The sequence below is a fragment of the Mesoplodon mirus genome, assembly GCF_964341445.2.
Source record: "Mesoplodon mirus genome assembly, chromosome: 5".
NCBI lineage: Eukaryota > Metazoa > Chordata > Mammalia > Artiodactyla > Ziphiidae > Mesoplodon > Mesoplodon mirus.
In genome coordinates this window covers 92221046-92464838 of record NC_138980.1, presented here as the reverse complement: position 1 = coordinate 92464838, position 243793 = coordinate 92221046, and the positions used below count along the sequence as shown (strand labels likewise).

Here is a 243793-nt window from a genome sequence, read left to right as displayed (position 1 = left end):
ATGGTCGAGCATTTCAATTTCTACATTTAAAACGTCTCAGCAGGTTTAGCAGAGCAGGGTAGGCACATCAAACCAGTCCAGCTATTTTTCAGGTGGGAGCAACAAGGCCGCCTGCCCCCTCCTTTCCACCTCCTTTCGAGTACGATTTCCGAAGGGACCTCACAAGACTCACCACCCTCTTTTTACCCAGTTAACAGAGGCAGGGGGCGGCCGCCCAGCAGGGAGCAGCGGCTGCTCGGGCCACCGCCGAGGGTGTGGCGCTCGCCGAGGACCGCGGGAGGGAGAGGGGGCGGCGCGGCTGGGTGGGGCGAGAAGGGGGGCTGCAGGGCGCGAGCGGAGGGACTCGGGAAGCGCCCGCCTCCCGCCCCGCCCGCTGCCGCCCCAGTCACCTCGCTCTGTGGCCACCCGGCACCAGGAGCAGCCACAGGCGGCGGCGCGACGGTCCCCGCCATGTCTGCAGCCATGAGGCAGAGGTTCGACCGGTTCCTTCACCAGAAGAACCGCATGACTGACGTCTTGGCCAAGCTCGAGGCCAAGACCGGCGTGAACCGGAGCTACATGGCCCTCGGTGAGTGTGGGGCTGCGGCCCGCGGGATCCTGCCGCTTGCCCGGCCCGGGAGCGGCTGACGCATCGCAGCTGGGACCACGGGCTCGGTGACAGACGGGGGGTGAGTGGCGTCGTCGGGGACAGAACTGGCCGCCTGGACAGGCCAGGGACCAGAGACCTCGCCCGGGGCGGCCCGGTGGCGGGGCACCCGGGACGTGGGGCCGGGGACCGGCCGGCGCTGACGTGTCTGCCCTGCGGCCCAGTGCCGCGTGCCTGTGGCCGAGCGCAGAGCTGGCGCCGAGTGGCGTGGCCCCTGCGGGAGGGAGCGCGGTCCCCGTGGCGGAGTACCGGGTCCTAGCCAGACCCTCCGTGGAGTTGGGCGCGGGACGGGAGGGGCTGCGGGCCGGCGCCGGAATCCCGGCCTCCCCAGACCCTCCGGGAAGGAAGCGGGGCTCCTGCAGCTGGTGCGCAGCGTGGCGTGGGGCCCCTTGCGGGAGGGACGGGAGAAGGAAGGGCACAAAGGTGCGGCCTGCCGGGTATCCCCAAACCAAAGGCAAAGCCCCGAGAAGGCGCGGGCCCAGCCTCGGTGCGGTTTCTTTTTCTCCAATGCCTAGAACGGGCCAAGCTTTGCGGTGTTGGCGGGGGCTGCCCGGCTGGAGCGCCTGTGTGCCACCCGACCCACTTCCCTCCTCGTGTCTGCAGGTGTCATCGGGCTGGTGGCTTTGTACCTGGTGTTCGGTTATGGAGCCTCGCTCCTCTGCAACCTGATAGGATTTGGTTACCCAGCCTACGTCTCGTAAGTGGCTCCCCCTGCAACCGTCCCTTCCTCCCCTTTACTCCCCTTCCCCCATCCAGAGCTGTGCTAGTTACTGTACCATCCGCATTTCCCTGGGAGAGTGGTCAGAGGACCAAAGAGTAGGAACTGACTGCTTAAGGTTACACGTTTTAGAGCCTTACCTTGACACCTGATCTCGACTAGCCGAAATGTATATTTCATCAGGTTAAACTGACGGAGTGTATGCCTTCTAACAGCTGCACAAATGAAAGGCAGAGCAAAGTCGACCTTTACTGGTGGGACGATCTCAACGGGTACAGAGAGCCGATTCTTTCTCCCTAATAATTATTTCAGTCTGTATTCCACCTTATATTTATGTACAGTAAAACCCCATCAATTAGAGCTTCTTTAGTTCAGAGTTAATGGGGAGAATTTTGTCTTCTTTATATTAAAAAGGCTGGCCACTTATTACAGGCAAACGGGAAACACTTACCCTGTATAAAAACAAAAACAAACCTTATAAAATGCATCCCTAATATATCTCCTTGGTTATATAAATGACCCATTTATATAATTAATCTAAATTTCAAGTGAATCTTAGATTACGATCTGACTTTTCTGCTAGCTGAGGCTGTTTTTACTCTACAGTGTGTTTAATTTGAAAATATTCTACAATTTCATTTTTCCATTCATTGAATAGGAATTATGCTTCCCCACAAATAAATTTTGTTTTATTCTACAGTTCTTCCCAAGAAAGCTGGTGGGTTTTTACTTCTATTGAATTGGTCTGTACAACTTTCCTCAACCACAGGGATAAAAAAAAAGGAAGAAACAATTTCAGCTGGAAGGCTAAGACACCAATAACACATTATTGCAACTGTGTCTATCATAGGCCAGGCTAGAATTTAATATATGACTAGAAAGGGGAAATGTGTTTTACAAAAAGTTCTGACTTGAAAAATTAAATAGAAATTACATAAGTAGTAATTACTGAATTAGTCTGGTACAGACACTTAGTGGCTCCAGAAAATCTAGCTACATATAGGACACTACTTGCTTTTGAATTTGGAGATCCTCTCCAGCATTATCTACTAAAGTACCATCCACACTGTTTGTATATACCAAACGATTATGAAGACAGGCCAGAAAAACTGGTTTGACTTTCAGATCAATGAAAAAGTTATAAGAATAGCAGTTCTCCATAAAATAATAGATGGTGTAGATAGAAAGTTTGTAGGCAACACTGGTTCAAAATGGCTTGCATATCACTGTGTCTGTGATAATGGACAAAATAACCAGGTAGAACATTCCTTTACTTTTCCTCTGTTTGTGTATTCTACTTGTAAGAATTCTTTTAGTAAGAAAGATTTTGAAGCATTTTTCAAGTTTGTGCTTTAGATGTTATTGATCACATTTAGTAACTGCCTAGCTGCTTGAATTGTTTTGAACTAGGGAAGACTGTGGATCTTTAAAAATACTGAAGAGCATAAAAAACATTTTTTCCACATCAGTGCTATTTGGTGAGTAATCTTGTGAGAAACATAACCTTGTCTGTTGGTGTGATTAGATGATTGATATGGGCTTTAGAAAAGTAAAAACCTGTTTCTGGGTGGGATGTGTAGATCCATGTATGTGGAAGTGGATGTGACTGAAGGCAGACAGGGCTTGGACGTGCTTTTCTTTGACCTAGTGGATTAATTCTAACAGGAGCCACTTTGTTTGTCTGTTTTTAAATTAATTTTTATTAGAGTATAGTTGCTTTACAATGTTGTGTTCGTTTCTGCTGTGCAGCAAACTGAATCAGTTATACGTATACATATACCCACTCTTCTTAGATTTCCTTCCCATTTAGGTCACCATAGAGCATTGAGTAGAGTTCCCTGTGCTATTCAGTAGGTTCTCATTATTTATCTATTTTACACATAGTAGTGTCTGTATGTCAATCCCAGTCTCCCAGTCCATCCCACCTCGCCCTTCCCCCCTTGGTAACCATAAGTTTGTTCTCTACATGTGACTCTCTTTCTAGCAGGAGCCATTTTTAAAGTCATATTTTAAAGTAATTTCAAGCAAGTCAATTTCAGTTTTTTATCGTTTGTTTGAACTCATTCTTTCATTCATTTTCTACATAGTCAATTGAATATTATTGGCTCTCTTTATTTACAAGAAACTAAGTGTTCGTGTCTATCGCTAGGAGTTCTGTGAAATGGTAGAGATGGTCATGTATCTGAGTAGTTCAGGTAAGTGGGTTTTATATATTTTAGAATTTTTTTATTCACCAAGTAGACACACTTTTTCTATCTGAGTATTCTGAGGCAAAGTGACATTTGTAGTACACTTTAATAGGAGCTGGAAGAGTATTAAAAATCTAAAAAAGGGGATGTAAATAAACATTCAGGAAACAATTTATGAGTATCTCTAGATTAGTAGTTATTCATAGGATGCTTCCTTTTGGTACAACCAGCTCTTTTACCTTTAAAATGAATACAAGATCCTATTATCATAAGGGAATTAAGTGAAGGTTGGTCTCTGTGGGTGCTTCGATTTTTCACTAAAACAGTGCTTCTCAGCCTTGGCTGCCCATTGGAATTATCTGAGGAGCCTTAAAAAGTGCTGATGCCTGGGCCCTATCCCCAGAGATTCTGATGTAATTGGTCTGGGGTGCAGCCTGGGTTTCGGAATTTTTAAAGTAGTCTCATGTGCAGCCCATGCTGAGAAGCCCTGCTGTAGAGCAGCAGCATAACCTGTGCTTGTTACACTTGAAGAGGGGGTGAAAGGGGCAGAAGAACAGCCTGCTAACCCTGGGAATAGCCCACAGGCCCTCCTGGCCTCTGCTTTGTGAAGGAGGTTCAAGGACACATGGGATTGTGTGCACAGTAAAAGCACCCAGTTAGTAAACGTTCAGGCGATCACTGTTACATTAGTCAAGTCAAGTCTGTTCATTGCTTAACTGAGGTAATTGTATAATAATTGTCAGAAAGCAAGTCCTCGTAAGTGGTACTGTTAGTAACACCACCATCAGTGTTACTTGAGATGTGATCTGCGACCACTTTAATTGTTCTCCTTGCCTCTTGGAATTCTCCCCAGCCAGAGTTATTTTTAAAAATACAGGTTCATCTATTTAGCAAACATCAAACGCCAACCATGCACCGGACACTGTGGCAGCACCTCAGATACACCAGGGACTAAGTTGGACATACTCCCCATCTTTGCACGACTAGGCTACAGGGTAGACTGCAATAAACAGTAAAGTAGTGACAGTGTGGTGAGCCCTCCACAGAGCACCCGCAGGGAGTTGTGGTAGAGATTAACAGGAGGGGCCCCCTGTAGGTATTTATCTGAGCTGCTATTTGAGTTAAGACTTGAGGGATGAGAAGCTGCCCGCTGAGAGCAGAGTCAGGCAGAGGGAGCAGCGTGTGCCAGGCCCTGGGCAGCCAGGCACTTGGGCTGTTGGAGGACCTGGTGCGTTGGAAGCTCTGAGAGGGAAGAGGGGCGAAGGAGGACCAGAGAGGTGCAGGTGCCATCAGGCACAGCTGGTGGCTGGCACACCAAGTGTGCATTTTATTCCAGGTAGCTGTGGGGAGTTTGCGTGTTTTCTGATTGCCTTGGATCGGTTCTAAGTAGGAGGTGACATGTTACAATGTACATTTTAAGGTCATTCTGTCTGCTGTGATTCCTGGAAGGAATTGGTGATCCTGCCAAACTATTGCTAATAGTCCTTCCTTTCTCAGCTTTCAGCTTTTGCTCCTGCTGCTTCCTTTCCTTAGGCCACCATAGAGCGGCCCACAGATTGTGCTTAATGGTCAGTGATAGGCTTAGAGGCTGCAGGGTGCAGAAGTAAAATAAGGAAAAGCCTATTTGGCTTCGTAGCTTTTCTTGTGACTCACTACCTGGGGAAATATGTGGGTGGGGCTCAAGTGCGCCTGGCTTCACACCAGGCCTTGTCATGTTGGAACACTAGACAGCTGGAGGCCTGGCTAGCCCTCGGGGCGGGGCACCTAGTGCCTTATCAGGTAGCCCCTTCCTACTGGTTACTCTTATTTTCTGCATATATCATTTCCCTTTGAGAGCAGGGCCATTAATCCTCTACCTCTAAGTTTCCAGACTTTTTGGCCACACTTTATAGGCAATTTGAAATATAGTTCCAGACTTCTCATTATCAAGAGCTGTTGACAGAATGACTTTAATCTCCCTACTTCCTTCTATTTCTGATAAGAGAAGGCAGACTACTGGATAATAATAGGAACCTTTATTATTACAGCAGACCTGCCCCTCCCCCCATTTCTTGCTGAGATATAATTTCCATGCAACCCTTTTAAAGTGTACAATTCAGCGGTTAGTATAAAGTTTTGCAACCATCACTGCTTTTTTTTTTTAAATAAATAAATCTATTTTAAAAAAAGATGATGCAGGAAATATAACAGAAGCAGAAGTAGGGTCTCACCCAACAATTTTTATGTAATGTTAAATATAGCATTACCATTACCATTAAAATATCTCCAAGGATTTTTAATCTTTTTTGTATAAATAACTTTCACTGCTCTTAAGTTTATGATTCCCCTCTCCCGACTATTATTCTCAGGTCAAAAAAACAATGAAAGTCGTCTAACAAATAAACCCTGAACAGCCACCAAGTGTGTCACTTTTATAAGAAAATTACTGAAATTTTGAGAAAAAATAAGGTAAAATAAGCTGGAATCTAGAAAATTCATGACACAAAAACTAAACTGTGATCCCTTGTGTTTAAAAATCTTAAAAAATTTTTTTACCTCTGGTGGAGTTCCAGATCCACCCCATTTTTCTCTCACACATTATTATGAAGAGAAACTACTCCAAAATAAAAATAATAATGTTCTGCATACTAAATACAGTCTTTAAATTATGTTCCACATAAGAGCTCTTCCAAAGAAAAGCCACAAATTTCCTTTAATATAGAAAGTAAGAGTTCCAGGCAAGTATCTCTTTTTTAACGGTAAGTCTCTTAACAGTTTTAATATCCAGGTTTTATAAAACTATTGGCTACCATTCAATCTGAAATGTCTAATCCACAAAAAACAAAGTATGAATAGGTATCTTGCTAAGTATCAGCATCTAAGGAATTTATTAAAAATACACATGGGGCTTTCCTGGTGGCGCAGTGGTTAAGAATCTGCCTACCAGTACAGGGGACACGGGTTCGAGCTCTGGTCCGGGAAGATCCCACATGCCGTGGAGCAACTAAGCCCGTGCGCCACAGCTACTGAAGCCCGTGCGCCTAGAGCCCGTGCTCCGCAACAAGAGAAGCCACCGCAATGAGAAGCCCGCGCACCGCAGCGAAGAGTAGCCCCTGCACACCACAACTAGAGGAAGCCTGCGCGCAGCAACAAAGACCAAAAGCAGCCAAAAATAAATTAATTTATAAAAAGAAAATAATAAAATAAAATAAAAATACACATTATTTCAGGCCCTACATATTTATATGTCTCCCTTGTTTGACTTAAACAGGATAAACATTCAAGTCTAAGAAATATCATTCCTAACACGGACACCAAAAAGAAGATTCCTATAATAAAATGTTCCCTACTTTTACAGGTTTCACACATTCTCCACAATAAGTGAACATTCATTCATATTGCCAATGCAATTTTTGTTCTTTATCCATTATCATAAATTATAAAACGTATATCCCATCAGTTTGCAAAAAGTATGATGGAATAGTAGAATTAAAGATTCCACAAGTTTTTATATTAAAGCCAACTACCCATCTATTCAGTTTAACTTTTTAACCTCCTTCAAAACCTGTCTAAACTCCTAAACCTAGAACTCTAGTGAGCAAAGAAGCACTTCAGGTGCCAATTAGAAAATACCTGGTCATTTGCTCTTATCATTTACACTATATCAAGAATATGATTTACTAACAATGTACTACATTAAAATGATAAAATTCTATAATAAAGGCATTGTAACAAATATATCAAAAGAATAGAATTTTTCTTGTATCCCAATATTTAGTACATTTGGCCTATGTAGGAGATCTGGCTGCATCTTTACATAAGACAGCCATGAGAGTATAATCATCACAGAGTGACCAGCGGTTTCTAAGTACCCTGACGTCTCCTTGTTCTACCCTCTGAATTTCCCCCGAAAAGAGGGCTCCCCCAGCCTAATGACTGCAACTATCTACCATTCCCATAGTCAAGTCTCATGGGTCAGATAAAGATAAAGTGGCAGGGCATGTAATATTGAAGGAATGACCCAAGATGCCTCTTACCCAGTCTCCACAATAATTTTATACTCTTATTTTCCATCTTATACCTTTATACCCAGCCCTCTGGCAACCCTGCCCGTCAGTCAACCCACAGGTACAAAAATGAAAGAAAGTTTGAGCTCCAGAGAGAAAAAGTTATTTTGATTTCTGTTGCCACATGATGAAAATCTAGAGGCATTTAACATGAAAATATTGTTATACCTAGCAGACGGGTTCCATATGAATATAGTTCAAGTACATCAGTGTTTTAAGTAAGCTGCTGTTGACTAGTATGGAAATCTAAGAATTTATAACATTAAAACCTCAAATACATTTCCTTATAGAGAAACAATCAGACTAGTGTACATTTATAATAGTTTGTAGCTGGGAAATGCCTTTACTAAGATATGTAAACCTTATTCAAGTGCATTTATAATACTCAAAAGTACACTATATAAAAAAATCACAGGACAGTCTTACTAACATCCCCCGCATTGCCTCAAAAATTTTATAATTCAATTTAAACATATTCAAGAAAAAAACCAATCAGGTCAATTAAAAAAAAAAAAGACAAACCTTTACATATAAAAATTAGTACCTTGGGCTTCCTTGGTGGCGCAGTAGTTGAGAGTCCGCCTGCCGATGCAGGGGACACGAGTTCGTGCCCCGGTCCGGGAAGATCCCACATGCCGCGGAGTGGCTAAGCCCATGAGCCATGGCCGCTGAGTCTGCGCGTCCGGAGCCTGTGCTCCGCAACGGGAGAGGCCACAACGGTGAGAGGCCTGCGTACTGCAAAAAAAAAAAAAAAAAAAAAAAAAAAATTAGTACCTGATCCATCTGTTCCTGAACCAGATCTGACAGACGCATCTGTGAAGGAAACGGATTCAGAATCAGAGTGGCTAGCCTCACTTCGGGTGTCATAAACATTTCCCTCTTCCTTCTGGTCTCTCTTATCCTGTTCATATTCTTCTTCTTCCTCCTCCTCCTCACCATCGTCATCCACCTCTTCATCTTACTCTACATCTTCTAATTCTTCATCTTCTTCCACATCTTCCACCCTTTCCTCCTCATTCTCAGTGTTGTTGCCTTACTCATCAGCGGAACCAGTGCTGCCAGTCTCATGGTCAGAGCCATATTCTTCAGAGCTCACTTCCTCCTTAGAAGACTGGCTGTATCTGCTTGCACGTCTGTCCACTTCAAGCCCAATTCTCTCAGAACCATCTGGCGTAAGGGATTTGACCCTCCTTTCAGGATCCCTTTTCCGCAGACATGTTTTTTCAGGTTGACTCTTATAAGGTTCTCTGGAGGCACTGCTTGACAAACGAATTTTCTGACCAGTTTCTAGATGTTTGTTTGTTTCAGATCTTTGATATTCCTCATTTTTATACTCTGTGACTGACTTTCCTTTTGTACTAACCATTCTTTTTTATTTTTATTTTTATTTTTTTTATTTATTTTTATTTTTTTTTGTGGTACGCAGGCCTCTCACTGTTGTGGCCTCTCCCATTGCAGAGCACAGGCTCCAGACGTGCAGGCTCAGTGACCATGGCTCACGGGCCCAGCTGTTCCGTGGCATGTGGGATCTTCCCGGACCGGGGCACGAACCCGTGTCCCCTGCATCGGCAGGTAGACTCTTAACCACTGAGCCACCAGGGAAGCCCCCTATTTTTATTTTTTGCTGTACGCGGCCTCTCACTGTTGCGGCCTCTCCCGTTGCGGAGCACGGGCTCCGGACGCGCACGCTTAGCAGCCATGGCTCATGGGCCCAGCCGCTCCGCGGCATGTGGGATCTTCCTGGACCGGGGCACAAACCCGTGTCCCCTGCATCGGCAGGCGGACTCTCAACCACTTGCACCACCAAGGAAGCCCTGTACTAATCATTCTTTTGTTATTGCTAACTGATGAGCTCAGTGACTTAGAAATCAATTGTCTTGAATGAACAGAAGGCTTTTGTCGCTTTGTGTCAGTAGATTCCATTTGGTCACTTTTTCTTTGTGAACCCTTTTTCTCATTTTTATCTTGTTCACTCTCTGGATTTTGGAGTTCATTATCCTGTTCTGGTACTTCAGTCAAAATATCATCTAGAACATTAAGTTCTCCATCTGCTAGTGTTGGAAGGGCTCCTGCAGAGGTGGGGGGCGGCTGTGGCTCACCATGGGAACAAGGCCACTGGCAGCAGAAATTCTGGGAGGTTCTCCTTGGTGTGGGCCCTCCTGGAGTCTCCATCACCGCTTTCTAATTCCAAAACATGTTCATCACCCCAAAGGAAACCCTGTACCCATTAGCAGTCATTCTCCATTTCTTCTACACCCCAGTCCTCAGAAACCACCAATCTACTTTCTGTCTCTATGGATTTGCCTGTTCTGGACATTTCATACAAATGGAATCATATAATACGTGGTTCTTTGTTTCTGGGGCGGCCCTGCTTTGAATGGCACAAAAGTGAGTCTTTCTGAGAGACCTCTCGGGGAGTGTGCTTTGCTGCACCGTCACATACACAAAGTCAGAGCCCGAGACCGAAGGTAACTGCCTCCCAGTGGTCCCAGAATGTGGAGGCTGCTCCTGTCCCTGCTTCTTTATTCAAGTGTAGTTATGACAGAAGTCTAATGACTTTGTTTTCTATTTTTATCTTTGCCCTGCAGAGAAGGGAAAGGAGGAGGGTTGGCTTTTTGTCCAACTCAGCCATCTTTTTGTTTAAAATTATATTAAAACGTCTATTACTTTTCCTCTCATATATTTCGTATGTTTCTTATGGATCAGGTGGCCACCTTCCTGGGACTATCAGAGCTGGGCCTTAGAGATGAAACATGTAGTCTGATCACTTTTCAAAAGATAGAGGGATAGAGTTAGAAGGTTTTCCAAGGTCACACAGACGCTAGACTTGTAACTGAGGGCTCCAGACCTACACAGAAATGTGAAAGCACATTTAGGCATATTTTAGTACCAAGCTTGAAAAGATTAAATATGCTTAGAGTCCAGAATTTTAATGTCTGTATTTAATGTTTGGCAACACTTCAAATCTGATACCCACTTTAGTGATGTGTCATTTTATCTTCTGTGTGTCCTCACCAGCCCATTTTAACCTTTTGCTATCAGTACAAAGAGTGTTACTGCTTTTAGGTTTTTGCACGGCTGCTGAACACCTGTGCAGCCCTTAATTTAATAAATACTTAAATATATCTGTTTAAGTGCTTTATAAATATAGCTTATTTAATCCTCATAACAACCCTATGATATAGGTATTATGATTATTCCCATTTTACAGGTGAGGAAACAGAGAAAGAAGTAACTTGATTAAGGTCTCATAACAGTAGACGGTGACACTGATATTTAAACCTAGGGAGTTTGGCCCCAAAGCCCATGTTTTTAACTTTTCGTTATATTGCTTCCCATATGGCTCTTTGAGTGTCCCACAGATACATGCCATAACCTTATATAGAGATGAAAATTAACTATTGATGTAAGTTTTTCTTTTATCAGTTTGACACTGTCAATACAAATGCATGACCTTCATGCAGTGTAGTTCTCAAATAAGGTACTACTATCCCAAATCATATATATCTGCACACATAGTCATTTGCAGTGTTTTGTGAACATGAGTTAGAATATATTACTAACAAGTTCTTTCTCTTGTTGGCTGTGGTACAGCATTGATTTACAACAGCAACAATATAGCTCATAATGTGCAGAGACCTGCTCTTTTTTTAAGCAGTGCATGCCCATCTGAAGATGACACACTGCACTGTGTCTCCTGAGGAAATGCAGCCTTGTGTTTAGTTCTTTGTCAGGAGGCAACGAATCTCAAGGGGGAGATGTTTGGGGATGGTCCCTATGAGGTCAGATCAGAAAAGGGGATCGTGAGGGAGAATATTTGAAGGAGACAGTCAAAATAACTACAAGAGTTGTAATACAGTCAACCACAAGTAAAAGCTACAACATCTTAGCAAATGATGCACAGCAGATAACATGAGGGAATATAGGTTAAAAAGGGTTGAAATCTACTTATTTACAGTTTGCAATGGCAGATTCCTGAACAGGTTCACTACCCAGAGGAGAATTTGGGGAAGTCGCCATGGTTCTGACTGATGGTTCTGAACCACTTTCTGTTTCTCAAGAGCAAGTCATCTGAAGCAGAGCTAGGCTTCCCTAATGTTGCTGGAGGATGTGTATTTGTGGTTGTCTTCATGGACTCATTAGTAAGGGGTGTGTTTGTGTTCTTGTGTTTTTTAAATAACTTGTAATTATCTTATTTTTTTTCTTTTTTTTTTTTTTTACTCATGAGCACTTGGGAGCAGATATATTTTCTACTAAGCTGCTTATGTTCCTATCACACCAGCTTTTCTCTGTAACTGTGTTCTTTGTTACTAACGCTTTAGGGCAGAGCAGCTCATGCCCACACTTTCCTTCTCTGGGTAGCGTGAAGCACATGCACATATTCTGGCCTACTGGGCACTTGGACCAAAAATATAACTGGCATTCTGTAAATGCCTTAAGCAACAGTGTAGTCATAAACATTTAAACATTTACCTTTGTCAGCTTTTTACTGGTTGTGTTTTCACTAAGTATTATGGCTAGCATTACTGAACTATTTTAAAAGGAAGAAGTTGTGGAGAAAACTTAAATGTAGATAATTAAAGCCAGCATTTTGGTTATGTTTTTGTTTTTTTCCCTTTGCCTGTGTCATAGAGAAAAGAAAGCTTTGAGGAGCAAATAAGATTTACACGATTTATTCATGATCTAGTTTCTGGGTTCTAAAGCAGTTGTGGAGGGCGATCTCATTCCTAAGACTCTGTTCTGGAGTGTTCCCTATGAACTTTAATGAACTTTTTTTGTTCTCTTTATGGAGGTCCTGGAGATAGGGTCTATTTGTCCTTCTGAGCTGCCTCCCTCTCCCCCCATTCCTAGAGCTCTCTTTTTTAGGACTTTGAATGAGAACTCTGTTTTTCAACTTAATATCCTTAGTATTTAAAACAAGTATAAATATTTATTGGCCATTTTAAGATATTTAGTGCCTATCAATAATATTACCAAGTAATTAATTTTTTGAATAAATGATTATAGCAGAAGTTTAAAAACAATTTCAAAAATTGCTAATGAAATTACTTTTGTAGCAGTTGAAATATAAGCAGGGGCTGCAGAAACCTATCCCGATTTCATTCTAACACTCCCTGATTCCTGGGAGTGGAAGAATCAGGGAGTGGAGCTATCATGCGTCCCTCTCACATGGCTACTATATATATCCTGCAGCTTCTGGTAGTTTGGCCAGGTGATCTAGTAAAGGGATCACTTACACGTCAGAGGTAACTCTGGACTGCTGTCTACATCTTGATGTGGCCCTCTTTTGTCTGGGAAAGGTCAGTTTAGGTTGTTCTTGTGCAGGTTGTGAGGGTGCTTGAGCGTAAGTTAAATTTTCCGATGCCAGACCTGACATAGATATTATATATACAGAGCCATCAATTTTATTGACAGAGGGTTGTCGTAGTAGGATTTGCATCTGCTGTTTTTTTGTTTGTTTGTTTACTGAAGTATAGTTGATTTACAAAGTTGTGTTAGTGATTGCAATGTGGTGTACAGCAAAGTGATTCAGTTTTACATGTATATTCTTTTTCATATTCTTTTCCATTATGGTTTATTACAAGATATTGAATATAGTTCCCTGTGTTATGCAGTAGGACCTTGTTTTTTGCATCTGCTGTTTTATTGCTTCAGGCGTTCATCTTTTTTAACTGTCTATTGAATAGTCTAAATGCATTCTGTTTTGAGTTATAAAATGTTAGCTAGGAGAGGTCTTAGAGATCAGGCTGCTGGGGCTATAGCCATCTTTACCAGATTTGGAAATGGAGGAGACAAAATGAAGTTTTATGACTCAGGTCACAAGTCTGTTGAGGCAAAGCCAGGCGTAGATGTAGGGGTGCCTGACTCCCCTGGCCTGCCCACTGCCAACATTCCTCATGCTTTATATTCAACTGTGACTGAAGCTTCCATTTTGCATTAAAAAACAAAATGGTGAACAATTGACAAATAAGATCAGTATAATTAAACACCAAAATATTTGTCCAGTAAATGACTGCTTTTGGTTTTTTGTAATTTAATCTCCATTAGAGATGTTTTGCAGACTCATCTTAAAATGCATTTGCTTGTGAATTTACCTTATATTATGCATTTCATTAAGTCAGTCATTTTATACTATAGGAGAACACTATATTAAAAATGAAAGGAACATGGTATATTTTTTCATTGTTCTGGTATAGTCATCTTATAGTTTCTACATATTTAAGAAGCATATTTGCTGCTAGTGATTGTATCTTTTTTGGGGTGGGGAGGAGGATTGAGCATGATATAAACAGTAAATAAGCAAATTGGTTTTATTGTATGTTTAGTTTTTTCCCTTTGTTTGTTTGATCTCTTGCTCTGTTGGTTCTCTCTCTTGCTTCGAAAGCACACCTACTCTGCAGTGAAAAACAAGTGTACTTTTCTGAGTGCCCATAGTTTCTGACCTTCTTTTTTCCATGAAGAAGAAAAATCTTTTCCTTACTGGCATGGAAATAAAACACTGTTCATGTCTCAAAATGTGTGATTTTTTTTTCCTTCTAATCTGACACACTGTATGTGTCAAATAATATTTGCAATGGCAGACTGCTAAACAGAGTAATAGGAAATAGGAAAATTATTTTGAGCTATCAGGAATTCCTGCTTCCCATTCTCTAATAAACACAGCCAAAAGCAGTCCTACACGTAGTGGGCACTGTGGATGGTCACACTGTGTGTCTGCTGTATCAGAAAGGATTATAAACATTATGGTCCGTATTCTTCATATTCATGCTTCAAAGACTCTACCTCGAACTCTGGAATATTTGTTATTAAACATAACTTACCACGTTAGAAATAAAACAAAGCAAATGGACCAGAAGTAGTTTCCTTTCTGTTCTTTACCAACAGCACATCTCAAAGCTTTTTATTGTTACAGGTTTTTTTCATGAGCTGCTTTTTTTGATGTCCTGTCTGGTAATATAATCAACTCATTAAAATCCTATTGATGAGTACAACTGGTTTCAGTAGTAAAGCCAGTGGTCTGAAGACATATAATATTACTTAATTTTATATCATTTGGCTAGTGTGAACTGTAGTGGCTAAGTTACATATGAACCATGTACAGTACAGGTAGTGTGTACCTAAGTTTCTTTGGTGTGAGTGATCAGAAACATATGTACATGGACCTGATAATTACTAGTTGAATTAACCCTTGGGGAAATAGATTAACTTTTATAATACTCAGTTTTCTCAAATGTGAAAGGAAGGGATAAGTTAAACACTAGCACAGGATCCAGATTTTAGTAAGTGCTTAATTAAGTGTGGCTACTTTTGATTAACATACAAAGAGGAAAACTGACAATCATAGTCATGGTTGTCTAACTCCATGTCATTGAACTTTAAATGATTAAGGAAAAACCCCCCAAGTAGTATTTTCTTTCACTTATTTTTTTCGCTTACTCTTTTTCTGTTCCTTATCTTACTTTTTCCTGTACTTAGATCAGCAGCTTAAGACTTCGTTATTCTAAGGCGCAATAAAGTACCATAAAGTTTTCTTCTTCCAAGTTATAAATATGGCTAGTGGTTTTCTTCTCTTTTGGTACAGTGGTATACATGTTCCTAAGCCCTGGGCATGGTTTAATGAATAATTTTTAAATATTAAACCTATTTTTTACTTGTTTTGTTTCCATTGAGATTTCCAGTCTCCCATAACTCCTTCATTGGACCCCTCCCCACGCACACGTGTGCTGCTTACTTAAGAATGGAATGATCTTTTGACTGTTTTTGAATTTATGTCCTTGAGCATCATTATTTTGGCCCCAGAGCTTCAGTACAGTGTCAGTGCATGGTCAATGCTCGGCATATGCTCGCATCCAAAAGAGTCTGTCACTGACAGTTGCGGTGGATTACCTAGACAGGGCCTCTCTGGCCATTTCACTTCATCCCCCACCACTAAGAATTGAGTGGAGAAAAGTAGAGCCAGTTAGGTTTTTGGTTTGTACTGACGGTAAACAATCTTACTTAGTTTTTGATTTCCTTTTTATCTTAAGAAAAATTTTAACAAAGAAGATTAAGCCAGACAGTCTTATTCCCTGTTAGAAGCTACCTTTGAAGTAGACCATTTGGAATATAAGACATAGGAATAAATAATTGCAAAACTTCTCAATGAGCTTTTTGTATTTGTCATCTATCTTATGCTTCTCCTTCATTGTAGACATACATGTATATAATACTAAACGTAATATACACACAGTTTATCCTTCATACTAGTGTAGGAAATTGACATTTTTCAACTTAATGACATGAATGAAGGTTTTGAAATACCCATTAACCAGGAATAACCTTTGAGTCTGAAAAAGTTAATATAGTGTTAAAAATGCTTAATTTATAACTATATCAAAGTAAGAGAATGCAACATCCATCCCAATGATAAATATAACTAAAGTTGTCATTGATGGAAGAAGAAAATCTCAGTAACAAATATCTATGACATATCTCAAAGACTTAGAAAACATGGCTTTCCTCCACATATCTGCTTTTCCTATTTGCTAGTTTTAATTTCTTAATGATATAATGATAGAATATTTATAATAGTAAATATTAGGTAAAAGTTGGGTAGCATATTGACATATTATTGTTTATATTTGTTAATTGCTTATACCTCTGAAAGCTATTTACATGTTACACATAATAAACATGGACTTTGTCCTAAAAAGACAAGAATTAGAAACAAATATAAATAGGTTGTACAATTCATATATAGAAAAGCATTTTTATCTATTTTGCTTACTAATAGCATGAATCTGAATTAAGAGGATGTGTGTAAAGGTGAATGTTTCCCTGATGGATGTGTTGTGTCTGAAATAATTCTAAAAATAGTATGGAGGGTTATCTCTTCCCTGCCCTCCTACATGAGCATTAACTGTAAACAATGATATATTTAATCAATAGATAAAACCTCAGTAAGGGAAGCAGAGCTGTTTCTGACAGTTACCTAGATATCTAATGTAAGTTTGGTTTAGAAAGCTTTTGGTGGGGCCACTCACGTTTTATATCAGGGTTCAGTCAGCTGCTTCCATCAACCGTGGCCTGAGCCACTGAATTATCTAGCATAATAAGAAGTCTGGAGGTTGATATTCCAGGGCTGGGACAGCAGAGGTTCAGGCTTTTTTTCTGGTCACCTTGGAGTGCTGGCTTTCCTGCCCATGCCCATAGCTCCAAGGTATCACAAGACTGTTGCCTCTGTTAATGATTTTTGAACTAGTTTATCTCTAAAATACCTTCCTTTTGCCTCACAAAATTATTTAAACCCCTGGACTGTCCTTAGTTTACATGATTTCATTCTAATAAAGTACTCAGGGGATTTGCAGTTTAGTGGTGCCTGTGGGTCAAAGCTAATATTTAGGTTCTCTGAATGATGACTCTTAATTTGGGAGGGAGAGGATGCTGGTAGCCCAGGACTGTATCTGCTCAAACTTTGGTTTCTTCACACATGTTTAACGCTATCCTTTGGCCATTTTTAGTTCATGATCTTGCGTTTAGAAAAAGCAGCAAAGAAAGAAATAGATGAGCCAACAAGGTAGAGACAGCCAGTACCAGTCACTGGCGCTGGGTGGTCTGGACGAGGGCTGGCCAGTGGTTACCTCCCTATCAGTACCAATCTGATACCAGCGTCAAGACTTTTGGCCAGTCCTCCCCTGTAGCATGGGCCTGAAAAATGTTTTCAGCAGCGTCCAAATTTGTTGCCATTGACCTGCAAATAGGATTTTTGGATTTCAGCTAACCCTTTACTCTCTGTAGCATTTGGGATTTGGAGAGTGAGGTACAATTAAAATTCATGAGTAATTCCCTAATCACCCTTTAGCCTTGTTAACAATGCTATTAATCCTTTACCTGTTCTACTTAGCCAGAAGGACTGGAATGTTCTTATTGCTCTTTTCTTTTTAATCTCTTGCCTCCCTATGATAATAATAATCTATCACCACCATATTATAGTTACTACCTAATAAGGTAATATTTCTGAATGTTTACCCTGTTTAAGTGCTTAACATGTATCAACTAAGTTAATCTTCACAGCAACACAATGAGGTTTATCGTCTCTACTTGACAGATGAGCACACTGAGGCCCAGAATAACTTGCCCACGGTCATGTATTGGGCTGGCCAAAAGGTTCATTCGGTTCATGAATACGTTGTTCAATAAAGTTCTTGGTGAAAATGAAAAATGTGTCTACTTAAAACCAAACGAACTTTTTGGCCAACCAATACCTAGTAAGTGGTAGAACCAGGATACAAAGCTGCAAGCCAAGAATGGTGAAATGATGTAAAGCCAGGTGAGCATTGGGAAGAAATGAAGGGAAAAGCCTGGCTCTTTCATAGTTCAGTGTAATTAATAATTTTTTGATAGTTTGCTTTGTTTAAGGAGGAAATCAGAATGAGTGAATCACATATGATGGGCCATGTGACTTTCTTTTCTCCCTCTGTGTCTTTCTGTGTGTATTGAAGCCCTTTTAAAGCCCTAAAACACAATAGATTGTGTCTAATCATTGTTAGAGAAGTTTGTTTGTTAGAAAATCATGAGCTGTTTCCTCAAGAGAGAAATTAAATGAATGTGTCTGATGTTCACTTTAGTGTTTGTTTTTAACAAAGCCCTAAAGAGAGACCTAGTCTCATAGGAGAAAGTAGTTGTATAAAGTCTGGTGCCCTGTGGTTTTTTTTCCTTCCAAACAGAAATATTTTTCCTCACTTTCATTATTAAAAGTAGTACATGCTATATATGTATAACTGATTCACTTTGCTGTACACCTGAAACTAACACAACATTGTAAATCAACTATACTCCAATAAAAAAAAATAGTACATGCTAGCAGACTCACAGAGAATAAACTAGTGGCTACCAGTGGGGACGGGGGGGGCAATATAGGGGTAGGGGATTAAGAGATACAAACTGTTAGGTATAAAATGAGCTATAAGAATATATTGTACAACACAAGGAATATAGCCAATATTTTATAATAACTATAAATGGCATATAACCTTTAAAAATTGTGAATCTCTGTACTGTACACTTGTAACTTATATAATATTGTACACTGGCTGTACATCATTTAAAAAAATAGCACATACTCATTGTAGAGATCTTAAAAAAGTAAAATTCTGCAATCCCAATACTCAGGATTAACTGTATACAACTTGAAATAAATATTTCTGAATACCATTCTTGGTCTGTAAACACATGCAAATATATATCTTTCTTTTTTCTTTTAAACACAAAGTTAGTAATCTCTTTTGACACAGCACTATATCTTGGACATCTTTTCCTGTTAATATCCTTTTCAAAGGCTTCAGAATATTTCATTGTATGGATATACCCAAATTTATTTAAACAGTCCATTCTGCCCTTAAAAAAATGTGTAAACACATGCTTCTATAATCTTTTTTTTCTATAATCTTTTAGTTTGAGTTGAAATTCATTTTAATATCACTCTTTCTTCTTTGAACTTCATTTTTTGTGTCTATAAAATGTGGAATTTGAACTAGTTCTTTAAGATATCTTCCGGCTCAACATTCTACAATTTCTGATTCGCTCAGTGAATTTTTAGAACTGCTAGCTGCTCCCATAATATTGCCAACCATCTTCCTCACCCTAGGCCCATCTCCTGCTCACCCAGGCCTTGCTTCCTTTTGCCACCTGCTTGAGGGAGGTGAAGCTTTGCCTCTAGAACATGGCACGTGGCTCAGGAGAGAATAAGGAGCCACAGCTCTGGGCTTAGGTGGCCAGGCTTTGGGCCAGTGGTGAGAATGTGGCAGTAACAGTGGGCAGAGAGCAATGTAAGACCATGGTGCCCGTCTTTTGTGAATGTGTCCTTCCCAAACCCCTGGGAGTAGTTCTGAGCCCAAGGTCACTGCTGACACCTGCCATTTGATGACAAGGTGGCACTAGAGAGATAGTGGCCCAGGACTTGGGAGAGAGTGGTGGAATTGCTGTCAGCTGCTGTTGGGACAGTTCCAGAGCTCCTCTAGGATTGAGCTTTTCTTGTCTCTTGGCTTCTCATTCATTGCTGGAAAGGGGTAGCCTCCCCTCTGGCTATAGCTGATGGGACCCAAATCAGTCATTTTGATTTTCTGTCCTAGAAATGACATGACAAAGTGGTAATGAAACTGGAACTTGGAGCTAGTGATTCTGAAACTTGGCTGTGTGTTAGGATCACCTGCATATGTTTCTAAAAGCACATACCTGTGCTGTACATGGTAGAGTTTGAGTCACTAGATCTGAAGAAGGACCTGGGCATGTATAGTTTTTAAAAGTTCCCAAGGTGGATGTGGATCATCATCTAAGCTTGAGAACGAGTGGACTAGCAGCGGTGCCCAACCTTTTTGGCACCAGGGACTGGTTTCGTGGAAGACAGTTTTTCCATGGACAGGGCGGGGGATGGTTCAAGCGGTAATGCGAGCGACAGGGAGTGATGGGGAGCGGAAGATGAAGCTTCAGTCGCTCGCCTGCTGCTCCCCTCCTACTGTGCGGTCCGGTTCCTAACAGGCCACGGACTGGTACCCACTCCACGGCCTGGGGGTTGGGGCACCAACTTAGAATACCATCCTGTTTACTTTTTAAAAATAATTAATTAATTAATTAGTTTATTTATTTTTGGCTGCGTTGGGTCTTCATTGCTGTGCGTGGGCTTCCTCTAGTTGGAGCGAGCGGGGGCTACTCTTCCTTGCGGTGCGCAGGCTTCTCATTGCAGTGGCTTCTCTTGTTGCAGAGCACAGGCTCTAGGCGCGCAGGCTTCAGGAGTTGTGGCAAGCAGGCTCAGTAATTGTGGCTCACGGGCTCTAGAGTGCAGCCTCAGTAGTTGTGGCGCACGGGCTTAGTTGCTCCACGGCATGTGGGATCTTCCCGGAGCAGGGCTCGAACCCATGTCCCCTGCATTGGCAGGCAGATTCTTAACCACTGAGCCACCAGGGAAGTCCCATCTTCTTCACTTCTAATGATCCCCCCACCTCAAGGAAGCAGGATGGAGGGTGGAATGGTCCTTTAGGAATCTGGATGTTGAGACTATGACCTTTTCTCCTGTTTGCTCTGTGCCCAAGTTAACCTTTCTAAGCCTTGATTTTCTCCAATAGAGGACTCTGGTCCCTTCCAAAAGTAAGATTATGAACTCCTTTTGTATTTATATTTATGCAATAAATATTTAGTAGCTGCCCACTTAGCACCAGACACTTTGCTAAGTGCTGTGCAGTCGGGTAGTGAGTGGTTCTCTCAATTAGGAAAACAGCTTGGGATAGAGAAACAGACACAGGCTTTGTTGGAGTTAGTCTTGGGTGTAAACCCAGTCTCTGCTGTTGCAGCTGGGTGCCCTGTCCACGTTATTTTTCTTCCCTAAGCCTCAGTTTCTTCCTCTCAAAAATGAGAATAACGTTACCTATTCCATAGGGCTATTCTGAAGGTTACATTAAATAATTATTAGGTTCCTACCCTTCCCATTCTTTAGCTTTGCCACTTCGGCTAAAGGCCAAAAACTACAAATGACCTAAGGATAGAGATTGCATCTTAGGATTTCTTGAATCCCCTGTGTTGCCTGAAAAGTTGATACATCTTCATTCTGATACGCGAGTTGAAATACCATTTAGCATAGGTACATGGCAGTAGAGCACATTGTCAAAGAATCACCCATGTGCAGAGGGCCAAATTCGAAGGCTTCTCCACACCAACAAGTAATTCTCAGAGGCCAGCAGAGAGTCTGAGAGTTCACCTCAGTTCTGTCACCTTCTACCGGAGATAGAATCAAATTCCACAGGTAAAGGGCTCAGTCCAACAAGACTGCCTTCCACTTCAGACACCAGTAACAAGCCCGGGTTGTTAACCTGTGCTTCTGACCAACTGGCTATAAATCAGAGGTCCCGACGTCCCCCTCTTCAGGTTCAATTAGAATGGCTCACAGAACTCAGGAAAACAATTTACTCACTAGATTACCAATTTATTATAAAAGGAAACAAATCGACAGCCAGATGAAGAGATACATAGGCGAGGTCCCAAATAAAGGAACTTTTGTCCTCGTGGAGTTTGGGGTCCAGCACAGTGGCACAAGGAAGCACTGTGGTTCCCCAACATGGAAGCTCTCTGAAAAGGGACAAAAAGCTGTCCTTTGGGGTTTTATGGAGGCTTCATTACATAGTCATGACTGACTAAATCATTGGCCGTTGGTGATCGATTTAACCTCCAGCCCCTTCCCCTCCCCAGAGGTCAGCGATGGGACTGAAAGTGCCAGCCCTCTAATCACATAGTTGGCTCCAGGGACACCCAGCTCCCCTCCTTACGTGCTTTATAAAAGTCACCTCATTAACATAACAACAGACACCTTTATCCCTCTCAACACTTCAGAAATTGCAAGGGTTTGGAGAGCTGTGCAGGAACCTGGATGAAGACCAAATATATAGGAGAACTATATTTTGGTCTTTCGAATGACCAAATATATATTTTGCTTATAAATCACAATTTTGCATCCACTCATTTGGACAAGACAGTATATATGCAAATAGCATTCAGGAAATCCCAGTATTAAGCTCTTTTCTTCTCTTAACCTCTTTGAGTCTTAGGTTCCTCAACTGTACACTGAGTGGGTTAGACTATCTTTTATGTTCTTTCTTGTTCTGACTAGCTTATGATGTTATGACATGTAGACACATTTTAAAAAATGAACATTGTGGTATTTTTAATTAAAACAGTAATTAAATGCTTCAATAATAGAAGTTCTATTTAAAAATTCTCTTTACCTTAATGAGACTCTGTGATCTTTCCTGTCTTTTTTCCCAGGCCTTGCTTTTCTACAAAGTTGTGTTCAATATGTGTGTTCAATTTTGAGTTCTTCCTACTTTTCAGTGTTACTGTAGAGTGTTCCAAGTGTATCAGCTTGGAAACTTTTGAATTCATATTGTTGATAGCTTAGGAAGCTTATTCCTTGAGGGACTGAACTTGAACTGTTACAGTAGTTTTTCTGTTTTTGAATCTGTGGATCTTGACTAACATCTTAAAAATAATGACATAACAGGGCTTCCCTGGTGTTGCTTGAGAATCTGCCTGCTAATGCAGGGGACACAGGTTCGAGCCCTGGTCTGGGAGGATCCCATATGCTGTGGAGCAACTAGGCCCGTGAGCCACAACTACTGAGCCTGCGCGTCTGGAGCCTGTGCTCTGCAACAAGAGAGGCCGTGTTAGTGAGAGGCCCTCGCACCGCGATGAAGAGTGGCCCCTGCTAGCCACAACTGGAGAAAGCCCTCGCACAGAAACGAAGACCCAACACAGCCAAAAAAATAAATAAATAAATAATAATAATAATGACATAACAGTTTTCCAAGGCAATAGAAATAAAAGCAAAAAAACCCAAATGGGACCTAATCAAACATATAAGCTTTTGCACAGCAAAGGAAACCATCAACAAAATGAAAAGATAGACTACAGAATGGGAGAAAATATTTGCAAACAATACAACTGACAAGGGATTAATTTCCCAAATATACAAACAGCTCATACAACTCAATAACAAAAAAACAAACAACCCAATTAAAAATGGGCAGAACCTTATATACATATTTCTCCAAAGAAGACATACAGATGGCCACTAGGCACATGAAAAGATACTCAACATTATTAATTATTAGAGAAACGCAAATCAAAATTACAATGAGGTACCATCTCATACCAGTCAGGATGGCCATCATTAAAAAGTCCACAAATAACAAATGCTAGAGAGGGTGTGGAGAAAAGGGAACCCTCCTACACTGTTGGTGGGAATGTAAATTGTGCAGTCACTATGGAAAACAGTGTGGAGATTCCTCAAAAAACTAAAAATAGAGTTGCCATATGATCCAGCCATCCCACTCTTGGGCATATATCCAGATAAAACTATAAGTGGAAAAGATACGCATATCCCAGTGTTCATAACAGCACTATTCACAATAGCCAAAGCATGGAAGCAACTGAAATATACATCAACAGATGAATGGATAAAGAAGATGTGGTGTGTGTCTGTGTGTGTGTGTGTGTGTATATATATATATATATATATACACACACACACACACACACACACACACAATGGAATATTACTCAGCCATAAAAAAGAACAAAATAATGCCATTTTCAGCAACATGGATGGACCTAGAGATTATCATACTAAGTAAAGTAAGACAGAGAAAGACAAATACCATGTGATATCACTTATATGTGGAATCTAAAATATGACACAAATGAACTTATCTACAAAACAGAAACAGACACACAGAACAGACTTGTGGTTGCCAAGGGGGAGTGGGGGTGGGGAGGGATAAATTAGGAGTTTGGGATTAGCAGATACAAACTATTATATATAAAATAGATAAACAACAAGGTCCTACTGTACAGCACAGGGAACTACATTCAATGTCTTGTAATAAATTATAATGGGAACGAATATTAAAAAGTATATATACATACGCATATATATAACTGAATCACTTTGCTATACACCAGAAACTAACACAACATTGTAAATCACCTATACTTCAATAAAAAAATAATAATGACATAGAATGGAATTGAAAATATCAGTGGTTTCATAAATGTTTGTTTCAGTTTATATTTGTGTGTGGATGTGTGTTTGCTGGTTAGTCATGGACTGCTTTGGTTCCCAAAACTAAGACCTTAAGTGAAATATAACTATGTATCCCCTCTGCCCAGGATGGATGTGTAAGAAACAAGTTTTTTTTATTGTAGTGATAATTTTAAAAATCCACTTAAATATAAATAGGTAAACCATATTCTATACCAAATAAAGCACAGAGGGGAAAAAAACCTTACGTGTAAAGGGTATACATTTGTTAGTTCTTTGGTTCACATGCTTGCCTACGCTCTTCCTTTGGCCTTCTATTACATCAGCTAGCTTCTACGTGAGGAAAGCTAAAACACAAACACAGTCCACATGTGAGAAGCCATTATTTTATAATTAGCTGCCTTCAATTCATTTTATGATTCTGTGTTTATTCTTGATGTTCAAAGCAGCATTCATTTAATCACTCCCTCCTCTCCTTTTCCTCATTAGCAGTCATCTCATTCAGCTATAACTTTTACCTGCTCCGTCATCTTCTTAAAACACTCATGCAGGCACACACACCTACGCCCACGGCTACTTCCAATTAATTCAGAGGCTTTCTTAGGGGATGACAGCATGATTCATCAGCCTGTCTCTGGTGAACCCTGTTACCAAGTAGCCAATGTATTTTTAATAGTTAACCCATCACATAGGCTAAACAAGATTCAGGTTTCTTCTAGTTTACTGTTGTAGTCCAGCTCAGTTACAATAAGTATCCAGGCGTGTATCAGGATAGGATAAAAGATTATGGAATTGAGGTTTAGAATGAAGGGATTCCCAGGACTGGAAGAAATTCCTGTGATTCAGAAGTAAAAGAAGGTTATTTTATTTTATTTTTTTTATTTTTTTTTCTTTTTGCGGTATGCGGGCCTCTCACTGTTGTGGCCTCTCCCGTTGCGGAGCACAGGCTCCGGATGCGCAGGCCCAGCGGCCATGGCTCACGGGCCCAGCCGCTCCGCGGCATATGGGATCCTCCCAGACCGGGGCACGAACCCGTATCCCCTGCATCGGCAGGCGGACTCTCAACCACTGCGCCACCAGGGAGGCCCAAGAAGGTTATTTTAAATTCAGTTCTATTCATTTACAGAGTGAATTTTGTTTAAGCAGTAGTTGATACTGAGAAAGTCACATTATTAACCGATAAGAGGAGGAAAGGTCACAGCCTGAGGATCATATAATGTCAATCGAAACCAGATGGACACCATGATGTTTGTTTTCTCCTCTTTGTAATGAAGTGTGTTGTGAACTTTGGACAGTGCCTAAACTATGTTCCAGAAGGTCTTTTATGGACTCCTCACCATGATGTACTTCAGTTATTAAAAGTGCATGAGAACTGAGTTACATGAGTGAATTATTGATATATCCCTAGTGGCAGGACCCCACTTGAGAGTGGGGATTATTCTAGTTCCCAGTCATTGGTGGTATTTCCTGGAGCCTTGGTGGAGTCTCAAGCAGAGTAGAGATCCAGGGGACAACTGGTGCTGGTTTCTCTGATAACCAGAGAACTGGTAACAGGTAGTTATAATGGCTTGTCCTGACATCTCTACATTGCTGCCTGTTTTCATGTTGTACTTTTGCATCTAGTGACATGATGCATACATTTGCCTGAGTTTCTCAGTTGGTGTTGGAGGGCAGCTGTGAAAGTGTAATGTTTGAAAATGTCTCATTGAGATCTTACTACATGATACACTTGCTTTTGTATTGCCTTTCAGAATTAAAGCGATAGAGAGTCCAAACAAAGAAGATGATACCCAGTGGCTGACCTACTGGGTAGTGTATGGTGTGTTCAGCATTGCCGAATTCTTCTCTGACCTCTTCCTGTCATGGTTCCCCTTCTACTACATGCTAAAGGTACGTTGGCTTTCCTGAGCTGCCGTTTTCTTCCATCTGTGTTTTTGCTTTGCTCCCTACCCCTGAAATAAACTCCATCTCAGGACCTGTATACGAGGAATAGGAACAGATGCTTGAATGTTGGACATCTGTGGCTCTGCCTCAGAGTAATAAACAGGAAGACAGGATTCAACATGTCTAACTTATTTTGTATATTATCTTGGAAACAGCCAAAGCAATTGTCTTTACAATGTGTTTGATAATAATAAAAGATGGAAATACTGTGAACTAGCACAAGCATTGCTCTTTGCCAAGATCCTATCTTCATGCTCTGTTGTCTGTGTTTGATGCGTCAACATTGCAAATTTTACCAAGTCATCAATTATTCACAGTGGTGTGCTGGAGTCATTATTTCTGGAAAAAAATACTTATTTCTTAATAGGTTTGGAGAAAGCAGATGTGAAACGGGCTCTCTGAGGAAGTCATTTTAATAACTCTGGCAGGTGCAGTAGTCTGGGATCAGCCCTGCCAAGCCTTGTGTTTGCCAGAGAACTCTCCTCGGCTACATCTGTGTGAGGAAAGGGAGTAGGATGTTAAACTCGTCCCTAATGGCACCTGTATCAACTCCAGCCTTGGCCTCCAAGGCACATGACGATGAAAAGTTTGCATCTTTTGATAGATAGAGTGGTTGGTTCTTTTTGTCTAAATGGGACAGACTGTCTTCAGTTGATTCCTCAGGTGTCTTCCATGGAAGAGGCTTGCTTCTGGTTAGTTGCATAGGATGTAAATAGTTCCTCAGGTTCACCGACCCAGACTTCCCAAGCTGCCGAGGGTGGTGAGTCCAGCTCTTATGAATTCTGGGTCCTCTTCTTTTCCCTCATACTCTTAAGTATTTGCTTTAGTAAGAGTTACACATGACATAGTTTAAAGACTCAAATTAGCTCTGGAAGAGTTTTGAAGATCTGTACTCCTGCCCCTTATATTGCCCTTCCTTAAAAGCAACCGCTGTCCCTTCATTTATGACACATTATTTTGTCATTTACCTCTGTTTCTAAATAATATCCTTGTTTAGTTACCTCTTAATTTTCATGTTTTACACGTTAGCTCTTTTATTTATTTATTTGGCTGCGCCAGGTCTTAGTTGCCACATATCTGCAGGATCTAGTTCCCTGACAAGGGATAGAACCTGGGCCCCCTGCATTGGGAGCACGGAGTTTTAACCACTGGACCACCAGGGAAGTCCCTACACATTAGCCCTTGATTTCCACCAGAAGATAAGGATTTGGCTTTGTTTCCTCCTTCCTCCCTGCCACACATGCAGGCTTGATAGTAATAAAAGATGTCCTCATCTTCCCCAGGGATAATTTTGGTTAGATGAGGCTTCACCGCTTTTATTATTATGACTTGTTAAGCACTGTTTAGTTGGGCCATATAGTATATATATAATGTGCATGCAGTGTTACTGCAGTTTTTTAGTTTCCCCAGAATCAATAATTGTTTCCTTATTTCTATATTTAGGCCTATTTTTGAGTGTCCTTGTTATTTTAATTTGTCCTAATGTCTACATTTCTATTTACTTGCTTTTTAAATTTTCTATCTGAAGAAATGTAGTTACAGGAAATTAGATAGCGGAAGCTCTGTCATCCTTTGGTCTCCTTCCCTGCAGCCGCCACCACGTTGATATTACCTTGATTTTTAATTCTTGGTAATTATGGATATATTTTTTCTTTTCCTCTGGCCTTACCTATTTTTCAAACGTATTTATGTGTATTTTCCTTCTTTCTGGGAGATTTTCTCAATCCGATCTTCCAATTTTCAGTTTTGTTCCATTCTGCTGTTTATGCCATACATTGTGTTATTTCAGCTGTTATATTTTTCATACCTAGTAGTTTTGCTTGGCTCTTCCCTATGTTTTCTTGTTCTTCTTTCATGTCGCTGTATTTCTTTTAGTATAGCTGTTTTTAAATTCTTGGTTGTTCACTTCTAAAATTTCTGCTGCTGATAGAATCTGTAGTTGATTGTGTTGTCTCTGTTTTGAACTGGTTGTACTTTTCAAATACCTTGTTATTTTGGCCTGTAAGTTCCTTCTCCTCCAGGAGTATCAGCTATTCCATCGGGTGTTAGAATGGAGGAGGCCACACCCTGATCCATGCTAGTCCATAAGCTCAGGGTAGGGGTGTGTGAGTCCTAGGGTGGGGACCCCCAGGCAGCAGAAGAGCCACAGTTGATTCCCTTCCCCCACTAAACAGCCCCTCAGGTGCAGGTGTCACCCTTTGCTCCCCCAGCAGCACTAGAAGCAGGTGCTCCTAAGTTGGAATTCACAGCTCTAGGGGTTGGAGCAGGAGGGCTTGAGGAGGAACTGCCCTGGCTACTTAGCCCTAGCTGTTCTCTTCAGTGCCTCACAAGGCAGGACTTCTATGCCAAAACCTCTGTTTTAGAAAAAGTATAGGAGAATGTTTTTTAACTTGGAGGTATGGAAACTAGACAGAAATTTCTATATGACAGTGGGCAGTATAAGCAAAGATAAAATCATGACAGACTAGGAGGATGTCTTTACAATACTTACACCAGATAAGGAATTAATATCCAGAATATATAAAAACATTTACAAGTAAGAAGAAAAGGAGAAAAATGAACAAAGGTTATAAATAGACATTTCACAGAAGAGAAAAAAATATGAGTAGTCAGTGATCTGGGAAATGTGAGTTAAAATAGTGAAATACCATATTTTGCTCATTACATTGGCAGGTATTTAAAAGGTTGAGAATATCTGGTATTGGTGAATATATTGGGAAATGGATGTGTGGTGGTAATGCTATAAATTGGAATAGCCTTTTTAAAGGAGGATTTGACAGTTTCTTGTCAAAATGAAAAATGATACTCTAGCAATTCTAAGTATCCATCCTAAGGAAATATTCACAAATAAGAGAGCTGCATAAAGGACATTTACTGCAGCATTTTTGTTTATAAATAAAAATAATAATAAAAAAAAAACCCTGCAGGGTCCACCAACTGGTAACTGGTTAAATGAATTAATAGTGCATCCATACAGTTAAATGAAATGATCCATTTGTAGAGATACAGAAGTTTTGCATAATTCATTAATTATAAAAAATTATAGAATATTACAGTATGAAACCACTTATGGTAAAAAAAAGCTAAATAGTTTAAAAGTTTAAATGAAAACATGGATATTCTCTTAATTTTGAATGCTGTTACCACAGAACGCCTGTAACAAAGCTGAAAATTTTTCCTTCAAAACAAATGGGAAAAAAGTTGGTCTCTGGGAAGATTTAAGATTCCAGAGATGGCTGGATTTTTCATGTGTTTTTGTTATCCAAAGATATTTAGCATTTATAAAAATAATTTTATAATCTTTAATTTGAATGTCCATATTTTAAACTTAAAGTATTTTTGAACCCCTTAATAAGATCCATCTGATGGCAGTGACATCACATTGTGGTCTCTAACAGAAGGAAACTGGGCTTTTGCCTTGGGCCCCACTGCTCGCCCTGAACAGTATCCCATCAGCAGAACCACTCACACCAGTATCTGACCTCAGACTTCCGAAACACAAGCCCAACTTCAGCCTGCTCCTGATCGCCTCTGCTAATGGAGGCCCCTTGAGGTAGAAAGTATCCAAAATAAAAGATAATCACCAAGTCATTTATATTTGATTTTGAAGTACATTACAAAAATTGCTTTGCAACGAATTTTCCTCCCTAACAGTAAAACAAATGCACATCCATTAGTAGTGAGTGTCCAGGTGTTTGATGTCATGGCATCCAGAATGAGAGAGTGAATTTACCGCATATGTTCCAAATAGATAATATACTTGAGATGATTAAAAATTGATTATGCTGTCAATAAAAATGCTTTCTTCCTGCATTAGTGGCATATTCTGAGTGGCTTCAGTGAACTGACTGAGAAAAGGTCTCTGAATTGCAGAGTGTGTAGGAGAATATCCCACTTTAAGGACTAGCATAGATCTTACCTGTGCCATTGCTACAATCACAAGGTGATTGTGTGGGAGGATGAAAAGGAGACCTGCAACTAAGGCCATGTTTACTATTTTATCTTTTGCAGAATTAGTATTGTTGGCCTTTTCCCCCCATTTTTCTAAAGCAGCCTATAAGATTGCAGGAATATAAGAGGAACCAATGATTAGGCATCAAGGGTTAGTCGAGAAGATACTGTTCAATGTATTGAGCTAGAAAAAGTGGATCCTGCCTGTTCAGAGCTTTGCTCTGAGGTCCATCTTTGAACAGGAAGGTTTAAAAATAAATGTATTTGTTTAAAAATAAATTTTTTGTCTGATTGTGAAAGTAGTGTATTTCTTTATTCAGCAGATATTTATTTAGAACCTCTATGTGCCAGAATCTGTTCTAGGTCAGGGGATTTTGGTGAATAAAACAACATCCCTGCTGTCATACTGTTTGCATTTGTGTTGTGTGTGTGTGCATGTGGGTTGGGGCATGTTTTAGATAGGGAAGAAAATAGTATTTGGAAGACTACCACTGGTATCATCTTAGGGTAGTCTTCCTTTTTTTTTTTTTAATGTGCAGATAAATTGCTTGATGTAAGACAATTGTTATTGTCTTAACCATCTATGTATGGTTGAAACCATATATATCAGGGGTCCCCAACCCCCAGGCCACGGACCAGCACCAGTCCGTGGCCTGTTGGGAACCAGGCCACAGAGCAGGAGGTGAGCAGCGGGCGAGCAAGCAACGCTTCATCTGCTGCTCCCCATCGCTTGCGTTATCACCTGAACCATACCCCCCCCGCCCCCCGCGGAAAAATTGTTGTCTTCCACGAAACCGGTCCCTGGTGCCAAAAAGGTTGGGGACCGCTGATATATATGATATATGATTCTATAACTCACTTTTTTTCAATTAACACAATATTATGAGTATTTTCTCATTCAATATTCTTTGACATAAATGTCTAATCCATTATAGGTAATAATGTATTCATTCCCCAGTTAATAGACATTTAGGACATTTATCTTGCTATTTTAACTAATGTTACAATTGACAGAGAGCATAATATTTCTCTTCTTAACTTTGTAGGAGGCAAAAAAGATAAAAAATCTTCCCCTTCACATGTTCATTTTTACCTTTCATTTGTGCATGCTGAGCAGTCTGTTTTTTATTTATTTATATCTTTATTGGAGTATAATTGCTTTACAATGGTGTGTTAGCTTCTGCTCCACAACAAAGTGAATCAGTTATACATATACACACGCCCCCATATCTCCTCCCTCCCACGTCTCCCTCCCTCCCACCCTCCCCAACCCACCCCTCCAGGCGGTCACAAAGCACAGAGCTGATCTCCCTGTGCTATGCGGCTGCTTCCCACTATCTATCTACCTTACGTTTGGTACTGTATATATGTCCATGACTCTCTCTCGCTTTGTCACAGCTTACCCTTCCCCCTCCCCATATCCTCAAGTCCATTCTCTAGTAGGTCTGTGTCTTTATTCCTGTCTTACCCCTAGGTTCTTCATGACATTTTTTTTTCTTAGATTCCATATATATGTGTTAGCATACGGTATTTGTCTTTCTCTTTCTGACTTACTTCACTCTGTATGACAGACTCTAGGTCCATCCACCTCATTACTTCAGCCCATTACTACTCTCGTGGCTATGTTGCAAAAGCTTCCCAAGGCTTCTCTTTCTGATCAAGTGATTGCAGCATACCAGGAAGTCAGTGTTGAAATACATTTTTTCTGACATTAACTCTCAGTTCTCACCAGGCTAGTCCCAAACCGTGCATATTAAATATATCCCTACCTTGGAAATACCTCTTCTAGGGGAAAATTGAATAGTGACAGCATTAGAATCATAGACGGAATTATCTGGCCTGTTGTAATTTGTAATTTAAGGATTTAGTGTGTCATTGCTAATAGTGCCGAGAGTTGAGTTGAAATGGCATGCCCGGACTCTTTGTCTGAGCTCTTTGTCTGAGTGGGCTTGTGTTTGCTGTTGGAAGTTTCGTCAGCTGGCACTATGAGGGCAGCTTGATTAAAAGGATGGCCAGATCTGTGTAGCTCAGGGTATTCCAAGGCTGTAGAGTAGTTACATAGATTAAGAAAAGGGAGTTGTAAAAGCTGGTGGCTGAATATCACCTTGAGAGTTGAATAGTAATTAACTTTATTTTTAATACAAGGAAGTTACTTCATATGAGAACTGGAAAATGCTCACGATGTAGGTAAAGAGCAGTAATTATTTTATTGTCTCAAGACGATAGCTAGAAGGTACCAGAAAGAACTAACTAAACAGCCTGGAGAATAGCCTATAAAGTTAATCACATTGCAGAAGTACAAAAATGTAGACTCTTGGCTCTGGTCCTGTCTGGTAGCCATGCTTAATTCATCCAGAAAAGGTGAATGAATCAGCTTTTCTGGGTTGCTGAAGGGCTGTTATCTGCATAGGCAGGTAATATTTCAGAGATTTTTCAACAACAGTAAGAACTGTAGGACTTGGTAATACTACTACTATCTTGTACGTTTTTTAATTTGTGACTTTCCTAAAAATCCTGCAGAAGAGAAAATCGACTCTTAGAGAGGTTGTTTGATTTACCTAAACTCATAGAATAGATACCAACTCTCCTGATTCTTAACCCAGTGAGTCATTTCTACTTCACCTTGAGGCCTATGGGCATGTGTGTCTACATCAATAATCCATTCCTGACAATTATATATTCTACGTAGGAATACCAGCCAGGAGACTATTTCTTGCAATTTTAAATAGTAAAAATTAAAATGTATTACATGTCAATTTAAAACTCCATGCCAATTTCCTAAATATTAATACAGCAAGATGCCCCTGTATAAATAACAAATATATTGGATGTTAGATGCTAAAAACTAAATCCAAATAGTTCCTGCTCTCCAAATAGTTAATATAGTTGGTCGGAAACTATTGCTTTGTTTGCAGTAAGTAGTACATGGCACATCCCCTTGGACACTGCATTCTCTTCAAAATGTCCACACAGAATTCTGATGTTCTGTCAAGAATGTAACTTTTCCTTTTCCTGTATATCATTTTGTCTAAATTGTTTTATTAAGTTTTAGGTGTGTGTGTATGTATTAGCGCTACCTATATAAGCAACCGATGGAGGGATTTCCCTGGTGGTCCAGCGGTTAAGACTCCGCGCTTCCACTGCAGGGGCGTGGGTTCCATCCCTGGTTGGGGAACTAAGATCCCGCATGCTGTGTGTGTGGCCGGAAAAAAAAACCCAAAACAACAAATGATGGAAAACATGAATGTTTGGATACTAAAAACCACAGGGAAATGTCAACTAGAGAGATGGTCTCTAGGGTCTGCCTGTTAATAACAGAGGACATCAAAGCTAAAGCCAGTGAAAACTGCAGTCACACTTAGTCACACTTAGTTCCATACTTTGGGTTAATGCAAATGTGTAGTTCAGAAAACCAGGTTTCTCTGGCACATCTTCACAAGGATGGCTGGCCAAGCCCAGCGTGTGCTGGAGCAGAGTCACTGGGAAAACTGAAAGTAAACGTGGAGCTACACACACACACTAAAGACTGAGCATATTTCAAGGAATTGGCTTCATTTAAGAGCTTGGACCTGTAACAGAAGGTCTCACTTGTCACTGTGTGTCTGTGCGGGCTCACTGGAGTTTGGGTGGTTGCACATACAGCTGTAGTGAGACTACGAGATGGCCAGTCTGAATCTTTGCCCTTCCCCTTCCTACTGCCATGCTCTCCCATCCTTTGCTTTCCTAACTCTGAACATCCCATTTTCAGGAAATGAGTTTTGGAGTCTGTTGCACGTAAGGGGTGGGAGAGGTGAAGAGAGGGCTGGCTTAAAATCATAACTTGGAGATTATGGCAATGAATTGCATGGCTGAATTCTCTGATATGGAAAGCAGGCAACCTTTTGGGAATACATGGAGAAAATTTTGTCTGTAGCTGTTAATAGTCATTGATTCTACTTATTATTTTATGTTGTTTTCTAATATAGTTTGGCTTGAATATTTACATTTTAAAATACATTGTTTTTTTATAAATTACTTTCACTTTGTTTTTTCTTTATATTCCAGTTAGAAAACTTTTTTTTTTTTGTAATTGTGTATGTAAGTATGTCATGACTTTGAATTTCATTTCAGGTAGTAAAAGGAGAGGTAAGAACAAAAACAATTGTTTAAAAAGGGTGTATGTTGGTCCTGGGATTTGATTTTACCTGGCTTAAAGCTCTAATGAGGGAGCTTGTTACTGTTTCATGGATGTTGGTAGAAGACACAGTATTCTTGGGACAGGGACAGAGCCTTACTATGCTAGATGCTCCAAGTGTTTCTTATTTTCTTACAAAATCTGTATGAGGTAGATTTTTTTAAATTTCTATTGATATATATATGTTTTATAGAGTTAAAACAGACTTAAGCAATTAAGTAACTTGCACAAGGTTTTCCCAGCTAGTAAGAAGACTGGAACCAGTTTTTCTGAGCCCAGTTCTCTTACCTCTATATACTGTAGTATACAATTCTCTTAGTCCCCAGTTTGTTGGGTGGAGAGATCTTTAGATCAAGATTTTAAATTTTGTGTAGTTTGCTTTGTATTCTTACTGATTTCTAGTTTTTTGATATATCAATTTCGGATGGAAATGTTAAAAATCGACTGTGGATTTTGTCCATTTATCTATATAATTCTGACTTTCAAGTTTATACATTTCAAAGCTATATTTGGAAGTGATATATAATTATAAACTACATAACTATAAAAATTAAAATTTATATAATTGTAAGTATAAAAACCACAAAGCTATATATATTTACATATTTCAAAGATACATAGGTTCAGGTAAGTTGTTCTCCTTGACAAACTGTTTTCCTTCTTTATCACTGTTGAAGACTTATTTGCCTTATGTTTATGTACTACTAATATTACTATAATATGTGAGCTAACTTGAGAGTTGGTATTTGTCAGACACATCTTTTTTCATCTCCTTATTTTCAGTGTTCCTAATTGGTTTTATCTCTGGTGTGTTTCTTATCAGAAGCATATAGCCATAGTTTGTTTTTTTAGAATCCCGTCTGGTAACCCCTGTCTTTTGAAAGCTCGCCCCCCGACCCTAATCTGTTTAGAACCTGCATTTTGTTTTGTATTTTGAGTGTCATAGAAGTTCAAAGTGTAATGGAACTTTCTCAGAGCCAACGTGGTACTGCTGGGGTGAGCTTTGGGCACAAATGTGTACATTTTAACTCAAGCTCTCTGTCAGTAGTAGCCCCTTAGCAGGTTTGCATCTCTGGAGCAAACTTAAAAGACCATCTTAGAAAGGAACGTAGCTTCTTGATTATTTGAATACATTCTTTGGTTTGGAATAAAAGGACTATAGAATTAAATATATATGGCATAAGAAGTTGAAAGGTTTTTACTTTAAGGAGGAGAAGTAAAAACTACAGATTTGGAATCTCAAGAAATGACTCCTGTTTTTTATAGAGTCACCTATGCTGTGTGGAATACAATATAGTTAGAAGCTTTTAAGCTGAAAGAACACAGTCTGCTGTTTATCAAACATTCTAGGGAAATGAGCATATCATTCTGAATGTTCCCTTTTTTGCTCATTCATTATATTATAGAGGAATAAATTGCTTGGACAACTTAAAGTGCTGAGTTATTTATCATTTGAATAAACAGTAAAGGTTTTTCAAAGTAAACATAGTGTGACAGTTCTTGTTGTGTAAGTTTTTAGGGTAGAACTCTTGTCAATTTTTCATCTCAGTAGCAAAGTAGAGCCATAAAGAAAGAGTTAGGAATAATATCTACATTCAAGGTGAAAGATGATGAACAGCTGACTGTAAAGATTCCTTGAAGGCTAAGATCGACCCAAAACTGAGATCCCACTAAGAATTCAAGAATGGCCAGGGTATTTTTTTTCTATAACAGGATGAATAAAGGTGACAAACTTACTGAGGTAAGCCTGTTGAGAACAAGCCTCATAGATACCTACGTGGACAGGGTTTACACATGCAGATAAATACTATTTTTTTAATTGATTAAGAGTTATAATTAATAAAAAGTCTCTTGTAACTGTCAACTAAAAATTGGTCCAAGTTAGGAAGGAAGTTAAGCTGCTGGACTTGGTGTGTTTTGCCTTTTTTTTTCAGTCTCAACTTTTCCTTACTAGGTCATTATTTGTCATGTTTTTTACATCTAAGAAAAGTGCACCTGAATCCTGCAGGAAACACTGGAAATGCTGTTGGGGCAAATAGCAGAGGCAGTGCCATCCCCAGAGTAGTGGTGGCAGCGTGTGTTGTCAGATGCTGCTGCCCTCTGTCACCATGCTGCCTCTCCTCTGTGCAGTGCGGCTTCCTGTTGTGGTGCATGGCTCCCAGCCCGGCCAACGGAGCAGACCTGCTCTACGCACGCATCATCCGTCCTTTCTTCCTGAAGCACGAGTCGCAGGTAGACAACATGGTGAATGACTTGAAGGACAAAGCCAAAGAGACTGCAGATGCCATCTCTAAAGAAGGTATGGCTCGGGGACAGCTGATTTAGCGTGTGAGAGGACATGGGATATACTGAGCCCACATAACAAGCTTCCTCACTTCGTGTCCTATAATCTTTCCTCAGCCATGTGCCAGGGCTAGTCCGGGATTTCTTTCCCAAGACTTTGCCTGTTGCCTTTACTTTTCCCGACATTCTTCTGCCATGTCACATAAAACACATCATTCGGTCAGCACATTAGGAAAAATGACTTTCCTTTGGTTGGTAGAGATTTCAGAGAGTCATCTGTATTTATACACAAGAGCAATCTCTTTAATTCATTTCAGGTTGAACTGCTTAATATGCTGTTCACACTGCTTTTGTTAGAGGCCCAAGAGAATGCCCTCTGTCTCAGCTCTCCTGATCCTTTCATTCAAATACTTATTTGTTGAGGTGCTTAATATGTGCCAAGCATGTTCATAGCACTGGGCATGATCCAGGGAACCAGACAGACCAATGGACCATAGTGAACTCATGAAGGTTACAAGCTTGTTGAGAGAGAGAGAGACAATACCATTGAAAAGCAAGTTATATGGCATACTTAGCAGATGATACAGAGAAAAATTAAGCAGATAGAAAGATAGGGAGTGCCAGGGGCTGAAGGGAAGGTTACAATTTTAAATAGAGTGATGTAGCAACTCCTCACAAAGAAGGCTCTACTGAGTCAAAGTTGAAAGTGTTAAGGGTAGGAACCATGGGGAAGAAAGCTCCAGATAGAAGAAACGGCATGTGCAAAAGCCGGGAGCGGGCAGAGTATGATTGGTAGGGGGTGACCTAGAGGGAGAGTTGAAGGAGACAAGGTCAGAGAGGCTGGGGAGTGGAGCTGGAAGAGGACAGATCAAATGATGCCCTCCAGGCTGTTGTAAGGGCTTTGGCTTGTATTCTGCGTGAGACGGGCGTGAGATGGGGTGCCACTGGAGAACTGTGAGCAAAGGAGCAACATGATTCGTCCTCTGTTGGAACAGGCTTATGTTGGCCACTGTATTAAGAATAGACTGAAGGGGGACAAGAAGGAAATCAGGAGACCAGTTACAAGGTTATTGCGGTGATCTGGCTGGAGATGGTGGTGGTGGCTTGACTTGTTTGTAGTGGTAGCAGTAGGAGGTAAGAAGTCAGATCCTTGATATGTTTTGGAGTTAGAACCAGTAGGATTTGCTTATGGATCAGGCATGGAGTATGAGAGAGGAGTCAAGGACAAGGACAAGCTTTTTTAGCCTGAACATATGGAAGGATAGAACTGCCACTGAGCTGGGGAAGACTGGGTGTTAACAGGTGTAGAGGGGAAAATAAGGAATTAAGTTCTGGACATAACTTTGTGTCTACTGGGTACATGGAGAAGTCTCAGCACAGCCAGGTGGATATGGATGTTGAGAGTTCAGGAGACAGGGCAGGGCTGGGGTGGGGGGGAAATTTGGGGGGGGTTGCCCACATATGGACAATATAATAAGCATGAGACTGGATGAGATCACAAGGGAGTGAGTGTAGTTAGAAGAGAGGAAGTCTGAGGCCTGGGCCCTGTGGCCACCAATATTTAGAGATTGAAGAAATGAGAAGCAACCAAAAAAGCAGACTGATAAGGACTGGCCAGTTGAGCAAGCAAGAAAACTCGAGACTGTGGTATCCTTGGGGCCAAGTGAAGACACTGTTTCAAAGAGGAGGGAGGGGTCCGTGGTCACACGGTGCAGACGGGTCAAGGAGGATAAGGGCTGAAAACTGACTCTTGGATTTAGCAGTGAGGAAGGCACTAGTGGTCTTGACAAAACAGAGTTTGTGGGGTGGCGAGAGCAAAATCCTGATCAGAATGGATTTTATGGGAGGAAGGGCATGAGAGAACATAGGTTAGTCTTTTGAGAAGTTCCCCGCAGAGGGGAGTAGAAGAATGGGGCTGTAACTGGAGGAAGGTACTAGGGTGCTGAGGATGTTTTTTTCTTTTTCTTAAGGTAGAAGAAACAAAGTAGGTTTGAAAATTAATAGGAATGATCCAGTAGAGAGCAAAAAAATGATAGGAGTGAGAAGGTGAATTGCTGGAGCTCTGTCCTGGAATAGACCAGAGGAGACAGGGCCTAGAGTACAAATAGAGGGATCGGTCGTAGGAGCGGGAACAATTTAGAATCATAGGGGGGGAATCAGTGTTGATGGGTGAAGATGCTGGTAGCTGAGCGTATGTGATGGTGAGAGCTTACAGAAGTGATTTTCTCATCACTTCAAATTCCTCAGTAAACTAAGAAGAAAGAAGGTCAACTGAGAGAGGGTGGGGAAGGAGGTGATAGAAAGGGGAGATGGTATGAAATAGTTACTTAGGACGGGGGTCAGCAAGCTTTTTCCGTAATGGGTCAAATAATAAATACTTCAGCTTTTGCCGGCCGTCAGGTCTCTGTGGCATCTACTCAACCCTGCCATTGTAGCTTCACGCAACACGCAGCCAGAGGTGACACAGTGACCAGTGCACGTGACTGTAATGTGCTGGCCGCTGTAAGACAGGGGAGAGTGGATGGACTGGGACAGTGTTGTGTGATCGCCAGGGGGCATTAGAGGCTCACTGGAGGTTTGTGTTCCTGGACTTATAGTGAGGCCACGTAGTCTGCTTGTGTCTTCTTTTCCAGCCACATTTCCAGCTGTGTGGGTGCAGCTGTGGGATAGATGGAGAGCTGCGTCTGGGTTGACTTGGTTAAGTAGGAGCTCTGAAGGGGGATCTAATGAGTGGTTCATGTTTGATGGCGGAGGAGGGAAGTGAGGACAAAAGCGAAGTGAGGAACAGTGAAAGGGGCGATAGAATCGATGGATTATACAACCAGGTGGTGGGGGAAGAAGAACTCGGAGTCAGGAAAATAGAGGGAGCGGGCTGCAAAGATAGGAGGTGATGGTGGAGTGGGACGCTCGGCGCTGAGACCGGAGAGGGGCAGCCATTACGGGTTGTGACAGTGAGGACGTGAGGTAGGCTGGAGCAGGTAGGGTGGAATGTCAAGGTTATTGGAGGGGAGGAACCAAGAGGCCAGGATACTGGAAGAATATCGTAATCACTGATAATTAAAGTAAGAGTAGTGCTAGAGAGTGATATTAAGCTTAGAGTTAAAATCTTAAAGAAATGAGGCAGCACAGCCCAAGGGTCAGCGGACTGGAAAAAGAAGGGTTAGTGGGAAAGATAACCTGATGACACGAGATTCTGAACATGGCCCTGAAGAACAAAGGACACTTTCTGGACCTCCAGACCCAGTAGTACCAGGGTCATGGAAGGAAAAAACAGCCGACACTTGAGAAAGCAGTGTCCTTAGGGGATAGCCAGGTTCCTGTAAAAGCAACAAGGTAAAGGAAACATTCAGAGAAATGGATGATAGAGGAGATCTCGCTAATGATGGGACTTAAATTCCAGAGGGCACAGTAAGAGTTTTAAACATAGAATTAGAGAATTAAAAAAAAAAAAGAGTTCTACAATAATGAGAAAGTGGGGGACAAGAGGTGACCTGGCCCCTGGGGAAGGAAGATCCCCCAGACGGTCCCCCGGCAGCTGTGTGTCCCCGCAGTGGTGTGCTCTCCCCTCCCCCGCTCACCGTCCGTTCTCTCCCGACGCCCGCTCCTGGGCACGTGGCTCCAGTCTCCTTCAGAACGTTTTTTACAGTTTCTTCACATCCTCCTGCTTTGGGATCGCCAGTTCCTTTTTAAGAGATTTCTTAACTGTTCCTCCTTGCTCTTAGCCTAACCAGCAACCTCTGGTGATGTCATTTCTGTCTAGTTTGCCCACATTTCTTAGTCTTTGATTCTCTCAGATCTCAGGACTCTGAAATCCGACTTTACTTTGATACATTCCTAAACAGAGGTGTGAGAATGAAAATAAGTTAAGAGGAATTTAGGTGCTGACACATTTTAGACTTTTCTCTGAGTTTCTGGATTCTCCAAAAAGGACATTTTTGCAAAAGGCTAGTTAAGAGAGAAGCTGCAGTTTCTGTGTAAACTTTGTTCAGCAATTTTAATTGAGTGAAGGGAGAGCAGCTGTCAGGCAGCTGGTGAACAAGGAGGGGCCTCCTTGGCTGGCATTCCCCTTGGGGCTCCATCAAGAACAGCTGCAGTTTGTGGAATCTCAGGAGGCCTGGAGGCTTCCAGAACACTCCCCCCTGCCCCATCACACATATCGCACTCCTTCTTACAGCACATTTCAAGCAACTTGGTAATTAGGCAGGGTAGGTGGAGCTTAATCTCCCACAGATCTAAGAATATTTTCCTGATGAATGTAGCTTCCTGCCACGAACTTGAAGACTTACAGCAAACTCTTCCCATCATACAAGGAAATGGTGGCACAACGATAGAACATAAACATGCATATAAGTATTCCATCATTTCTTGATTCGGGGAATGATGATTTTCTCTGATTTCTGTCACCAAGGCATAGACAGCCGACCCTGTTGTCATCAGATTGAGACACAGTGAAATTGTACAGGTGAGCGCTCAGACACAAAGGAGAATTTCTTGAATGTACAGGGGACACTATACACTCAAGGAATCTCTACTTGTGATACTTAAAGGAGGACAGAGGGCAACGGCTTAGGTGACAGTCACTACAAGGGGGCTAGGCCAGACGATCTTCAGTAACTCTGCTCAAGTACTCAGGATTTGCCCTTGAAGAGGTCTCTTGTCCATTTCCGGGAAACTCTCCTAGCCCTGCCCGCAAACCTCGGTATGTTCTCATCTGAGCATGAGTCATCCAAGTTGTTAATCTAGTAGCTACATTAGGCACAGAACCGCATTGCAAATAGCTCTGATGCAATTTTCTTTCCTCCTAATAGCCAAGAAAGCTGCTGTGAATTTACTGGGCGAGGAAAAGAAGAGCACCTAAATCACTGACGGGATGAAACCTTTCTGCCCTCTCTGTACCCTCCTTTTAGAGCTTGATGTTATATTAGGAACTGTGGTATAATCATTTTAATAATGTTGCCTTGGAAACATTTTTGATATATTAAAAAAAGGAATGTGTAAGTTTTTTTGCTTACTTTTACTGTCTATATACATAGGGAACATTTAAATTTAATGCAATGGACAGTGTCCAAGTTTTTGGAAAGTACATTTTGCCTCTGGGTAGGAAAAGACATATGTCACCATCCTGCAGGAAATATAAACTTAAAATTATATATCCTACAGGCTTTGTACTTCAGTGGGCTCTCTCTGCATGCATTTTCTCTGTACTTTTAGGATACTCTATAATGGTCTACTTCATGTAATGTACAATTTTGTATTAAATGTTTTTAATGTATTTGTGCATACACACGCATAGGGAAATGTTACTGTGTGTAATGCTCATGGGGAGCTCCTGCCAAAGGCTGAAGGTTCCACTGTTTTGGTGTGATCTGAGTAATACTTCGGAAAATTAATACACATGAGTAATGTTTCAAGTGAACAGTTAAGTGATAAATGAGGCTGAACTGGAGGCTGGCCTGGTGGTTTTCCTAACATTGTAGCAGCTGAATACAAAAACATCTTTGTAAAGCAGTCAGTTGAGTGATAAATGGGGAAATGTACATACACTCATCACAGCTCCCAGTTCTGTAGAACTACTACAAACTAATGATGACACCAGGCTCTAAGAGCAATTCTCGGAGAAGAAAGGAAGTATGATATAACCCATAATCCAGTTGGCAGTGGTTAAGACAAACGGCCTTCACCTTCTTTCCCTGGCCTTTAAGGTCAAACACCAGACGCTTCCCTAGTTTACAAATCAGAATCATTTGTAGTCCATTTACACACCTTCATCTTTACGCTTTATTTTGATAAACTGCACACAACCTCATAGTTTAAGTACAGAACACAAAGTTAAAATTAATGTCACTAGCTTGATTAGCCACATAGCTTATAGGGACCTTGACAACTTGTCTGTACTACAGAATCTGAGCTTTGCACCAACCACACTGCTAGGATGCTTCTGAATTAGACTAAACTGACCAAAACAAAAGCATAACAAAACTAAAATTAAATATCCAGGCCTGTAAAATATTTCTTAAAGCAAATAAAGATGATTAGTTCCCTTTCAGATAACAATTAGGTAAAATCATAATGTCGTCTCATGAAATCATTTCTAACGAAATATCAAAGATATCAAAAATAGGGGATAATATCACCCTAATATTATAATAATATGGATAATATCACACCCAGTATTATAGTAATATTTTGGGGGGGGAATGTGATGATAAGGCATCTTATTAACCATACCTTAAAAAATAAAAAACTTTTAGAAAGCAAACAGAATTAGTTGTTATTGGAAGAAAATCAAGCCTTAGGTTAAAGATTAAAAAAAGTACCTCTAAGAGTATTTAAATCCCTTTCCCCATAAATAAACTATGCTTTTCTTGGTGGCAGAAGAATGAAAATTAGCAACTTCTAGCTAATCAGAATATATAATCAGACTGTTAGTATACAAAATATGTAACTTTTAGTATACAAAGTATCAGGCAAGGTGGAGCATACAAGTTACTATTGCTCATAACTACTTACAGGCTAGTATCAGTTTTAAAACTACTATACTAAGAAAATTCTGAATGCAGTTTTTTTTTTTTTTTTATCCCTATAGCTTTATCCTGCAGTGCATTCTGTAAGAAATTTTAGTTACTGTTTTTGGCAGTCAACGTGTACATATTAATGACAGGAGAACTTATGAGTTGAGCAATTCTGTCTCAGTTTAGTTTTCCCAAATAAGATACTGCCATGGCTAGAGTATTTGAAAAACTAATCGAGCCTGTGTCTAGCTATAAGACAAGCATTTGTTTATACATGAACACTATTTCGGGGATATGTAAAGGCAAAGAATTCCTACGACAATTCTCCTACTTAAGAGCTTCTGGTTGACAATTACTGTTACTCTACCTACAGCCTGAAGAACATGAGCATAGCCTTTAAGTAAGTTACCACCTATCCTGAAGATGTGATATAGTAAATGAAAATGGATGTAAATAAAATTCCGTTATCTCATTGAGCTGTTTTAGTTCATTTTATTTGATGGGGCTTAAAAGACTTTCCCTAAAAACATACCAACCAAAAAAAGAGTTTCTACCAGTAATTAGCATTAGATGTAGAGGAAACCTAAACTACTCTTGACCTTTGAAATAACACAGGTTTGAACTGCACGCGTCCATTTACATATGGATGTTTTTCAATAAATACATACTACAGTACTACATGATCTGCGGTTGACTGAATATCCAGTTGCAGAACTGCAGCTCTGGAGAGCCGTTTGTTTGCAAAGTTATCACTGGATAGTTGACTGTGGTAGTTGTCAGCTGTACTGCTTTCTACTGGCATAATGTATTACACACAGTCACATACAACTACTAGTTGGTGTTATTATTGCATGTAATATATTTTGATGTAGTAAACACATATGTGCCTCCAAATCACTCTGTACTTTTAAGAGACCAAGAAAAGAACTTGGGATTTTATTAGAAATACCTACTTCTGGAGGGCGTACTTTGGTCAGCTTCATCTCCTACATTTGCTTATTACATGTCTGTATGTCTAGAATCATGGTGTTTAGAGTAATAGATACAATTCACATCCTTAGCCATCAAATATAACAGTTCTATATAATACAGCAGGAGAAAGTAAATATATTTGAGAATGACCTTATTTAAAAGTTTTTCTGGCTGCTTACTACAATATTAGCTTATAAAGTATCTTTGTAAACACACACCTCAGAGAATTAAGAGAAATAAAGAGGTTATTTGGTCAAATCAGTGGTTCTCAAACTTGTGTGCATCAGGATTTCTTGGCGGGGGTTGCGGGAGCGGGAATTGGTAAAACAGATTGCTGGCCTCATCCCCAAAGTTCCTGATTCAGGAAGTCTGTGGTGGGGCTGAAAAATCTGCATTTCCAACAAGATCCGAGGTGATGCTAATGATCCAGGAATCACAATTGGACACAAAGCCACTGGGTTAGATTAATGCTCTCTTTACACTTAGTATACAGAGGTTTTCAGGCCTGGGCTGTGCATTACAATCATCTGAGCAGCTTTCAAAAAATACTGCTATCTGCCTCCACTACCAGAAATTCTAACATTAACCTACTATACACCCAGGTGCTAGTATTTTAAAACTCTTCAGGTGATTCAAATATGCAGCCAGGGTTAAGAATGTGAAATAAGATTCGTATTTATGGCAACACAAGAAAAATTTAAACATAAAAATTCTTCTCTGTCCTTTGGTCTCCCCTCTCCCCGCAGTGTGCATTGTGTACCCACATTATGCATTGACCAAAGCTCCCCCATCAGCAGGAATACCTGCTCAACCATAAATAGCAACATTCTCCTAGCATCAACAAGACAACTCCTTGAAAGATAACAGGCCTTTTTGAGCTTGTAAAGGTTCACATGACCCACCACGATGGCGCTTAGATCTGGATTATGAAAACTGTCAAGTACAAACACATCATTTAACATACAGCCCTGTCTCGAAAAAAACCATATATAAACTGTGTCTTGACTTCTAACGGGCAGAACAATTCTCAGAGCTTTCTGAGATGCTCTTCCCAGGTTTGAGGATGCTCAATCCTCAAATTTGGCTTGAATAAAATTTTCCCATTCTTTCTTAGATCGACTGATTAAATTTTTCACCAACAAGAACTACTGGTAGAGACTACTAGTAAGGTCGAGAATCCCAAGATCTGGAGAGTTTGTCTTAGCTCATCAGTTACCTGGTGTGTTAGTTTCCTATTGTTGCTGTAACATATTACCACAAATTCAGTGGCTTAAAACAACACGGATGTATTAGCTTACAGTTCTGAAGGTCAGACATCCAAGAGATTGGCAGGGCTGCATTACCTCTGAAGACTGTAGGGGAGAATCCATTTCCTTGCTGCTTTCAGCTTCTACCTGCTGCCTGCATTCCTCGGTTTGTGGCTACCTGGTACTCTGACCTCTGCTTCCCTTTTATAAGCACCTTTGTGATTACATTGGGCTCACCTGGATAATCCAGGATACTCTCTCCAGCTGAAGATCCTTAATCTCATATGCAAAGCCTTTTGCCATGTAAAGTAACATACTCACAGGTGGTTTTGTTTTTTTGTTTTTTTTTTTTCCGCAGGGGTGGCCAGTGGTAGGGAGAGCGGCCCATTCTGCCTACCCCACCTAGTCTCTCTTTGGGTACAGAAATTTCATTATAGTTACCCTCAATATCAAAATAACTGCAAAGAGCATCTTAATGTTGGGAGGAAACTAAAAAAAAAAAAAAAAAAGGGTTTAGGGAAGAACTATTCATATCCAGGTAAAGACTGGAGGTTTATCCTCTGGAGATAGTAAGAGGATCTTTGGAGTAGGGGACACAGGCAGAGTTAAGGGAGGGAAGTCACATTAAAAACAGGATTGAGCGACTAAATGCTGAGACCCATTAGCCCCACCCTGCCTTCTCCCACTCGGCTCCCAGATCTTTATCCTCCTGGAAGCGTCTTAGACTTCTCTCTGGGGAAGCACATCAGCCTAAGAGAAAACACCTCTGATCTTGGAAGTTTCCCCCCAAAATGTCTCAGGCAGATATCCCTTTAGTGAAACTCACAGTCTGCAAGCCCTTCTTATATGCTCAGAACTTCCAATCAACTTTTTTGGTCTTTCCCTCTTAAAAAAAATTAAGGAAAGCCACTTAAACATGACAGGGATCTAAATAAAAACAATTAAAAAAAAAAGTGACTTGGAAGTAAAAGGATATAAACCATACCCTCTAAGAAAGAAGAAATTACATCCATGAAATAAGAATAGAATGCTAGAAAAAGGAAACATTTAGATGACAAAAGAGCTTACAGAAGTTGAAAATAACAAGAAAAATGAAAAGTTCAATAGAAGGGTTGGAAGATAAAGCTGAGAAATTCTAGGAAATAGAACATAAAGACAAAGAAATGGAAATAAGAAGGAAAAAAGATAAGAAAATTTTAGGCCTTGCCCAGCAGGTCCAATATTTAAATAAGGAATTCCAAGATCAGCTGTCCGGCTATAGGATGCCTGGATGCTCAGAGTCTGAGGCCGATGCCACCAGGACCCTGGGGGAAGAGGGGCTCTGTTCTCATCTTTCAATAAAGCTGTTGGTCTAATTTTTTTAAAAAAGCAATTCCAAGATCAGAAAGGGGAGAAAAATCATCAATGAAATTTTCAAGAAAATCTCCCAGAACTGAAGCACACAAGTCTCCATACTGAAACGGCCCATTAGGTACCCAGTACAATAGACAAAAGGAGACCCACACAAAGCACACTATTGTGATATTTAAGAATACTAAGATCTGAGTTTCAGTAAGAAAAATGTGAGTCATGATAGATCATGAACTAGAATGGCTACAACAGAAGACCATGAAGCAATGCCCTTAGACTTCTGAAATAAAATGATTTCCAATTCTAGTTCTATACCCAGCCAAACAGTGTGAGGGTAGAATGATGACACTTTCAGATATGCAAGGTCTAAGAACATTTACCTCCCTTACATTTCTCCCAGGAAGATCCTGAAGATGGGCTACACAAAACGAAGAAGTAACTCAAGAAAGAATACAAAACATGCAGAAATACAGGATATCCAGAAACAGCAAAGTGGTGAAGCGAGTCATACTCTGAATGATGGGGAAGAGAGAGCCCTGAGGAAGCCGTGCACTGGGTGGAAAGGGTAACTAGTAGAGATTAGAGCCAGGTGAAAGGCTCCAGAAGAGACTTCTTTAAAAAGATGAAATTAATGAACTACTTGGGCTTCCCTGGTGGTGCAGTGGTTAAGAATCTGCCTGCCAATGCAGGGGACATGGGTTCGAGCCCTGGTCTGGGAAGATCCCACATGCCACGGAGCAGCTAAACCCATGCGCCACCAACTACTGAGCCTGCACTCTAGAGCCTGTGAGCCACAACTACTGAGCCTGCATGCCACAATTACTGAGCCCACGCACCTAGAGCCCGTGCTCCGCCAACGAGAAGCCTCTGCAATGAGAAGCCTGCTCACCGCAACAAAGAGTAGTCCCTGCTCACAGCAACTAGAGAAAGCCCGCACACAGCAATGAAGACCCAACGCAGCCAAAAATAAAAATAAAATAAATTTAAAACAACAAAAAAAATAAACTATCTGATGTGAACAAACTATTTGTAAGGACGTTTTGACAACTGATAGTTTATCGCTGAGTTAGTGACAAATATTCAGAAAACTGAGCAAATAAAGGAAAAAAAATTAGCCCCAAAGAAATAAAAAATCATCGTAGCATACTCAAGAGTGCTTCTGGAGATGAGCTGGGGATCTTCCTAAATGCATTCGAATTCTGGGCTTGGGCCAGAGGTTCTGCATGTTTCACAAGGTCCCAGGGGAGCCCAGTGCTGCTGGATCCCTGACCGTACTTTTGAACAGCAAAGGTACTACATGGTTCAGCTATGAATGGAATATAGAATAATAATGTAAACTCTGAATAGTGATTAAAGTTATAAAATACAGTGGTAGGAGGGAAGATGGGAAAAATGCATGCATGTGTTGGGGGTAAAGGAAGGAAAATGAAATCATCCTCTTCTACAGATGGAAGTTAATGCCTAAAATTGAAACTATTAAAACTGGATGGCTCTTTATATTATGTACAATATTGATAACAATAAAGTCCTTAAAAAAAGGGCAAAGGATGTGAACATAATTCACTGAAATAAATACAAATGACATTTCAACATATGAATAAATGCTCAATTTTGCTCATTAGAGAAGAGTCTATTTTTCACTTGATTGGGAAAGAAGCAAAGTTAATTATTCACTGATTGCAGCAAGATGAAGAAACAGCAATATGTTACAGCAATAGTTGTGAAACCTTTTCTGACAATCCTATTGCCCCATAAGTAGAAGAATTTTAGATTCTAGTCATCTTTCTGTAACAAATCTTTTAAGTTGACTGCCCCAGTATCCACTCTCAACTACTCACTTCCTTGGCTGCCTCTATCAGGACCTGAAAGGCTGTATTTCACTTTGTGCCAGAGTTCTCGACAATGAAACTTAAGTGAAAGTTGGCCAGGAGGAATTTTGAGAAATCTCTGGCTCTCCTTTTAAAAGGGGACAGATGTGGAACTCTGATACAATGTCGGGTCTGGTATCAGCCCTTTTACAAGCTTGCGACAACTGTAAGGATGTTAGAAACATGCCATGGATAGTGGAGTAGAAAGGTATGAGGGCATCACTGAGCAACTGAACCAACACCAATAATAACCTTTGGGTTTCATGTTATTTGAAAAAATTTAATTCCTGCTTAAGTCCCTCATCATTTTCTGTTACACAGCCAAACACATTCCTAAGTGATACGCTTCCCCAAAGAGGGCTTCTCTCAATGTTTTGCACCCCTGTATTTATTGGTAAGTCTGGTATATAAACTGCTGTACTATTATGTTCACTATAAAACGTATTAACAACAGAAGTCATTAGAGAGAAAAAAACCTAACTAGCAATTCTAATACATCTTCCTGCATACCAATGGATCATCTCATACAGCCTGGATGGGTAACCCCTTTTAAAGCTCTGGAAGTCTGGCTTCATTTATTCTGTAATCACTTGGAATTGTTTGATCTCAAGCAATAAAAACTTGAAGAAATGGGGATTTAAAGAAGGACATAAGGGAGCTCATAAGATTCACAGAAGAGCTATACCAGGCCTCAGGATGACAGGAATCAGGATAGCTCAAATTTGTAAACAATTCCCATCACCATCTGTACTTGTGTTTCTACTCCAGATTTAATATTCGTGAGAAATAATCCATTGGCCTGGCTTGGATCATATCCTGTGGTCAGGATGCAGTCCTGTAATTAACTGCCCTTCCAGAAGCATATGGAGTCAGGAAAGGCAGTTCCCCAAGAGATGATCAGTAGACAAAAACATATGGCTGGATAAGGAGTCTCTTAAATTTTACACAAAATCACCACTTTTAGAACAGTGCTTTGGAATAAAGTCAGAATCACCAATCCAATTTAGTTTCTTGAAAAAATGTTTATGTCAAGGTGCTAAAGCACAGGTAATTTTAGAACTCCAATGAAAATAATATTCTTAAGTCTACACAATAAGCAAATCTAAAGCTTAAACTCCAGGACTTTCCACATGCCAACAAACTAGTAATTGATTAAACAATTCAATTACAATAACTGAATAGAAGAATATGATCTACAGAGTGAAGTCAGAAAAACAAATATATATTAATGCATGTATGTGGAATCTAGAAAAATGGTACAGATGATCTTATATGCAAAGCAGAAAGAGAGACACAGACACAGAGATCAAACGTAGGGATACGACGAGGGAAGCGGGGGTGGGATGAACTGGGAGATTGGGATTGACATATATACACTACTATGTGTAAAACAGATAACTAATGAGATCCTGTTGTATAGCACAGGGAACTCTACTTGGTGCTCTGTGGAGACCTAAATGGGAAAGGAATCCAAAAATGAGGGGATATATGTATATGTATGGCTGATTCACTTTGCTGTACAGCAGAAACTGACACAGTAGTGTAAAGCAACTATACTCCAAGTAAAAAGAAAAAAAAGAATATGATCTACAGACTGCCTGTTCATAGACCTCCAAAAGGATTTAACCACTTTCTTCTGGTTTTAGGCTCACACTACGCTTCCACTCCCCGTTTTATTCTCTTTATCTCCTCTGCTGGCATTAACTAGTTCGTAAGCAAAAGCTACAGAAGTCAGTTTGAAATTTATTTCATTAACTTAAAAGAGGAACAAAATGTGTACTTCAAATCTTATTAAACTCATTTATCTGAAACATGTTTACACAGAGGACAAACAGATATAGGATTTCAAGTAACTTATGGTAGAGTCCACTGTCCATTTAAAAATATGATTCTTTCTTTCACAAAAACTCTGCATTAAAAGGCAAAAAGAAAAAATTTCTTTTATACTGCCTCAGAGCTGGATGCATACTTTTGATGTAAATTTATTTCACTGTCAACTCTGATGCTGAAGCTGGGAGGCACAAATGTTCATAGTTCAGTTAAATGATGCAAACAGAAAGCTTCTGTTTCTCTCAGATACAAATGAGAAACCTCCATTCATGTCTCTTACAGTAGTACCACATCCTTGATTCTCATACCAGGTCACTTCTTCTTCTTTCCTTTCCCTTTTTTACTTCCCTCTCCTTGCTGAAGACTCTGGTCACCACCTCCTGTTTTTTGTGTCCTTGTTTTCAGTTTAGGAATCATTTCTGCAGCATACAACATTACTGACTTACCTAGGAACAAGAAGTTAGGCTTAGTGTATAATCTGAGAAATGAGACATAAAAGGTCGTTAACTTGAAGATCATAAAGTTTAAGAAATCATCACCACATCAAGAACGTAAGAAGTTAAAAAGAAAAAATCAAATGACTATGAAGACAATGATTTGCTCAAGTGGGGACCTTTCCTGGAGAAAACATATTAAGAACAATGCTGAAATATTTAAATGAACAAAATAAAAATTTAGAACACTTTATTTGAAATAAAAAATTTGATCTTGGTTCCAGGAATTGACTTGAAGATCAAAGGAAAATATATCTAAACATAACAAGCTGGAAACAGAGTCAGGATATCATTGTAACTTAAGCTAGGAAGCACAGGCCCTCTCAGTCTTACAGCAAACGCCCACATCATTAAGCTACAAAATATGTTACTCACACGCCCAAATGATTTATGCCCACGTGCCCCCTGCTCTGGGCAACAACCACCTCCTCCAGCTCCAGTGGCTGCTTTCAACACACCAGCCGCTCAGCTCTGTTTTTTACTTTCTTACTGTTTTCTTACTGGAAACAGGAAGCGACATCTTTTCAACTGTAATTTTTACTTCTATGTTATTAACTAGTCAAAGCAAAAGGCTGATGGGTTTTGTTTTTTTTTTTTTTTTTTGGTCTTTTGACTTGTAAGAAGTAGTGTAGGAAGATGCCAAAGAAAAGAAAAAATACACTGAATATACTACCTGTCATTCCTGAGTCAGACCCTTAAGTTTCTAGAAATATCTACCAATCCTGACAGGTTTTGGTAGATATTAATAAACAAATAATTATGTTAGAATAATAACCAGTTATTTTAATTCAATCAAAAACAATTCAGTTGTCACTTTGGGGTTATTGTGTCAAGAAAAAAATTAACAGCTCCATTTAAAAAACCTAGAACATATTTTTTACAAATAAAAAATTCAGAAAAGTAAAGAATTACATGTAAATAAATACTCATCTTCCCAATACACCGAGTTAATATACTGGAATACTGAAGTTTGTTTTGTTTGGTTCTCGTTTAAGAAATAAACACTAGAGCTAATGCTACAGTCTACTCTGACTATCACACCCCTGACCACACTCCTCACCCCCTACTCGCCATTAGGTTAACTACTACCTTAAGACTTGGTGTCTTCTTCTAGTCCATTTCAAAAGTGTTTATATATATGTCAATAAACAATACTGCATATACATGAATCAATAAACAGTAATATTTTGTATTTAAATGTATACCTAAATGGCACCACACTATGCATATCTCTTGCGTTTTTCACTCAATATGGCTTTTTATTTTTAATTTTAAAAATTATTTATTTATTTATTTTGGCTACCCCACCCAGCTTGTGCAATCTTAGTTCCCTGACGGGGGATTGAACCCTGGGCCCCTGGCAGTGAGAGCACAGAGTCCTAACCACTGGACCGCCAGGGAATTCCCTCAATATGGCTTTTTATTTTTTTATTTAATAAGTTTATTTATTTATTTTTTGGCAGTGTTGGGTCTTAGTTGCTGCCCGTGGGCTTTCTCTAGTTGCGGTTAGTGGGGTCTACTCTTTGTTGCAGTGCACGGGCTTCTCGTTGTGGTGGCTTCTCTTGTTGCGGAGCGCGGGCTCTAGGTGCACAGGCTTTCGTAGTTGTGGCATGTGGGCTCAGTAGTTGTAGCTCGTGGGCTCCAGAGCACAGGCTCAGTAGTTGTGGTGCACGGGCTTAGCTGCTCCACGGCATGTGGGATCTTCCCGGACCAGGGCTTGAACCCATGTCCCCTGCATTGGCAGGCGGATTCTTAACCACTGCGCCACCAGGGAAGCCCTCAATATGGCTTTTTAAATTTATTGATAGAAATGAATAACAGACCCCAAGGGTCTCCAGGATCTGAAATAGCAGTAATGTATGACCATTTAATAATTTCACATTCTTAACCTGGGAACAATGATGGGACTTCCATAGGTTTATAAAATGTTCACGCAACGATTTTTTTTTTGGAGAAATGATTAGTAGGTTTCATCACATTCTCAAAGGTCCTTAACTTAAAAGAAGTTAAAAGCACTGTTTACCTCTCTGCATCAGCAGTACTCCTTTTTCTAAATTAATCTATAGAATGCAAATTATGTTTTTGACCTGTCAAAAGGTCAGTTTTAGAACATTTTTTGGCAGTGTAGAGGAGTAACCGATCCCAAACTTAATTCATTCATTAAAAAAAGCTTACGTGATGGGAACTGTACAAGACAGAGGCTGCCATCTTCCTGTTTGAGCTGGACCCGGACTCTGCCCCTGTACTGAAGATCACGATTCCATTCTCTAGAGTACATTTTATTTTTCTAACATAAAGAAATAAATAAAAACAGGCTTTAAGAAAGTTATTATGTCAATGAGATGAATATGGAACATAGTGAACAAAGAACCATATCACACCTCAAGAAATACATTAAGTCCAACTGCTGAGCATACATCTTGAATCTCTGTAGCTGTAGGATTTTCAACAGCCTGCAAAGTTAAAAACAAAAACACTAAATAGCTCAGCTTTAAGTGGATATTGCTACATTGTTGTATAAATCATTTCAAATACTATGATCAAAACACACACCAAAATCCTAGGTTTCCTTTTTTTGTTTTTACTAGGTACAGTTGTTTCGATTGTAATTTTTAAATTCCTGGGACTCACACTGATTCACACTTGTGTATCCACCTCCCTTCCAAGAGAATAAACTTCACAGGGTTAATACTGGTTAAACAACTATTACAGATGCAACCATTTCTTCCCTCCCTCCTTTCTTTCTTTCTGTATTTACTCTTTAGTGTCCATACTCAGCAAATTATAAGGTATAACAACCTTATATTCAGAATAGACAAAGTTTAGTATGGCTAATGGAGATTCCATTGCTTAATGAGGAGCAGTGTGTGTCCTGATCACCAAGTACCCTTTCTGGCTCCTCCAGAAGCCCTCAGAATTCTGTAGTCATTAATGGTACACTTTGATGGAAACATCTGTCTATTAAATAAATATATGCTAGGAACTGTCTTTGCCACAAGGGTCTTTTTTTCAAGAAGTCTACATAATACAGATGCAATCACTTTAGAAAACTGTTTGGCAATATCTACTAAAGTTAAATATATGCATTTTTTATGGCCATGCAATTCCACTGCTATAGGTATGTATCGAGGAAAAATACAAAATAGACAATCTCACGAATGTTCCCAGTAGCACTATTTTTAATAGCCCCAAACTAGGAACAACCCAACTATCCATCAATAGTAGGCTGGATTTTAGTATATACACACAATGCAGTACTACAGAGCAGTGGCTTTCAGCAAGGTAATTTTGCCCCGACATTCAGCAATGCTAGGAGACATTTTTGATCATCACAACTACGGTGGGGTAGGGCACCGGTTTCTGGTGGGTAGAAGCCAAGGATGCCGCTAAACCCCCCACAGCATAGCACAGCACAGCACAGCCTCTGCAACCATGAATCATCTGGCTCAAAACGCTGGTGGTGCTGCTGTCGGGAAACCCTACAACAGAGCAATGAAATTCAACAAACTACACTCACAAATGCAGGGCGTAAGCACTCGTAAGCTGAAACCTCATAAGCTTCATGTTCATTGAAATCAGACAGACATAAAAGTACATAGTGTGTAATGCCACTGAAACAAAATAAGAAACAAGCAACAGTAATCTATGGTATCGGAAGTCAGGGCAGGGGTCATCCTTTGTAGTGAGTGTATGTGGAGGGAACAGAGACTGGGAAGGGACACAAAGGAATCTTCCCGAGTGCTGGTAACGTTTCTTTTTAAAATTTGGGTGCTTGGTTACCCATGCGTACTCATTTTATGAAATTTAATCAAAATAAACACTTAAGATTTATGTATGTTTCCGTATGTATGCTATAAATCAATAAAGCTAAAAACAATTCAATCATTCTCCAAATTATCTTGAGAGCTTGCTTCCAGAGGCCTCTGTCAATGTGGCTTGATGTTACGCGTTATTCTGAATCAGTGCTTTGGCGTCTTCTCTTTTACCCTGTAGCAGCAAAGTAGACTTTCCTCTACACATTTAAGCAGTAAAATGAGAGATATTAAATAACACAAAAATAATGTACTGCTTCAGGCCAAGTTCCTTAAATCCATCATCAGATTACAAAATGTAAATTAATCTTTAAAAAAGTAGAATATAACATTAATTTTGAAAATGAAAAGCTACAAAGACCCCCTTCACTTGGCACTAGGCACTTTCTAAACTTAAGCCACCAGGCCAACTAAGAACTCGGGTTTTCCTACTGAAACGGCACAAGGGAGAAATCATCTCTTTTAAAACTATAAACACCTACTTTTAAAAAGTATTAATTTTAAAGTAACTTTACTCCTCTCAAAAAGACGACGATGACGATGATGATGGACATAAAACTGTAAAACTCAACATATCTGAATTTTCTGCAAGTCTTGTTTAAAAACTCAGCTGCATTCTGTATATCATATTGTACAATGCCATAATTTTGGTTTCCTTTATTAAGGGAAAGAGTGTCATAACCTTAAGTTTAAAAAAACAAAAACGTGCAAACCCTACAATGCTCCACCCCCAACTTCTCTCAAACACAGGCTCATGAAGAACCACTTAAAAAATTCTTTCAGTTATGAATCAGTGCCCTCCTGCATCACCATTATTAACGAAAGCACCCCAATTGTTGGCTGCCGTTCTCCTCATGCCCCAAACAATGCAGTAAAGTAAAAGAAGCCTTTGTGGCCCTGACAATACAACCTCCCCAGCCCTCAAAGACAGAAGTATCAGCCCGCTTACCTTACTTATAGGGATTCGCCGACCCTCCGCTATGGTCTTCTTGTTATTTAAATAAGCAGGATAGATACAAATGAACCTGCCACAGGAAAAGCCCAGCTTGTATCACTAGAGAAATATTTCCAAAAGTTCATTCATTCTTTCTTTCATCATCAGCAGCATCATCATCAGGATTGCCGGTACACCTATACTATTATGTGCTTAACTTTTTTTTCTTTAAATTGCCTCCCCTCTACTTAAAAAGTGAACTTTAACTTACTACCTTAGATGGAAAAAAACATCACTTGCTAGAGGGAGGGAGGGAGGGAGGAAGGAAGCAACGCCGTAACTGTTCAGTTAGATACAGGTGCCTGTCAAAAGCTTCTGAGGGCGGGGCCTGCTCTCATATAGAAACTACGGAGTCAGAGGTATTAAAGGCTTGAAAGAACTCAAACGAGCCTTTCCGAACGTACCAACAACTGAAAGAACAGATTTTTCACACTGTGATTACTTAACGTCATGTCCACGTAGCACCCAAAGTCCTCTGTCTCACGTACAGGTAAAACACTGAGCTAGGTAAAGTTGGGATCTACGGACCTGCGAACAGCCCTGGCGCAGCCGGCCTCAGGGAGGAACGGAAGCCGGAGGACAGGCCCGGAGCCCGGGGCTGGGGCTGAGCTCCCCCGGCGAGCCTTCCTCAGGGCTGGGGAAGGCTGCGCAACACCCGCGGGCTCGCCGCAAGCCCCTTCGTCTCTCCGGACTCACCTGTCCTGGTCGGCCGGGGACCGCGCAGCGGCGCAAGCCATCTTCACCGAGCCCCCAGGCCAAACGTGCAAGAAAAACCGGGCCTGAATTCCGCTCGGAGATTTCCCAGACCACCCCGTTTCCGGCGGAAGTCCTGCCCACCGAAGCGCCTATGCGTCCGCCGCTTTTCACCGTCGGTTTGTTCCAGCACCTGTCGCTCGGCGTCAGGGTCTCTAGTTTCTGACGTGGCGTCGAAACCTCTCGCGAGAGGGTCCACGAACGCTACTAATTCCTTCGCTTCTCAAGATCTCGCCAAAGCTAACCTTTGGGGCGCTTGCTTTGTCACTAAAGTTGGCTTAAGCGTTCACGCGCTTTCTTCGCCAATTTCACATTGCGTTTGGATGGTGCTAACGTCTCTCGTCCTTAGAGTAGGGCTCCACACCGCGGGTGATCTGTGAGTTCTGAGCAAGTTGTTAGAGTAGGCAAGAAAATACCCTTTATGTTTAATCTTTAACCGCTCCTGGGCCCTGCAGCTTGCTTTCAACTTGGCAAAAATGGAACTAGCAAAATTACTTGGCACTGTATTTCAGTGTGCTGTATAATGTTAGAAATTTGACTATACACTTTTCAAAACCTTTACCCTAAAATTCACTGTATTTTTACATACCTTAGGTTAATTGCAAAGCACTGTTTGAGTATCCTATTCTTTAAACACAACTGTATTCCTATTTTCGTAGCGGCCGTTTATTCAGAAACCGGACAAGGTAAAATAGGTATTTTCTTCTAAAAATGAAAAAACAAAATAAAACAAAAAATCTGCCCAAAGGCTTGAGTCTCGGCGAGGCTGGGTAATTTTTGTCACTCAACGCTAGTGATGGCTGAGCATAAATACCCAGCTGGTCTGACTGGAAGCCCCTGATTTTGCTCCATCCCCTCGGTTCCCGTCTCTCAAATCTTCCTTGTACTAGTAGTGTCTTAGTTTGGTGGATTAGTTTGGTGCTGATGTATATAAATGTCTTACTTCTTTATAAAGTGCACAAGATTCCTGTAAAAAGAGCTTCATGCAATGACCAGACCAAACCAGTTTCTACAGAAGTCTGAGAATTTGCCCTAGGATAACTGTCACGGGGGGAATTCCAGAGCACAACGTGGTGTTTATGAGTAAGATTTGTCTACATTCCATCTCCAGCCTCTGTTGGATTCATATCTATTGATATATCTTGGTGTAGGAGGGTAGACTAAGTAAAATTTCTTTTAGTGAACCTGTTTCATTACAAATCCTTTATGGCATTTGAACACAAGCAGTACTGCTTTGGTACTCTTACGGGGAAGTGTTATACCAAATACCAAAGTGGAGGACAGGTGTGCTTCCACTTCTAGAGGAATAGAGTGCAACTTCTGGACACCAAGAACTCCTGACAGTATGGTCCCTACTTAGGCACCACCAAGATTCCGGCCGGTGTCTGATGGAGAGCACTGTTTTGGTAGATCTGGTTGGTTTGAAAAGACCTAACATGAGAACATTTACTGAGCTGAAGACTCAAGATTGAAAAGACTCAGTACTAAAAGATAGGGCTGTGGAAACAAACACACACATGGACTTAAGCTAGTAAAACTGCTTTATTTCAAGGATAAAAACAAAACTCTAAAAACACCAAGGTAGGAAATAAAAGTAATCTATAGGAGAAAAGAACTCTGACTGTTGAACTTCTTAGACACAGTAAACATTAGAAGTTAAGAGTTTTGAAGAAAATGAACTGTGACTGAAGTTGTGACCCAAATTATCCTTTGAGGGCAAAAGAAAAACAATTTTAAACAAGCAAGGATTTAGAAAGTATATTCCCAACTTAGCTTTTCTGGGAAAAAAACAAACAAAACAAAGCTATTTAAGGACATGCTCCAGCCAAGCCAAATTATATTAACATAAAGATTTGAAGAAAGTGTTTCCTCTATGCTATATAGGGGAAACAGTGGTGAACACTTATATCTACTATATAAGTGAATTCAAATAATTATTAATAATGTGATGGTGAAGATAACTGCAATTGTTAAAAAAAAGATTCTGAAAATTAAAAACAAGTGAATCCGTTACTACTGGAACAGAGATTTTGCAAAGAACTTAGATTTCAACTGAAATAGTGTGTCTCTGTTTCTAAAATCATTACCTGCTGCATCACCAGGGTTTTCATAGGACCTTGACTTCTTACCATTTTTTCTGCCTTCTCTTTCCTTTTATCTTCCTGTCTCTGTTCCTCAACACCCCCATTCCTGGGTACCCCAAGAACCCCAAGTTCTTGCCTCTCTTAAGCACACCTATGAGATTTTCTCTAATCCTCCTCCCACTCAAACTCCAGGCTTGGCTTTACAGATCCCAAACCCACCAAGGTCCTCAGCTAAAGAAAAGGACCTTTTGAGAATTTTACCTTAACAAGAGCCACACTTTCTGGAAGGAAGTTGTGGTTTTAAATAATAACTCTCCTTTGTTTTGTATAGACGAAGTCATCTGTCAAAGACTGACAGTGTTACTGGTTCCATGGTTTTTGTCAGTATCCCTTTGTGTTTGTAATTTTGTTTCATACACTTGATGCTCTATCATTTGATGTTTAAAAAAGTCATAACTGATGTTCACCTTCTTTTCATTATGTTTGATGTCTTTTATCCAGAATTATACTTTGACATAAATTTACCTTTACTGTTTTCTTTGCATTTGCCTGTGCAAAAGTAGTTGTGCTTTTAGTTTTATACATTCTGGAACATTTTAAAAATTAATTTATTTATTTTTTAATTTTTATTTTTTTGGCTTGTTGGGTCTTTGTTGCTGAGCACGGGCTTTCTCTAGGTGTGGCAAGTGGGGGCTACTCCTCGTTGCAGTGCTCGGGCTTCTCATTTGCAGTGGCTTCTCTTGTTGAGCACGGGCTCTAGGTGTGCAGCCTTCAGTAGTTGCAGCACAGGGCCTCAGTAGTTGTGGCACTCGGGCCCTAGAGTGCATGGGCTTCAGTAGTTGTGGCATGTGGGCTCAGTAGTCGTGGCTCGCGTGCTCTAGAGCGCAGGCTCAGTAGTTGTGGTGCATGGGCTTAGTTGCTCCATGGCATGTGGGATCTTCCCAGACCAGGGACTGAACCCATGTCCCCTGCATTGGCAGGTGGATTCTTAACCACTGTGCCACCAGGGAAGTCCCCATTCTGGATCATTTTAAATGTGTCTTTTACTAATGGCGTATAATTGGAGGATTTTTTTTTTTTTTACTTGACTCCAACCTGAGAGTGGTTGTTTTACCATATGTACTCAATCCACTCATTATTTGGTATTACTGTGTCATTTTATGCTTCTTTGTGGCTAATTCTCCCTCTCCCATTCTCTCCATTCTTTGATATCTTGTTCAACTATTCTTAGTTATCTTTGACTAATGATTTGGATGGAAATTTTTCTTTCTTTTTAACGTAGGGGTTACCAGTAAATAAAAAAATAGAATTTTTATTTTTCCAAGTTAAAAGTATAATAGTATCTTTTGACACTGCCTACTTAAGATTAGAAATTCAGCATGCTTTTATGTCTTCTCTCCCTCATTTCCCAGTTTGGGTTGGAATAATCTGGAATTTAAGATTATTAAAATTATTAAGCATTTCATCTTTTCAGTTTTGAGTTACATGGACATTCATAATGAGATTCATTATCAGATTAACCACAATTATTTACACAATTATTCAAGTTTAAAGGTTTTATTGTTCAAACCATTTCCTTAATAGTTTCCCATTTATTTTAATTGCTTGGGCAGCAAGAATACTATGGTAGAGGTATGTCATGGATTCTGGTTTCCCAGTGCTTTAGAAATGCCCCTCATAGATTTGGAGAATTCATGTCTTATGCATCCTGCTTCCTCAATGGAGAAACCAAACAACCGAGCGTTCCCAGACTCTACAGGCATGTGACAGAGCTTCTGCCAATCATGTCCACCCAAGCAAGACTTCAGTCCAGAAGTGAGCAATGTGAGGAAGCAAGTGCTGCACAGAATCTTAATTTATGGGGAGGGTGGTGTCAGAGGGTTCCAGAGGTTAGGGGCAACAACTTGTTCTTTTTGAAGCAGTCTCACAGTATGGTTTGGATATTATTTCCACTGTGGTTTCCAAGTCTGATTTTCTGGCCCTCATACAGCTCCTGTGAGCTACCTAAGATTCCTTAAATGAATGTTTTGTCTTTCAGAGAAGGTTTTGTTGTTAATAACTATAATAAGAATCCCAAATGATACAAATATTCCAGATAAATTAAATGCTAGTTTGGCTGGTTTCAGAATTCTTAGGTAATATTTCCATTTGCTTCCAAATGCTGTATATATTGTTCCATTGCTTTATTTTCCTTTTTTGGCATTTGGTATTGCAAAGAAATCTGATGCCAACCTTTTTTTTTTTTTTTTGGTAGGCAGCCTATTCCTCTCTCCCCACAGATGATTTTAGAAAGCTTTCTCTATATTAAAAAAAACCAAAAAACCTCACGAAGATGTGTCTAAAGAGTTTTCTGTTAGTTTCAAGTTATTTCAGGAACAAAGTGGGTTTAGAAGTTCATAAATGCCCCAAACACAAGGAAAAGTAGAACTAGGCCCCAGAATTGGCAGCGGCTGAGGTAACACCAGCAGCTAGTGACTCTTTTCTCTCACTTGCTTTCTATGCCTCCCTCCCATATCTGTTCCTTCTCTCCCTAGTGACCAACTTTCTCTTAGTTTTAGCTTCATGATGCCAATCATAGTGACCTCAGCCTTAACTCTATATGATCTTTCAGTTCCAGCACTCAATCACCAACCAGAAATTTCCTTAGACTCTTATTTAAAATTGGCCCAGTTTTTTTTTTTTTTTTTTTTTTTTTTTGACAAGCCTCACAAGTCTTTGGTCACTGGTCAGTTAATGATGAGTCGCCCCTGGGTCAGGCACCTGCCTCTGGTGCAAACAGCCATGGTTGGGGGGAAAGGCTGGGTACGGGTTTCAGTGACCAACAGTGAGACTAAGTGTCTGGATTCCAAAAGGTGGTGTAGGTGGGGCAGGTAATGTGTGCAACATTCTCAATAGTTCATTTTTCACTACTGTTGCTTTATATTCAGTGGTCACCTCCACTAGTGTAAAGTTGAGTATTTTTAATTAAAAAAAGGAACAGTCTCATAACTTCAAGAAAATAAGCAAATAGTCACAGATGTAGAGAGTTATCCTGAATATCAGAAGTGTATTTAGCACCAAGAACATTATACACACAAAAAAACATACAGGTTGAAAGAAGCATCAGTGGTCTAACAAAAACCAGAATATAGTTTTATAGACCAAAGAACAGAGGAGAATGGCAGGAAAACGACCAGGTGTTTATAGGAGTCAAAGTCAATAGGTTTCAACACTACAAAGTAATATTTAAAAGTCGGCATAATATGAAGGAATTAGAAAGTAAAAAAAGTTATACACTCTATTTCAAGCATCAAGACTTTTGAAAAATTATTTTTGTTTGGTAAGTGTGAACGATCTGGTTACTGAAATACTCTTCAGCTCTTGGCAATTTTCTTTTTGCATGTGTGGGACTCTGTTCTTTTGCTATCGTAGATACAAGGAACCCCCTGTGATAACATGAATTCAGATATAGTGCAACTGGCTCCCTCCTCCAGCAAGACTCATCCCTTCAGTTAATTAACCTTGTGGTAACTAGTTTATGGAAAAGTTTTTTGACTGTACTTAAGAGTGCAATTTGATGCTTTTGGGTTTATCTTTTATTTCATTATTTCCCTCTCATTAACTTTCCTGTTAGTGCAAGGTTAACTTGTAAAGCTTATTCTCAAATACCAATTTGCCATAGTTAATTGGTTGTTTGTATACTAACAAAACGAGTGCATTTTTCTTTCATCTGAAGTCAATCTGCCTTCACTTCAAAGTTCTCTTTTCCCTTTTCTTGGTGTGTGTCTCTTTTGATCTCTTATTGCAAATCCAAATTAGATATTTGCTGAAATTTTTGCCTTTTTGATAACCATTCCAAAGGGAACATTCGTCAATCCCTCAGACCCAGTCATTCTCTTTAGAATTACCTGTTCATTCATGTCTGGCAAATTTGTCTACTATTGGGAGTTGCGATGGGCTCCATCAGATTGTATAGCTCAATATTCAAGTCTTTCCTGCCTAAAGGAGAGGGAAGTTTGGTATACTTTCTCATATGTCGAGTCCAGTTGTTGAGAAGAGCAGCTGGAACTGAAGGCAATCACTCAAGGAGCTTCGCTGTGGTGACACAGGGCAGTGGTTCTTAGAGTGGTTCCCAGACTAACAGCATCAGCATCACCTGAGAACTTGTCAGAACTGCACATTCTTGGGCCCCACTCAGAATCACAAAGTGTGGGTGTGTGTCTTAACAACATTTTTGGTGATTCAAATGCACTCTACTTGTTTTTTTTTTTAACCACAAAGGACATATATTGAGCATGTTTTCATATTATAACATTACAGAATATATGGATAAATTTAAAAAATACACACAAACAATAAACAAATGCGGCTTAGATTTGCACTAAGATCAAATGCACTCTAGTTTGAAAACCACTCACTGCCTTAGGAGTGCTGTTTGCTGCAGCCCAAAGATAACAGGGCACTGCCCTACTTCTCTTAACAAGTGTTGCAACTCCACGCTGGGCTCAGCATGCTTGGTATGCCGCTTGTAACAAGCATAAACTGAGAATATTTGGCCTGCTATCACTTATGGCAGCACTCCGTGAAGTTCTAAAAGTAGAATTGAGATTTGCTCCTTTACTAATTCAGAGCCATTATCTCTAACTAGAGGGTCTCATACAGCAACTTTTTCCTCAATGGGCAAAGCAGACTGATTGCACCTTCTCCTAGTAGGCTGTCTACCGGAATTCCTGAATTTTCTGGCATATGGAAGGCACCCTTTTTTCATTTTCAGCATTGTTTTTTTCCCTTCCTTGAGAAAGGTGATTTTATTCTGACTTATATCCCATCTCTTTCCATAAAAGTATTTGAAGTGGTTTAAAAAAATTGGCACAAGTAAGTTAAAAAAATAGAAAATCAGGACTAAAGGAAAAGGAAAGAAATATGACCTACATCCACGTGTCCCTGTTGGATAAGGCAGCCTTTGAGAAAAACAGAATTATTTAGTGTTATTACTTACAAACCATTTCATTCAGATAAAATTTGACAAAAATTTAAATGTAGATATACTCCAAAGGTCAGTAAATTGAGGTGTTTGCAAAGTGGTGCAATAGAAAGAGTATCGGCTTTGGAGTCAAATGCCTTATTTCAAATCACAGCACTTCTTTACTGGCATGTTAGTAAATGACTTTAAAAAAGTCATGACCTGTAAATGATAAAACACAGGTAAGGGTAGATAATTAACTACATGATGTGATTTCAAAGACACCAGGTAGATGTGCGTACTCCTCACCCCCTTTCCCAGCATCCTGCTATATCCAAATACCTTTTCCCTTCCCCCCAACGCAGAGTGCATGAATTTTATTATTAAAAATAAATTTTCATTTATTCAACAAATATGTGAGCATTTATCATCATCCTTACCCTCTGATCATTTAGAACAAATTCTGGGAAGATAATATTAAGTTAGCTTTTTAAATACTTCTATCAGTTTATCTTCCTTCCTGAAGGATTCTCTCCCTGCTGTGTGAGGAGCGGGGAGCTGGAACACATACTCCACAAACCTACCTATCAAAAACAAAGTCTCCCTTAACAGACAGGGGTTTCTAAATAGTCTTTTGAATATCTTAATAGTGTTAAATCTACCTTTGAAGTTCAACATGATTTGCGTTTTCTGAGCATGGCAAAGTGCTGATTATAGTTGGTGCTAATCACACAGTGACATTTTTTTTTTCAGGAAAGGTTAAGTGCCAATGCATGGAATGGTTAAATGCCAACAGTCAGCTTCAATTGTTTTTATTACAGTAAGAGGAATTTTACTCTTAATGCATAGAATTTGAAGAAAAAAATTATATAAGCTTTTAAAAGAGGCCCTTTTGACAATTATTAATACAAATGTGAAATAAGACCCTTCAAACAAATACCGATTTCAGTAAGTTTATACATACAGCAATAATTTATTCTTAAATGTTCATTTAGTTTCTGTTGAGACACGATTCATGTCTCATTAATAAAAGAGCAGCCATCTCACCTCAAATACCAGAATATACAACAAGTTACAGCATAGCAAAAATTCTACCTACTTTCAGATAAAATCTAGTTCAGGTAAAATAGTTTCATTCAATGTTTTACAGCTACACAGATTTTTTGTTTGTTTTGAGCACAAAATAGTGTAAGTTGTTACACTATAGCTATCTATATGAACATCATGTGACCACAGAATTGTTAATCATTACTTCTGAAATTGAACCATCAGTTTCATTCATGCAGTAAAGCAAAGCAGGCTGGGTAAACTTGTTCATCGGGAACCATATTACTGTGAATTTCACAGCCACATGATTATGATGTCAGATGGACTCACAAGGACTAAAACAGAATGGTTTTTGCATAAATACCAATTTCTCCCTGATGTAAGTTTAGTCAGTTTATAATCTAGAAATGATTGATAATAGCAATATATCATATCTTCTATCTGTAGTGTTATTTTAAGACAAGCAATAATCAAAGGATGATGGGATGGGATGCTACTTAAATACATGAAAAACATACTGTACAAATATACTTGGCTTTACCATTTTCTTCCTAACTATCAAGAGTGCCTCCCAAAATATGACCAGTGAAGATGAAGTATACTATCAAATATGGCTTCCAGAACAAAAACCCTCTAACAAGAATCAAACCTATTTACAAAATTTTTCAGTCTTTTAGTTTCATTTGAAACAAAATTTCTTTTTTTGAATTTTATTTTTTATACAGCAGGTTATTAGTTATCTATTTTATACATATTGGTTGAAACAGAATTTCTACATAGCAGTTGTAATTAACACATAACACATTCTTAGTTTCATCATTCCAGCTCTTTTTAAACAGATGTCACAAGGTAAGACCCAGAATGGCGTTTAGGACTTTGAGTTCCACTGGATTCTGTATTGTCAGTTTTTGAATCTCGTTTCTTTGTGTTGTTATTCACTGGTGTTGGGATCTGAGATGGTCGGGCTGAAGTGCTATCTGCGCTGCTTTTCCTTGGGCTTGGGTTGTAATTAAAAGGACTCACTCTGGCAGCAACAGTCCCACTCGGTGAACTGTGCTTGCTTGAGCTGCTAGAACTAAATGGGGTACGTTCAGCTATAGAACTTTCATTAGTCTCTGATGCAGGGACAGGATTACTTTGTCCTGGTTTCGCCTCAGTTCCTTTTTGGTCTGGGGCATCTACCTGAATAAAGGAGTTCAGGCGGTTTTCCAAACCCATGGTGCGTACAGGAGCACTACCATTGCTCACATTTTGTTTTCCCTGATTATCTTTTGAATCTTTAGTGTTTGGGTTTCCCTTCTCTGAAACAGTGTCAATCACTGGGGGAGTATTTCCTGTTGGAGATCTTCCAGATCTAGGGTTGTTAATGGGGCAGTCCTCAATTCTCACCCAAACATCCTCTGTTTTAGAAACAGCAGGTGCCATTTGATAAATCAGAGTCTTTGATTCAGCACCATTTGCAGCACCTGAGGAAGTGGTCTGAGAAGTACTATTGGTGGGAGAAATTTCACTTTCTTTCATTTTTCTCCATGTTCCTTTTGTGGATACTTGGTTTTCTTTAGTTTGTTTGGTTCCTGAAGTAGAGTTCACATGTTTTTCGTCCTCACTTTTTGCTTTTTCACTAGATTCTGATGAAGCAGAAAGAATTGAGGATGAACTTCCAGTTCTCCTCCAAGTGCTTACTCGAGGAAGGGATGATGAGTGTTTGCTGTGCTCACGTTTCCAGGTTCCTGACCTATTGATGGGAAGTCTGGAAGGACTTTCAGAATGAGACCGTGCTATATCATGGCGCTTTACTGGTCTTCCATCATTATACTCTATGGTGGGACTGAGATTAGGTGGGAGTTTTCGCCATCCACCAGCCTGAACAGATGAATGTGTAGACAGAGACATATCAGGAAGGGAAGGACTTAAAATTGGAGTCTGTGCCTGGGACCTAGTGGGAGAATCTGGTCTAGAAGATGGAGAAAGAGATTCAAATGAAGCAGATTCCTCCAATTTTCTTCTTAGGGTTGGGCTTGGAGCTTCTTTGATGAAAGTTGACTGGCGTACTAATACAGGTCTCTCTGACCTATCAGATTCACTTCCACTTGATTTAGTTGAAGACATTCTAGAAAGTTCTACCTTTTTATTGGATCCATTGCTAGTACTCATTTGACTTAGTCCTTTGGAGGCAGATTCACTTCTTGGGATACTACTGACATTTTTGGATAAACCTGTTTGTTTGGTGAGGTTCTGTTGGCTCATCTGTCTGCCAGGAGATGTGTAAGACATTTTCCCAGAACCCGAGGACTTAGTTGAAGCAGTACTAGGGGATGACGTCCTTGGCAGTTGAGATAATTTGTTAGGAGGACTTATTCCATTTCTACCAGGAGAAATTGAGTTTCGCCCTGGAGACTGCATAGGTCTACTTAATGGCTGCTGGGCAGGTCTTGAAGGAGTGGAATCTCTAGATCCTGATCTAGAAGGCCCTTTATTTGACCCAGGTGTCTGGGATGCCTGCCTCGTAACGGGGCTTAATTCTGACTTCACTGATGGCTTGGCTCCTCTGGGGGAAGTGGTAGCTGCCTGACCTTCACTAGGGCTTTTGGAGGCTGGAGTCTTAAGGGGTGGGCCTTTTTTAGAAACTGGACTTGTACTTGAAGAGCTATTCCGAACTCCTGGAATATGAATCATTGTCCTACCTCGAGAGATTGAAGGCATGTTTGTCTGAAGGGGTTGTTTCATTTGGCTTGAAACTTCCGAATTAGATCGAACTTTTCCAGTAATCAAACTTTTATAAACTTTTTTCCCTCCTTTTATTCCTTTATTTTCAGATTCTAACTTCTTAGTTTCCAATGTACTTTTCTCCCCAGGTTTTAGAATTCGTGGGCCTTTATTACTTGCAAAGGGTTTTTCCTCTTGATCAGGTGTAAGATGAAATGGTGATCCCAGAGAGATTCCTGATTTCAGGGAAAGGATGGAATCTGAATCAGACGAAGCTTGTCTAGATAAACACGCGGCAGCAGCAGCTTGATGTAAACTACTTACTATGGAATTTGCACCTTCCTGAATAGCTTTCCAATCGAAATTTTCTGAATCAGGGGATAAACCATGTTCTGAATCTGGTCTCTGTATATCTTTCAAATCAAGTGTCAAATCTTCTGTTAATATGCCACTCATATTTCTGGGACTATGCTTTTCATTATCAGCCTTGAGTCGTGAAGGCTTTTTCTTTTTTGGCATTGCAGAACTTATACATTCCTGCAACAGGTCATCTTCAGAATCAATACTGAGAGAACTGAGAGAACTGTTTCTTGAGAAACAAACAGGGGTATCTTCAACGTGAAATGATTTAGGAGCATAACCTGACGCCTGAGGTTTACTTGGTTCTCCCTGTGAGTCAGGGGGCTCTGTCTCTTTGATAGGTTCATTTTCCTTATTGTTGTTGTTTTCTTGATCAATGTCACTAAGAGAACTTAGAGAGGAATTTCGGGAAAAGCAAACCGGAGTATTTTCAATAGCAAAATTCTGTAATTTCTCATCTGTTGCTGCCCCTCTGTCTGGTATATCTTTGGAGGACTGGGGAAAAGTGGATTGCTTCTGCAGCACGGGTTTAGGCTGACCTCGATTTACTGGATGTTTTGGAACAGCTTGTGTCTTATTAGCTGATTGTTGGTTTGAGGTTAGTTCTGTGTGGTTGGTAACTTTAGCTTCTGATTCCTTATTTTCCTTCCCCTTTCTTAATTCAGCCTTTTCCCTGGAAAGGTCGACATCATCATCATCAAAATCTAGAGAACTCAAAGAATCATTTCGTGAAAAACAGTATGGAGTGCCTTCAATAGGTGTATAATGATGAGGTGAATCAAAAGTAAAACTTCCTCTGGCTCGATCTTCATTATTTGGGACCTTATCATTGAAGTCCTTGGAATTATTTTTCAAGCTCTGTTTCTTTGAATCTTTGTTGTCTGAGAAATTTCTTTCAGCATTTAAATTATTTTTTGAGTCCGTATTTTTTCTTACACGTGTCCTGTATTCAGTATTTTGTGGTATAGGTTTTACTGGTGAAGTAGGTTTCTTTTTCTTACCATCTAATTGATTTTTGTTAGTTCCAGATGAAGACATAGATGCTTGTTGGACCTGGTCCATTATCTTTTTCACACGGAAAGGCTTGTGACTTTTTCCTTTGGGCATAGCAGAATTAATGCATTCTGCAAGAATATCGCCTTCTTCTGTTTTATTGTCATCCAGTTCAGGTATAGTTACAGATGAGGATTTCCCTGTTTGAGCCTCATCTGTACTTCTGCCTTCTGTAGGAATGGTGTCTCGTTTTTCAAATTCACCTGACTGTGTTCCTGCTCTAACACCTTCTCCAGCAGCTAACTCATTTGGAGGGGATTCTATCGTTAGATCACTTAGAGATGTAGCTGTGGAAAAGTTTATAGGTGTCCCTTCTACACAATACACCCGAGGCATATCATCTCCTGGTGTAAAACTAACATGCTTTTGTGCTTGTAATCTGGTTTGTGATGGTAGAAGTTTGTACACAGGCAGTTGACTTGGTTTCCTTGCCACAGGTGGAGGTAATTTGGAAGAAGTCTGGGCTGGCTTTTTGGCTTTGCGTGAAGATTTTGTTGGCATGGCAGAAATAATACACTCTTCTAGTATTTCAATATCATCATCATCTGAATCATCTAATAGATCTTTTTCAGAATCAGTGGGTTTTTCTGCCTCTTTTCCCTGGCTTTCATTTGATTCTTCAGGCTGCTCATTTTCTGTTTCATTCCCATTGTCATTTTCCTGAACTGGAGGCATTATTCTTAATTCCACATCTTTCTGAATAAATGGCTCATCGAGGCTCAGAGCACTCAGGCTAGATGAACAAGAAAATCCATCAGGAGTACTTTCTGTGGCAAAATGTAACAAAGCATCAGCATCTGGAAGAACCTGGACCCTCTGTACTGCAGCATTTACAGCAGCTTGCTTAGGGCCACTTTCTCTCTTCTCAGCACTAGGTGCTTTATTTTTAGGTACTTCCTGCTTAGTCTGAGCTGATTGAGGAGGAGGGGGAGGAGGGGTTTTACTTCTGCTTGGTGGCATGGTTTGTCCAGGGCTATCTGGAAGGTCACTGGGGCTTATAATGCCACTCACCATTCCACTGCAGGGTTCACTCTGAACGGAGCTGGCAATCGAACGACTCTCAAAACTATCAAGTGAACTGACAGAAGTACATCTGCTAAACATGAGTGGAGTCTCCTGAACGTAGTGCTCTGGTGGACTTTTAGGTGTCTGAGCACCACTCTTTGATGGAGATTTGGCCCCTGAAGAAAATTCAACAGCTTTGTGCCTGGTTGATTCTGAAGATAAACCAGAAGCCTGGAGTCTGCTGGATTTGGTTCTAATGTGTTGTGACACTGTTGGAACTTCACTCACAGAATCTTCAGTTGATCTAGTTCCACTGTTTTCTTTTATTTCTGCTATTTGTAGGGTATTAGCAGAATCTGCTTCTTGTGTTGTCTGATCACACCCTATTTCATCTTCAGCTGATGATAAAGATGATAATGAACTACATCTTGAAAAACATATTGGGGTATCTTCTACACAGTAAGTCTGTATTGTTTCTTGGTTGATAGAGGGAACTTTGCAAGAGGAAGAGGTGGCTTTTTGGGTCTGACCACTCCTGCTCTGTGCTGAACTTTGATGGAGCTGATTCTGCCTCTTGGCATTAGATGAAGGTGTGGATGTATTCTCACTGCTTGAAGAGATGTGTTCAGTTTTAGTGCTTTGTCCAGATGAATTCTTTGAGAATGAAAATGCTGGTTTCTGTGAAGAAGGAATGTCTGTGGTATATTTTAAACTATAATCAATAGGCTGATCCACATGATGTTTTTCTTCATTATATTTTATGCTATAATTGGTTGGTCTCTCTTCTTCCTCATGTTGCTCTTCCTCAGAGTAACGTTCACTGTAGTTGGTTGGCTTATCATCTTCATAGTCATCTTCCTGACACAAAGACTGATTTACATTTTGATTAATTCCATGATTAGAACCTACTCGATTTGTTTCTGAACCATTGGCTGCTCTTGACCTATATGGGGAAACACATTCTTGCTGTCCAAAATGTGGTTGGAACTTGAGGTGTTTATCATCAGTGCTCTCAGGATATACAGGATAAGTTGTGCTTTGACTCCTTGATTGTCTTTCCTCATTTTGTTTTATTTCATCTTCTATGATATGTTTGGGTCTTGCCCATCTTTCATTCTGTGAAGGACTTTGCCTTCCGGAGTTCAACTGTTCATCAGAATATTTAAGACTATAATTTATTGGTGTATCTAGTTCTCCATCATTATCATCCATATGATTTGCACTATGTATTTTATGGGCTAGATCAGCTGGATACTGACCATAGCTGCAAAATTTACTTTCCTCATCTTCAGAATAGGATTCAACTGAAGGTTTCATTTGACCTCTTTTACCATAACCATCACTACTGCTGACACTATTTAAACTATCATTTGAAGATCTCTTGTATTCTACTTTGGCATATGGCACTGGACATGTCCTGTTTGAGTTTTCTGACTTGGTGAAGTTGTAAGAGTTTGCATGTGTGTGGGCGGTAGAGCTTCTTCTTAGTGCATTCCTCTCATCTGTCCCACAATGCAGTTCTGGGGTAGACCCAGAACTTCTGTCTTCCTGGGAGGTATGAATGGCTGATACTTCTTCCATGACTTTGGCAATTTGGGCTGCAGTGGTAGAAATCTGCAAACCTCGCTTCGAAGAGGTTCCTGGATTTTCTGTTGCTGGGTGGTAGTTGACTAGGCTAATACCTCGTTCTCTCTCCAAACTTCTATCTTTCTCAGAACGAGAACTATCTAAACTTCCCCTTGATGAAGAGGAGCTGGGCAACACTGTAGTATTTAAATATGGTGACAGGACAGTCATGTTCCCAGTATTAAAATTGTCTGACCTATTATCATCATGTCGATTGGTGTCAAAAACATAGTCACTATAGAGATTTTGCTTGTGTCTCTGCTTACTACGATGAGATGCCTTGGGACTTAAATTGTCAATATTGTCAAAAGTTTCTGATAAATGCTGAGCATCTAATTCTGCTTCTAGGGCTTTTTGTTTCCTGACATGAAGAGAAGGCAAGCTTGAACCAGGAGACATGATATTGGCATCCTTATACTTTGCAGGTCTATTTGCCATGAGATTCCTTAAAGCTGCAGCACTTCCCATAGCAATCATCTTGTGCTTTGAATGAATGAGGTTCTTGAGCATGCTGACTGCTCCCATGTCCCATAATGCTTCCTGATCTTTAGGATTTCTTGCTGAGAGATTCCACAAGGTTCCGCATGCATTACTGACTATTGTCAAACTGTGAGATTTCAAGTGTTGTAATAAGGTTTGTAAGCAATTATTCTCTCTTAGGATTTGCCTGAAATAAAAATATCACAAAAGTAAGGTAAAAATCTGTTTGTAGAAACAACAAGTAAAAGGACAGAAAACAAATTTAAATCTAAAGATAACTACTAAAGCTCATTAACAACAGGCATAATAAAATTACACCAGATTATACTATAAATTTCAGGCATTGCCCATCTCCTTTTGTTCTTAGTTCATTTAATGTTTATTGTTTTAAAGTACTCATCTGTCAGACTAAAAGAAGTAAAAGCGTTAAGTTTAATCAATTCTGCATTTCCTATTCTGACCCAATAGCTTCAAACACTTTTTCTTGAGTAGATATATTTACTTTATTTACATAGTGACGGAGTTTCTCAGTTTGAGGAGTACAGATGTATTATGAAATCTTAAGCTGAACAGGGGCTGTGGTAATTTAATCTCTGGATGGGCACCACAATGTCAACAAACTGAGACATCTCAGAAGAGGTAGATAGAAGAAACTGATTGACAATAGATCTTAACAAAGTCAGGGAGCACACTGTAAGCTCCTAGGTAAGCAGAATGACTTTTAGATAATCTTTCTGCCTCTGGTTTGATTTTGTAATACTGCCATTCCCCCTTACAAGTGTTCTCGGGCAAATTGTGTGTAGTCGTTCTTTCTAAAAATAAAGTAAAAGAAAAGTTTTCAAAACATTAACTATAAAAACAAGAGTTAAGAGTCAGCATAATGAATGTTAGGATCTGAAAGAGCTATGGCTTGTTTAAGGCATGGTAAAATTAAGTTTAATGACAGCACAGTTGGCACTGGTGGGCTTTAAAACTGATAGGCGGGCTTCCCTGGTGGCGCAGTGGTTGGGAGTCCGCCTGCCGATGCAGGGGACACGGGTTCATGCCCTGGTCTGGGAAGATCCCACATGCCGCGGAGTGGCTGGGTCCGTGAGCCATGGCCGCTGGGCCTGCGCGTCTGGAGCCTGTGCTCCACAATGGGAGAGGCCACAACAGTGAGAGGCCCACGTACTGCAAACAAACAAACAAACAAACAAAAGAAACCTGATAGGCAAGGGTGCAGTAAGCTTTACCATGGTGGCTCTCTAGCAGTCCAGTAGACACCTGAGTGCTTACTGAGTCTAAGAGGTCTTCTATGAACAGAAGAAAGGGCTATAAGGCTTGTAGCTGGTGCATCAAAAACTTAAAGAAAAGATGTTTACATTTTTTCAAAGCCCTTTTACTAAAGGTACCTCATAGTCTTTTTGAAAATGAGAGAGGAACAATACAGGATAAAATAAATAAATATGCTGTGAAAGATACCCATATTTTTGTTGAGATAATACAGAGCTCAAGTTCTGAAAATATGTGCCTTATACCTGAGGTGCCTCTTAGGTTTCACAGCTCTAACAGATTGGATGAATGGTGGTTGGCTGAAAAATATTATGATTATTGATGGTATGGCACCACTACAAAAATGTGAACCATTGTACTCTCTGGATCATAACCACAAGGTTTTGTTTTTTATAAACCTCATATTCGTTTAAGCCATGATAACATATAGGAAAGGATTTTCTTCTCTGTAATATTTATGACTTTCATTTTTTCTTCTACACATGGGTTATACCTCTCAAGTATCATTTATTTCTAGACATCTTTATGATACTATGAACTTTTATTAGAATAAATATGTTAATGAATAAGTCAGGAATTAATAGTTATAATGTCATTGTAAATGTCATTATAAATATCGTCATAAATGTAATTTGGCTTAGAACTTGCATAATTACACAAAACACTGCTTACAGTTGAGTCTTTCTGAGAGTATGAATCTTACAATTTCATTTAAAAGTAATATAAACCCCTGTATTTACCTGTGGTCCTCATTCGTAGCTATCAAGCTGGACACATTCCGTAATATCCCACCTCCACTTTCAATAATAGCTAAAGTATTTGTCTGGCTCCGGTAAGTGAGAGTGCCAACCAAAAATGCAAGCGCACCATCTACGGCACATATATCAGCTTTATTCTCAGTGCAGTGTGCTGACAAATTCCATAAGGCACTCAATACGCTTTTGAGGGTTGATTCCTATCAAGAAACAGAATATGTGTCATCTAATTAGAGTTGGAATTTCCTTCTTATAATGTCTATGTTTACTTCTATTGAGGAAGCTTTTTTTTTTTCCTCTTTAGATCTTCCCTGCTGCCCATCCTTCACTGGTAAAGTATTACGAACTCCTCATTTAGAAAAAACTTTCATAAAATACCAAATCGAACTTAAGACAGTGATATCCCCATGAAACAAGCAGAACGCAATATTAAAATAATGGCCTTTATGAACTTTATTCTAAGTGTTTAGATGGTGCACGCATATCTCACAAGAGCTTATATTAGAATATGAAACAGAACTGATGTGCATTCTGAAAGATAGCATTTTCAGGACAACAGAAGCTAGAGAAAGCCCTCTACATGCCGATATGAATATATCTAGATGTATCATTAAATGAAAAGAGCAAGTTGCAGAGGAATATGTGCAATCTTGTTTGTATAAAAACACACATATATATTTATGTGTGGTTGATTCAAAAGTAACAATGTAACTTATTAAAAAGAAAGCATACTAGAAAAACTCCGATTTCTTAAAATCCCCAAAGAAACAAAGTAATTGAAAAACCAGAACTCCCTGGTATACAGTATCACAGTAAACTGACAAATTATAAATGCCACAGAAAATACACTGAGTATACAATTAAGGATATTTGGTCAAAACTTGCCATGATCCTGATGTCAGTCTTTCTTTTTACTACAAATTAATCAGGGAACAAACAAACATTCATTAGAGATCTACTCTGTGCCTATCACTATTAGAGGCACTCCAGAAAACATAGCAACTGATACTTGCTTTGAAGGTGCTAACTGTTTACTCTGGGGGAAAAAGAATGCAAAACCATACTTGAAACCAAGGGCTCTAATGGAAAGATTATTACCATCTGAATTTAATTAAATAAGTAAAATATTTCATGGAGGAGAGCAGCTCTGCAGAAGAAAAGACATGTACATTCAGAGAGAAGGCAGGGTAAGTAGGAGGAAAGGCATGGAAGTGGAAATAAGCAAGGGAGGACTAAAGAACAGAAAGAAGACACAGAGGAAGTCAAAGTCCATGCTGGGGCATTGTGGGAAGTAAGGTCAGAGAGGTAAAAGGTGGCCCTGAATGTCATGGCAAATATTTTGGGCCTAACCCAATAAGGAACTAGCCATTCTATTCTCTTCATCAAGGTATTAAATGAATAAAACAATGTAGGAGCAGGTTTAGATACTACTTATCAGGAAGCAGGGAAGAAGTGCTTTCACCACTGAAGATGTGAAAAGGCTAAGAGCTCAATTTTAATTATATTGTGAATGAGGTAAAGGTGGGACATTCAAAGTATCCTGAGAACAGAAAAAAATGGCAAGAGTTTAGAGGAGTGAGCTAAACTTACAACTGACCTAGAGGTGAGAGCTGAAGGCAGGAAAATAGAAGTTGCTCTTCAAGACTACCTGTAGAGGGCCAAGGGTCTTGTTTCAAAGAAGCTTTATAGTTAAAGGAGACAAGGAGAAATGATTAGATGTTGGAAGTACAGGTGGTAAAAACAAAGGGAAGAGATTCAGTAAGGAGTGTGATCAAAAAGTATCAAATATAGGTGTAGGTAGAAAAGAAATACCCTAGTTAATCTGTAAGTCTAGATTTTGGTAGAAGCAATATTAGAAAGGACTGAAGAAGGTATGGCCAGTTAAGAAATGAAGCAAGTGACTACGTGTTCAGGGTTTTGGTTCTTATAGGAAAAAGAGGAACACTGCAGAAGTTAGAAGAAGCAACAGAGGATTTTTGTTTTCATTTTCAAAATATTGGGCTTCTTACAGATAGCTGAAACATAAAAAAGCCGACTTCTCTACACCCAGTAGAGAAGATATAGAAGACAAGAGTAAGGGACTAACAGCTTTGAGTACATAGCCACGTTTAGGGCACAGAGTGCAGGTGAAGAAAAGATTCTGCTGTGTAGAAGAGTAAGAGCCAGTGAATGATGGTAAAATGATGCAGTACGTGGGGAACATGGAAGGTAGTTTTGGTTCTTGTGGTCATTAGTAGTAAATGAAGTTGACAAGGAAGAGATGACAAATTAAAAAAGAGAAACAGAACGTTCATAATGACGGTTGCACTGAATGTAGAAAAAGAGGGAAAAAATAAATTCTAATACTGCTAACCAGAGCAGGCCCAAACCAGAATTGGATATTATAAATTTCTGATGGGCTACTTTTTCCAAGATTGGGCCTTGCATTAAAAATTTGTAGATGAATTTAGGGAGAAATGGTCTTTAAACTACTACTCTTCCTTTACAAGAACAGGCTATGTCTTTCCATTTATTACAGTCATCTCTTAACGCTTCTCAGTAGGATGTGTCTTTTAATCTAACTTTCTTGGTTTGTAGCAATTAGTTTATATGTAGATCTTTGAGGTCCTTGAGTGACAATAAAATAATGAACTATTCAGCAGCAATACAAGTTCCCATAATACCTACAAATACATTAAATCTTTCTGAAAACACACAAGCTTGATAAGAAAGGAGTCTTAAAGTGTACATGGGGCTAATTTTTTTGTATAATTTTATTAAGGTATAATTAGAGAACAATAAACTGCACATATTTCAAGTGTGCAATTTGATCATTTTTGATGTGTGTGTATACCAAGATAACATTTATATCACCCCCTCCACTTTCCTCATGCCGCCCGTAATCCAACCCCAACCCCAGGCAACCGCTGTTCTGATTCCTGTCATTGCAGATTATTGAATGTATCAATAGGTCACTTTTTTTTAATAGCCAAATTGTATTCCACAATTTGTTTACCCATTTACCTATTGATGGACATTTGTGTTATTTTTAGTTTTTGGCTATCACGAATAATCTTTCTGTGAATATTTGTAAGTCTTTGTGTGAATTTAAGTTTTTGTTTCTCCTGGGTGGCCAGGCTGTATGGTAGGTAAATGTTTAATTTTAAAACACTGCCAAATGTTCTCTAAAGTTGGATAGGCATACCTCAGAGATATTGCGGGTTTGGTTCCAGACCATTGCAATAAAGCCAATATCGCAATAAAGCCAAGTCACATCATTTTTTTTTTTGGTGTGCATATAAAAGTTATGTTTACACTATACTGTAGTGCATATAAAAGTTATGTTTACACTATACTGTAGTCTATTAAGTGTCCAATAGCATTATATATAAAAAAATGTACATACCTTAACTGAAAAATAATGCTGTTGGAAAAATGGCACCGATAGACTTGCTTAATGCAGGGTTGCCACAAACCTTCAATTTATAAAAAATGTAATAACTGCAAAGTGCAATAAAGTGAGGTATGCCTGTACAGCATGTAACATTCCCGCTAGCAGTGTGTGAGAATTCCAGCTGCTCAACATCCTTGACAACGCTTGGCCAATATTTTAAATTTTAACCAAGATAATATCTTTAATGGTATCTCGTAGTTTTAATTTGTATTTTCCTGATGACTAACAATGTTGAGTATCTTTTCAAGTGCTTATTGGCTATTCACGTATCTTCTTTTCTGCAGTGTGAGTACAAGTGTTCTGCTGATTCGGTAGTGTTTTATGCAGTGTTTATGCAGACCCTAAGTATATTTGAGTATTACCTTTTTTCTCAGTTTTGAGATATAGTTGACATGTAACACTGTTTAAAGTATAAAGCATAATGATTTGACTTATAAACATCATGAAATGATGACCACAGTAAGTTTAGTGAACATCTATCATCTCATACATACACAAAATTAAAGAAATAGAAAAAAAATTTTGTTCCTTGTGATGAGAACTCAGGATTTACTCTCAACAATTTTCATATATAATGATACAGCAGTGTTAATAAGATTTATCATACTGTATATTACATCCCTAGTACTTATTTATCTTATAACTGGAAGTTTGTACCTTTTGACCACCTTTGAATATTAACTTTATATCTAGTTATTTAGTTGAATACTTATTTCTAACAATTTTTCAGTTGATTTTCTTGGGTTTTTCAGGTATAAAGTAATATAATTTAGAAAAAATACATAAGTAAACAAACAAAACATCCCCAGACTCTTCCTTCTCTGAAAAGGAATTTTTTTTTTTTTGAAAAGGAAATTTTGAAGAGAAAAATATGTAGGCTCTGGATCAAGGAGTTCTGGTTGGGTGAAAGGAAATTCAGATTAGCTAAAAAGACTTGCTTAGTTCCTCTCAAATTTCAATTTAAAAAAAAATTAGCTTAGTTTCTGAAGTAGATATACTATCTGGAGATTATTTCCTTTTGTAAACAAATTATTATTTGAGGGATTTCTCACCTTTGGGTCTGATTACCTCTTGACAGGGTAACTATCAGAATTTGAGGACTCAGGTAGATTGAGATTTGGGCAGCAAAGAGTTAACACTCAACACCAGTGATTGGCAACTGAGGGTGATTCTGTCCCTTTTCCTTTACAGAGGACACCTGGTAATATGTGGAGATATTTCTGATTGTTATGACTGAGGGGAAGGTGTACTGGCATCTACTGTGCAAAGGCCAGGGATGCTGCTAAACATCCTACAAGGCACAGATCAGTCCTCCAAAACAAAGACTTATCTGGTGCAAGATGTCAACAGTGCTGAGTCTGAAAAACCCTGACTTAATACCAGGCTACCTTGTACAATCTTTTCCGGCTTAATACTTTAGGAGTTTGGAGCAGTCTAAGTCTAGGGATAGGTAAGATAAGAGGGTCAGAAATTAGTGAGTCTCAGGGGTGGGAGACGGCAGCAAAAAAGTATCCAAAGATGAAATCCCTATTGTAATACTAAATGTTTTCAAAGGTACCTTTTTCACTTCCAAAGCACATTCCATCAATGCTTTCACACTTCCAACTTCACGCAAAGTCTTTTTACTATTTACATCTGCTCTCCAAGACAGATTCCTCAAAACACTTGCAATAACCTGCAAATAAATCAATTTTAGAATAATTTGTTTATAAAATTATTCATACTAGTTGCTTTCTTGTTCGTAATGTTAAGAGTAGAAATATATTAATAAATAAATTTCTTCTAAATGCTAATATAGTGCCAAAAGGAATTCCTACAATATAATTATTTTCCTCTATTGTGGTGTTAATGTAGCCACAATTTAAACATGAGATGTTAAACAGTGAGCCACAGCTTAAATTAATCTAAATCAGGGTATTAACCCACTAATAGCCAAGAAAAACATTTGAAATTCTAAGTAGTACCTGCTGTAAGTCCTCACTTTCAGATTTTAGTTGGGCCACAAGTGCTCTCATGCAGCCTTTCATAGAGCATAGTGTAGCCTGTAAAATCAAATATTGCAGAGGGTCAATAATAAGGCAACCTGGAGCCATGCTTTATTTTTGACTAGTAAACTTCAAATTCAGTTTCAGTCGTCTCATTTCAATCCTAACTAATGTTTTACTCATAAAAGAACTAGAACCAGATTACATAAATGAAAGACAAATACCCTCCTAATGCTTTGGTATTTGTTCTTTTCTTGGCAAACTGGAAAAATAAGGTGAATAAATGATAAGAAACAATAAGCAAAGAGTTTTAAAGTCTTTTATTTGGATGGAACCAACACGTGTATAACACTTGCACCAATCATCAAGATTTCCATATTTTTGCTATCATTCCCAGGAATAGTATTTTAAATGTGATCACATAGATCCACTACTGTGTTCCATCTTTTGCTTTTGTTTAGGCATAAGACAACCAAATGAATAAGGATATGCAGTGAGGTATGAAGTACAGGCTTTTGTTGGTCAGTGTTTAATGAGGAGAGTGACAAAAAGAAAGTCAGTGAAAAGTAGTTTGTATGAAAGTAAAATAACTCACACCAGAGATATCATAAGAAATGGATCTTATAAAACATACCTTGTTGGCTACATCTCCGAAAGTCAAGTTTGTCAAAGCCATTCCTGCATATCGTCTTAAGGTAATACTGTAGTGGTCATTAGTAAGTCCATACATTTCACAGTCCACTTGCAATAATTCTGCAATGGCCTGTAGTCCCCCTAATTTAAAAAGGGCAAGAGGAAAAAGATAATAATCTAAAATAAAACAAATGGGTACCAAGTTTATAAATTATTAGGAAAAAATCTCAAAGAATGAGAATATATAAATTTAATTTTGTCTTTAGAATTATAAGCTACAGAAAATATTATAAAGGACTCTTGTGTAATATACTTATAAAGTACAAGTGACAACTATTCCATTTTCTGCCAGTTTCTCCACCCTCCAGCCCCTTGCCTTACTGAGTGAAATGAACATTATACTCTATTTACTGCACATACACTGTATCTTGTCACGGATGAAGAAGGCTATTTTCTAACACTAGGTCTTCCTGAATGTAAGCAGAAAAAGGTAACTTATTTTTATTATTAGGACTTTACAAACACTCTTCATTGTCACACACTGTGGCCTAATTACTTTAACATATTTTTATCTCCCAAATAATTTTTAGTATCCTTAGGAATACTAAAACTTCTAAATGAAACTGTGCATGAAGCAAAGCTTATTTTTTTATGAAAAAGAATTACCTATTCAACTTATTACTAAGCTCTATAAAACCATTTTTACTTTTTACTTTTTTAATTCTTACTTTTCTTTGATACTCATGAAGTGTCAAATACCAATACTAGGATTTAGTATTTTCTTTCCCCTTGATTCCCACCAATGGGTATACTTAACAACGCCCACAGTGGTCAGCAGTAGGAAGGCAAGGAGGAAAATGAAGGGAAAGGAAAGGAAAAGACATAAAGGAAGGGGTGGTAAAAAGACAAAACAAAACAAAAAGACAAAAGGTGAAGCAAAATGGTGAGGGAGTAAATAAAAAGAAAAATAAAAATGCATATTGAGGTTATTCAAAATATTATTCATCATCAATATTAATCATCATGGGACTGGAGACATTCTTTTGTCAGAGAAGTGGCTTAGACAGAAAAAGAGAAGATGAATATAAACAGGCAATTCTTGGATACTGTAAGTCTAAACAATCAGGTCATTAATCTGAAAGAGGATCGGTACATTTTTGTAAATGATCTAGAAGGGTCAGTATGTAGATGAATCAGCAAGTCTGCAAAATAGACCAAGTTCTATCTTGGGTCAAGAATGCCAGGCCAGGGGATTTAACTCTTGGAACATTTGTGTAAATCTTTACAACTAGCACCAATGACAGATGAGTTTGAATGTAGGTAAGTAAAAATTAATTTGGTTAAGGAAAATCCAAACCGTATTTAGGAAGATTTTCCTCCATCCACCCATGATGATGGGAAGATAAACAGCCAACGAAAAAAACAACCAATGTCTTTATGGAGCTTACAGATTAGAGCAAAGACAGCCATTGAACAATTAATTTAAGTGTACTGGATTGTGTAGAAGCACAGGGCAAGATAACAGGTGAACTTAACCTAGACTGGGAGGATCAAGAAAATGGCTGAGGAAATAATGTTTAACTTGAGACTTAAAGGATGAATGAATATCTAAAAAGGGTGGGGCAGAAACAATAAGGAAGCATCTCAGGCAGATCAAACAGCATGTGCAAGGACTGCTGGGCCTGAAATATACAGCAACAAGGAGAGGGTCACAGGTGACAAAAATGGCTAGAGGCCAGATTATGCAAGACTTTGTGTGCCTCACCAAGGATTTAAGGCAGGGGAAGGAATAATCAGATGTATGTTCTAAACAGATTCCTATGACTGTAGCCTGCAGAATGGATTATGATTGGAAGTGGGGGGACAAGTAAGACAAACTATGGGAGAACAGGAGAGATGACAGAGCCTTGCTTGGGGTGGGGATAAAAAGAAGAGCAGTGATATGAGATGTATTTAAGAACCAGAATTAAAGCATTTATGAGATATAGGGGATAAGGAATAGACTAACGGATGTTCTCTAAGATTCTGGCTTCAGCAAGTGGGTTGACTGGAATGTCATTTTCTGAGAAAAGGAACCCTGTAAGAGACAGAGATTTGGGGATGGAGGAGACAACAAACTCAGTTTTTGTCAGCTGAGTCAGAAATGTCTGAAAAATCATCTAGGTGAAGATGTCGAATGAGCAGTTTGAAAAATGTGTGTAAATCTCAGGAGAGAGAACTTGGATTAAGCTGTAAATTTGAAAAACACTGTAAGTGAAGCCATGGAGTAGAGGACACTGCCTAGGGAGAGTAGAAGAAAGCCTAGTACAGAGCTGCAAAAAATTCCACTATTTATTACTTCGGTAAAGAAGAAGGAACCACCGGGAAAAGAACTGAGAGTTTTGACCCAGCAAACAGATCTGGGAGTCATTGTTGACCTGAAGACAGTGGCCTTGTGTACTGAGGAGATCAGCAAAACGCTGAGGATTATAAAGCAGACGATCAAAGCCAAAAGAAAACATACTATGCTTCGTGCCTACATAAAATCCTGCCTGGCACAGGAGTATCTGTGATACTGTTTTAAGAAAGGTGAAATGATCTGAAGAAAATCCCAAGAAGGCACTTGACTACTTTTGTCTGGAAAAACCAAAAATCTTAGGACTTGATTCTGAAAACAAAGATTAAAGAAGGATTTGGTCAATGCCAATAAAACCATGAAGAACGTGGCTAATGAAAAAAAGGACATTCAATAAAATTTAGTGTATCAGATAAAAGAGAGAGCCCTTTATGATTTCAGGCAGGTAAAAAGAAAACCTTCAGTGAATTTTAAGGCAAAGAATCTATACATTAAAACTATAAATGGATTCACAAAAATATGATGTGAATTCATGAGCAATACAAAAATAGGTTGCCCTAAGAAATATTAGGATGTTTCAAGGTAATGCAAAGGTCATGAACACATCCTTCCACATTTTCTTGGTGTCTATGTTAGAGAATAGTGGTCCAGATGAACCAAATATTATCTCATATGGTATCTCATAACCTTACAGATAGTAGAGGATCAATGGCTTCAGGTGACATTTAACAAAATCCTTAATTTAAACTTATCAAAAAGAGATAATAGAAAGATGATACTTAATTTTTAAAAAGTATATTACTTTCCTGTTACTTGGTTTAGATAGTCACCATTAGCATGAAACACCTCATTCTAAAATAAATATCAGGGGCTCAGCATCAATATTCTATATATTGGTGTTTCACAAAATTTCCCGATCATAAGAATCACTTGGGCCACTTATTAGATTTGATTCCTAGGTTCCCTCCTCCGGAGATTCTACTTTACTAAGCTTGCTTACCACGCACGGGCCAGAGAAATACATGGTTTGACAACTGCCTCTGGTGATCATTATGATCTAGTTTGGGAAACACTAATGCAAATTAACTATGAATTCCTTAAAAGTCAGGACCACGTCTTAATCATTTTTATACCTAGTGCCTAGCACAGTTTCTGGGACAGAGCTGGGAATTAATGAATGTATACATTACTGATACTATGGTCTAAAACTTGCAATACTAATAGGTGCAAACTTAAATGACCCTAATAGTTGTAGAATTTTCTTCTATGTACAAATGACAGTCCTAGCTGACTGGGCTTAGAAATTTCCCTTCATCCACTTGGGACTTCTTTCCTCCTTATTCCTCACTGTCAGATCCCCTGTGCTGTCTTAATCCATCTCCCCACGGTCCACACACCTTGATCCTTCTTTTGCTCCAATGCAAATTCAGAGGCTAGGAGTGAGAAGAAGGTAATCCCCTGTGGCTATATCCCCAGCAGTCACACCCCCAGAGGCCCCATCCTGCTCCTCACCTGAAAGCCCCTGCCCTAGCTCCTGTGATGAAATGCCCCGGGTAGCCTTCCTACCTGAAGAAGGAAGAGGAACAAATACTGAGTCTAGATTTTACTTGGAAATTCAGATGATTAATGTGTCAGTCCTAGTCTATAGTTCATTGGAACACAGGAACATTTATAAAAAACGTTTGTGGGAGCTTAAAATTGGATTAGTTTTCCCATTCATTATTTTCCCCATTATTACTAGCATTAAAAAAAACACCCAAACTTAAAATTTCACCAATGCTGAGACAGTACTGAGGAGGGGAGAACTCATAAGCTCATACTCAGTTTCACAGGAGGCTGGGGGCATGGGGGAAGGAAAGAGAATCAAGTGGGCCGACTGCTAGGGCCTGTGGGAAGAAGAGCATGGCTGGAGGGCAGGCGGAAATCACAAAGTACACAGCCTCCCAAAGTGATGACTCTGAAGGAGACAACACTCATTTTTGGCCGTTCAGGTTCTCTGTGTTTAAGAGTGTCATGACTTTGTCACTTCGAAGATAAGTGATGAATGATAGTGATGAGGGGTGGCAGGAATACACAGTGGGGGCTTGAATGAAATGTAACATAAATGGCACAAAAAGCAAGGGCACAGCTACACTAAGATGGAAACTCAGGGTATGGTTCTTGCTTGTGGCACGACTAGAGCGATCCAGTTCACATGAGATGGCTCAGCATGATGCAACTTATAAATACCACATGTGCAAAATGAACCTAGAAATCAAAGAAAAACCATTACATGAAAAATGGGGGGCACAAATGCAGGTTATATAAGGTTTAGAGTATGTGAGAACACATACCTAAGAGTAACCCTTCCACAATTAATGGAATGTTTCTAACATAAATCAGAGCATAATGCTTTTCCGTATTAATCAGTTGCAGAGATACCACGCTGCTTATCATGAAAGTCCAGTAAAGTACAGATAACCATGAAGATAAATGAGAATCTTAATAATAATTCCTTCTGATGTCTTTCAGAAGTGACTGAGTTCAAGAATAATTACGTAGCCCCACGTCTCAAAACAATTCAAAGTACCCTCCCCATCAACTGTCACCCAGGGGCTACCTTGACAATAGGGGCACGAATGGACCATTTAGTGTTTTTTCCAAACTTTGGCTAAGATTTTTAAAATCCAAGTTAGGTTACAAGGGTAGCAGTTTCTGCCACTTAGGACATTGTCTCCCCTGGAAACCAGAGTATAGTCATTTGCTACAAGGAGGAAGCAGATGGTAATAAAAGTTAGTGGCCTTATATCCTAATTCAACAATGATGAAAAATCTTTAGTATTCTTCTATGGCATTAAGAAACATTTTGTCTTACCAAGTTCATTCATTGCGTGTCTATGCTCCTCATCAAACGAAAGTTTCATTAGAACACACACAGCAGGACAGATTTGATGTTCAACAGGAGCTGGCACTGAAAGATAAAATTGACATAAACCATAATGCTTTGTTTTCTCAAAAGTAGTGACGTTTATTATACTTGAAAAATACTCAGGGCTCACTAATACATCCCTAATGCATAGCAGTTTAGTGAATCAACAAGTATTTGCGAAAGAGATAAATAAATACTACAAACATGGAAAGGAAAACGTAAGGGTTTTTCTTGGTTCCATAAAAATGTCTACCTCTCATCAGCCTTTGACCAAGTCTGCTGGACTAAATCCCATGCAGGTTTATGCTATAATTCAAATAATAACTTAAAAATTATATTGGTGGGCTTCCCTGGTGGCGCAGTGGTTGAGAGTCCGCCTGCCAATGCAGGGGACACGGGTTCGTGCCCCGGTCCAGGAAGATCCCACATGCCGCGGAGCGGCTGGGCCTGTGAGCCATGGCCGCTGAGCCTGCGAGTCCAGAGCCTGTGCTCCGCAACGGTAGAGGCCATAACAGTGAGAGGCCCGTGTACGGAAAAAAATATATATATATATATTGGCTACATGAAATAATAAAAACATTTTGGTATAAAACTTTTTATTTACAATCTCTATTTAAACTTAAAGGCATGCGGCTGTATACAAATGTAGTAGAGAAACCTAGTATAAACCTAGTATAGAAAGCTTACTATACAGATACCAGATAGTAAACAAAAATTTAAAGACAAGGTGTCCAAGAAAATGTACCTGCACATTTAATACTACGCACAAAGTTTCAAAACTGTTACTTGAAATAAAAATTTAAAAAGCAAGTCTATTTTTCAGAAGTAATATTTATTCTATTTAACTTTTCTGAGAATAGGTATTAAGAGCACAAAATGCGAGTCATTATATAATTGTGGACAAAGAAAACCATCCAGAAAGACAATGTTCTTCCAGTAAAGCATCTTATAGTTCTCCTCATCCCTAGGACAAATAAAGGACATTTCTGCTGTACTCTATTCTTGAAAACTTTTAAATTTTAAATAAATTCACTTTTATACCTACCTAAAAAAAATCTGCTAAATCTTTATAGATGTTTTCATCATCACTCTTTCTCCTACTCCCGAAATCAAGATACTGATACAATAGTCCTTTGTCATGTGTGTGTGCGCATGTGTGTGTTCTTATCAGGCGAAAGGAAGGTCTTACCTTATATACTTACTGCTTTTGGTTCTTGCTACAGGAATGAAGTAAGTTATGTCCCCAAAGGTCCCAACTCCCATGTTCCCTGCTCCTGAGGGAGAGGGGCTGGTGGCCAAGGGTTTCTCCCTGAGCAAAGAGCTGGGAGGCTGATCACCCCAGCAACTGGGGTCCCATGGCCTGAAGCAGGATGGTGCAGTAGGAAGAGCTCTGGGCTAAGAGTCAGGAGATCTGACCTCTGACCCTGGCTCCACCATCCACTAGCTGTGAGGCCATAGGCAAGTCTTTTAGCCTCTCTGAGCCTCAGTTTCTTCATCTGTAAAATGGAGATGATATCTTCCCTTCCTACTTCACAAGGTTGTTGTAAGGATCAAATAACATATATAGCACAGCTCTGTATCCACTGAGTAGAGTGATATGCAAATGTAAGAGATTATGGGTTGGTCACTAACAGCTGAAGGAACTTATGTAAAGTCACTTTCTTGAGCTTAATCTCAAGAGATGGAGGACATAATCGCTCAAGTTCTTTCTAGATCTGCTACGCTATGACTCTGTCTTGATTTTCTGTTCTTTTGTGGTTGCATTGTAGTACACATAACATTTTCCTTTGCTAATTTTTTTCTAGAGAAATTAAGCTTTAAACTATGTTAGTAGTGTACATGGCTAATATGAATTTCCCAGGGCTATTCATAAAGACACCATCCTAATTTAAAGTTTTCATTTCAAAAACTTTTACATTTGCTTTGTAACATGCACCATACGGAACATACTTGGATTTTTGTCCTGGTCCATGCCTTGTTCATGGGCTTCCTGCCACTCCCAACAGGTTTCACAGTAAGCTCGTATCTGTTCCAAAAGATGAAGGACTCGGATTTCACGCCTGCCTCTCTTGTCATCAGGCTGTGAGTGAATGATGTTGTGGAGTGCTGCACTGGCCCTGGCCCGAGCCTCTTTACTGCCCCGGGAATTTCCCAACAACACAGAGTCTTTGTCATTGCCATGTAAAAGCTGGATGAGGAGAGGAAGACATCCAGACTGTCGCATGGATATACAGCTGTCTTGGGAGCTAGACATAGCTAGCAAAGTTCGCGACATATCATCCTTATCATGAGTACCAAGCATTGACAACAATGAATACACCATTTCCACCTGTGGGCCAAATGAGTTTAGAAACAAAATTATGACTTTAATATCCAAAAGCCAACACCAATGAAGTGATGAATGGGATATTTATTGTAACTCATTAAAAACAAAAACAAAAACCCCTTTCCAGGATGAAGTAATGAGGGTTATTTCAAAATCCATATAATATAATCATCACCAACTTGGTTATGAGTAAATATTAGTAGTGGTAGTACATAGTGTTGAAAAAGAGAAAGTAGGTTCTTGCATAAACCTAAATTGCTGTTTGTCTGGATCAGCTGGTGATAATCCACTGATTATGATGAATGACAATCAACGGATTTCTCTGTCCCTCACATCTCCCCCCGCACCACACCCCCCCACCCCCACCAACACACACGCAGAGTCAGAGATGTGGTTTATCTAAATTCTTTACACAATTTAAACTTTTAATTTTTAAAATCTACAACCATAATCAATAAAGAGAAAATATTTTTCAGCAATTATTATTTACTAAGTACTAGCTCTCAGCAATTGCTAACCCTCACCAGATTATAATTACAGTAAGTCCCCTACATATGAACGAGTTCCATTCTGAGAGCACGTTCACAAGTCCAATTTGTTCATAAGTCCAACAAAGCTAGCCCAGGGACCCAATTAACACAATCGGTATTTAGTACTATACTGTAATAGGTTTACAATATATTTGCATCTTTGAAAGTTCGCAACTTGAAGGTTCATATGTAGGGGACTTACTGTATAATATTGTTAAAGTTATGATTTCTCCCTTATACATGTAAAAATATTTTGTTATAAAAAGAAGAATGCTCTGATCATACAGGGATACAAAGACAGGATTCTTATTCAATTTTTTTTTAAAAGCAGCTGGTAAGCATCAATTACTCCCTGACCATAAATTCTAAGAATTTACTTAGAAGCAGATTAGAAACAGGAAACAGTACCCAGTTATCCTGCACTGTGATCAACCTCATTTTAAAGTGAGAGCTATTCGGTGCTTTGTGGCCGCCTGGAGGGGTGGGATGGGGAGGGTGGGAGGGAGGGAGACGCAGGAGGGAGGGGATGTGGGAACAGATGTATATGTATGACTGATTCACTTTGTTGTAAAGCAGAGACTAATTAAAAAAAAATAAAAAAAATAAAGTGAGAGCTATTGCATAAAAGTAGAGGCTATTACATAAATGTATCATATCTGTAAATTAGTGGTTCTTAACCAGGTGCAATTTTAGCCACGCTGAGACACTTTTGGCAACATCTTGGAGACATTTTTGGCGGTCACAACTTCGGGAGGAAAAGCTTCGGGCATCTAGTAGGTAAAGACCAGGGATGCTGCTAAACATCCTACAGTGTAATGAGGAATTATCCAGCCAATAATGCTGAGGCTGAGAAACTCTACTCTAAATGTGTAAACACACACTACTATTAGATATGAAAGTTTTATTAGGAAGGCAGTACAGAACTGTGGATAAATAGTCTTTCAAATTCTGACTCCACCATTTACAAGTGAGTTGTGTGACACGACCAAGTTATTTGAATTCTCTGAGGCCCAGGTATCTCAGTTGCAAAATGGAGAAATTTACCTAATAGGGTTTTCTTTGTGAAGATTAAATAAAATAACACATGTATAGCACAGTAACTGGCATTTAAAAATGTAGTAAGGTCTTAATATTATCATGCATAAATCACTTCAAAAGGAAATGGTATTCTAGCTGCCAGTTTTCATGCAATAGTACTGTTGAATATTAAACATTTTCTTTATAGTGAAAACTACTTGTTGATGTTGGACAGGTCTGGGGTTGAATTCCAATTTATTTACACAACAGCTGTCTGAATCTTTTTTTGGCTTCAGTATTCTCATTTTAAAAAGAGGGGCAAGAATACCTCAAAGGGTTTTCGAGAAGATGAGATAATAAACATACAATTCCCAGCAGTTACTGGCATCCTAGTGGTCCCAAGTAGTAACTATTGTGAGTTATTAAAAGAATTAAGTTTCACATTAACAATACCATTGATACTCTAAAATTCATTTCTTAAATCGACATTAGTTATTTCAGTAATACTTTTCCTAAGAGCCACTATATTACTAAAGTAAAGAAAGACTATGTAGAGTATGCTGTGAAAACAACTAGTGGAATTATTTAGACTTAGCTGAAAATATACTGCTTAGTAATATTAGAATTTCATCTTTGTTCATATAATAGTAAAGCCTCTGGCTTTAACAATAATAAAATAATTATTTTCTTTTCAAACATACTATTCTCAAGTCCCCTCCCAAAATTTACTAACGTCTAAGAGACCCTAAGAAAACTCACTTATCAGCAGTGGACAGGATAACATTCAATTTCAATAATTTTTCCATCCACTAAGTATCTATTAAACACTCATTATGTGCAGATTCCGTGCTAGATGCTGCAAAGGATAAAAAACAGTCCCTATGCTCCAACTGTAGTGATTCAAAGGAGGTAGGCAGATTGCATGGGGAGGTGAGAGGACCCTGGAAATCAGAAAATGTTTTGTAAAGATAGAAAGCCCAAGAAGGTTTCTGAAGGCTGGCTAGGACTCTGACAGTCATTTTTCGGTGGGGTGGGAAGTGGAGGTGTATGGCACTGTAGGCAAGGCACAGAGGCAGAAGTCACAGGTTGTGCTCAGTGCTTATAATCTATTACCTTGGTTCCGAGATGACTTGTCAGCCTTCGAGGAGCAGAATGTGTGCTGCTAGAACTCAAAACACTGGCTGTTTCGTGATCTATTCGTGCAGTTGAACCCTAGAAAGTAAGCAAATTATAGACAGTATAATTTAGATTATAGATAAATACAGCTAACTTCATGTTAAGGTACTCCAAATGAACTGTCTTTAGGGTAAACAGCTAAATATACCATTAAAAGTGTGAACATTATAACTGCTCAAAATGATTATGTTTATCTATAAACTTAAGTAGAGTTTAGAGAAACACTGAAGGAAAAAAGATTGTTGCAAAAGACAGTTAAAGTACAATGTGAAAGTAACCGAACACTGCAGAAATTCTAAGAGCAATATTCTTTCACAAATCAAAAGGCATGAAACTACATTGAGTTAAACATAAATTGATTGGTAGAAAGCTCCACTGAGTGACAAAATGCTCTAAATTACCACAAATTTCGTACAGACCAAGTTCTCCAGGAGTCAGAGTAGAAAAAAGACTGCTTGAAACCTCTATTGGAGAAAGGCATGAAAAAATAAATAATTGCACTGAGATATCATGAGCACTTAGTAAGAAGAATGCATAAAATACTGAGGGAAAACAGAAAGAAATAACTACTTGCTTAAGAACTATTAAAGACTGAATAAGTTATACTTAAAGGTAGGCCTTGGATTTTGGAAGAATGATGGAAGAGTCTGTGTAAAGGGATAAATATGGAAAGCATGCTAGAAAAGAATATAGGCAGAACACTCTCTGACATAAATTGTAGTAATATTTTTTTGGATCTGTCTCCTAAGGCAAAGGAAATAAAAGCAAAAATAAACAAACGGAACCCAACTAAACTTAAAAGCTTTTGCATGGCAATGGAAACCACAGACAAAACAAAAGACAACCTACAGAATGGGAGAAAACATTTGCAAATGATGTGACCGACAAGGGATTAATATCCAAAGTATATAAACAGCTCATACGACTCGGTATCAAAAAAACAAACAACCCAATCAAAAAATGACCTGAAGACCTGAATAGACATTTCTCCAAAGAAGACATACAGGCACATGAAAAGATGCCCAACGTCACCAGTTATTACAGAAATACAAATCAAAACCAGATATCACTTCACAACTGTCAGAATGGCTATTATTAAAAAAAAAAGTTTTAAGAGAAAATTACATTTGTAAATGTAACTGTAGAAAAAAACTGTAAATGTGAAATTCATTTAACTGTATATCTAAAATGAGTATGTTAGTCTTTCCTCAATAAAGATGATTTTAAGAAGTTGCAACTTGAGAGGTCTTTTTTATGTCTCCCCATATAAAAGCATGAAGACCCACTTATTCACACCCACGTAGGGAAATCTAGGGTTAGATTAAGAACACTAGAACAGAGTCTCAGAGTGGCCACCCTTTCTAGTCTCTACTCCTTCTGTGGGTCTGGATGCTTTATGCTGGTTAGTCCTCTAGGGATACTTCTCAATTTGGAGCAGCAGGTTAGTACCCCTCAGGGTAGGGAGAACAGGCAGCACAGAAAGACATCCTGCAACTCCTTCCACTGCCACTAGCTACTGGGTGCTTCTATAATGGTATTTCAATTCACATGCAACCAAACAACAAACATTTACTGAGCTCTTGCTACTTTCTCAGTACAGTGCTAGTCACTAGAGATATAAGTGAATAAGATATTCCCATCCTCACCGCACACAGACTCTAGACAGGTTGCTCAACATGTAAATATACAGTAGAAAGTGCTTTGACAGAGGCCACATGCACACACGGGAATGGCATATACTCAGTCTTGGGAGTACAGAGTAAAGTGCTATCCGATTTTGAACTACGAGGAAGAGTTTAGATAATAAAAAGGAGGAGAGTTAGCAACAGGGCAGCCCAGACGAGGCAGAAGCATAAGCAAAGGTCAGAAAGAACGTGTGTGTGTGTGTGTGTGTGTGTGTGTGTGTGTGAGAGAGAGGGGGGGGAGGGGGAGAGGGGGAGAGGGGGAGAGGGAGAGACAGACAGAAGCTGATTCACTGATTGATTTGGAGATAAAGAGCTTATTCTGATTGCAATAAAGAAGATGGAGCTGAGGGACCAAGACTCAAGGTAAAGAGAATAGTCAGGGGGCTTTTTAAGGAGACTTAGGCAAGGGGCCTCTCTTGCTCTACAGTAGAAGGGGAATGACTCCTTATCCTGAAGCAAACATACTGCCTTTTTTAAAAAAAAATTAATCAATTTATTTATTTTTGGCCGTGTTGGGTCTTTGTTGCTGTGCACAGGCTTTCTCTAGTGGTGGCAAGCGGGGGCTATTCTTCGTTGTGGTGCACAGGCTTCTCATTGCAGTGGCTTGTCTTTGTTGTGGCTCACGGGCTCTAGAGCGCAGGCTCAGTAGTTGTGGTGCGTGGGCTTAGTTGCTCCGCGGCATGTGGGATCTTCGCGGACCAGGGCTCAAACCTCTGTCCCCTGCATTGGCAGGTGGATTCTTAACCACTGCACCACCAGGGAAGTTCCAAACATACTGTCTTTGAGGATATCTAAATATTTCTACTGTTTCTGGTAGTGAGGATCTAACACAACCCCTAACGATCCTTGTTTCCTGGTATTCACACCCTTATGTAATCGCCCTGCCTTTGACTGTGGGCTAGATTTAGTGAATGGCTTCTAGTGAACAGACTGCTGCAGACGTGATGAGAAGTCACTTCCAAGATAAGGTTACAAAGACTGTGGCTTCCATCCTGGGCACCCTCTCTTGTGCTCTCTGAGGGAGGCCAGATACTACGTTTTGAAACGCCCTTTGTAGAGACCCTGGTGGCAAGGACATGATATCACTGGCCAACAGCCTGAGGACATGAGGCCTGCCAACAGCCATATGAGTGAGCTTAGAAGCACATCTTCCCCGAGTCAAGTCTTGAAATGACTGCGGCCCCAGCTAACACCGTGACTGCAGCCTGTGAGAGACCCTGAACCGGAGGCACTCAGCTAAGCTGCACCAGGATTCCTGACCTACAGAAACAACAATAAATGTTTGCTGATTTTGCTAAAACTGTCAAGCAGCAATAGATAATTAACACATGGTTTGAAACAAAAGAGAAATAAGAGGTTAAACTATGAAACAAGGGAAAACCATGTCCACACTAAAACATGTTCCGGACATTCATTTCAGTGTAGATACCAAATCATCTTTAAGCTTCAGTCTCCGTACCTTCCTATACAGCTCCTTGATTTTGGGACACTCACCGCTCTGTTCTCCCAAACTCTCTAGCTAGAAATCCAGATGCATTTCTTATAAGGAGATTCCAAGAGAACATTCCCATACCCACACTACCTATAGGCCTAGAACTCGAGCCCTGAGAATCTTTCCTGGTCCCTTTTATTATGGCTAGGCCTGCACCAACATCTATCAGAGGAACCAGAGAAATGGTAACCTGCAAGAAATGGTACCTTCCTAAGAAGTATTTCCCACCTGACTCATGACTAAATTCTGAAGAAATGAGCGTCATTAACTCTCTCTCAAACTCAAGACCTATTAAATCAGCCATATTTTACATCCACTAAATCAGCCTTGCTCACTGTCCAAAAACATAATAAGTCCAAAAACATATCACTTCCAACTGTCAGTCTTAAAACGTGTGTGAGACACTGTTTCCTACTATTTTCTTTCCTATCCAAACTTCCTTGTGAAATTCAGGTTCCATGCTCCATAAATACCCACACCTCCTCAACTTTTCACATAATGCTCCTTTCATTTCATTAACTGAAACCTAGCTCTTATTGGACACCACCTCCCCCTGCAGCCCTCTCTCCAATATCCCATGTATTCTGGTGTCAGGAGGTAGCAAAAGCCTATGTTTTCCTCACTCTTCAACACCACTTTGAAACTATTATTTCTCCACCTTCCGGTAATAGCCCCAAATCTCCTTGTGTTATAATCACTTTTCCCTTTCCCCAGTGCTATCACCTACTAACCACCCAATCACTGTCTTCAATCGTTAAACAACTCTGGCACAAGGGTCACTGACCTCCTTCTACTTCAATTACTGCCACCATTCTGGGTAACTTGTGCCCCATTCAAAACCGTGGTCTCTCAGTTCTCTGCTATCTTCAGTGACGTTATTCTCCTCTACTCCATTTTAGTCACTGACATCTATGGCTGTATCCGAGACCATTTCCATCACCCTAAAATGTACCATCTCTGAACAATGCATTTAGTTATCTTGTGGTAACTCCGAAAACCTATTCTTCTGGCAATCTCCTTTAACCTTCCCCAAGAAAGTGTCTTTAAAATGACTGGAATGTCCAGCGCATGAACGTCTCTACATACTCCACCTTGAATTTTTTAGTGGTCCATCACTTCCGTAATTCTCGTCAGTTTTCAATATCTTTGCCCCATGGCTATTCCATCCCACCTGCCTGGAAACATTGCAATTGTAGATGAATCCAACTGTCTGTTTTCACTACACCCTAACATGGACTGCTGAGCAGTATTTGAGAAATTTGAGCATGTGAGAATATCACACAATTCTACAGGGTGCTGCCCATACAACATTTATGGTCACCAATACACCTGGGCCCTTAGTCCTTCATCTGTAATCCTTGTGTTTCCCTAGTCAGCTCTCCCTTCTTTGCTCACAGTGGCTATTTTGGATATGTCTCCTTTACCACAAATAATTTTACCTTTTAATTGAGAGAGAAACAGAAGCCATCAGACAAAACTTCCTCAAACTTGTTGCTGCCAAACTGACAAAATTACCTGCCTCCACACCCATCTCCATCTTCTCCTGCAACTGCTTCAGAGGCACCCCTTCTGCTACCTAAGGCCCGTCCCTTCATGTGTGCTGTGGATCCTTTCCCTCCCCATTTCTCTTTGCTCTTTTGGACCTTCAATCTTTTTCTCTACTGGCTCCTTCCCATTACTATTCAAATATGCTTATCTCTCCTATTTTATAAAAAGAAAAATAATCTCTCAATTTTCTCTCAAATCTCTACTCTGTGTCAGTTAATGGGCTTTTCTCTCTTGGGCAGTTCACACTCTGACTTTTTGAGTTAGCTAAAATTGCTCTCTTCTACTTTTTAACCTTCCAATTTAAACCTCAACTCACTCCAATATCACATGGTAGAGAAGAAAGCCAATGAAACGGCTCTTGCCAAGATCAGCACTGAAGTTCTTTTTTTGGTGAAACCTAAAGGAAAATTTTCAAGTCCTTACAGTCAATGGTGGATATTGTTAACTATTTCCTCTTTTGGAACAACAATGTTCCCTTGCTTTGGGATTTTTTTAGCCCAGGTCTTCATCTTCTCGTTCTATAATCACAGGGGATATAAAAATCTCCCATACCTTTAATTATCACATTTTTCACCCTTCCCTTGGATTCCAAACCCACTATCTAATAGCCTAGTTGACATTTCTGCTTCATTGTCTCAGACTGAACATCTTGAAACTTAACATTTTTGAAACTAGATTTTCCCTCATAAACTTGTTCCTCATCTAGTGTTAGCACTGAAATGCATCACCATCCTTGTAGCTGCCTATGACAAAAACCTGGAAGTCATTCCTGACTTCTCCTTCCTCCTCAGCCCTCGCATCCGACACTAACCCTTATGGATTATCGTTTCTAAATCCTCTCAGATACTCAGATATTTGCTGACTAAATGACTCTCTCACATCTATCAATTCTTCCCTAACCCCCAGGCCACCATCACCTTTCACCTAGATTACTGTACTTAATTTACCCAATCATTCTTAAGGTGTCAGAATAAATTAATTTGTAACTTCCTCTAGGATGAAAATCACCCTGACACTAGGTTAAGTGCTGTAGCGCTATGTACTTGCCCTTTCAAAGTACTTAACACACTTTGTGGAAAATGCTCATCTGTCTTACTTCTAGATGATAAGTTTCTTGAGGACAAGGTAGCATCTACCTAGCCCACCACCACACCCGAGGGTTGAGAACAGTCTTGGCATAATGCAGATCCTTAGTAAACAGTTCCTGAACAGTGATGAGTTTTATATTATTATCTTTCAGGTAAAAGGGCTGAGGGAGAAAGTTAACAGCAGAGTGAAAAATGGGCTAAGGAGCAGAGAGGTGGGGATAAGATGAATTGTCTAGAGGGGACCCCTCCAAGTAAATACAATTCCTTTTCACTACATATTAGAATCAAGCATCTATCTTCTGATTCCCCTTTATTCACCCTTACATATCCATTGCCATTACAGGCACTCAAATGTTTGCTGAGGGACCCTAGAAGGACTATGCCTGGCAGTTAAATTAGCACAACTGGGATACAGTCAATTTCAATTACACTTGCTGGGTTGGAACCCCTCTTCTATCCTCTGCTTGCTCACTTTACAAAGTGACTCAGAAGGGTTCACCATAAAGGTAGCAACAGTCTCCAACTCACTATGAAACTTGACATAAGAGGGGGAAGAAGCAACCACTCCCCTTGCCTTGCCTTTTTTTCATACAAACTGTATCTGGAAGTAGTCAAACAGTAGATAAGGAGAAGTTTCTCTTTATAGAAATACTATAGCTAATTTTGTAACCCCTAAGGAATTAATGGAGCTAGGCATTAAGTATCAGTGGCTGTTAATACCACAAAATAGAGACAACCAGACATTTTGTGCTTCCTGATGGAAGACCACAATGTCATCTATGAAAAAGTCTTGTCCAAAAAAAAAGGGGGAGGGGGCCTTGAAACCAAATCTGATACATCTCTAGATCTAAATACCAATTTATAGGAAATACAGAAGACAGAGGATCATGTCAAACTTCACCATGGAGATGTTATCAGCAAAATCCAGACTATGGAAAACACTAGAAAACAAATAACTTTGGTTAGTCAACAAACATATAGCAAAAAACTGAGAGACAAAGAGGAAACCTATAGATTAAAAGAGGCTTCAAAGACATATTAACCAATCTCTGTGCACGAACCTTATCTGGCCCAAGTCAAATAAACTGAAAAATTATGACATTCATGAAACAATTGCAAATTTGAATACTGACTAGATATCTGATGCTACTAAGGAATTACTGTTAGTTTCTTTGGCAGTGTAATAATGGCACTATAGTTATGTATTTTAAAAAACTATTCTTTGGGCTTCCCTGGTGGCGCAGTGGTTGAGAGTCTGCCTGCAGATGCAGGGGACACGGGTTCAAGCCCTGGTCTGGGAGGATCCCACATGCCGCGGAACAGCTAGGCCCGTAAGCCACAGCTGCTGAGCCTGCGCGTCTGGAGCCTGTGCTCCACAACGAGAGGCCGCGATGGTGAGAGGCCTGTGCACCACAATGAAGAGTGGCCCCCGCTTGCCACAACTGGGGAGAGCCCTTGCACAGAAATGAAGACCCAACACAGCAAAAATAAATAAATTAATTAATAAACTCCTACCCCCAACATCTTCTTTAAACAACAACAACAAAAAAAAAACTGTTCTTTGTCCTTTTTTCCCAGGATTGCTTTAGCAATTCTGGGTCTTTTGTGGTTCCATATAAATTTTAGTATTATTTGTTCTAGTTCTGTGAAAAATGTCATGGGCATTTTGATAGGAATTGCATTAAATCTTGTAGATTGCTTTGGGACTTCAGACAATACTACAAAGCTACAGTAATCAAAACAGTATGGTGCTTGCACAAAAACAGACATACAGACCAATGGGACAAAATAAAGAGCCCAGAAATAAACCCACACACCTACGGTCAATTAATCTTCGACAAAGGAGGCAAGAATACACAATGGAGAAGAGACAGTCTCTTCATCAAGTGGTGCTCAGAGAGCTGGACAGCTACAGGTAAATCAAAGAAGTTAGAACACTCCATCACACCATAAACTCAAATTGATTTAAAGACCTAAATATAAGACATGACACCATAAAACTCCTAGAAAAAGACATAGGCAAACATTCTCAGACATAAATTATAGCAATATTTTCTTGGATCAGTCTCCCAAGGCAAAAGAAATAAAAGCAAAAATAATCAAATGGGACCTAATCAAACTTAAAAGCTTTCACACAGCAAAGAAAAACCAAAAAACAAAAAACCCATCAACAAAACAAAGACAATCTACGGACTGGGAGAAAATATATGCACAAATGATGCGACTGACAAAGGGTTAATATCCAAAATGTACAAACAGCTCATACAACTTAATATCAAAAAAACACAACCCAATCAAAAGATGGACAGAAGACCTAAACAGATATTCCTCCAAAGAAGACATACAGATGACCACAAGCACATGAAAAGATGCTCAACATTGCTAATTATTAGAGAAATGCAAATCAAAACCACAATGAGGTATCACCTCACACCGGTCAGAATGGCCATCATTAAAAAGTCTGGAAAGAATGTGGAGAAAAGGGAGCCCTCCTACATTGTTAGTGGGAATGTTAATTGGTACAGCCACTGTGAAAAACAGTATGGAGGTTCCTTAAAAAGCTAAAAATAGATCTACCATATGATCCAGCAATCTCACTCCTGGGCATAAATCCAGAAAAGAGGAAAACTCTAATTCAAAAAGATACATGCACCTCAATGTTCATAGCAGCACTATTTACAACAGCCAAGACATGGAAACGACCCAAGTGCCCATCAACAGATGATTAGTTTAAGAAGATACCATGGAATTTTATTCAGCCACGAAAAAGAATGAAATACTGCCACCTGCAGCAACATGGATGGACCTAGAGAATATCATACTGAGGCAAGTCAGACAGAGAAAGACAAATATTAAATGATATCACTTATATGGGGGAATCTAAAAAATAATACAAATGAATCTATATACAAAACAGAAACAGACTCATAGACACAGAAAAAAACTTATGGTTATCACAGGGGAAGGAGAAAAGGACAGATTAATGGTATGTGATTAACAGATACAAATAATCTGAAAAAAAATTACTGAAACACTCTGCTGTACAGTTGAAACTAACATAATAATGTAAATCAGCTATACTTCAATTTTAAAAAAAGTAATCTTAGACATAGAAAACAAACTTATGGTTACCAAAGGGGAAAGGGAGGGAAGGATGAAACAGGCATATGGGATTAACAGATACACACCTCCATATATATAAATTAGATAAACAACAAGAATTTACTGTATAGCACAGGGAACTATATTCAATATCTTGTAATAACCTATAAGGGAAAAGAATTGGAAAAAAATATATGTATGACTGAATCACTTTGCTGTACACCTGGAACTAACAATATTGTAAATCAACCATACTTCAATTAAAAAAAAGTATTCCTTTTTTATTTTTTTTTTTTTTTTTTTTTTTTTTTTTTTTTTTTTTTTTTTTTTCTTTTTGCGGTATGCGGGCCTCTCACTGTTGTGGCCTCCCCCGTTGCGGAGCACAGGCTCCGGACGCGCAGGCCCAGCGGCCATGGCTCACGGGCCCAGCCGCTCCGCGGCATATGGGATCCTCCCAGACCGGGGCACGAACCCGTATCCCCTGCATCGGCAGGCGGACTCTCAACCACTGCGCCACCAGGGAGGCCCAGTATTCCTTTTTTAAAAAAATGTATTTGGTTGTGCCAGGTCTTCATTGTAGCACACGGGCTCCTTAGTTGTGGCATGCATGTGGGATCTAGTTCCCTGACCAGGGATTGAACCCAAACCCCTCGCACTGGGAGCATGGAGTCTTAACCACTGCACCACCAGGGAAGTCCCCCCAAAGTGTGTTCTTATCTTTTGGAAATACACATTGAAGAATTTATGCAAGAAATGATGTCTGGGATCTTTTCCAAAAATAAAATGGGAGGGCAAGTAGATAGGGTACATGTAGATTACTATATTATTCTGTCTGCCTCTGTATATATTTGAAATTTTCTATAATAAAAGGTTTAAAAACACATTACTAGCAGCAGAAAAGGTCCTCCTACCATTTTCTCTCTTTCCCACTCTTTGTTGAAGTTCATTACTACTTACTGGTTATATCACTAGAGATCTGGTTCTAAACATTAAACAGAAAAGCTGAGGATCAATTCATAAATGAATTACACACATAGTTATATACTAAGCAAATAGGGATCTGATCTGTATAATTTACTTTTAGCTTTCTCTTTTCATTTAACTTCCAGGGGAGATTAATCACAGGTCAAGAAACCTTATTTCTAGAAGGGGTGTTAGTCATTCCTTTCAACCTACATGTATTTATTGTAGTTATCTACTATTTATCAGGGATTGTGGGGATATAAAAATGGATGAAACTGGAAAGGATCTTTGCCCTTCTGGAGCTTATAGTCTACTGGGGAGAACAGAAATAATCACAGAAATAAACATAAAACTGCAAATGTGGTCTGCAAAGGAGAAGAACAAGCTAGGACAGCCTTTAATAATGGGATGTGAACAGTTCAAGCCTCTTGAGAAAGTCATGCTTAACCTCAGACATACACAAACTGATGTTAACTGAGTGAAGTGGGATGAGAAGAGCACTACATGGAACAGGAGCAGACGGTGCACAGGCTGCAGAGGAGAAAGCCCAGCGCAGCAGAAGTGCTGAGAGCAAAGTGTGACATAAAGCTAACACGTTGGGAAGGAGCCAGATTATACAGGTCATAATAAAGGGTTATCTTATTCTAAGAACCAAGGGACGCCAACAAAGGATTTTACAAAGAGGGTGATTTACTCATGTAAAGATCATTCCGGCAGAGTGGATGTGGGCAGGAAACCAGGTGAGGTAGAATGAATTTCCACAAAGTGGTAGAGATAAGGGCACCAGGATAGGAGCTTTGGTAGATCATGCTACTGTGATCCTGAGAGTCAAAAAGATTATTTTCATTTTTAATTAGTGTCAATGGTCTTTGTCTCTGGAGCAAATAATAAAACAACGCAAATGAACAAACCCCAAGTGGTTGTCATATGGGTAGATCCTATTAAGACAGGTTAAAGGAATCTTGGCATAACTGAATTACAGTCCCACAGATATATATCACTCATCTACATTCGGACCTGGGAGTAGCTGTAGCATCATTAATGTGATCTTGTAACTTTGCTATCATTTTACGGCATACTGAAGTTTTACATTTTTATATGAAACCTACTGTTCCTTTCTCTTATGGTTTCCTACCCACTTCATGATTATAAAAATTCTACCCTCATTTTCTTCTTATCTTTTAGTATTTTTAATAGTTTTCATTTTAGACATCAAATCTTATCTACTTAGAATTAATTTTGATGTAAGAAGTGTGATAGGGTTTCAATTTTTTTTAATGAATATCCAGCTTATTGGATAGGTGAGGTGTTAAAAGTATATAATAATTGGAATACGACCCAAAGCACTAATAGTGGGTCTAATCCTAAGCAAACAATTTTTTTTCTATCAAAAAGACAGAACTTTTCTTCTTTCTACGTATGTGTAGGAACACGTAATGTTCCCAAAGAATTCCCTAAACAATACACAAAGAAATAACCCAAATGTGCTATTTAAATATAATTTCCCTAATTTACCATCTATAGAGTTTTCTCCACTACAGTGTTCACCAGTAATATTAAAATGAAGTATCTTTTTGTTTTAACTCAGTAAAATAAATTTAAGTACTCAAGTATGAGACATTTTAAGCTTTAAATTTTAATGAACTAATAGAAGCAGGCTCTTTTAAAATAAATAGTATCATTAAAAGTAACCTACAGACACTAAGGGAATATTTTATATCAACAGTAAGAAAATTTCCTTAAAATTAACTTAGTGAAATTGTATTTAAAAAAATGATTCATATACAACATAAAATATTCATTGAAAAAATGTGGAGAATACAGAAAACTCCAAAGAAAAATACTGTCATAGTAGGATGCATTCCAATAAAACTCTAATAGAAGACTGATGGCAACATAACAAGATAATAGTTCTACATTAAAAAAAAACAAAATTGATGTCCATAATTTTGCTAAAGATGACAACAGTAAACATCATTAAGCTATGTTTCTACTTTGTATGAGCATTAGAATCATCTTTTTCAGTGATAGGATTTAAATTTCTAGATTTATGTAACCTTGAAGTGCAACATAAAACAAGAACTATAACTAAGTCCTTATGACCATTTTTTAAAAACATAAAAATGTCTTTGCAAAGAATGCCACAGAGAAAGAGCAAACCTATTCAAATACAAGCAATAATAACTAGGTCAAATCACATATGACCAAAATGCAGCTTAGTATTTATTTTTCAAAAAAATTCTTCTCACGCTAATCATTTTAGGCTAAAACAGAGACACACAATTTAGAACTATAAAATATACTTAGAAATTTTGAAAGCATTATTGTTAGATATAATAAAGAAAAATGACATAGCATTTTGATACTGAATTCTTCTGGAGATATCCATTCAAGACTAAGAAAGTAGATAAGATTTATAGATCTTTCTGAGAATCATCTCACTCTGTATTCCTTTTTAAATATTTAAATAGTTAATTGGAAAAAAATTAATAAAATATTTACCTGACCACTACCCGAAGTTGCCATGTTGATTTCTGCCACTCCTTGACTTTCATTCTGTCGCTCAGCTTCATGTGAGCCGGCTTCATGCTTGCTCTGAGATGACCTCTGTTAATATGGAGTTAACATCATTACATACAAAAATGGTGTATGCTTTCTTAGCCCAGAGCTTTCCTACGTTCTTGCTTTAAAGCTTTGAATGCCTCAATTATACAGGTTTACAAAAGCATGGAACTGCACTTTATACTTCATCAGCTCCAGCAGGGTTGACTGTCGACTATTTCGGTAAAAGGAAAGTGAAGTGTGTCCCTCGAGCATTAGAGCCACACAAGACAAAGGATTTTCTGAGACTCACAGAAACACCATCCTCCACCAGCTGTGCTCACATCACTATCAGGAATATAACCCAACTAGAACAAATAACTGTCTTTTCTGCAAGGTCACATGGCTCTGGCGTTTACTAGAGCTGCAAATATAACAGTTAAACTATTAACCTAAGCTTAAAAACACCTTCTGTATAACTATGTTTATATACAGAATATATATATATATACATCTTCTGCTAATAAAAGTCATATGAAACCAACAGATAAATTCGTAAGATTCTGATCTGAGAAAAACCAAAAACCTTTTCTAATGTAGCCACCATCTGCTATGTAAAATGAAAGTGACAGATTATATCCAGTAAAAGCAGTCATTTCAAGAGAGATTATATCCAGTACAAAGCAGTGACTTTGAAAAAAATATCACTGCAGAATCAAAGAAATAAAATAACTTTTCCATTATCTTTTATAGAAACAATCACAAATGTGCCTGCCCTAGGAAAATGATAATGCAAAAATAAAAATTACACTTTAAAAAATTTGACGTAATAGTGGAAAACTGTATTTATTGTACAATGGCTTCCACTAGAATTTCTTTAAACATAAAGCTTTCCTAGACCATTTAAGATGTGACTTAATAATTTACCAGTATTTCCATCAATAAACTAGTATAAGTTATATATAGGCAAAAGAGAGGTAGTCTCAATAATTCAGAAATAGAAGAAAAAATATCACCATGGGAAAATTACACTACGAAATTCAACAAAATCAACAAAAGTAGAGAATACAAAATCAATCTAGAGACAAAATGAATCAAAACCCACTAAATCCACCAAGATTTGACACTAACATAATTGAAGATGTCAATATAAGAGTACTGAGTATCTGCCATGTTGGTTACTTTCACTAGGTGCTGGGGAATACAGCATTGGCAAAACCAGACACTGCTCAAAGCACTCTTCAAGCTTCAGGCTAGTCAGGGATACTATCAAATAATGAGAGAAATGACAATAGAGTTAAAACTTTGACAAGTACTCTGAAGAAGGGTACAGGGCGCTATAAGGATATACACCAGAGGGACGCCATACGTTGTGGGGACTTGGGGGGAAGAGCTCCCTTAGGAAGCGTTATCTGAACTGAGATCTAAATACAAACAGGAGTTCTAGGAAATGGGATGGGGATAGAAGGTGAAGGTTTTAGGTAAACAGAAGACCATATGCAAAGAACCTGGGCTGGGAGGAAACATGGCTTGCTCTAGAACATCAAAGAACTATAGTGTGAAGAGTAGAACAGAAAGATGGTAAAAACAAAAACAAAAACAAAAAACTTACTGATTTTACTGAATTTAGTGTGATTCTCAGATGGCACTCTTGCCCTCACATAACTAATACCAGTAATACTAATGGGAAAAGGTGCGTGTATTTTGATTTTTTTTAAGTCAAATTTAAAATGGTCTAAGTAGGTAGGAAAGAGAAGAGACCAGTTTGGAGACTATGTATTAAAATAAGTATTAGATAATGGTACTTTACACCTAGGGAAGCAGTGATGGAGATAAAAGCAGTGGAGACAGAGGTAAATCTGAAAGACTGCATGATAGACTGGATATGGCAAGTGGAGGAAGAGGTCTGGTGTCAAGAATTACTCCTGTGTTCCTTAGCTCACACGACTGAGTAATGATGGTACCATTCACAGAGACAGGTAATACTAAAGGAGAATGAGGGTATTTTGGAGGATGTGGGGCTCATAAGGAGGACTTAGGAGGAGAAGATCATGAATTATGCTTTGGATATGTTGGATTTAAAGTGCCTTTAAGACAACTAAGTAGAGATGCAGAGTAGGTACACAGATTTAGGAGTCTGGAGCTCGGGGCTAGAAAAATGAATTTGAGAGCCAAAAGCATACAGCTGGTGAGTGAAGCCCTAAGCATAAATAAGATGGTCTCAGGGAGGGAGAGAAAATAAAGAGAAAAGAGAAATATGTCTTAAGGAATGTGTATGAACCAAAAAAGATGCCAAGAGTGTAATATTTCAAGCAACAGTGTTCAGTAATGTGGAAAATAATCAAGATGAAGACTGAAAATGTCAATTTAGTTAGCCATATGTAAGTCATCAATGATCCATTTCAGTGAAACTATGAGAGTAGAGACTAGACTGGTGTGTGTGAATGGTGGGGAGGAAATACAGACTTGGAGTCTAGAAGCACCTTTGGAGTGAAGATTAGGAAAAGACAATGAGGACGGGAAGGGAACAGATGAAGAACAGTTGCAGGGAGAGGTGGACCTGAGGAAGGTTCATTTTCTATTTTTAAAGATAAGACTTGAGCATGTTTAAATTCCAATGAAAAGATGCTACAGAAAGGAAAGAAGATAAATATGTGAGAGAAACGAGGTAAGAGTACAAAGTTCCTGAGAAGGCAGGAGCTGAAAATCCAAAGCTTAGGAAGGAAGGCAGAATGCTTCCTGGTAGGAAGGAGAGAGAGCTCTGACGATAGCTACTGTTTTCTCTGTGAAGGAGGAGGTGAAATTATTAGAAGGACGAAGATTAGTAGATATCAGAAATAGTCATTTCCAGTAGAGAGAGAATGGGGGATCCAGAGAAACATAGTAGGCCTGCAGGACTGCCAGGCCCAACTGATGATGGTGATAATGATGAAAATAATGAAGTTAAAAAAAAATCTAATGTTTGTTATGCACTAATCACTTGGCATCTATTGATTTAGTTAATCCTTACATCAACTCTACGAAGCACATACTATTATTATCCCCATTTTACAGATGAAGAAACTGAGGAGGCACAGATGATAAGTATCTGGCTTTAGGTCACATACCTGGTAAACGGCAGAGCCAGAGCTGGGATCACAACCCAAGCAGTCTGACTCTAGAGCACAAAGTAATATTTAACACTTATTATCTTTATTTTCTTTACTTATTTACTTCCCTTTATTCTTTCATTGATCCTAGGCTACAGGCCTGTCTGTGTTCTTTGATCACTATCTAAAACTACTGCTAACACTGAGAACAAAGAGATTGTTTCTGATTCCTTTGAAAGAATAATCCTATCTAGTTTCCTTATTCCCATAGTTGCTGGACACCTTGCCCAGTTTTCTATCCTAGGACTAAAAAAATTAAAAAAACAAACAAAACAATTTTGTTGAGGTATTTACATATCTCAAAATTGGCCCACTTTAAGTGTACAACTCAATGATTTTTAATAAACTTACCAAGCATCACAATACTCCAGTTTTAGAACATTTTCATCACTCTAAAAAGATCCCTTGTGCTCTAAAAGAACGCTTTATAGTTAATCCCAATTCCCACCCACAGCCTCAGGTAACTATAAATCTACTTTGTCTTTATGAATTTGTCTTTTCTGTACATTAATTATAAGCGGAATATGTGGACTTATGTGTCTAGCTACTTTTATTTAGTATAATGCTTTTGAGGTTCATCTCTGTTAGAGCATGTGTCATCAATTTGTTCCTTTTTATTGCCAAACAGTATTCCATTGTAAGGGTATACCACATTTTGTTTATTAATTCACCAATTGATACACATTTGCATTTTTCTACTTTTAGGCTATTGTGAATAATACTGCCATGAACATTCAAGTGAAAGTCTCTGTGTGGACATGTTTCCATTTCTCTTAGATAGATACCTAGAAGTGGAATTGCTGTGTCATATGATAATTGTACATTTGATACTTTAGGTGACTGCCACAGTTTTCAAGTGACCAAACCATTTTAGATTCCCATCAGCAATGTATGACGGCTTCTATTTATCCATAACTCTGCCAATGCTTACTGTTTTCTTTATGATTACAGCCACCCTAGTGAGTGTGAATTGGTATCTCACTGTGGTTTTAACTTGCATTTCCCTAGTGACTAATGATGTTGAGCATATTTTCATGTGTTTATTAGCCATTCCTATGTATTTTTCTGGTGAAATGTATATTCAAATCTTTTGCTCATTTGTAAGTGGGGTTGTCTCCTTATTAATGGGTTGTAAGAGTACTCTGCATGGGATTTTAATAAATATTTCTCACTGGCTATTTTCTAGAGATTTTTAAACCGTGCCATAATTTTCCTAACAGTTCGCACCCTTCTGAGCCACTCCCCCTGCCCCCAAATGTACGTGTTTGCCAGTAAACAACTTGTTTGAAATGATACATAAGAAAGTGGCAGCACTGGTTGCCTCACATATCCTTTTGGAACTTTTGAGATTTGAATCATGTGTAATAATTACATCATTTGAATTATGTTCCACATCTAGACCCTAAACCAGGTAGGGCAAAGACAGTGTTACAAGATGCTTCATGGTAGAGAAATTATTTAGCAGACATCTTTTCTCTTCTTGTCTACACTGTATGTGACCTAATTTATGAGTATCTGATTCCCAGTTTTCTCTATTTTCAAGCTTCTCTCTCTGATCTGTATTAGAAGAATGATAATAATGGAATAAAGAAACATCAAACAGCAAAATTAGAATTTTCTTTCTTGAATAAGACATAGCACCTTCTTTTAGTTTTCATTCACTGAATAAATGTAAACATTTTAGACTACGAATGATATGACCATTATTATAACAAAAAGAAACAAGAATTAGATTAGGTCACAGTGGTAGACAGTCAGCCCCAAATCCAATGATCTAAATAAAATTTTGAACAAATACAAAAAACACAAACAAGCGCCCAACTTGCAATAACCTTATAATAGTGCTGGAAAATGAGAATTGCTATTAACAAATGACAATTTTTTTTTTTTTTTTTTTGTGGTACGCGGGCCTCTCACTGTTGTGGCCTCTCCCATTGCGGAGCACAGGCTCCGGATGCACAAGCTCAGCGACCATGGCTCACGGGTCCAGCCGTTCCGTGGCATGTGGGATCTTCCCAGACCGGGGCACGAACCCATGTCCCCTGCATCGGCAGGTGGACTCTCAACCACTGCACCACCAGGGAAGCCCGACAAATGACAACTTTTAAATGAATTTTCAGAGGCCAGAAAGTTGGTTAAATTTGGAAATATACAGACAGGGAATATGTTACACCAAGCAAATGATGACAGAAAGAAGGCCAGTGCAGTAATACTAATAGCAAACAAAATAAAATTCAAGGTGAAGAGCATTAAATGGAATAAGGAGGGCTATTTCATATACATAAAGGAGTCAATCAAATAGAAAAAATGTGAATATTGATTTAGAAATAGAAAAAAACCCTGCTGATGCAGCCAAATAGCAATAATCAGAATATAAGAAAGATGGGGGGAATAAAAACTAACTATAACTAAATAAGCTTGAAAGCAACAAAAACTCAAAGCATAAAATATCAAAAAAGAAAATACAGGGCTTCTCTGGTGGCACAGTGGTTAAGAATCCGCCTGTCAACACAGGGGACAGGGGTTCGAGTCCTGGTCCGGGAAGATCCTACATGCCACGGAACTAAGCCCACATGCCATAACTACTGAGCCTGCTCTCTAGAGCTTGCGAGCCACAACTACTGAAGCCCGTGCACCTAGACCCCGTGCTCCACAACAAGAGAAGCCACTGCAATGAGAAGCTGATGCACCACAACAAAGAGTAGCCCCTGCTCGCCGCTGCTAGAGAAAGCCCGCGTGCAGCAACAAAGACCCAATGCAGCCAAAAATGAATAAATAAATAAATTAAAAAAAATAAACACAGTGCTGCTCAATAAAAACAAAAGCTGCCTCTTTAAAAACAATTTAAAAAATAGAGTGTAGTTTAGTTCAATCAAGGAAAAAAAAAACACAGTTGCACAAGCCTCTTAGATAGCCTCATCCACCAGAGGGCAGACAGCAGAAGCAAGAAGAACTACAATTCTGCAGCCTGTGGAACAAAAACCACATCCACAGAAAGACAGACAAGATGAAAAGGCAGAGGGCTATGTACCAGATGAAAGAACAAGATAAAACCCCAGAAAATGGGCTTCCCTGGTGGTGCAGTGGTTGAGAGTCCGCCTGCCGATGCGGGGGACGCGGGTTCGCGCCCCGGTCCGGGAAGATCCCACATGCCGCGGAGCCGCTGGGCCCGTGAGCCATGGCCGTTGAGCCTGCGCGTCCGGAGCCTGTGCTCCGCAGCGGGAGAGGCCACAGCAGTGAGAGGCCCGCGTAACGCAAAAGAAAAAAAAAAAAAAAAAAAAACCCAGAAAAACAACTAAAGAAAGTGGAGATAGGCAATCTTCCAGAAAAAGAATTCAGAATGATGATAGTGAAGATGATCCAGGACCTCAGGAAAAGAATGGAGGCAAAAATCGAGAAGATGCCAGAAATGTTTAACAAAGATCTAGAAGAATTAAAGAACAAACAAACAGAGATGAACAATACAATAACTGAAATGAAAAATACACTAGAAGGAATCAATAGCAGAATAACTAAGGCAGAAAAACAGATAAGTGATCCGGAAGACAGAATGGTGGAATTCACTGCTGCGGAACAGAATAAAGAAAAAAGAATGAAAAGAAATGAAGACAGCCTAAGAGACCTCTGGGACAACATTGAACACAACATCATTCACATTATAGGGGTCCCAGAAGAAGAGAGAGAGAAAGGACCTGAAAAATATTTGAAGAGATTATAGTCGAAAACTTCCCTAACATGGGAAAGGAAATAGCCACCCAAGTCCAGGAAGCGCAGAGAGTCCCAGGCAGGATAAACCCAAGGAGAAACACGCCGAGACACATAGTAATCAAACTGGCAAAAATTAAAGACAAAGAAAAATTACTGAAAGCAACAAGAGAAAAATGACAAATAACATACAAGGGAACTCCCATAAGGTTAACAGCTGATTTCTCAGGAGAAACTCTACAAGCCAGAAGGGAGTAGCATGATATACTTAAAGTGATGAAAGGGAAGAACCTAAAACCAAGGTTACTCTACCCAGCAAGGATCTCAGTCAGATTCGATGGAGAAATCAAAAGCTTTACGGGCAAGGAAAAGCTAAGAATTCAGCATCACCAAGTCAGCTCTACAACAAATGCTAAAGGAACTTCTCTAAGTGGGAAACACAAGAGAGGAAAAGGACCTACAAAAACAAATCCAAAACAATTAAGAAAATGGTCATAGGAACATACATATCAATAATTACCTTAAACATGAATGGATTAAATGCTCCAACCAAAAGACAGGCTCGCTGAATGGATACAAAAACAAGACCCATATATATACTGTCTACAAGAGACTCACTTCAGACCTAGGACACACACAGATTGAAAGTGAGGGGATGGAAAAAGATATTTCACGCAAATGGAAATCAAAAGAAAGCTGGAGAAGCAATACTCATATCAGATAAAATAGACTTTAAAATAAAGAATGTTACAAGCGACAAGCAAGGATACTACATAATGATCAAGGGATCAATCCAAGAAGAAGATATAACAATTATAAATACATATGCACCCAACATAGGAGCACCTCAAAATATAAGGCAACTGCTAACAGCTATAAAAGAGGAAATCGACAGTAACACAATAATAGTGGGGGACTTTTAACACCTCATCTACACCGACGGACAGATCAACCAAACAGAAAATTCATAAGGAAACACGAGCTTTAACTGACACAAAAGACCAGATAGATTTAATTGATATGTATAGGACATTCCATCCAAAAACAGCAGATTACACTTTCTTCCCAGGTGCGCATGGAACATTCTCCAGGATAGATCACATCTTGGGTCACAAATCAAGCCCAGTAAATTTAAGAAAATTAAAATCATATCAAGCATCTTTTCTGACCACAACATTATGAGATTAGAAATCAATTACAGGGAATATAATGAAGGAAACACAAACACATGGAGGCTAAACAATACGTTACTAAATAACCAAGAGATCACTGAAGAAATTAAAGAGGAAATCAAAAAATACCTAGAGACAAATGACAATGAAAACACGATGATCCAAAACCTATGGGATGCAGCAAAAGCAGTTCGAAGAAGGAAGTTTATAGCTATACAAGCCTACCTAAAGAAACAAGAAAAATCTGAAATATACAATCTAACCTTACACCTAAAGGAACTAGAGAAAGAAGAACAAACAAAACCCAAAGTTAGTAGAAGGAAAGAAATCATAAAGATCAGAGCAGAAATAAATGAAATAGAAACAAGGAAAACAATAGCAAAGATCAATAAAACTAAAAGCTGGTTCTGTGAGAAAATAAACAAAATTGATAAACCATTAGCCAGACTCTTCAAGAAAAAGAGGGAGAGGACTCAAATCAATAAAATTTGAAATGAAAAAGGAGAAGTTACAACAGACACCACAGAAATACAAAGCATCCTAAGAGACTACTGCAGGCAACTCTATGCCAATAAAATGGACAACCTGGAAGAAATGGACAAATTCTTAGAAAGGTATAACATTCCAAGACTGAACCAGGAAGAAGTAGAAAATATGAACAGACCAATCACAAGTAATGAAATTGAAACTGTGACTGAAAATCTTCCAACAAACAAAAGTCCAAGACCAGATGGCTTTACAGGTGAATTCTATCAAACATTTAGAGAAAAGCTAACACCTATCCTTCTCAAACTCTTCCAAAAGATTGCAGAGGAAGGAACACTCCGAAACTCATTCTGTGAGGCCACCATCACCCTAATACCAAACCCAGACAAAGATACTACAAAAAAAAGAAAATTACAGACCAATATCACTGATGAATATAGATGCAAAAATCCTCAACAAAATACTAGCAAACAGAATCCAACAACACATTAAAAGGATCATACACCATGATCAAGTGGGATTTATCCCAGGGATGCAAGGATTCTTCAATATATGCAAATCAATCAATGTGATACACCATGTTAACAAACTGAAGAATAAAAACCATATGATCATCTCAATAGATGCAGAAAAAGCTTCTGACAAGATTGAACACCCATTTATGATAAAAACTCTCCAGAAAGTGGGCATAGAGGGAACCTACCTGAACATAATAAAGGCCGTATAAGACAAACCCACAGCCAACATCATTCTCAATGGTGAAAAATTGAAAGCATTTCCTCTAAGATCAGGAAGAAGACAAGGATGTCCACTCTCACCACTATTATTCAACATAGTTTTGCAAGTCCTAGCCATGGCAATCAGTGAAGAAAAATAAAAGGAATACAAATTGGAAAAGAAGAATTAAAGCTGTCACTGTTTCCAGATGACATGATACTATACATAGAGAATATTAAAGATGCTGCCAGAAAACTACTAGAGCTAATCAATGAATTTGGTAAAGTTGCAGGATACAAAACTAATGCACAGAAACCTCTTGCATTCCTATACACTAATGATGAAAAATCTGAAAGAGAAATGAAGGAAACACTCCCATTTACCATTGCAACAAAAAGAAGAAAATACCTAGGAATAAACCTACCTAGGGAGACAAAAGGCCTGTATGCAGAGAACTATAAGACACTGATGAAAGGAATTAAAGATGATACCAACAGATGGAGAGATATACCATGTCCTTGGATTAGAAGAATCAATATTGTGAGAATGACTATACTACCCAAAGCAATCTACAGATTCATTGTAATCCCTATCAAATTACTGATGGCATTTTTTACAAAACTAGAACAAAAAAATCTTAAAATTTTTATGAAGACACAAAAGACCCCGAATAGCCAAAGCAGTCTTGAGGGGAAAAAATGGAGCTGGAGGAATCAGACTCCCTGACTTCAGACTATACTACAAAGCTACAGTAATCAAGACAATATGGTACTGGCACAAAAATAGAAATACAGATCAATGGAACAAGATAGAAAGCCCAGAGATAAACCCATGCACCTACGGTCAATTAATCTATGACAAAGGAGGCAAGGATATACAATGGAGAAAAGACAGTCTCTTCAACAAGTGGTGCTGGGAAAACCAGACAACTACATGTAAAAGAATAAAATTAAAACACTCCCTAACACCATACACAAAAATAAACTCAAAATGGATTAGAGACCTAAACGTAAGACCGGACACTATAAAATTCTTAGAGGAAAACAAAGGAAGAACACTCTTTGACATAAATCGCAGCAAGATCTTTTTTGATCCACCTCCTAGAGTAATAGAAATAAAAACAAAAATAAACAAAGGGGCCCTAGTGAAACTTAAAACCTTTTGCACAGCAAAGGAAACTATAAACAAGACAAAAAGACAACCCTCAGAATGGGAGAAAATATTTGCAAACGAATCAACGGACAAAGGATTAATCTCCAAAATATATAAACAGCTCATGCAGCTCAATATTAAAAAAAACAAACAACCCAATCCCAAAATGGGCAGAAGACCTAAACAGACATTTCTCCAAAGAAGACATACAAATGGCCAAGAAGTACATGAAAAGCTGCTCAACATCATTAATTATTAGAGAAATGCAAATCAAAACTACAATGAGGTATCATCTCACACTGGTTAGAATGGGCATCATCAGAAAATCTACGAACAAGTGCTGGAGAGGGTGTGGAGAAAAGGGAACCCTCTTGCACTGTTGGTGGGAATGTAAATTGATACAGCCACTATGGAGAACAATATGGAGGTTCCTTAAAAAACTAAAAAGAGAATTACCATATGACCCAGCAATCCCACTACTGGGCATATACCCAGAGAAAACCATAATTCAAAAAGACACAAGCACCCCAATGTTCACTGCAGCACTATTTACAATAGCCAGGTCATGGAAGCAACCTAAATACCCATCTACAGACGAATGGATAAAGAAGATGTGGTACATATATACAATGGAGTATTACTCAGCCATAAAAAGGAACGAAATTGGGTCATTTGTAGAGACGTGGGTGGATCTAGAGACTGTCATACAGAGTGAAGTCAGTCAGAAAGAATAAAACAAATATCGTATATTAATGCATATATGTGGAACCTAGAAAAATGGTACAGATGAACCGGTTTGCAGGGGAGAAATAGAGACAGAGATGTAGAGAACAAACGTATGAACACCAAGGGGGGAAAGCGGCAGGGGGTGGTGGTGGTGGTGTGATGAATTGGGCGATTGGGATTGACATGTATACACTGATGTGTATAAATTGATGATTAATAAGAACCTGTTGTATTAAAAAAACAAACAAAAAACACCAAAACACAGATAAACTACACTGGAAAGCCAAAAGGGGTCATAATAACCAGAATGCCACATACAGTAATGCCAATGACACTGAAAAAGAAGCAAAGAGAAACTGGATTTTTGCGGGTTTTTTTTGAAGTCCTTAAGAGTCAACATTGCAAAAAGGACACTTATTCTTTATATTACAAATATTTGGTTTATATTGACTTAGGACAGCCAGGTTAAACTACTTTTAGCAATATGACTATTACGCTGTACTTAAACTGCCTATTTAGGAAATACACGTTTCTACATATTTCATATTTAGATGTACTGAATCCAAAGATATTTAAAGACAAGCATGGATGAAAATAGTCTTAAAAAGGACTCTACACTTCCAAAAATTGTACTTTTAACATTAGAAAAAGTTGTCTTCCCTGCACTGTTTTTGGCTCAAAACAGAACTGTTCATTATTTGATCAAATTTTCCATGAGTGGAAAATATGTGCTGGCCATGACAGGACATGACAAATTTGTTTTGTATACAAAGTTTTCTCTCATTATAAAAACTGTACATAGTTAGTATAAAAAAAATTCCAAAACTGGTCAAACCAGAAAAACGAGGAGGTATTAAGAATGGTTATCTGCCTTTTCATATTATTTCTGATACACTATGTTTGTGTATATCTTTAAAAAAAATGGGATCAAAGTGCACGCACTATTTTGTATATCATAAACATTTAAAAATATCAATAAATGCTTGTGTTTTTAGGAATTATATTTAGAAAACAGCACTATGCTGATGTTTCAGTCTTTGCAGTCTCTTCTTTCCTCATGATCTGGAATGTGAGTCTGAATCTGGCTGCACATTAGAAACTTTCCATTGATGTGTCTCAAATCTGTCCCCAAATACTGAGCCAATTTTTCCTAGCAAAGATTCTGTTGTTTATTGTTCAATGTGGATTTTTATTCAGCTTTTCTTTTGCTCCTGTTGCACAGAGACAGGTCTTCCTGCAGTTGACTAAAGAAGCAAATAATTTCCTGAAAATTTATTTTCTCTGAGCCTCCCACATGCTTCTCTGAAACTTATTCAGCAATAGTTCACTTAAGCCCCATGTAGGTTTTCTTATTATTTACCTATAAACAAGGTGAGAAGTGCCCATATTCGTTGGCTATAAACAGATAGGTGAGGGGATGGTCTTTTACACCCCCATCCTTCTATATGGTGATCAAAACCAAATTTCAGCAGCAGAGCTGACCAATACGCACAAGCCTCAGTAACATTCAGTTTCTAGCATGGATAAATATACAGTATTTGTGTTCCACTGAGATAGTACCTTCCTCTTACTTCCACTGCTTGGTCTTCTTGTTACTCACTGATAGTATATTAAACATGACTTTTCCTAGGATATACTGCTACCAACGTTTTTGCTTTCTCTAAGCTTCTCTTAAGTTCTTTACTAATCATCATTATCAAGGTATAATTATTAAGCCAATCCAGATTATAGAGGAAGATAAGTATAAATATCTTCTAAATGATGGCCTTGGCTCTTTTAAATGTTTTATTTTTATCATAGTTACACGCAGTTGAAATAATCATTAGTTCTAAAGCCTTGTGACAATGAACAGTGATCTTTCACACTTGCTTGCTCTGTCCCATTTCCTGTTATCTTAAGGCAAACATTTTCATCTCCTTCAGAGGATTTTTTTTTTTTTTTGGAACTCACTTCTCTATCTCTAAATAACCTGCTTGTGTTGCTAGGTTCTGCTTTTCTTAGTTTAATGCCTCATTTATTGATTTCCTATTATGTAAGACAGGGACTGATTTCTCTTTTATAAATATTCCACCCTTAACACAGCATACTCATCCTGTTCCTCTATTTGTCCAATTTACATTTTATAGTTAGATAAATTGTTCCCTATTTGCATTATTTGACTATTAAATTATAGTCATGAGTGACAGGTGGTATACTATGATTCTTTCCTTTACAACTTCTTGTTGTCCACTGAGTAAGAGTATCTTTTTTTTGTTTTGTTTATTTGGTGTTCTGTGTACTTATGACACCCTCACAGTTTCTCTCCTACTGTGTAAATTTCTTTTCCTTTCAATAAATTCAAAAACATTAAGTAGTCTACTGATTTCATCTTCTTAGACTCATCTCTCCCAGAATATTCTCAACTGTGCCAATAGGGACTCGTTACTTTCTGTATCATTAGTCTCAGAATCTCCCTTCATCTTCATTCTGGGGAGTCTTTCATGTCTTTCTCTTGTATTGTATTCTTTATGTCTTGGATCCCAAATCTTCATTTGTCTTGCTTTACCTTCTCATTTTAACTATATCCGCTAATAGCTTCCAGAAAACAGTATAGAGAAATACATATTTTTGATTATCTGAAAATGCATTCTACTCTCAAATTTAATAGGCAGTTGACTAGAGATAAATTTATAGGCTCGTGTGGTATAATAAAAAATATATATATCTGGTCTTTGTCCCTTTGTTCTTTGCACAGAGCTTCTAAAACCCTTGGAATTTCTTGAGTTTGCCATGCAGATGAGGTGACCCATGGGGGATCCCTAGATAGCTTCAGGATGGGTGCTGGTCACCTGAAATGCCAACCATGTGACTAGAGGGTTGAACTAGTCAAGATTGACCTCCAGGGATGGGAAGGGTGCTGGAAACTGAGTTCAATCATGTAGCCACTTGTTTAATCAAGCATGCCTACATAATGAAACCCCAATAAAAACTCTGGACACTGAAGCTCAATGCAGCTTCCTGGTTGGTGAACACAAAGATGTCCTGGGAGAGTGAGAGATCATGGAAGCTCTGCATCCTCCACCCTCACCTTCTCTAGGTCCTGCCTTATGTGTCTCACTCGGCTGTTCCTGATCTGCATCCTTTATAATAAAACTGTAATCATAAGTGTAGAACTTTTACTGAGTTCTGAGTCACTGAAGTGAATTATCAAACCTAAAGGCTGTTGTAGGATACCCCAAATTTGTAGAAGTATGGGAGGCTTGGCATCGGAAGTGGGAGTAGTCTTGTGAAGGGCTCTGCCCTTAACCTGTAAGGTCTAGGCTCCCACCAAGTAGTTAATGTCAGAATTGAACTGTAGTGTAATACACGCACTTGGGTAGAATTTACAACAAGCTGGGCAGAGTGCAGATGGTTTGGGACACCCGAAACTTGCCTGGTACCTGAAGTGAAGGCAGTCTTGTGAATGACTTTACCCTTAAATGTAGGGTCCACACTAAGTCTGGGCAGTGTCAGAACTGACTTGAACTGTAGGACAGCTAGTGGTGTCAGAGAACTGGTGTGGGAACATAGCTGAAAATAATCTTTCAGAAGTTTTAAGAAATTGTTACTCTACTTCCCAGCTTCCAGTGTGCTGTTTATACACCTAAAGACATTTGTATTCCTGCTTCTTTGTGTGAAATTTGTTTTCTTCTCCTTCTCTACAAGGTTTTAAGATTTTCTCTTTATTCCCAGTGAGATGAAATTTCATCATGATGTGCCTAGTGTGGGATTTTCATCTGTGGCACTGGATGCTGGAGAGACCATTTTATTTGGAAAACTATGCCCTTCAGTTCTGGGGAATTTTAATTTATTTTTATGATTTCCTTCCTCTAGTTTCTCCATTCTCTTTCTGGAACCCCCTTTTAATTTGGATATTGAACCCTCCTAGAATGATTCTCTGACTTTCTTATCTTTTCTATTTTCCATTGCATTATTCCTTTGTGCTATTTTCTGAGAAATTTATCTTTTAACCTTTTTGTTGAGTTTTTCATTTCTACTATTACAATTTTAATTCCCAAGACCTGTTTTTTAAATTCTCTGAATGTTCCTTTTGTATACCATCATTTTCTCACTTTATGGATGCATTATCTTTTATCTTGAGAATATTAATGTTAGTTCTATTTTTCTTAAGTTTTCTTCTTCTTGCATAGTCTTTATTTCCATTAAATCTTTTTTATTAGAAACTTTCTTAAAATGTCTGGTGGTCTTTAGCTGTCTAGCCATATTTAGGAATGGACTGCCTATGAAGCTCTATGCCTAAAGGATGGAGTCTGTCAGCTGTAGCCATCCAGTAGGGTGGTCTAGCTGGGATGTTTTATTGAGAAATCCTCCAGTGTCAGTACCTTTAGGTCTCTCTTCCTGGGTTAGTCACATTTCTTAGAGAAGTTGCTTCTAGAAACTTGCCTGCATTATAAACCTGGATGCCAATGAGGGTTTCAGCATTCAGTAAGGAAATTTTCACTTACTTCAGTTTTTAGTGTGATACCTCCCTCCCAACTTCAACTATACTAGGATTACCCTTATCCAAAGACCCTTTCTTTTACCTTTTCCAGAATAAATCTCTCAGCTTTTGCTGAGCCTGGAAAGTAGCAGTCACTTAGCCATGCAGAGTTGAAGAGAGGTTCTGGAGGCTCCACCGGCTTCTTAAACTTTCAGTCATCCTCTTGCTTTTAACCTCTTTCTTAATCCCCACATCCAGAGGTAGCACATCCAGGTGTAACCAATTCTGGAACCTTGTAGGACTCCACAGTGTAAAATGGGTTGCTTCCTGACTTCCTACTGCTGACTCAGGGGTCAACTCTCTACCATAAACTAGAAGAGTAATTTGTTTATCTGCTTTCCAGCTCCCCAAATTTTATTGATGTCACCTCCCCTGGTATTTGTGATTTTTAATTTTATCCTTTTACTGTCATTTTAATGGAGTTTATAGAGTAAGCATAGATATATGTGTATGATCAATTCTTACTATGGATTACATACAAAGAGATAGCTTATTTACAAATTGTTAGTAGCCAAATTAAGTTAGTTATCTGATTATATGAAAACAGATAACTGAAGTAAGGTATCTGTATTTATGGCTCTATAAATTTTAACTGCATTAAAGTTATGAAGAAACCAAAGTAGTAAAGGTTTTTGAAATCTATTTAATTTAATGAAAAAACTTATAAACTTATTAAGTGTCTCATTTCTTTAGAAGAACACCTATTTCAATGATGCCACATTAATTATACCTATTTCCTCTTCTTAGAATAACGACCTATATTTATGTCTGCAAACAAAAGAGACAATTTACTAACCTCTGCTTCTGTTGCTTGGGACTGTAAAAGCTGTCGTATACGAAGTATGTCCTTCTCTATTTGTTGAATTCTGGTTATTCTTCGCTAAAATAAAATAAGTAACCAAATTAGATCTATTTTTATTAAAAACATTAGTTTAAATAACCATACTATGGTTACCATTTAACAGCTTAGGGTTATACCAAATCACTCTTATATAAGAATTAGATATGTATATATATTCATACACTGATGACATATTAGGATCAGTTCAAATTTTTAATAAATCTAACTTTATACAACAGATCTCTAGATCTACTTAAGAAAACTGTAGAAATACAAGTCATATATCAAATTGTATGATGTATATAGTGTGAAATTGGTATTTAAAAGCTAGTCTCAAAAACTACTTCAACAAAGAGAAAATTACATCTGAATTTAATCTTCTATATTAATCCAGTTGTCAGTACAGTGTAATGGATTTATACAAAGCATGGTATACCTGTAAAGGGAAAGAGCAGCTGATTTGTTTTAATAAACATCAGGCTTTAAACAGTAAGAATAATCTTCCCCAAAGTTATTCTTATTATAAGTCAGTGGTACCTTTCAGATTTAGCTTTTCCAAATACCTACTGCAGCTAAACATTATTTTTATTCCCAACACTAAGAACACAATGATGGTAAGAGCTACTGCTCTGCCCATATCCTGAGACCTTCAAGTGAACACAAAGCAGTAACTACAGATCAAACAATGTGGAACTGAAAAAAATGTGGGAAAAGTGTTTTCAAGTATATGTTTTAAAAACAAGTACTGCCAATGTTGTAACATCTTCTGTAATAATTCTATAGTTAACATCCTAATATTGGTATAAAAAAATTGTATTATAAGAGTAATTGTTGGGCTTCCCTGGTGGCGCAGTGGTTGAGAGTCTGCCTGCCGATGCAGGGGACACGGGTTCATGCCCCGGTCCAGGAAGATCCCACATGCCGCGGAGTGGCTAGGCCCGTGAGCCATGACGGCTGAGCCTGCGCGTCCAGAGCCTATGCTCTGCAACGGGAGAGGCCACAACAGTGAGAGGCCCGCATACCGCAAAAAAAAAAAAAAAAAGAGTAATTGTTTCAATGGGGAAAAAAGTGTTAGAAGCTAGATGGAGTCATTTCCAAATTTTTATGATTATGCACCCATCAATAAAAGATTTCTGAGCATGTATACCTCAATAGATAAATAATAAAAGTACTGTAACAAACAGCTTTAACTATATATATAGTTATAAAACTTACATACAAAACTTACCCTTTGAGCATATCTAATTTTGCTTAAATACAATGTCCTTACGATTTTATTGCCATAGTAAAAATGCTTATTGTTGCTATTTTCCAATGTTACAATAAACAAACACAGAAAAGCTCAAAAAAGTTGCGCTCACCAAAAAAGAATCCTTCCTTCCTCCCTCCCTCCCTTCTTTCCTTCCTTTGTAACACTACAACTGTGCTGATCCTATATCATAATTCTGAAAATAGTGAACCTAAGGTAAATAATATTCTTTAAGAAATTTTACCACATCCAATTTTCATCATGAAAACATGCTGAAGAAGAAATACCTGTGCTTTTGGTAGCTTTCTAAAGAGACTGCAAAGATGAGTGATCACCTCTACATCAGATGGTACATATTTCCTGACATTACATAAGCAATGAAACTACATACAATTAGTGGCTTTGTAATATTGTTGTAATTATTGTTCTCCTCTCTCTATGTAACTAGCTCCCCTTCACCAATAAAGTCCTAAGTCAAAATTTTCAATATTCAGAGGATGAAAAAAGGAAATCATATCTAATACTCCTCTCCACAGAACTACATTTCTGTATTGCTATTAGGTCACTAAATCCTGAAGTCAAGTCTGCACCTTGGTGATTTCTGACACAACAACCTTTGTGCTTCTGTTACTCAACATGAAAATGGAAGAAGCCAGCAGTATTTCTTTCCATTCTCTATATGACAATCTTGAATATTTATGAAATTATGTTTAACGAAAAATGCTTACTTGTTCTGCCATATGGAGATGGTATTACTTTTGCAAAACTGATTTAAAAAATAATATAGTAATACAGTTCAATATGAATTCAGGACAACTCTCAACAAATTAGGAATAGAAGGTAAATTCCTTAACTTGATAAATGGTATCAAAAACCTTGAGTAAACAACATACTTAATGGTGAAATTTCAGAAGGATTCCTTTTAGAGCCAAGAGAAGATGAAGAAGACCAATTATCACTGCTTTTTATTCAAAGATGTATTAGAGTTCTTATTTAATACAAAGAAAAAAATGACTGGAAAAGACAAAATTGTCATTACTTGCAAACAAAATAACAGTTTGAATGGAAAATCCAAGAAAATCCTAAACTACTGAGACAATCTACTAAAAGAGTTCAGGAAGACTGCTGGACACATAACAAATCAAATTTAGTAACGTAATTAAAGAAAATCCCATTCACAATGCAACAAAAACTGTAAGATATCTAGGAATAAATGTAAAAAAAAGATGTGTAAGAGTTTTATGAAGAATACTACAAAACTTTTTCGAAGGACATAAAATAAGACCTAAATGAACGGAGAGATAAAAAATTAATAACAATACCTAATATTTCCTGAGTGTTTTCTGTTTGCTGGATTCCAAGTGTTTTACATATATTAACTCATTTAATCCTCACATTTTACAGGGAATCATTATTTGTATTCTACCAATGGGAAAACTGAGACAGAGTTTACCCAAGATCACAGTGCTGATAAGTGACAGGTAGGGAATTAGAACCCAGGAGGACTGGCTCCAGAGTCACCCTTTCAACCAAGAACCAATCTTTATATTGTAAAGATATAAATTCTCCTCAAATTAATTATAAATTCAATGTAATTCTAATCAAAAGCCCATAAAGCTTTTCCTTGAATTAGATGAGTAACAAAACAGAATATAAACACATTTTTACAAACAAAAATAAGAAGGGCTCACCCTACTAGGTACCAAGATTAATAAAGCCATAGCAAATAAAACAAATGTGGTTATCAGCGCAGGGACAGAGAAGCTAAAACAGACTAATCGAACAGAGTCTACAAATATCCAGCAAATGCAAACTTCTCAGATGCCAGAGACAGCATTACCAATCCATGGGGAAACAGTGGCACATCCAGTAAGTGATAATGGGAAATTTAGTTAACAACATAAATATGCATCGATCTGTGTGTCTCTGTGTTATGTATATGTATGTATACATAATTAATTATATATTACATAATAATATATATTTATTAAATAATCAAAATTATATTGCATATAATATATATTAAATAATTATATATACACTGATATGAAAATCATATGTGTGTGTGTATATACATATATATATATATATAATTAGATTCCTACCTCCAAAACATATAATAGCAAATTTGAGATGAATTAAAGACCTAATTGTAAAAATAAAACATTAAAACTATTAAAAAAAAATACAAGGATATCTTTAAGGATAGGAAAAGATGTATAAATAGGTCAAAGAAAGCACAAATATGGCAATACAATTAATTTAGCTTTATAACAAAAACTAATTTTTGTTATCATGAAGCTAAAGTAGGTAACATATTTGGCAGGGAGGTGCTGTGATATACATTATGTATAACAGATTGGTATCTAGAGGATATTAAAATCTCTCTCAAATACATAAGAATAAGACATTTAACATAATAGAAAATGGGCAAAGGATATGGAAAAACGACAAAACGAAAATCTAATAAATACATGAAAAGATAATCAGCTTCAGTAGTACTCATGGAAGTACAAACTAAATGACAAGATAATGTTTCAAATGCCCATTGATTGTTAATTATAAAATGTGACTCACAATTGCTGAAAAAATCAGGTAAAAGAAACGGGAATTCTCACATACGACTAGGAGAAATGTAAACTGATAAAATCATTTTGAGTGCAATTTGGAACACACTATTCAAAACACTCATACCTTATGACCAGCAATTACGCTTTTAGGTATATACCTAAGAGCAGAGGTCAGTAAATTAGGGCTTGCTAGCCATCTGTATTTATGAATTAAGTTTTACTGAAAGACAGCCATGCCCATCTGCTTATATATTGTCATCTATGGTTGCCTTCTTGCTACAAAGGCAGAGCTGAGTAGTTACGACAGAGACCATATGGCCACAAAGTTTAAAACATTTACCATATAGCCCTTTAAGAAAAAGACTCTTGACCTAGAGAAACTGTTGCGCGTGTTTACAGGATATGAATAAATATGTTTATCAGAGTTGTTTTAACAGTGAAAAATTACACATAGAGGAGAGCAGGCATGACCATACTAGGTGCAAATATGTGTTGATCAAATAATGGAGAAAATAAATAAATAACAAAACTGTTAACAGAGATAGAGACTAACACACACGCATGGGCAAGAGTGGATTTTGTTTCAACTTTCCCTAAATTGTTCCTCAGTCATTCGTATGTTTTACTGGTCACTTACATTTTCAATAAATTGAATGATTACATCCTTTACCCATATAAAAAAAGAGTTGTCGGGCTTCCCTGGTGGTGCAGTGGTTGAGAGTCCGCCTGCTGATGCAGGGGACACGGGTTCGTGCCCCGGTCCAGGAAGATCCCACATGCCGCGGAGTGGCTAGGCCCATGAGCCATGGCTGCTGAGCCTGTGCGTCCGGAGCCTGGGCTCCGCAACGGGAGAGGCCCCAGCAGTGAGAGGCCCGCGTACCACAAAAAAAAAAAAAAAAAAAAAAAGTGTTGTCTTTTTCTTATTGTTTGTAGGAATTCTTATAGTACAGGGATATTAACCTTTTCCCCTACGTGTACAAATATTTTCCCTTAGTTTATTTTCTGCAGGATGAATGTTTTAAATTTTTATGAAATAAATCCTGTTCCCCACCCCACCTTTATTGCTTTTGAGTTTCCATTCTTAATTAAGATCTCTCTTGTTCTATATTTTCTTCTATTAATTTTATGTTTATTTTTTACATTTAGATATTTAATCCACCTATAATTGTTCATGTACAAGATGTGAGTTAGGGATCTAATTCAATTTCTCTTCTACCAAACAGGTTCCTGGTTATACCTATGCGTTTATTGAGTTATTTACCATTTCCCCCCAAATTTATAACTTTTATCATTAAAAGATTCCATATCTTCTTATATCTTTTTCTAGTCTCTATTCTGTTCTATTTGCCTACGTCTATACCTGTGCTATCATACTGTGATTACTACAACACCTTTACAGTAAGTTTTAACAAATGGTAAGGTAAATCCTCACTCATAATTTTCTTAAATACTTTTGGAAATTTTTACTTTGCAAACTTTAGAATCATTTTTCCGGGCTCCAAAAAAAATTTAAGAATTGTATTTTTTAAAGACTTTTTAAAGAAAGGCATTTTTAGGATATTAAAGTCTTCTCACCTAGGCTTCCTTATTTATTTATTTTTTTCAGCAACAGAGACATCAATGGTTTAATGGATGGGGGATCTTACACACCTGAAGCAAGGTCCTGGAGTGACACCCCACCATGTGCGGCAGACAGCGGGCAGGACATGGCAGTGGGTTTCCCTCCCGGTGGAAGGGGAGATTTGCTAGTTATAGGGAGAATTACCTCAGGCGGGCGCATTAGTTACCAGGGAAGCCAGAAGAAACTAGCAGAGGGGGACGTTCCTCACTGCCCCATTGATTAGAACAATCACCAGCTGGGGCCTGGGGCAAGCGTGCAGGAAGGTCAGTCATGTGAGTGGGGTGCAGGTGAAGCAGGCACTGGTCGAGCAGGGGATGTACAGAGAGCAAGACAACAGCCGACTTGGGTGGCCTGATCATACGCTCCACCCCTCCATACCCTGCACGACCCTTACCATCTGGGTCCGCCCCTCTTCTGCGATTCCCTGGGGTCAGCTATGTAGGGGCACTTCAACCAGATATCCCATATACAATACAGACAGCAGCATAGGCTCTATTTTTAAGGCCACATTTTGCGGCCTTTAGCAATTTTATACTTTTCTTCATGTGGGTATGTTCCAGGTATTTTAAAGTGTCCTGTTATTGTAAACAGGTCCTCCTACCCTATCTTCCATTTCCAAGTGGTAGCTATTGCTACTAGAGAAAACCTACTAATTTTTGTAATGTACCTTAACTCCAGCCACCTTACTCAATTCTCTCATTAGCTGAAATATTTTTTGACTCTCCTCTATGGCTTTTCTAGGCAAACAACCATATAATTTACAAATGACAATTATTTGGTCTCTTCCCTTCTAGTTGGAAAATAGTGTAGTATTTAAACAACTTATTTTCTTTCTAACTGAATTAGTGGACCTCCAAACACAGTTAAATAATAGTGATGACAGCAAGCACCCAACCATATTAATGAGTGCAATGGTAATAATCTTATTATTTCTCTATTCAAGTTAATATAAAGTTGGCTTCTGGTTTCTGATACATAATTATTTCTTAAAAAACTTTTACTCTATTCTTATTTTATTTGGAATTTTTATCCATCCTTTCTCCTTGCAAATGAGATCCCACATTTTTTTCTCATGGCTTCAGGTCTTCCTGGGATCCACTTCCCTATGTTCATTAGCTGGCCATTCTAGTCTTACATGTTGAGTCACTCAAGCAGAGAGTTAGGAGGGAAAGATGTACTGTGGACAATTACTAACAAATAGCTAACAGAAGCTAGCTATCAGCTACCAGAAGATCAGCATCTAATTCTTCTTCCCTCATAATTCCAAGGCATAGCAGAACAGTATCAGGGAAATTAAATATGAAGGCAGAATTATGTGAACACTGGTTATGTTGCCCAGCAGCCATGGTAAATTCTTTTTTTTTTTTTTTAACGTTTTTATTGGAGTATAATTGCTTTACAATGGTGTGTCAGTTTCTGCTTTATAACAAAGTGAATCAGCTATACATATACATATATCCCCATATCTCCTCCCTCTTGCGTCTCCCTCCCACCTTCCCTATCCCACCCCTCTAGGTGGTAACAAAGCACCGAGCTGATCTCCCTGTGCTATGCGGCTGCTTCCCACGAGCTATCTATTTTACATTTGGTAGTGTATATATGTCCATGCCACTCTCTTTGTCCCAGGTTACCCTTCCCCCTCCCCATATCCTCAAGTCCATTCTCCAGTAGGTCTGTGTCTTTATTCCCATCTTGCCCCTAGATTCTTCAGAACTTTTTTTATTCCATATATGTGTGTTAGCATATGGTATTTGTTTTTCTCTTTCTGACTTACTTCCCTCTGTAGGACAGACTCTAGGTCCATCCACCTCACTACAAATAACTCAATTTCGTTTCTTTTTATGGCTGAGTAATATTCCATTGTATGTATGTGCCACATCTTCTTTATCCATTCATCCGATGATGGACACTTAGGTTGCTTCCATGTCCTGGCTATTGTAAATAGAGCTGCAGTGAACACTGTGGTACATGACTCTTTTTGAATTATGGTTTTCTCAGGGTATATGCCCAGCAGTGGGATTGCTGGGTCATATGATAGTTCCATTTTTAGTTTTTTAAGGAACCTCCATATTGTTCTCCATAGTAGCTGTATGAATTTACATTCCCACCAACAGTGCAAGAGGGTTCCCTTTTCCCCACAGCCTCTCCAGCATTTATTGTTTGTAGATTTTTTGATAATGCCATTCTGACTGGTGTGAGATGATATCGCATTGTAGTTTTGATTTGCATTTCTCTAATGATGTTGCTCATTCTTTCATGTGTTTGTTGGCAATCTATATATCTTCTTTGGAGAAATGTCTATTTAGGTCTTCTGCCCATTTTTGGATTGGGTTGTTTTTTTGTTATTGAGCTGCATGACCTGCTTGTAAATCTTGGGAGATTAATCCTTTGTCAGTTGCTTCATTTGCAAATATTTTCTCCCACTCTGAGGGTTGTCTTTTCATCTTGTTTATGGTTCCCTTTGCTGTGCAAAAGCTTTTAAGTTTCATTAGGTCCCATTTGTTTATTTTTGTTTTTATTTCCATTTCTCTAGGACGTGGGTGGGTCAAAAAGGATCTTGCTGTGATTTATGTCATAGAGTGTTCTCCTTATGTTTTCCTCTAAGAGTTTGATAGTGTCTGGCTTCACTTTTAGGTCTTTAATCAATTTTGAGTTAATTTTTGTGTACGGTGTTAGGGAGTGTTCTAATTTCATTCTTTTACATGTAGCTGTCCAGTTTTCCCAGCACCACTTATTGAAGAGGCTGTCTTTTCTCCACTGTATATTCTTGCCTCCTTTATCAAAGATAAGGTGACCATATGTGCATGGGTTTAACTCTGGGCTTTCTATCCTGTTCCACTGATCTATATTTCTGTTTCTGTGCCAGGACCATACCATCTTAATTACTGTAGCTTTGTAGTATAGTCTGAAGTCTAGGAGCCTGATTCCTCCAGCTCTGTTTTTCTTTCTCAAAATTGCTTTGGCTATTCAGGGTCTTTTGTGTTTCCATACACATTGTGAAATTTTTTTGTTCTAGTTCTGTGAAAAATGCCAGTGGTAGTTTGATAGGGATTGCACTGAATCTGCAGATTGCTGTGGGTAGTATACTCATTTTCACAATGTTGATTACTCCAATCCAAGAACATGGTATATCTCTCCATCTGTTTGTACCATCTTTAATTTCTTTCATCAGTGTCATAATTTTCTGCATACAGGTCTTTTGTCTCCTTAGGGAGGTTTATTCCTAGGTATTTTATTCTTTTTGTTACAGTGGTAAATGGGAGTGTGTTCTTAATTTCACTTTCAGATTTTTCATCATTAGTGTATAGGAATGCAAGAGATTTCTGTGCATTAATTTTGTATCCCGCTACTTTAACAAATTCATTGATTAGCTCTAGTAGTTTTCTGGTAGCATCTTTAGGATTCTCTATGTATAGTATCATGTCATCTGCAAACAGTGACAGCTTTACTTCTTCTTTTCTGATTTGGATTCCTTTTATTTCTTTTTCTTCTCTGACTGCTGTGGCTAAAACTTCCAAAACTAGGTTGAATAATAGTGGTGAGAGTGGGCAGCCTTGTCTTGTTCCTGATCTTAGTGGAAGTGGTTTCAGTTTTTCACCATTGAGGACGATGTTGGCTGTGGGTTTGTCATATATGGCCTTTATTATGTTGAGGTAAGTTCCCTCTATGCCTACTTTCTGGAGGGTTTTTATCATAAATGGGTGTTGAATTTTGTCAAAAGCTTTTTCTGCATCTATTGAGATGATCATATGGTTTTTCTCCTTCAATTTGTTAATACGGTGTATCACGTTGATTGATTTGCGTATATTGAAGAATCCTTGCATTCCTGGGATAAACCCCACTTGACCATGGTGTATGATACTTTTAATGTGCTCTTGGATTCTGTTTGCTAGTATTTTGTTGAGGAGTTTAGCATGTATGTTCATCAGTGATATTGGTCTGTAGTTTTCTTTTTTTGTGACATCTTTGTCTGGTTTTGGTATCAGGGTCATGGTAAATTATTTATTTTGAACTAGTGTCAAAGTAAAGACAGACTTTAACTTATCTGTAATAATAAAATTTAATCAATGGTAACAAGAGCTGTAATTGATTAGATTCTTAATAGATCTCTAGCTAGTGCTGTTTCACAGTTTAATAATAAATAAGTTACCTGTGCACGTTTTTCCATATCCTGGCAAGTACCCAGTTGTTCTTCCATTGCAACTCTGATTTGCCTTGCTTCATATTCCAATTGCCTTCTGGTCATATCTGTCTGTAAGGAAAACTAAAACCACAAATAAAATGGAAATGTTAATATCTTGTGTGTTTATCAGTAAAAATAAAAAAGCATATAAGTACCAATAAAGAAAATGAATAATCAAATATGTAAGTTACTGTGTATGAGAGAATTATTTTTTACTCCAAAGAGTCCTAAAACTTGATTATCAGTGCTAGGCTCAGACTGGGTCTCTGATGTGAAATGCAGAGTTGAAACACTTTTATTGCTCCATAGTCACAAACAGCTTTAATTAAATTGTACACTTTCATTTAAAATATATAATTGGGGACTTCCCTGGTGGCACAGTGGTTAAGAATCTGCCTGCCAATGCAGGGGACATGGGTTTGAGCCTTGGTCCAGGAAGATCCCACATGCTGCAGAGCAACTAAGCCTGTGTGCCACAACTACTGAGCCTGTGTGACACAACTACTGAAGCCTGCGCGCCTAGAGCCCGTGCTCTGCAACAAGAGAAGCCACCACAACGAGAAGCCTGCGCACGAAAGAGTAGCCCCTGCTCGCCAGAACTAGAGAAAGCCTGCGTGCAGCAACGAAGACCCAATGCAGCCATAAATAAATAAGTTTTATAAATAAAATAAAATATATAATCGGTCCAGTTAGGGTAAGCCTATCTTCAGTCACCTTATAATCCTTCTGCTCTGAAGAAGTAGTACTTTGAATTATTAAAAACTAGAATAGTAATGTGGACAACATAGAATAATCAAGAATCAGGTCCATCATCCTTAAGTTTATACCTCAATTTTAGGTATGGACTGTTGTATACATGTAGACTAAACAGAGAGAACTTTCCCATTTGTAAAAAGAAGAAAATGGAATAAGAAAAAGCTTTTATATAATATAATCATTAATTGTGGGACAACGCAAACTTTTTGGTAAAAATCCAAATGTGAACCCAAGTTGAAACAAACCAAAAAAAGTACTTCACAGAGTGGGTGTTAATTCATTCAAAATTTTATTTGCCCTTTAACTAAAATTCCAGGTACTGTGGTAACTGCTAGGCATAAAAAAGGATGAAAAGGACAAGGTAAATAAACTTGCAAAGACATGCTCCAAGAGGTGATAAAGGCTAAAAATACGATTAGACAAAATGATAGGTAACAGAGTTATAATGGGCCATGACGAGAGTAAGGAAGTGCTGTAGATTTTTCATGCTCTATATGCCCAATAAAAAGCTGCATGTGTGGAATTTCCTGGTGGTCCAGAGGTTAGGACTCTGCACTTTCATTGCTGAGGGCCTGGGTTTGATCCCTGGTCAGGGAACTAAGACCCCCCCCCAAAAAAAAGCTGCATGTGCACACGTCTGACTCAGAATAGCATTCTGTAGGCCTAAGGATCCCAAATTGTGTTGTCAGATAAATCAGAGGAGCTCTCACCCATTTCCTTTGCAATATACAGATGACATAAGCAGAATGTATTCCTATAGGCATACCCACATTACGGGTTGCAACACAGATGAAATAGTCTGCATGTTATTTCTAATTCCCAGTGAGCCAGTTGTAACTACACTCATTTGTCCTCCACTTCCCCAACCCCCCTGCACAAACGTTGAACGTGACACAGTATGTTATAATAATGCAGTTTAGATCTGATGTTTTAAGCAATACCTAGTATCTTAATAAGTATTTCCATATGAGAGTGTTAACTTGGCTTCCCAATATAAAAGCAAAGTTTTGTGAAATTAAAAAATATTTATGAAATGGAAGCAATTTACATTCGCTAATGTTGCCAAATGGTCCATAACATCTTACATATCCTCTTTTCCACACATACACACTGTATTTTATTTTTACAAGAGATAAATAAACTGACACCAAGCTTTGTAAATGGAAGACCACAACAAAACCAACAATGATTGCAATTACCAAACACGAAACACACTCATACTATTACATATCCTCTTAAATAAATGTGATTGGCTATTTAGTAAATTAACATGGGAATGAATGATTTGACAATCTTTGTTTCAGATATTAACCAATCGATCTTGAATTGTCACATACACGACTGCATGCAGACAGTTGGACTCTAAATTTTGTATGCAAAACAATGCTTTACTATTTTTAAGAGTAAAAATCCCACCAAACCCTCCTGAGTTCCTAATCCTCATGTGCCAAGAACTCTCCATGAACTGTTCTTTCACTAGTGGTGTCTCCTTAACTCCTGAAAAGACGTTAAGACATCGTCAGGATGGGAGATTTGTTCCCTCTCACAATCCTGGATGACTGTTCTAGGAGGCTGAGCACTTAAGCTTCTAGTTCTAGCTCCCACCAGGCAATGCCCACTCCAGTCAGGAAACTGACTATGTGTTTTGAAAAAGGTTTTCCTTCTTTGCACTTTTGCCTTTTGTTTATTATGCTCTCTCAAAAGTGCTATTAGAAAATGAAAGGGAGTTCCCTGGCGGTCCAGTGGTTAGGGCTCCACGCTTCCACTGCAGGGGACCCAGGTTCAATCCCTGGTTGGGGAACTAAGATCCCACGAGCTGTGTGGCAGGACCAAAGAAAAGAAAAGAAAATGAAAAATTTAAGCTAAGAGCGGAAGATATATTTTAATTAGCCTATTTTTTCCCTTTTTAAAAATTATTTTAAAATTTATGGATAACAGTTAAAATATAGTCTTGTTTAAAATTATTAATGTATTTCAGAAATGTTCTTACATGTGCTATCCCATGAATGAAACAGTTGACATGGAGAGGCTGGGTGGGGAGGAAGAGGCTGACAGAATTAAATTATTTTTTACATAGTTATATTTGCAAAACAAATTTCGTATACCTGCAAAAAGCCCTAAAGTCCATACCACCAGATACTGTCGTTTGAATAGGACACAAGTTATCGCTAAGATACTTTTAATGCAAAAATTATCTGGCATGAGTCCTGTAATACAGTTCAAAAAACAGACAGATGGTAATAAACATTTCTACAGAGTATGTCTGGTAATTGAACATACAGAATAAAAAACCAGTTTCCTAGTAGAACCCTGAGTCCTTTAGTATTAAAACTTAAGAGGTTTTCTTAACAAGGGACTTAAAATAAATATGCTTGAGCGTAATGAAGTTTTATCACCTTTATAAACAAAATTCATTATTATATATTTAGGTTTATTTAAAGTTGGATAAAACATATTACTGTTTACAAATAACTATAAATGCAGTTATAAATTTATATATACTTTTATATATTAAAAATAAGTCATTTTGTCAAGTTACTTACATTTTCAGTTAAAGGAAGACTATCTATTCTTTTAGTGAGATTCTGAAGTTGAGCATAATACCAGTCTTTTTCCTTTTCTTCTTTGTCAAGGTCAGCAAGAAGCAATGATCTGTTTTTCAAAAAAAGTTAAGTTTACACAACGCTAATATAGCACACGCAACAGCAGTTCTAATAAGCTGTAACTGTACTGTCCTCTATTTAAAGTATAAGGAATAAATGAAAATAGTTTTAATTTTGGATTTTTGAAGGTGGGACTTAATACAAGAATAAAAAGTATAATGAAGGAGTAAAGAAAAGCAGTAATTATGCAAAAAACAAACCTAGAGTACAGGGAACTACTGCACTGGACACAGATGTAGCTTTCAGCTTCTCAGCAGTCAAAACAGTAAGAAATATATTGTCACTGTGTAATAAGAGGAAGTTATTCTGAGGGAGAGAAACATTTTCTTAGTTTGGAATTTGAAGATGAATTTGTTACATAATTCCTCATAACCTAATCGATGATGTCCTCAATAACAATCTATATCAAGATACTCCATACCTGATCATTATAAAGATAAATGCGGGTTTCCCTGGTGGCTCAGTGGTTGAGAGTCCGCCTGCCGATGCAGGGGACGTGGGTTCGTGCCCCGGTCTGGGAAGATCCCACATGCCGTGGAGCGGCTGGGCTCGTGAGCCATGGCCGCCAAGCCTGCGTGTCCGGAGCCTGTGCTCCGCAATGGGAGAGGCCACAAGAGTGAGAGGCCCGCGTACCAAAAAAAAAAAAAAAAAAAAAAAAAAGATAAATGCAAAATAAGAGTGTTAATGGGAAAAAAATCAGTAGGTACAAGAAGTATATGATCTATCTCCTTTCATGTGGCTCTTTCCCAAAGCGACCACTATTATCACTCTCATGTATATATTTCCAGAGACACTCTATAAAAATGCAAGGATATATGTATATAATTACATGTACTTTTTTTTTTTTTTTTTTTGCGGTACATGGGCCTCTCACTGTTGTGGCCTCTCCCGTTGCGGAGCACAGGCTCCAGACACGCAGGCTCAGCAGCCATGGCTCACGGGCCCAGCCGCTCCGCGGCATGTGGGATCTTCCCGGACCAGGGCACGAACCCGCGTCCCCTGCATCGGCAGGCGGGCTTTCAACCACTGCGCCACCAGGGAAGCCCTACGTGTACATTTTTAAACATAAATAGTAGCATATTTTTATGTGTGTTGTCGTGTAACTTCTTTTTCCCACTTAAAAATCTATCTTGGAGATCATTCTGTATCAGAACATAAAAAGGTCCTATGTGATTTTTGCTAGCTGCAAAGATATTCATGAATCCATACAGGGATAAACTATAACTGGTTCTATGTTGGAGGGCATTTAGGATCTTTCTAATCTTTTGCTATTATAAACAATGCTGCACTGAATATCCTTATACATAAGTTCATTTCACAAATGTGCAAGCATGTACAGAAGATAAATTCCTAGGGTAAGTAAATTTTAAAATTACTGCCCTTATTAGGTATTGTACCTATTTATGCTCTTGCCACCTTCACCAATGCAAACATTTTATGAAATGTTTAAAAAATTTTTACATACCTAGGATTTTAAGAAATGGTACATCACTACGGTTATAATTTGATTTGTTAGTATGAGTAAGGTTAAGTATTTTTTCAAGTTTAAAATCCATTTGTATTTCCGTTTCTGTGACTTTTTCTTACTTATTTATAGGATCTCTTCTATATTAAGAATGATAGCACTTTGTCAGTTATAAATATTTTTTCTCAGTTTACACTTGTTTTTTCACTATGTTTTTGCCATATAGAAAATTTTAATTTTCCCGTAGTCAAATCTGAGGATATTTTTTATTATGGCTTCTGGGGTTTGCTCTTACACAGAATTGTTCCCCACTCTGACACTGTTAACTTTAAAATTCTATTTGATTATATTTTCTTGAAGAATATGTATGCATGTGAGTATGTGGAAGGTTCTATTCTTGCTAAAAGTCCCTTTCCTTTACTGAGAAGCAATTTAAAAAATAAGAAATAAGCCTTCACTTTTGATGTGGCAACCTCAGTAGTGAGGGAATCCATGGGAAGGAAGCCAGGCCCTGGTTATGATGTAACAACCTGGGGTGGGGGAGATGTGCTGACCAATGAGAAGCTGTCCCCTCCCTTCCATTTTTGACAAAAGAACCAGGAGAAAGCAATGTAAAAATCTTGAATCTCTTTCACAGGCTGGATACTAAAACTGACATAAAAATGAGATCTGATTCTATTTTTCAATGTTCCCTGTTGAGTACCTGTAGGACCTACCAGGACTAAGGTGGGGAAATAAGGGATGCATGGAGATGCTATTTCCTCTGATTACTCTCCAATAAATAGGCTTATTTAAATAAGATCTGGGTGCTAAAAGTGCTTAAATGGATAGGCTAATGTTAGTGATGGTCGTGGAGTGAGGAAAATGTTAAGGAGAAGGAGGGACAAGTTGTTACTCTCAAGTTTAAGATCAAACTGTGGCAAAATGCTCTGGGGAAGCAAAAGTTACCAAGTCTTGAGCCAGCATAACAAGTGGTTGACTGAGAGTAGTTGATCTTGTAACTCACACAACAGTGCTTAAGACTCAAAACTGAAACAAGATCCAGACCCAGAAGCTGGTGGGTCTCTATGGTTTGTTTACTGTACTAAAGGCTTATTTAGTGACTGTCAAGAGTCTTCTTTAAAATGTAAATCTCATGTCTTCTTAGTCCTCTAGCTAATTCAGGATCATCTAGAAGAGCATGACACATGTATTATGCACTTAAATATTTGTTAAATGTATTAATGGCTAATGTGACAATAGCTGCCTATTGAGTGTATCAGACATAGTGCTAAGTACTTTTTTAAAAATCGAATTTTATCCTCACAACATCTTTTAAGGTAGTTATTCTTATGCTCATTTTATAGACTGGAAAACTGAAGTTCAAAAAGGTTATGGACCTGGGTTTGAGTCCTGGCTTGACTACTTTCTAACACTTATCTCAATTATCTTGGGCAATACAGAAAACAAGAAAAAAAGAGACACAGAGATAGTTGATCTATGACTTAAGGGATGTCTAGAAAGAAAGAATAGAAAAACAGAGGGAGAGAAATCATCAAAGAAATAACAGAATTTTCGAAAGCTAAAGAAAATAAATTTCCAGAGCAAAAGGGCACAGCGAGTATACAGCATGATGAATCAAAAAAACACATATACCAAGGCATTCTGAAAGTTTCAAAAGAAGAAAAATGGTTCCCTGAAAAGGAATGATACCAAATTTCTCATCAGTGACATTGATTATGAAGAAGGAAAATAAGTTTGAGCCTAAACCTATCTAAACTATCAGGTGTGAGAGCAAAAGAAAGATTTTGTCACATAAACAAGAACTAAATTTACCCCCAAACACAGTGAAAACCAAGAGGACACAAGATGTATCAGAACTACACACACATATACTCTCCCCCCTCTCTCTCTGCTAATAAAATTAGACTTTTATCTACATGAAGCAAAGTAAGTTCCTAGGAAAGTCAGTATGCTCACATTCCTCTTAACAGAGCTCAAAGGGGACAAAGAGATGGAAGATTGTAGACCCTAGTTATTAGCTTCTTATTTTTCAGGATAGTGTTTCCTAGACTCTCAGAAACAGTCACGGTTCAGGGTATGAAATAGAGACTCATGTAAACTCAGGAGAGTAAAGAAAGCTTAACAATATTTCTGGTCCAGATGATTATCCCTATTTTTAGAGATGGACAAACCTGAAACCAGAGGGAAAGTAGTAAAAGGTCTTTTGCCTCTCAGTGAGATACGCTAGGCATTTTCCATATATTAATATTCATTTTTCATAACTCCACAAGGTAGAATCATATCTCTATTTTACAGAAGGGAATGACACAAAAATTTAATAACCTGACCAAGGTTCCAGAGGTAATATGTAACATTTATACATTTGAGTATTTCTTGAAAGTCTAATAGAACTTTTAGTAATATAATATGGTATTAATCACACATAAAGGAATTTATAAGTTTTTAGAAGGTAGAAAACACTTGAAAAAGTTCCTAATAATGATATATACTCTGATACTTGTAGTGAGATGAGTTTAACTTCAAGAAGAAAAGAATTAACACGCTAGCTCTGAGAAACCAGAACTTATTCTATGTCAAGTAACATTTTTTAGACTCGGAAACTGATAAATTAAAAAATGTTTCATTTGTGGCCACTTGTAATAGGCCTTTAATAATGGAAACAGTCATCTTATACTGGATCTAGTAGTTATTTAATTCATTTCAAAAGATAACCAGAAATTCAATTAAAAATCAGTTACATATTTTAGCCAGATATAACTATTGTGACCATGTGTATTAATGTACACAGCATGTGAGTATTTAAGTGACAAAGTAGAAGTTCAGAATCCCAAGAAATTGCCTCCATTACATTTTTTCGATTTAAGGTAAGTACAATCAATAACATAGTTTTTGAGATAATAAATGCAAAATGCTCTCTAAGTCTTTGTGATCATCCACCATACACGCTTCGTAATTCCTATCTTGTATCATTAAAAATGACAAAATACTAGCAAAAATTGGAGCATAAAAGTTTACTATTTAATGAAGAAAAGTTACCTCTCTTTTTCAAGTTCTTCTAAATAACCGGTATTTTCTCTGCTTCCATTTACAAACCCTCTTCTCGGAAATGAACCCATAGGAACAGGACTGCACTCTCCTGAACGACTAGATACAGATCCTTCTCGGCTTCCGTAAGAACGGAGGGACATTTTTGACCGTAGTTTCACTCCAGGGAAATTACTGCTATCTAAGTTAAGTTCTAAATAAAATACAGACAAGTTTTTATAAAACAATTGCGTTAAGTGGTCTAAAATATTGCTAATGCAATTATATTATCTTTTTATGTTTTAACATCTTTATTGGAGTATAATTGCTTTACAATGGTATGTCGGTTTCTGCTTTATAACAAAGTGAATCAGCTATACATATACACATATCCCCGTATCTCCTCCCTCTTGCGTCTCCCTCCCACCCTCGCTATCCCACACCTCTAGGTGGTAACAAAGCACCGAGCTGATCTCCCTGTGTTATGCGGCTGCTTCCCAAGAGCTATCTATTTTACATTTGGTAGTGTATATATGTCCATGCCACTCTCTCACTTTGTCCCAGATTACCCTTCCCCCTCCCCATATCCTCAAGTCCATTCTCTAGTAGGTCTATGTCTTTATTCCTGGCTTGCCCCTAAGTTCTTCAGAACTTTTTTTTTTAATTCCATATATGTATGTTAGCATACAGTATTTTTTTAACATCTTTATTGGAGTATAATTGCTTTACAATGGTGTGTTAGTTTCTGCTTTATAACAAAGTGAATCAGTTATACATATAGTGAATCAGTTATACATACACATATGTTCCCATATATCTTCCCTCTTGCATCTCCCTCCCTCCCACCCTCCATATCCCACCCCTCTAGGTGGTCACAAACCACCTAGCTGATCTCCCTGTGCTTTGCGGTTGCTTCGCACTAGCTATCTATTTTACCTTTGGTAGTGTATATATGTGTCCATGCCATTCTCTCACTTTGTCACAGCTTACCCTTCCCCCTCCCCATATTCTCAAGTCCATTCTCTACTAGGTCTGTGTCTTTATTCCCATCTTACTCCTAGGTTTTTCATGATCTTTTTTTTTTCTTAGATTCCATATATATGTGTTAGTATACGGTATTTGTTTTTCTCTTTCTGACTTACTTCACTCTGTATGACAGACTCTAGGTCCATCCACCTCACTACAAACATCTCAATTTTGTTTCTTTTTATGGCTGAGTAATATTCCATTGTATATATGTGCCACATCTTCTTTATCCATTCATCCGATGATGGACACTTAGGTTGCTTCCATATCCTGGCTATTGTAAATAGAACTGCAGTGCACATCTTGGTACATGACTCTTTTTGAATTACGGTTTTCTCAGGGTATATGCCCAGTAGTGGGATTGCTGTGTCATATGGTAGTTCTATTTTTAGGTTTTTAAGGAACCTCCATATTGTTCTCCATAGTGGCTGTATAAATTTACATTCCCACCAACAGTACAAGAGTGTTCCCTCTTCTCCACAGCCTCTCCAGCATTTATTGTTTGTAGATTTTTTGATGATGGCCATTCTGACTGGTGTGAGATGAGATCGCATTGTAGTTTTGATTTGCATTTCTCTAATGATTAATAATGTTGAGCATTCTTTCACGTGTTTGTTGGCAATATGTATATCTTCTTTGGAGAAATGTCTATTTAGGTCTTCTGCCCATTTTTGGATTGGGTTGTTTGTTTTTTTGATACTGAGCTGCATGTGCTGCTGGTAAATCTTGGAGATTAATCCTTTGTCAGTTGCTTCATTTGCAAATATTTTCTCCCATTCTAAGGGTTGTCTTTTGGTCTTGTTTATGCTTTCCTTCGCTGTGCAAAAGCTTTGAAGTTTCATTAGGTCCCATTTGTTTATTTTTGTTTTTATTTCCATTACTCTAGGAGGTGGGTCAAAAAGGATCTTGCTGTGATTTATGTCATAGAGGGTTCTGCCTATGTTTTCCTCTAAGAGTTTGATAGTGTCTGGCCTTAATTTAGGTCTCTAATCCATTTTGAGTTTATTTTTGTGTACGGTGTTAGGGAGTGTTCTAATTTCATACTTTTACATGTAGCTGTCCAGTTTTCCCAGCACCACTTATTGAAGAGGCTGTCTTTTCTCCACTGTATATTCTTGCCTCCTTTATCAAAGATACAGTGACCATATGTGCATGGGTTTAACTCTGGGCTTTCTATCCTTTTCCATTGATCTATATTTCTGTTTTTGTGCCAGAACCATACCATCTTGATTACTGTAGCTTTGTAGTATAGTCTGAAGTCAGGGAACCAGATTCCTCCAGCTCCGTTTTTCTTTCTCAAGATTGCTTTGGCATTTTGGGGTCTTTTGTGTTTCCATAGACATTGTGAAATTTTTTGTTCTAGTTCTGTGAAAAATGCCAGTGGTAGTTTGATAGGGATTGCACTGAATCTGTAGATTGCTGTGGGTAGTATACTCATTTTCACAATGTTGATTATTCCAATCCAAGAACATGGTATATCTCTCCATCTGTTTGTATCATCTTTAATTTCTTTCATCAGTGTCTTATAATTTTCTGCATACAGGTCTTTTGTCTCCTTAGGTAGGTTTATTCCTAGATATTTTATTCTTTTTGTTGCAGTGGTAAATGGGAGTGTTTTCTTAATTTCACTTTCAGATTTTTCATCATTAGTGTATAGGAATGCAAGAGATTTCTGTGCATTAATTTTGTATCCTGCTACTTTACCAAAATTCATTGATTAGCTCTAGTAGTTTTCTGGTAGCATCTTTAGGATTCTCTATGTATAGTATCATGTCATCTGCAAACAGTGACAGCTTTACTTCTTCTTTTCTGATTTGGATTCCTTTTATTTCTTTTTCTTCTCTGACTGCTGTGGCCAAAACTTTCAAAACTATGTTGAATAATAGTGGTGAGAGTGGGCAACCTTGTCTTGTTCCTGATCTTAGTGGAAATGGTTTCAGTTTCTCACCACTGAGAACGATGTTGGCTGTGGGTTTGTCATATATGGCCTTTATTATGTTGAGGTAAGTTCCCTTTATGCCTACTTTCTGGAGGGTTTTCATCATAAATGGGTGTTAAATTTTGTTGAAAGCTTTCTCTGCATCTATTGAGATGATATGGTTTTCTCCTTCAATTTGTTAATATGGTGTATCACACTGATTGATTTGCATATATTGAAGAATCCTTTCATTCCTGAGATAAACACCACTTTATCATGGTGTATGATCCTTTTAATAGGCTGTTGGATTCTGTTTGCTAGTATTTTGTTGAGGATTTTTGTATCTATGTTCATCAGTGATACTGGCCTGTAGTTTTGCTTCTTTGTGACATCTTTGTCTGCTTTTGGTATCAGGGTGATGGTGGCCTCATAGAATGTGTTTGGGAGTGTTCCTCCATCTGCTATATTTTGGAAGAGTTTGAGAAGGATAGGTATTAGCTCTTCTCTAAATGTTTGATAGAATTTGCCTGTGAAGCCATCTGGTCCTGGGCTTTTGTTTGTTGGAAGATTTTTAATCACCGTTTGAATTTCAGTGCTTGTGATTGTTCTGTTCATATTTTCTATTTCTTCCTTGTTCAGTCTTGGAAGGTTACGCATTTCTAAGAATTTGTCCATTTCTTCCAGGATGTCCATTTTATTGGCATGTAGTTGCTTGCCGTAATCTCTCATGATCCTTTGTATTTCTGCAGGGTCAGTTGTTACTTCTCCTTTTTCATTTCTAATTCTATTGATTTGAGTCTTCTCCTTTTTCTTGATGAGTCTGGCTAATGGTTTATCAATTTTGTTTATCTTCTCAAAGAACCAGCTTTTAGTTTTATTGATCTTTGTTACCGTTTCCTTCTTTTCCTTTTCATTTATTTCTGATCTGATCTTTATGATTTCTTTCCTTCTGCTAACTTTGGGGTTTTTTTGTTCTTTTTCTAATTGCTTTAGGTGTAAGGTTAGGTTGTTTATTTGAGATGTTTCCTGTTTCTTAAGGTAGGATTGTATTGCTATAAACTTCCCTCTTAGAACTGCTTTTGCTGCATCCCATAGCTTTGGGGACATCATGTTTTCATTGTCATTTGTTTCTAGGTATTTTTTGATTTCCTTTTTGATTTCTTCAGTGATCTCTTGGTTATTCAGTAGTGTATTGTTTAGCTTCCATGTGTTTGAATTTTTTACAGAATTTTTCCTGTAATTGACATCTAGTCTCATAGCATTGTGGTCGGAAAAGATACTTGATACGAGTTCAATTTTCTTAAATTTACCAAGGCTTGATTTGTGACCCAAGGTATGATCTATCCTGGAGAATGTTCCGTGAGCACTTGAGAAGAAAGTGTATTCTGTTGTTTTTGGATGGAATGTCCTATAAGTATCAATTAAGTCCATCTTGTTTAATGTGTCATTTAAAGCTTGTGCTTCCTTATTTATTTTCATTTTGGATGATCTGTGCATTGGTGAAAGTGGGGTGTTAAAGTCCCCTACTATGATTGTGTTACTGTCGATTTCCTCTTTTATGGCTGTCAGTATTTGCCTTATGTATTGAGGTGCTCCTATGTTGGGTGCATAAATATTTACAATTGTTGTATCTTCTTCTTGGATTGACCCCTTGATCATTATGTAGTGTCCTTCTTTATCTCTTGTAATAAATAGTCTTTGTTTTAAACTCTATTTTATCTGATATGAGAATTGCTACTCCAGCTTTGTTTTGATTTCCATTTGCATGGAATATCTTTTTTCATCCCCTCACTTTCAGTCTGTATTTGTCCCTAGGTCTGAAGTGGGTCTCTTGTAGACAGCATATATATGGGTCTTGTTTTTGTATCCATTCAGCCAGTCTGTGTCTTTTGGTTGGAGCATTTAATCCATTTACATTTAAGGTAATTATCAATATGTATGTTCCTATTATCATTTTCTTAATTGTTTTGGGTTTGTTATTGTAGGTCTTTTCCTTCTCTTGTGTTTCCTGCCTAGAGAAGTTCCTTTAGCATTTGTTGTAAAGCTGCTTTGGTGGTGAATTCTCTTAGCTTTTGCTTGTCTGTAAAGGTTTTCATTTCTCTGTTGAATCTGAATGAGATCCTTGCTGGGTAGAGTAATCTTGGTTGTAGGTTTTTCCCTTTCATCACTTTAAATATGTCCTGCCACTCCCTTCTGGCTTGCAGAGTTTCTGATGAAAGATCAGCTGTTGACCTTATGGGGATTCCCTTGTATGTTATTTGTTTCTTTTCCCTTCCTGCTTTTAATATTTTTTCTTTGTCTTTAATTTCTGATAGTTTGATTAATATGTGTCTTCGTGTGTTTCTCCTTGGATTTATCCTGTATGGGACTCTCTGTGCCTCCTGGACTTGATTAACTATTTCCTTTCCCATATTAGGGAAGTTTTCAACTATAATCTCTTCAAATATTTTCTCAGTCCCTTTCTTTTTCTCTTCTTCTTCTGGGACCCCTATAATTCAAATGTTGGTGTGTTTAATGTTATCCCAGAGGTCTCTGAGACTGTCCTCAATTATTTTCTTTCTTTTTTCTTTATTCTGCTCTGCAGTAGTTATTTCCACTATTTTATCTTCCAGGTCACTTATCCGTTCTTCTGCCTCAATTACTCTGCTATTGATCCCTTCTAGAGAATTTTTAATTTCATTTTTTGTGTTGTTCATCACTGTTTGTTTGCTCTTTAGTTCTTCTAGGTCCTTGTTAAACGTTTCTTGTATTTTCTCCATTCTATTTCCAAGATTTTGGATCATATTTACTATCGTTATTCTGAATTCTTTTTCAGGTAGACTGCCTATTTCCTCTCCATTTGTTAGGTCTGGTAGGTTTTTGCCTTGCTCCTTCATCTGCTGTGTATTTCTCTGTCTTCTCGTTTTGCTTAACTTACTGTGTTTGGGGTCTCCTTTTTGTAGGCTGCAGGTTCGTAGTTCCTGTTGTTTTTGGTGTCTGCCCCCAGTGGCTAAGGTTGGTTCAATGGGTTGTGTAGGCTTCCTGGTGGAGGGGACTAGTGCCTGTGTTCTGGTGGATGAGGCTGGATCTTGTCTTTCCAGTGGGCAGGTCCACGTCTGGTGGTGTGTTTTGGGGTGTCTGTGGCCTTATTATGATTTGAGGCAGTTTCTCTGCTAATGGGTCAGGTTGTGTTCCTGTCTTGCTAGTTGTTTGGTATAGGATGTCCAGCACTGTAGCTTGCTGGTCATTGAGTGGAGCTGGGTCTTGGCGTTGAGATGGAGATCTCTGGTAGATTTCTGCCGTTTGATATTATGTGGAGCTGGGAGGTCTTTTGTGGACCAATGTCCTGAACTTAGCTCTCCCACCTCAGAGGCACAGCCCTGACGCTTGGCTGGAGCACCTAGAGCCTGTAACCCACACAGCTGGTCACACAGAAATCCACGGGTCAGTGAGGACAGATGAAACTTGAGGCTGGTTTCAACTCACACTTGAACTCCAGAGATAACTTGTCATGTAAACTCAGCCCCCACGCAGAAAACTTTACACACAGCACAGTGAGCCACCCCACGACTCCCTCCTCGGCACTGCCCGGTGCTTCTATCTTTTAAAAATGAAATATTTGGTTCATGTTTTAGCACTCTGATTTTAAGCCATTTTATAATATAATTGAAAGTACATTATATATATTACATAAAGCCTGTAGGAGTACTAAATTATGGCAGTTATTGAGCAGCAAATTTATATAGGAAACAGAAGAAATCCTTATCACAAATGCTGATACTCAGAGAAATTCACTGACTCCTGGTTCTATAAGAGAAACAGTCCCACGAAAAATCAGGCCATATGTATATGAAGATAAAGCACTTCTATCCTGGACGGAACAAAGAAGGTCACTGACTCCTTCAAATGAAGCAATGGGCCCAGTCTGTGGCATACAGCTTATTAAAGGCCTATTTAGTGACTAGCAGAATAGCAATGAGTTTTAGAAAGAGCTGAAAATTATCAAGGAAGGAATCTAAAATAGTTTATTTAAAGTCAAGAAAACCCAATACCAACATTCTAATCAAGAGAAGCTGTACTTGGGTATATACACCTAAAGCTGACAACTGGAGCTTAAAAAAATTACTTCAAAACACTTTAAAAAAATCTACCTTTGATATATGTATATGTATAGCTGATTCACTTTGTTATAAAGCAGAAACGAACACACCATTGTAAAGCAAGTATACTCCAATAAAGATGTTAAAAAAATAAATTAAAAAATCTACCTTTGAGACGCTCTAATAAATCAATCTGTCCAGACGAAGCCATAGCTTCATCTTCAATACTTCCTTGTAGTTGTTTAAGTACTTCCTGTAAAAAAGAACACAATATATTAACATGACAAAATTCTAAGTAATTTTTTTAATAACATCAACTTTATTTTTTAAATTAAAAAAAAAATTTTGGCTGCATTGGGTCTTCGTTGCTGCGTGTGGGCTTCTCATTGCGGTGGCTTCTCTTGTTGCAGAGACGGGCTCTAGGCACGCTGGCTCAGTAGTTGTGACATGCGGGCTCAGTAGTTGTGGCTCACGGGCTTAGTTGCTCAATGGCATGTGGGATCTTCCTGGACCAGAGATCGAACCCGTGTCCCCTGCATTGGCAGGCAGATTCTTAACTACTGTGCCACCAGGGAAGTACCCTAAATAACTTTTTGAAGACATGCTTCTAAGTTTCTTGGCATTTAGGTCTGCTCGGGGAACAAAGTTATTTCAGATCTATCTGAAAATGTATCATAAATTGTAAAGTACTCTACATATATTACCTATTATTAATTATGAAAAATAAATTATAGCCCAACAACAGTGATATTTTGTGATAATGGTGATTATTGGTAGTCTCCATGCAATATATTATATATATAGTTAAGATATATTATCTGTAACTTCTGAAATAATATAGCAAAGCGGATCATTCTCATCTTTCAGACAGATCAACTGAGACTCAAAGACTTGCCTGAGGCACAAAAGCTAGTTATGTGTTTAAAATCCATGTCTCTTAAGCTTATACCAACATGGCCATGAAAAACACCAGATTAACACAGTATGCTGTTTTATTTAACACCCCAATAAACAGCAAGCCTTTATATACTACATTTATATACATTCTACTAGTACACTGATTTATAATCAGCAGATAGTTAAGTGACTGTATGCTCATTGTCTCCTGACTTTTGATCCATTATTTCCTTTCCCATCTAAATCCTTCTCTTGATAAATTTTTGTCAAAGAAGGTTGGGAACTTTCATCTTCTACTAGTTTTTCTATAATTTATATACATTTACATTTATATATTCTGAGGCATCCCATTCTAGTTCACAGCAAAATCTTTTGTTGGCCAACTAGGTTTCCAAATGCAAAACAGTGTATTTGAACATTTACAATCTTATAGCTATGGGCAATGTTCCTCTATATGAAAAATGATCCATAAATAAATTGAAAAGGAAATCTGTCAAAAAGTGAGTAAATGTAGCAAAGACAACGTCACTGGTTTACCTTGACAGTGACATTATAAGCATCAAGAAAAGAATCCCTATGTTAACAACAAAAAATAGCCTGTGACCTTAAGATCTGACCTTCAAATAATAGACCATGTTGGAGGTTAAAAGGCTTAGATAAGTAGACGTGGGAACATGGAGGTGACTGATATTCACGTTCAGAAATTATGTCAGAGTGTATCACAACTGTGGGATAGGAAATAAATTTGCACATGGATGCCTTTCTCGAACGAATGTAGATTACTCTAAAACATTTAGTATAAACATTAGGACACCATCTCTTCCATAAAGTTTGAGATTACCACTGTAGGCTACCTGCAGTGTTTAGGATCCCAATTCTCCTTCCATCCACTGCTGCTTGTAGTCTTTCAATGATCCTTTAATCTTACCCCTATTTCTTATAATCCCCAGTCTCACAATTCAACAACTGCCTTTCTCAAATAACTTCCAATTATATGTCTAATTCTAACCTCACTTTCAAATTTCAGACTCACTTTCTCAGTATGACTGATAGATGCTTTACATCCAGTGCATCTGGATGATATGCACTGCATATGTAAATGTCCCAACTATCATTTTGTGCCACTAAAACCTGTTCTTCACCTTGTGTTCCTTCAGTTAAGTGGCAGTAGCCTTCTTTTGTACCTCCAGGCTCAAATCCTCAGCATCCCTTCCTTCATCTTCCCAATCAGTTATCAAATTCTGTATTCTAGCTCTATTATCTCTCTTATAGCCATCTCTTTTCTATTCTTACTGTCACTATCCTGGTTATTAACCTCAAAACTACTAAAATGAACTCCTAAATGGTCCTACCTTGCACAGAACTATCAGAGTAAGCCTTTTAAAACACAGCTCTGATCAGGTCTCTCTTTATACAAGATTATTCTCCAAAGCCGATCATCAAGAGTTAACAGTGGTATTCTATGGAAGTTAGAATTGCAAGCAATTTTTTTTTGCTTGTTTTTGGTTTCCTAATTTTAAAACAACAGGTATTACAAAAAAATATTGTTTTTAGAAAAGGTACAAGTACTTAAGAGTTCAAAAACAACAAGAAAAAGAAATCCTTGGCATCTCATAGGACATATACCTAATTTTTCAAAACTAATGGCACATTAACAGTTTTTAAAAAACATGTTAAAAAATAATAAAGAAAAATTAAAATAACACCAACAATAGAAATTAAAAGGCTATGTAAACCTGCATGTCCAACAATAAAGGATTAAATAAATGTATGGCATTAGCCATACAATGGAATATTATAGAACTATGAAAATATTATAAAATATTTAATGACATGAAAACATGACTATATTAAATTAAAAAGCATGCTTCAAAATATGATCCCGGGCCTCCCTGGTGGCGCAATGGTTGAGAGTCTGCCTGCCGATGCAGGGGACATGGGTTCGTGCCCCGGTCCGGGAAGATCCCACATGCTGCGGAGCAGCTGGGCCCGTGAGCCATGACCACTGGGCCTGCACGTCCGGAGCCTGTGCTCCACAACGGGAGAGGCCACAACAGTGAGAGGCCCATGTACTGCAAAAAAAAGAAAAAAAAAAGATCCCATTGAATGCATGCCTGCATAAAATGCACAGAGAGAAAAATATACACATTATCAAAGGTTACTGCTGGTATTAAAAATTTTTTTTTTTTTTTTTTTGCGGTACGCGGGCCTCTCACTGTTGTGGCCTCTCCCGTTGCGGAGCACAGGCTCCGGATGCGCAGGCTCAGCGGCCATGGCTCACGGGCCCAGCCGCTCCGCAGCATGTGGGATCTTCCCGGACCGGGGCACGAACCCGCGTCCCCTGCATCGGCAGGCAGACTCTCAACCACTGCGCCACCAGGGAAGCCCTAAAAACATTTTTTAAATGGGTGATTTTGATATCTCTTTTCGTTTGCCCATATTTCCTAATTTTTAAAAATAGTAAATACGCACAGCTTGTAATGTTTTTTTAAGTTTCTGTGCATGTGGTTAGAAGTCTGTTGATAAAAGCTCTAACCACAAAAGTAAATAAAACTATTGAAATTTAAGGTTTAAAAAAAATTTTTTTAAGACTTTCAAAGCAGCCACCTTGGAAGCTACTCATTCCAATATGTTCCATTAAACCTTTTTTTGTACATTCTGAGTTATGAACCTCACCAAAAAAAAAAAAAAAAAAAGCACACATTATTATTAATTCATAGTCAGATCCAGTTACCTTGCCTCAAGACGACATCATCCAGCATGACTACATTACTCACTACTTTGTTGTGAATAGTTTATGGCTATTTCATGATAAAAATTAGCCCTAATTTTTTTTCTGCTTTACTGAGATACAACATACCTATGAAAAGTACACCAATATTAAGTTTCTGATGTAATCTAAGTATCCATCACTACCCAGGGAAGACACAGAACATTTCCAGTATCTCAGAAGGTTCCCTTTTGCCCCTTACCAATCAATATTCACTCTCCAGAGGTACCCAGTATTCTGATTTCTGTATCTATTAGTTGGCATGCTTGTGAACTGCATATAAATGAAATCATACAGTATACAGTCTTTTGTGTCTCTCACGTTTTTTGCTCACCAAAATTTCTATGAGATTTATTCATGCTGTTGCATGTATCAGCTATTTTTTTTTAATGCTATGTAGTTATCCACTGTATGAATGCACCTCAACTGATTTATCCTTTATTCTCCCTCTTGATGGACATTTGGGTTGTTGCCAGTTTGGAGGCTACTATGAAGAATGCTACTATGAACATTTTTGCACATATCTTCAGGTGGACACATGCACTCACTTCTCTTGAGTATATATCTGGAAGTTTAAACGCTGAGTCATAGGGTTTAACTTTAAAAGAAACTGCTGAAAGGTACTCCAAAGATGATGTGCCATTTTATACTCCTACCAGCAATGTATAAGCATCTTGATGTTCCACATTTGGCATGATCAGTCTTAAACTTTAGCGATTTGAGTAGGAATGAAATGATATTTGCACTTCCCTGAGGATAAAGGATCCCTTTACATGTGCTTACTGACCATTTACCTTCCTTTTTGAATTGTCTTTTCAAGTTTTGGCCCAGATTTTAAAAACTGGACTTATACATACTGCAAATATTTTCTTCCAGTCTATGCCTTGCCTTTTCATTTTCTTAATGAAGTCTTTTGAAAAGACTTTAAGTTTTAAATTAGATGACATTCATTTTATACCTTTTTTTCTTTTATGTTTAGAGCTTTATGTGCACTAAGAAATTTTGCCTTCATGAAGGTCAAAGTGATATTATCCTATATTTTCTTCCAGAAACATAATGGAGTCTTTTGATGAACAAAAGCTGTCAGTTTTAATGATGTCCAACTGATAAATTTTTAGTACTTTGGCATTCTATTTAAGAAATCTTTGCCTACTCTAAGGAGATGAAGCTATTCCCTAAGTTTTCTCCAGAAGAAACTGTTCTGTCTTCACATTTACATTTTTTGCATATGATTTACTTGAATTACTTTTTTGCATATGATTTGAGGTAGAGCTCTTGGTTCTTTTTTGTTTTTTTTCCCTTCATACAGATATTTAATTGCCTCTGCACCATTTATTGAAAAGAACAGCCTTTCGCCACTGATCTGCAGGGATGCCTGGATCATAAATCAGGTGACCATATATATGTAGGTATTTTTCTCAACTCCATTGCTGTTAGTCTACCAATCTACTCTAATTACCACATTGTCTTAATAACTTTACAATAGCTTTACATTAATTCTCAGCCACTACATCTTTAAATATTACTTTTGCTCCTTTCTCTTTCCCTGCCCCTTCTAAGACTTTAATTATATTTGCCTTTACCTATTTGCCTGTGTCCCTCATAACTCTTACATACTCTTTTTGTTTTCCATTTTTTGTTCCTCTTCTGTGCTTCAGTTGGATATTTTTCTATTGACCTTTCTACATGTTCACTAATTCTATCTTATCACTAGTTCATTAATCCTGTGTTTAACCTGTGGTCAAGCCCATCCAATAAGTTAATGTCAAAAATATTTCAGTTATAGAATATCTATATGATTCTTCTTAATTACAGATTCCAATTCTCTGTCAAGATTTTCTGATTTTTCATCCATTTAATCCAACCTTTTCTTTTTTTTCAAAACATTTAAATTATGTTAAAATCTTTGACTACTAATTACAACACATGGATCATCTGGGGATTTGCTTCTATTTTCTATTTGTTCTTTTGATTATCAGTCATTTTCCTATTTCTTTGCATTTCTTGTAACTTTTAACTGCATGCTAGTCATTATGTATACAAGAACAATAAAGACTTCAGATCAGATTTTGCCTCAAAGAGTTTGCCCTTTCCACCATTGGGGTCTGATTTCCTTCATCCAATAACTGAAAATAGGCTGCAGTTGCAGTTTAAGTGAACTTCATATCTGATTTGGTTTGCCAAGTTCCTTGAATGTCTCTCTCCTCTACACTTAGACTGAGGAGACCTGTTGTATGAGTATTCCTCTAGCAGGACATGGCCTCCTAACATCCTGCCTCCATAGTCCATCCCCAGCATCCTTCCCCACAGCAAAACTCAGCCAATGCTCCATGCATTTGGAGAAAATTTGGGAAAACTAGCCATAAATTTGGAGCTCCTCTAAATATCAATACTTCACATCTGCCCACATGTTTGCCAAGACCTCCAACAGTTTCTTTTCTCCAGTAGAGTCCTGTGCCAGTGATGAATTATCAGTCTGTCCCTAGAAATAGGAAATACCCCTGGGGAAGAAAATTACCAGTGATCTCAGCTCATCTAGAAAGGGGTCTTTCCTCTTAGGAATTTTAGTTAATACAGTCCTTGATGATTTCACAGTTCTCCAATGTCTTTAAAAGTACAATTTTTATTTTTTATCCAGTGTTTTCTAGTTGCTGCAGTAGTACTGAATGATTGCCTGGGGCTGCATGCTGCATACAACCTAAAAGAAGTCCTCAATTTCAGAGAGTTTTTAAGAGAAAATGCAACACAACTGCAAAGCGATTCCAAATAAAATATTTCAAAAAATATTTTGAGAAACGACAGCTTTTTAAATTAATATGTAAAATTTAAAGGAGAGAATATTCATTTGTATTTATAAATTCTGGAAGTTTGGTTTTAAAAAATTACTTAGTTACATTACATAATCACATTATTTTACAAAACATTTTAAGATTTTAAAAACATCAGAGACTTAATTATTAGAGACAAAATATGCTGTGGTCATATCAGTAAATAGGAAATATCAATGAGCAACTGTGTCATTTCAAGGGGGTTTCTGCTTGACCCACTTCTGTTTTTCTCAATATATCATAGTTATTTATTCTTTCCATTACCAGATAAAAGTATACTTGGTAATTAAATCTTCAAAATAAATTATGAAATGTGCCAATCTGAATTTCTACTTCTCATTTTTTCTTATACTCTGAAAATAAAAGATGCTTTCCATGTATGGTTTTATAGTTTACAGAGCAAGTTATAAATATTTCATTTTGCTAAAATACAAAAAAGATAAAAATGGTTGATTAATATTTTACCCAAAGATATTTTTTTCTATACCATGCCATATATCAGTTTAAATGCTTCACAACTCACCATATTTACCTTGTTGCTATGCTCACCATTTTAAAGTAAATCACGTTCATTTCTAGCCCTGGAGTAAAAAATATAGTACATAATTTCTCTTAAGTTTAGCTGTAATTGCTGCATTTATCTGATCTAAATCCCACAAAATCTGTATTTTATTTTAATTACAGAAATGTCAAGTATATATATAAATGTAGAGAACAATATAACAAACTCCTATGTATCCTCACATCTTACTTCAGTAACTATCAACTCATGTGCTTCTTTCATCTATACCCATAACCATTTTCTCCATTCCCCCCACAACCCAAATTTATCTGAAAAACAAATCTCACACTGTTTCTTCTGTAAAAAAATTTGATATGTATATTTACACAGGGATTCTTTCTAAGCACAACCACAATGTCATCATTATACCTAAAAAATAAGCATTTCCTTAATATTCTCAAATATACAGTGTTCACATTTCCCTAACTGTTGTACACATATTTCCTGACACACACACACAAAATATTTTTATAGTTTCAATGACATGTAATCAATAGCAAAGCAGTATTCTCTTTTGCCACTAGATGGTACTACTGCATAAACTTCAGAAATCCTGAGATATCTAGTTGGAGGAGACACAACTTGCCTTCCATAGGGTAAATATGTTAATGATCAGGAAACATAATTCAAGATCATATGATGTATTCCAAAGTCTAATAAGTGATTTTTTGAGAAATAACCATTGTTTTGGATTAACTTTAATCCAATGTAGGAAGTGCCAATGTTTCCAAGTGTCTTTTCACAAATCGATATTCTAGACAAAATAAACAGGTCATGGTTCCTATTCTTTAACATCATAAAGCCTCTTAAAAGGAGAGATACATAAATAACTTCAGTACAAGGGCATAACTGCTATGATAACATACACCCAATCCTGAAGAGATATGTGGATGGCTTAGCAAGGATGTCTGTAAAAGCACTTGCTGAGTAATAATCAATTCACAGTTGAAATCAGACAATATTAGTATTTAATTAGTATTTAATATTAAATAGTAATATTCATGATGTATATTATACCACATGGCTAAGAGGTCACCCTGATATTCCACTGTAGAAATTTAAGGGTCTGACTTGTATTGTTACTCTGAGAGACATTCCATTTCAACATAGAGATGGAGCTAAAGATAGGTTAAAATGTTTCCCAAAAATGAATTTTGAATTTGCTCAAGTAGTTTAAAAAAAAAAAAAACAACAACTTTTAAAAGGGACCTCAGAATTCTGCACCACAAAAGAGACATTGAGATAGGCATGCCAGGAAGAATTCCCTACTAAGTATACTTCTGAAGTAGACGAAAGAGTAGTCCTGCTGAGAATTTTAAGTTTTTTATCTTTAAACTTTTAAAACCACATGCCATGTACAATAATTTTAGATATTTTATGTTGATCTGTGTTAAAATACCAGACTATTCTCTTTTAACCTAGTAGGTAATTGAGTCAGCTGTTTTTAAGGTCACCCAAACTCTGTGGTGAGACAAAATGTTTCTTTATAGTCTACTTAATCTCCAAAAGGACTTGAGGTAGGTATCTTGGAGATCTGTCAATTGCTATTGCCATAGAAATAGGCAATTAGAGTGGAAAAGATTTATAGATACATAGGGAGGGAGGGAGGGAGGGAGGGAGAGAAAGAAAGAGAAAGAGAGAGAGAAAGAGAGAGAGAGAAAGAAAGAAAGAAAGGAAGGAAGAAAAGAAAGAAAAAGAAAGAAAGAAAGAGAAAGAAAGAAAAGCTCATATGAGTAAAAGGCTGAACTGTTATGATAATGAATACAAAAGTAAAAGAGGAGCAAAAATAGTTCAGTGATATACAGAAGCTTGAAGAATAAGGGAGACCTCAGAATGCATGGAAAAAGAACTAGACGAGACTAGGAAATGAATAAGGAATAAGAGTAGTGAACAGACAGGAAGAAAGGGTCAGAAACCCAGATGTTAAAATAGCCAAGGCACAGAAACAACACGTAGCAGGAAGAATTTTTTAAAAGAGAAGGAGGTAACAGTTTTGTTGAATCTCCAATTCCATAAAGTTATTAAATTCAGTGAAAGGAGAATCTACCTAAGTAGCTGGAAATTAAAACAAAGTTTTAACCTTAATTATTTTGAAATTAGAACATATTTTCCCCAGTGCAGACTTAATATTTTATAACTTTTCGTGGAGGTTATCACAGCTTTTCAATGTTTGGGAAACCAATTTCAGGGCGTGAAGGTGTCATGGAAATCATCTATGCTAGTGCAATGACTGTATTTTCCAAATAAGGCAACTTAATTCTAGAAGGGTACACTAGAGCATGTAGTTTAGCTTATGGCAAAACCAGGAACAGGACCAGGTACTGACTTTCAGTTCAGGACTCTTCCCACTAGGGCACCCTGATTTTCTTGATCATCTATCATTGCAGCACTTAAGTGAAGACAAGATCTGAGAGAGTTGGGGATGATGGCAATATTTAATACTTGAGATATATTCTAAGGTTGTGAGGCTAGTTTCTATGAATTACACAGAACACCCAGCCTCACTATAGTGACAGTTAAGTTGGCCTTTTATTTTTAAGCTTAAAAATAACTAAGAACTAACTAATGAGTCACTGGGGTTTTACAATCATTTTCTTTATGTGATTTGCTGGATGAATTCAAAACATTTTGTTTAAAAATATAAATGTTAACTTTTGCAAGAAAGAGTTTACATATTACTGCTTAACTTACAAAACACTTTTAAGTAAGTGAAGTGTCTAATCCCAAGTTTACAGAAAGGAGTACTGAATAAAAATGGATAAACTACAATTAAAAGTCACAGTCTTGATACCTTCATATTAGATGCCTCAGTTTCCAGTTTTGTAAGATGATTGGAATTATCTTCTAGCTCTTGTCGAAGATTTGAGTTCTCCATCTTCAGTGCCTCAACTTGCTTTAACAACTGATCATATGAAGCTGCAGCCATCCTTGGCTACCCTTGGACCTATAAGGTTAAAAAGGATTTTGAAATTCACTACTAAAAATATAGTGGCTGCTCGTTTACAAAGAAAGGGATAAAGATACAAAACCCTGGAGACAGTTAATAAGAAGAATTGTGTTTATGTAGTAGTTTCCATCTCAAAACAATATTGTGCAAGTAGCAGCATCTTTCTAAGAGGATGAAATACTGGGGTCTTTAATTAAAGACAGATAGGACTAAAATAGAAGAGAACTTCAGTAGTGTTTGAAAACATTTGTCTTTTCACAGGTGGATGAGATTTCTATCAGGTTAGAATTTTTTAGAAGGTTTTAAAGATATTTTAAATGGCAAGACTTAGGAAATATAATCATTGATAAGAAATTATTTATATTGGTAATATTAATTTATTTCTGGATTTTGTCCAATAGTCACATGATTTTAAAGCCAGAATGGATTAATGAGATTAGATATTGCATTCTACCACTTTTCAGTTGATAAAAGGTTAGTCTTAAACATTATCCATAGGGAAGTATGAAGTTCCAAGAAGGCCTCATTAAAAAAGCAGTCATTAACAAAATGGACACAAGGGATAAGTTTAGATTGAGACTTCAAATCTTTTGGATAGAAAGATGATAATAATTACTAGTATAAATTCTAATACATTCATCCAAAAGGATGAATATAACAGGCCATGCTATGGCATATGCATCTTGGGACCCACTGTGTTCAGACTGAGGCTGAAAGACACTTAAAGAAAACTGATGACTTTAGGAGTAGAGACTGTCAAAGAGAAGTGAAGAGCCTGGCTATTAATTACATGACTATGAAAGAAGAGGGGAGAAAAGAAAGATATAGAAGATAGCCTGGTAATAAGAGGTCCTTGGCCTGAAGAATTAGAGAATGCTAGGAGTTACGTTCAGACTAACCAAGTTTCAAAGACCCAGATTCTCTTTTTAGTTTAATCCCAAACTCACTTATGAATAAATAAAATTCTACCTATATTTAAAAGCTAAAAAGTATAACGAAGTTTGTACTCAAGCAATACTTAAAAGATCTGGACATCAAAAAAAATGTTTCTATAATAAAAATCCACTACACAAAATAAGGCAGACAAATTATAACACTGGCTAGTCATGACAATATTGGGGGTTCAGCAACTGGAAGGTCCCTAACAAGGGAAATCAAGGGACTTAGGTCTCATCTGTTCGTGAATGGCTAGAGTCAATGATAAACCTGGTGTAACCCACCATCTCCTGAGGAGGAAACAGAATCCTGGGAGGTGGGGATCACTCACAAAAGTCTTTACTACTGAAAGGAATGATTTGTATTTGGAGATCTGGGTCTTAATTTCAGTCTTGGTCCTGTTTTTACCTTTGCCCCTTCATTGAAACTCATTTTACCATTTGTACAATGGACATTTACTACCTGTTCTAATATAATTTACAGGGATATTGTTAGAATTAAGAAACAAAAGGAGGGTCGAAAAATAAAAGTGCTGTGTAAGTTATATTACGAAAATACACTTGAAACGTAACTTCCTTAGTAAGACCTACTGTTGATCTATTGTTGTAAGCCCCAGTCCCCCAACCAATGGACAAGAGGTGAAGAATAATTCACCCTCTTGAAAAGGACAGAGATGTCTCAAAAACAAGGGAGAAATTCATAGGTGGGGTCACTTAACTGTTTTACACCATACCTCTAATAAGCAGGTCTGGAAAGAGGTAGCACATTAAAAACCATGTGACAGAAATGGGGATCTGACAGTATTTAATAATGTAAGCCCTAAAATTCTTCATTTCAAATAAAATCCTAACAGGTAATTTTCCACTAAAATAATAAAATAAGAGAAAAGGTAATAACACAGAGAAAGAGCAAAGTACACAGAAGTATGCTAAGACACAGAGGTTATTATAACCTCATACAATCACAAAAAGAACCAGATGGGCAAAATGAACACAAGACTACTAAAAGTGCTCTTCACTGGAAGGAAAAGAATTCAGCCCTTCAGATGGACAATTAAAACATTTAATCATGGGACTTCCCTGGTGGTCCAGTGGTTAAGACTCCACGCTCCCAATGCAGGGGGTCCGGGTTCGATCCCTGGTCAGGGAAATAGATCCCACATGCTGCAGCCGAGGCCCAGCACAGCCAAATAAATAAATAAATATTAAAAAAAAAAATTCAATCACCTTTTTCCCCCCTCCAGAATCAAATCATTTAAGTCATTTCTGCTTTAGAAAGCAGGGTGCTTTCATACAATTTTACAGGAAAAATAAGACGTTTCATGGAGTAATACTTTGCCTTATATCCTTGCAGGATGTTGCAGCCATCCCTAAGTCAAAACTGCTTACTGAAAAATTTAAGAAATCATAAATTTATTTTAGAATGTCTTTTAAACAATCACATGAATTTCATACCAAATATATCTTAACTGAAAGTCATTCAGCATCATTAAAAATATCAAAATTTATCACATGAAATGGGGAAAAACTCTGAATCTTTCACGCTACTGAGAATATACAAAGATCTAAATTTGTTTTTCAGTAAGGATACCCAGTAAACAGATCCTCACCCCTTAAGAGTAGGGTAGGGGAGAAGAAAGCAAAAGGACTGTTATTTAGATTTTTATCCAAGTGTTGACCGGAAAACAAATTTACAAGTATCCTAAGAAATTAATGCAAGGAGGCAGAAAAGTTTAGGCAGGCAATTAGAATTAAATCTGAAGGATTCAATTAGAATTAAATCTGAAGGATTCTTTATTATAATTTAAGAAGTTTGGGATCACTTTTTAAAAAATTAGTTAAACTGCTTTTACTGTTTTGTTTTAATGAATTAAAAAAAGATGTATTTGCCAGTACTATTAGATGGTAATGAAAAAAGAGGAAAATACCAATAGAAAGAGAAGAAACCAAAAGAGTCATAAAAGACTACTTTGCTCAATTCTATGTAAATAAATTTGAAAACTAAATGAAATAGAAAATTTACTAGAAAATGTAATTTATCAAAACTAACAACAACAAGAGATGGAAAATCTAAAATTTACAACAGGGCCTCCCTGGTGGCGCAGTGGTTGAGAGTCCGCCTGCCGATGCAGGGGATACGGGTTCGTGCCCCGGTCTGGGAGGATCCCATATGCCGCGGAGCGGCTGGGCCCGTGAGCCATGGCCGCTGAGCCTGTGCGTCCGGAGCCTGTGCTCCGCAACGGGAGAGGCCACAACAGTGAGAGGCCCGCATACAGCAAAAAGAAAAAAAAAAAAAAAAAAAAAAAAAAAACAACAAAAAAAATAAAATTTACAACAAAAATCACTATTATAAAATCGACATTATTCAACATATTAATAGGTCTACACAGAAGAAAAATATTATCATGCCAAAGGTGATGAAAAGATGCTTTACAAATTCAATGTCCAGTTTTGTTGAAAATACTCAATATAATAGGACACTTTTTTTATTAACACAATATATAGCAGCCCAAAGCCAGTACCACAGAATATGGAAACACTGGGTATACTATATTGCTAAACTAAGGGAAAGCCCATTTTTACCACTCTTACTCATTGTACCAGTCAACACAATTAAAGAATGAAATTAGGGCTTCCCTGGTGGCGCAGTGGTTGAGAGTCCGCCTGCCGATGCAGGGGACGTGGGTTCGTGCCCCGGTCCAGGAGGATCCCACATGCCGTGGAGTGGCTGGGCCCGTGAGCCATGGCCGCTGGGCCTGTGTGTCCGGAGCCTGTGCTCCGCAACAGGAGAGGCCACAACAGTGAGAGGCCCGCGTACCACACACACAAAAAAAAGAATGAAATTAGAAAGGAATACTATTGGCAGATGATATAATTATATACCTAGAATATCCAAAAGAATCAACTAAATATTACCACAACAAGATAGTCTAGTAATTTAGTGTAGTACAAAATATACAGAAACCTTTCCTTTATATGTGCAAAGAGAAACCAGATAGAAAATGAAATGGAAGAAAAGATCTTATTTACAATCAAAAAAACACAGGCAAAAAAAAAACAAACAAAAAAAACAAGAACAAAAAAAACACAGGCATAAACTGAACAAAGAGTCCAAAACATATTATGAGAAAACTATAAAACGCTTCTGAAAGACACAAAGGTACATTTCAACAAATGGAAAGACATACCTTGTTTGTGTACATAAAGATTCAGTATCATAAAGATGTCATTTCTCCCTAAGTTAATTTATAAATTTTACATGATCCCAATATAAATATTATATAAGACTGGTTTTTATTTTGTTTTCTGCAGCTAGAAAACTGAAAAAAACAAACAAGCAAAAAAGGGAAAACATGAAAAGAGAAGAGCAGGAGTACACCTACCACATATTAAATTACTGTACAAAGCCATTATAAGTAAAATAGTATGAAGTTAACTGTACTGTACAGTAAGTTAATTTCTTAGTTCTGATCATTATACTATGGATACGTAAGATGTTAACATTAGGAGAAGCTAAGTGAAGGGTACATGGGAACTCTATTATTTTTCCAACTCTTTTGTAAGGCCAAAGTTATTTAAAAATAAAAAGGCTTTAAAAAGCCATAATAGGACTTCCCTGGTGGTGCAGTGGTTAAGAATCTGCCTGCCAATGCAGGGGACATGGGTTCAAGCCCTGGTCCGGGAAGATCCCACATGCCACGGAGCAACTAAGTCCGTGTGCCACAACTACTAAGCCTGCGCTCTAGAGCCCAAGAGCCACAACTACTGAGCTCGCACGCCACAACTACTGAAGCCCGTGTGCCACAACTACTGAGTCCACGTGCTGCAGTTACCGAAGCCTGCACGCCTAGAGCCCGTGCTCCACAGCAAGAGAAGCCACCACAATGAGAAACCTACACACTGCAATGAAGAGTAGCCCTCACTCGCCACAACTAGAGAAAGCCTGTGCACAGCAACGAAGACCCAATTTAGCCAAAAAATAAATAAAATTTAAAAGAAAAAAAAAAGAGCTATGATATTGGCAGATGACTAGATCAACCAAGGGAACACATTTTTTTAAATTCCAGAAGTAAATATATGTAAATTTACTCATAATAAAGGTAGCACCTCAAACACACGTGAAAAGATGAACTTTAAATAAACGGCAATGGAAACTGGACAGCCATGAGGAAACAGACAAAACTGTACCCTTCCTTATATTACATACCAGGGTAAATTACAAAAGAAACAGGGATTTAAATGTTTAAGAACATTACGTGGCATTTAAATCATGGAAACAGTTCTGTTTTTAACTAAAGATACTTAAATGGAATATACCTGCTTCCAAGGAGGCTATTATGGAGTAAGTGAACATTTTAATTTTAACTGATTAGTTAATGGGTAAGGCACATGGAGGGCCTGTCGGAGCTCTGAAGTGATGATGTCTATTACTAGACTAGGAGTGACAGATCAGGTTCTTAGGTTCCTTTAAACAAATGCGAAAGTTTTTACTTGGTATAAAAGCTTAACTACTTTTAAATAAATAGGATACATCCATGCAGTGGAATATTACATTGGCATTAAAAAGAATGAGGTTGATGTAAAAACAAACCGAAAAAAGGGGGAGAAAACAAAAAAAGAGTACAGATCACTATGTCTCATACTGTCCATCTTGTTCTAGTAAAAAATAAAAGGATTGTATAAAGATAAAAATGTATTTGAAAGGATATACAAAAGTACAGTCATTGCCTCTGGAAAAAATGGTCTCAGGTCTGCTGAGAAGCAGCTTTCCTTTTCATTGTATATCTTTGTGTAAAGTTTGAAGATCAGAGCAAAAAGTTGTTTTTTCGAAAAGACTGATTATGATTAGAGAGAGAGAAGAGCCCAAATATTTAAAATGAACAAAATTCAAAGGTGGGGGGAACTGACTCAAGAAGAAAAAGAAAATCTTAAAAGTTCTGCAACAACTGAAAAACTGGAGCAGTAGTTAAATATTTCCCTTTTCCTTCTCCTAACACAAAAAATACCAGATTCAAATGGTTTTACAGACACGTTCTACCAAACATTTGAGGAACAAAGCATTCCAACCTTTTCTTTGTTTTTTATAAATTTATTTATTTTTGGCTGCGTTGGGTCTTTGTTGCTGCCCGCAGGCTTTCTCTAGTTGCGGCCAGCGGGGGCCACTCTTGGTTGCAGTCCGCGGGCTTCTCATTATGGTGGCTTCTCTTGTTGCAGGGCACGGGCTCTAGGCGCGTGGGCTTCAGTAGTTGTGGCACATGGGCTTAGTTGCTCTGCGGCTTGTGGGATCTTCCCGGACCAGGGCTTGAACCCGCGTGCTGTGCATTGGCAGGCGGATTCTTAACCACTGCACCAGCAGGGAAGTCCCTAAGGTACTAATTTTCTTCTCAATACAGCTTTAGCCATGTTTCATAGGTTTTAGTATAAAATGCTTCCGTCTCTATTTCTTGAAAATTCATAATTTTAATATTGATTTCTTCTTTGACTCAGGGATACTTAAAAGATTCTTCTCAATTATTAGGTGTGTAAGATGACTTGTGAGTCATCTTTTTATTGCCATTGATTTACTGTTTATTAGATTGATTGGAGATTGTTGCCTACAAATGCTACCATTTTGAATTTTTTAAGGTTTGCCTTGTAGTCAGGAACATGACTAATTTTCATAAATATCTCACTGAAATTAAAAAAAAAGAAAAAGTGTACAAAGTTCTCCAAGTTATATACCTATTTACTGACTGTAGCATATTATTTAAATCCTCTGCATATCTGTTAATTTTTGTACTTGACAGGTGAAATTTAGAAAGCCTACCATTTATTGCATATTTACAATATGTCATGTAATACAATAAGTACCATATATTAATATATATGTAATTTAATCTTCACAACTGTGAGGTAGGTATCACTTCCCATTTTAGAGTTAAGGAAGCTGGGACTTCAAAATGGCAAATAATTTTTGTAAAAACACAGACAATGTGGCTAAGCCAGGATTCAAACTCATATTTGTTCCCAATGCTCATGCTCCTGAGACCATGTAATACTACCTCTACATGGCTTTCATGACCTGGTGTACCCGATACCAGTCTATGTTCCAAACTTATTTTCTATTAAGTTCCAGTATAACCCTTCTCCTTAAGTAATTCCCTCTTCACCATTCCATACAAACTATTTTGTACTTCTGCTCATAATTCATCTCCTTTTTTGAATGCCCCATCCTTTCCCCCTCTGCTTTGCTATCCTTTAAGGCCCAATTCTGTTGCCTTACATAAAAACCTTCCTGTCTCCTACAGCCAGTAATGAGTCTTCCTGCTGATTGTACAGTAAATACTATAGAACTTGGCTTAACTGTTCTCTAATTATTCCACTTTACTTTGGCAAGTTTTGTTTTCTACCTTTAAGACAAGGTTTGTATCTAATACTTAGCGTTTGTAATTCCCAAAATGCTTTACTCAGTGACAGCCACAAAAAGATAAATACATGCAAGAATAAACAGCCATGGAGAGCAAAGAAGAGAAAAAAGAGGGCACAAATTCAGAGAATGTCCAGGATGATTTTCCCATTAAAAGAGTAAGATGATGTATTTCTCTCTATGCGATTCAAATCGACAAACATTTGAGAACTTATTATTCACAAGACACCGTGCAAATATTATAAGGAGATTTTTGTGGGTTGAATTGTGTTTCCCAAAATGATACATTGAGTCACAGGTAGCTAATCTCTGGTACCTGTGAAAAGTGACCTCATTTGGAAACAGGGTCTTTGCAGCTGTAATCAAGTTAAGATAAAGTCTTACTGGATTAGGGTGGGCCCTAAATCCAATGACTGGTACACTTAAAACAAGGCCACGGGAGGAAATGAACACAGAGACACAGGACAAATGCCAAGTGACAATGGAGGCAGAGACTGGAGTGAGGCAGCTGCCAACCAAGGAATGCCGAAGACTGCCAGCAACCACCACAAGCCAGGGAGAAAGGCATGGAACAGATGCTCTCTCAGAGTCTCCAAAAGGAATCAACTTTGCTGACGCTCTGATTTTGTACTTCCAGCCTCCAGAACTGTGACAGAATGCATTTCTATGATTTTAAGCCACAAGTGTGTGGTACTCTGTCACAGCAGCTCTACAACACAGGGGAAAATATAAATTGATATGTTCCTTATTCTCAAGTATCTTATTAACTAGCAAATGGGTAGTATTCCAGTAGGAAGGGGAAATAGGATCCATATACAAATAAATCAGACGTTCGTGTCTCATCTTACATTCTCTTGGCTCACTTTAACTCTAGTCATTGCCGCATCAATCAGCTCACTGCAAGATATAAACTGACAGCACAACGGCTGTCAGGTATCCTTTTGCTTTCTGTTCTAGTCTCAGTGACACCCCAGTGTGGGTCCCCATCATTCATGCATATACAGCCTATAAAAGAGTGAACACTTGATGGGACAATCCTTGACTAAAGGGGAATGGGAGCTAGTAAATATAATTTTTTTCCTTAGATGGACAATTTTATATGCCTTCTTTAAAAGTCTCAGCTTTCAGCACTTTCCAAATTATCCAAAGTGGTGACCAACTTGAGAACACATACTTATACTGGCTGTCCCTCTTCGCTATTTAACACTTTCTAAGCCACTACTCCTGTTCCTGGATCACTTCCCAAAGCAAGTATTTCACACAAGGCCTTGTCTCAAGATGCTGACTCACAGGGGACCAATGCTAAGATACAAATTACCTACAATTCAGAGGCAAGTTTGGGTTCAAAAGATTGATATGGAGTCTATGGGAGTCACACCTTGCTGAGAAAATTGGAGTTAAGGGCACAAATATGGACTGGAGCTACATTGTGGCTAGCTATCTTCACAGTGTGAGGAAGATGAGATTTGGATAGAGTACCCACTGAAATGGTACGATAACAAGACTAAAAGGTACAAAGTCACGTTGCTTTAACGTTTCTCAGTTTCTATTATAAACAATGTCAGAAGTAGCTAATATACTGACGGATAATTTATCATTTAATTAATGATAATAAAACCAAGAATCTAAAAATAGCTAGTGGAATATATATTTCAATATTCTTCATTGGATATCTGCTTACTATCTTAGTCACCACTGTATACCATACTATAAACAAATCTGGTAAATGATAATCTGAATTTACCCAAAAAAGTAACATTCATTCACAAAAATACAACTTAAAAAAAAACACTTCAGCTTAAAACAAGGAACTCTATGTGTATGTCTGAAAACAAATGAAGACCTGTATGTGTATGCCTATAGTAGACAGAACAGTGGCCCCACAAAGATGTCCACATCCTAATCCTGGAGACCAGTGAATATGTTACCTTACAAGGCTAAAGGGACTTTGCAGATGTGAACAAGTAAGGGATCTTAATATGGGCAAATTTTCCTGGATTATATATGGGTGGACTTACTGTAATCACCGGGTTTTATAAGAAGGAGACAGAAAAGTCAGAGTCAGAGAAGGATATGTGAAGACAGAAAGGGGGTCGGAGTCAGAGAGAGATATTGTGCTGCTTGCACAAAGATGGAGGAAGAGGCCATGAGCCAAGGAATGCAGTTAGACTCTAGAAGCTGGAAAAAAGCAAGGAAACAGATTCTCCAGATAGCCTCTGAAGGAAGTACAGCACTGCTGCCTTTATGATTTTGGTCCAATGGAAACCATTTCCGAATTCTGATCTCCAGGGTTGCAAGATAATAAAGTTGGGTTGTTTTAAACACTAAGTTTGTGATAATTTGTTACAACAGCAATACGAAAAATGCCCTATGATCCAGTGATCCCTCTCCAAAGAATAAATTTCAGTGAAATCTCTCTGTGTAGTGATCTTAAAATAGATCCACAGGGCTTCCCTGGTGGCGCGGTGGTTGAGAGTCCGCCTGCTGATGCAGGGGACATGGGTTCGTGCCCCAGTCCGGGAAGATTCTACATGCCGCGGAGCAGCTGCGCCCGTGAGCCATGGCCACTGGGCCTGCGCGTCCGGAGCCTGTGCTCTGCAACGGGAGAGGCCACAACAGTGAAAGGCCCGCGTACCGCGAAAAAAAAAAATAGATCCACAATTTCTTTGACCATATACCTTCAAAAGTGGAGCTTAATTCATCTCCTCTTGTGTGGGCTGGACTTAGTGACTCACTTCTAATAAAAAGAATAGGTAGAAGTAATGGGCTATGTCATAAAAGGCTTCCTTCTTGCTCTTTCTCTCTGGGATCACTGAGGAAGCCAGCTGCAATGTCATGAAGACTCTCAGGCAGCCCTTTGTAAAGACCCATGGAAAAGAAGCGAGGCCTTCTGCCAACGGTCAGGAGAAACAGACTGTGAGTGAGCCATCTAGGAAGTGAATCCTCCAGTCTAGTCAAGCCTTCAGATGACTGTAGCCCTGGCTGACATCTTAACTGTAACTTCATGAGAGATTCTGAACCATATACCCAATTAAGATATTCTTTTTTAAAAAAAATATTTATTTATTTATTTATTTATGGCTGTGTTGGCTCCTCGTTTCTGTGCGAGGGCCTTCTCTAGTTGCGGCAAGTGGGGGCCACTCCTTATCGCGGTGCGCGGGCCTCTCACTATCGTGGCCTCTCCTGTTGCGGAGCACAGGCTCTGGACACGCAGGCTCAGCGGCCATGTCTCACGGGCCCAGCTGCTCCGCGGCATGTGGGATCTTCCCAGACCGGGGCATGAACCCGCGTCCCCTGCATCGGCAGGCGGACTCTCAACCACTGCGCCACCAGGGAAGCCCAAGATATTCTTGAATTTCTGCCCCAAAGAAACTCTAAAATAATAAATATTTGTTGTTTAAGCCACTAAGATTTGGGGTAATTTATTGTACACTGATATGTAACTAAAATAGTCTATAAGAAGTCATATACAAGGATGTACACCATAGCAAAGTTTGTGGTAAAAGAGATTTGGAAAAAACCTAGGACCTTCACATCTGACATACACTACAGAACATTAGATAGCAGAGTGAGAACGACAAACTAGATGGACGTAAAGTAAAACAGGTCTTAAAAACAGTATCGAGTTAAAAATGTTCAGAAGTTACGTAAATTAAAAACATAAATTTGGGTACATACCCCCAAAGAAGTGAAAGTAGGAACTCAAACAGATATTTGTGCATCCATGTTCAGAGCAGCATTATTCACAAAAGCCAAAAGGTGGAAGCAACCCAAGTGTCCATTGAAAAATGAATGGATAAACAAAATGTGGTATACATACACTGGAATACTATTCCGCCTCAAAAAAGATGGAAATTCTGACACATGCAACAACATGGATGAAACCTGAAGACATATTTTATATGAGGTTCTTAGGGAAGTCAAATTCATAGAGAAAGAAAACAGAATGGTGGTTGCCAGGAATTGGGGGGAAGGAGAAAATGGAGAGTTAGTGTTTACCAGGTAGAGTTTCAGTTGGGGAATGTGAAAAAGATCTGGAGATGGACTGTGATACATTCACAACAATATAAATGTACTTAATGCCACAGAACTATATATACACTTAAAAATGGTTAAGCTGGTAAATTTTATGTATGTATATTTTACCACAATTTAAAAAATCCTCATTAACTATAAAAAAGACAAAATGCTAAATATTTCACAAGAATTAATGCATATTTAAGAACATATGTGAATGAGTGCCTATAAGGGGAGTGGGAATAGGGCCTGGGAATAAAGGGGAGAAGGCTTGCCTTTTATGGACTGATGATGTCATGATTTGATTTACAAAAACAATTTTCAAGAACATATCTATTACATAACATGTGAGATGTCACCTATACCAAAACAAGAAACCGTCTAGGTAGCTTTCCTTCTAAGAGGTGAACTTACAGAAATCAAGAACCACAGATTATTGACTATTGGAACTAGAAGATCTAGAAATCACTTCATCTAACCTCATTTTACATTCAAGGCACTTAATACTTCAAAACTAATTTGCTTTTCAGAATTATCTGCTATTCCAAGCAGATTTTACAAGGCATGGTGTTTCAAAGAGCAAACCACCATATTCTTTCAGTTACAAGACATTTTAGATGATATAAATCTTTAAAGATCCTAGGAGTAGCCAAAGCAATCAGTGTTTTCAATGCAACAGCAATAATATTTCACATAGTTCTATTGTAAGTTTCTTAGAGGTTAGTTTCCATGTCTTACTTGACTCTCTTGAACCTTTATAGGTCTGGCATTTAGTAGGTACTCAAATGTGTAGTGAATGTATTTCCTCAAGTCATCTTTTCTATATTATATTGCCCTATCCTATCTTATGTGCTATGTAAAATTCCAGAGTGTAGTACCAAAAAAAAAAAAAAAAGAAAGAAAAAAGAGGAGGGAGGTCAAAATTAAAGAGAACATTTAATATAAAAGGACTGTTAAATTATGTGAAATTAGTAAAAAAAAAAAAAAAAAGAGAGAAAAATGGTAAAATAAAAATCCAAAGAGCAATGCATGAAAAGACTGCAATTAATAGCTTTGATTCAGTTCATAGACCTACTTATGAATATTTAACTTTTGAACTCCTTAATAGCTCAATTCTGGCAATATCAATCAACAATGAATAATTTCAAAGACCACTAAAGCCAAAAGTACAGTCTTATATTAGGTATTTCATAATGCAAGGGGAAAGAAATCAACTTTTCTTACTTTAGTTCTTTATTTCTTATTTAATTCCAAAAAATATCTCCATCTAATACTGTTCTGTTTAGTTGAAGTTTAAGTTGATTAATAAGATGATAGTTTCATAGAGTTAGAACAAAATAGAAGACATGTTCTTTACATCCTTATACAATACGCGACCTTGGATAAAGTCACAACATATGCAATTAGGAATAATCTAACATTTAAAATGAAAATAATGCTACATTGAGCTGTTTAAATCATAAAATAAGATAATTTATGTAAAAATAAGAATCATAAACTCTCAAAAACTATACCAATTGGAGTTCAAAGAAATGAATGGTATTAGCTATTAAATTTCACTTGAAAAAAAATTTTAAATTATTGAAAAAAGTATCTTGAAGGATCTTCTGGAAAATTTGGATAGACTGCAAAAAACAAACAAATAAATAAATAAATTTCACTTGAAAATTTAATGCAACACCTTTAATTCTAGGTACAGTTTTCATCAGATTTTAAAAAGAGATCCTAAGAACTATTAACCCTGATACCCATGACTAAATAATTCTTAAAGCAAAAATAGTTTTAAAAATAAAGAATAAAATCGCTTATTTATCAGTGAAAACTTTACATAGTCTAATTTTATTCAAGTCCAATTCCTTATTATCTTGAAAAAAATTACTGAAACAAAAATTATAGGTTCTTTCAAGACTTTCTATTACATAAACACTACTTAAGAGACATTGATCCTGGAGGGCTTTACAAAGCCACTGCCATCCTGTTCAGAGAGTAGGGAGGTGTGACAAGCCGGCTACCATCAATAGGCATAAAGATAAGGCATTTAAAACTGTACTCAATCTGAAAACTTGTTTTTAGACATTTAATGAAACAAAAATACAGTGCAACGGAAACACTCTATATTAAGAGTATATCTTATGAATATTCACTAAACAGAAATACATCTAAAAGAAAAATCATACTGCTTTAATTTCAAATATTTGCCTATAGACTTTATTCAATGATATCTAAAACTGACCAGAGTAATATAAAATTACTTAATAAACACAGACCTTAAATATTAAGCCTATGAAAAATTCATCACTGTAACTTTTCACAAAGTGATTTACATTATAAAGTGATTTACTCCTGAGTAACCTAATTAATAGCATCAAGCTATACTAACAAAGGAAAAGATCCACTGCTTCATACATAATTTATTAAGATTTCCTATAGGATTTATTTAAAGCAAAGAATTTGAGCATCTCTTTTGTGATACAGAATCAAAGTGTCTGATAAATTCCACTGTCAAAACATTCATAGCCTGATATTCTTCCTACTTTAAAAAACTAAGTTATTCTTTCTATCCAGGTTGTAATGATAAACTATGGCTTTTTGTAAATAGACTTCTACCACCAGCATTGCTGCAAGGGTTCTTATTCCTCTGCAGTTATCTTTCCAGCCTGGGAGGGAGAAAAGCACTGCTGCAGTCATCTGCAAAAAGGCATTACATTGCATCTTAAAACTAACAAAGACACTGGTATCTTTTTGCCACCCTATTCACTGGCAGTTCACTTAGAACTGCAAAAGCAGGCACTTTTGGTAACCCAAATTTCACGGATCAACCAAAACCACCACTGAAGCTCTGCAGTACCTGCCTCCACCTCTTCCTCCTCTCCCAAGGAGCCCTTTCCACTAGGTTCGTAACAGCCATCAAGCAGCAGCTTCGTAACCCCTCCCCTGGCTACCACTGCATGTGTCCTTGTGGCCAGGGAGGAAGAGAAGCCTTTCAGTGGGCTAAAGCTTTTGCTCCTCGCCATGAATATGCTCCATTCTTTGTTGTCCTCTACCCGTTTCCTTAGATACTGTTATTCCACTCGACTCTGTCAACATGCATTATAAAAACAAAACCTCCTTCTAGCTTCAAAAACAGCTCTTTCTCACCAGACTCCCCTTAACACTCCTACCCCTCCCCCCCTTCTTCCTCTTCTGTCAAAAACCCTGGATCAGAAGCACAGGAAATCCATCTCCTGTGCTGCAATGGGGGGGTGGGGGGGGAGACGCCCCTGCCTCCTCGCTTAGCATGTGGCATCAGACCCCGTGCCAAGGAAAGACCATCGGCTTTAGACAGTGCAAGGGAAAATCGCCTCCTTCTCCCCCGGCAGCTAGCCGGGCCATCGTAGCTCCAGCACCTACCCCATTTCCGAGCTCAGCAGCACCTCCATTCCGTCTCCAGTGACACCCAGGCAGGCTGCGCCAATACAGCCACATGTCGGTCACGTGTGCCCACGCCCAGCCAATCGGAGGGTCCCCGACGGGAAAGGGGAGCGCCCTGGTCCGCATCCAGCGGATTACACAGCTGCTTCACGCTCCGCTTCCCGACCCGCACTCCGCACTCCGCACTCCGCTCTCCGCTCTCCGCACTCCTCTCCGCACTCCGCAGCAGGACATACGGCCCCGCCCCGCCCCACCCCACGGCTCCAGCCCTAGCCCGCACTTAGTGCTCACTGATTCCACCTCCGGGCAACCCACTGGAGCTGATGGAAGCGGACAAGCATAATGCGGGTGGGGTGGGGGTGGGGGAGGCCTACGGGGCAGGAAGATTAGCACAAGATATTGGCGGTGGGTGGGTAATAAATTACATCTCATTCGCTATTTGCTAAGATTTACATGCTTGCAACACACAGAAAAAGAATTTTACTAAATGGATTAAAACGAATAATTTTACATTACGTATCACTGATTTGTTAGGTAAATCACTGGAACTGTGTTTGAATTAAAAATACAGTCTCCAGAAATGCTACGGTGGCAGTACAGTAGAGTAGTTGAGATCAGAATCATGGAGCCACACAGTCTGGACTTAATCTTTGCTCCTGTCACTTACTAGCTGTGTGACCTTAGTCACTTTCATTTCCCCTGCAAAACGGGAGTAGAAATGTTGAATAGAGAAGTTAATATATAGGAAGCAGTATTTAGAGCAGACCCTGACACAGTAAATGCTGTCAGTCACTACTAATCTGAGACTTAAATATTTTAATGCAAATTCTGCATTTCACTTAAATTTAACCAAGTGAAGCTTGAATTACTAATTTCTTTAAAAATTTTATTTTATTTTTGGCTACATTGGGTCTTCGTTGCTGCACGCGGGCTCTCTCTAGTTGTGGTGAGCGGGGGCTACTCTTTATTGCGGTGCGTGGGCTTCTCATCGCCGTGGCTTCTCTTGTTGCGGAGCATGGGCTCGAGGCACGTGGGCTTCAGTAGTTGTGGCATGTGGGCTCAGTAGCTGTGGCTCGCGGGCTCTAGAGCGCAGGCTCAGTAGTTGTGGCGCATGGGCTTAGTTGCTCCACGGCATGTGGGATCTTCCCAGGCCAGGGCTCGAACCCGTGTCCCCTGCATTGGCAGGTGGATTCTTAACCACTGTACCACCAGGGAAGTCCCTGAATTACTAATTTTTATGAGTTAGAAGGACAAAATCGAAATTGCCAAGAACTTAAAGTGGATTTAAATTCTGTTTTAAATGGGGATGGAGGGTGGAATCAGTTTTCATGATCTATTTCAAATTTAAAAGGATACTTAACTTTAGGTTTTTTAATGAAATGTATTTACTATAATCTTTTAATTTTTCAAATTAATAGCATGAAAAGCAGCAAGCAAGCTATTAAACAACACACTTGGAGCAATTTCATTTTATTAAAAATGGTATAAATTAGAAAAGTAATAGACAAATAGCAAAATGCTCCTAGATGTACACACAATGGATGTTCACAGTGGTTATCCATGGAAGGTGGGATTATGGAGGGATTTCTGCTTTTCCTTTCTGCTCTTGGGTACTTTTTTCTTTATCTCTGTATTATAATGCCTAATATATAGCAAATACCCCCTAAATATTTGTTGAATGAACAAATGAACAAACATCAATCACATATTACTAGTAATTTACTAGTAAGTAGAAAAATTATATATTACATAAAAGTTTAAATATATTTAGAAACACTTTCCCTTGATATTTGAAATAAAGGAAACATAAATCAATTTGGTTCTATCTTAAATATTTCTTTTGTCAAGATGACTTAGTTTTACAAAAGGCTTTCAAGATTCTCTTACTGAAAGTGCATGATTCATTGAACAGGACTTACTTATATAGTCATCAACTATTTGTGACAAATTCTGAATAGATAAATTTCTCATAAGCCCTAAAACTTCTGAAAAGGAAGAATACATTTTAGAAGCTCCTAAAAGTAACTTCTTAGTACCCTAAGAAACAACGCTATTACTCTTGACTCAGACAATGACTCAAGCTATTATTTAGTATACCAGTTTGTAGCCAAAATATTTGTCTAAATTTTTATTACATGTGTTGTAACAGTTAGTGTTTCAAATGACAAAATTTTAAAGAAAGCTATGACCATTATATGTTCACCGATCAATAAAACTCAAATCAATCAAAAAGCAAGCCAATCTAAAAACTTTACATTTTACAATGTGGCCAACTGAATTTTTTCAGTAAAATTTTCAAACCAGTTTTCTCAGATTCCACAAAAGTTTGACTTGAATTTTGTATTAAAAATATACTTAGTTATTTTTAAAACTATAATTAAAAACATATACAATCAAAATGTTTTAGACCAAATCTGAAAACAATGGAGGTCACTGAAGCATTAATTTGTGCTACTAGGTTTATATGTATCTCAGAATAAAGCTCCTGCCATCCCTATTTATATAAAAATGTTATCATTCAGGCTACATACATATGTATGCATTAAAGGTATTTTCTGATCAAAATTTACTACAGAAATAAATTGTACATTAAGGCTATTATAAGACTGTACTGACAAACATGCCCCGATTTCAAATATCTGTGCTCATTATGATTAGCTTTATTGTTTTAAATAAATATTTGTAAGTAAATGTTATAAATATGAACACACAGTTCACCTTAAAAAAATAAACAACCTCTGAAACTTCTGTAACTTAAAAAAAAATTGATGACTCAATAGAAATAATAGGATTCTTAATGTCTTAAATCCTGCATTCTATTTTAACATGAACATGTTAGGCTTAATTTAAGACTTGTGACTTTAAAAACTGACAAGAATATTGGCAACAATATCAACTAGAATAAAATGAGTTAAAATCAGTGCTCTGAATTCAGTTATCTCAACTTGTACTTTAATACTTAAGTCTTTCTTTACTGGAGACCTCAGATACATTGATAGCAGAATAGAATAGATTTATGCCTACAAAGAGATCAACAAAAGTTTTTTTCTTTAAAAATAATAATTATGTATTGTAAAAGCACATGCTAGTGTAAGTTCTCCAGGTGCTAAGCAACCAAATAAAGCTCAAATTCATTTAAAAATCTTCCAGTCTTCAGATTCATACTGGGTCAGGGTATGACAAAAAATCCCAAGAACAGAATAAAGTGGGTCAGAGACCAAAGACCAATTCTCCTATTGTTTCTATACTTCTCATGGGACATGGGAAGGCGCTGAAATGTTGCGATGGAAATTGGATTTTTAGTGATGTATAAACTAAGTGAGAGACATGTACATGGTCTTCTACAAGCCAGACATACAGATGTGTTCTGTGTTACCTCAAAAAGCAAAAGTTTCTCAAAAGAAATGTTTCTAGCACCAATAATAGAATCTTAGTGTTTTTCCCTCCAATCTTTCTCCTCTCTAATCAGCAAATATCAAAATAGATTTTTACACCACTGCTCAAGAACATTTCATGGCTTTCTGTTACTGACGGTGGAAGTGAGATAGTTTGGAGTTTAATCGTAGAGTGCCTACGCTAAAAGGCTTCCTACATGTATTAAGTTTTCCATGGCCGCCATAACAAATTAACACAAATTTAGTGACTTAAAACAAAAAAATTTATTATCTTACAGTTTTGTAGTTCAGAAGTCCAAAATGGGTCTCACTGAGCTAAAATCAAGGTGTCTGCAGGGCTCTACTTCTTTCAGGAGGCTCTAAGTGAGAATCTGTTTTCTTGCCCTTTCCAGGTTCTAGAGACCAACTATACTCTTGGTTCAAGGCCTCTTTCCTCCATCTTCAAAGCTAGCAGCGGTGGCCTGAGTCCTTCTCAATTTGCAGCACTGTCACTTTGCTTCTATTGTCATTATCTCTTTCTCTGAATCTTGTTCTTCTCTTTCCTCTTTTAAGGACTTAAAAACCGTTCTTACATTGGCCCACCTCAATAATCCAAGAATCCAGGGTACCTCATTAGCAACTTTATTCCACCTGCAACCTTAATTCCCCTTTGTAACATAATCTAACATATTCACAGGTTCTAGGGATTAGGAACTGGACATCTTTAGGGAGCCATTATTCTGCCTACCACACTAAAGCTTTATCTTCAACTATTCCAGCACTTGCATCCTAATACCAGTCCAATCAAACTAAACACTTAGCCATTTCTTTTTTTAAAAAATAAATTTATTTATTTGTTTATTTTTTGGCTGCGTTGGGTCTTTGTGCTGTGCTCATGCTTTCTCTAGTTGCGGCGGAGCAGGGGCTACTCTTCGTTGTGATGCGCAGGCTTCTCACTGTGGCAGCTTCTCTTGTTGCGGAGCATGGGCTCTAGGTGTGCGCTCTTCAGTAGTTGTGGCTCGCGGGCTCTAGAGCGCAGGCTCAGTAGCTGTGGCGCACAGGTTTAGTTGCTACGCGGCACATGGGATTTTCCAGGACCAGAGCTCGAACCCCTGTCCCCTGCAGTGGCAGATGGATTCTTAACCACTGTGCCACCAGGGAAGTCCCCACTTAGCCATTTCTAAAACTCACCTTAGACAAAGAACTTTCTGCCTTTACTATAATGTGGTACAGTAGAAGGCTCCAGCATATGGAGACTGAAGAATCAGGTTTAAAGTTCTAAGTCTTTCATTTTGTAGCTCTGTGACTCTGGATGTTACTTAACTATCTTAAGACTTGGCTACTCTTTCATCTGTAAAATGAGAATAACTGCTTGGCTTATTTTATAGAGCTGTTATAAGGATTAAATGTGTAACTGTGAACAAACTTTATAAACTATGAAATATGTTTTACAAGTAAAGGCTTATTAATTGCTCTATTGGTCCAAATCAAGATTCAGCTTAAACATACACTTCCATGAAGTAATCTACCATCCCACCTAGACTCCTAGACTCCTCACCCTGCTCTTCCCTCCATTGTTCCCTCCTTTTATGGCACAAACACATTGTAGCTCTGTGTGTACATCTCCTTTCCCATTCCTGACTATAAGAATCCTAGAGAAGAGCCACACCTGATTTTATCTTGAACGTCTCATGGTGTATACCATAATATTTTGTATATAACAGGTGTTCATTAAGTATTAGTAGAAGGAATGAGTTAAAATTAATCTCCAAAGGGCACCCAATGCAGATGCTCTCAAGGAATAATAGTAGAGCAAATGCTGAATAATGAATATTAGTACAAAGTATAACTTTCTACAGCGGAAATGGAATGCTTTAAATAGAAACCCTAGGCCCTGTAAGTGAAAAAAATGTGACGCAGCCTTGGGGCTAAGTTTCTGAGGTTAGGTGGCTGCACAGTAGAAGCACTTTAGGAGCTTGAGAAGTTTTAAAAACACCATTAAGTCAGAATCTCTGAGGATGAGGTCCAGGCATTGGTGGGTGCTGCCAGGATTGCAAAGCACCACACACCACTCTAGCTTCTGCTATCAAAGCTCCTACTGCACTATGATAGGGAGACCATTTTGAAATGCCTTTTAATTCAGTGTGCTATACAGATTGAGGCATTTGCTTACAGAGGAAAAAAACCTTCCTTTTTCCTGTCAAAAAGCTTCCTAGTCATGTATTAACAATTAACATAAGAAAAATAATAGGGACTAATAAATACACAGAATATGTTCTACTACATTAAGAAATCAAAGAAATAAAAACAAAAGAGTATCATTTTCACCTATTAAGTAGGCAATGATATTTTAAAATAATATTGCGGGTCAGTGAGGATACATTTAAAAAAAATAGGCAGTAGCTTTTGAAAATCCTTAAAATGTTTAAAATGCTTATACCGAAATAAGTCCAGTTAAAAGAAATTATCTTATGTACAATCAGGTACATGCACAAAGATTTATATTCCAAGATACTCAGTATTGTTTCCACAAGTGAGATTTTAGAAACAACCTCAATGATTGATAACAACAGCTTGGTTAATTATACTTCTGGCACTCTTAAAGATGATTAATATTATGCCAGATATACGATTACATAAAAAAGCATAAAATACATAAGAATAAATTTACCCAAGGAAATGAAAGATCTGTACAGTGAAAACTATACGACAGTGATGAAAGAAATTGAAGAAGACATAAATAAATGGAAAGATATTCCATGCTCACTGATTAGAAAAATTAATATTGTTAAAATGTCCATACTACCCAAAGTGATCTACAGATTCAGTGCAATCCCTTTCAAACCTCCAATAGTATTTTTCACAGAAACAGAACAAACAATCCTAAAATGTCTACGGAACCACAAAAGACCCCAAATAGCCAAAGCAATCTTGGAGGAAAAAAAAGAAAAAAAAAAAGAACAAAGCTGGAGGCATCACACTTCATGGTTTCAAACTATATTACAAAACTACAGTAATCAAAACAGTATGATAATTGTATATCAACTATACTTCAATTAAAAAAAAAAACAGCATGGTACGAACATAAAAACAGACATGTAGATCAAGGAACAGAATAGCAAGCCCAGAAATCAACCCAAGCAAATATGGTCAATTAATTTATGACAAAGGAGCCACGTATATACAGTGGTGAAAAGACAGTCTCTTCAATAAATGATGTTGGGAAAACTGGACAGCCACATGCAAAAGAATGAACTGGACCCCTATTTTACACCATACACAAAAATCAACTAAAAATGGATTAAAGACTTAACATTTAATACCTGAAACTGTAAAACTCCTAGAAGAAAACATATAGAATAAGCTCCTTGACATCAGTCTTGGCAATAATTTTTTTGGATTTGACACCAAAAAACAAAGGCAATAAAAGCAAAAATGAACAAGTGGGACAATATCAAACTAAAAAGCTTCTACACAGTGAAAGAAACCATCAGCAAAATGAAGAGGCAACCTATCAAAATGGAGAAGACACTTCCAAATCACATATCTAATAAGGGGTTAATATCCAAAAAAAATATATATATATACATATACATATATATATATATATATATATAAAACAACCTCATACAACTAAATAGGCAAAAAACCAAACAACTGGATTAAAAAATGGGCAGAGGAACTGAACAAACATCTTCCCAAACAAGACATCCAAATGGCCAACAAGTACATAAAAAGATGTTCAACATCACCCATCATCATGGAAATGCAAATCAAAACCAAAATGATATCACTTTGCATATGTTCGAATGGCTGTCATCAAAAGACAAGAAATAACAAATATTGGGGAGGATGTGGTGAAAAGGGAACTCCAGTGCATTCTTAGTGGGGATGTAAATTGGTGCAGCCACTATGGAAACAGCATGGAGGTTCCTCAAGAAATTAAAGTTTAACTCCCGTATGATCCAGCAACGTCACTTCTGGGTATATATCCAAAGCAAGAGAGATCTGCACTCCAATGTTTATTGCAGCATATTCTTAACAACCAAGATATGAAAACAAGTGTCCATCAATGGATGAGTGGATAAAAATCTCACACACACACACACAAACACACACACACACAAATACACACACACACACACAAAATGAAGTATTATTCAGCCATGAGAAAGAAGGAAACCCTGCCATTTGGGACAACATGGATGGACCATGAAGGCATTATGCTAAGTGAAATAAGCCAGGCAGAAAAGACAAATACTGCATGGAATCATTTATATGAGGAATCTAAATAAAAAGCCAAATTCACAGAAAAAAATAAAATTGTCCAAGAAGATAATTATATATAACTGCATTAAATAATTCATATAATATCAAGTGAAAATGCAGAATACTGTATATGCGTAATATGGTACCAACTAGCCTTGTCTTTTTTAAAATGAATTATACAGGTGCACAGAGAAGACTGAAAGAGATCAACAAAATATCAAGTGTCCTCCCTGGGTGCTGAAATTATAAAAACTGCAATTTTTCTAAATTTTATAAAATTTCCACAACCTAACACACATAATTTCTGTATTTTTTTCCAAAAGTTAAGTGCCTTTTGGACACAATGTGAAATCACCACATGAGAAGAAGAGAGAAATTAACATTTCTTTCTCATCTAATCTGTAGCCAAAGGCAGATCCAGATTTTGTGGGCTTCAGGATCATATATAAATTATGGGGGAGCCTTCCTTAAGGAAAATACAAATTAATTCAAAATTGCTATTGCTGCTGCAAAAGAACCTAGGAAGGGTCCATGAAATTAGGTGCATTAAACTTCGTTAGTTTCATGATAAATCTTCTAAACCAGTAGCAGACATTATGATCAGCAAATATATATAATCAGCAAATTCAACTAACTTGAATTTCTATAGAGATTAAAAAAAGATCACTGTTCACACACATAGGCTCAAAGAAATTTCAAAATTCATTCAGGTCCCCACATAGTGAAGTGGCAATCTGCCCCCTAAGCCAGTGTTGGTCAAACTGCCTCACCCTCCAGGTCTCATGAGCACTTCATGTTAGATCTTCTAATTAGATTTAAATACAGTAGGTGCTCCGTATCCTTGGGTTCTTCATTCAACCACTGAGGATTCAACCAGCCATGGATCAAAAATATACAGAAAAGATTCCAGAAAGTTCCAAAAAGCAAAACTTGAATTTGCCAAGCAGCCTCCAACTACTTACATAGCATTTACAATGAATTAGGTATTATAAGTAATCTAGAGATGATTTAAAGTATAGTGGGAGGGATATGTGTAGGTTATATGTAAATACTATACTGTTTTATATAAGGGACTTGAGCATCCCTGGGTTTTGGTATCCTCCAGGGTCCTGAAACCAATCCCTCGTGGATACCAAGGGACGACTGTGTGTCATCTCCGAGAGCAGCTTGTACTTCCTCCTTCAGAGCCTCATGCTTCATAAAAAGTTACTTGTTCAATTATTATCATCCTGATGATTACTGCAGCACCTAGCTCTGTAGTCGTAGGTGCTCAATAAATCCTTATTGAGTGAATACATTTTTTAATAATCAGAATAAGTGAAAACAAGAAATCTCAAGCAGCTTTGAAAATGTCAATCTGGAATCTACAAAAAATCCCCTTGACCCAAAAATTTTTATCAATGGGTAACCACAGATTTCTCTGGAAGATATCTAGAACAAAATTTCTTTAAATGCAGGAGACATTTTCACATTGTCAGTTTAATTTAGTTAAATAACTAAAGAGAAACAGTTTGGGGTTGTCTTATGGGCGTGTGGCAAATACAAGGTAATGACTGATAGTGGGCATATAAGCAAAGGCAAAAGAAATCAGAAAAACTGTGAATGACTCAAAAAAGGCTACTCTGTCAGAGTTACTTCTGCTTCACTGCCCTTGTATGATGTTAAATATGTTAAACGTGTATTAGGCTAAATATGCCCTGGTGTTACAGTAGTGAATACGCTACATTACATGGTAAGAAGGACCTGCCATTGTAATTAAAGTTATTAATTGGCTGACTTTAAAATAGGGAGATGAAACTCACTACCTGTCACTGGTTCGGCACTTTCTCTGCATGCCATATGGTATCCTGCACCCCTAAAGGAGGTAACACACTCTGAAGGATGAGCTTATATGGGGAAGGTGGCCTCCAGAGCATTGTGACCCTTGCCCAGAAGTTCGGAAGTGATCAATGGCAGGATTTGTTTGGCTTTGTTTAGCTGAAATTTATCCAATAATGGTACTGAAAACATCTGCTTTTTTTGAGGCAAGTATGAATGTAATAAAATAAGTGCTTTATTGCAGATGAAGAACCATGTGGAGACATGAGAAAAGAAACTTGTAAGGAATAACTCTTACAGCCACAGTCAAACTCTTGAGATTCAAGTAGGCCAGCTCCAGAGCACTGCAGTCCTGGGCCTTTAGACATGGACTTTCCTTGAGAATGCAGGTCACTTTTGCCTTGTTTTTACATGACTTTGGGGTTAAAATCTTTTCTTGCTCAATAATGCAAATCAGTGCCTAATATTGTGCTAGTCATACGGTATACTCAATAAATACTTGTTGAACAACAAAAAAAGGGGGCAGGGGGAGACGATCCTGGGTGGGCCCAATGTAATCACAAGCCCTTAAAAGCTACAAGCTGTTCACTGGCTTCCAAATGAAGTTAGAATAAATTTCAAATTCCTTAACTCGGTTTACAAGACTCTGTATAACCTACCTCCTGCTCCCATTCCCACCCTCCTCCCTAACTCCCCCTTTCTTCCCTCTCTCTAATGCCTTTGCACTGCCTTTCTTTCAGCTTCAAGAACTCTGTTCCCAAATCCTCAAATGACTGCTCTATTGTATCATTCAGCTTTGGCATAAATGTCTCGTCTTCAAAGAGACCTTCCATGACCATCGAATCAACACTGGTACTGTCCTTATATTTCTATCACATCATACTGTTTTCTCCTCAAATCATTTAAGATCTAAAAGGTTCTACCTATGTATCTGTTTGTTTAATTTTTTGTCTCCCTCATCATCGTTTCCCAAACTAGAACACAAATGCCATGAGGACAGGAACCTATATTCTCATGCACTGCTGTTTCCTTCACACCTAGAAGAGTGCCTGGTGCACAGTAAGCATTCAATAACACTGTTGAATGCATGAATGTAGATGATATAAAGACCAATAAGACATCAACTTACAATCTGATAGGGGATCTAAAATGTGCACAAGAAAAGTTTTAATACAAGGCAACATGTATATCAAAGGATGAGAGATTAGATAATTTCTGGCCAGGTAATCAAGAAAGATTTCAGAGAGAAAGCAGCAAAAGAACTAGCCTTCAAAGATGTTTAGGAATTTTTTAGGACAGAGATTTAGATTTTGTCCGTTAGGTTAGAAATTTTAGATATCTTATAGGCAATGAAAAATATAAACATTTCAAATAAGGAAGGATACATGATTACAGCAAGATCTATAAAAATTTACAGTACTAGTTGCTAGTTCCTACTCAAAAGAAGAAATAATCAGAAGTCATAATGCATACTATTACTAATTTATAGTTAAATTTAATGGTCAAAGGCTTTTTTCAATTGAAAAGTATAATAGCAGGAAAAAAAACACAAAATTTTACACTCTATGAGAAATTTAATTTGTTTTATTTGGTCTTATTTTGGCAATTTTGACTACACACTTACTTATTAATTTATGTTGTTAATAAGACAAAAAACTCGAAATCACCTTTGGCAACCATTTTGCCCAATTAACAAGTATTCAAACATTTCCATGTAAGTAAAGAAAAATTTTTTTCTAAATTCTTAACACGCCCTAATCTGATAAAGTTCCAGTTTCTGGTCAACCAATGTTTTAAGCTACCCTTCCCCTAGGCGGGGGAAAAAATCTGATTTTTTGAAAACTAAATGTTTAAAGCAGAATTTTATGCTTGCCCGTGTGTGTGTTTTAAGTATGTCTTGTTTAATGTTTTTAGTTTGATCTTTACTGAAAACCCAAAGCAGCTGTAAGACTGCTCCCAAAGGTACAATTTACAATACAAACTTATAAACCCTATTCATAAAGATAACATTTTAACATTAAAGACTTCAGTGACTTAAGTCACCAAAACAGCACCAAATGTTTACGGTATCACTGTGAATTCAAGAAAAAGGAGCACACAGAATGAGTTTTTTAAAAATATAATTAAAACTCCCATCATTTTAACATTTAAAATATCATAAAATACTTAGATCACTTGACAAATCATTTATCAATTTATAACACACAAATTACCCCTTGAAATACATTAGAATTAATAACAAAAAATCCAATTTTTAAATTGACGTTAAAAACAATTTGGTGTATATGAAAGAATAAATTTATGGCCTAGTAATGGTGTGTATTTATTAGAAACTTAAACCAAATCCTTGGGTTAAGACTTTTATCCTTACACAATATCCCCAAATTCTTACCCTGAATAACAAAGCAATGACTTTTTCAATACCTTATATACCAAATGAAGATGGTATTGCCTAATTCTATAATACCGTTTCCTTCCTTTTTGAATAGCTTCTCTCCTCCTTGCTTTATGCTGAATTTTAATATATAAGGCACAGTACAGACTATAAAATTATTTCACTTCTGGATATCTGAAGATAAAGGTGTGCTATTATAGGCTTAAAAATCCAAATGTCTTATTAAGTAAAATGAAAAAACAAAATCTACCTAGCATTACTGGACTGTGTCAATCAAATCAGAAACCTCTGGGTGACTTGGACTACCCACAATAGTATCTAATATATAGATTCATTTTAAAGATTAAGAGAATGAGTCACCTCATAAGAGTTCAACATGAACACTTAACATTATGTTCTAAGAGGGAAGAGAGAAAGAAAAATCAAGACAAACTAATAAATTTAATTCCTTTTTCAATATAGATTGTTTTTAAAACTAAACTTCATATTTACTTTGTTAAGTCTTTAGAAAAACGTGCTTTGCCAAGTTCTCTAAGATTAGGTAGAATTAGTTGAACTGTCACATAGCTTTTATAGAAGCAAAAAGTAAGATTTCTTAAGAATTGGACTAAATTTCATTTCACATTCAAATACCTTCCTCAACAGACACCAGCAGTCAATAAGTACCTTGATTCTCAAACCAGTCTGTACTTGATACAATATGAAAAAGGCATTTTCTTATTCTGTTCCCAAAGAAGGTCTGCTATTTAATTCAAACTAATAGTTAGATCTGCTCAATTAAAACACTTGGAACTTTCATAGAAAAGGTTTTTTTTTTTTTTTTTTTTTTTTTTTTTTTTTTTCTTTTTGCGGTATGCGGGCCTCTCACTGCCGTGGCCTCTCCCGTTGCGGAGCACAGGCTCCGGACGCGCAGGCCCAGCGGCCATGGCTCACGGGCCCAGCCGCTCCGCGGCATACGGGATCCCCCCAGACCGGGGCACGAACCCGTATCCCCTGCATCGGCAGGCGGACTCTCAACCACTGCGCCACCAGGGAGGCCCCAGAAAAGGTATTTTTGATACTTGTTCTTTTACAATAGAGAATGCAAAGTTCTTAAAAAAAAAAGTCTCTTGTGAAGTGATAAGACAACTCTGACCAACTCCAAAATCTTAATAAAAAAATCTCAGTTCCCAAAGTTTCAGTCTCTGAAGCATACTTCCTATCCCTCTAGTTTATGCTACCATCTCCAAATACAACATTCTTTTACCTCACTGGCTTCTTCAATCCAATGTTCTCATCAATTTTCTTTATTTTATTTTATTTTTTTCTGCTTTATAACAAATTTAATCAGTTATACATATACATATGTTCCCATATCCCCTCCCTTTTGCATCTCCCTCCCACCCTCCCTATCCCACCCCTCCAGGAGGTCACAAAGCACCGAGCTGATCTCCCTGTGCTATGCGGCTGCTTCTGTTCTCATCAATTTTCACTATCACTTTCATCTTTACTTTCTTCTTTAGACCCAACAATAGCCATTCCCTTTCACTCAAACCCCTATTCTTCTGTCCCTCTATTATATTTACCTGGTAAAACCCCAAATCTGGTTGAACTGAATGAACTATTCCACTTTTGCATGCCTTCATCAGGGCAGGTGTGTGTGTGTGTGTGTGTGTGTGTGTGTGTGTGTGTGTGTGTGTGTGTGTGTGTGTGTGTGTGTGTGTGTGTGTGTGTGTGTGTGTGTGTGTGTTGGGGAGAGTGGGGGTGGGGGAATGATCAGATAATAGGGGCTGGCTGGTTTCACTTTAAATTCACAACTATAAACATGGAAGAATATTTAACACCGCCTGGCAGGCCTACTGTGTTTCCTATAAAGTCTGCTTTCTCACTACTTGAGTTAACTTCTTTACACCTTTTTTCTCTCCTCAAACCTGTAACATCTATTTTCCTACCTATGCCACTCTCAGTTGAAGACCTACTTCATTCCATTAAAGAGAAATTCCCTCATATTTCCCTACCATGCCTACACTGCTTCTCTCCTATTAAAATAGAAAAAGCAACCCTGCTCCTATCAAAGACCAATACCTTACTTGGGCAATGGAGTCCAGCTAATCAGGAAAACCTTTGATTAGCCCCTCTCTCTCCTGTATAATCAGTTTCTCCTTCTCTACTGGATCATTATCATGAACACACAAACATGCTCTAATATTACTCATCTTTACAAATTCCTCTCCTGACCTTAGCTCCCCTCCACGCACCCCCTCCACTAGATATGACAATTTCTTTGTTCCATTCACAGCCAAACCTCTTGATCTAGTGGTCTTCATTTTCTGTCTCTATTTTCTCACCTCTAATTCACTCTTTAACCCACCCAAATCCTCAACAATCTCCTGAAGCTCAAATCAAGGTCACCAATGACCACCATGTGGCCAAATTCCATTGCCCTCATCTTAGTACAATAACCTCTCAGTAACATTAGACCAAGCAGATAGATCACTCTTTTCTACCTGAAGCAGATGTCTTCTCTTGGGCTCTAGTGACAGATTCTCCTGGTTTTCCTCCTCCCTCTAATTTCCTTTATTGGATCTGTTTCTTCACTAGTCTTCTAAAACATGAGTGCCTCAGGGCTTGTACCAGGACTGCTTTCTCTCTTCACTGTTTTCTCACCTACTCCCAACGCTTTTAACCATCATCTATATGATGTTAAATCTCAAATTTGTATCTCCATCCTAACCCCCTTCTGTGAATATCCAACTATCTATTTGATTATTTCACTTTGATATTTGAGATTTAAACTAAACAGATACTTGATCCACAAATCTTCCTGTCCTCTCCCTACGAGACTTAAATCTTCAAATTCTTACTCCTCTAAAGATTTCTCTCAAAAACAACACAAAGGGCAATTTTTTATTATCTTACAGTGGCAGCCTTATTCTTCCATACTATTCCAGCAGCGTAAGTATGCCAGCACCTAAAATCTCTGAAGACTACAGTCGGAATTCATTACTTTGTGAATGAAAGATGCCCTATATCCAGTCAGGTTTCTGAATGACACCTGGATCCAATGGCTAGATTAAAGCAGTAACATCAATAGAAGGTAGTGAAGATTTCAGCACTGTGTTAAAGCTCGAGGATGTATCCTACAGTTTCTAAGAGAAGGCCAGAATTAGTATCTAAAGATATTCCCAGATTATGTGAGTTTTGTTCTTATCAGGCATCTAACATAATAAAAAATAAATCACTGTGAAAAGCTTGGCAATCAAACAGGCATTTTCCTGAGCAGTGCATAAATAATAGAAAGGTGTGCAGCATTCTAAAAACCTTACTTTTTTTGCATAAATTCACCTTGAGATTACCATAAACACCAAATATAAGATTGCTGATCCAATACTTATTTAAATGGGGGGTGGGGCTATGGTTGGGAAGTACCACAGCCACTTTCCAAGATTATCCCTAATGATCTGTAAATTCTGCTATTCAAGCCTTTGTACAGTGCTCTCCCATGCTGAATAGAGCTGACGCGTGTGACCAGTAAACTACTGCAGAAGTGTGTGACCTCTGAGGCTAGGTCATAAAAGACATTGTATCTTCTACCTTGGTCTCCTGAATTGCTTACTCTGGAGCCAGCCTCTGTGTTATAAGGATACTCAGGTAACCTTATGGAAAGGCCAACATGGGGCCCAAACCACTAACAACTTGCCAGCCAAATGAGTGAGTGAGTGACCTGAGAAGCAGATCCTCTAGCCCCAGTCAACATTTGTTGCTCATGTAGACAGGGAATAAGCAAAACACACAGATTCTCTCACCTTACTGTAACCCACAATGGAAATTCCTCACAACCACCTTCTTGGGTAGCTAGCAAATGAGCCATCCTAGTCAGATTTCTCCGAATTATCTTCAATCATGGGGCTGTTTTTGTTAAACTCCAAACCAGTAGGATTTCCACACTGAAGTACTGGATAATCAGATTTAAGTAGAAAGCTTTTTATCCTCTTCCAGTATCTGCTTTGTAATTTTTGAAGTGAAAAACTGTTCTGGAGCTTGAATGAGTTATCATTATAATTTAAAATTCTTAAGTATGTCATGTTCCAGAATGCTACTTTTTGATGAAAGCACAAATTAGACTTTACCACAATAATATATATTTGCCCTTCTAAAGAATATCCAACAGCTATGTTTGTGAGATTTGGGTTTCTGTGGACTGTAGTTTGAAAAGCTAAACAAGAAACTGGTAACAGCAATTGCCTCTGTGCAGGGGATGTGTGCAACTAAGGAACAGGGGTAGGAAATTTATTTTCATTTCATTTTCTCTTGTACTTTTTGAAATGTATACTACATGCATGTAACATCTGCTCAAGGATATAAATTTTAAAGTCTCTTTTCCTGGCAAAGCTACATTTTTTAATGTTTAAAATAAGAGAAACCTAAAACAACTTCAGTACTTACTCAAAATCATGCTCATTACTTTTTTTTTTTTTTGCGGTACGTGGGCCTCTCACTGCTGTGGCCTCTCCCGTTGCGGAGCACAGGCTCCGGACGCGCGGGCTCAGCGGCCATGGGTCACGGGCCCAGCCGCTCCGCGGCATGTGGGATCTTCCCAGACTGGGGCACGAACCTGTGTTCCCTGCATCGGCAGGTGGACTCTCAACCACTGCACCACCAGGGAAGCCCCATGCTCATTACTTTTTAAAGTGTACCAAGTAAGACATTATCTCAGTATCTTACTAGTGCCTACATTTAGGTTTGAGGCCAAGAAGCACGTTACATGTTACAACTCTGGAAACAACCAGGAAGAGATGATAAGAAACAATCTGGCTTTAATAACATAAAAGAGAAATATGATTTTTAAAACTGTGTACGTAGATCCGCCTTAGAAAAGTTATGACAGTTGTTCCCTATATCACTTCAGAAAAATATTTGAAAAAAAGCATAGTTAAAACGTTGTGGGCTTCCCTGGTGGCGCAGTGGTTGAGAGTCCACCTGCCGATGCAGGGGACACAGGTTCGTGCCCCGGTCCGGGAGGATCCCACATGCCGCGGAGCGGCTGGGCCCGTGAGCCATGGCCACTGAGCCTGTGCGTCTGGAGCCTGTGCTCTGCAGCGGGAGAGGCCACAACAGTGAGAGGCCCACGTACAGCAAAAAAAAAAAAAAAAAAAAAGAAAGAAAGAAAAAAAAAACATTGGGGCTTCCCTGGTGGCACAGTGGTTAAGAATCCACCTGCCAATGAAGGGGACATGGGTTTGAGGCCTGGGCTGGGAAGATCCCACATGCCGCGGAGCAACTAAGCCCGTGTGCCACAACTGCTGAGCCTGCGCTCTAGAGCCCACGAGCCACAACTACTGAAGCCCACGCGCCTAGAGCCCGTGCTCCGCAACAAGAGAAGCCACCACAACGCAAAGCCTGGGCACAGCAATGAAGAGTAGCCCCTGCACCGCAATGAAGAGTAGCCCCAGCTCGCCACAACTAGAGAAAGCACGTGCGCAGCAACGAAGACCCAATGCAGCCTAAACAAACAAACAAACAAACAAACGTAGTATGTCCTCATTTCGTGGATGAAAAAGCTAAATCACAGGAAGGTCAAGTGATTTGTCCTGATCTAGTTAAAGGCCGAGCCAGACTTGAATCCAGGTTTCATTTTCCACTGAAAAAAAGTAAATTACTTTTGATTTAGAAACCTAAATATATTTACTTTTAACAAAGAGATGTCTTCCTGTGCCACTGGTTGGTCCTTAATTTCAATAAAAAATGGACAAATATAATGAGACATAAGTGTCAGATATGAAGAAAACTGTGTAAAATACCCCAAACTTAAATTAAATGATGAATATAGATAACCTAATAAAACCAGAAGCCTCCACTACTAGGTTTACAGAGTGCCTTACGCAACTTCATTAAGAACCAATTAAAAGCCAAATAAAAGATTTTAATTTGCAACTCAGCAATGGTGAGACAGATTAGCACAGAATTTTAAAAAATTACATACAATAATCTACTTTTTTCAGGAATATAGTAAAGCAGTATACCAAACACTGCTTACAGAAGATGAGAAGAACTCTTTTCCCCATTCAGCTATTCTTTTCAATTCCTTACATTTTGGCAAGAAAACTGTCATGGTTCAAGTCCAGTCCTCAAGGTCTTAATAATAATATTTAATTAGCTGATTGTTATCAGAATTGAGATTAAAAACTTTTTGTCAGAGACCTAAGTGTACACTAAATGAAGAATCTCATTAGTCCAATATAACTAATAGGAAATCATAGCATGTGGCAACTCATCATAAAATATCATTAAGTTGTGGGAAAAAAATTCTACCAATATGTACTTCCAACAGATAGAATGTAAATTCTTCTATAAAAGTGAAGCAAAGCTGGATTTTAAAGCTGGCATAACACATTATATTGGTACAACAGAACTGATTTTTCTCCCACATGGCTTTTGGTTTTTGAGTAAGCATTAAATTTCTGTGAAAATTCAAACTTAGTTTTAACTGAGACCCAACTCAGTAATTCATTAGAATAATGTGATATGAGTGAACACATAACTGAGCGCTAAATGAGCACATAATTAAAATACATTTGTATATTTTGTCCAGTGTGACATTTTTCCAACCAGAGTTTATTTTCTTAACTGATAGCTAATATCATCTTTCAGTGATACTAATATGTAACTTGATGTTTGTTAGAGAAGGCAGAGGAAAAACTCTTGTGTTAGAACTCGAAAGCCATACAAGAAATGCCACTGAAATATTAGAAAAGATATCAGCATCTCTGAAATGAAACTAGAGCAAAGACAGAAGAAATGAAAGAATGACTACAGTGAGAAAATGCCCTAGGCCTAATTAAAGAGGTACTAAAATCAGGCTCTAATGAACATGGATGAATACAACAGGGAAAATGTGTGGCAAGCATTGTACATTTTGGAAATGAGTTATTTAACAATGACTAAATATGCTAAATGTGTTATCATAGTAGAACAGTGTCATTCATCCATTGTCTTAAGTACTTACTCTAACATAAGAGTTGCTTTACAGGTGATATTATTGAAGTCAAAATCTCCAGAAAATATATGTAAGAGTCCAACTCAGGAACAGCACAGACATTAACAAATGCTGAGACTGAATACCTAGACAGACACACCTGAGTTTAGTCACAGACAGCAAACTTTACAAAATTAAACACTAGACTCACGAATTGAGTTTAGTAAGTATAAAATTAATTGCATTTGCAATAAACATGTGGCTAATTAAGATGCATTAATATCTTATCAGATCTTAATAGTTACAGATAAATCATCATCTTATCTATGTCTGGTATAGCTAATGGAATCATCTGGTTGAAAAGAACCTCAAGAAACTATGATGAGGAAGAGATCTGGGTATCAGTTCAATGTAACTTTAGGCAAATCAAGTCACCCAGACTACCTCGGGCCTCTGTTTTCACATATTTAAAAAGGGAAAGATGTGGGAAAGGGGCACACATGAGAGAATTGATTCCTAAAATTCTCTGTCACCTCACTTCACCCTTCAGTTTTCTGAAGGGAAGTAAGCAAACCAAAAACAACCACTGTTTAAATCTAACATAGCAGGGAAGTGAAGGAACTATAATTAACAAGAATCTTCAACTTATTTTCTTTTAGCAGAGAGAAAAAAAGAATCAAGTAAACAAATACAAGAAGTCTAGGTTTCCTTAAAAGAGAACTGCTTTTGTATTTTGTTGATGCACCCATGTAATCACAAAGTGATGGATGGCATTTCATACTAAGAGCTGTGATTAACATCAAAAGTGTCTTTAAAATAAAAATATATTGGTATGTTATACTAAATTTTCAACATCCTTGCAACCACAGAAGCAAGTCAATTTATGTAAAGACTAATTTAGTTTGCCTAGTGTGATATCTAACCTGTGTGTTTAACCTATTTAATAGATTTAATCTCAGAAATCAAATGCAAATTGTACCTATAACTTTGTTGTTGTTGTTGTTGCGGTACGCGGGCCTCTCACTGCAGTGGCCTCTCCCGTTGCGGAGCACAGGCTCTGGACGCGCAGGCTCAGCGGCCATGGCTTATGGGCCCAGCTGCTCCGCGGCATGTGGGATCCTCCCGGACCGGGGCACAAACCCGTGTCCCCTGCATCGGCAGGCGGACCCTCAACCACTGCACCACCAGGGAAGCCCCTGTACCTATAATATTTTAAATAGATGTGAGTAAAAAGATTAAAAAGTTATATTCTGTCCCTGAGGTATACCAAAAAATATTTTGAAAAATAAAAATAAAACATGACATATAGAGAGCTGTTGCATTAATTATTAGAAATGCACCCCACTTCCAAAAGAAATACTAAAGGACAAATTTGTTTGCAGTCCCTCCTCAGTTCAGAGCATTCTCCCTGCCTCTTCACACATCTCCACTTCAAAGATGTTCACTTTGTATTCTCTTTGCTCACACAAAGGACAATTCCTACCCCAAAGCACTACCCACATACTACAAGTATTTCTGACTTCTCCCATCAAATAAAATACCATCTGCCTCCTTCCTCTGGAGCTTTGCAAAGTAATAAGAACTGAAGATTATTGCAACACATGTTAAAGTATTAAAAGGCAACCATACCTGAACGTCTACCTTTCCCAGGTATCTCATTTGTACCACAAAATGTGCCTTAAAACAAAGGAATGACTAACATAGAAATGTCAAGTTCTCCTTGAACAGTTAGTCAAAGAAATAGTTGGACTTCCACTTGTAAAAGTAGCAAACTACACAATTCGGACCAACTGTCCTTCTGAAGTCAACTTAAAAAGTTAGACAAAATATTAAAATAATCTTAAAACCATCAAATAACTACCAACATAGTGAGGAATGAATCACTAGCTCAAATTTACCAGAAGTCAAAACTCAGAAAGGTAAGCTCAGCTTTTGTGTGTGTGTGTGTGTCTATTACTTTTTTTGAATTTCTGAATTTTATTTTATTTTTTATATAGCAGGTTCTTATTAGTTATCTATTTTATACATATTAGTGTATACATGTCAATCCCAATCTCCCAATTCATCACACCACCACCTCCCCCCCATCATCACTTTCTCCACTTGGGTCCATACATTTGTTCTCTACAGGTAAGCTCAGCTTTTGCCTTCTGTGGGTTTGCCAATAAAAAAGTATTTAAGGGCTTCCCTGGTGGCACAGTGGTTGAGAGTCCGCCTGCTGATGCAGGGGACACGGCTTCGTGCCCCGGTCCGGGAATATCCCACATGCCGTGGGGCGGCTGGGCCCGTGAGCCATGGCCGCTGAGCCTGTGCTCCACAACAGGAGAGGCCACAACAGTGAGAGGCCCACGTACCGAAAAAAAAAAAAAAAAAAGTATTTAAGAGGCTGAGCTTTATAATTTGTTGCCTGCCTTGCAGGACTGGGGGACAAAAGTCAGAGTCTGGGACCCACTGAAGGTAAGGACAGTAATAAAAATGCCCTTGTCTTTGGGCTGGGACTCCAAAGGGATGCACCCTAAGAAGAGTAACAAAGAACCAGATGGTGGTCCAGAAAAGGTAAACATTTGAAATTGGATTAAGATGGTATCATATTCTTCGCAATAGCAAATGAAAATCTTCTCTAGAGAAAAATTCACTTCATTTTATACATCAAATTGTTTCTACAACAGACAACAGAATCAAACCCACAGAAACTTAACAATATTGGAATCATAAGACACAGACTGAAAAATAACTATGCTTACTACATTTAAGGGTATAAAAGTTGAGCTTAACTATTTTTGCTTGAAACTGAAAATTATAAAAAGTGACATGGTAGATTTTAAAAAGAACCAAATAAAAATTCTAGTACTGAAAAAGACACCAATCCACACATTCATGAAGCCCCAAGAATCCAATGCCTAATCACAGCATAACAGAACAACAGAAAACCAAAGATAAAGATAAAAATCTTAAAAGCATCCAAAGGAAAATGTCAGATTTTTTTTTAAGGAAAATGAGACACAAAGAGCTGAGGATTCAACAGCAATGAATGTGCTGAAATAAAGTAACCACCAACTTACCATGTACTGAAGTAGCTGCTAAACTAGAATTTTGTACCTAGCAAAAATATCCTTCAAGAATGAGGTAAAATAAAGACATTTCCGGGAAACAGACTAAAGGAAATTCTAAAGAGTGTGTTTCACTGTCCTCAAAATCAAGGAAAATGGCCCTAAATGGAAGATCATAGGAAACGTAACAACATGGTAGACACATGCACTAACCTGAACTGAATATGGACGGTATAAAACAATAACAACAACAATGAGAAGGAGACTAAGAATGAATTAAAATGCACAACAATACTATATAAGTAGGGCTGCAAGTAAATATAATTAAAGTGTATCATCTGAGAAGAGGATAAAGGCATTGATTAACATTAGACTTTATAAAATGTATATTGTATTTCTTGAATAACTAGTAAAAGAAGAGAAAAAGAAGTCATAATTTCCAAATAATAAGAGGAAAAATGTAAAATGATAGAAGAGCCACCCATCTAGATGGCAAGAAAGTAGAGAAAGAGGAACAATTAACAAATAGGGCAGACATAAAGTACATGATAAGATGGGAGATTTAAACCCAATCACGTCACAGGAGACACACTAAAACGTAATACAGAAAGACTGGAAGTAAAAGAATGGAAACAGATAAACCATGCAAACAATAATAAAAAGAAAGCTGGTACTGTTGTATCAATCCCAGACAAACTAGACCTTAATGCAAAAAGTACTTTCAGAATAAAAGAGAAATATTTCATAATGTTAAGTCACTAAGTAGATATAACCATTACACATTTCTATCCACCTACTAACACTGTCTGAAATATATAAAGCAAAACTTGAGAGAATACAAGGGGAAAAATCCACAGCGTAAATGGGATATTTTAACACACCCTTGTCTGTAACTAATACAAGCAAACAAAGGTCATTAATGGTCCTGAAGATTTGAAATACGGGACTGAAAAGCATGACCTAATGGAAATATATAGAACACCAAATTCAATAACTGCAGAGAAAAAAAAGATAATATACTGGGCCACAGTGTAGTTCTCAAATTTTAAAGGCCTGAAGTCAGACCTCTGAAACACTGAAAGTGTTCTCTGATTACATTGTTATATTGTTAGAAATAAGGAACAAATTCAAAAATAATCAGAAAACCTCCATGTGTTCAGAAATTGAGAAATATAATACTTTCAACTTATCCAAAAGTCAAAGTAAACACCAATGAAAATTAGAAAACATTTTAAATGAATTATAAAAGTACTACATATTAAAATTTGAATAATAGAGCTAGCTAAAACAGTGCTTAGAGGGAAATGCTTAAGCCTTAAATGCATATATTTAAAAGGAATAAATGCTGAAAAATAGTGATCTACAAGAAGTTAGCAAAAGAACAAAAAAGTAAATCCCAAAAAAGTAGAAGGAAGGAAATAAAAAGCAGAAATCAATGCAAGAGAACAAATATATAATTTTTAACAAAGGATCAGCAAGATTCAAAATTTGATTCTTTTGGAAGACTACTAAATCTCCAGTGAGACTTATAAAGGAAAAAGAAAACGTACATATAGCCTATAGCAGACATGAGAAGGTAATGCTTTCCTGCAGTCATTAAAAGGATAATGATATTTATTATAAACAATTTTATGCCAGTAAATTTAAAAGTTTAGATGAAAAAGACAACCACTTAGGGGGGAAATACCAAAATAATTAAGAAACAGAAAACCTGAATAGGCTTAAAAATGAGAAATCAAATTAGTAATTAAAAACCTTTCTGAGACTTCCCTGGTGGTGCAGTGGTTAAGAATCTGCCTGCCAATGCAGGGGACACAGGTTCGATCTCTGGGCTGGGAAGATCCCACATGCCACAGAGCAACTAAGCCCGTGCACCACAACTACTGAGCCTGCGCGCCACAACTACTGAGCCCACGTGCCACAACTACTGAAGCCCGTGCGCTCTATGGCCTGTGTGTTGCAACTACTGAGACTGTGTGCTGCAACTACTGAAGCCCGCATGCCTAGAGCCTGTGCTCCGCAACAAGAGAAGCCACTGCAATGAAAAGCCCACGTACTGCAATGAAGAGTAGCCCCCACTCACCGCAACTAGAGAAAGCCCGCACAAGCAATGAAGACCCAATGCAGCCAAAAATAAATTTAAAAAATATATTGGAAAAAAGAAAGCAAAAATGGTAAAATAAACATAAATCATATATTAAATAAAATAAATAAAAACCTTTCCACAAATTAAATTCCCAGCCCAAATAGCTTCTCTGCCAGATCCTTGCAAGAATTTAAAGAAAAAATAATTCTAGGCCTACACAAACTTTTCCAGAATAGAAAATGAGAGTCAGCTCATTTTACAAGGCTAGCATAATGTTGACTGTTGATTTCAAATCCTGACAAGGACAATATAGGTCACGTCACTCATGAACACTGATGCAAAACCATTAGCAAAATATTAACAAACTGAATCCAGAAATATGTAAAAAGAATAATATGGTAAAACCAAATTAGGTTTATCTCAGGAGTCAGGTTAGGTTTAGCATTTTAAATAATATATAATTCAATATATTAACATAGTGAAGGAGAAAATTCATATGGCAATGAAAAGCTTCAACAGCAACAAAAAAAGCATTAAATTCAAACAAACAGAACAAAACACAAAATTCTTAGTAAACTAGGTATAGGAGCGAACTTCTTCAACATGATAAAGGTTTTCACAAAAACAAAACAAAACAGAAAACAAACATTCAGCAAACATACTTGGAGTGAAAGAGTAAAAGCTTTCTCTCTCTCTTTTTTTTTTTTTTTTTTTGCGGTACGCGGGCCTCTCACTGCTGTGGCCTCTCCAGCTGCCGAGCACAGGCTCCAGACACGCAGACTCAGCTCAGCGGCCATGGCTCACGGGCCTAGTCGCTCTGCAGCATGTGGAATCCTCCCAGACCGGGGCACGAACCCGCGTCCCCTGCATTGGCAGGCGGACTCTCAACCACTGCACCACCAGGGAAACCCCAAGCTTTCTCTTTTGAGATCAGGAACCAGAAGGGAGAGTAGCTCTGGGATGATGGCAGTGCTCTATTTCTTGACCAGAGTAATGACTTCATGTGTGTTTACAGTAACACATTAAGTTCTTCATGTTATGTTTTATGTAGACTTTGAAATATATGTTAAAGACAAAAAAGAAAGAAATACTTGGAGATGAACAAAAGGTTGACCTAGCCTATCACTCAAGCTCAGCAACTCTGTAGGTCCTAATTTTTTTCCCCGTTATGATTACCGTACTTTCAAACCACTTAACATTTATTGGGCCTATAAGACACTGTACAATTTGGCAATATGTATCATAAACTTTAAAAATGTTTAATTGGACTTCCGGGTAAGATGGCGGAAGAGTAAGACGCGGAGATCACCTTCCTCCCCACGGATACACCAGAAATACAGCTACACGTGGAACAACTCCTACAGAACACCTACTGAACTCTGGCAGAAGACCCCAGACCTCCCAAAAGGCAAGAAACTCCCCACATACCTGGGTAGGGCAAAGCGGAGAGATCCCCACACAGAGGATCGGTGCCGAGCGGCACTCACCAGCCCGAGAGGCTTGTCTGCTCGCCCGCCGGGGCGCGCAGCGCTGGAAGCTGAGGCTCGGGCTTCGGTCAGAGCGCAGGGAGAGGACTGGGGCTGGCGGCGAGAACTCAGCCTGAAGGGGGCTAATGTGCCACAGCTAGCCGGGAGGGAGTCCGGGAAAACCCTGGAGCTGCCGAAGAGGCAAGAGACTTTTTCTTCCCTCTTGGTTTCCTGGTGCGCGAGGAGAGGGGATTAAGAGCGCTGCTTAAGGGGGCTCCACAGACGGGCGCGAGTCGCGACTGAAAGCGCGGAGCCCAGTGACGGGCGTGGGACGCTGGGGCTGCTGCTGCCGCCGCCAAGAAGCCTGTGTGCGACCGCAGGTCACTGCCCACACCGCCCTTCCGGAAGCCTGTGCAGCCCGCCCCTGCCGGGGTCCCGGGATCCAGGGGCGGCTTCCCTGGGAGAACGCACGGCGCGCCTCGGGCTGGTGCAACGTCACGCCAACCTCTGCCGCTGCAGGCTCGCCCCGCACTCCGTGCCCCTCCCTCCCGCCCGGCCCGAGTGAGCCAGAGTCCCCGAAGAGGCTGCTCCTTTAACCCTGTCCTGTCTGAGCGAAGAACAGACGCCCTCCGGCGACCTACACGCAGAGGCGGGGCCAAATCCAAAGCTGAGACCCAGGAGCTGTGAGAACAAAGAAGAGAAAGGGAAATCTCTCCCAGCAGCCTCAGAAGCAGCGGATTAAAGCTCCACAATCAACTTGATGTACCCTGCATCTGTGGAATACAGGAATAGACAACACATCATCCCAAATTCAGGAGCCCGGAGTCAGTGCTGTGCCTCTGAGGTGGGAGAGCCAACTTCAGGACACTGGTCCACAAGAGACCTCCCAGCTCCACATAATATCAAACGGCAAAAATCTTCCAGAGATCTCCATCTCAACACCAGCACCCAGCTTCACTCAACGACCAGCAAGCTACAGTGCTGGACACCCTAAGCCAAGCAACTAGCAAGACAGGAACACAACGCCACCCATTAGCAGAGAGGTGGCCTAAAATCATAAAAAGTCCGCAGACACCCCAAAACACACCACCAGACGTGGACCTGCCCACCAGAAAGACAAGATCCAGCCTCATCCACCAGAACACAGGCACTAGTCCCCTCCACCAGGAAGCCTACACAACCCACTAAACCAACCTTAGCCACTGGGGACAGACACCAAAAACAACGGGAACTACGAACCTGCAGCCTGCAAAAAGGAGACCCCAAACACAGTAACATAAGCAAAATGAGAAGACAGAAAAACACACAGCAGGAGAAGGAGCAAGATAAAAACCCACCAGATCTAACAAATGAAGAGGTAATAGGCAGTCTACCTGAAAAAGAATTCAGAATAATGATGGTAAAGATGATCCAAGATTCTATTTCCCAGATCCAAAATCTTGGAAACAGAATAGACAAAATGCAAGAAACAGTTAACAAGGACCTAGAAGAACTAAAGATGAATCAAGCATCGATTAAAAACACAATACATGAAATAAAAAATACTCTAGATGGGATCAATAGCAGAATAACTGAGGCAGAAGAACGGATAAGTGAGGTGGAAGATAAAATAGTGGAAATAACTGCTGCAGAGCAAAATAAAGAAAAAAGAATGAAAAGAACAGAGGACAGTCTCAGAGACCTCTGGGGCAACATTAAACGCACCAACATTCGAATTATAGGGGTTCCAGAAGAAGAAGAGAAAAAGAAAGGGACTGAGAAAATATTTGAAGAGATTATAGTTGAAAACTTCCCTAATATGGGAAAGGAAATAGTTAATCAAGTCCAGGAGGCACAGAGAGTCCCATACAGAATAAATCCAAGGAGAAATACGCCAAGACACATATTAATCAAACTGTCAAAAATTAAACACAAAGAAATCATATTAAAAGCAGCAAGGGAAAAACAACAAATAACACACAAGGGAATCCCCATCAGGTTAACAGCTGATCTCTCAGCAGAAACTCTACAAGCCAGAAGGGAGTGGCAGGACATAATTAAAGTGATGAAGGAGAAAAACCTGCAACCAAGATTACTCTACCCAGCAAGGATCTCATTCAGATTTGATGGAGAAATTAAAACCTTTACAGACAAGCAAAAACTGAGAGAGTTCAGCACCACCAAACCAGCTTTACAACAAATGCTAAAGGAACTTCTCTAGGCAAGAAACACGACAGAAGTAAAAGACCTACAATAACGAACCCAAAACAATTAAGAAAATGGGAATAGGAACATACATATCGATAATTACCTTAAATGTAAATGGACTAAATGCTCCCACCAAAAGACACAGATTGGCTGAATGGATACAAAAACAAGACCCATATATATGCTGTCTACAAGAGACCCACTTCAGACCTAGAGACACATACAGACTGAAAGTAAGGGGATGGAAAAAGATATTCCATGCAAATGGAAATCAAAAGAAAGCTGGAGTAGCAATTCTCATATCAGACAAAATAGACTTTAAAATAAAGACTACTAGAAGAGACAAAGAAGGACACTACCTAATGATCAAGGGATCGATCCAAGAAGAAGATATAACAATTGTAAATATTTATGCACCCAACATAGGAGCACCTCAATACATAAGGCAAATACTAACAGCCATAAAAGGAGAAATCGACAGTAACACAATCATAGTAGGGGACTTTAACACCCCACTTTCACCAATGGACAGATCATCCAAAATGAAAATAAATAAGGAAACACAAGCTTTAAATGATACATTCAACAAGATGGACTTAATTGATATTTATAGGACATTCCATCCAAAAACAACAGAATACACATTTTTCTCAAGTGCTCATGGAACATTCTCCAGGATAGATCATATCTTGGGTCACAAATCAAGCCTTGGTAAATTTAAGAAAATTGAAATTGTATCAAGTATCTTTTCCGACCACAATGCTATGAGACTAGATATCAATTACAGGAAAAGAGCTGTAAAAAATACAAACACATGGAGGCTAAACAATACACTACTTAATAACGAAGTGATCACTGAAGAAATCAAAGAGGAAATTTAAAAAAAAACCTAGAAACAAACGACAATGGAGACACGATGACCCAAAACCTATGGGATGCAGCAAAAGCAATTCTAAGAGGGAAGTTTATAGCAATACAATCCCACCTTAAGAAACAGGAAACATCTCGAATAAACAACCTAACCTTGCACCTAAAGCAATTAGGGAAAGAAGAACAAAAACATCCCAAAGTTAGCAGAAGGAAAGAAATCATAAAAATCAGATCAGAAATAAATGAAAAAGAAATGAAGGAAATGATAGTAAAGATCAATAAAACTAAAAGCTGGTTCTTTGAGAAGATAAACAAAATTGATAAACCATTAGCCAGACTCATCAAGAAAAAAAGGGAGAAGACTCAAATCAATAGAATTAGAAATGAAAAAGGAGAAGTAACAACTGACACTGCAGAAATACAAAAGATCATGAGAGATTACTATAAGCAACTCTATGCCAATAAAATGGACAACCTGGAAGAAATGGACAAATTCTTAGAAATGTACAACCTGCCAAGACTGAATCAGGAAGAAATAGAAAATATGAACAGACCAATCACAAGCACTGAAATTGAAACTGTGATAAAAAATCTTCCAACAAACAAAAGCCCAGGACCAGATGGCTTCACAGGTGAATTCTATCAAGCATTTAGAGAAGAGCTAACACCTATCCTTCTGAAACTCTTCCAAAATATAGCAGAGGGAGGAACACTCCCAAACTCATTCTACGAGGCCACCATCACCTTGATACCAAAACCAGACAAGGATGTCACAAAGAAAGAAAACTACAGGCCAATATCACTGATGAACATAGATGCAAAAATCCTCAACAAAATACTAGCAAACAGAATCCAACAGCACATTAAAAGGATCATACACCATGATCAAGTGGGGTTTATTCCAGGAATGCAAGGATTCTTCAGTATACGCAAATCAATCAACGTGATACACCATATTAACAAATTGAAGGAGAAAAACCATATGATCATCTCAATAGATTCAGAGAAAGCTTTCGACAAAATTCAACACCCATTTATGATAAAAACCCTGCAGAAAGTAGGCATAGAGGGAACTTTCCTCAACATAATAAAGGCCATATATGACAAACCCACAGCCAGCATCGTCCTCAATGGTGAAAAACTGAAACCATTTCCACTAAGATCAGGAACAAGACAAGGTTGCCCACTCTCACCACTATTATTCAACATAGTTTTGGAAGTTTTAGCCACAGCAATCAGAGAAGAAAAGGAAATAAAAGGAATCCAAATTGGAAAAGAAGAAGTAAAGCTGTCACTGTTTGCAGATGACATGATACTATACATAGAGAATCCTAAAGATGCTACCAGAAAACTAATAGAGCTAATCAATGAATTTGGTAAAGTTGCAGGATACAAAATTAATGCACAGAAATCTCTGGCATTCCTGTATACTAATGATGAAAAATCTGAAAGTGAAATCAAGGAAACACTCCCATTTACCATTGCAACAAAAAGAATAAAATATCTAGGAATAAACCTACCTAAGGAGACAAAAGACCTGTATGCAGAAAATTATAAGACACTGATGAAAGAAATTAAAGATGATACAAATAGATGGAGAGATGTACCATGTTCTTGGATTGGAAGAATCAACATTGTGAAAATGACTCTACTACCCAAAGCAATCTACAGATTCAATGCAATCCCTATGAAACTACCACTGGCATTTTTCACAGAACTAGAACAAAAAATTTCACAATTTGTATGGAAACACAAAAGACCCCGAATAGCCAAACCAATCCTGAGAACGAAAAATGGAGCTGGAGGAATCAGGCTCCCTGACTTCAGACTATACTACAAAGCTACAGTAATCAAGACAGTATGGTACTGGCACAAAAACAGAAAGATAGATCAATGGAACAGGATAGAAAGCCCAGAGTTAAACCCACGGACATATGGTCACCTTATCTTTGATAAAGGAGGCAGGAATGTACAGTGGAGAAAGGACAGTCTCTTCAATAAGTGGTGCTGGGAAAACTGGATAGGGACATGTAAAAGTATGAGATTAGATCACTCCCTAACACCACACACAAAAATAAGCTCAAAATGGATTAAAGACCTAAATGTAAGGCCAGACACTATCAAACTCTTAGAGGAAAACATAGGCAGAACACTCTATGACATAAGTCACAGCAAGATCCTTTTTGACCCGCCTCCTAGAGAAATGGAAATAAAGACAAAAATAAACACATGGGACCTAATGAAACTTAAAAGCTTTTGCACAGCAAAGGAAACCATAAACAAGACCAAAAGACAACCCTCAGAATGGGAGAAAATATTTGCAAATGAAGCAACTGACAAAGCATTAATCTCCAAAATTTATAAGCAGCTCATGCAGCTCAATAACAAAAAAACAAACAACCCAATCCAAAAATGGGCAGAAGACCTAAATAGACATTTCTCCACAGAAGATATACAGACTGCCAACAAACACATGAAAGGATGCTCAACATCTTTACTCATTAGAGAAATGCAAATCAAAACTACAATGAGATATCATCTCACACCAGTCAGAATGGCCATCATCAAAAAATCTAGAAACAATAAATGCTGGAGAGGGTGCGGAAAAAAGGGAACACTCTTGCACTGCTGGTGGGAATGTGAATTGGTACAGCCGCTATGGAGAACGGTATGGAGGTTCCTTAAAAAACTACAAATAGAACTACCATATGACCCAGCAATCCCACTACTAGGCATATACCCTGAGAAAACCATAATTCAAAAAGAGACATGTACCAAAATGTTCATAGCAGCCCTATTTACAATAGCCCGGAGATGGAAACAACCTAAGTGTCCATCATCGGATGAATGGATAAAGAAGATGTGGCACATATATACAATGGAATATTACTCAGCCATAAAAAGAAATGAAATTGAGCTATTTGTAATGAGGTGGATAGACCTAGAGTCTGTCATACAGAGTGAAGTAAGTCAGAAAGAGAAAGACAAATACTGTATGCTAACACATATATATGGAATTTAAGAAAAAAAATGTCATGAAGAACATAGGGGTAAGACAGGAATAAAGACACAGACCTACTAGAGAATGGACTTGAGGATATGGGGAGGGGGAAGGGTAAGCTGTGACAAAGTGAAAGAGTGGCATGGACATATATACACTAGCAAACGTAAGGTAGGTAGTTAGTGGGAAGCAGCCGCATAGCACAGGGAGATCAGCTCGGTGCTTTGTGACTGCCTGGAGGGGTGGGATAGGGAGGGTGGGAGGGAGACGCAAAAGGGAGGGGATATGGAAACATATGTATATGTATAACTGATTAAATTTGTTATAAAGCAAAAAAAAAAAAAAAAAGAAAGAAATAGTGCCAAAAAGAGACAAATAAACATCCTTCTAGCTAGAAAAAAGAAAAAAAAATGTTTAATTGAATAAGGACATGAAGCCTTATCCAGTAACTCCATCATCTATGAGCCTATCCTAAGAAAAGACCAAGATAAAAAAAAAAATCCATAATGCGTTAAGATGTTCATTGCCCATATGATAATAAAATAGAGAACAACTAAATAACCAACTACAGGAAATAGTTAAGAAAAATAATTTTTATAATGGGATTATTATACAGTCAATAAAAATAAGATTTACAGGGCTTCCCTGGTGGCGCAGTGGTTGAGAGTTCGCCTGCCGATGCATGGGACGCGGGTTCGAGCCCTGGTCCAGGAAGATCCCACATGCCGCGGGGCAAATGGGCCTGTGCACAACTGCTGAGCCTGTGCTCTAGAGCCTGCGAGCCACAACTACTGAGGCCCATGTGCCTAGAACCCGTGCTCTGCAATAAGAGAAGCCACCACAATGAGAAGCCTGCGCACCGTGACAAAGAGTGGCCCCTGCTCACCGCAACTAGAGAAAACCCGCACGCAGCAACGAAGACACAACACAGACAAAAAAAAAAAAAAGAACTGAAGAAAATAATCACAAATCTAAAGTATCCTAAATATTAAAAAAAGTTACTTTAAAATATAACTTTAATATTTCAGTTTTTATCTCAGTATGATTTTATTCAGATAAATTATTTTCTAACATTTAAATTGTGTAGTCTATGATATGCTAATTACTTAGAACAGAGATAATTTCTAATTATTTAGTATTTAAAATATTATAACTTTAATTAGATCCCCAAAGATATATCATCTCCAATTTTCTTGCCAATAACATTCCCATAATTGTAAAACAGTTTGCTCCTTGACAGCTAAAGGAGAAAATGATCTACAAACAGGCTTCAAGTAGTTATTCCTATAAAAACAAAATAACTGTTAGTCTCTGAATATAAGACTGTTAATGGCTCCTCAGTTTCTTGAGCAGCCATTTTTCTACCTCAGTGTTGCCAACCCTGGTGTTTTCTGACCAGTTTTGAGAGATGTCGCAAGTAATTTGATATCAGTAATAAAGTATAACTGTTTTTAAAGCTTATCATTAGAAATAATAATAAATTGAAGCAAACATAAGGTTATCCCCATATGACTTACTATACTTTGCATCCCAGTATACTTTATTGAGAGAGAGAAAAAACTGTAAAGATAAAGCTTACATGTAGGGAATTCCACATTCACTTATTCAATGTTTACTAAGCATCTATTAGAGGCCAGAGAACTAGAGGCACTGTGCTAACAACTGAAATGGAGTTGAAAATCATTAGATCATAGGGTTAAATACAACTGGCATTTTAGCATTTAAAGCCTTGAACAGACTAACCCAATCCTACTTTTCACTACTCACCCAACACAAACTGTCTTCTTTAGCTCTCTGACTTTCTTTTAAAATACTGTAGACTTTGCCTGCTGCCACACCTCTGCTCAAGCTGTTCCCCAGCCTAAATGCTTTTTTGTTCATTCACCAGCACCTTAGACTGTTCACCACAAGCTAGGCACTATGCTTGGCATGATAGAAGAAAAAAGCCTTTTCTATCCTTTGTATCCTTTGAAGTCCAGGTCAAGTTCCACCTCTTTCTCAGAGATTTACTCACTACCCTCTCCATACTCGGGCTGCTATAACTATTATTGTCCAAAACAGTAGCTCTCAATCTTCTATATAAGAACCCATTTTTAGTACCAAAATGTTTCATGAATTCCATTCTCACTCCCCAGGTGATCTCATCTGGTCCCATGGCCCTAAATACCATCTATACACTGATAATTTCCAAATGTTTATCTCTAGCATTGAATATATATACCTATTGAATGTCTCCAGTTGGTTTATGTAATAGGTATTTCAAACAAAGCCACATCCACAACAAATCTCCTGATTTAACTTTCCAAACCTGCTTCCCACCAACCCCTAACCCTTGCCCCATAGTCTCTATCTCAAGAAGATATACCATCTTTCAACCAGTTGCTCATATCAAAAATTTTGGAGTCATCCTTTATTTCTCTTTCCCTCACACTCCACATCAATTCCATCAACGAATTCTCATTACTTTACTTTCTAAATATATCACAAATCTGACCACTTCTCTGGCCCTCCACCACGACAACCCTGCCCAAGCACCATTATTTCCAACCTAGATTACTGTAAGGTTTTCCTAACTGGTCTTCCTGCTTCCATTCTTGCCTCATACAATCAATTTTCTACACATAGCCATAGTAAACCTCTCAAAAAACAAGTCAAACCTGGATATTCCCATGCTTAACACCCTTCAATGGTTTCCATCTCACGCAATAAAATCAAGTCTTCAAATGACCTTCAAAACCCTACTTGATCTAACCTCTGTGTACCTGTCCTACCACCTCTTCTGCCACACTCCCCTTCTCTCTCTACTTCAGCCATACTAGCCTCCGTGTTGTGCTTCCAACATGCCAAAGACACTTACTTCTATCTTAGAAGTCGCTGCTTCTTCTACCCGAACATTTTCCCCCAGATAGTTCCATGGCTTACTACACTTCATTCAGGTCTCTCAGCTCAAAGGGCTTCTCAAAAAGCCTTCCCTCACCAACCTAGCTGAAGTAGTATCCCATTACTTTTTATCCCCTGAAACCTGTTTTATTTTACTTCAAAGCCTATTAGCTACCTGATGTATGTGAGTGTGTGTGTGTGTGAGTGAGTGTGCACACATGTGTAATGTCTACTGTCTCCCTCACTAACATTTAAGCTCAAAGAAAGCATAGGCTCTGTTTTGTTTCCCACTGTTGTCACATTATGTGCAAACAGCAGGCTCTCAAAAATATTTGTTGAATGAATGAATGATGGTAATTGGTTTTATTTTTGTTGAGAAAATAATGACAAAACACTACTAGAATTCAGTAAGGCTTTCAAATGAATTCATACGCAATCACAAGAGCATTACACACATACTTTGGTGGTAGAAGGAGTACAATGTTCGTAATTCAAGGTTCAATAACAACTACTGAAGGAATGGGGTCTTCTTGTTTTTCTCTGCCCCTTCCCATATCCTTCCTCCATCATTCATTAATTCTTTCCATAAATGGCTACTGTGTACCATTAAGCCAGAGAGTATTCTGGACATTAAGAATACAAAGATAAGTAAGACAAGGTAATTCATGAGACATAAAAATAATACCCATAGAGTATGACATGTAATAGAGATATATAAGTTGTAACATAACGGAGGAAGTAATCAACAAATACTTGCAAAATCAAATACAAAAGATATTCTTCACTTTACCTTATATATGAAATGAGGGTATTAAGTCTGAAAATGTTACAGTAATTTGCTACCATGAGATAAGCTAGCTTGAGAATGAAATCAAAACAAGGGGAATGACAGAGCAGAACGAATCACAGAGAAACTGAGCCAAGTCCTTGATGATTTCAGGCTGGATGAAGCCCTAGCTGAAGTTCAATTACAAGATCTAATCATGCCTTTTATTGTTTAAGCAGTTTGAATTTGGTTTTCTGTCACTTGTAATATAAGTATACAGATGAATCTCAGTGAATTCTCTCAAAACCAAAGCATTTGCTATTTCAGTGTATAGGGGTACTACTGGCATTTTGGAAGGGACAATTCTTGTTTTGTGGGCAAACATCATAGGACACTCAGTGTACCTGGTCTCTACCTGGTAATTGTCAGTAGGACCTCACAATCACTATGACAACCAAAAGTATCCCCATGTATTTCCAAATACCTCCCACCTCCAAGGGGAACCACAAATCTATTCCCTAATAGTTGTTATATATATATCCATTTCTCATAGTGCATGCGTAAGTGTACTTAACAACAACCTTAAAAGAACTGGGATATACCACTCAAATATCCTAATTTTATATGATAATCTAATTTTAATCAGTCATCCATGACTAGCTTAATGATTGGCCAAAATCCCATGTATAGCTTATATCAACTCAGTGCTTTAAGTTTGCTAATACTATCTGAAAATTCTCATTTATTTAAGCTTACTTCTCCATACAATACTATCAAGATACGTCACTGACATTGTTGGTTACCTTCCCTGTAGCCATTCACCTAATTTCCTTCTAGACTGAAATGCCAGATATTGGTTTTTCCAGCCCCCTTGCAACTAGGGCATAAGCATGCCAGGATGACATCTGATACAGGGCTTCAGTGAAGGGTTTACTTGCCTCATCAAGAGATGGGAGGGCAAACTTCCTCCTGTCTTTGGTGGCTATGTAAGAAAGTGATGTCTGGAGCAGAAAGAGCAACATGCAGCCATGAGAGGATAAACCTGAGCACAAAGGTCAGCAGCTGTGGATAAAGATTAAAAGCACTTGGATCCTTGATAACATCACTGTGCTGTTAAACTGACTCACCATGGAATCCTCCAACTCTGAACTTCTTTCTATGCGAGATACTGTTTACATCACTGTTAGTTCAGTATTACGTAACCTGGGGCCCAACTAATATAAGGTATGTTCAAGCTCTGATATCTGAATGAAAGTGGGACAAGAACCAAGATGACTACAAGGTTTCAAGACTGGGTGGCTGAGAGAAAGGTGGTTAGAAAAAGGAAATCAGGAGGAAAAGAAATATATATACCTTCACACATGCACATGGAAACACATTAGGTGAGGGTAGGTGGATGGAAATCAAATTGATTCAGTGTGGTATGAGGTAAGCTTACATTAGTACATCTAAGGTAGAGATATATATAGCAAGGGGTAGAAGGGAAGTAGAGTTACAGCACTGAGAAACACACACACAAAAATGATGACTTACATCATTTAAAAGAGGACATGATCACCAAAAGAACACAGTGAAAAGCAAAGAAACCCCTGAAAACGCTTGCTATCTCCCCATGATCCATTCCACCTTCCTCTCATTTTAGATGGGATTTATCCACTGATTAGGCCAATTAGAATAGGTCCATCCCTCTTGACAAAGCTATTGTGACAGACTTGGTTGGCACCATGATCTTCTCCATTTGTTCAATCAAAGTAAAGCTTAGGACTTTTGGGCAAAGGCTAGGAGAAGAGAAGACTTCTCTCTTTGAAAGTCAATGAAGAAGGGTTTAACACGAGCATTGCCGACACCTGTCTTTTTCTAGAAGGGAAGCCAGTCTGAGCATGAAGCCCAAACAGGAGGACAAAGTTTAGCGAAAAGCAGAAAAACAGAACCTCTGCCCTGATAACAAAGCTAAGTTTATGAACAAACTACTCTTTAAACCAATTCTACTTACGCACTGGCCAATTACCTGAGCTAATACATTTCTTTTGTTTTTAAGACCACTTTGCATCCTAACTGATGTAGGAAACAGCTATGTTTAGCGGGGAGAGCAAAATCAAGACAGTGCAGGAAACGCAAAGAAGTTTTCAGAGAAGTAAGAGAATCAGGAAGTACAATGCACAAGAACCAAGAAATCAGATCATTTTATTCCTATAGAATATATTTCAAAAATGGTCTAAGGAAACCAAGGATGACTGAGGAAAGGCCATTAGATTTGGTAATTAGACTGTCATAGGTGACTTAAAAAAGCAATTTCAGTGCTGAAATGGTAAAGGAAGTCAGAGTGTAAAGGAAAGAATAATTTATATTTTTAAGAACTCCATAATGTACCAAGCCCTTGGAAAGACATGTAACATGGGTTAAACTCCTTCTATTACAACTCTGTGAGGTAACTGTAACATTCTATTTTATAGATGAAGAATAGAGTCTCAGTAGTAACTTGCCCACAGACACATAGCCAGTAAATTGGTTTTAGCAGACTTCAAAACCAGATCTATGTGGCTTAAAAATCAATGTTCTTCCTACTATACCAGGCTCCTGGGATTAAAGAATAAAAATACAGTGGCACAACAGGCTCAAGATTCAGACGGGCCTCCTTGAATTGCACAGCACAGAGTACTGTATTTTGGCAGCCCTGTAAAAGGTATACATAAATATGTATATAGGTTACAGAGGGAGAGACTGAAAAAGGGGTGATATTGGACAATTATGGAGAAAGAAAGATGGAGAGGGATGATCGTGGACACATTTGGAGAAGGTTGCTCTTGAAAAAAAAGGAAGGACATTTCTTCTCTTGAGATATGAGTAAATAAGGAAACGATACCAAGATAGAAAAGACTGTACCTCAGATGGTTGAGATTTTTCTCAGGAAAGGAAGAGTTATTTGCTATAAAAACCTTCAGGAAATAAGACAAAAAGGAACACAATCAACACTAAAGATCCAGCAGATAAGCAGAACACTAATTGGTATGGAAGCAAACCAATATCCTCACATAACTGTCTCTTGTATCTTTCAGGATTTCTGGGGTCAAACTGACAAAGCTAGTGATGAGACTCGTTCAGGACAGGGGACTAGAAAGATAAACCTACAGAAAGTAAAGCATTCTAAAGCATCAATGACAGCTTGGTAAAAACTGATGACCATGGGATCCTAGTTACAAGGGGAGGCAAATGAGTTGCAGCAGTAGGCTAATGGGTTGAATGAACAGAGAGACAAAGAGGGGTGTTTTCCTAAAGAGAGGAAGAGGGGGAGAGAAAGAGAGAGAAAACAGGTTCTATTAAGAGTGGAAGAGTGATTGTGGCCAGAAAGGTCTCGACACAATGCCCAGGGCAGTGAGCCACTGACTGGGGCTCAGCAGTCCTACATCCTTTCAGCTTAAAGCACAAAACTAGAGACAACCAGCTCTAAAAACATGCAGTCCTTGGTTGTAGAAAAGTGAAGGCTAGCAACAAACAAATGAATTAATTAGCCCATACAGGAATCAAACATTAAACTACCTCCTCTCCTTTTAAAATGAACAATTCTAGCTCCAAAGTCAAAAGTCTACAATAAAGGGTAAGGCAGAGGTGTGTCATGAAGAATGAAAAGTAAACAAATCTTTCAAGCCAATTGTAACCCACCTGTTAAAGATTTCTAGTATAGAATTCAAATAGGGCAAGGATAGTTTGTGCTTTAATAACTTTGGAGAGCATCTAGCGGAGCTTCAACAAAATGATATCACTCAATTTAATGTTAATTTTAAAAGGTCCACCCATTTGCAATCTCAATGGATAAGCTGCCATTTATATTTATAACCTCATTTTTACCATTCTGGGGCTCTTGACACATTATCCAACTACAGGAAAAGATGGGAGAATCAGCCATAGCAACTTCCTCCCCTACCACTTCGATCCTGCAGTTTGCACTTATGAACTCTGGCAAGGTACCATGTTACTTAGGACTTCTTACACCAATAATTCTGACTTCTCTTGCCCCAATATTAAAGGAAGGAGAAATGAGACTGGCACAGGCTAAATTTAACAGAAAATATCAAGTACTATAAAGATTGTTAAGTAGTAGCAACAACTGAGAATCCAAGAAATTTGAGAAGTTTTGAGTTTAAAAAGCTTTTTCTCCATTTTAGTCCTTTCTAAATAAAACAAAGGGCTTGGACAGTACGGGATTCTAAGGCTTTAGTGGACAATGTAAGCTAACACTGAATAAAAGAATCACTTAAATCACCCTTTCTTGTACTATTACATTTCTTACATTCATAAAGCCTTTTTAGGAAACGAACACTTCCCAATTCTTTTCCTAGATCTAGAACACTTACGTCCCCCACCCAAAGTTTACAGACCAGATTTGCGATAGTCAGAAAAAGATTAATTTAGATGATCAATCATTTGCCGTCACCGGCACCATTCCTCAACTCTGCAGGAGTTCGATGGGTCAAGGAGTCAAACTCTCCCAAACGATCCCAGTCTCCTGGGGACTGGATTCCCCCAACAAGGTGAACAAAATCCACTGGCCTCTGGATAACAAGCTTTTTCTTTGTAACTCTGTAAGCCAGGCTATCGGCTAAGCTTCCCAGACAGTTAAAAACTTTTAAAGGAAGCAAGAAGATCGAAACCAGGAAGATGGGGAGGCGACTAAAACAGGAGGACGACCCACCCACCTAACGCGAAGGAGAGACCGCTTGCAGGGCTGACGCTTCACTAGGAGCCAGGAAAGGTGCGGAGGGCGTCAGGCGTCGCAACCCCCACCCACTGGGTGAGAACGGAGGACCTGCAAAGCCAGGGGCCAACTGGAGGCCTGAAAGAGGGCGCGGGGCGGGGAGGGGGTGGGACGTGGACACAAGGGAGCGGCAGAGTCCGGCTGAGCACCACTAGGGTCTAAGCAACGGCGGGGCAAAGCCGACAAAGGTCTGCCAAAGGAGGAGACGCCGAAGCTTGCAGCTTCACTCACCTGCCAGACGTTCGCCCCGAGGACAGAATAACGGACGCAGCCCCGGCGCTTCCTCTCCTGCCGGACACAGCCCCTGCCGCCGCCGGAGCTCCAGGACCCGAGAGGACAGGGTGGTACCGAAGCAGGCAACGCGGCGACCGGACCCGAGCCGAGGGAGGCGTACATAGGGGGCACCGGGGGGCTCGGGAAGGCAACTCTGTGCTTCGCCTTCCTTACCGGTAGCCAACAATGCTTCCCAGGAACAGCATTCTGCCAGCCTCAGCCCGCTGCTCCCGGGCCTTCACCCGCAGTACCCCTCCCCACCCCCCAGCAGCGGCCGGGTTTCCGGCGGCCACACCCCGCCCCCTCGCTACTTGGCCTCCGCCATCTTGTCGGAAGCGGGAAGAATGCAGTGCGCAGGCGTGCGCCGAGGTTGCCGGCGTCCCCTACCCTCGCGGAGAGGGAGCAAAATAATGCGCAGCCGTGTCGGCCGCTGCGCACGGCTGCTGTGTTCCGCTTCGGCGTTGCTGTCTTCTGCCTTGCACGGGTGCTGCCGGCTTCTCCTGAATTGTACTGCTGCCAGATTAATACACCCTTCTGCGCACCCCGCAGTCATTCTGTAAAAACCTATCTCGTGCCTAGTATGTGCCAGGTCCCAGGCTAGGCGCTGATGATAGATTAGTAGAACTCGGCTCCAGCGCTAAAGATGCTCATAATCTAGTGAAAAAGCGAACTTTTCTTCTAGTGAAAGAGAGAGTAATTTCCTAAATTCCTTTTTTGTAACTGCACACGACCTCCTCTCTCTTGACCCCGCAATTTTAATTCAAAACATACCTCTTCTAGGAAGTCCTCTTCTCTCACACAGTTTGATCAGTTCTTTTACCTTGCGTTACCTCTTTAGCTTTATTTCATTCAGCATTAATTCAACAAATATTTGAGTGTCTATTATATACTAGATATGATTCTAGGTTTATAGCAGTAAGTAATATAAACTCATGGGACTTACATTCTAGGGGAGAAAATAAAAGACTAAAAAATCAACAAAATAACGCTCGATAGTGAAAAGGGATGGGAAGATAACAAACCACAAAAAGATGGAGAGTGAGAAGTGGTAATTAGCAAGCGATCTCTCTCCAGAGATGACACTTGATCTGAGGCCTGACTGACCATAGGGGCCAGAAGTCATGAGACCATGTGGGGCAGAGCCTTCCAGAGGAAACAGCAAAAGCAGAGGCGTGAGGTGGGAATGAGACCGGCACTTAAGGGACAGAAAGAATAGGTGGCATGGACACCTGGGGAGGAAATGCGGTCAGGGGGAGGCAGGGGCCAAATTAGGTAGGGCATTGAGGCCATGGTAACAGTTGGAGTGTACTCCAAGCGGCCCCTCTGTCTCGGTGACACTGCCCGAACTCCTCCTCCTCAGTCACTTCTAGCTCCTGACTGCCTCACTGCACGTGCTGATTCCACTGTCTTGAAGACCCTTGCTCTGGTTCTTTACACATCTAGCTTGTCATCTTTCATGTTTCAGTTTAAATGTCACCTCAGAAAGGCTATCCTTCCTAAACTAAGTCTCCCTCCTGCCCTCTTCTTTAGTCTCCATCATTGCACCTGATCATTTCTTCCAGGGCACTCAACATATTTTTAAATTATATGTTCATTGTTTTTCACTGGCTCCCCACTAAACTGTGAACTCCACGAGAGAGGGAAGATGTTTCATGTACCAGTTAATACCCCATGCCTAGCTCCATGCCTGGCATGGGTGGTCACTCAATATGTTTGTTGCATTCATGAATGTGGAAGTTTGTCAGCACCTAAAGAGTCAGTGGTATACTACATTGTTTTGCACTTGTTGGTTTTTAAAATTAAATGCAAGTCATTTCTTGTTTATGTCTCCTCTGCTAGATTATAAATAGGAATGAGAGAGAGGGGGGGAGAGAGAGAGAGAAAGAGTAGGTGATGGTGGGGTAGTGGGCAGAGATTGTATTGCATTTTTTAAAATAAATTTATTTAATTTATTTATTTTTGGCTGTGCCAGGTCTTCGTTGCTGCACACAGCCTTTCTAGTTGTGGCGAGCAGGGCTACTCTTTGTTGCGGTGCGCGGGCTTCTCATTGCAGTGGATTCTCTTGTTGCAGAGCACAGGCTCTAGGTGCATGGGCTTCAGTAGTTGTGGCTCATGGGCTCAGTAGTTGTGGCTCAAGGGCCCTAGAGCTCAGGCTCAGTAGTTGTGCTGCATGGGCTTAGTTGCTCCACAGCATGTGGGATCTTCCTGGACCAGGGCTCAAACCCATGTCCCCTGCATTGGCAGGCGGACTCCTAACCACTGCACCACGAGGGAAGCCCTGTATTGCATATATTGATATTTGCAGGACTAGAAAGACGAAGGCTTCAATTTAATGGAGCACCTATTATATGTGCTGTGCACTCTGCTAGACACTTAATCCTCACTACACCCCTGCTAGGTAGTTATCCTTGTTTTTATACATAGAAAACTTTAGAGAGGTTAAGTCATTTGCCCAGGGTTCTACATTAAGAGATAGTGCCGAGCCTAAAGCCCATGTCCTTCCCATCTAGAGAAACTGGATTTCGAGCTGGGCTTGTTTGGTGATTTGAGTCTGTGTCATTAGCAGGCTTTCGTTAGCGATTTCAGCTACTGCCATCTAAGAATCCCAATCATACTGCTCTTCTTGTGCAGGATCTCGACAAAGGGCCTGATTGGAAACTGCTGTCATTCTTTTCTTTCAGACTAGAGCAGAGCTCATTTTACCATTTCCTTTTCATGTCTTTTTAAAATTTGTATTTCTTTTTATTAATAACTTTTATATGTTTGATCAAAGGAAAAGAGGAGATACAGAAAAATGGGTGCATTCCCTAAATGCTAGCTGCATCCCCTCAGTTAGGCTTGTTACTGTATGACTAACTCTTTCATCTAGGTCCCAAGTAATACTTTAGTCATCAAAGACAGTTCTCTGGCAAAGAGTGACAGGGTTACTGCAACAGTCACTTATCCCATCTACTCATCAGAATTATACACCATCGTTTTTATACTGTTAACTCACAATAACACACACTTGTCAACCAAACCCAGTTAGTCCATAAGCAAACCAAGTAGTAGGTGGGAATATATACCGAAAAAGACTCCTCCACCTTCTACCCCACTGTAGTATGATTCCTCCTTGGAATAAATCCTGGAATCAAGGCAACGTCTTTGGTTCCTATGGTATTCTCTCCTCTTATGGTTAACATCTGTTATGGGTTGAATATTCCCCCACCCCTCAAAAGATATGTTGAATTCCTAACCTCAAGTACTAACCAGTATGAACTTATTTGGGACTAGGATCATTGCAGATGTAATTAGTTAAGTTAAAATGAGGTCATACTAAAGTAGGGTGGACCCCTAATCCAATAACTAGTGTCCTTATAAGAAGACAGCCATATGAAGAAAGAGACGCACAGGGAGAAAGCCATGTGATGACAAAGGCAAAGATTGGAGTTATGTGGCTACAAGCCAAGGAACAACAAAGTTTGCTTGCCAACCACTAGAATTTAGGAAGAGGCAAGCAGGGATTTCTCTACAGGTTTCAGAGGAAGCATGGTCCTGTCAATACCTTGATTTCAGACTTATAGCCTCCAGAACTGTGAGACAATACCCATTATTTTAAGCTACCCAGTTTGTGGCACTTTTACAGCAGCCCTAGAAACAAATACACCATCGTGTGTGTGTGTGTGTGTGTGTGTGTGTACATACACATACATATATATGTATATGCTAGGCCCTGAGGTAGAGGAAAGAGGTGGGGATGAGCAGTGAGGAGTTCTGCGTTACTGTCTCAATTTGGCAGCAACCAGCTGCAAGACTTTGGGGCCAGTCCCTCTACCCCACGGAGCAAGTCTCCTCATCTGCATGAACAGGAATTGTGATAGCTGCTCTGCCTACCTCAGAGCTCTGCAGCGATAGCTAACAAGTATTCCTCCAGAGATGACATAACCGAGATGACCTGACAGCTACTGAGAAACAATTATGCAAAAAACCCAGGGTTCCTGCCCTGGGGAATTTTACAGTCTGGCTGAGGAGAAAGGTACTTTCCTGTGATAATATAACTAGCACAGGTCAAGTGTCAAGTGTGTAGTTTGGATCTGATTCACTGTTGATATGGAAAGAAGAATCATTGTGGACTGGGGTGGAGAGGAGAGAATTCATGAAGAGCCTTAGCAGAAAAGGCATTCGTTAGAAGAATACTGGGTGCCTGTAGGATATTCAGGAGCAACACTCAACATTATGCCCAGAACTGGTCCCGAGGAGCCACCCCTGTATCCCCTGCTGGATAGAGATAACCAAAACTGGGACCACCAACACCACTTGACCTAGACACGGGATGATGTCACTGCTGCCCCTGGAAACAGATACAGTTACTATCACTGCCACTACTCTCATTAGAACAGAGGGTCACTGTGACTTCACCATGCTAGTTGTCAGTCCCAAACCTGGGGACAAATGATCGACACAACCCAGTCACATGTTAACACTCTAGCTCAATGCTGTCCAGTAGAAATATAATGCAAGCCATATACATAATCCTAAATTTTCTAGTAGCCACATTAAGAAAATTAAAGAAAAAGGTGAAATTAATTTTAACAACATATTTTATTTAAGCCAATATATCCAAAATATTATCATTTCAAACTGTGACGCTACTGCATTTCATGTGCTCTATAGCTACATGTGGCTAGTGGCTATCATATATGACAGCACAGCTCTAACTGATAGGGAGGCTGGGAGAATGACCACATGGGCTTTGGATTTCCATTGTGAAAGGTGGGCTCTGCTTCATGAGGAAGGCAACTTCCCAGACAGCAGAAGAGGGTTCAGATGCAGTCTTGTGAATGGAAGACAAAGTTGAAGGAAAACAAAGACTGGATTGTAGAGAAAGGGAAATGGCAGTGTAAGGACTTTCATTATCAGTCTTACCCTGTAGTGACTGGGAACCACAGAGGGTTTCCAAACTGGGGAAATCCTTTGAAAAGTTTAGGGAACGTGCCATGCAGATACAGGTATAACTTTAAGAATACTAAAAGTGGAATTAGAATTCTGGATTTTAGTTATGCTTCTTATCTGTGCAGCCTTAGGCAGGTTGTCCCTCTGGATCTGTCTTCTCATCTTCAAGGATGGGGATGATGATATCTGTCTCTCAGGCTTGTTGTGAGGATTAAATGAAATACCGTATGTGAAAATGCATGGCACCTACCAAGCACTCAATAAATGTTACTCAAATCTGGATGAATCTGAGTATTAGAGATCTAGATAAAGAGCAAAGAGGTTGAACTATTTCCCCAAAGCCAAGAGGAACATTCTAGAGTAAAAAAATCAGAAATATGTATTTCAGATACTTCAATTCTGTCTTAGCTTGAACAAGGTAAAAAAATGTACTTGTTTCCTAAGTAGCCCATTTCTTCCTTGAAGCTTTTACTGGTCATTCCTGGCTGAAGGTGTTTTCTCCTTCCACGGTCCCGGGTTCTCCTTTGGGCAGTATGACATGGTGTGTTGGGCTCATGCCTCATCTTCTTCACCAGGTACATACATGAGGGCAGAATCCATGTCTCATTCATCTTTGTATCTATGCCCTAAAATGTCTTGAACTGGAAGCATCCAAACAAACAAGATCAGCAAAATTTGATAATTTTAGAACTTGGTTGATGAGAACCATGAATATCCATTATACCATTCTCAGTGCTTTTGGGTATACTTGGAAACTTTCATAATAAAGAGTTAAAAAAAAAAAGACATCCAAGAAACTTCTGCTTCAAGATAGCAGACTAAGTACAAGTGTTTACCTCCCTTCTCTCTGTATCCCATTAAAATGTCAGCAGGGCTTAATTTTCAATGAAACTAATGAAGGTTAGGCTTCAAAGACCCCCATTTGCACAGGCCCTTTCCAAGGTCCTGGAAGGTGCCTTAGCAATATGTTCATGTGTTTGTACGATTTTCTAAAACCTGCAAAAGTAATATATTTCAACCAAAATTGGTTAAGGGCATTGTCTCTTCCTACTCTGATTTCCCCTCTATCACAGTTCTCCTTGTGTCAGGTAGTATTAGAGTGGTTGGAGTCATTTTGGGATCCAGTTAAAGGGAAGTTGAGCTTGGGATACAATTTGTTAGAATTGAGTGGGAGAATATTTATATGATTCACAGTCACTTCTGTGAGTAGTATTTTATTGCTAGCCATCCTTGCGGAGGAATAGCTTCCAGGAATACTCCTCCAGCCATTGTCTGACTTTCCCAGTATCGTAACATCAAGGTGCAGGGCCAGAGGTTGTGCTGCAATATGAACACATCCTATGGCACTTGTACCAGAAGTACAGAGCCAGAAGCTAGTCTGTAGAAAATTCTCCCAAATTTTATAGCTCCTATAAATGAAACCTAATAGAAGTATCCCCAAATGTGACTACAATCTTAAAAACTTTAGTTGTCAAGCTAAAAAAAAAACCTTATCAGTAATAAAAAATTTTTTGATCAACCATACTTGAAGAAACACTGAATGATCTGTTCAACTGATACAAATATGATAAAACAAGATCACTGTCATATGCAGAGGCAAGTAAAGAGCATCCAGACAAAAAATGTAGGGAAAAAGTATTATAGAAGTATGTCAGGCAGTAAAATAATAAACATACTATATTGTTTTTTGGATTTTGTGATATTTGTAGATTTTATGTTAGCATTCCAAAATGTATAATTTGTTGTGATTTTTTCTCATTCTAAATTAATATTTACTTCCTTACTTAAATTTGTATTCAAATTTTCTATTTTTTCTCTTACACAGGGACTCCAAAATTGATCTCTCATAAAACATTGATCCCAGAAATTATAATTGGGGACTTCAACATCCCCCTCTCAGCAACTGATAGAACTAAGAGTCAGAAAATGAGCAAAGATATAGAAGACCTAAACAACACAATCAACCAACAGGATCTAAATGACATTTATAGACATTCTACCCACAATAGCAGAATGCACATTTTTTTCTTCAAGCGCCAATAATAGACCAAATGCTGGGTCAGAAAACAAATGTTAACAATTTAAGAGAATTGAAACTATACAAAGTATGTTCTCTGACCATTATGGAGTTGAATTAAAAATCAGTGAGAGAAAGGCAACAGGAAATTTTCCAAATACTTGGAAATTAAACAACACCCTCTAAAATCATACCTTTTTGGGAATTCCCTGGTGGTTCAGTGGTTAGGACTCCGTGCTTTCACTGCTGAAGGCCCGGGTTCAATCTCTGGTCAGGGAACTAAGATCCTGCAAGCTGCGCAGTGCAGCCTATAACAAAAAAAAAAATCACATCTTGTCAAAGAAGAAGTCTCAAAGGAAATTTAAAAGAATACACAGAACTGGGACTTCCCTGGTGGTCCAGTGTCTAAGACTCTGCGCTCCCAATGCAGGGGGCCCAGGTTCGATCCCTGGTCAGGGAACTAGATGCCATATGCCACAACTAAGAGTTCGCATGCCTCAACTAAAGATCCCGCGTGCCACAACTAAAGATCCCACATGCAGCAACAAAGATCCTTCATGCCACAACTAAGACCCAGCACAGCCAAATAAATAAATATTTTTAAAAAAAAGAATACACAGAACTGAATGAAAATAAAAATACAACATTTCAAAATTTCTGGGTTACAGCTAAAGTAGTGCTGAGAAGGTAATTTATGCATTAAATATTACTCAGAAAAAATAGAAAGACTACATTAGGAAAGTCTCATATCAATAACCTTAAGAAGCTAGAAAAAAGAAAGAGCAGAAATCAATGACATTGGAAAACAAAATAAAACAAAACAAACAAATGCAACAAAAAGCTAGTTAATAGACTTCCAGCAAGACTGCCAAAGGGAGAAGACACAAATCATCAATATCAGTAATGAAACAGTTTATCATTACAGTTCCTGCAGCCTTTAAAGGAGTAATAAGGGAATATCACAGACACCAATAACTTATAATTCAACAACTTAGAATAGACCAATTCTACACACCACCAAAACTCAAACAAGATGAAACAGAATAGTCCTATAACCATTAAAGAAATTGAACTTGTTATTATAATTCCCTGGAAAAAGAAATGGAGAATCCTTTCAAGTATTCTGAGAAAAATTAGCACCAATTTTATACAATCTGTTCAGAGAACAGAAGAGGAAGGAATACTACCCTATTCACTTTATAAGGCAAGTATTACTATGATACCAAAATTAGATAAAGACATTACAATAAAGACAACTACAGACCATCTTCCTTAAACTTAGATGAAAATATCATCAACAAAATATTAGCAAATCAAATCCAACACTGTATTAAAAAATATACATGACCAAGTAGGACTTATTCCAGGTATGCCTGACTGTTTAACATTTTAAAAAAAATCAATCAATGTAATCTACATATCAATAGGCTAAAGAAGAAAAATCATATGATCATTACCAATTGATTCAGAAAAGCATTTGACAAGGTCCACATCCAAAACCTATTCATGACAAAACCTGGACCTGCTCCCTGACCAATAAGTGTACATAAAAGGGAAAACATCCATGAATGTTGAGAATGGGAGAGTGTTCCATCAGTTCATGAGAGATTTTTGACAAGTATCTGTAAGACAGGAAGTGACAGAAGAACAAAGGTGGAGGAAAGACTCCAGCCCAGAACATAAGGGGAGGAAGACTCCAGTGGAGGACCACAGCAGAGGTGGCTGCTAGTTCTTCTTGGAGAAGTCTAGCAAAGACACAGTTTAGCCAGTCATAGTTACAAACAGAAATGGGATATGGAGCACTGTCAACACTAGTGCTTCCCAACCATTTTTATGTCATGGCACATGTGGGAAATAATAATATGTGTAAGGATGGTTTTAAGGAAGTGATTTCAGATCAACAACTTTCATATGACTTTGTCTCTAAAACTGGTTTGCCTGAGAAGGCATCCGGAGTCATACTGGTTCTCTTTCTTGACTCCATTTTCACAATAGCTATCCCACCACTTTACCAAAGAGAAGCAAGCATTTCTCAATGATTCACTGCCCTGAATGCCAAGCAAAAGAATAATTTAACATTTATTAATGCCCTATTAATGCCCCCAGTCCATCTCATTAAGACACTGATTTCTAATTTTACTTTTTGTGCTGATAATTTTTCTTTAATCAATAAGAATAATTTTAAAACACATTACCTTATGCTTACAAAAATAAAAATATAAGACATTAAATTAAATTTGTTTCTAGCAGAGAAGTATGATAGGATTATTAATAAAGATTTTCAGACATTTCCACTTCTGGATAAGAGGGAGTAATAAGTACCAGGTACACCCTCAAGCTTTAAACAACCCAAAACTGGATGAAATATGTGAAGCAACGTTTTTGTTTGTTTGTTTGTTTTTGAGGCACTGGACACCTGGCAGTGGAGAACAGTGAGCCCTGAAAGACAGGAAGCAAATATTATACCTTAGATGTTTCTCTTGCTTGTTTGCTAGACTAAGGAGGCCAGCTGCCATGTTGTGAGCTGCCTTATGGAGAGACCTACATGTCATGGAACAGAGGAGGGCTCTGGCTAAAAGCCAGCAAGATACTGAGGTTCTTAGTCCAACAGTTCACAAGGAATGCAATCCCACAACAATCATGTGAGTGAGCCTGGAAGTGGATCCTCTCCCAGTCAAGCCTTCAGATGATACCACAGCCTTGGCTAACAGCTTCATAGAAAGACCTTGAGCTACAGGGAGCCAAGTAATTCATAAACTATGCTCAACTTCCTGACATATAGAAACTGTGAAATAATAGCTATTGTTTTTAGCTGCTAAGTCTTAGAGTAATTTGTTACACAGCAACAGATTAATACAGGAAGAAGATTAATACATGAGAAGGGATAAATTCCATTTCTAACACTGCTGGAATTGGACAAAGAGCAGGCTTAAAAATTTCATCATATAACCAATTACACATTTTAACTCTTTGCCTTCTATCTCTTGTACCTGCTTCAACTTTTCATTCATAATAGAATAAACTGCCATTTATCTAAGCTCCACCTATTCCTTAAAGCTTTCCAACTAAAGTGACTAAATGTAATAAAGTAAGCAGCCAGAGATACTGTGTTTTTCCATCTAATGATAGAAAAAAAGAAAACACTCCATCTGGGTCGAAATTGATAATTAGCCAAATCCAATTCCTGGACATCTGGCTTTTAAATGAAACTGAACATAGTAATGTTTGTTTCCGGGGGCATTCTTTTACCGAAAATGCAACTTATTCTTTTGGTCTTTAAAATCATAACATCAATGCACTTTTAAATATCAAGTTACCAAAGATTTGTCTAAATTTTTTTACATATTACCATGGTGTTACATGTTTATTGTAGAAAATTTGTAAACCACAGAAAACTGCAAGAAGAAGGGAAAAAAACTCACCATCCAAGATAATTGTTCACATTTTGATGACTATCTTCCCATATTTGACTTTAAAAATAAAAGGAATTTCAGAACAATATTTTTTCCCTGAACAACAAATCCTCATTAGCAACAACAAGAGAATTTTTTTTTTTTTTTTTTTTTTTTTGCGGTACGCGGGCCTCTCACTGTTGTGGCCTCTCCCATTGTGGAGCACAGGCTCCGGACGCGCAGGCTCAGCGACCATGGCTCACGGGCGCAGCCAGCCACTCCGCAGCATGTGGGATCTTCCCCGACTGGGGCACAAACCCGTGTCCCCTGCATCAGCAGGCGGACTCTCAACCACTGCACCACCAGGGAAGCCCCAAGAGAATATTTTAATGGATGAAATTTAATGAAGAACACCAAACCATTTATGCCACTGAAATCCACATCCATTTTCTCATTACAGTTTAAGATGTGGCTGATGACATTGATATTTTAGCCCTGACAACCAGTCTGAATGGCTCAGGGAAATATCCCACAAGGCTAAAGCAGCCCTGGCAATATATTGAGGGTAGTGGCGCTTGGGGAAGCAACATAGGTTTGCACCCATTCTCCCTTCATACTGCCTCTGCTGCTAAAGAATTTGTGGTGGGGCAGGGGCTCATAGCCTTGCACTCGGATCCTTAATGGACTGGAGCCAGTTCAAAGAAGTGCTAGAAAACTGACTGTTAAATTTCAGGAATTTTGTGAGCTAGTTCTTAAACACAGTCATTATTAAAAATTCAATGATGTAAGCTTTCAATTAAATAAATTACACTCAGAGCAAAGGTCATACTCAAAACTCATCATTTTAAATTATTTTACTACATTTTGCTGTTGCCTGTGTTCCTGATGCTGTTTCCATCTACTGTATCTGGATGGTGGGAATAGTGTATAATGGTGTGCTGGAGGACTTCTCTTTGTCCAGTGATTTCACTTTGGTAGTTTGGAATTGTTCAGTGTGAGAGTATTTAAACCATGGAAAGAGAAGGATCCTCCAAATTTGGGCTCAATTTATTGTTTTGTTGATTGTATAGTGATGGAGAAAATGTTAATACTGTAGATTAAACTTAAAAATATGTCGTGTCTATAGCAGTTACATTGTGACTAGCACAAAGTTCAAGAAACTATTCCTCCAGTATTCAAAAACTATTATCAAATTCATCCAAGTCACTCAGGTCATGGATGAATGAGTCAAGTTCCAACACATTTCTTTGTTGTTTCACTTTCATCTTAATCATTAATGTCAGTGAAAATATCAGCCAGGCTTCTTGTCAAAACTACACTTGTTTGTTATTTACAATGCTTTGTTGGCTACAGATACAAAAGTTCAGCAAAAATCAATGAAACATTCACTGGGAATCAATTGGCTATATGTTATTCACACTAAAGAGTAATGTATATTCTATTATTATTTATAAACTACGTGTTCTATATCCTTTACATCAGTAGAATTTAAAATAAATCTGTGTGTGCATTCATGTGTGTGCTTCAGAAGGCTGGTCGTTAATCATTTACTAATACACTTCTGTTCAGAGCAAATGCTTCCCTTTGCCCCACTCACCATAGCCTCTAGCAGATCCCTTTCAGCTAGGCACAGACTGATAAATCAATAGGGAAAAGAAGTGAAAGAAAAGAGCTAGGGGGAAAGCAGAAAGGGGAGGAAGAAATAGAAAAGAAAGAAAGGAAAGAGAAAGTTCTCCTTGTCTTGTCTTTCAACATCAGTCAGCAGCTGTCTACGAGAAAGGAGACAAACCATTGCACAACCCGTGTGACCTGGAATAAAACATGTGTGGTATTAGCTGGCAACCCCACTTGTAGAGAGCTAAGAAGCCAGCAGTCTCTGTCAACAGTGACCATACCGACTCTGGGGCAGAGGTTGTTTTAGGGGTTTTTTGTTTGTTTGTTTGTTTTTAACATTTAAAAAATTTAGGTATAATTTATACACAGTAAAATTCCTCATAGAGTACAGTTCTATGAGTACAGTTCTATGAGTTCTAGTCATGTAACTACCACTGCAATCAAGATATAGAACATTTCCATCATCCCCCCAAATTCACTTAAGCCTATTTGTGATCAACTCCTCTCCCCATCTCCAGCTGCTGACAGCCACCAATGTTTCCTATCCCTCTCGTTTTGTTTTGTTTTCCAGAATGACATTTAGAAGGACTCATATAGTATGTAGACTTTTGAGTCTAGCTACTTTCACTTTAACATAATGTATTAGAGATTCCCTCATGTTGTTGCATGCATCAGTAGTTCATTTCTTTTCACTGCAGTATACAGATTGCAGTATACAGTACCACAGTTTGTTACCCATTCACTGGTTGAGGAACACTTGCGTTGTTTTTAGTTTAGAATGATTATGAATAATTCCACTTGTTTATTTACTTACTTAAAGACTTTTTTGGAAGAGCAGATTTAGGTTCACAGCAAAATTGAGAGGAAGGTACAGAGATTTTCCACATATCCTCAAGCACCTCCCTACATGAATCAACTTCTGCATTATTAGCATTACTCACCAAAATGGTACATACATTTGTTACCAAGTATGAAACTACCGCGACACATCACAATCACTCAAAGTTCATATTCATCTTAGGTTCACACTTGGTATTGTACATTCTGTGGGTTTGGACAAATGTATAGTGACGTATAGCCATAATTAGAATATCATACAGAGTATTTTCGCTGCCCTTAAAATCCTCTGTGCTCTGCCTATACCTTTACCACCCCTCCCCAAGAAACAGTGATGTTTCTATTATTGCCATAGAGTTGTCTTTTCTAGAATGTCATATGATTGGAATCATACAGTATGAAGCCCTTTCAGATTGGCTTCTTTCACTTAGTAATATACATTTACGTTTCCTCCATGTCTTTTAATGACTCGATAGTTTATTTCTTTTTAGTGCTGAATAGTATTCCATTATATGGCTGTATTACAGTTTATTTATTCATTCATCTACTAAAGTACATCTTAGTTGCTTCCAAGTTTTGGCAATTATGAATAAAGCTGCTATTAACATCTGTGTGCAGGTTTTTGTGTGGATATGTTTTCAATTCCATTGAGTAAATACCAGCATGATTAATGGATTGTATAGTTAGAGTAAGAAACTTTTACAAAACTTAGTTTTGTAAGAAATTGCCAAACTATCTTCCAAAGTGGCTGTACCATTTTGTATTCCCATCAGCAATGAATAAGAGTTCCCATTATTCTACATCCTTGCCAGCATTTGGTATTGTCAATGTTCCAGATTTGGTCTTTCTAATAGGTGTGTAGTGGCACTTGTTTTTTATGATTGAGTCTAGAGAACTCTTTACATATTCTGGATACAAATCTTTTAACTGACATGCATTTTACAAATATTTTCTCCCAGTCTGTAGCTTGTATTTTCATTTTGTGGTGTCTTTTGAAGAGGAGGAGTTTAAAATTTTGAAATCCAAATTATCAGTTGTTTTTTAAACAAAACATGTTTTTGGTGTTATATCTAAGAAAATTTGCCTAACTCAAGGTCAAAATGTTTCTCCTATTATTTCTTCTAGCAGTTTTATAGTTTATAGGTTGTACATTTATGTCGATGATCTATTTTTGCACATAGCACAAGATAAGGGTAGAGGTTCCTTTTGTTGTTGTTGTTGAACATGGAGGTTGTAAACTGCTCACCAGTTCCCAGGGGTTAGTAAATTCCTGAGACAGGAAGTTTGGAGGAAGGCTCAGCCCTATTCTTCTTCTACCTTGAACTGGAGGGAATGGGAAGGCAGGCAGGTGCTAAGAAAGAGAGGCATTATTTCCTTTCACTCTAGTGGCAGGAGTAAAAGCCTTTAAGAAAATTATTATTGAAGCAAGAAAAGTCTTCTATTACAGGGCTATCTTTCTTCCTATACTTGTTCACACACACACACACACACACACACACACACCATAACCAGGTGTTACTAATCTAGTATTCTGAGGCGGAAGAGAGGTCAATTATCTTTGTAAAAATATTTTATGCTGGGATGTAGAATGGAGGTCACTTTGAAATACAATAACATCATCTCTTCTTTTGTGTGCAGTTTCATTTCCCAAGTAATAGGTTTTTTTTTCAAACAGAATTTGCTTTGACCTAATCCTTTAAATTGTACATGCAACCAAGCAATATGTGAGTACAAAGGTGAGTACATATTAATTCTAAAATTGATTCTATTTATTAAATGTTTTACTTTTCTCAAATGCTTACTGTAGTGTATTATTTATGTTTCAAACCCCTTTACTCATCCATGCTGTCTCAGTAAAACATTAAGAGCATAGCATTACATTAATCTCCACAGCAATTAATATCATAAACCCCAGATTATGGCTTTGTTACTAAAAGTAGCAGATGGGAGACAGAACTGAGAAAAATAAAGCTCCCTTCAAAACATGGTATTTTAAAAACTGTTATTAAAACTGATGGTGGAGGGAGTACAGGAGTAGTAGCTCAAAGTAACTTGCATAATATTTACCTAGGGCTTCCCTGGTGGCGCAGTGGTTGAGAGTCCGCCTGCCGATGCAGGGGACACGGGTTCGTGCCCCGGTCCGGGAGGATCCCGCATGCTGCTGAGCGGCTGGGCCCGTGAGCCATGGCTGCTGAGCCTGCGTGTCCGGAGCCTGTGCTCCGCAACAGAAGAGGCCACAACAGTGAGAGGCCCGTGTACCAAAAAAAAAAAAAAAAAAAAAAAATATTTACCTAAATTCCTTATTTACTTCTAAGAAATGTGCTTAGGGCCAAAATCTTATTTCACAAATTAGCTCATAGGAGTTACGTAAGAATGAAGTAGAACATTTTGGCAAAATCTCGCCATAAGGAACTACTTGGATGTATTGTTTCTAGGTGTATTACCCATAAATTGCTATTACAAACTGGCTTTTCAGGTATTAAACACAGAAGATGATGGACTTGCCTTTAGTAAAAGAACAAAAGGGACCCTTTGGGTACCAGAATTTAATTAGTTTCTGGCTGAGGTTGGAGAAACATGATGCCCACCATTTGTTCCTGCTGGAGGAGATAGAAAGTTGCAGGGGAGGAGAAGAGGGGGAGAGGGCTCCGTTGCTGTACTTAGAACCATCAAATACTGATGCTAGGAATTTAGGAAAAGCATCCCTAGAGAGCACAGAGCTTCCCTTTCTTGGTGCTTTCTGAAACAAAGGAAACAAGCCAGATCTCAGATGGACTCTTGTCCTGGACTGAAAAGCCTGGAGAGGGCAGGGCGGCAGTGAGGGCGGTAGCATGGATTGGTTTAGTCTCCACTTCTGCCTCTAGCTCCTTGGCTGAAACCTTTTAGACTTAGGGGACCAAAGACTTCTGGGTCCCTAAGGTCCCCAGGGAACCATTTGGGCGGGGTCATCCCAAGCAGCATTTGACTAAAATTACCAGAATGTCAGCTGGATCAATGTGATTCTGAAAATTGAGGCAAAATGCCTAAATAATTCTGTTCAAACATACAGCTGGCTGATGCAAAAGTAGTCTTTTTGGCTTATTTTAGATAACAATAAAAGTTATTCACATCATTTAGTAAGTATACGTGAGAATTAAAATAATTTTTTAGGAAAATGTATATATTAACGTGGATGAAGTTGTTAGAATACATTTATCCACAGCCTTTACTAAGAGCAGATGACAATGTCTAAAAGACAGACTCTGATGGCAAAATTATAGAGTGAAGAATGAAATCTACACATACCTTAATCTCAGGGGTAAGAGTCATAATGGTGACTTCCTCCATTGGGGTGTTAGGAAGCATGTAATATTCTGGGTAAAAGGGGGCTCTTTGAGGCAATCAGTGGCTCTAATATACCAAGAATACCGCAACATCTTTCTTTAATTTTCTATCTTAGTTTACTAGGCTGAAGTTAGTGTTGGTATTAGTTAGTGAAGGTATTATTCTAATCTGTATCCAAAGAGTTTACAATTCCTGGGCTCACAGAGCTCATGCTAATGCAAATTCCATCTTGTCATTCTACTATGTACTAGAGTGATGTGAGCTTTGCACTGGGCAAAGCTTCAAAGAGTTGGCAAGAAAATGAAGGGCCTGCCCCAAAGAATGTCCTGCTTCAGCTTCCACTGAGGAAAAATTCTTCAGTGGAGCATACCAGCTGCCACAGAAAAGCAGAAGTACAAAATCCCTCTCAGTGAGCCTAGAACCCACACTGTTCAACTTGAAAGTACATTGGTATTTGTTGAAGCTCACTATAGAACAGGCTATTGCCAAGTTCTCAAGGTAAAAGACAAATAGAATCTCTTTTTCATTAGAAAGAAATGTTCAGAATAAATATGATACATTTAAAATTGGATTTTATTGTGAAGATAGACTATTTTTTTTAAGGTTAGCATTATCTTAATTTAAATATATACAAAATGAGCTTCTTCCTTTGTACATTCAGTGACTCTAGCTTATTTTCCCAAAATACATCACATAGTCAAACATTCCCACCAAGCTAAGAATAGGAACAAGCTGTTAGTAAGAGGGAGTGATGGGTGAGGACTAGACCTGCCAAGACTGAATGATTATAAATGATCCTAAGTTTACAAAGGCAGAGATTTCCCCCCACTCCATTGTGTTATAACATCTTGCAACAGTAGCACAAATGTTTCTTTGATTTACAACCAAAATGGCAGTATTCCTTAGGTCTGGTGACTTAAAGAAGGAATTCTCCCCTGACCTCCTCCGTAGTGGGGCATAGTGGGCCAGATGCAGCTCTCTTGCCCTTTGGCTTCTTCAAAAGCAGATAATTGATTTTTTAAAATATCATGCTTTTCTTGTTTCTGATTAAGCAAAATGAAAGTTTATTACAAAGAGAATGTTGATTGGCTATTCCTCACCTCTGGTGAAGATGGAGAGCGAGGAATAGGGTTCAACTTCATTAGAAGGAATTTAGGGTTGACAGAGCAAGAATTTCGTGAATCCAGGGGTTATGAGGCACAGAGCAGATCCTGATGAATGTGCTTTTCCTGTCCTTGGAGAACTTGCAGGAACAATAAGACATACATTCACGGGGAGAACTTGCAGGGACAATATGGATGGCATACATTTAGGAGGAAGGAGGGGGTGATAACTGTAGGAATGGAATCAGGAATGCAAAATATTAGTTATGGAATAACAGGCCACTCAGTTGCTACGGAATCCTAAAAATAGGGATGAGTGACTGGCTGAGAGGGGTGGAGAGGAGTAGATATTTCCGTGGGTTTCTTCAGGCAGCTCAGACCTGACAAAGGCAGTGCAGAGCTGCTTCTGCAGCTGCAGCAACAGAGCAGCAGTGAACATGCACAGCTACCTGACCGCCAGCTATCTTGAAGAGTTATTCTCCAAGAAAGTGGCTGCACTTTCTTCCCATGCAGGCCAGCCCCAAGGAACACAGACCTCAGACCCACAGTAAGGGCTGGAGGCTCAGGTCCTAGAGAACAGGGGTCCAGTGCTCCTCCAAGAACTGTACCCATTTACACATCCCCAGTCCCACTCCCATCTACTTTTCACACTGATCCTCCAGCTTGGAAATATTTTGGATTACAGATTCACACCCCTCTTTCCACAGGGTGTAAAGCTGACTATTGGGGAAGTGATGAAAGGAATCTAAGGGTAAGGAGTAGGGTGGGAGATTTTATTTTAGAGGAAAGTAGTTTTTGTTTTCATCCTGGACAGGTGACCTTTTCAGTCTGATGATTTCTAGTCTGATGATAAAATATTTTAAACAAATTTCACTGCATATCAAATAAATGGAGATGCTCCCTAGGGAATTTGCCTGCATAGTTGCCACATCCTCTAACTGATAGCCTATCAATACTGTGCTACTGTTTTTCTCTAAGAGAAGTTCCTTTAGAGATTGTGACTTTCATCTGTCATTTCCTGCTTGGTGGTGTTTAAAAACATTCTGATGTTGCTATAAGGAAGCACTTTGCTCACCAGTTTATTTTTCTTTTGTTGATGGTAAAGCATGGTAGAAATGATATTTGGTCGCTGTGTGGACACTGGGCAGATGGCAGGAAAGTGGAGAGAGGTGGGGACACATGGTAGAGGACATCAATTGTGAAACAGAACCCAACTCTCCTCCTCTGAGCAGGTGTTGCTACAGGACACAGCAGGTTGGGTTCATGTTCTCTGAGTGCCTTTGATGCCTTTGTCCATTCTTTAAAAAACTGGCCCCCAGAAAGAAAGCTCAGGGCTGTTTCCACAGATTTCTACTTTAACCTTGATAGCAAAAATATTAGTTCGTGGGCTTGGAGGCTCACTTAGTGACTTCTGTTTGTGGGGTTACACAAAGGACATCCTAACCCAGAGGAAAAAAAATTCTTTCCCTAAACTTTCACTGAGATTCTTTTTTTTTTTTTTTTTTTTTTTTAGTCATTATCTCTCCCTGAAAGGCTCTGTTAAATTAAAAAAACAAAAATAAGAAATCCTTGGTAGGAAAGAACTATTATCAGTATTAGACATTATAACCTTACAGTCTGATGACAAACTAATAGAGTATAGGATACAGAATAGCTTTTTTCATTTTTAAAACTAAATATAATTTAGATTCAGTAAATGTTAGCCCTTTTAATGTCCAGTTCTGTTAGTGTTGACAAATAAACACAGTCACGTAACCAGCACCACAAACAAGGTAATATGGAACACTTCCATCACAGCAAAAAATTCCTCTATATCCCTTTGTGTCAAACCATTCTCCATTCCTTAGCAACCACTGATCTGTTTTCTGATCTGATAGGTTTGCCTTTTCCAGAATGTCATATAAATGGGCACATATAATATATAGCCTTTTAAATCTGGCTTTATTACTTAGCATAATTCGAGATTCATCCATGTTACTTTCTGTTTCAATAATTTGTCCACTTGTTTTGCTGAATAGTATCTCACTGTATGGAGGTACCAGATTTTGTTTATTCATTGCCCAGTTAAGGGACTGCTGTGGACTGAATTGTGTCCCCCCCAAAATTCATATGGTGAATCCCTAACCCACAATATAATTGTGTTTGGAGATAGGGCCTTTGGGTTAAATTGATTATAACCTTAATTAAGGTTAAGTGAGGTCAAAAGGGTGGGGCTCTAACCCAATAGGGCTGGTGCCCTTATAAGAAGAAGAAGAGACACAAGAGTTCCCTCTCTGAGCACACACACTGAGGAAAGGCCATGTGAGCACACAGAGAGAAGGTGGCCATCTGCAAGCCAAAAAGAGAGTCTTTACCAGAAACTGAATCAGCTGGCACCTGGATCTTGGACCTTCCATCTTCAAGAACTACAAGAAAATCATTTCTGTTGTTTAAGCTACCCAGTCTGTGGGATTTTGTTACAGCAGCCTCAGCAGACTAATACAGGGACGTTTGGGTTGTTTTTATTTTTGTAATTATGAATTAAATTTTTAAATTTAATTTTTAGAAATAGCTAAAACACTTTCTTGTGGCTCAAAATTTTAAACAGTAATATTGTAGGAAATCCAATAGATGGGCTTGTTCAGCATATACAACTTATTGTACTGCACAGCATCAACACAGTGTATTATCAAATTTCTATTTTTTTATGCCAATCTAATAGGTGAACAATATTGTCAGTGTATTTTAACTGAAAATTTTTTCATATATTTAGGAGCCTTTTATATTTTATTTTCTGGTGAACCATTTATCTCTTTTGTCCCTTTTTCTATTGGTCTTTGGTTTTTCATTCAGCATCTTTTTTTTTTTTTTTCTTTTTTTTTTTGCGTATGCAGGCCTGTCACTGTTGTGGCCTCTCCTGTTGCGGAGCACAGGCTCTGGACCCGCAGGCTCAGCGGCCATGGCTCACAGCCCAGCCGCTCCGAGGCATGTGGGATCTTCCCAGACCGGGGCACGAACCCATGTCCCCTGCATCGGCAGGCGGACTCTCAACCACTGCGCCACCAGGGAAACCCCAGCATCTTATTTGTAACAGCTATACTAAGTTAATTAGCTATGTGTTTATAATATGATTTGCAAATTCTTTTTCCAAGTTTCTTTCTTTTATTTGATTTTAGCATGTACTTTAAAATTATGTTTAATGTTTTTGTGTCATAGTTTAGAAAGGCCTTTACCATTCTGAGGATTTTCTCTCTTTTTATCATTCTTATATTGCTTACTTTTTGGTAAACGTTTACTTCTTTGATCCATTTGGAATTTATCTTGGTATAAGGGAAAGGTAAGGGTCTGTGGGGAGTTGATTCTCCATGGATCTCTCATGTTTCTGTGCATCTTACGACAGCTTTTATTCTGAACTATCTTTTCAAGGATGTTTGTATAATAATCAGCCTTGGGAGATAGAAATAGTGTTTTCCTCCATGTCGAAGGGCAGATTTGTTTGTTGTCCAGCGTGATAAAAGTAATGTTTCCCTTTGGATCAGATTTGCTAGCAGTCCCCTTATAAGATAGAGAATTTCCTAAGCTCAGATTTCCTCAACCATGACACAAACCCACTGTGTATGCAGCTTCCATCTGGACCAAACTCTGCATTACCTAGGGAGCAAGATGAACTAACCTAATTGTGAAGCTCATGCTTCTTGCTGGTCCATGAGTAAGAAAATCTTTTGCCTCTGACCTAGGAGTCTCAGTCTTCTGACAGCGTCTATGAACACCTAGCAGGCCAACTTGTTAGCTTACAAGCAGGGTAAAATCTAAGACTCATCACAGTTCTTGACAGGAACTGCCTCTATTTTTTCCATATGGCTGTTACCCCATCACTATTTTTTTTTAAGATGTTGGGGGTAGGAGTTTATTAATTAATTAATTTATTTTTGGCTGTGTTGGGTCTTCGTTTCTGTGTGAGGGCTTTCTCTAGTTGCGGCAAGCGGGGGCCACTCTTCATCGCGGTGCGCGGGCCTCTCACTATCGCAGCCTCTCTTGTCGCGGAGCACAGGCTCCAGACGCGCAGGCTCAGTAGTTGTGGCTCATGGGCCTAGTTGCTCCGCGGCATGTGGGATCCTCCCAGACCAGGGCTCAAACCCGTGTCCCCTGCATTAGCAGGCAGATTCTCAACCACTGCGCCACCAGGAAAGCCCCCATCACTATTTTTTTTGCAAGTGGGGAGTAGTTCCTTTTTTCCCAACTGATTCTAGATGACAATTTTGTTGTATGCTAAATTCTTGTATGAGTTCAGGTTCATTTCTGAGCTCAGATTCTATTCAGTCAATCTGTCTATGTGTGTGCTAAAAATTATTGAGACTATATAATGTTTAATATCTGGTGAAATAAATTACCACTTACCCTCTTATTTTCCAGAAATTCCCTGTAACTTCCCACATGATTGTTCTGCTTATAAAATTTAGAATCAACTTATCCAGTTTTTTAAAAATTCCTTGTATTTTATTAATGACAGTGTCAGACTTATAACTTAATTTAGAGAGGATTAACATCTTTATGATGTTGAGTTTTCCTATGCAGGAACATGCTATGCCTTTCTTTTCATTCATTTTTTTCTTCAAACACATGAGCTCTGTTGATTTGTGTATGTGAATTTTATACCCTGCTATTTAAAGAATTTTCTTACTATTTGTTGTAGTTTTTCAGTACTCTTTCTTGGATTTTCAAGTTTTACAATTATAGTAACTAAAATGTAGATAATTTTATTTCTTCTTTTAACACCTCTAAATCCCTTCTTCTTTCTGTTTGGTTTGTCTACTGCCTCAGAAATAATGTTAAATAATTGCAATGGTACTAATATTTACCAAATACTTACATGCACCTATCAATTACTTTGTTCCTATCATCCTGTTAATACCTCATAGCAAGCAGCCTTAAGATTTTAAGTATTATCATTATCCCCATTTACAGAAAGGGAAACTCAGAAGAGAAATATTAAGTAAACTGCCCATAGTCACACAGGTTCTAGGTGGCAAGGTTGGGATTTGAACCTTGGTAGTCTAGTTGAATACCAAAATCCATAAGATTTACCATTTACTACAAGACCTCTTAAGAGAAGTGTGAGTAAATAAATATCCTTGGTTTCTGACTCTGGTGGAAATAATCCTGGTGGTTTCCCATTAAGTATGATGAAGGCTTCCAGGTTAAGACAGATCTACTCAGTCATGTTAGGGATTGAGAGTTTTTATGAAGAATAGATGTACATTTTTTTCAAGAGCTTTTCCAGTATCAGCATAGGTAATATTAGATGATTTTTCTTACAAGATCTATTAAAATGAATTAAGTTAATAGAGTTCCTAAAATGGACTTACCCTTGCATCTCTGGAATGAAACCCACTTGGACTTGGTGAGTTATTCTTTTGACGTATTGCTGGATTTGTTTGATAATATTTAATTTATAATTTCTGCATTGTTATTAATAAGTGAATAGGCACAGTTGGACAGTAGAACAAATTCTGGTGTAGAGAAAGTTTTAGTTGGAGACCCCTTAGTGAAGAGGAGGGGCACTTGGTTGATGGCAAGCAGAGGAGTACGACAGCTATGTGTTCTCATCAAAGGAATTGATGAGGAAATTGAGGAATTCCCAAGCAATAAGAAAAGCATTAAATAGGAACTCTACCTACTTTATACAGGTTCCATAAGAAACGGTTTCAAATCATTCAAAGAAAATGTTCCTATACCTCCTATATTTTTCCTATACCTCCTATTGTACACTTTCTATTTAAAATATCCTAGGGCCTTCCCTGGTGGTGCAGTGGTTAAGAATCTGCCTGCCAATGCAGGGACATGGGTTCGAGCCCTGGTCTGGCAAGATCCCACATGCCGCGGAGCAACTAACCCATGTGCCACAACTACTGAGCCTGCAATGTAGAGCCCATGAGCCACAACTACTGAGCCTGCATGCCACAACTACTGAAGCCTGTGCGCCTACAGCCTGTGCTCCGCAACAAGAGAAGCCATCGCAATGAGAAGCCCGCACACCGCAATGAAGAGTAGCCCCTGCTTGCTGCAACTAGAGAAAGCCTGTGCGCAGCAATGAAGACACAATGCAGCCAAAAAAATAATAATTAATTAATTAATTATTATTTTTTTAAAAGGAAAGCACTGAAAAATAAAATAAATAAATAAATAAAATAATATATTCTAGCGGTCAGAAGGGAAAATCCAGCTAGAATTCTAGTCACACCATTACATTATTAGTTACTAATAAAAGGATAATCATTTGATAACTGAATCATTCCCTAATGATTCATTCCCCTATGATGATGCATAGTTTTCTGCTCTTTAATGAGCTACAAAATCATAAATGAGAATAACTGAGGGTCCATGGCTAGACCACAACGGTTCATTTCAACATGGAGAAAAATGGAAGAAATGCCAGAATGAGAAAAGATGAATAAGTTGACAGCTGTCAAAGTAATGATACTAACTGCCCTTAAGTCCTTTTTATGACTAGTTCTGCCTAAAATAATTCAGTATTGGAAATGCTCAATTCCGTCCTTCCACCAAGGGGAGAATACAGCTCAGTTCCTCTGAGGGAGTCCTCTGCTGTTTCCTCAGGGTAGTGTTTGTTAGATGAGAGATGATGGGGCCATCTGCATCAAAATCCCCTAGGTGTTTGCTAAAAAGCAGGGTGCCCAGGCCCTACCTGGGGTGAAACTCTGAAATATAAAATTGCTAAAGTCAGATCATTCTGATGCAGACAGTCCTAGGACCTCATTTTCAAAAACTGTTCCTTAAAGATGGTTAATTTCTCCACTCTACCTTTTGTAGAATCAAAGCGCCATATTTTATTTTATTTTATTTATTTTTAAAATTACTTAATTAATTAATTTTGGCTGCGTTGGGTCTTCGTTGCTGTGAGCGGGCTTTCTCTAGTTGTGGCAAGTTGGGACTACTCCTTGCTGCGGTGTGTGGGCTTCTCATTGTGGTGGCTTCTCTTGTTGTGGAGCACGGGCTCTAGGCGCATGAGCTTCAGTAGTTGTGGCACATGGGCTCTGTAGTTGTGGCTCATGGGCTCTAGATCGCAGGCTCAGTAGTTGTGGCTCACAGGCTTAGTTGCTCCACGGAAAATGCCATATTTTAAATTTATCATTACTTAGATCCAAGGCCTGCTTCCCAGAAAGATGCATACAGACGGCCTATGATACATCTACGCAGACAGTGCATATACATACTGTGACCATTTCATTATTTTTATGCAGAGAAAATCAGACAAATTGACATTACTGAAACAAATTCATCTAAAGGTAGACAACTGACCTTCCAGGATCCATGGGTTTCTCTGCATAAAACCTTTCAGTCAAATCCTAGATGTCAAGGATGCTAAATGACTGCACATCCTTTCATACCTTTTAGTGGGTTGAACACTGAAGGGAAAATTTCCTGTGGGCGTCGCCATGGGGCATTACAGGAAGACAGCTGTCCCTGGCTTCTGGTCAACAATCTGCAACGAAAAACGAATATTTCAGTATTTCTGAATAATATGCTTAATAATTTGGAAAGCAGAACCCATCTTCTGATGCTTACTAAGCATTTCTGGCTAGTAATTTGGACACATTTATCATCTCTGACATTGCCTAATGGAGCTATCTACTACCCTCGTGCATGTTGAAAGTGACTGGATGAAGTGTATGCATTCTGAGCTCTACAATAAAGTGTGTGACCCACAGATGGAAGCAGACCATCTTGGGCAGCCAGCCTAAAAAGTTAAACTAACCAGTTCTCCGGAAGCTATTCAGTGGGAGTATTTGTCATTTTAAAGTTTTTAATCCCAGACCGTCAAAATATATTCCAGTTTAAAAACAATATTCCATTTTAAACTGAGTGGGAAACAAACACTAGAAATTAGTTAAAAGGAACATTGTGATTGCTTTACCGAGGTCTCAATTCTTGAACCTGGAGAAAGTGGTGATACTAGAAAAATGTGACTTATTAAGACAGTACAGATAGTTTTAAAACTAGAATAAGAATCTCTGATGATACAGAGTGAAGTAAGTCAGAAAGAGAAAAATAAATATTGTATAATATCGCTTATATGTGGAATCTAGAAAATGAGACAGAATAACTTATATGCAAAGCAGAAATAGAGACACAGATGTAGAGAACAGATGTGTGGATACCAGCTGGGGAAGGGGGAGGTGGGATGAACTGGGAGACTGGGATTGACATATGTGCACTACTATGTATAAAATAGATAACTAGTGAGAACATACTGTATAGCACAGGGAACTCTACTCAATGCTCTGTGGTGACCTAAATGGGAAGGAAACCCAAAAAAGAGGGGATATATGTATACGTGTAGTTGATTCACTTTGCTGTACAGCAGAAATCAACACAACATTGTGAAGCAACTATACTCCAATAAAAATTAATAATAATAAAAAAAGACAACAAATAACAAGTGTTGATCAGGAGTATGGAGAAAAGGGAACACTTGTGCACTGTTGTTGAGAATGTAAATTGGTGCAGCCACTATGGAAAACATTATGGAATTTCCTCAAAAAATTAAAAATAGAACTACCCTATGACCCATCAAAAAAATAAAATAATATAAAATAAAAAATATTTCATATAAAAAAATCTCATGATGATGATGATGATGATGATAAAGAAGAAGAAGAAGAAAAATAATTGATGGAAGTTTTGGTCCATAATATCTTTAGTAAGTCTGATTAGAAATACATGGCCCCTAAATTAAGAAAAATAAAAGGGAGGGCGGGTGGCAGGCAGCCAGAGAAAGGAGGAATCCAAGATCCATGCTTATATTTTGTCCTTAAATTCATCCACAAAATGGCATAAATCTTGTAAAAGAAAGGTAAGCAGTGGGTTTTCATTGGTGCAGTCAAGTATGTACAGGCTCCTTCTAACTATCGGAGGAAAGATAATTCTAGGGGACAGGCTGCTTTTGCTGTAGGGGCATGTTGACTACTCTGATTATAAACTTTGGCATGGTAAGTCTTCCCAAACCTGTCTTTACCAATTCATACCTCCCAATTCAACACTTAACACTGTCAGCTTAGTTTTTCATTCCAAGAAAGGTGATAAAATCAAATATTACTAAAATGGCTCTTCATACAAAAAACCTATTTGCATTTTATTCAGTTTCATAGAATTTCTGAACAGCTATTGAAAACTGAAAGTTTCTGTAACTGAAAGTTACAGATGGATATAAATATTTCAGTCATCCACTGTGATAAGTGTAGCAAATAAATGTTCTTGATGCTTTGGGATGCTTTTCTTTCAAGATGAATTCCAAATGTTAAATGCAACATTTTAAAGTTAGGGTTAGAGAATATTCAGACAGCACTGGTAAAGTCAGTCAATATATTTTCTTGAATTGTGACTATTCCCATTCAATCAGTAAAGCAGTTTCCCCAGAACAATCTCTAAATCTCTTGCTTTCATCTTGCTAAGGAAGTATTGGTTTTTGCTACTTTGGGAAGTTAAAAAAAAAAAAAACGAGTATTTCCATCCCTACCCCTAACCCAAAGATCAGGCCACTGGCTGCCCTTCCCCTTCCCAGATAGAGTTCACTGTTGGTATAGCATCCTTAGAATCTGTTAAAGTGATTATATGACAACATGGAAAATGAATAGGGTATAATAATAAGTAAATAAACCAAGGTTCAAAATTGGATTCATGAAATGATTGCAATTTTGTTGATATCATATATACATGCAGACAAGACTCGAAGGAGACAGGGGAAAGTGAAGCCAAATGATTTTTTGGGAAGTGAGATTTGGGATGAATAACTCCTATTTTAAATTTTCCATTACTGTTCTCATTATATTGTTTGAAAAAATAACTTCTTTTAAAAAAGAATCTGCCTGGCAAAGGACGATGGCTCAGCTCCGAGCATGGACATAGCTACAAAAAGGTAAACAAGGCGACAATTTGTTTTCCAGACTGTCAAGATTTTCACTATTTTATGACTTTCAGCCAACATAATTCATTAAATGTGTAACAAAGGGGATTCAATATTTATACCTTCCTTTGTAAGGTTTAACATGTAAATAAACCTCAGATTCGTAACAACAACAACAACAAAAAGAATCTGATTGATTTATACTCTGAAAACTATAAAATGTTGTTGAAAGAAATTACAGAACACACAGTAAATGGAAAGCCATCTAGTGTACATGGATTGGAAGGTGTAATACTGTTAAGATGTCAATACTACCAAAATTGATCTCCAGATTCAATGCAATCTCTATCAAAATTCCAACAATATTATTTTCATAAATAGAAAAATTCATCCTAAAATTTCACGTGGGATCTCAAGGGATCCCAAATAGCTAAACAATCTTGAAAAAGAAAAGCAAAGTTGGAGGTCTCACATTTCCTGATTTCAAAACTTTGTACAAAATCCCAGTAAACAAACAGTGTGGTATTGGCACAAAGACAGCCATATAAGCCAATGAAATAGAATAGGGAACTCAGAAATAAACTCTCTCACATATGGTCAAATGATTTCAACAAGGATGCCAAGACCACTGAATGAGGAAAGGACAGATTTTTCAATCAGTGGTGTTGGAAAACTAGATATCCATATGCAAAAGAATGAAGTTGAACCCTTACCTTACACCATGTACAAAAATGCACATAAAACAGATCACAGACCTAAACATAAGGGCTAAAACTATAAAACTCTTAGAAGAAAACAGAGGAAAATCTTCATGACATAGAATTTGGCCATGTGAAACTAAAACCACAGGCAACAACAACAAAAAAAATAGATAAATTGAACTTCATCAAAATTTAAAATGTTTGTGCATCAAAAGACACTATTGGGCTTCCCTGGTGGTGCAGTGGTTGAGAGTCCGCCTGCCGATGCAGGGGACACGGGTTTGTGCCCTGGTCCGGGAAGATCCCACATGCCGCGGAGCGGCTGGGCCGTGAGCCATGGCCGCTGAGCCTGCGCGTCCGGAGCCTGTGCTCCGCAATGGGAGAGGCCACAACAGTGAGAGGCCCGCGTACGGGGAAAAAAAAAAAAAAAAAAAAAAAGACACTATCAACAGAGTGAAAAGGTAACCCTCAGAATGGGAGAAAATATTTGCAAATTGTATATCTGATAAGGGATTGATACCTAGATTATATAAAGAACTCCTATAACTCAACAACAAAACAAACAACCTGATTAAAAAAATGGGAAAAATGGGCTTCCTTGGTGGTGCAGTGGTTAAGAATTCACCTGCTAATGCAGGGGACACGGGTTCGAGACCTGGTCCGGGAAGATCCCACATGCCACGGAGCAACTAAGCTCGTGCGCCCCAAGTACTGAGTCTGCGCTCTAGAGCCCGCAAGCCTGGAGCCCGTGCTCTGCAACAAGAGAAGCCACCGCAATGAGAAGCCTGCACACCGCAACGAAGAGTAGCCCCTGCTCACTGCAACTAGAGAAAGCCTGCATGCAGCAACAAAGACCCAACACGGCCAAAAATAAATAAATAAAATAAATACATTTTTTTTAAATGGGAAAAGGACTCGCATAGACATTTCTCCAAGAAAATATACAAATGGCCGCTTAAGCAGATGCAAGAATGCTTAACATCATTAGTCATCAGGGAAGTGCAAATCAAAACCACAATGAGACACCACATCACACTCATTAAGATGGTTATTATTAAAAAAAAAAAACAACAGAAAAGAACACGTGCTGTCAGGGACGTGGAGAAATTGGAACCCTTGTGCATTGCTTTTGGGAATGTCAAATGGTAGAGCTGCTGTGGAAAACAGTATGGCAATCCCTCAAAAAATTAAAAATAGTATTACCACATGATCCAGCAATTCCTTTTCTGGGTATATATCCAAAAGGAATGAAAACAGGGACTTGAACATATATTTATACACCTATGTTCATAGCAGCTTTATTCCCAATAGCCAATGGTGGAAGCAACCCAAGTGTTCTCTGATGGATGAATGGATAAACAAAATGTGGTATACACATACAATGGAAAATTATTCAGCCTTAAAAAGGAAAGAAATTCTGACACATGCTATGACATGGATGAACCTTGAAGATATTATGCGAAGTGAAATAAGCCAGTCACAAAAGGACAAATCTTGCATAATCCCTCTTATATGAGGTACCTAGAGTAGTCAAATTTATAGAGACAGAAAATACCTCCCTTTTCTCCTTTCTTCCACTCCCTAGGTTGCTAGGGAGTGAAAGAAAGGAGAAAAGGGAGGTATTTTTTTTTAATGAGTTTCTATTTTTTATAGAGTTTCAGTTTTGCAAAATAAAAAGAGTTCTGGGGAATTCCCTGGCAGTCCAGTGGTTAGGACCCTGCACTTTCACTGCTGAGGATGTGGGTTAAATCCCTGGTCAGGGAACTAAGATCCCACAAACTGCATGGTATGGCCAAAAAAAAAAAAAAAAAAAAGAGTTCTGGAGATGGTTGGTGGGGATTGTTGCACAACAATATGAATGTATTTAATATCACTGAACTGCACACGTAATAATGGTTAAAATGATAAATTTTGTTACATGTATTTTACCACAATAAAAGAATCTGATTAATTGCACACTGTAACTATTTTATCCTAGGCAGTACATCCTGATATCCTTGTCCCTTTCTTTATATTCCCATTTCCCTTGGCTTTTCTCTTAATGAGATAGTTGCAGATTAATTGCCCTAATCTCAAATCTGTAGCAAGTTCTCTTCTGACTACTTCAGCTGTCAATTTCTGTGCTAATGGATTCAACTTCTGAGTTATAAGTATTTACTGATTGTGTAATATATGTGGGGCCCTGTGCTTGCTAGTGTGGACAATAAAGTAGAATATGGACCCACTGACTTTCAGCAGCAATACTCTGACAAGATGGGGTGCATGGGACACAGAGCACTATCTCCAAAGGAAAATGATACACACATAGGGAGTGCTTCCGACCAAAAGTGCCTTAGGAATTCAGGGAGAGAACTGGGCGAGGTGGAGTTGAAGTAAGCTTTGGAGAATGAGTAGGATTTGATTACATGGAGATGGGAAGCATTGAACTGAGGGGGCAATTGATGAATTAACTATTAACATGTGCCCTTTCTCCATCTTGGCACCATTGACACTTTGTACTGTTCTATTTTTGTTGGAGGGAGCTGTCCTCTACATTGTAGGATGCTTAGCAGCATCCCTGGCCTCTAAATACTAGATGACAGTAACTCCCTTCTCCAACCCCGTTGGGACAATCAAAAATGCCTTCTATTTGAGAACCACTGATATATGGAGCCTGTCCCTGAGCTAGAAAAGACATCAATTTGATCAGAATAGAAAGTCCATTCATGAGAGTATCTTTCACCTATGTATTCCAAGTGTCAGTTTTGGTACTTGACACATCATGGATGGTGTATAAGTCTTTTTTGTTCATTCCTCTTTGAATGGTGCTATAAGAAAGTTGATTCGAAACCTTTAAAAGTTGGATAGAGAAAGCCTAGAAGTAGATGGACCATTTAGGAAGCTTCTGTAATAATTGAGAAAGAGATGTAAAGACCTGAACTAAAGTTGTGATAAGTGAAATAGAAAGGGGATGGATGCAAGAATTCATGTGAAGGAAGAATGTACAGAACTTGGGGGCAGAGGACAGTACATCTGGGTAAGCTGGGTGGAAGACAGAAAGGGCCCTGGTCTTACTGAGAAGCAGGGAAATCAAAGTATATATAAGCAGAAGTCTCTAAGTAGATAACTGAGGGTTGAGTGTGAATACTTATTGGTTATCAAATCATAGAAAGAACTTCTGTAGCAAATAAGCAAGCTGAATATGGAATTATCTTGCAGGTAAAGAAGGCAAGCAAATTTAGACTTTCTTTAATCTTCTCACAAAAAGAAAAGAGAAATATAAGAAGAAGGACAAGGAGAAAAGTACTACAAAATTTATCTTTCTTTTTTGTTGTTTCTGCTCTGTAATATCAGTCGGAGATGTAAAGATGAATAATCTCTGATTTAGGATTCTGAAATCTGCATTTGAAGCTCAGCACATCCCTTTAAAAGCCCTAAGAGAATAAAAACAGTGCTTTTTAAAATTCTAAACCATTTCCCCATTTTCGCGGAGGAAATGCAGACAAAGCAAGGGCAAAATTTCCGCATGAGGGCCTCTCCCTGGCTCACGGCCTTGGCCGTCACTAAGCTGGTGAGCATCCCATTGTCATTTGAGAAAGCCAGCTGCACAGCTAGATAGAGTGAGCCTGTCTCTGCAACTCCAAGACTGTAATTATGCTAAAATGGGATCTTGCAGCAGTGAATATAAAGAGAAGCCTTGGAATATCTCTCCTACACTAAACAACTTTATGGTTGAAAGGAAGCAATTACTGAGAACAAGATGAGGCTAAGGAAAAATAGCACAACTTTCCAACTTTTCTAACTTGGTTATTGAGATTGTGCTGACCTCAAACAGTTTTTGCTTTTCTTTCCCCTGAAGCCACAGTAATTCCAGCTTCCTAGCCTGATTTTTAGATTAAGTGGAACAAATTTTTTTAATTAACTATCTCCCTCACTCAATTTAAAGCAACTTTCTACATTGGCTTAAAAATATCGATACTTCTACCAAAGTCTTTAGGTTTAGTTATGCCTCCCGCCAAAACCTGGAGAGACACTAGTATCCAATTAAGTCCTTTGCTGTTTACTTGATGCAGCAGCTCTACCTTCCTAAGTTACAACCGTCCAGCTGGGAGGAGAGTTATCTGGGGATAGGACAGATGTGAAAACAGCAGAACCTGAGGGCTCCTAATTACTTTCTTCTCCTGTGATAGAAGTTGGCAGAAATAGGAAATTGCAGATAGAACAGGATTATGTCTGAGGCTGGAAACTGCAAATGAGTGTCACCTACAAAAGTACCTCCATCACCTTCTCATTCTGCCTCAGTTGTCTGCGATTAAAAATGTCCACCTTGAGGGCGTATCAAGATGGCGGACTAGGAGGACGTGGAATTCGTGTTTCTGTACAACTAGGGCACCTACCAGGCACCAGTGGGGGACCATGGACACCTAAGAGGATGGGAGGAGCCCCCAGCGACCAGGTAGGATGTGGGGTGTGTGGGGAGTGAAGGGGGAGGAGAAGTGGAGGGGGGATGGGACTGACGCCCCTGAGGGGTGGCTGGGGGAGGGGAAGGGATCCCACGCCCGAAGGGGGAAAATGGGGGACCACTGGGAGGACAGAGGATCAAAAGGGAGCGTGGCCAGGTTTCCCTGCCCACTTGGGCCCCCGGGAGCCTGTTGAGATCCTGAGCCTGATCCTCTGCCCACCTAGGCCCCGTCCAGCCACGTGGGTCCTGAAGGAGTGGGAGGGAGGGAAGGGGGGAGCAAAAGTAAAGGCCGGACCTATGAGAACAGCACCCCTGAGGGGTGGCTGGGGGAGGGAATCAGTTCCTACACCCAGCAGGACCCACCCACAGTTAGGGGTCCAGCAGGGACAGGGGGAGATGGTGGGGGAGGGGTGCGAAGGAATGGAAGGGAACGCTGGCCAGTGCTTTCCCTGTCCATTTGGGCACCAGGAAGCCTGTTGGGCTCCCAGGCCTAATCCTCTGCCCCGGAGCCTCCCTCCCGTCGTGCAGAGCCCAAGCCCCGCCCCACACCCCCAGCCAGGGCCCCACCTCTACACTCAGAGACCCCCTCCAATGAGTGGGGCCTAAACCCCACCCACACACCCTCACCCAGGGCCCTAACTCCAAACTCCAGAACCCCACACTCCAGAGGCCCTCCTTTCCAAGTGCTGCCACTCCCCTTCCATGCAGGTCCTAAGCACAGGTCCTGCCCCACACTTGAACAATGCCCCGCCTAGGTCCCACCCCACCCTAAACCCCACCACTGCCTAAGTTCCACCCCCGCCTAAACTGTGCCCCCATAGCCAAGGCTTTTCTTTTTTTTTTTCTTTTTTCCTCTTTTAGATTCAGATTCTGTTTTACCTTGTTGATTCATTGTTATTGACACTTTTATATTTTTATTTTTGCTAATAAATTTTTTATTTTTCTAATTTTATTTTATTCTTTATACTTTGTTATTGTTCTCTCCTTTTGGCTTGTTCCCCCCCCTCCCTTTTTTGTTGTTGTGGTGGTTTTATTTACCTTGTTGTAGTTGTTTCAATTATAGTTTTATTTTTCCTAATATATTTTTTATCTTTCAAATTTTATTTTGTTTTTTATTATTTGATATTGTACTGCCTCTTTTTCTTCCTTCCTTCCTTCCTTCCTCCCTCCCTCCCTCCCTCTCTCTCCCTCTCTCTCTCTTTCTTTCTTTCTTTCTTTCTTTCTTCCACCATGAAGCTTGCACGATCTTGGTTCCCAGGCTGGAGGTCAGGCCCAAGCTCCTCTGGTGGGAGCTCTGAGTCCAAACCACTAGACTAACAGAGAACCTCAGACCCCAGGGAATATTAATCGGAGTGAGGCCTCCCAGAAGTCCTCATCTCAGCACCAAGACCTGGATCTATCCAATTGCCTGCAAATTCCAGTGCTGGATGTCTCAGGCCAAACAACCAGTAAGACAGGAATACAGCACCACCCATCAAAAAAAAAAAAAAAAAAGAAAGAAAGAAATGACAAGAAATGCGTTACAGAGAAAGGAGCAAGGTAAAGACCTACAAGACTAAATAAATGAAGATGAAATAGGCAACCTACCTGAAAAAGAATTAAGAATAATGATAGTAAAGATGATCCAAAATCTGGGAAACAGAATGGAGAAAATACAAGAAACATTTAACAAGGATCTAGAAGAACTAAAGAGCAAACAAACAGTGATGGACAACACAATTACTGAAATTAAAGATACTCTAGAAGGAATCAATAGCAGAATAACTGAGGCAGAAGAACAGATAAGTGAGCTGGAAGATAAAATGGTGGAAATAACTGCCAGGGAACAGAATAAAGAAAAAAGAATGAAAAGAATTGAGGACAGTCTCAGAGACCTCTGGGATAACATTAAATGCAACAATATTCAAATCATAGGGATCCCAGAAGAAGAAGAGAAAGAGAAAGGGTCTGAGAAAATATCTGAAAAGATTATAGTTGAAAGCTTCCCTAACATGGGAAAGGAAATAGTCAATCAAGTCCAGGAAGCACAGAGAGTACCATACAGGGTAAACCCAAAGAGAAACATGCTGAGATGCATGTTAATCAAACTATCAAAAATTAAATACAAAGAAAATATATTAAAAGCAGCAAGGGAAGAGCAACAAATAACATAAAAGGGAATCCCCATAAGGTTAACAGCTGATCTTTCAGCAGAAACTCTGCAAGTCAGAAGGGAGTGGCAGGACATATTTAAAGTGATGAAAGGGAAAAACCTACAACCAAGATTACTCTACCCAGCAAGGATCTCATTCAGATTTGACAGAGAAATTAAAACCTTTACAGACAAGCAAAAGCTAAGAGAATTCAGCACCACAAAACCACTTTTACAACAAATGCTAAAGGAACTTCTCTAGGCAGGAAACACAAGAGAAGGAAAAGACCTACAATAACAAACCGAAAACAATTAAGAAAATGGTAATAGGAACATACATATCGATAACTACCTATCGATAAGTTCTAAATAGACATTTCTCCAAAGAAGATATACAGATTGCCAACAAACACATGAAAGAATGCTCAGCATCATTAATCATTAGAGAAATGCAAATCAAAACTACAATGAGATATCATCTCACACTAGTCAGAATGGCCATCATAAAAAAAAATCTACAAACAATAAATGCTGGAGAGGGTGTGGAGAAAAGGGAACCCTCCTGCACTTTTGGTGGGAATGTCAACTGATATAGCCACTATGGAGAACAATATGGAGGTTCCTTAAAAAACTAAAAATAGAACTACCATATGACCCAGCAATCCCACTACTGGGCATATATCCAGAGAAAACCATAATTCAAAAAGAATCATGTACCCCAATGTTCATTGCAGCTCTATTTACAATAGCCAGGACATGGAAGCAACCTAAGTGTCTATCAACAGATGAATGGATAAAGAAGATGTGGCACATATATACAATGGAATATTACTCAGCCATAAAAAGAAAGAAAATTCTGAGTTATTTGTAGTGAGGTGGATGGACCTAGAGTCTGTCATACAGAGTGAAGTCAGAAAGAGAAAAACAAATACCGTATGCTAACACATATATATGGAATCTTAAAAAAAAAAAAAGGTCCTGATGAACCTAGGGGCAGGACAGGAATAAAGATGCAGATGTA

General features: G+C 38.5%; 3 protein-coding genes across 15 annotated transcripts; 1 reads left to right on the top strand and 2 right to left on the bottom strand.

Annotated features, from left to right (window-relative positions):
- Positions 1-360: 360 nt before the first annotated feature.
- On the top strand, positions 361-44257 carry REEP5 (receptor accessory protein 5). Its single transcript, XM_082623122.1, has 5 exons — positions 361-568; positions 1250-1343; positions 25915-26053; positions 36363-36531; positions 41324-44257. Exons 1-5 carry the CDS (start codon positions 451-453, stop codon positions 41371-41373), a joined length of 570 nt encoding a protein of 189 aa, XP_082479248.1. The 5' UTR covers positions 361-450; the 3' UTR covers positions 41374-44257.
- Positions 44258-49466: 5209 nt separating this feature from the next.
- Positions 49467-56420, bottom strand: SRP19 (signal recognition particle 19). Of its 2 annotated transcripts, XM_082621913.1 has the most exons (5): positions 56291-56420; positions 55550-55625; positions 53170-53241; positions 52964-53075; positions 49467-50740 (listed from the first exon to the last, which is right to left on the bottom strand). In XM_082621913.1, exons 1-5 carry the CDS (start codon positions 56329-56331, stop codon positions 50607-50609), a joined length of 435 nt encoding a protein of 144 aa, XP_082478039.1. In that variant the 5' UTR covers positions 56332-56420; the 3' UTR covers positions 49467-50606. The 2 variants fall into 2 exon arrangements, with proteins under 2 accessions (XP_082478039.1, XP_082478040.1); XM_082621914.1 differs by lacking the exon at positions 55550-55625.
- Positions 56421-64322: 7902 nt separating this feature from the next.
- On the bottom strand, positions 64323-208657 carry APC (APC regulator of WNT signaling pathway). 12 transcript variants are annotated; one of them, XM_082621898.1, is made up of 17 exons: positions 208338-208657; positions 153312-153464; positions 143632-143716; positions 136453-136654; positions 131829-131937; positions 128497-128610; positions 118862-118945; positions 102401-102505; positions 89958-90056; positions 86922-87300; positions 84918-85013; positions 83576-83629; positions 79730-79869; positions 79075-79152; positions 78669-78785; positions 73663-73877; positions 64323-71837 (listed from the first exon to the last, which is right to left on the bottom strand). In XM_082621898.1, exons 2-17 carry the CDS (start codon positions 153444-153446, stop codon positions 65252-65254), a joined length of 8598 nt encoding a protein of 2865 aa, XP_082478024.1. In that variant the 5' UTR covers positions 153447-153464; positions 208338-208657; the 3' UTR covers positions 64323-65251. The 12 variants fall into 12 exon arrangements, with proteins under 12 accessions (XP_082478024.1, XP_082478030.1, XP_082478025.1 ...); XM_082621904.1 differs by having other exon boundaries at positions 86922-86997; positions 208338-208656; XM_082621899.1 differs by lacking the exon at positions 208338-208657 and adding an exon at positions 168216-168279.
- Positions 208658-243793: the final 35136 nt, after the last annotated feature.

Bases quoted from the DNA above. Each gene is read 5' to 3' on its own strand.
- REEP5 (XM_082623122.1), top strand. From the start codon at position 451: ATGTCTGCAGCCATGAGGCAGAGGTTCGACCGGTTCCTTCACCAGAAG. The intron at 1,344-25,914 runs GTAAGTGGCTCC...ATTGCCTTTCAG, and splicing joins GGTTACCCAGCCTACGTCTC to AATTAAAGCGATAGAGAGTC. The intron at 36,532-41,323 runs GTATGGCTCGGG...TCCTCCTAATAG, and splicing joins AGATGCCATCTCTAAAGAAG to CCAAGAAAGCTGCTGTGAAT.
- SRP19 (XM_082621913.1), bottom strand. From the start codon at position 56,331: ATGGCTTGCGCCGCTGCGCGGTCCCCGGCCGACCAGGACAG. The intron at 55,626-56,290 runs GTGAGTCCGGAG...TTCCTGTGGCAG, and splicing joins TCCCCGGCCGACCAGGACAG to GTTCATTTGTATCTATCCTG. The intron at 53,242-55,549 runs GTAAGCGGGCTG...TTAACTTTGCAG, and splicing joins GGCGAATCCCTATAAGTAAG to GCTGTTGAAAATCCTACAGC.
- APC (XM_082621898.1), bottom strand. From the start codon at position 153,446: ATGGCTGCAGCTTCATATGATCAGTTGTTAAAGCAAGTTGAGGCACTG. The intron at 131,938-136,452 runs GTAACTTTTCTT...TTTGAAAAACAG, and splicing joins GAAGAACTTGAAAAAGAGAG to ATCATTGCTTCTTGCTGACC. The intron at 102,506-118,861 runs GTTAGTAAATTG...CCATATTAACAG, and splicing joins CCCAAGCAACAGAAGCAGAG to AGGTCATCTCAGAGCAAGCA.